Source organism: Ambystoma mexicanum, chromosome 13, assembly GCF_040938575.1.
Source record: "Ambystoma mexicanum isolate Mex_15411 chromosome 13, UKY_AmexF1_1, whole genome shotgun sequence".
NCBI lineage: Eukaryota > Metazoa > Chordata > Amphibia > Caudata > Ambystomatidae > Ambystoma > Ambystoma mexicanum.
Window position 1 is genome coordinate 653,315,250 of NC_090938.1, and position 243,793 is coordinate 653,559,042.

Consider the following 243,793-nt stretch of genomic DNA (forward strand, 5'->3'; position numbering starts at 1 on the left):
TGGGATGCAGAGTGACAGTATAAGGAAAGAGGCCAAATTCATTGTATTCGATAGTTGTTTGATTGATATTATTATTCGGATGAAATGTGGGCATTCGGTTGGTGGGGAAGTATGTGGGGAGCCATTGATTAATGTGACTCGTGCAATTCGAGGGACTAACCTTAAAATACATGCCACCTGTACAAAATATCATCCTTTCTCATGGTCTGCACAACCCATGCTGGGGCAACTGCCAGCAGGCAATCTACTTTGTGCAGCGGCTGCACTTTTTAGTGGTTCAAGTTTTAAAAAGTTAGAGTCTTTCTTTCAGTTTGTGGGAATCCATTTCATTGCGAAAACTCAGTTCTACAAATACCAAATCGATTATCTATTTCCAGCCATTAGCGAAGCTTGGAGAATGGAAAAAATGTCTATTGATAGTACATTCGCGGGCAAATGATTCAGGCTAGCCGGTGATGGACAGTGCGACAGCCCAGGATTTTCAGCCAAGTACTGCACCTACCACTTTCAGGACATGGAAAGTAAGAAAATTGTGAGTTCGGTGATTGTGCAGGTGTCACAAAGTACATCCTCAGTGGCCATGGAGAAAGTTGGCTTTGTAGCATCATTGCAAGAACTACAATCGCGGGGAATGGTGATCGACCTGATAGCCACGGACAGACACGTTTCAATTGCCAAGACAATGAGAGAAGAGTACAAAAATATAAATCACCAATTTGACGTTTTGCATCTTGCAAAAACAATCAATAAAAAAATGTCGGCTGCAGCTAAAAAAAAAGATATGCAAGGTATTTCACAGTGGTCCAAGTCAATCAGCAACCATCTTTGGTGGAGCTCAAAAACATGTGGAGGGTCGTTGGAAATTCTACTGGAAAAATGGCGGTCAGTAATGCTACACTGTAGCAACGTCCACCGCTGGACCACAAACCAACATTTCCACAATTGTGAACATGGCCATTTGTCCACAGAGGAGGCACGGAAGAAGAAGTGGTTGATTCCTTCATCACCCACTCACAAAGCCATTGAAAAGATTGTATTTGATAAAACTATAACAAGAGATTTGAGGGGACTCACGGAATTCTGCCACACAGGAGATTTGGAGGTGTTCCACAATATGTGCCTAAAGTACAGGCCAAAACGATTGCATTTTGGCATGGAGGGCATGATAAATCGGACTCTTCTAGCGGTCTTGGCACATAACCATAATGTTGGCCGTCAACAAAGTAGGACGACCGGAACTTTAGGGACGCTTACAATAAGGCCTTCACTAAAAGAAGTAAACAATGGGTGATCAAACCAGTGTTTGAGGATATGCAATATGAGTTTATTGAGAGACTTATTGTTGATGTCCTAGATAGGCACATACATGGAGTTGTGAACGAACCTGTGCAGGGGACAACTGCATTGCCACCCAACATTGCCTCTGTTCCATGTCCACCTAAAGAAGAGCTCATTGAGAAATACACATCACGGTTTAAATGATTGTAATTTGATTGTCTGTTCTCTCGAGTCTCCTCATGTCGCAGGCCCATTGAATATGTGTAGCTGTGTATTGTGTAAATAAAAGTGATTGCTCAGTGTACATGCAATGTGTCTCTCCACCCTTGCCCCTCCCTTCACCGTGCAGTTGTGCGAACCACCCGGGTGTCACCTGTGACTTTGCTCTGGAGTCTCCTCATGTCGCAGGCCCATTGAATATGTGTAGCTATGTATTGTGTAAATAAAAGTGATTGCTCAGTGTACATGCAATGTGTCTATCCAACCTTGTTCATTTGCGCATTAAATTAAGCCAAACTGTAATATAAATTATTTTTCAAAAAATAAAGAATTTATGGTTCTCTGGGTCTGCAAATGCAAATGCACGCAGACAGAATGCAAAGTTGGAGTGTAAATTTCAAGTCCTGTGAGATGGCCTTACACTGAATGTAGCTAACTAGGAATGTGTGCTCGTTCAAAGTGAAGGTCAGCTGCTTTGATTTTTTGCTCGGGTGCCGGAATGGCCCACGACTCAGTATAAGGTTCTATTGTTATTTGACCTTGACAGGCCGGGACCATCCCAAAAGACTTCTTTTTGGGGGTGTGGTGCAATAACGTAAACGATAATGAATATAAATTCAGAAACGAAAGCCATTTCATGTTCGTTCATTAGAAGAAATAACGTCGGCATAGAAGGAGTGGTATTTCGGGGCTGCCCTACGCACAGACACAATGGAAAATGCAAATGTAATGTAAGTAACTCTTTAGATGAGTTTATACCGCAATTTAATTACTATACAGTAGCTTTAAAGACGGGTTAAGTTGTACTTGTTCGTTATATGTGGCATATTGTTTTGTACCGCGCACTATCTTGAGGAGAACCATCTCCTTTTACGGAAGCACCTCAAAACCTTCCTCTTTGCTTCTGCTTTCTCTCTCCCTCTCCCCTGCTACAACTGGTCCACTGTCTGCTACCTTGGTCCTGGGCCCTTCCACTCTCCACCTGACTGCCTCCCTGTCAACCCCTGCACTGGGGGACTGTCTTAGTATCCTACAGCCCCCCCTTCCCAGCACTTGTTCTGCACTTACCTTGCACTCGCCACCAGCTGGCCCTATGTATTTATTATTTTATGCTACTTACCTTGTACTCCACATCCCCCCTCCCCTTCCCCTTGCACTTTTACCTTCCCCCTACCCCTGCACTTGCGCGATCTGAATGACACCTGGCCTAGTAGGATCGTTGTCTGTCTTCTCCTTGTTCCCCCCCCTCCCTGCCTCGCCACGCCTTGAAACACTTGTGTATAGGCGCGTTGCAAATGCCATATTATATCATATCAGTGACGAAGTGGTCCACTGGCGCTCAGGCGGCTCTGAAAAAGGCGGAGGAGAGGGGGTGGGTTACTGGAAATGACGTATAATACCCAGTTGCACTGTCTTAGCTATGAAAAAATTTCCCGACCTAATATATATATTATATAATTTTAATAAAGATCTGATGGTGAGACTAATTTCATTTTTTATGTTTTTAAAACAGGTACATTGTTCATTATTGTCAGTGTCACGAGTACCAGACACCGCCGGATGGCTTTTTCACCCGCCAGTTACTTCTCCGCGTGAACAACGTTACCACCCTGACCATTTTATGGGACGATCGCCAAGTACAAGTATGCCCTTACGCGGTACTAATGGCTAGATGCAACATACATACCGTTGTGGTGGCCTAGTGCCTCGTTGTTGGAACAGCCATGCGATTATCAGTGCGACCGAAGAGCTTATTTTATCGTAAACCAACACCCTGTGTACTGCACGCCTCAAGACGAACTATTTTGGATCGAGAGCAAAGAAAAATGCAAATCGCTGAATATTCTCTAAACATTTGATGTCAAATAAATGTACTTTACCAAATTTACAATCTTGCGGTTTGATTTAAAAGTACAGTTTCATATTCCGAATTGTGGTGCGCTGTGTTGTGAGCTGACCTGTGTTGGTTTCCGGGTTCTGTGTGGAGTCGCGTAGAAGACGCCTGGGCGCGTTTGCCTACACAGCACAGTCACGTCACGGATAGAGGCGGGGAATATGAGTGTTTTGATAAAGTCTGTTTCAGGGGCGGGGGATTTGATTTAGTGCCGCAAACGCAGGTCCGCCAGGGCGATGGGGGGAAATGATAGGATTATCACAAAATGGCGGCAGATTTCGAGTGCGTTAATGGACGAAAAGTCGGGTATGGTCCATAGGAAAGTTTTCTACGATCTACCGATTTATGCTTAAAAACACATGGCCGAACCGTAGGGACAATAAAAAAAAAAGTCCCGGAACTATCCTTTAACTTTCACACATTGTACTGGACATGTCCCACTAACCTGGTCAGCTAAAGTCAGGTACTTAACTCTAAGTGCATACACCTGATACCAATTAGCTCCCCTCAGACGAATAAAAGGCAGAACCTAGACACGCACTCTGAGCAAGGCGGGAACAGGAGTGCAGACAGAACTTCCAGGATGAAGGCAAACCTAGTGGAGCAGATCGACAGACCAAGGGACGAGAGCAGCGGGTCGAAAATCCCAAGAGTTCCCTACTGGAGGTCGTTGCCTCCGACAGGCCGCGGAAGACAAGTGGAGAAAGCCAGGTACCATATCAGAAGGCTGCATTGTGTTTCAAGGATTCCAGCGATCCTTGCTGGTGAAGGGAAGAGTTGGGGAGGGGAGGCGAGGCCAAGCCTGTGATACTAACCTTGACTTCTGAATTGGAAATCGTAAAACCATGAAAGAAACGCACATAGCCGGTGAGTTGGCAAGCAACCTGAGAGACCGGTGTGTGTTAAAGTTGAAGTAGCAACATTATATCACAAGTGAAGGCTGCACGCGTGTGAATGAGATGCAAAGAAAGGCAGACCTGTGAATGAACTTTCGAGTAAGGAAAACTGTGAGATCAGCAATACTAGGTAACAGAGTGGTCCGGTGAAAGGAAGTAGCCCACTCAAAAGTCTTTGGGAAAGTTACTTTGCTTGAAGCAATAAAGTGAATCAACAGCAAAAGTAAAGTAAGCAAGATTATCTCCTAAAAAAGGGGAGAGTGAAAGTTAAAACGGGAACTTTGAGTCAAAGTGGTCCTGCTGTTGTCTGTAAAGAAAGCCACACACATTCGGAAGTCTTTGACATCCGAAAGTGGTCCGAGCCCGACAGAGGGAGACCCGCAGTATAATAAGCTTGGGGAAGGGAGCTCCCTGGCAAGGTTTGTTGAACTTTTTTCTGAGAGGTCTGAGCCAGACAGAGGGAGACCTGCGTGAACTTTGTTGTGAAGGGTCTGAGCCCAACAGAAGGGGACCTAAGTGAACATTTTGTTGAAACATTATTTGGAAGTCAGGAAAAGAGACTTTAACGTGGAAGGCCAGGCGGGCCGCGATCCATGTTTTGGAACTGCTCATTGTATTGAAAACTGAGCCAGAGTGTGTCATCCTGCCTACAGGGACAGCCTTACTCCGTGAGGTCTAACGTGGGAAAAAGAGCTGGTTCAATCACATTTATTCTTTTGAACACTTTGCATACATTTGCATACATTTCTCCTTTTTACACTTTTTGTACAAGCGATGGAGCAGGCATTAGGGTTTGTCAGCATAGGCCACTTTGATTTGAAGAACTCCACTAGGACTCTTTTGTTTATCGTTTGATCGTCGAGACTACTCCCATCTTAGTTATAGGGCAAAGTAGGAGTTTCTCCAGCCCCAACAACTTCAATAAAGGTTTTACAAATTGTATCCATTGTGTCAGTGTCATACATGTGATACTATGCCTCCCCTACAATTCCCAATGAGATACGTGTTGTGTTGAGGCGGACACCCGTGCCTCCGGTGGCCCACACACACTCCCAGCATGCATGCACACACACACAGGGAAGGAGACATGGGACGCGCTGTTGCTGCTTGCGCGTCCCAGCGGCAACTGCCGTGGTACGCAGTTTATTTCAACCTGCGCATGCGCGGGCCCAAAACGAGGCTCGCGCATGCGCGCACAAACTAACTGGGACGTCACATCCCTTTTTTTCTTTAACGACAAACAGTATAACACTAGGGGTGCACAGGCTCCTATGAACATGTAAACATGAACACGTTGTCTCACCAAACTGGAGCGGCCTCTCTTGCTACGGGCTCAGTCCCCTGAGTCCAGGACATAGTCCTTGAGACGAACCGGTGGCTTGCGATCCCGGCGGACGGGATACCGGGGCGGGGACGTCGGCAGGGGGCGGTCACCTTCTCCAGCGGGAGTGCTCTCGCTCCATGGCACGTCCTCGTGCGCTCGGGGGCTCCTTTCCGGATCTAAAGTCTCACCCGGGGTCTGGGCTTCATCCGGCATGTCCACTTTCTTGAAGAAAGACCGGTTGCGGGTGACGATGCCCCGCTCACACGCTGCCGTCACCATTGTCCCTTTTGCATGCGTTACCTTCCAGGGGCGAGGTTCAAAAAAGGTAGAGACAATTTGCCTTCCGGGTGCCGATTCCGAACCAGCACCGAATCTCCAACTTGCATTTCCGTTTCTCGCAAGCCCCTCCTCTCGCTTTCCTTCTGGTTGAGCAACTCCCGTTCCTTCTGAACTTTCACGTCATCAATGACCCCGGGCCCTCGGCCCTCCACTTCCGGCAACATTCCCCTTGGGCACCGCCCCAAACAGTGCCTCTGCGGGAGCAACCCCTGTGGACTGGTGTGGCGTTGCTCGATATTCTCTCAGAAATTCCACGAGCTTCGTCCGCAGGTTTTCACCCCCACTGGCTGAAATCCTCAGTACCTTGTTGAGCGTCCGCATCATTCTTTCGGCCTCTCCATTAGCTTGTGGCCATAGTGGAGACACCCGGCGGTGATGTATCCCCCTTTCTCGGAGGAATTGGGCAAACTGGCTTCCAGTGAATGGGGGTCCATTGTCAGAACACAGTATGTCCGGGAAGCCATGCGTCGCAAACATTTTGTCCAACGCTCTGGTGGTGAACTCCGTGGCCGTCGACTCCACCACCTCGACCTCAGGGTACCTCGACCACTGGTCGACGGCCACCAGAAAGTACATGCCTCGACCCGTCGAGCCAAAGTCCACGTGCACCGTCCCCCATGGCTTCGTGCTGCGCTCCATGGAGCATATTGGCGGGGCCTTGTCTCCTGGGGTTGCCGCTTGGCAGGACAGGCATCTTCTCACAAAATTTTCAACCTCGCCCTCCAACACTGGAAACCAGACCTTGGGCCTCAACCTCGCCTTGGTTTTGACGACCCCTTGATGACCAATGTGCGCCAGTTCCAACACCCTTTTCCTTAGTGCCTGTGGTATGACAATTTGTTGCCCTCTGAGGAGGAGTCCATCATCAGAGACGGATAGCTCGTCTCTAACTCGCCAGAGCGCTTGCAGGTCCCTCTGTGCCTCCTCGTGGCGCCGTGAGTTATTGCGCAGCACTTCCCTCCAATCTCCGCTCCTCACCGCGGCTTTGATAATGCCGAAGACCTCATCGTTGGAGGATTCGGTCGCTATGGCCAGTCTCGAGAGAGCCATTGGCAGTGCCCCTTCCACCACCTGACAGAGCAAGCCTTGGCAATCCTCTTCACCGCTCTCTGCTTCCGTATTCTCCTTGTTGGGATGGCGCGACAGATAGTCCGCCGGGTTGGTGGTTCCCGGTCTGTATATTAGCCGCACCCCGTATTCCATGAGGGCCAACATCCACCTCTCAATTCTTGGTGGTGGTTTTGACGAAACTCCCGCCAATATGGGCAATAGCGGTTTGTGGTCTGTCACCACCACGACAGGCTTGCCCAAGATGTAGAGGCGGAAGTGGCGACAGCCCCACAGGATGGCTAGGGCCTCCCTCTCAATTTGCGAGTACCTCATCTCGGTACTGGAAAGGGCTTTACTCGCGTATGCAATCGGTCGCATGTCCCCCCTTTCGTCCGGCTGTAGCAACACCGCCCGTACTCCTACAGGGCTGGCATCCACTACAATCTCGGACTCCACCGATGGATTGAAGTACGTCATCGTGTCTTCATCGGACAGGGCATTTTTGAGAGCTTGAAATGCCTCCTGTTCTCGAGCTTCCCACTTCCATGCCGCATCATTTCGCGTCAGTGCCCTGAGCGGTTCCGCTAGCGAGGCCAAACTTTTAATGAAGCGCCCGCAGTACGTCACCATACCCAGGAAACTCCTTACCTCCGTGGGAGACTGTGCTGCGGCGGCTTCTCGAATGTCTCTGATCTTTGCCGGGTCAGGCGACACGCCGGCAGCGTGAAAGATGAATCCGAAAAATCCAATTCGGTCTTTAAAGAATTTGCACTTTTGACGGTGTAGAGTGAGACCCAGATTGTGCAGTCTTTTTAGTGTGTCCTCGAGCCTTTTCATGTGTTCAGCTTCAGAGTTGGCGAACACCAAAATATCGTCACTCATATTCAACACACCTTTTAGGCCTGCTAAAGCTCCCCGGATGGTGTTTTGGAACACCTCGGCGGCCGACGAAATGCCAAAAGTCAGGCGTTTGAACTGGTAGAGACCCTCGTGCGTCGTAAATGTGGTGATGAATCTCGAGTCTGGGTGGAGCTCAAGCTGGTGATAGCCAGCCCGCAGATCCAATTTAGAGAACACTTTCGCCCCCTGTAGCTCCCCTACGATATCATCCAGGGTGGGCGTCAAGTGTCTTTCCCTTTTGATTGCGGCATTAGGGAGGCACATATCTATGCAGATTCTCACCGCGCCAGGCTGTTTCGGCTTGGGCGCAACCACTATTGGTGACACCCAGGGCGTAGGCCCCTCTACCCTCTCAATGATGTCCATGTTGACAAGCGACCGCAGCTCCTCCTCCACCTTCTCCCTTAGATGGAAAGGGATCCGCCTATGCTTCAGGGCTGTTGGCCTAATTGAATCGTCAATGTGCAGGCGCACAGGGGGGCGCCTTCAACTTTCCGACCCCTTCGAAAATGTCCCCAAACTTGACAAGCAGTGATTCAATGTCCATCAAATAAACCTCATATGCGAAATGAACCAGGTTCAGTGCTTCAGATGCTGTACAGCTGAGTAATGAATGGGGACTCACATCCGTGACAAAAAATCTTGCCTTAATCGTTTTTCCTCCCTTGGATACCGGAGTTATGAACACGCCCTTGATTGGCAGCGGAGTTTCCCCGCCGAACGTGAATATTTTCACCGCTGATCTGTCCAGTGCGAGGGCCCGGAATTTTCTGATAGTGCTCCTCCGCCAGTACACTGACCGAGGCTCCGGTGTCAATTAGCACTTGTGTCGGCACTCCTTGTATGTCCACTACACACTTGAGCTGTCTCTTTCTCTTGGTTCCAGAGGCAATGTTTGAAATGAAGAACACTTCGTCCTCCTCTTCCTCTTCCTCCTCGGCCAACTGTAGTCTTTGCATTTCCTGCTCCAGGGCCGCGATGCTCCGTTGTCGTCTTGACCCACTCCCCCGAACTCTAGCCGGGCCTCTCTGCACAGGGACGGGAGCAGGGGCACGACACATTCTCGCATAGTGTCCCGGTCCATTGCACCTGCCACACGATCTTGATTTTGCTGGACACTCCTCCGAATGAGGCAAATCATACCCACAGTCTTGGCAAACCACGTTAGACCCATGTGGTGTTTGAGTCCCTTCCCTTCTCGGACCCCACTTGTCTTTCGATCCAGCCCGCTTGTTGATGGCAAACGCATCCGCAGATGCGCCCGGTCGCACTGCGGCGTCCATCCTAGCACCTCTCGCTTCAGCCAGCTCATACGTTCTGCCACTGTCGAGCATTTGTTGTAGAGTCCACCCTGGCTCTCTCAGTATTTGTCTCTGTAGTTTCCCGGATCGACACCCTTGGATGACCTGATTACGTATCATCAAATCCTCATTGTCCCATCGACACGTGGTGGCCATCAGCCGCAATCTAGCACAAAATCGATCCAGGGATTCCTCTTCCTTCTGTTTTTCCCCGCAGAACAGGAATCTTTCGAAATCAACATTGGAAAGTGGTATGAAGTGATTCTCCAATGCAGCCTTGACGGCATCATATGTGGTTACTTGCAGGTTAAGAGATTCATATATGCGAATTACGTCCAGACCTGCGGAATACAACAGGGTCGCCCTTTTTGCATCATCATCAGTTATCCCCGTTGCCGTGAAGTACATATCAAGTTTCTTAATCCATAGCAACCACTTTGGACCTAATTTTGACGGGGGACCTGATACATCAAATTCTTGCATTGGTAGCAACGACCCTTGTTGTGCTCTCGTCGCTACTGCCGCAGTTCCTCCTTCGTCATCGCTTTCTGCCATGGTCACAGGTCGCACAGGCACCTCTTAATGCCTCAGAGGCCGCAAACCTGACTGGGGTTGATTTCACACGTACCTTCAGATTGCTGCTTGCTAATCCACCACCTTGTCGTGTCTTACAGCACTCCTTAACAGGGTGTCTGTGTTGAGAAAAAAAAGTCGTCCTCAGGGCTCTGGGGCGACCAAAAGTTCAAAAAATTGCTTGGTTGCACTTAAACAGCAGCGCACGAGCACCCTTTCAGGCTGCTACAGCTGTGTGCTTGTCTTTCGACATTGCCGGAATGTTCGCGCCGGGTCTGTGCTTCCATCCGACGTAGCGTCGCCGATTTTTCACTGCTGTGTATATGAGGCAAGCACTACGGCGGTATCCCGCCTCGTCCCCAGTTGTTGTGTTGAGGCGGACACCCGTGCCTCCGGTGGCCCACACACACTCCCAGCATGCATGCACACACACACACAGGGAAGGAGACACGGGACGCGCTGTTGCTGCTTACGCGTTGCCGCGGTACGCAGTTTATTTCAACCTGCGCATGCGCGGGCCCAAAACGAGGCTCGCGCATGCACGCACAAACTAACTGGGACGTCACATCACGCAGCCCTGTTGGGCCCTATCTGCCAGTACAAACAGGTCTATCTCTGTGTTTTTTTCTCCTTGGCCTCTTCTGTCATTTCCATATTTTTTGCCAGTGGACTGATTGCATCTAGATGTTTATCCTGGGCAGGCAGTCCAGATCTGTCAATTCCTTTAAGGATGTCTTTCGAAACGGTTCGGGGTTTGCATGTTAAACAGTAATTATTTTTCACACCACTTTCAGAATGTTGAAGTTGGAGGTTTGGCTCGAACCCCCAACCTCTCAGGTACAAGTTGTGGTGTCACGTGTCCCGGAATAGCAGGGTCACGTGACACTACAGGCGGATGTAGAAATAAAGGCATCACCGGAACTGGCGGGTAAACGATCGACTGTGGTCCTGTTTTTATTGCTGCGCAACTCCCGCTCCCCGCGACAGTTTCACGACCACGGAGCGAGAGCCCCGCTCCGTGTCTGTCACGCCTGCCGAGCCGGCAGGTTCATTATCACACTGGCGACGAGGCGGTAAGTGGGTTGCGAGCCCCGACAACAATGGAGGCCATCGCACCCACGGACCCGCGTTTGTACGATCGCGGAGCCGGCAAGACAACAACGCCGGCCCCGCCCACCATCACAGTCAACTTCCAAGAGCGGCGGAGAGTAGGCCCAGTGTCCCAGGGCCCCAACAAGGAAAAAAAAAAAAAACGAAGGAAAAAAGAAAAATCATCATAGCTGACAACACCCCAGGCAACAGCCCCCAGCCCTGGCAGCTGCATCCAACAGAAATTAATACCCCACGACAAGTGGAAAAGCAATCAACGCAGGAGACCCACGGCCTACCCTGCCAGGACGCCGCACGTGAGACCACGCGCTGCGCGCTCACCAGGCCCAACTGCCATCACACGGTAAGCTGCGACACAGCGCCGTAACACTGCACAACACACCATGTCCGACCCGACGTCCAGCCCATCAGAGACCAGCGCCAGGTCCACGTCGAGAAGGAGCATCACCGAGGAACGCACTGACCCCTCGCTAACCACGTTCATGCCGCCTTTCGACCCGTTTACCAACGGAGCAGCCATCAGATGGGAAATATGGTTACAACAGTTCGAGATGCACCTCGACGCGAGAGATATCACTACGCCCAAAAAGATGCGCACCTTTCTCCTCCTCAACATAGGATCTGCCGCCCTGCGCCTATTCAACGCCACACCAAACAAAGGTACTGATGCCAACTACGCTGCAGCCAAAGCCGCCCTTTCCAACATGTTCAAACCAGACCTCAACCCCGACTACGAGAGGTTTCATTTCTGCATGGCGAGGCAACGGGAAACAGAGACAGTGGACAAGTTTCACGCTCGCCTTCGTGAAATGGCGGTAGGCTGCGAATTTCCAGATGAGGAGTTCGCCATCCGCCTCCAGATTATCAACGGCATCTCATCCGAGAAGCTGAGGAGGGCGATACTATCAGAGAAGAATGTACGGCTATCACGCATCGTCGAGATGGCAAGACTCCGCGAGCAAACAGAGGACCAAGTAGCAGTAATGGAAGCAGCCATTCAGAGGCTACCGCTAGACAACACTGGACCAACAGAAGACGTAGCGGCCATCTCCCGACACCTGGGCACCCGCCCGAAACAAAACACAAGAATGCAACCACCGCAAAGGCGCGATCAATCATGCAAGTGGTGCGGAGGCCCATGGCATAAGGGAGATTCCTGCCCAGCGTGGGGGTCGACATGCAGAAAATGCAACCGCCTGAACCATTACGCCGCAGTCTGCCTAAACCCACCGAACAAGAACGACCGGGACGCAGACTCGCGGCCACCACAAGAACCACGCAGGAGATTCGCGCCCAAAGAGCCCCGCCAACCAACGCGGAGAGGGAAAGCTAGAGCAGTCGACGAATCACACAGATCCCAAACCACGAGCGAAAGCGACGAAAGTAACAGCGACTCATCCCCCGAAAGACAAGACAAAGAAAGGAGAAAGAAAGGGAAGAGGCGAGTACATCGGGTGCACCTAATATCGGCAGTGGACCCACGGAAATCACGACAGAAGAGGAGACCAACATGCACCATCCTCTCCGATGGAGACCCACTGAAAGTTATCATTGACACCGGTGCCACAGTAAATGTCATGCCCGTGACAGCATTCAACAGTCTCAACCCCAGACCAGAGCTCTTGAAGAGGAAAGTCAGGCTATACGCCTATGGATCAAAGAAACCCCTACCCGTGCGAGGATCATTCAAATCCAATTTCGCTCACAGTAATGCCAGCTGCCGAACCCGAATTTACTTGGTGGACGCCGGGTGCGAAACCCTCCTAAGCTGTAAAACAGCCGAGAAGCTGGAGTTGATACATTTCGCCTTCAGTGCTCAACACGATGAACTACACGACCTCCTAGGGCGACACAAAAAGCTGTTCCGAGGCATCGGACGCCTAAAAGGGAGAACGGTCAAGCTGCACATAGACCCCACCATCGAACCCAAAGCTGTACGGCACAGGCGAATCCCATTCCACCTGAGAGAAGCCGTGGAAAAGGAACTACTCAAGCTCGAAAACGCAGGGATCATTGAGAAGACGTCTGGACCAACCCCGTTGGTTTCGCCGATGGTAGTAGCCCAGAAACCAAAACAACCAGGTGCGGTACGGATTTGCATCGACATGCGACTCCCCAACATAGCTATCGGTCGTGAGCGCCATGTCACTCCCACCATCGACGAACTCATTGTAGATCTCACGGGGGCGACGGTCTTCAGCAAGCTCGACCTCCGGTCCGGCTATCATCAGCTAAAACTATCAAAAGAGTCCAGATACATCACAACATTTTCATCCCATCTTGGCCTGATGCGATACAAGAGACTCAACTTTGGGATATCTTCAGCGGCGGAAGTATTCCAGCATGAGATCCGGAAAGTCATCACGGGCCTCGAGGGAGCAACCAACATCAGTGACGACATCCTTGTATATGCGTCAAACAAAGACGACCACCACCAACGTTTAGCAGCAGTCCTAAAGAGACTCGAAGATGCCGGTCTGACCCTCAACGCAGACAAATGTGAATTCAACAAAAAAGAACTCTGTTTCTTTGGGTACATTTTCAGTGCGGCAGGAGTGTCCCCAGACCCAGCAAAGGTACGAGACATAAAAGAATTTGAACCACCACAATCAGCCTCAGAGGTGAGAAGCTTTATGGGAATGGCCACCTACTGTGCCCGATTCATCCCCGATCTTGCAAGCATCGCCAGCCCACTCAGGGAGCTAACCAAGAAAGATCAAAAGTGGGAGTGGACGGAGGTTCACCAACAGGCCTTTCAACAAATAAAAGACTCCCTGTCCGCCACCACCACCATGGCGTTTTTCAACGTAGACCGACAGACCGAACTTCTTGTCGACGCCAGCCCAGTTAGCCTAGGAGCCGTGCTGACCCAAACAGATAAAGATGGCACGATATTTCCAATCGCGTTTGCCAGCAGAGCCCTCACCAAACCTGAACTAAATTATGCTCATATCGAGAAGGAAGCCCTAGCCATTCTGTGGGGATGTCGCCACTTTAAAGTCTACCTGTTAGGAAAACAGGCGAAAGTTTTCACCGACCATAAACCCCTTGTCCCGATATTCCGAGGCTCCGCCCCACATCCGCCCGCCCGCATTGAGAAGTGGATGTTGCAGCTTCAACCCTACAACATTGAAGTAGAATACCGTCAAGGATCGGATAATGCGGCGGACTACCTGTCCCGCCACTCGCGGCCAGCCACTGACGAAGAACAGCGCCACGCAACAGAAACGGACGAACACGTCTGTCACGTGATAGCCTGCGCCCGACCACGAGCTTTGACACTGCAGGAAGTGGTACAAGAAACAGCAGAGGACACCGTCCTAAAACATGCAGCCGCAGCCATACAGTCAGGCAACTTGAAAACGTACCTCATGTCAATGTCTCACCGAACAACCACTGCCCAAGCCAAACTCAGGGCCCTATTCGGTGTCAGACATGAACTGTCTGTAGCCCCTGAAGGAGTAATACTGAAAGGACACAGGATCATATTACCAGAATCCCTTGAGGACAGAGCGCTCAAGCTGGCCCACAGTGGACACCAAGGGATTGTCAAGTCGACCGCCTACCTAAAGTCCCGAATGTGGATGCCAAACATGCACCAGAGAATTACAGAACTCGTAGAATCCTGCACGGCATGCCAAGCCTCACGGAGACCAGCAAGCCCAGAACCACTCAGCTGCGCCCCCCGAAGCCGAAGACGGTGGGAAGCCGTCAGCATGGACCACTGCACCATCGCTGGAGAAGGATACCTGCTAGTGGTGATAGATGAGTATAGCAGATACCCGGAAGTAGAGCATGTCGCCTCGACGAACGCAGAAACCACCATCCTTGCACTGGAAAAGATATTCGCCACTCATGGCATTCCCAAGAAAATGAAAAGTGACAATGGCCCATCGTTTGTCAGTCAAGAACTAAGGGAATTTTTCAAAGAAGTCAACGTCAAACATCAACGCATCACCTCAAGATGGCCCCAGGCAAACGGTGACGCAGAGCGCTTCATGGGATCCCTGAACAAGATCATCAGGATCGCCAAGGAGCAAGGACACCCCTGGTTGAAGGCTGTATATCGGTTTCTGAGGACACACCGACAAACCCCACACACAGCCACAGGGGTCAGCCCGTCGGCCCTCATGTTCGGAGTCCCCATCCAGGCAGAGCTACCGATACACCCAGACTGGACAGCGCCAGACCCAGATATCATCGGGATGGAAACAAGACGGGAAAGACACAATGAGCGAGAAAGCATTGCTCGACGAGCACACCACAGAGACATAAACCCGGGAGACACAGTCCTCGTCAGGAACCGGGCACCACCGAAGAAAATGTCCCTCAACTTCGAAGCGCGCCCGTGGACCGTCACCACCACTAACCACAGCATGATTACGGCAACCCGCGGAAAAGAGACAGTAACCAGGAACGTCTCCCATTTCAGGAAAGTGCCCCCAGAAATGTGGGAAGAACAACGGTCACCCCAGAGGGAGGAAGTAGTACACCCACCGCAAACACCCACGCCACAGCAGACCATAGAAGTGCCGGAAGGAGCAAATGGTGAAGTGGAGGCCGCCACGGAAAACGCGCCACGTGAAAGAAACACACGATACAGTCTGAGAGAAAGGCCCAGACCATCCTCCCGCCTTCAAGGATATGTAGTAGACGAAATATACCAAGGAAGACGACAGCAGAGACAGAGACATTCACTCACCCAGAAGTAAGACTCTATGTAAAATGTAATGTCAACCCATGGGAGTTTTACCTCCAATTTGGGGAGGAATGTGGTGTCACGTGTCCCGGAATAGCAGGGTCACGTGACACTACAGGCGGATGTAGAAATAAAGGCATCACCGGAACTGGCGGGTAAACGCCAGTGTTGCCAGGTCCGCTTATTATAAGCGACTTTGGGCTTGTTTTTGCCCAAAGTCGCTTATAATATTTGGAGGTCGCTTGTCGCGGTTTTCGTCCGCTTGTTGGACCGTCTGTGCGCGTGTAATTGGGCTTGTTTATATTGCTGTTAAGCCCATTACACGTCGCACAGAGCGTCCTGCACTGGGCTGCTGGTAGCATTTGACGGCAATTGCTGCTTTGTCTTGCTCTCGGGTGCGCCCTGTATTTTGAATATGCTTAAGTGTTTGGCACTGATGGGATCGTTACTTGCCCACCAGGTGGCCCATCAATGCCAAATGCCTAAACATATGCAAAAAAAGCACACTTTAAAAGTTTTGTCATGCAGGCAGACACACTGACATGTAAAGATGTAAAGAAGGGGATTGGTTTAGTTTAGCAAGCGTCACTCTATAGCAATATTATCTTGGTGATATCCCCAGTGCTGACGCATTATCCACTAACATCCTTTATTTATTTATTTTTTAAAAACTTTTTTTTGCAAGACTGGGTTAGAGGATTATTGGAATCTATATACAACATTTTCTCAGAAAGATGTATTCACGAAGGCCATGTTTCTTTTCAGCTTCCAATTGGCCATGTTACAATATTATATAGCACCTTGGATTAAGGCACTATATAAAACAATAAATACAAATATTTCAGGGCCGTATTATTTTGCAATCTGGGACTTCTAGTCACCATGCAATAAAATATTGTTCTAACACACTATGTCAGTGTTCTGTCTATGTATGTTTTTCTTGTTGTGTTATGTTTCTTACTTTTGAGACCTTTCCACAACTTTTTAGGTGCACGCTTGTTTTTTCCGCTTATTTGGATGGGAGTCAGCTTGTTTTGGGCTTGTTTTTGAAGGGCATTCAGCTTATTTTTTCCTTCCGACCTGGGCACACTGGTAAACGCCAGTCCGGGTTTAGGCATCGATACCTGTGGTCCTGTTTTTATTGCTGCGCAACTCCCGCTCCCCGCGACAGTTTCACGACCACGGAGCGAGAGCTCCGCTCCGTGTCTGTCACGCCTGCCGAGCCGGCAGGTTCATTATCACACAAGTCAGAACACTTACTGACTGTGGCACAGACTGGCTTGGACATTACTGTACAGCAATCAATTAGAGCTAACGCTCGTTTTGAATTGACATGCCACATTCACAGACAAAACTGCACAAATGAGATTATATACAGTTTATAGAAAGGAGAAGTGCTGGAAATGTGGTTGTGGGGGCGTGTTGGGGGAGGGGCAGTAATTGGTGGGCTGCGATGGAGTAGTCCCTCTTTTATGTTGGTGGCCGTCCCGGTTTTTTGTTTTGAAAATCTGGTCACCCTAACATACGTAGACAATCCTTGTTCGGCAACTAGGCAACGAGCATAATAGGGGCTCCGATATGGCCCTTCCATCCTCGACAAGGTCGTGTTTCACTGTAATTTCTACGGTATATTTCCCAAATCATGAGCGGTGATTTTAAGTGTTTGATAATAAGCGATCATCGCTTGACATTATTAAGTTGATGTGTTGTACTTGAAATATTTGAAAAATGGAAACCAAAATTTCATTTTTCAATAGTTCAATCAATGACATTTTAGAATCGTGACACGCCAGTCCCAACCCGCTACGAACTGCAGAAATAGTCTAATATGGCCGCTCATTTTGCTGAACGTGACGTGCCACATGGCGTGACTCTGTTGGGCTATTCCCTTTACTATGTTTATCTCTCGGGTTATCACCTCCTTTACGCTAAACTTATTCTGGCTTCACCCAGTGAACCAGCTGTTCAGAGAGACAGCATTCTCAGCCAACGAGAGACAGACCAAGAACAGCCTGGGACCAATGAGCAACAAGAGGGCGGAGCAGGAGACAAGGAAACAACGAAGCAGCATGGAGGTGTTATTAAAGGTACAGGACCCCCGAGGGCAGGTCAGCATGGAAGAGGCGGGGTTTACAAAGGAGGCATAACTTCAGGTTCCAGAATGCATTATTCTGGGGCACCCCCCGTTTTTGTCAAGTCACAAACAAGTCGACTAAAAGGTGTGAGGACCCCGGGTGGTCCCCCACAAATGACACATAGGCATTGGGCAAATTTAGGGCAGAACTGGAGGTGGCAGAAGTCACCATGGCATACAATGGTGGTATACAATGATCCGGAGGTTGGATGATACGAACTTTGGGATGCGTTTAGGCGGCCTGGGTTGTGGAGGAGCGCAATGGAGGGTAAGGCCTGGTGTGGATAACGCATTGTATTGGAAGAAAATTACCTTAAGGTAGGAGATGGGCAGGAGTCGAGGACAAGATCGGAGGAGAGGGGAGTGATTGAAAGACAGCAGTGAATACCTCTCACCTTACCCTCAATTGGAGGATGTCATCCGCCCTAGACTCCGTGTTACTTAACTGTAAACCCGATACCCTCCATTGACTTCAATTGGCCCACCTGCGCATAAAAACATCAGCCAAACAAATGGATTAATTCCCATCGACTTCAACGGGACCACCTCTCCAAAAACGTCTGATTTCATAAACTGTATACATACATGCCCCCTTCTATTCGGGAGATGCTAGTCAAGTTTTGGTTTTAACGCTGCATTCTCTGATTTGCAATCCTGGATTTCTCCGTTATAAATCCAGGACTGCAACTCCCAAAATGCAAAGGTAACACCAGACCGTCGGACCTGAACTTCCATCTCTTGAATGTAATAGGGCATGTTGGTATGTATGCTTAGATGCAAGGGTCTGTAACCTTTGGCTCAGCAGATGTTTTGGATACAACCCCATCAGCCTTAGCCAGCATAGTTAATGATGAGGGATCATGGGCGTTGTTGTCCAAAACATACGGAGAGTCAAAGGTTGCAGACCCCCGCAGCCTTAGAAACTCAACAGTTTGAGGTATGGCACTGGGTGTAGCAGAGGGAGGTGGAGGCTGTTAAAAGACTGGGCATTGAATTGAATGAATCCGTTCTAGGGTAAAATGAGACTTTATACAGAAATGGCCATGTATCTAGGCGGACGTGGGCATGAGGGATACGGGATATGCACTGGGGGCCATTTCCTGGAGGCAGAGCTTTTAAGTTTCCCGTGGCCATGCATGAGAAGGCCACCCAGTTCGGATTTACCCTTTGGATTCTGGGGCTTGTTTTATTTCCCTTTCACATTTGAAATTTTGGGGAACTACAAAGCCCAGATTTCCAAGTAAAAACAGGACTGGGTGGCCTTCACAGGTAGGGCATCGGGAAACCTGGAAGCTTTGTAGGGGACAGAAGGATGTTTATTGCCACAAATTCTGTAAAATCCATAGAACAACAATACCAAGATAATAAAGACCTTGAAAAGTCGGAGCATCGGAGAGAACATTTCAGGTTACTGGGTGATATGAAAGAAACTGACCTGCGGTGCAGGAGTAGTTTGGCTTGGGGGAAACGCGTACACCCTGTTGGGGTGCATAATGCCAACATTATCCATTCCAATAGGGAAACATTGGTCCGGTCCTGGTTTTAACTTTGCATTCTGGGACGTGTAGTCCTGCATTTCCCCTTTATAAACACACTACAGCCCCCAGAATGCAAATTTAAAACCGAGACGACTAGTTTCTCCAGAATGGAATGGATAGTGTGGGTATATAACTAAGTGGAGTTTGAACCTGTGGCTTTTGGAGGCAGTTGTTCTGTGGCGGATGGGGGCGAGTCATAGACCCAGGCTAGAGTGGGAGGATAAGAGTATGATATTTTGACTGTAGGAGATAGTATAATTTAGGTGGTACCCTGTCACTGACAAGTTATCCTTTATCAAAGCATGCAGGGACACGCCTTAGTCCATAATATTGGGGCGTGGGGTGTAAAAAGGATAGTGCGGCAAGTTGGTAGCATGCACTTTATTATGTACTTTCAATAGAAACATACGCTATGTATTACTGTCACTGCTGTCTATTCAGATATTTTGCAGTAAAGCCTACAGTTTCAAGACACGTCTCATTCTTAGTCACATTTTATCATGTCTCCTACACAATATTCCCATGTGTGCTCATAAATCACCACCTCAGCCATCCCATGCTTACATTACTATCCTTGTAGCATCATTTATTTCACTTAATCTATGAGGAGAGAACCATGGCTCAAAATATATGTTGGTATGAGTAACACAAGAAACATGTCACTCTGTGGAATCCACCATCTCACTGGTCAATATTATTATATATTTATTGCAACACTACAGACTGCAAAGGGATGCTTGAGTGTGTTACTCCTGGGCATACCTTAAATAATTACTTCAAGGCAATAACTTTTTTTGTCATCAAAGGAAACTAAGACAAATTGGTTTGCCCAGGATCACATACTTCGGCCTAGTGGAGAAGCCAGAATTTTAAGACAGCTTTCCTGGTTCTATAATTTGTAATTAAGACAGGAGCCTATGGTGGTTATTATGATTATGGTGGTGGGTTAAAAAAGTGAAAGTAACAGAATTGCTGCAATTTTTACCACACCACCATACTATGAGTTTGGAGGTTAAGTGGGTGAAATACCTCCAGCGCTTGGCTAGTGGTATTTCCTCCTCTTTCTCGCCAAAAGTGGCATAGTTACTGCTTGTGGAATAACCAATTCTGGTGATTCCGCCATGTTCCCAATGGAATCCTATGGGACTCCATGAATGGGTACTAACACTATGTTAGCAACATCATTTTTTATGTTCTTGTTAAAAGCGCAGACGTAGCTCGAGAACAACAGAGCGCTGTCCAGAGTGTGGCTAACGAGAATTTGGGCTGGTATCTTTTAACAGTAGCGCAGTACTGTGAGTTGAGGTCTGTGTATCGGTATGTGTCCCCACTGGAATTAATCCATGGTCAGGTGTTGTTAAAAAAAGCCATGTTTTGAGAGATTTGCGAAATTGGAGAAGTGTGAGGGCATCCCGAGCCAATACTGGGATTGAGCTCCAGAAGGTGGGTGCACGATAAGAGAAGGATTGTTTGCGGGTCCTCTCTTTGCAGACGAATTGTGTTGCAACCCAGCTGGTCAGTTTGCTACACGAGGAGCATGTGCCACCAGATATGTGGAGCTTAGCCACCAGGTACGCTGGTGTGCTACTTGTGACTGCTTTGTAGATGATACATGCAGTCTTGAACAGTATCCTGGCCTAGAGAAGAAGCCAATGTAATTTGCATATGACGGGGGTGATTTGGTCAAATCTCTGTGCACCTGTAATAAGAAGTGTTGCTGCGTGGTGGACTGCTTTTATGGGAGCCAAGTGAGCAGCTGGGAGCCACGTTAGGAGGTTATTTCCTCCATTGAGGTGCAAGACCACAAGGGCCTGTGGCAGAATGAAGGGTTTGATTTTGCGAAGGGTGGAGATTCAGAGCCAGGCTGTTTGCACCTTCTTGGCTATGTGTTTCTGAAAGGACAGGATGCTGTCAATGGTGCAGCCTAAGGATTTATCTGAGTCAGAGAGTTGTGGATCAAATCCTTCTAGGTGCATATCAATGAGCCATTGTTGGATAAGTTGTTGTTTAGCAGGCAGCCCCATAAGGTTGAATTCAGCTTTGGATGGGTTTAGGTGGTAATCGCAGAGACAAATTATGTCCTGCACGCTATCCCACTTTTAGTCGGGTACATTTACTGCTTGCAGTAACGATAAACAAGTATGGCTGTATTTCTGTGTGAAATAGCGCCAAATGTCGCTCTATATCTCCGTCCATCCAATTGTAGTTTACATCTACGCATACATTTTTTTCTGAATAGTTGACTTAAAAAAAAAATGTTGTAGTTGTAATTACAACTTTTCAAATATAGACATAATTGCCACCAGAACATATATGATTTCATATAATCTTAAAATATACATTATATCCTCTTGATCCCTTCCTCACACTTGGAACTATTCAACCCTCATTTCACCTCATCTCCACTTAACCTAGCCTGCCCAGATGCTGCATGTATTTCACCAGTCCTACTAAAAATCGAATTTAGTGGTGCCATGTGGTGCTTTGTTCCTCCCTAGCTGTCATGCACCACTCTGCCTCCCCCTTCCTCCCTTGTGCCCTCACCTCTCCCTGCCTTCAAGTACACCTGTGCTCTGACTGGTAAGTGTCTCCCCCCTTCACTGCATCCAACCATGGCACTATCTATATCTCTTATCCTCTCCAACTGCTTCTCTATCTCCTATCCGTCTCCTATCACAAAATCTGTCCGGAAGAAACTTAAGAAGGACACTCTTGCCTCCAACCCAGGCCTTCCTATGGCAGACACCTATGTCACGGCTTCAGCCAGAGAGACTATCACTGACATCCTTTTTCTCGTTAACTCACCTGACCTATGGTTTCACTACATAGTCAGCTTCCTCTCTCCTATTGCCTCTTCTCCCATTAATGGTGGTACTCGCTGGGAGGTTCTACATGACCTCTTTGCCATTTCCATTAATGTTTATCTCAATGGAACCATCATGGTTTAGGGTCCTCAACCCAACCTCCTTCTCTTCGACAGGCTCCTCCCTCGCCTCTCTAACCTCACCTCTCCCTCCGTCCAGGCTCCCTTGCCTTCTGTGCCTTCCTCCTCCTCTGTACAGGTGGCCGTGCCTTGCCGTACTGTACCGGCTCCCTTGTCGGCCTTGGTGCCTTTGCCATTCTCAACTATCCCCCTGGCTCTCTTGCCACCTTCTGGCGGACCACCGTTCCCTGTACCCCTCCCCCCCTGAGGAAGACCCTCAAAGATGGCAAGCTGCTCCACATTGCCACTCTCAACACTCGCTCAGCCATCAAACACTCGACTGACACCTGCAATCTCCTCGAACTCATGGATCTTGATGTGCTCGCCATCACTGAGACTTGGTTCAAGGATAGCTCTGTCACAAGCTTTGACACTCTCCTCCCAGAACGCTATAATATCCTCTCTGCACCCAGGCCTAAGAAGACAGGTGGGGGAGTGGCGCTTATCTTCCCAGATTAGATACCTGTGTCCATCATCCATGCTCAGGCCTACTCCTCCTTCCAGTGCCTAACTTGCAGACTCTCACTATCCCCTAAATCTTCTCTCATTATGGCCACTTTCTTTCGGCCACCAGGTCAGTCCACTCTCTTCCTTTCGGAATGGGCGGACGCAGTCTCCTCTCTACTCTCCTCCTCCTCTCAACTCCTCCAGATGGGTGATCTGAACATCCATCTGGACTCGCCAAACTCCTCTGGTCCTTTCCGCAACCTTTGCGACCCTCTCGCCCTTTTTATCCTTCCATCTGGCCCGACGCACACTACAGGCCATACCATGGATGCTGTCATCTCTTCTGACATCCCTCTCACTACCTCCCTTTCTTGGACTGACCACTCTCTTCTGTCTATACACCTTAAGCTCTCCTCTCCACTCCTCTTGCAGCAAAACATCCGGCACAGCCACTGGGCTTCAAAGTTACCAGAATCAGGAAGAAAGTGACAGTGGCTGCTTTTGCCTCCTTCTACTCTCCTCCACCTGACTCCCACCCTGACATAGCCCTCGCTAACCTCAATCACTCTATCTCTAACACCCTTGACACTCTTGCCCCTGTCATGAGGTTCTGACTGAAGCCTTCAAAAAAGTGCAACTCTTGGTACGACTCTGACCTGACTTCCCTTAAACGTAAATGTAGGGCAGCTGAGCAGAAATGGAATGCAACGGGCAAACCATTTGACAAACTGGCGAACCGCCTCCTTAAAAGGCCTTAAAAGGCATGATCGACTCTCCATTCGCACCAAGAAAAGAGTATTTATTCAAGTCTGCGTCTCCGCGGCATCAAACAACACGGCCAAACTCTTCAAAGTCTGAAAGGAGCAAATGCATCTTCGTCTATCACACCCACCAAGGACCTTTGCTCAACCCTGGCTGCACACTTCACTAGAAAAACCCTAGACATCCTTTCCACCATCTCTTTCACACCACAGCATACACCAACAACAGAGCCTCCCTCAGCCCCCCCCTCCACTTACCTTCTCTTCTCTCTCACCTGTCACACCGGATGAGGTTACCAGACATGTCCGCTATATGAAGGCTTCATCCAAACAGGTGGACCCCTGCCCCTCAAAAACCATTAAACACAATATCGACTCCCTCGCCTCAGCCCTGACTGATCTCTGCAACCTCTTGTTCTACACTGGAGTTTTCCCAACTGCACTGAAGCACTCCACTGTGCACCCTCTGCTCAAAAAACACTCTGCAGACCCCTCCATTCTGGCAAACTACCACCCCATCTCCATCACTCCCTCCTGGGCAAACCCCTACTGGCTATCTCTCAGCTGGTACTACACACTGAATCGTATTGGTTGCATCCATGACAACCAATCTTGCTTTAGAGCATCCAGAGGTAGGGAAACTGCTCTTCTGAACACCTGTGAAGACCTACTCTCTAATCTTGACACTAACACCCCATCTATCCTCATTCTCCTTGACCTCTCCTCTGCCTTCAACATGGTTAACCACAATATCCCGATCGCATGTCTCCGTGACACCCTGGGAATCACAGGTCAGGCTCTGGCGTGGTTAACCTTCTTCCTCTCCAGCCGCCCATCCCAGGTGGAACTTGGAGCCTTTCACTCGACTATCACACTCTCAACCTGTGGCGTTCCCCAGGGATCTAACATATCCCCCTGGTTCTTCCACGTCTCTATGGCTGCCCTGGCACGGGTGATTGCCACCTTCACCTCTAACTTCCAGTGCTATGCGGATGACACATAACTATCTTTCAGGCTACCCTCAGCCACCTCCTCCTCCTCGCTCATATCTGACTGTCTGTCCACTATTTAGTCATGGTATGCTGCAAACAACCACTGTCTCAACACCACTAAGACTGAGATTGCGCACATTGGGACCCCTGCTCCCGCCTTCCCACTTTCATTCTGGCCGGCGTCCCTTAGCCCTGCACCTGCACCCACCTGCGAAGTAACAAACCTTGGGGTCATCTTTGATTCCACTCTCTCCTTCTCCTCTCACATTTCAGACATCTCTAAAAAATCTAACTATCAACTACACCTCCTGAGAGGTGCTCTACCCTTTCTCACTTTCCCCCAGAGGCTCACTGTCTGCAGAGCCCTGGTTCTCGCTATTGCACCAAGGATGACTGCACACGTGTACAAAAAGCCTTCTCGGACAAACTCCAGTGCGCTCAAAGCAAGATTAGGGACTAGTTGGCTAGGCAGAAATCACTTTCAACAACTGTTGAATGTGGCGATGGGTGAGAAAGTAAGGAGAAGGATAGTGTGATGACTAACTTGGGAGACCAAGGCCAGGAGGTAACCACCACTGGGTTTGGCTTCTCAACGATGTCTATTGTTGAAATACAAAACATACTTCAAATCATGCACCCTACAAGTTGTCCAGGAGACCTCCTTCCATCAAAGATAATTTTGGAGCACAAAGAAATGTTTGCTCCATTCTTGTGTAGATTTGTCAATGCCTCTTTTAAATCTTGTACCATCCCGCAAGCTATAAAAGATGTGGCGATAAACCCGCTTAAAAAAAGTAGGATTGGATCCTAATGATGCTACGGGTCTACGACCTATTACCAATACCCTGTTTCTTGTGAATTTGGTTGACAAAGTAGCAACTATACAGCTCCAATCCCATTTGGCAGCGACTGGTATCCTGCATAAAAAGCAGTCGGGATTACAATGCTTTCATGGCACTTAAAGCGCCTTAATAGATCTTCAGACCCAGATGCTGTCCATATTGGAGAAGAGCAGATCAGGGCTGCTGGTCTTACTTGATCTATCAGCAGCTTTCGATCTGCTTGATCACAAAATTCTGCTGGATAGACTGGCCTCTGTGGGGGGCCTCTCAGAGGAGGCAGTTAGATGGCTGAAATCATTTTTGGAGGGCCATAGATCCAGGGTCTATTAGGGTAATAATTCATCCGAAGTAGAACTCACCACTTGTGGTGTCCCTCAGGGGGCATTTAAACCCACCCTGATTTTTAATATATAGATTGTCCCCTGTGTATGGAACTGGAAAAACTGGGGCTCTTTTTCACTAATTACACTAACAACTTTCAGTTGTCCTTGGCGATTAGAAGAAATCATACAGTGGACCAGGGAATGTTAAACTATGTCTATCAGATCATAAAAGCTGGATGACGACTAATTGGTTATGTTTAAATGCTACTAAAACAGAGCTAATGATATATGGGTCACAACATGCTAGAGAAAGCTTAGACCAGGCCTTTGATAGCTTCGAGGTTGAGGGTAGCCGGATAACAGTGACCCCCAAAGTGAAGACCTTCAGCACCAACACGGAGGCCAACATGAACGCAGGGGCTCATGTGGAAGCTATTGTAAAGAGCATTAAATATCATCTAAAAGTGCTAACAACAGGTCGCCCCTATGATCACAAAAGACAATGGGCCAAGTTAGCCAGGGCAGTCATACTCCCTCGGTTGGATTACTGTAATGCCCTTTTGAGTGGTGCTAATAAAGAACATATTCAGGCATTACAAAAGGTACAAAATGCTGCAGTACGTATTGTTTACCAGATGGGGCGAAATGAGCCTACATCTACAGCCCAGAGGGAGCTGCACTGGCTGCCGGTTTCTGCGAGGATCTTGTTTATACAGTTGACAGTATGTCACAAATATATCTTTGGATCGGCTCTTCTGTGCCTTAAAGAAAGGGTGACTATCACCCCAAAAGAAACCTCTGATCCGCTAAGGCCTGCTGCCTTAAAGTAGAAAGTATAAAAAGAACTTGGGGAAACGGCCGTGCATTCCCAATCCTGGTGGCACGGGTCTGGAACGAGTTACCGGAGGCACTCTGCAAGGAGGAGAACCATCTAGCCTTTAGGAAATTGCTAAAGACCAGACTGTTTGCTGTGACCCTGGTTGGTCTTTTGCTGAATCCCATTGTTTGTGACAGCACCTGGATGCCCTAGGGCTTTGGCGCTATAGAAATGTAGTAACATAACATAACATAACATTGCAATAGCCTCTTCCTCAACCTCCCTTCTTCTGCCCTGCGCCCTCTGCAACTCAATCAGAACAGAACCGTGAGACTTATTATTGGCCTCAAGCCAGGAACCACGTCTCTCTGGCGCTAAAATCCCTTCACTGGCTCCCTGTGGCTGCAAGGATCAAATTCAAGACCCTTTGCATTGTCCACAAGGCTTTCTGGGGCCTGGGACCTACCTACCTACAACGCTGCCTCCCTAAATACTGTCCCCCATGAGCCCTCCGCTCATCTAACTCCAACCTTCTGCAAGTGAGCCGGTTCTCCAAACAGAGATTTGGTGGGAGATCCTTATCCTCAGCAGGTGCCTCCCTCTGGAATAGCCTCCCTGTAACCCTATGTCTTGAGCCGGATCTCCTGAAATTCCGGAAACTCCTCAAGACCTTCCTCTTCTGCTCTTCCTTCCCGCTCCCTCTACCCTGCTAACCTAGTTCTCTCTTCTTCCCCTCTCTCACTTCTATTCCCTACAACATTGTGACTGGCCGCCTGGTGTACCTCAGAGTCTTACTGGTCCCTGGCAGCCCCGCAAGTCCTCTTGCACTTGCCTAGGGGCCCTACAACCCACCCTCACTCAACTCACCGAGAAATGAACCCAAGAGAGTGGCCCTCTCTGCACTTACCCCAGTCTCAACTGACCAGGTGCACTTGACCCTCCCCTCCCTGTGACCCTGTGTTCACTTCTCAATCTGTATGCACCATGCCTGAAGATCGTCTGGTCTGTTTCTCCCCTGTCTTCACCCCTAATTGTACTGTTAAAATTGCAGAATCACTGTCAGGCCTATTTGCTATATCCCACACTGGTAAATGTATTTTCGCTCCTCAATCACAAATGCCTAATGTAAATGATTTTACGTTTTTTGCTTTTGACACCAATGTAACTAATTACTCTGTACCTGCTTCCAATTAAGTCTTGATATGATTCACTGTAACCACTAACCTTATAAGAACTCGCTGTAACAATTTTCCCTAAGCCTGCTCAAGTATTCTTGTATCCTATGCCTATGTGATACCTCAGGGTCTGGGCGTATAACCAAATGAATAGATAAATAAATACTCTGCCTGTGCAGACTAATATCTTCTCAGAGCTTCAAGGGCACTGAGCGACTGTTGTTTTTTTCCCCTATGTTCCAACCCTCCTTGAGCACTTTGAAACACTTGCCTGTGTATAGGGGCTATATAAATAAACAATACATATAGACATACATTCAGCTGATTTCAATTTCTTCCATAATAAAGAGCGTGATATTGAGTCAAACGTTTGTCTGAAGTCGATGAAAGCGAGATATAGTGGTTGTTTGTTCGCTAATGCTTCCTTTTTCAGTGTTGCTATGATAAGTAGATTGGGTGCCGTACCTATTCCACTAATAAAGCCTGATAGATGGGGATCAAGCATATTCTTTGTCTTTAGCCAGCTGGTTAGGTCTCTTAAGAGCAGTCTAGCATATATTTTCCCAGTCGTGTCTAGTAGCGCTATGGGTCTGTAGTTAGTTGGTTTCGATCAATCTCCCTTTTCATAAATAGGTGTGAGTATGGATTGTTTCCAGGATGTTGATATAATACCTATTCTAGCTATGTTTCAATAGATTGCAAGCAAGATTTCAGACCATAGTTCCGGATTGGGCTTTGATGGTCGCATTGGATATTCCATCGGGACCTGGTGCTTTCGACAAGCTTAATTTTTAAATTTGCAATCAAATGTCTATGATGTCAATAGATAGTTTATCTGCATGATTTTCGTTCTGGGATAAGGTGGAGAGGGGTGCACAATCATCAGCGAAAAGTGCAGTATAATGGGATACCCATTCCGACTCACTTATGGTGTTTAATAAGTGTGATGATGTTCCTGTATTTGGCCCCTTCTTTAAGTAGGCTCCAAATTTGAGCTCTGGATTTCGTTGTTAAGAATCAAAGCATTTCTTCATTTTCTCTTTGAGTTTTTAGATATTTATACTAGGTTATGAAGTTCTTGTATTTTGTGCAGATGTTGATAGCCTTTTTCCGATTACTCATCGACTGTATCAGCTTTTAGGTTTTTTAAATCGTGTCTTTTCTTTGTCTTTCTGTTCTTGATGACCGGATCATATGTATGTGTTGCAGAGAATATCGGTTGCAGTGTAGGGGCGATGTTTTGGGAAAAGAAGGATAAACTGTCCGTATATGCATCTTGCGAACTCTTTGAAGTGTTTGTGGTAGATGTCGCTAGCATCATTCTGCCTAATATATTTTCTAGTTTGGGTACAGTCCATTTAATTCGATTCCTGCATTCAGATAGTTGTTGGCAAATTTCACCTCGGGGAAGCAAAGCTGTTCCTGAGATGTATTGTTTTGTTTTTGCATTTTTTGAATTCACCTCTAGATTTGAATCGGGATTGATAAGTGATAATTAAGGCCAATCAGCTACATAAGGATTGTTTAGCTCAGTGTTTTGTTTACAGTACTTTGTTAGGACGGAATGATTCTGCCCTCATTTATTGTCATGTATTGTTTTTCCATACATTTGCCAATCTCCCTGTTTCCCATCTGTCTGTTCTCCCTTCCTTCCCCCTTTACTCTTCTGTTTTGGGTCAACACTTCATGATTTTTGAACAGATGTGTATAGGTTTGTGTTATGTGTGTTTTTTGATTTGCAAGCAAACTGCTTTTTTTGTACTAGCTTACATTATTTGAATGTTTGTTTTTTATTGTGTGTTTTTGCTTACTGTTATACTGCAACTGTCTAACAGCTATTTTGTTTGTTTAACTAAATACAGAATTAGTTTAGAATTTCTGTCCTCTTGGTGTTTCTTTCTCTTGTCAAAGGGTTAAATGCGATTTGCATCAATTTATTTTGGTTAGATAGAGGGTTGGCACAAAGAGGTTACTAAATCAATTAATCCGTCTGCTCTAAACCCCGGGCACAGCAATACTCCTTTCTTTGGTTCATATTCAGATAGTTGTATGGCATGTTTGTAATACTGTCTCGGGGCATGAGGAATGGACATGCATATTATTTCTAGTATATTGTGGTTACTTTCTTCCGTTTTGATGACTGTAAAGCTTTTAACAAAGTTTATAGTGTTAGTTGATCCATATACATAATCCAATACAGCTTGTGATTTGTTTCTCTTGCATGTCGAGCATAGGGGAATGTCACCCTCTATATTTCCATTAAGTAGAGTCATATTTCTGTCAGCCATGAGGTTCTTCCATCTAGCGGCTTTTAGAGCGATCCATTTGCCAGTTTGGGATAGACATTTTATTTAAATCGCCTGCTATTATTGTCGTTTGGATTTGTGATTCTATTGCAATCATATCAAGACTAGTAGTTATGTGCTTGAAAAAATCATCATCAGTTAAGATGGCAGGATTCCAGTAGATATTGATAATGGCAGTGCATGAGCCAGACGATGTAGATTGTTATTGCATTCTAATTTTAACAGCTGTATGCATGGATGAGGAGGGATCCATGGTGTTAGTTTTCCCAATGCATGTATCTTTAGTGCCACAAGAAGACCTGCCATGGGTCTCCCTTTTGCTTGTTTTTTGCAGGGACTCAGCATATTTTGTAGTTCGGCCACGTTGGTTGCATGGTTATCCAGGTTTCTTGTAGCAATATTAAATCATATGTGCCTAGTAGGTGAGCTCAACTGGATTTCATAAGGTGAGTAAATCCTCTGGTATTCCAAACCGCTATTCGCAATGTTTGAGGGGCAGATGTGGTTAAACATTATTCATTCTGCCGGTGAGTGGTTGCTTTAATTGCTTGTGGTAGCCATGACCATTTGGTTTCTTTGGGTTGTTTCATTTCTTCTTCATAGTAAACTTCCCTTTCTAAACGTTCAATGATTCCTCGGAAATTGACAAGAAGAGCTTTGGGATCTTGAGCAATTAGTGAGTGGGTGTTTTCATATGTTCGTTCTCTCGTGTGGGCTTTGGTCACCTGTTTATTTTGTAACTGAAACAATGAAACCCTGAGTTGATAGCTTTTCCTTTTCTTTCCATATTATTTGCTTCACAATCAGTGACGGAATTGACAGAGTTACTGTATCCATCCTTTTTTTCTTGGTTATGTATACAGCTTCAATATACTGTGTTCGTATTTGTTTGAGGTTAGGGTTGTTTCCAAACAGCACCAGTAGTGTAGTTCGGTTGGGGTAAGGATCTCTTCTTTCTCCGTCACTCATGGTTACGACTAGCGTATCCGGTCTTTTCAGGTTGGTGTCTCCAACATTTTGGGTTTGTTGGTGTACGGGTGTGTCACTGTTTGTGTTGTTACCAACTAGGGGTGTCACGGTATTAGTTTTATGACGGTACGATAACCTTCTTGCCAAATTACGGTATATCATGGTTATCGTGGTATAGCAGGTGGAGTCAACTCCTCTTAACAAATATTTTCTTAAAAGGACATAAATTGTCAGATTTATCTTCACAAACAAAACCAGGCACCCAGGACCAGAAATGGGCTTTTCAACATACTTCCACTGAAATGCCACCCCTTGCTTCCACCAAACAACACAAACACACGTGTGGAGAGGAGGAGGGGGATGGCAAGGATAGCCCTGCTGCGACTGGCAAAGAAAACTTAATAGCTTTTCTTAAGTGGTCATTTAGGCTTTTAGCTCCCCCATTGGCTACTGGTGAAGATGAACATGTTGCCGTCTTGATAATCTGCATGCCACAGTTCAATGAAGGCTGATGTTAGTATGCGCTTGTGCGCATAAACACACACGAACTCTCTATATCTTTACGTTACAGCCTTTAGTTTACTTGCGGGCCAAAAGCTGTTCAGTAATCACGGACATGTTACCATTTGGTATGGCAGCAAGGAATAGCAGCAGAGATGAGTGAATTTCGCATGGTGACTTATATGTAAATTCAATGATAGAACCAGGGAAATCCTCCATTGCCATATGTTTAGAAAACATTATTCATTATAAATATATACACCCCAAAGCCGCCAACGCAAAGTAAATCCTTTTCCTTCTTGGCACTGTATTTATTCTTCCTATTGCTAACATATTGATTTTGTGTCAGGCAAGTGTGGTTTACGGAATGGCATTAAAAACTGCTCTAACTGAAACTACTTGTACCAAAAAAAGAACTTTTTTTTTTACATTGCCTTTTTGCATTTGAAGTTCTTTAACTTACGAATACGCAGGCAGGATTTTCCAGCTGCAGCAAGGTAGAATTTTGAAACTTGTGTCTGCACATATTTAGCTGATCCTCCAGGAATCTAAGGCGGCTGCAGACTTGGGGGGGTAATTCATAGATTTCAGTGCAGAGGCAGCGCACGCGAGCAGCGCAGAGAGGGAGCGTGCGCTAGCGTGCGCCAGCCACGTGCGCTAAACAGCATTCTGGCGCACTGCGTATTCATGGAATTCCCAAGCCATTTTGAGCGCTGGTGCAGAGAACATCCCGCAGCGCCAGTTACGGCCCCAAGAACGCCCCTTGCGCAAGGAAAAGGCATTGAAATCCCCAATGCAGCGCAAAGGCCAGCGCTAACCCTGCACCAGCTTATAGGACCGGTACACTGTAATCGCGTGAAAATACTGCGCGCACCCTGCTCACGGCACCCAAAAGTGTGAAAATGTACTGGCGCACCCCTCGGAATACTCGTACCCCGCTCACCCCAGGTAAATTGCATACAAAAAGCATCCCCATGTGGCGTGGGCTGCCTGCGGGGCATGCCCAGGGTGGATGGGCTGCCTGCGGGGCAAAGTGTATTTTGGGGTTGCGCGGGAAGTTTCACATGCGATAGGCCTTGTGTGAGCGGGGTACGTGTATTTTGGGGGTGTGCGGGAAGTTTCACAAGCGATACTCCAGGCGAGAGTGGGGCACGTGTATTTGGGGGGTACGTGTGGATTTTCACACGTGATAGGCCTTGTGCGAGCGGGGTACGTGTATTTGGGGGTACGCGGGGAGTTTCACATGCGATAGGCCTTGTGCGAGCGGGGTACGTATATTTGGGGGGTATGCGGTGAGCTTCACACGTGATAGGCCCTGTGCGAGCGGGGTACGTGTATTTGGGGGGTGCGTGGGAAGTTTCAGATGCGATTCGGCATCGTGGGCCCTTCCGGGTGTGCGGTTTCCCCCCTCCACATGCCCTGCAGGCAGCCCACACCACAGGGGAATACTATACAACCCTCCCCATGCCCTGCAGGCAGCCCACACCACAGGAGACTACCGTACAACCCTCCCCATGCCCTGCAGGCAGCCCACACCACAGGGGACTACCCTAAAACCCTCCCCATGCCCTGCAGGCAGCCCACATGGCACCATGCACTTGTGAGCACACATGTGAGCCCTGACTCATGTCCCCCTGCACCCCCACCCACCCAGCAGTGACGGACACCTGCCAGCAGGCCCCGACTCATGTCCCCTTGCACCCCCATCCACCCAGCAGTGACGGGCACCTGCTAGCATGCCCCGACTCATGTCCCCCCACTCAGTCACCCACCCCGCAGTGACGGGCACCTGCCAGCAGGCCCCGACCCATGTCCCCACCCCAACAAGTCATCACGATCCACACCCATGGCCCTTATGGCCACCCAAATCCCACCCCAGTCCAAACACCCAAACAAGTATTCCATCCACCCCACATTGAAATCCCCATGTCATGATAGATCCCACATCAATACATGTCCGTCACACACACACAATGGGTGCAAGTGAATGAGAAAACCCACATCGTGACATGCATGAAACCAATGAGAGAATACCACACAAATGAAGTATGAAACCAAAATGTATTAAAAATAAAAGCAAGGTAAGGAAAGAAACTCACACAATAATACAAAAAATAAACAAAAGGCTGCATGTCCAAAATAAATTAAATAAAATACATGAATGCTGCCTCAAAATAAATCCAAATGAAAATGTCTCCAAAGGGTTCGTCCATCAAACAAGATCCAAATGAAAAAATAAATCCATTGCTCCATGGTAAAAAATGAAAAAAAAGAAGTTCAATCCAGTCTTCAACTATATACAATTTCAAAATCAAGGGTCCATTAGCCCAACAACCCAAATGAAACCTAAAAAAACCCTACCTAATAAACAACTATATACAAAAATGTGGGGCATAGTCCATGTGCCACAAATGAAAGAAAAATATAAAGGAAACCTAACACTAATTAACTATATACAATGGCGGCGGGCTAGTCCTACGGCTCACTTGTTGATTTCCCGGGCCAGGGCATCATCGAACTCCCGTTCTACGTCCTGGAGGCGGGCCTGTTCCATAGCCCAGAGGTTTCGCAGGGATAACGCCATATCCACCTCCAACTCCCTGCGAATTGCCTCGAGGCACTCAGCCCGCCTCGGCGCCCTGCGCATGGAGTTTTCCGCCCTGACCATAGTGAGCCGTGCCTCTTCCGCCCGCCGCCGCTGCGCATCTATTTGCTGGCCCAACCGCTGCCACACGGAAGACACTCCCAATCCAGGGTCCTCCTGCCCTCCGGCCGATGCCTACCCCTATTATGTTGATGGCCCCGAGTCATCATCGCTCCCACCATGAGCCTGCTGCTGCCGTGCATGTGCCCTGCCTCTTGATGCCTGCATGTCCTCCTCCTGCTGGGGTCCAGTTGTTGGGGTGGCCACCCCTGCTGGACCTCCGACTCCCGACTGTGGCAAGGATGTGTCCTCCACCAGCCTGGCCGCTGGGTCAGAGGCAGCTCCACAGGGTACCCAGGTGATACTTGGGCCGGAAGATGGCACGGAGGACGACTGGCGCATAGGGGGTTCAGTTGAGGAGGGGGTCGGTACAAGGTCCAGCAGACGGAGGAATCCAGCACTGGTGACCCATCCTAGTAGGTCGACGCGGTCAAAGAGGCATCCCAAACAACGTGCAGAGTCTTCACGAAAACCCTGCAGGTCATCTCGGATGCCCCGTTGACGCAACGCCATCCCAGCCAGGACAGGCTCAACACGGTCCCGGATTGCCACGTCCGCAGTGAGAGGAAGGCCAGTTGTTGTGCGCGCATCCCCTCCCTGAAAACGGGTGTGGACGAAGGCATCCCTGCTGGTGCGGGATGATGCAGTCACAGGATCGGGGACAGGATTACACACAGGCACCTCCGCGGCGGCCTGTGCTGCCTCCGGACTGCACCACTAGCACCAGTGGAATCCCCCCCCTCCAGACCCCATGGAGTCCCTTCCACAGCCTCCTCCTCAACCAAACCCACCACCAACCTGGATGACTCCGTGCCATCTTCCTCCATCAGACCCTGTGGGGTCTCAGCTGCCCCTTCTGCTGCCGAGGAGTCCACCTCCGACCTCCACCTCTTGGGCCTACCCTCGGCAGCTGCGGCCACGGACGCGGCACCAGACTCCTCACTCCCCGATGAGATGACAACCTGGGAGGGGAGCCGGGCCTTGCGTCTCCGGCTGGCGGTGCGATCCCTGCCGCTTTGCTCCACAGCACCGTCTCCACCCTCCTCCATCAGTTGACGCTGCAGACAGGGAGAGATAGAACACAGGCATCAGGGCACTGTACAATGGTCTGATACACACATGACAGTTGCACATGAGTGGCAGTGTCAAACTTCACACATGACATCACACTCCCCAACACACATATCATTTGAACCCACACACATGCGCAAATCAACAGGAATGTTGCAGCAGGCAGCACCATCCATACACATGGAAGGTTAGCCTGACGTCACATGCAACACGGGGAGTGCCAAACACATGCACACACGTCACCAGACATACATGCATCTGTACATCCCCACCACCTGTCGCAGTGAAATCATCGGCATCCATGTCACATCTGCCAATTATGTTAGACGCGAGAGGTAGATAGTAATTATCAACAAATTACAGACATATTTCATTAAATGGCTCTGTAAAACAAGTAGTTCATTCAATTTTTAATATTCAAATCTATTAGAAAAACACGTAATAGCTTAAAAAAGCGGTGGGTACATCCCATTCAATTGACATAAAACAATTGTACTTTTTTAAAAAATACAAACAGTTTTTGTTGTGACACTTAAACTGGGCCATAGGGAAGTGGTGGCTTCCGTCTTGATGGCTAGACTTTGGTTCAGTGATCAGTCCGGGGAGCAGTAGCTGTCTGAAACTGTTCACGGGACCTTGGTTCAGGTTGTTAAATCATGATACTAGTATAAATTCTAGATTGTAAAACTCGACATGTTTCAGTTCTTACAACAATTTTTTAGAACTTTCTTCAGGAGTAGTGTCATATTCTAAAAAACAACAATTCAGACAACAAACTAGGAGCATGCTATAATTGCGCCTCTCTTAGATGATGGAATTCAGTTGCCAGTGTTTAATATTGAGCTTAGATGTTGTTGCTGTAGCTGTTGATTACAAGAAAAAATGAAAAGATATAAGCTTTTACTGCTAATGGTTCTTTTTTGATAAAATCAATTTATATAACAAGGCTAAGTAGAGTAATTACCTAGTCTCGTAGGGGGCAAGTGATTCTGAGTCAGAGGGATTCCTGTTGTATGCAGGTTAGTCCTCTGGGTCCATAGTAAATACTTATGTATGTCTAATTGGACCTGCAAGTTAAATTTTTACGTAGATTAAGGCTGCTGTTTGTATAGACTAGCTTTTGCTCCCACAGTGAGTAAAGTGCAAACAGAAGTTGCTTACCTTCAGTGAAGGGGCAGATCGTCAGGGTGTTAGAGATTTCGAAACCCAGGATCTGGAATTTTGGGTTCTTAAATGTAGCTCTAGTCGTTTAATAAAGACCATATAGTCCCTCAGCCTATAAGAGATATATTTATCATTAGGACCTTGGGGCTATATTTACTAGAGGATGATTATGGTAATGGTGAAACCTAATATAAATAAGCTCACCTTGATGGCATGTATGTATTGGTTTCGCCGACTGCATACTCGTAGTAATGTCATCTGCTGCCCCAAGTAGCCAGGGTGAGGAGGCTGCAGGGGCAGCTGCAGCTCAATCCACCCCAGCTCGGAGTCTCCCAGCCGGGACAGTGTTGGTCCAAGTCCATCACACTACGGTTGGTCCTGCCAACATCACCCAGCAGCCAATGCATGCAGTGAGATCTTTTGGTCATCGTGCCTTTGGCTACTTCCAGTGCCCAGTCCACCTGCGCTTCAGCCCTACCAACCAGAGCGGTGTAAGCCACTCAGGGTCCGCACCACCTTCCAAGAGGAAGAAGGGTGCTCTTGCGCTACAGGCTGGGACCCCAGACACGGCTACCCACTCCGGCATGTCAAGGAAGCGTAGTTTCAATGATGCAGAACTAGACGCACTTGTGGGCTACGTGTCGGCCCATGGCCGCGAAATGCTGGTGACTGCAGGGTGCAAGACTACGACTGCTCAACGTAGGGCCCACTGGCAGTGCATCGCGGACCAGATTAGTTCCCTTGGATTTGTGAGGCGCACAGCTGATGATTGCTCTAAGCGGTGGAATGTCCTCAAACGCAGAGCAAAGAACAAGCTGGCTTCCAATTATGCCTCTACTCTGGTGACTGGCAGTGGGTCTCCACCAGAGGAGGATGAACTAACAGAACATGAGGCAATCGCTGGAGAGTTCATCACAGAGGATCATATCCAAGATGTGGGAGACCTACCAGATCTTGAGGCAATGTCCGGTGAGTGGCCATGCATGTGTGTGCAAACCATGTGTATGTTGCTTGGGTGATGTGTTGTGATTGAGTCCCAGGTGAGGCTGTGTAGTCATGACTGCTATGAGTCACCCATGTGGTGCCTCCAAACCATACCCCAGCCTTGGGTTAGGGTTTTCAAGTATCGCTTCTGACCGCAGTAGACCATTAGCACCACATTACTGCACTTGCCCTTCAACTGTCATCTTGCCACAACATTGTTCATACTGTTTTCCTGTTCATTTTGCCTGACTTATGAAATCTTTAGCATTTTTACCACACTTTTATTGTGCCGTACTGCCCCAAATGTAACATACGTCAGTCATAGATTACACCCCACAATGGCCCACATTTGTTACCTTATTATGGGAATGATTTCACCAATCAGGCTGATTGAGTAATGTGCACCTATTCATGGCCTGCACACAATCATTTCGGGGCCCTGTTTGAATGTTCAACATGACTATTGTCTTCTGTCATGTTGAAGTGACCAACCATTGATGTATCCATGTGCCTGCCATCACTGCATCAGTGAACACTGGCTTTGTTGCAGCGTGTGGCACATGCGTGTTTTGTCACACTATTTTGCATGTTCAATTTCATGATGTCCATCTCACATGGATGGGTGACAGTACTGATTTGCTACCATCTGGGTGTCCTTGTCAAATCTGCCATGGCTATGCTATGTGCCATTTGTGTGCTGGCATGTGTCATGTATGTGGATTGTCCACGCCACTCACAGGCTAATGTGTGATGCCAGTGCTATCAACCATGCAGCACATGTGTTGCTTTTCCGTCTTGGAGTCCTCAGTGTCTGCTTTTTGCCTCCCCTTCCAACTCATTGACAGTGCATGCATACCAGAGCTATTGTCATGTGTGACATGTGTCATTTATGTACTGGATGTCTGCACCGTCATGTCTATGTGTGTGGGCTATGGTGCTCATGCCTGTTTTCATTACTTTTCTTTTATGTTTTTGCAGGTGATGAGGCACTTGATGCTGTTGAGGAGGAGGAGATGGTGCAGAGCAAGGAGTACTCACAGCCACAACCGGGCACCAGTGGAGGACGTGGGGTGGTGGTGGGTGAAAACCCATTACTCCTACAGACCATACTGCGTACGGGTGTCTCTGGGTACACCTCCGGAGACCTCTATGAATCAGGTGCTGAATCGGACATTGAGACATGTGTCTCGTCGCAAGTGAGTGTTTCTGGCAGGGATGCTGTTCTGTCCAACCCACCTGCACTGGGGGTAGACCCCTCTATGGGGCATTCAGTGTTGGAAAGTCCACCTGTGGCGGTTACGGATGCAGGGTCACATGCCACAATATTTGCTCCTGTTCCTGGGCCAGCAGATCAAAGGAGGAATGCAGTCCTGCAGCCTCATGCAGTACCAGCACAGCAAGGTGCACATCGACTTGCCCCAAACAGGTGTGGTGCCTGCCAACGCGGTGGCCGTGCGCCACCAGGCAATAATGTGTGGGAGAACTCCATCTACAATATAGCAGCACAACAGGAGGCATTGTGTGAGATGATGGCTCAGGCCATGGATAGGGTGGCCACTTCCATTCTCCCCCCTGAAAGGCAGGTGGAGCTCCAGCAGCAGGCAACAGAGTCCATTTTCCATTCACACAGGGAGGACATGTTGGCTTCCGACAGGGACCGAAGGGCTGGACTGGAGACTCTGCGCACAGCCATATCTGCAGAGTCAAAGGCCCACAGGGATGCCCTGAGGTTAGAACACAGGTCCCTCAGAGATACTGTGTGAACTTGAGATGTCCCGGAGTACAAGGTCAGAATAGCAGCTGGAGCAGCTGACAGGCACACTCGGCTGAGCTCCAGGCAACCCGTCAGGAGATCCGGGCATCACGCGAGGCCATGCAGGCAGAAATGCGTGCTACCCGTGAGGTGCTGCATGGGGATCTCCGTACCATCATCCTGCAGAACCAAACCTTTCACACCCGCATGCTTGCTGCCATGTAGGAGCATGCCAGGGCTTTCCGTGGTCTACCTCCCATATCACGCCCACCTTCTGATGTAGCACCAGAGGGTGATGACAGCGACGGCAGTTCTCCCACTGTAGCGTAGCAGTGCAGACCATGAGCCCATGGAGGTTTTTTTTTCTTCTCAACATCCACGCATGTGGGTGTTGGGGTGCACCCTGTACCTCGTCCCTCCTGGGTGGCCCCCCCCGGCCCACACATGGCCATTTTTGGGTTTTTTTTTGTAATTTCTTTTCCACATTTCATTCCAATTTGCAAAATGGAAATAGTATTCAATTAATTTGTTATCTTTCTTTTTTCTTCTTGTTTTTTCTATTTTTTATTTTCTTTTTATTTTCAATCTTGATTTCTTATTTTCATTTTCATACATTTGTTTTTTTTTGGTTATGCTTCTGATTTTTACTTTATTATTTTAATTTGTTTGTTTTACTTTACATTTACTCTTGCTTTTTCTACATTTCATTTGCATTTACATTTATTTTCATAACCATTTCCTTTAAGATTGTGAAATAATGTTAGTGTGTTGCTTTGTGTGGCTCCCGTAGGCATCCACTGTGTATTCCAGCTGGACACATGCAGGCTTGTCCTGTGTTTGGGTTAGAAACTTGGGTTCCTGACACACACACCCCTCCTGCTTCCCCTTTCCATGGGCTTGCAAAGGGTGTGACCAAGTGACAGTAACTTACACAGAGACATTGGGCTCCCATAAGTTGTGTGGGCAGTCTGTAGTTCACACTGTGTATACATCCCTAGTGGGGATTGTTGTTCATTTCTCCACTGCATGGTGGATTTATATATAGTTTTACATCCAGGACATTTTCCTTATATGCATGTAGCTTGTTCATGTCTTTACAAGCCCATCTCCTTTGCAGATGCAGTTCATGTTGTATGCAGTACACTGCCACATTTGCCTACCAGCAACACTCTGCACTTAGAAGGGGTCGATGTGCTGCCTTAGTCAGGTTGTGACACTTGCACTACTTTCATTTTTTACAGTCATATGTTGTCACTGTTGGATCCTGTAGTGATGGTATGTCTTGCTGGTAAGTATTTGTTCATGTGTGTTATTTATTATTCATTACTGAGAGGAAATTGCCTCTGGCCTGTTTCCATTTGGGACAGTGCACTTCGTGACACTTGTGTCATGTGTTGTGCATTCATTTGGATGCTTTCACATTGCATGCCATGCCATGGTGTGTTGGGTAGCTGAGATGGGGGGGGGGGTGGGTGACATGCCACTATTTGAAAGTGATATTTTGCAAGGGGGTAGTCCTTTGTGCTGCATGAATGTGTGCCTTTTACTGACACAGCATTGGGCGTCGTTAAGTAGCTAGGGACGCAAACAATGTAGCACTTCCAGGTGAATAATCTCAGGGTGGTATGGTTGTGACAGTTGACTGTCCCTTTTGTCATCATCATTGATTGTCAGTTGGTATGTCTCAGGCCTGTGTGCACTCCGCAGGGGTGGGATTTTAGGTGAAGTAATTTGCCACAAGCTGGGTACGGGCTGCCTTACCACGTGCCCTTTCACCTCCCATGCACAGCAGCCGTGCATGTGGTTGGGGATGTGGGGGCACCACCATGTCCACCGCCACGCCCCGCCGGGTTGGAATGTTGTGCAGGACACATGCTGCCACTATGATCTTGCACACTACTGGGGCGCATATAGCAGCTGCCCACCAGAGCGGTCAAGGGAGCAAAAGCGTGACTTGAGCACTCCGAATGTGCGCTCCACTATGCCCCGGGTTGCAATATGGGCTGTGTTGTATCTTACTATAGACAACAGATAACCACACATTTGTGGATTTCTCCCGTCCCCTGCACACCCAAAAGTATTGTGAACACAACCAATTAGTGAATGATTTCTATATATTCAATTCTGTAATTCAAAAATAACACTTTGCTAATAACTCTTGTCTTATAAAAATTCTTTACTCAAAGAAATGTATATATACGCACTTATTCATTTATGTTAGACCATACATAATACCAAACTGTTGAATTTCAAATTTTACTTTGTTGATCATTTCACAATTCGAAATAGACAATATACAGTATGACGTTTGATTATTCAATAATAACCCCTCTGGGCAATATTTTCTAGAATAACAATCCGTTAACTTGTGTCTCTACGCGTTTCGGGGTTTGATGCTCCCCTTCTTCAGCAGTTGTCTATTTTCTTCAAGGGTCTTGTAGTTCCATCTATAATAAACAATTTAGATTTATAGGTTTTAAATTCCATTATTCTTTTGTTTTTCACTGTCACTGTCACTTTAATTATGATCTCAGAATTAACCAGGTGATTTTAACTAATTCAGTACGGTTTCTCACTCATTATCAGAATTGCCTGTTCAACTTAATGCCAACAATACCAGATAAATAAGAATAGTTCAATCCTTTTACACTAATCCAGTTAAAAATATATACCCAGATGGGGTGTCCAAATTTTAGCATATTAACTTCTTTAGTTAGATCCATTAAAATATTCACCTGTGTGATACTTCCAATGGTGTCTCCCACTTCTGTTTGGAATCTCACCACTGCTTGTGCAGTAAGCTGCCCTTGGTGATGCAATTAGGTCCCTCCTAGTGCCAATGATGTCCTTTTGATTATCTCAATGTGTAGACCGTTCTGTGAATAAAAGTTCACAATTTGTGGTAAACTGTCTCCCCAGTTATTGTATTACAGAAATAGTAGAGACTTTGTTGCTTACGTATCTACTTGGTTGTTGATGAATTAATGTTGGCTGAATATTGCCCTTCGTGATCACTATTCGGAATTTGGTTCATCTGAAAACTCTCCTTTAGTTCTAAGGGAAAAAAATCCTTTATCACTATATTGTCCTCTTAAAAATGGGGGGGGGTTGAACTTAAGGTCAATGTCATCATACATGTAAAACTCTATTTTCTATCTCCAGTATTTACCTTGTCAGACAGAAGTCTTTGTATCTCTAACTCCCAAGCGCCAGATTCTGCAGCCTCGCGTGCGAACGGCCGTAAAATGGCCGCCGTTCTATTTATTTACGTTCTACGTGTGACGTCATCACGTGATAACACGATGATGTCATACGCACCACCTTTCTGTCTTAGTTCGATGTGTTCGTTCGATGTTTTCGTTGTTTATGTTAATATCTCATGGTTTGTCGACCTGCACGGATGATCTCATCACATGCCGCTGTTCTTAGTTGTGGCTTTGTCCTTTAAGGATGGTTTAAAAAAGGCCCTTGTGGTGTCATTAAGCAAATTACTATATGATGGGTAATCCCATATTTTTTCACCAGGGGTGTCTCAAGTTAATTCTGAGATCATAAACGTGCTCACAATTTGTTTTACCATTTCTTGGCAATGAAGATGAAAGTATATCCAACCATTAGACATTAGTCATAATGTATTGTTAGTTCTCTTCTGTACATTCTGAATTGTATATATAATGTATTTCTGTTCATCTCCATGATGTTATCACATTTCAATATGATTTGTGTCCATTTTTTCATTTGAACTATATTTCTTTCATCATAGATATTATATACAGTAAGAATAGATACACATTTTAGTACTTGATACTTTCTTGGACTCACCAGTTACTTTACAGACCATATTTATATCAATTCTTACTGTAATCTGAGTTGTTAATAATGCTTTTTATCTATGGTCCACCCACATTCCAGATCTATTTGGTTTTTATGGTAGTCTATATTACATGTATTCTACATATAGATTCACTTTCCTTTTGTTCACAGAAATACCCCAAGGTTGTATTCTTCATTCATACCCCTAGGTGACATGGAGTCCAGTTTCTCAATCCAATATATCTCTCTCTGATTTAATTTTTTAGTATGATTTCCCCCACGTGGAGATCTTTTTACTACTTCCAAAATGATAACCTTTAGTTGTGAAATGTTGTGTTTTTTCTCATTAAAGTGGCGTGCAACTGGTGATCTTATATTCTTAGTTCTAATGTTGCTCTTATGTTCATGCCAACGTTCCTTGGCTTTTCTGTTCGTTTGACCAATGTAAAATATTCCACATGGACAACTAAGTCCATAGATCACAGATTTCGTGTTGCATGTGGCATAATCCCTAAATTTAATCCTCATACCATTGTATGGATGTCGTACATGGGTGCCTTTGATTATGTTGTTGCAATGTCCACAGTTTAAACACGCGAAGGTTCCTGTTTTTCTTGTTTGTAGAGACATCTGTTTCTCTTTTGGTGGTCTTTCAGCATGTACTAGCTGATCTTTAAAATTCCGGCCTCTTTTGTATGCTATGATTGGTGGTTTAGGGAACAATTTATTCAACTGTTGGTCCATTTCAATAATTCTCCAATTCTTCTTGATTATCCTGGTGACATGATGGCTTTGTCCCGAATATCTTAAGGCATATATGAATGGTGTTTCATTTGATTTCACTCTTGGAGTGAGTAATTCTTCTCTTGTTAATCTCTCTGTTTTCTCTCTGGCTCTCTCTATGATATTGTTTGGGTATCCCCGTTTTCTGTATTTCTCAGCCATGGTGAGATTTGCTTCTTCCAATGTTGTAGATGTCGAGATTATACGCTTCAAGCGTAGAAATTGGCTGTATGGTAGATTGTCTCGTAGGTGTTCTGGGTGGTGACTCAGATAATGTAGTGAATTATTTACATCTGTTTTCTTATGGCATATGTTGGTTGTTATGCCTTGTGGTCCTATTTCCAATTCAACGTCCAAAAAATGTAATTTAGGTGTACCCACTTCCATGGTAAATTTTATTCTATCGTGAATTGAGTTCAGGAAGTCTAAAAATAAGTCGACGTCTGTCCTTGTTCCTCTCCAGACCACAAAGATGTTGTCTATAAATCTCTTCCAAATTACCAGGTTGGACATCCATCTTTGTTCAGTTAATATTCGTGTGCTCTCCAAGAAGTACATGAATAAGTTTGCATATGCGGGCGCCATTGATGACCCCATGGAGGTGCCTGCTGCTTGTATGTAAAATTGATTACCATATCTGAAGTAATTATTGACAAGTATGATCTTACTTAGTTCCAATAGGAAGACTTTATTCGCTGTGCATTGGTTGGTGTTAACTAGCATCCATTCTAGGGCCTCCAGTCAATCTTGGTGGGGAATCGAGGTGTAAAGACTTTGTACATCAAAAGATAATAGTGTATCGTCTTCCCTGATTTCTGGTAAGTTCTTCAGTATGTTTAGGAAATCCGTGATATCTTTCAAATATGTCGTAGTGGTCTGGACTAATGGTTGTAAGGCCTTATCTACATACACTGCCAAGGGGTTAAAAATACTGTCAGTTCCTGCTACTATTGGACGTAGTGGTGGTGTTTGTTGGTTCTTGTGTATTTTAGGCAATCCGTAGAATACCGGTGTTATTGGAAATTCTTTGGTGAGAAATTTCTTGGTCTTCTCAGAGATCCATCCCTCCTCTGTAGCTTTCTCCAATGTTGTTTCGATAATGTCCTTTATTTGTTTAGTGGGGTCTTGTGTAACCTTAATATAGGTTCCTTCGTCATTTAGTAATTCTTTAATTCCATTGTCATAATATGTTGTATCCATAATGACTATTGCCCCTCCCTTATCAGCTGGTTTCAGAGTTAAACTCGCGTCATCTGCTAATTCTTTAATTAGTTGACTTTGGTGTCTTCTGATGTTGTAATTCCTAATTTTATTGAAGCTGACCCTCTTGAGGTCCTTTTGCATTTGTTCCTCGAACATTCTTATTCCAATGCTATTCACCTGTGGGTCGAAGGTACTCTTCGGTTTTATTTCCAGATATTCATGTGGTACAGTTGGTTCCCCAATCGTCGTGTTAGTGTCGAAAAATACTTTCAATCTCTCTGGTTAATCTGTGTAAATTGACCTTCTCTTCTAATAAACTAGAGTTCTGTGTGGGTATAAAGGACAATCCTAGATTGAGAATGTCTAGTTGTTCTTTGGTTAATGGTTTGCTCGAAATATTAATCACTAGTTGTTCGGTTTCTTTTTGGGTCTTAGATTTCTTTTTGCCTCTTCTCGCTGTCTTCCTTCTAAAAAAAGAAGAAGAAGAAGGTTTGGTGTTTGAAGTTGTCGCTTCTTGTGATGTATGTAGATTCGGAGCTTGTCTCGGGATGTTCTCTGCGTTGGTACGATCTTCTCCACTATTGGGTGCTTCACTGCTCAGATCACTAGTGTTGTCTTCAGTATTCCTCGGGTTCGGTGGTCGTCTCTTCTCTGGTATGGGTCTTCTTTGGACTACTTACAGGACATTGTATATACCTGGCAGGAACACTACGCTCAAAGTATCTCTCCTGAATTTACGAACTTTACGTTGTTCTATTTCTTTTTTGTAATTCTCTAGGGATTCATTGACCTCTGTTAGAATTTTATTCAAATCTTCCTTGTTTTTAAACTTGCTTAATTGTTCTGATAGATCTTCAATTTCTTTGTCCAAATTATTGACTGATTTCGATAGTTCTTCAATCGTCAAGAGAATTAGATCCAGTGAACATTTGTTTAAAATTTGTTCCCATTTTTTCACAAACTCGGCATTCTCTCTGCAAAGGGTTGGTTTCAGATATACACGAAGTCCTCTTGGTATGCGTTGGGCTCGGAAGTACTGGGCTAGCGTGGTGGCATGTAGTTTTTGAGATATTTCTCTTCTAATGGTGCGTTCTAACTGATTTATTAGTTTCTCTGGATTGCTTGTTGTTGGTATACTGGTCTCTATGTCCTTCAAAAGGCCTAATATCCGGTTGGCTTCTTCTTCATTGAATGCTAGAGTGGTAGCATGTTTTTCTGTTAATGTGTTGATTTTAGAAAATGACATCTCCCGATGTCTCTGGCTCTGTGGGTGCTACTGAGATTATAGTGTCACACCCTATCAATAGGGGATTTACATGAAATCTCTAGCCAATTTATCACAGTACACTCCTCTTATTCCTTAAAATTTGATAAAGTATACATTTAGTAGTGGGGTGCTGGGGAGAAAACCAACCCTGACACTAGGTTGTATAAACTATACTATAGACAACAGATAACCACACACTTGTGGATTTCTCCCGTCCCCTGCACACCCAAAAGTATTGTGAACACAACCAATTAGTGAATGATTCCTATATATTCAATTCTGTAATTCAAAAATAACACTTTGCTAATAACTCTTGTCTTATAAAAATTCTTTACTCAAAGAAATGTATATATACACACTTATTCATTTATGTTAGACCATACATAATACCAAACTGTTGAATTTCAAATTTTACTTTGTTGATCCATTTCACAATTCGAAATAGACAATATACAGTATGACGTTTGATTATTCAATAATAACCCATCTGGGCAATATTTTCTAGAATAACAATCCGTTAACTTGTGTCTCTATGCGTTTCGGGGTTTGATGCTCCCCTTCTTCAGGAGTTGTCTATTTTCTTCAAAGGTCTTGTAGTTCCATCTATAATAAACAATTTAGATTTATAGGATCTAAATTCCATTATTCTTTTGTTTTTCACTGTCACTGTCACTTTAATTATGATCTCATAATTAACCAGGTGATTTTAACTAATTCAGTACGGTTTCTCACTCATTATCAGAATTGCCTGTTCAACTTAATGCCAACAATACCAGATAAATAAGAATAGTTCAATCCTTTTACACTAATCCAGTTAAAAATATATACCCAGATGGGGTGTCCAAATTTTAGCATATTAACTTCTTTAGTTAGATCCATTAAAATATTCACCTGTGTGATACTTCCAATGGTGTCTCAAACTTCTGTTTGGAATCTCACCACTGCTTGTGCAGTAAGCTGCCCTTGGTGATGCAATTAGGTCCCTCCTAGTGCCAATGATGTCCTTTTGATTATCTCAATGTGTAGACCGTTCTGTGAATAAAAGTTCACAATTTGTGGTAAACTGTCTCCCCAGTTATTGTATTACAGAAATAGTAGAGACTTTGTTGCTTACCTATCTACTTGGTTGTTGATGAATTAATGTTGGCTGAATATTGCCCTTCGTGATCACTATTCGGAATTTGGTTCATCTGAAAACTCTCCTTTAGTTCTAAGGGAAAAAAATCCTTTATCACTATATTGTCCTCTTAAAAATGGGGGGGGGGTTGAACTTAAGGTCAATGTCATCATACATGTAAAACTCTATTTTCTATCTCCAGTATTTACCTTGTCAGACAGAAGTCTTTGTATCTCTAACTCCCAAGCGCCAGATTCTGCAGCCTCGCATGCGAACGGCCGTAAAATGGCCGCCGTTCTATTTATTTACGTTCTATGTGTGACGTCATCACGTGATAACACGATGATGTCATACGCACCACCGTTCTGTCTTAGTTCGATGTGTTCGTTCGATGTTTTCGTTGTTTATGTTAATATCTCATGGTTTGTCGACCTGCATGGATGATCTCATCACATGCCGCTGTTCTTAGTTGTGGCTTTGTCCTTTAAGGATGGTTTAAAAAAGGCCCTTGTGGTGTCATTAGGCAAATTACTATATGATGGGTAATCCCATATTTTTTCACCAGGGGTGTCTCAAGTTAATTCTGAGATCATAAACGTGCTCACAATTTGTTTTACCATTTCTTGGCAATGAAGATGAAAGTATATCCAACCATTAGACATTAGTCATAATGTATTGTTCGTTCTCTTCTGTACATTCTGAATTGTATATATAATGTATTTCTGTTAATCTCCATGATGTTATCACATTTCAATATGATTTGTGTCCATTTTTTCATTTGAACTATATTTTTTTCATCATAGATATTATATACAGTAAGAATAGATACACATTTTAGTACTTGATACTTTCTTGGACTCACCAGTTACTTTACCGACCATATTTATATCAATTCGTACTGTAATCTGAGATGTTAATAATGCTTTTTATCTATGGTCCACCCACATTCCAGATCTATTTGGTTTTTATGGTAGTCTATATTGCATGTATTGTGTTGTATCTTACCTCGGGTGGTGTGGTGGGGTTCCGAATTGGCATCATCATGTATGTGCTCAGAGGGTAGGCACTGTCCCCTGGGGAGATGATAATGGTTGTCATTAGTGGGGTTTTCACATTTCTCAGTGTCTGACATGCATGCATGTGCAGAGGCATTTATACTCACCAATTAGCCATGTGTCACCATGCCGCCCAGCTTCCAGGTCCCGGTTTAGGAGTGACATTCTGAATATGAAACTATCATGGCTGGACCCTGGATACTTGGCATATACTGAGGTGATGATTCCCTTGGCATCACATACAACCTGCACGTTGATGGAATGCCAGTGCTTGCGGTTTCGATAGATGTGCTCAGTGGACCTGGGAGGACGTAGAGCCACATGGGTGCAATCAATGGCACCTAGCACTTTGGGGAAGTTTGCCACCCTGTAAAAGTCCTGGATGACAGCCTGGCTTTCTGCAGGTGTTCTGGGCATGTATATGTGCCTGCGGACTGAGGGGCGTGCAGTCATGATGGCCAACACCTGTTGTAGGCAGCGTGACTGCGTGGCCTGTGAGACACCCCCAACTATGGCACTTGTCTGCTGAAATAACCCAGTAGTGCAGTACATTGAGCACCTTTTCCAAGGGGCTCAGTGCTTGGGAGCACAGGGTGGGTGATGTGAGGTCATCCTCCCAATCCCTGACCAGTTCTAGGATTATTAGTGGTGGAAACCTGTACCTCCCATACACCTGGTCATCGGGTATCCCAAAAAGGCAGGTCCTGGGTAAAAAAATGCGGGGCCTGGCTATCCTCCTCCTCCTGCGGTGTCCCACGACCACTGCTGCGAGGACCGGTATATTCATCGTAGCGTATGAGCTTGTTTGTTGTTTGCGTGCACTTTTATGCTGCGTGGGGCCGCTTACACCTGCTTCCTGCTGGCGTACGTGTTTCCGAATTAGCGCGTCTTTTTTGGCGCACGCCTTTCCCCTGTTCGATTCCATGAATACGTGTTGTTAGAGCGCGTGTGGGCGTTGCGACCATTTACCTCCTGTACTTTCCCCGTAACGCCCACATTTTGACGCGTTGTTCCCCATTCCGCGTGTTACGCCCTGTGTTCCACCCACTTTTCTTGTGTGCACTACACAATGTGCGCTTTCCCTGTGCGCGGCGTGCACGCCGTTTAGTGACGTGGGCGCCCGCCACCCACGGATTTGGCGCACATCCCAGGTTTTACAAGCGCAGCATGAATCGATGAACGGTTGCGTGCGTGGCTTTAGCACGCGTGCGCTGTGGTTTTCACGCTTGCGCTCCCCTTTTCGGCTCACATTTAGTCCATGAATTACCGTGGAGGTCTTTCGTGGCGCTCACTCATTGATCGCCTTGAATGAAAGAGTGACTAGTGGAAGTGTTATAATGCACATTTTGAGCAATGAGCTTGCTGCTCCATCACAGGTCATCGCTTTGAAAATTGGCCTCGACTTGCATTTTTTGGGAACCACATGGCATGAGCATCATGACCCCTCGCTGCGACAAAGTTTTTTTGGACAACTCTTTATCCCATTAAAGGGAGAAAAGTCACTCCCGGGCGTCTGTGTTTCTTTTGTCAAAATGTCATATTCAACACAGACACACCGAAAGGTTGCATAATGATCTTTACCATCTGCCTGGTGTATTATATTATGAAGGTCTGATGTGGGAGTCACCACTGACCATGTAATCCCAAAGGGACAGCGTTCAGTGGACGCTGTTGATTTTTTTCTTGATTCTTGCAATACATGTTCATTTACCTTCTTAACGATAGTGGCAAAAAAAACTTGCAAAATGAAAAAAATTCAAATATATATCGGCACAAATATGGCCTACACCACCACCTCACCACATCCCCATCATTACTGTTTTCCCCAGGTCTGAGTGTATTAGGACCCTTGTGATGCAAGTTCAGTGGGAGGAATGCTTTCATGGGTGGTGTCACAAATTGAGAATAGACTTAAGAAATATTCCCCCCCATTGCTCTGGATACTTCAAATTGAATGTAGAATCTGTCCTGCCTGCTTGAGTCCAGTGCCATATGCAGAAAGCAGGTAGGTGAAGGATCAAGCGAAGCAACAACTCTAGTGCCAATGTGCAAATCTACACAGAGGTCAGTGGGGGTGGCAGTTTATTTACTAGCAGAAAGCACTGATAGGCCCAGTGTTCACACGGTCTACAGCGGAGTCGGACTGGGTCATAAAGTTGTCTTGGGCACCAACATAAAAGTGGCCCACAGTTTGGAACACTGTTTGAATAGTACCCCAGGGGGAGATTTTTGATAAAATGTGATGCAAATTGTACATCTAAAAGAATATTTATTCAGCAACAGTGGTCAAAACTATTAGCCGCATAGTGAATTCACTCATCAAACTGGCCCACTTTGACCAAAAAAAGTCCCCACTTTGACCCAAAACACTGACCCACGCAAGCATTTTGCATTTTTGGTTTGGCCATGGGCCTATTGCCCTAAAGGCCAGTCCATGCCTGGTCTACAGAGCTAAAGTTGTTTGTGGACATGCATCAGAAGGGCATCCAGTTCATTCCCCCCTTTGAATTCTGGGGTGTGTAGTTCCCCATCTTTCAAATTGGTGGGAAAACTACAAATCCGAGAATTCTAAGCTAAAACAGAACTGGATGGCTATCCGATCCATGACTGTGAGAAACTTAAGTTCATTGAATCTAAACCTTGGGGAGAGTAATTCGATATGCATGACTTCACTGGCCGTCCTTTTTTTTTACAATTTGCACAGCCAGAGCAAGAGCTGTTCCAATGTGTGTTTGCTCAGTGCAGTAGGCCCTTAACTTATTGAACTAATGGCACATGATGCCGGGCCAGGCTGAATCGATACATTTCTGCTCCTGCTGGCTGAGTGGTTGCCAAGCAAAGTGCTCCTGGCTCCACTGTTTTGCAAATCCCTGAACATTTTATTACATTTGTTTACATACGAACAAAAGGAAAAATAAAATGCTCACTTTCCGTTCAGGCCCTCAGCTCACCCTCGTGATGTCCCTGTGGTCTTGCTAATTGCACATTGAAAATCGGGACAATCACCATAGAAGATTTGACCTGTAGAGCAGCGCAGCATGACTGTGTGAAAACTTTTAAAATCTGTATGCTGCCTTTCAAATAAATAATGCCTGAAACAAACTAACTTTGTTCTAGTTTACCCATGAAATCCAGGTCTGGCGGAGTCTATGAACTGGAGACTCTGGTATGCTTACAGAGTCAGTCAGTCAGCTCATCATTACGAGCTTTGCATGGAGAACGCAAAGGTTCAGGCACTGGACAGCTTTCAACACAATTTGCGCAAAAAAGCTGATCTTTGACCCGACTCTACTGATCACAGAGAAAGAGCGGTCACAGCAGCAAAGCTGCATTTACTAATGTGGCCTCACTTTCCCTATGCTCTTGTCTGCCAAACAAGGCCATCTTGGCAGACGGCACATCCAAGAGTGCAAGACCAAGACTGTGCAGCACTTGCTTACTGCAGCCTTTCCAAATCAGATTGAAAAGCCCACTTAACGGTATAAACGGTATACCGGTATAAACAACTTGATGGTTATTATTGTTCAATTAAGTTGTTCACGGTATCTTTAACGGTTTACCGTTATATTGTTACATCCCTATTACCAACACCCTTCTTTTGTTCTGTTTGTTTCTAACATTGCAGTTTTTTGTCTGGATCTTCTTCTATCGTGGAATTTTTGTGGAGTAGTGATCGTCTCTGTTCTAGTGTAAGGAAAGAGGTATTTTCTCCCCTATGATCTCTTGATAGGGCTTTCATTATGTCAGTAGATATATCCTGATTGGATGCATCTTTTTCGTTTGTTTCAGGAAGGGAAGGGATGGAGTGTGTCAAGTAATTGAGCAGATCATTTGTCTCATCGTCTTTCGATTGCGAGGTCTCGTTAGTTAGTTGTGCCTCTTTGATCAGAGATGATTTAGTTATTAAGTTAGTTTCTTCCTATATAGTTGTTATTGGCTGTGGAGGTTTATTGCATGTGTTGATGATCTTAGGAGGAGGAGGGGTAGTCAATCGTTTGATGAATCTTTTTGCTCCCTTAACGCGTGATTTTTGCTATTAAGTTTTTAGTTTTCTTTTGGTTTTTAGTTTGATCAATGCTCACTTTGTTTCGTTTGGCTTTTCTTTAACTTTTTTTTTAATGTTTATTTTAAACCAATGCAGGGTGGCAACAACATATCTTACAAAATAACCTAATACTCGTCATTTAGAGATCACCTCCTCTCCCCCCCTTCCCTCTAAGTCTGCCAACAAGGATCAAAGTCTCAACCATTCGTATCCTCCGCCTCTGTCTCGGGCTCCTCACTCCCTTGAGGAGCACTCCAGGTGCCCAGGACCCTCCTGGCCCCTTGAGGTTTATGAGTTAGGGCCGGGAATTTCTGGTTGTAGTCCAGGAATGGAGCCCAGATGTTCTGGAAACGGTGTAGCAGTCCGGCTCTGGCTGCCGTCACTTTCTCTGCGATCAAGATGTCCCACATAAGAGGTCCTTCAGCAGATTTCCAGGAGCGGGCGATCACTATTCTCGCACTGCCAGTAGGCACTGGGTCAGTAGCTTGGGCCTTTTTCCAGATCTCGAGTAGATCCCTGGGACCGGGGACCCCAAGACAACAGGTTCAGGTTCCATTGGGATTACTGCTTAGGGGATGCTTTCAATGGTGGCTAATCATTGCTTCCAGAACTGTTGTACCTTTGGACATGCCCACCACATGTGAAAGAAGGAACCTGGTTGACCGCAGAGTCTCCAGCAGGCGGGGCCTAGCACCCGGTTCATATGATGAAGCCTAAGGGGGTGGGAGGTAATACCAGCGTAGCAGAATTTTGTATGCACACTCCCTGTTGGTGATGCAGGAGGACGATGAAGGTGTCAGTGTCCATATGTCTACCTAAGATTGGTCCTCCATGGGATGTCCCAGATCTTCTTTTTTTTTTTTAAACTTTTTTTTATTAATCAGCTTGGCAGCAAAAACATAGGCGAACACAACTCAGGGCAAGTACAAGGTAATACAGGCATACAGTTACTGCATCAGGAGCAATTAACTTTCATTAATACCAAATACGGAGCAAGCGCAGGGAGAGGGATCCCTTAGCTCAGGGTAAAGAACCTGTGTGAATGGGTGTATTAGTTGGGGACGATGCATCCAGTGTCGCATTTAGTTCTGACATATAGGAGCGGAACTTGAGCCAGACATCCCTGCCTGGGCCTCGAGTGAGTTGGTTGTAGGCAGGACCAGGTCTCCTCAGTGTCTGAGGCCCATGTGAGTGCCCTGAGCCATTGAGCATTCGTGGGTGGTGCGGGGCGTAGCCAACAGAGCAGAATGGCTCGTACCGCTAGTAGCATGCAGAGGCCGGTCAGTTTCTTGGAATCTCGGGGTAGCCCGGGGAAGTCATGGAATAGGCCCTTCGTTGGGGAGGGGTCGATAGGTTGATCAAGTATAGCGGATACGGTTGAGAATACCATACCCCAAAATTGGCAGAGGCGGGGGCAAGCCCATATCATGTGTATATAGTCGCCAACATCGTGACCGCATCTGGGGCAACTTGGGGAGTGATCGATAAGCATACGGTGTAACCTTCTCGGGGTATAATGAAACCTATCAACACCTTTAGTTGAATTAATTTGAAGCGGGAATTGAAGGACACCTGAAGTATACGAGCGCACATGTGAGCCCAGCGCTCGTCTGTCACCTCCACCCCGAGTTCTTCCTCCCACACCCGCCTTAGCCCAGTGAATTTCGGAGTGGATCTGGATTGTACCATAGTATATAGCCTAGATATTTTACCTCTGGTAGGTATGGGGGAGGTTAGTTCTTCAATAGCGGGGTCGTCCGGTGGCACCGCTGGAAACATGGGGTAGTTTTGTTTAAGGGTTTTACGTAGAGATGAATATTGGAGCCATGCGCTCGGACCACCCCTCAAGGGTAGCGGTAGGTCAGGCCACTCAACAAAGTTACCCTGAACAAATACGTCATGGAGCAGCTCGTATCCCGCCTCAGCCCATCTGCGCACGATTGATGGCGGTACACGTGGGACCCCCGGGAGAAAGTTCCATAGAGGGAGATTGCCATGAAATGGACGGGGAGTGTCCAGTAGTTTCCACGTTTTTCGTTAGTGCCAGGGAAGTACATACCACCGAGCTCAGTGTATCCCGTACCGAGGGAACGGGTTGTATCACCAGGAAGCGGATGTCCCGGTCACTAACCGCTAGTTTTTCGAGTCTAACATGTGGAAGAGGGTCTGCCGTGTTAAACCAGTAGGATGTGTATTGGATTTGAGAGACCAGCCAGTATTTAAGAAAATCAGGGGCCCCAAAGCCGCTGTCCGCCATAGGGGTAGATAGTAGAAGGTAACTAGTTTGAGCCTGACCGCCCCCGAGTGCCACAAGAAGGAGTTGATACTGCGTGTCAATACTTGGAAGAAGCTCTCGCCCGGCCATAGGGGGATGTTGGTGAACCTGTAGAGTAATTGGGGCAGGACTATCATTTTCAATATCCCTATTCTACCTGCAAGGGAGTTTGGCAGTTTGCTCCATGCCAGAGTCTTAGCCGCTAGGTGCGTGAGGTATCTTTGATAGTTCTAGTTGAAAGTCGACTCGCACTGACGTGTTATTTCTATCCCCAGATAAGTGAATTTTGATTGCGCCCACGTAAACCCCAGGGTGTACGGAGGGGGGAGGGTACATTCCGTGAGTGGGAAGAGCGTAGATTTTGTGCAGTTCACCTTGAAGCCTGAGATGTGCCCAAAGTGGATAACATCTTTCAGTATCGGAGGTAAATTAGTGGCGGGAGACCGCACGAAAAGAAGTGCATCATCCGCGTACAAAGACACAATGTCGGCTTGACCCGCCGAGCGAAGCCCTCTGTGTGATTGGAGTTGTCGGAGCAAATCGGCAAAAGGCTCCATCGCTATAGCGAAGATCAGAGGAGAGAACGGACAACCCTGTCTCGTCCCCCTTGCTACATTAAAGAACGGGGAGCATCTGTCTTCCATGCGGACACAGGCCACCGGGCCTGCGTAGAGTACCCTGACCCAAGAGCGAAAAGCAGGCCCAAACTTGCATTGCTCGCGCACCCGCCAAAGGTATCTCCAGGAGACCGAATCAAACGCCTTCTGCATGTCGAGGGTTGCAGCCACTGCTTGCACATTGGGGCTAATCCTGCTAATTCTATTGAAAAGCCGTCTCAGGTTCAGAGAAGTGGAACGTCCTGAGATGAATCCCGCCTGGTCCGGATGTATAATAGATGGCATACAGGGGGCAAGTCTGGTCGCTAACATTTTGGCAACATTTTTTTTGTATCACAGTTTATGAGGGAGAGTGGGTGATACGAGCCGCACTGGGTGGGAGGTTTGCCAGGTTTGAGCAAAACTGTGATTGTGGCTTTGCGAAGAGATGGTGGGAGTATGCTCGCCTCCACAGACTCCTCCCAGAGAGCTATTAAGTGAGGTAGTAGGAGAGCTTTATAGCGTTTATAAAATTCAACCGGGATGCCATCGGAACCAGGAGCCTTCCCAGAGGAAAGGGAATCTATGGCCTCCGAGAACTCCTCCAGGGTGAGCGGGGATTCGAGGGAGCCAACGATCTCAGGAGAGAGGCTGATAAGGGGAGAGCGTCGAGATAGGAGTCCACCCCCGCTTCCGTGGCCTCGTCCTTATTGGAGTATAGTGCTTCATAGAAGGCAAAGTACTCCGAGTTGATGGCCTGTGACGTGGTAGCCAAGGAGCCATCATGTCGAACGATCCCGGGGATATGTGGAGCACCCAGCTCATGACGAATGAGTCTACCAAGGAAGCGGCCGGGGCGCTCGCCCTCACCGTATCTCCTCGCCAGGCCAGGTCTATCTAGGAATTTCTGTTCTCATTCTGCCAGAGAACGAAATATGTCCAGCTCCGCTCCTATAGCTGCCAGGGTTGCGGGGGTTGAAGACAGCGAACACAAGGCCTCCAGGGACGATAGCTTGGTTTCGCTAACAGCCATATCCCTTCGAATTGTTCTAAGAATGCCACTCTCCTTGGATAGCGCTATGCCCCTAATATACGCCTTGAAGGCCTCCCATAGGGTGGCCTGCGAAGACACCAAGTCCTTATTTATGTCAAAGAACTCCTCAATAGCCACCTCGAGCTCAGAACTGAACAGGGGATCAAGGAGAGAATGAGGTTTCAACCTCCAGCGTCTGGTACGGTCACCATCAGGGCCCCACCCCATAGTGATGGACACTGGCGAGTGGTCAGATAGGGTTCTAGGGGGGATCGACAATTGTATCACATTCTTAATCAGTACATCTGAGATCACCCATCTATCGATTCGGGAATAGGAATCGTGCACCGAAGAGTAAAAGGAATAGACACGGGAATCAGGGTAGAGCAATCTCCATGCGTCCACCATAGCAAGGCGGGGAAGGGACGACAGTGTAGCATAGGCTGCCCTTGTAAATTGGCGGGGCCTGGACCCGGATCTATCAAGGTCTATATCAAAAATGGTGTTGAAGTCCCCTCCCCAGAGGATGGGAACCATAGGGAAGCCATCTAAAAGGGACGTGAGGTGCGTGAAAAACTCTGGGTCGTCCATGTTGGGGCCATAGATATTCAGTAAAATCACCTCCTTGTTCTGGAGTGAGGCATGGAGCAGAACATATCTACCCTGGGGGTCTATTTGTGAAGAAATAAGTGCAAATTTAAGACTCTTATGAATAATAGTCATGACCCCACGACTTTGAGTAGAGAAGTTGGTAAAGTATCTCTGGGGGCCCCATGTTTTAGCAAATCTCATACATTGTTCCGAACAGGCATGCGTCTCCTGCAAGAAGAGGATCTTGGACCCATGCCATTCGGCTTGCAGCTTTAGCTGTCTCATTTTCTTAAAATTGCCCAGCCCCCGCACATTCCAACTCATGAAAGTTAGTTTATTCTCCGTCAAGGGAGCGGTAGCATTCGTATTGCTGGTATGATGATGTCCAATGAGCCAGTGTGGCAGCTCTGCTGCCCCATTAACTCAGCGTTGCCCTTTGGTCCGCCCTCGCTGCCAGCGCCAAACTTTTTTATAACAGAACCCCCATCACAACCCACCCCAACCCACATCCCTCCCCCAACTAGAGGAATGGAAACCCCAAAACCCCTCACCTAAATCCAAACCAGTGGCATCAACGCCTGGGGGCCTGTGGGCCGGACCGATGTCGCCGCTCCGGGCCTGGGGAAGATCCAGTGAGAACATAGTGCCTACAATGAAGCTTCGAACGTAACTTGACAAAGATTTTTAGCACAGATTAGTTTGGCACAATCATGTGGAGTAATCCAGCTAACGCTATTCAAGGAGAACAGGTGTTGTGTATTCCTGGCGTCTGGGGATAGCCGGCGTCGGTGACTCCCCAACGGGTTCCTCTGAGTAGCTGTAGAGGTATAGCTGGAGAGGAGGATCAACCTGGAAAATGTTTGTCAATGAATCTGGAAGCCTCCTCTTGGATCGTGAAGAAAGACACCTGATTGTTATGCTCGACTCGCAGCTTGGCGGGCTGTAACATGGAGTATTTGACTCTGTGGTCTCTGATCCTTCTCTTTACAGCCAGGAAAGTCTTACGTTCCCTCTGAACAGCCACCGAGAAATCGGGGTACAGATGTATCCTTGCTCCACCCAGCAGAAGTTCACCTTTAAGTCTTGCGGCTCTGAGAAGGGCATCACGGTCTTGAAAGTTGAGGACACAAGCTATATTGGGTCGTGGAGGTGCACCCGGTTTGGGTTTAGGAGTCCGGGCCCGGTGAGCCCGCTCTATAGCAAACTGCGGCGAGGGCTTCGGTGAATCTAGGAGCGACAGTAGTGTATGTTCAATAAAGTCTTCCATCGGCTCACCAATGCCACTCTCGGGTACCCCAATGATACGGAGGTTGTTGCGCCTTGAGCGAGATTCCAGGTCCTCATTTTTCTTCTCTACCTCAAGGACGCGGTTGGACAGGGCTGTGACCTCCGAGCGCAGTGCCCGCAGGCCGCCTTCAGCGGAGCCCAACCTGGTTTCGACTTCCGACACTCGGCCATCAGTCCTCTCGATATGAGCCTTGATGGAGGAGATGGGGCCATTCATGTCGTCTAACTTCGAGTGGAGCATGGTAAAACCCTCCCGGATAAAGTCCATCATATTCTGGGGTTCCGAGGTGGCAAGGGGTGCAGAAGTGGTGGGTGGCTGCTCAGGCACCCCCTCGGCCGATCTGACCGGGGTCTTCGTAAACATGTTCATGGAACTCTGTTTTTTTCCAGCCCCCTTAGTCATTGTGGCGATGAGGCGATGCAAAAGAGGTGAGGGAGAGCTTACGGCACCCTAGGCTGCGTCGGCTAGGACCAGACAAGTATAGCCCCCAGGGAAACCAGGCAAAGGGACCAAGCCAGCGGCCATATGATATAAGATTGTGCAGGCGGGTGCGTAGGTGCGTGACGGCAGGCAGGCCCGTCCGCCCACCGTACCCCTGGGGGGGGAACCTGGGAGATCAGGCTGACAGGCCGGGGCTCCGGAGACCGTGCTCCCGGTCACGTAGTGAATGCTCCCGCTAATACATACTATGGGATTTCAGTCTGTGGTGGGCGCAATGCGGCAAAGGACCCACATCCGTCTGCATGTAGAGGAGGCACCCGTTGGAGGCCTCAGGAGGGGTAGGTACTGAGACGCCTCCCGATTCCGGCGTGAATGCCCAACCACATATGCCAGGGGAACAAGGGTGAATGACTCTCAGCCTTGTAGTGCAGGGCGTGGACGCCGGAACAAACAATGCAGTTCACATAGGGCTCCAATTAAGGTATGCAGCGTGTATACCTGGCAGTGGGAGGCCGCAGTGATGGAGGCAGGGGCTAAGGTCCTTCCAGGTACAATGCAAGGAGCTCATGCGGCCCAGGCCGCACGCAGATGGAGTAGAAGGGTGCAGGTCACATGAGACAGTGGAGTGGGGTCGAAGAAGGGACCAGGCTCCAGAACATCTGCAGGGGCAGACCACCCTGCCTCAGTGCTCTCCGTGTCAAATGTCAACTGGTGGAGCCCATCCAGGTTGGTGCAGGCCGTGTGGGCGTTATGCTTGGAGTACAGGTGCTGCCAACGGGGGTCTGCAGTAAGGGGAAGGTGTCGCGCCTCTTCACAAGGGTGTTATGGGGACCTTCCCCCTCACGTACCTTGTGGCCAATAGGGTGTCGACCGGGGGAGCGCAGCGCCTGAGGTTCGCTGGTGCGCTGCTGCTCCACCCCGATCGATGAGACTGTGCCGCTGGTGAAGGGGGTGCCTCTCCGATGCAGGGCGGCACGGCGAGCAGAAGAGCAGAAGGGAGGGCCGATCAGGTCTGATGAAGGGCGGCCGCCTCCATGCAGCAGCGTTGCACAGCCGCGCCGGCCGCTTCACTCCGCGCCGGTGATGCGCGGGCCCAGGGCACGTACTGGCTGTATCCAATCCCTCCGTCAGGAGTTGCGAGGGTGTACCTTCCCTCCGGTGGGTCCCCGCAAGAGTGGCGAGGTGACGCGGGATCGCCCGGCCAAGCAGTCCGTCTCCCCGCCGGCGCTGAGATTAGGCGCGCAGGAAAGCCGCCGGTGGGGGATGGGCGTAGCGGTGCCCGAGAACCAGGGTCCCCGGCACTGATTTTTGTCGGGATTCGGACTGCGAAGTCCCCAGGCCAGTAGATTCCAAAACGTTGCAGCCTGGGACTAGCCTTCCAGTGCAACGGTGCCAAAACAGGATCGCGTTGTCTGCCAGCCGCGGAGCTCTAACCTCAGGCGGCCATCTTGTTCGGCGCTCAACAGCACCCACCGGGATGTCCCAGATCTGCCTCCCACTGCGCCATACATAGAGTTTCCCAGGAACCGTTTGTATAAGGTAGAGATCCTTCCCTGAGCCGGGAGTTCTTTTAGGGTCATTTCGAGGGATGTGGGGGTTTGGGTTGCTGCTTGAAGGGTTTGAGGATGACCTCACCAGTGGCGGAGCTGGATGTAGGAGAATCTGTCTGTTTCCTGAAGCTGAAAGGTCTCCGTACATTGTTCAAAAGTATGGGGCAGGCCTCCTACAAAAAGCTGGCCCAGCGTTTCAAGACCCCCTGCAATCCAGTTTCTGAAGTTCTGGGGATAGGCCCCGGGTGAGAACGCCGGTTTATGGAAAACCGGGGAGAAAGGATTGAGACCTCTCGGGATCCCTTTGCACCTCAAGGCCCAGTCCCAAATGTGTAGAGTGTGTTTAGTGGATGATAAAAGACTCTCCCAACGCCACCGCAGTGGGGGCGAGCTATGTGGGAGGAAGCACAGGGGGAGGGATAGGCGGGATTGTTCCAACTCCACCCACCCATTGCATCCAGAGGTCATAAGCCAAGCGTGGGTGTGTGCCAGCTGCGCCACCGCCTGATAGCCCCGCAGGTCAGGGACTCCCAGTCCACCTAGCCTTGCATTACCTAACATTGTTTTTTGGGGAATCCTGGCCTTTTTGCCCCTCCAGATGAACTGGATCATTTTCCTCTGTAGACCACGGGGAGCGGGCAGTGGAATTGTGATGGGCAAAGAGGCGCAAGCGTACATAAATCTGGGGAGGAGGTTCATTTTACGGGCTGTAATATGCCCCATTAGTGAGATTTCCTGTGATGGCCATCGCTTCAGGTCTGCATCCAGTTCTTTAAAGAGCGGGGGGAAATGTATGCGATATGTTTCCTTCGGGTTTGCGGGAACCTGAACCCCTAAATAGGGAATTGCCTTCTCTTCCCATTGGATAGGGCATAACAGGACAAGGGTCTCCTGTTCATCTGGGGTCAAGCCTCTTCCTAGGGCTATTTCCGAAAGGGTGTGCTTTAGCGAGGAATTATTAGCTTCCGAGATGGTGAGCAGGGCATCGTCCGCGTATAGGGCTATTTTGTGTTGGGAGGGGCCAATCTGGAGGCCCTTAACGCTATTATTCAGTCTGATTTCTTGGGCGAAAGGTTCCATAATTAGCGCAAATAGCAGTGGAGATGGCGGGTATCACTGCCTAGTCCGGCAGGTCAGAGGGATCGGGCTAGAAACAGAGCCATTAATCCTAAGGAGAGTTTTCAGGGACTTGTAATTGGCCAGGATCATATTTTGGAACGCTGGCCTAAAGCGAAACGCCTCTAGGGTGAGACGCATAAAGGCCCAATCCACTCTATCAAACGCTTTAGTAGCATCCAGGGCCATCAACACCAATTTTCAAGAATCCTGAGAGGTGAGATCCACTAGATACAGAGGTTTGCAAATATTATCCCCTGTGGATCTATTCTTAATAAAACCGGTTTGGTCAGGATGAATTGTAGCGGGCAGTATGTGTGATAGGCGGTTAGCAAGGATTTTGAAATAAATATTGGCGTCTTATTTTAGTAGGGCAAATGGTCTGTAGGAAGCCCGCTCTCCCGGGTCCCTCCCCGGTTTAGGTAGGAGAATAGTGATTGACTCTTGCATGGACGGGGTTACAGAGCCCCATTCCCTAAAGGAGTTGAAAAGGGCAACCAAAGGGGCAGTCATTTGGGGCCGAAAGATTTTATAGAATCTGGTGGAGTATCCATCAGGGCCAGGAGGTCGGGATTTAAGAGATTTTATGGCATCCTCAACCTCCTCACCTGTGATCGGAGCGTCCAGGCTGCCCCGGACCGAGTCCTTCAGCTGGGGGAGCGCTGCCTTCTGGAGGTATTCTTTTTGTTCCTTCTGGTCCTGTGGTGGCGTGGTCATCACTTGAGCCAGGTGGGCTGCCGCTAGCCATTGCTTTCGTTGTTCGGCGTATTGCATCATGCCCTGTTGATCTCGCAGCCCGAGGATTATGTTGCTCCTCTTTGCCTTAGCTAGTTTAGCCACCAGCAATGTATTTGCTTTATTGTTCCTAGCGTAATAGAATTGGCTTTAGCTAAAAGTTGTGCTGTATGTTCGGCATAGTGGGCCAAGCAATGCGGATGGCCCGTTGCGTCTTTGGAGACCAGCCTTTTTGTTTATGAATCTTTTCCGTCTCCTGGAGTTCCTCCCCGAGAGCCAGACGGGCCTGTCGTCTACCTCTGTGGTACGCTACACCCTGCGCAATCAGTTCCCCCCGAATCAAAGCCTTCATTGCGTCCCAGATGTTTGCAGAGTAGGTATCTTTGCTTGGATTTTTCCCTAAAGAAGTTCTTAATTGTTGTAGCAATCGTGTCTCTCAGCTGCATTTTGTTGAGCATTGGGTCATATAGTGTCCATCTGAGCTGCGGGTTAGGAGTTGGCTGACATGCTCGGATCTCCAGAGTTATCGGAGCATGGTCGGATAGGGTCCTCGAACCAATGGTCACGCCGTTGACGTAGGTTAATAATTGTGCGGACGTCAAGAGGAGGTTGATCCTTGAAAAGGTTCTATGTATGTAGGAGTAGAAGGAAATGCCCCTTTCAGTGGGATGGAGCACACGCCACGGGTCCACCACCTCCGGTGTCCTGAATAGCTGTAGAAGACCAAGCATAAGATTGAAGTCTCTGGGGGACATAGGGTGTGATTTGTCCTTTGTGGGGTCCGGAACCCCATTAAAGTCCTCTCCAATTGCAATTTGACCCTCTGCGAAAGGGGGGAGAGTAGTGCCCAGTGATTCATAGAAGGCGGTTTGTCCATCGTTGGGAGCGTACACCGAGATGAATGTGTATAACTGTCCCAGGAGCAGGCATTTGACTGCTATATATCGGCCCTCAGGGCATTGTTTCGTTTCCAGAATCTGAGGGTTCAACCCTTTTACGAAGAGGATTGCCGTTCCCCCTTTCTTGGTGCCGCCAGAGGCTAGGAATTGGAGTGGGAAAAATCTGGATCGTAGATGCCCAAAGTCTGTTGGCAATAAATGATGTCTTGTAGTAAGACAACTGCGGCACCTTCATCCTGCAACCTCTGCACAATGGATGTACGGTTGGTGGGCGAGTTCAGCCCATTAACATTGAGGGTTTGATAATCTGGGGGGAAGTCTGAGGCCGCCACAACATTTGGCTGGGGGGTTGGGATGAGTGCGAGTTAGCCATCATTTTGGGGAGTCCATAGCTGTATGTAACCCTGCCATTGGTTTTTTAACCCAGGCCTCCAACGGGAGGTCGGAACTTTAACCAGTGGGTGGGACGTAGTTTTGGGTTCGGCACTCCCCTTGGCCAACTGGGCCAAAATGGTGCTCTCAGCCAACATGGCCGGGGCAGGAAACAAGAACTGTGTTTCATTCCAAGGACCCATAGATGATCTGTACCTTGGAAATGGGCATAGGCCGTGGGAAGCCCACTGCAAGTATCTGTCGTTTAAGGTTTCGGAGTAGGCAAATTCCCACCAGAGATGCATATCATCACGGAAGAAGGGAGGGTGCTGAGCTCCCCCAGCCAAGGCCAGTACCCACCAGAGGGCGTGTAAACATTTACCAGGTCTTCAGCGACCCAGGGTCCAGCAGCCCCGCTGCGGGTCATCTCCTCTTTCCGTTCCTCGGCGCCCTTGACCACGATGCCTGCCTAGATTTCGGCGGGGAAGCAGGTGCCTCGCCCTTTGTGCTCTCCGAGGCTGAATATGTAGCACCCCCAGGCGAGTCTGGATGCAGGATCTTCTCGGCATCTTCAAGGTGACTGATTCTCCGAAGGGTGCCTTTATCAGAGAATTGTAGCGCTGTTGGAAACAGCCATCTATGTCGGATCTGGTGGTCCTGAAGGAAGAGAGTCAGAGGACGAAGGGACTTTAGTTTTTGTAATGTGAGGAGGGAGAGATCCTGGTAAATCTGGAGGGGAGAACCTTGAAAGGACAGTTCGTCCCAAGATCGGGTTATTGCTGAAATAGCCTCCTTCGTGGTGTAGAAATGTACTCTTGTTATTACATCAGGGGGGGAATCTGATTCTACTCCCTGACGCGGGCGCAACCTATTGGTGCGGTCCTGAAGCAGCTGATGTTTATCCAGCTGTGGAAGCAGGGATTGGAAGAAGTCCCCCACGTATTCTGCCAGATCTTTGTCTGGGACTGAGGATGGAATTCCTCGAATCTGAAGGTTATTGCGCTGGGCCCTGTTTTCAAAATCCTCCTGCTTAAATTCAAGGATCTCACACTTGTCCTGCAAAGTCCGGATCGAGAGTTGGATCTCCCCTAGGGCGGCAGCGTGGTCCTGAGACCGGTCCTCAACCTGCTCAAGTCTCTGTTCTGCTTCCGTGACCCTTTGGTCGGTTTGTTCCAGCTTCGTGGTAATCTCGGTCATGTATGACCTGAATTCCGCTTTGATATCCGCCCTGAAAGCTTGAATGTCTTCTTTGGTGCCCATGGACCCTTTGTCATCTGGGGTAATTTGTGGCGTGAGCTTAGGAGGATCATGTTTCTTTCCCCTATCAGTTGATAGCAACATCGTGGCTATATCCGGATTCTTAGTAGCTTTCGGTTGTTTAGCCATTATAGCCTCAGACTAATGGAGCAGAAAGTTCAGTGGCTTCCGGGGTGAAAAAGGGTAGATGGGGCCGTTGTACTGTTCCCCTTTGCTGTGCTCAACCTTGCAGGGACCAGGAGAAGCCTTAATCTGGCCAATCTGTTGTCATAGAGGCTTCAAGAAGTAGCACCCCAGAGGCTGAAGGGAAAGGGGGGAGAGGAGCCCACTTATTCCTGGTTGAGCTGCTGCGGGCGAGATTGTTGCGTCACCAAGGTCAAGAGAGGGGGGGTTGTTGTGTGGGCTGGGGCGCCCCAGGAGCTAGGAGTGGGTACTGGAGGAGTTTGGCCTCAGGAGAGATGAGGGAAGCATCTCTTTCAAATGGTCCTTCTAGGAGTGGCTTTCATAGCAGCACAGTCTTTTTTTAATGCTGTGCGTACCTGGGGATGTCGAGGGACCCTCTGCTACCTCCCCCCCCCAGCATTGTGGCCAACAGGCCCGTGGTCGAACCACCACCAGGAGTTGGTCCTCCCTCTCCTGTGAGGGGGGACTGAGGGCAATTATGGAGATTGATGGGGTCAGGTAGGAGTTTTATGCCATACGGGGTTGGTGGCGTTATCAGTGTAAAGCTTGGGTGGCCCCAGCTTCATGAGGCCATGGGGTCCGTCTGACGCTCTCCAGGGCGGGGAAGACCGGAGGAGTCCCCCAGTTCTCCGGCAGCTTGATCACCTTGTTCTGCTCCACGGCGCAGGTCACTGTCCCGGAGCACTTAGCCCCAAAGCCGCGGCGCCTCTTTCCAGTGAGCGTGGGCGGGGGGCGAGCCGATTCCGTAGAATGCCACAGTGATCTTGCCTTTCCAGCCGGACAGGTCTTCAGAAGCGGGGCATTTGGGTCACCTGGAGGACACACAGAGGCGGGGGATCGCAGCCAAATCACTCCGAGCCAGGGAGCTTCGCCTCTAAGCCTCTACACGGAGTCTTTGCAGGCATCTGCGGCTCCGCCCACCATTTTGAAGTCATACGGCGGTTGGTCTGCGAGGTTCATCGGGCTCGTTTCAAGCCTTCCCAGGGCATCGGCTTTCCGTTTTTGTTCCGGCAGCAGCCCCAGACCCTCCTACATTACAACAAACATTTGCCTCACGAAAGGAAAGCCGAAACCTAATTAAAGACTGCTATGCAGCGGGCTCTCCATGGAGGCCATTAAGAGAGCAACCGCATCGCTGGCGCTCCAGGCCATGCCCCCTTCTTTTACTTTTTGAATTTAAAAATACTTCAAATATCGATTCTTGAGGCTCAGGATATTCAGTCGCTGACATTGCTATCCCAGAGGTGATTGTTTCCCTATTGCATTCTGTTTCATCTTCAGCATTTTCTTCGCGCGCAGCAGAGATTGCCACGTCTGGGGGGTTAAGAATATTGGCACGAGCGTGATCGATGACGTTAATGTTTGATGGTGTGAATTGTTCTTCGCAGATCGTTATAGGTATTGAAGTTTGGACAATGGTTCTTTCAATTGCTTTTTTCATGGAACATAACTAAAATCTCCGGTAGCCTTCAATTCTGTTGATTCAATTACGCAAAAATGTGGTCAAATTGGGGGATAATTGTGTTTAGCAATTTCGTGTTCTGATTTGTTATAAATTTCGTGTGCTCGTATAATTTGGTGAGAGAGAATATCCCATTGTTCATGGCCGCCAGTGTGATCTCACAAGGCTGGCATAGGTAAATGCTTTAGTCCAAATGATGTCCTTGGGGTTGGTCTTACAAATGATACGGCAGATGATACCGTTGATGTTGGTTGGTGGATGTAGAATGCATTATCAGTGATTGAGATTGAAATCTCGGTTGTTACTTGGCGCAAGTGGTGTTTCGATTACTGTGTTCATTTGATGATGATTTTGCATTTCTTTTTCAGGTAAAACATTGCTGCAATGTCAGATTTAAACATCTTGTTTGGGTTGTCACTATCAGACTCTTCCGACAATATTTAAATTACAGGTACATTGCTGGTATTTTTTTACTGTTTCAGAGTACAGTATTGGTAAGGTTGTGAGATGTTCTGCATGAATCATGGTGTCGATCTTTATCAATGATACAGTGGTCACTTGATCAGTCTGATTAAGCCAAACAGCTTTAAGAGGCTCATTACAAACTGGAGAGTTCTCATCTGATATTTATATTGGCGGCACGTTTTCAGTAATGGTAGTAGGAGGTGTAGAAACTTAAGTCGATGCCAGTTGCAGCTCTCTTTCCTGGGTATTAGTAATGCCATTGTGTGCTACAGATATCGGCTGCCTTGCCGTTTATTGGTGTTGATCTTATTTGAGGTGGGCCAGAAGTTTCTTTATATCAGCACACATTGACTTGGAGCGTGCGATCTTGGAGGTCTTGTTGTCATGTTTATGGCGTGTCTCACCTCCTTCAGCGTGAACACACGCTCCTTCAATGAGTTTGTCCACATTCATGGGCATGGCAGTGTTTAGCATGTAAGTGGACATTGCTTAGGCGGCTAAGGGGAAGTAACACAATGCAGTGAAGCAGGAGATTATTAGGGTTCACCTGATATCGAGTGCTGGCGAAGGCTGTCAGCTGCTCAGCTGAACAGCAGAACAGCACTCGCCAAAGCACTCAGCCAGAAGCACGCGTGCAAAAGTTCACGTGCCTGAAATTTTATCGGGCCGCTGGGAAAGGAGGATGAGCATCTCACTGCAATTGATCAAAACAGCGTTTTAGTGTTTTGTAATTCTTTCAAAGTCACAAGTTTAGTAGTTCTTTAAAGTCACAAGTAGCAATTTGTATTAAATAAATCAGCGTACCGAGTGTGGTAACAGTAGAGTCGCCGGACCGTTGCTTTCCAGCAGAGTGCAAATGCAAATATTGAAGGAGGTGTTGTAGTAGTCCAGCAGAGTAGCAGGGCAGAACAGCACTCGTCAAAGCACTTACCCAGAAGCACCATAGTTGACTTTTCGAAAGTAACACTAATACTAAAATTATTAAAGCAGACTTGGAAAGCTCATACCACATGGTAAATCAACCTGGCAATACAAAAGTATGATTAACTCTGAAAATGGGAAAGGCTATCCAATGCATATATCTCAAAACTGATCTGGAGATATTGTACAATGTCAAGGGGGAGTGCTTCAGTCTACGCTGTGTAAAAATGCATACAGATAGCACTGGCAGTAGCAATGTAGTCTTGACTAGGAATCTTGTGACTATGATGAGCATCCTGTGGCTAAATTAACTACAGTAGAAATTATTTCAAGGCGCACAAGCAGGCAGTTAAATAAGTTCTCAGGAACAAAATGCATCACCTCAGAACTGCTAATGATTTCAACCCTTGCTGACAAAGATAAATGTCATAGTGCCAATGTTCAAGAAAGGAGATAGGTCCAATCCAAATAACCTGTAGGCCTATAGCCCTTCTTGATGTTGCCAGTAAAATCTTTGGAGAAATGGTATTGATAGCGATTGAGAGGTGGGCATCGAATACCAGCACATTAAACATTTACCAACCGGGAGTCTGCAAAAGAATGGGAAATCATCAAAGTGGATTTATATTTCAGACTTCTCCAAAAGCAGGTACACTTCAAACATGGTACACCGATGTATGCTGCACATGTAAATCTAAAGGCAGCATTCAATGGGATAGATAGATCGCTTCTTTGGAATAAACTCCTCAATTGGGGTATGCCTATAGTTATTGCTTTATATAGTGAGACGAATATTTAGGTAAGATTGGATACACAGGCAACTTGTCAGCCGAAATTCCAACTAAATGTGGACTTAAACCGGGCTGCGTATTAGCTCCCTGTCTATTTAATCTGTTCTTGTCAGACGTAGACTCAGAGTTGGAGGTTTGTAGATCATTTCCTCCCCTGATAGGTTCTATGAAAATATCATGGATTGCCTGTGCAAATGATTTAATGATTCTAGACTATACTCCTCTAGGAGTATGTGCGTAGAAATATGCTGAGTATAATACAGACACATCTAGTGTGATCATTTTAAAATAAAAGGGAAAACGGGCACAATGTTCATGGTTATTGGTAACTGCAGACTAAATCAAGTACAGCAAAAAGTATACCTTGACATTACACTCAATAGCCATTTTTCCACCAAGTGCAAACTTGTGAGGTTGAAACACATTTAAAAATGTGCTGCTCAAACAAAAAGAGTTCATGCAAACTTTGGAACGTTTTCATTGCTTCCATTCGTTAGATTTTACAAAAAGAAAGTTACACCTGTTAAGGTTAATGGCCTTGAAATGAGAGAGTCACATTATTTACAAACATTAAGTATACTAGAAGGGCTGCTATGGTGACAAGTTTGATCCCTCCTTAAGTGTGTTCCCATTGGCATAATCCGATATGAGTTGGGTATAATTCCCTGATTGAGAAATATTAAACGCAATAGGCTGCAGATTTTCTCAAAGCTACTACATCTGATTAAAGATTCTCTTTACGAAGCATAGGCAATAGAAGCAGCAAAGAAATCGCCTAGAAACACAATGAGTTCATAAACGATTGTGAAATGTTGATGGAATTTATTGGTTATGAGGCAGATACATTAATTTAGGAGCATAAGAAAGTAAAGGAAAAGGTCTGTGAACTTGAATGGATATAAATGAAAGAATCTTTAAAAAAAATATGCACTATTTAAAGATTTAGTAAGAGGAGGACACATTTTAAATGAACTGCCATTATACTTAATTAATTTTCCTAGCTTTGAAGAGAGAAACCTGTTTTTAAGATTACGATTGAATCTACTTCCCACAAGTTAAATTATAAATATAAGATCTAAAATTAGTCAAATGAACCTTTCATGCCCTTTTATAACTCCAATGAAATTGAGTAATTATTTCATATCTGTGTTGGATGAACCTCACTAGAAAATATGCAAAACCAGCATTTACAAAAATGTGGTTATCACTCGGAAAGAGCCAATAGCATTGTACTTTGGCAGGGATCCAAATAATGTTGATTCTAGCTATAATTACATTTTTTTAAATTAATGTTACCTGATGTAAATAACTACTTGACTATGTGAAATGTCTAATAGGATAACATGTTATTAGTGGACTGTTACATTTTTGATTGTGAAATTCTTTTTTCTTTTATTTGTTAAGTTTTATTTTCTCTGTGTAAATGATTTTGATATTGTCTGAGGTTAACCATTTGTTTAACTTTTGCACGTAAAAAAAGATAAATGTCATTTCATGTGCTTAAGCAAAATGCTGACATGAATACATATGCATAAAGGCATTGCAATTATATTTTGTAGTAATGGTATTCAATGCCGGTTAAAGTTTCATATACTTAGTTGAATCAGAGACTCCCAGGACCCCCCCTTGTTTTTTGCATATTTAAGTAACTTTGGGTCTCACCCTAAGATACTTTAGGAATCCAGACGTGGACCCCTTGCTCACTATTCTTAGAGAGGCACAGCTCCACCCTACTGATGAGGCCCAACCAGACCGAAACACATGTCTGGGTTTGCTGTTGGCACTCTTGTTCAGAGGAGAATTGCCTAGCATTTCGGTGCTGGACTGCCCCTGGGCAGGACAAAGACTGATATGAATGGAATATTTCTCCTCTGTGAAAGATAGTGAGCTAAAGAATCTGGGTAAGGCTTTCACAACCAAGATTAATGTCTGGCAGAGAGACTCCCAGGACCACCCTTGTTTTTTACATTAATACATATGCATAAAGGCATTGCAATTAGATTTTCTAGTAATGGCATTCAATGCCATTTAAAGTTTCATATACTTAGTTGAATCACAGTATGTATGGTACAACCTCAAATGCCCAATGTATATGAATATTTGTCAATTAAATGATGCGTACCATTGATTTGCTTCATATAATGCACTGTATAAATCCCACATAAAATAACTCAGCATCTGTTATCATTCACACACACATATTAGTAAAATGAGAAGTTTTAATAACACAGTATATCTGCACTTTCCTATGATGAATAGGCTCCTCTGTGTCACCTGGATACAACTTTTCAAGTCCTGTGTTTTATTTTTTTTAAACATCATTGGTTTCAGGTGTAAGGAACGCATGGTGGCAATAGTAAGACAGACACAAGTGACCACAGTTCAAGTGTGTTTATTGAACTTTTGCAGGGGTGTGAGAAATGCCTATCTAAAGATGGGAGAAAGCTACGACCACCAAATAATAAAGAAGGCAGTCCTGGTGGAGTCGTGTCAACGTAAAAAGGGCATATACTAAAGAAAAACTATTGCCAATCCTTACTTCTAGTTACAACTAGTGTAGGGTGCAGTTCATGAAAAAGAAAAGTGTTCACAAAATGATAAGTCAGGATACTTTGATCCCCACATTTTCTACACTGGGCAAGGCGGTTCACTCGAGCGAAGCACACACTCTGGCTTCTGCGGCACAAGGATACAGTTCCATTTTCACAGTCCACAAAACTCAAGACCTTCTATGTTCAAGTCTCTTTACGTCCCACCAGTCTCTTGACGCAGAGGGCCTGCCGTAACAGAAACAACACGCAAATGTTCTCTTTAGCGATTACAGTATTAACTTTGGGTATTCCACCTGGATCCCCCTCAGCCGGGCTCAGGTACTTTTCACAAACAAAAAGTTCAACGTTGGTTCACCCGCTTCCTGGCACAGATCCCTTTACCAAAACCAAGTTCAATTAGTTGCCCTCAGCCGGGCTTGGACCAATTGGATTTACTTTATACTGTCAAAGACTTTCGAATGTGCACAGGATTTAGCAAGACCCGTTGCATGACCACTTCGATCTTAATATTTCTTTCACACTCAGCATCAGGTGGATACCTAATAGAGACTTTCAAATGAGCACCTGCGTTGTACTGGACCACTGTGTGTATGGTATCTTTTCTTCATTTCCCCATAGTTCAATTCTGAATTTCAAGTAATTATTTCTGGCTTTCAATTACAGCCACATCACTCATTCCAAAACACTTTATACAATGTTCCCTTCATGCAATGGTGCCGCTTGCAGCCTTGGTTCAAAACACAAGCTGGTTTGGTATCGGTCTCTCCGACACACCGGCTGTGTTGCTTTTTCTGCGCCGCTTTGTTGTAGGAGCCAAGGTCAGTACCACGGCAGCAATCGCTCCTACCCGCATTGGTTATCGACGCGGGAGAGCCCCGGGTACCTCGGACACACTGTGTAGCTTGGATCAGCCTTAGCTCCTGGTCTTCGGTTTCTTACTTTCCAAGGCTCGTAGAAGTAACAGTCTTTATAAGTCAAGGGTGCTTCGGGTCTTGCAACCCTCTCCAGTCTCGCCGTCTTCTTCCTTGTGGTAAGCTGCCATCTTGGAACTGCTGTTTCCTCGTGTGTTTTGCCTCGCTCAGAGTGTACTTTCGTGGTCTGCCTTTTATCTGTGTGGGGAAGTGTGATGGAAGTCAGGTGTGTGTAATGATCCATAATTGCCTGACCGTGGTGTTGGGACATGTCAGGTAAATGGCTCTGGTGTTAGCCAATTGTCGCTCACAGTGAACTGTCCGTGAGAAAGTGTTTGTGTCGGAAAGGGGGCGGGGGCGGAATTCCTAGGTTTCCAACCTGGTAGGATGGGGAAAAGGTGTTACTGGGAAGGGGATACTGCATCTCACCCTCTGGTGTCCCACTCCCGAGGACCCCAAATCCAGGTGATCCTCCCCCTCCCAGGAACTGGATCCAAAATGATGGCTGTGTCCTGGCCACCTGTATGACAGATCCCCGGGCACTAGCCGGTGAGTCACCTTCTGGTTTTTCACACAGGTGCTTGCGTCCAGTTAGCTAAGTCTAAAACTGCCAGAATGTATTTGATTATGAATGAAAGCTCGGGACAGGAAATGTTTTGTTCCAGTCACATGAAGTAATCTGGTCATGCTACATACATTTGTTAAACAGAGTTTCTTACAAGAGCATGATATACCCACAGGGGGTGTTGTTCGACATTTCACTCCCAATTTAACAATTAGCAACAAGATGATTTTCCCACCTGTTCAGGGAGGGTGGCCAACAGACCCAAATTAGCCTAACTCCAAGGGTCTTATGTTGAACGGTGGACATGGTTTACAGTTTTGCTCAGGAGAAGCTAAGGGCATCAATGGAGGGGACAAAGAGTATTGCCAAATCACACAGGTGCGAACTGTGGAAGGAGGAGATAAAGGGACCTGTACCAGAGCCCAATTTATGAGCCTTGAGGAAAAAGGTAACCAATACAGACTTGATCAGGTGACATTAGCCAAGCCTTCTGCACACTCACACTCTCCTTCATGCCTCCTTCCAACCCCTATTTCTTTGAACGGTTGCAGCTGTGAGTGGAGAATGTTTACAGACGTCTTCCGTAATGATGTAAATATATTCTTTTATAAAAGGGTGTGTAGCATCTGCCGAAATGAAGAAGTTCACATCCAATAGAGTTCACGCACATAAATCCACAATAGACCTCAGGCTTCCATCTTCCCTCTTCAGCAACCTGGGATCTTCCCTGTTTCCATTCTTTTGCCAAAATCAGATATGACACAGAAATGCAGATTTTTACAGTTGTGGCAGTTTTGAAAATCCCATAGGCAGATTACATATTTCACACAGAGCATGGCATTCCAACTCCCAAGTTTATACAGTATAATTTAGCCCTTCTAATACTCTTTCGCAATTTTTGGTGGGAAATATTTCACTTAAAATTCTACAATTTTATATATGTGTACCTATTATCACAGAGCATGTTTGCATTAAATTTCAAAGTTATACCATGTACACTTTTAACATGAATTACATTTTTCTGCCGTTTGCTTCCCATACATGCTAGGGAAAGCCACAATGTCTTGTTTTAATGCTACATAAATTACATTTAAACTGTTAAACTTTTGCATTCCTGCGTTTCCCGGTTGCAGAAATAAAAGTCCTAAAGTTTATTAATTCAGAACAGTCTTTTGCCCCAAATGGGCAGCATTGTCTTCCAAATAAGGACATTTCTTTCAACCCACAGCCAACTGTCAGGCACTAGCCCTGTGTGCCATGGATTTGTCTTTGAAGCTCCTCAGTTTAAGTTGAGCGGAGGTGCTGCTTAAAAAGTCACACCTACGTGTCCCAGAAATCCATTGTACCCGGCTGGAGCACTGCCACAGAGTCTGATGAGGGTGTGAGATGCATCACACTTGCCTATTCATATGCCCCCGATGCTGGTACACTTGGGGGGAAGGTAGATCCTGTAGCCAGTCCTTTGAAGCCAGGTTCTAAAAAACGTGTCCTGCTGGTTTCACAGCAACTTTATTAATTTATTTATTTTCTTTCCTGAACCAGAAAGCAAGACTGTTGGGATGAAACATCCTATATATGTTTTAAAACAAACCCCCAACACACATTTCTATGCAAGGGCAGGGCCTTTATTCAACATTTCACTTTTAAACAGATATTTCCTTGTTTGTAAAAAGCACCATTTTACACGTGGTTAGTTTTCCTTTGCTGTCACTTTCAAATGCGTTTTTTCCTGGTATCTTTATTCTGAGCATTTCCATGGCCATAGTCAATTTCTACTACACAGGAATCTGTTCAAAGCAAGGGTCCAATGAAACTGACATGAGCAAAGAGAGAGAAAGCTTCTTATGAAGGGTTTATCTGTGTCATTTTGTTGCAAAAAGGAAAGCGTTTTGCTATGGCTTGAAGTGAAGTTTCTTTGTTATTTCACAGATCTTACCTGACACAGCCTGTCATTCAATGAGAACTGCCCCCTTTTTGCTGGAGCACAACCTGAATATGGAGGGACCTAGCTGGGTTGCACTGGAACAGAACTGTGTACTGTTGAACAGATGAAAAAGAGCATCAGGGTGCAGTCATTTTAAAAGGCAGAATATTTTCATTCTGAGTGAAAAAGATTTGAGCTGGCAGCATAGCAATGCTGCCTTTGAATTATTTTTTTTGGTGCAATTGAAGAAAATACTGGCAGCAATTCTCGGGGTGTTCTGTGTTTCATCTTGCCCCATGTGTGGCTGGTATGATGGCAGAGCCATCATTTTGGAGTCTGCAAAGCGCAGTTTTAATGCAAGGTGATAGTGCTCAACAGAGCCAGCGCAGCCATTCTGCTGGTGACTGCTGAGATGTAGTTTGGTGCGGTAGGGGAGTTCTGCTGGGCTGGTCAATGTAGCCCACAACTTCCTTCCCAGTAGACAACTCCATCTGGGGAGCAGACACACCCTGACTGCCCATCGGGTTTATAATCACAACAGTTCCCCCATGAGCACTCTCAGGATTAGGTTCCACAGAATTAGAATTCATTGAGGGACATTTTGTTTTGCCAACACAACAATGATTACTGCAAGGCAGCGACAAAGTAGGAGACTTTGGCAAGTTGCAAGCACTAATAAACCCTTCATCAAAGTTAAACCTAGAATTCAGAGACTTCATGACTGCTTTTCCATCACAGACATCCTGATTGAGGTTATGATAAGATTTCAGCACAAAATGTAAAATTGAGAAAGTAGAGCTCTCCGCCCTCTACACCCCAATGGAGTTCTTAAAGGAGATGACTGCTGGTTGTCATTAATAGCATCATTCAAAGAAGAATTCATGGGATTTCACCAGATTAGACAGTATGTGCAGGGATTTCCTTTGGCATGGAACACGAAATAGAGTGGCCCTCTGGAAGCTACAGAATTCACATAAGAAAGGGGGTATAAAACTGCCTAACTATAAAGTTTATTATATTGCGAGCCAGCTGCAATATGTAGCTAAATGGCTCTCAAAGGAGATCACCTCGTAGTCCAGGCTGTTTCGACAAGATTGTGCTCCATTCTACTTGAAAGAAATGATGTGGCTGCCCAAGGCAGATATGGAAGGGCGTCCAAAGATGATGATACTTGGGTGGAAGATGTGGCGCAGGGCATTCCAGATGATGGAGAACCCATCTTCATGTTCCCCGCAGGTACCACTAGTGGCGCTGGCGGGCGAAGAGAAGCAACTAAGGATGATGATCTGGAACCACTGGGAATCGTTGGGGATAGCAACAATGGGCGATATATGGCAAGAGGGGACTATAAAAGACTTTGGGCCTCATTACACGGATGGCGGAGAACCATGGCGCTATTAGCGCCATGGTTCATGCCGGTAAAATACCTGCACCGCCTTGGCGGAAAGGGGAATTACTGTCCCATTCCAAGGTTGGCGGGGCGGTAATTCCCCCTTCCACCATTGCCCTTCCCCATTCCCATTTTTGGCCCATAGGGCTCAATGGGAATGGGGAAGGCGCTAATTACGGTACCGTAATTAGCTCCCTGGGTCCCTTTGCGGGTTGATTTTTAACGCCTGCAAAAAGCAGGCGTTAAATCCCCCAACCCGCAAAGGGACCTCGTAGTAAGGCGGTAAGGATTTACCGGTACCGGTATTTTACCGGTACCGGTAAATCCTTACCGCCATCCGTGTAATGAGGCCCTTTGTAGTGCTGGGGAGGAAACCGGGTTACACACAGGCCAGTATATCACGTATCATAGAGTGGTGCGGAGAATTAAAAGGACATGGTCTGAAGTGGTACTAGGAGAGGAACCAGACGCTACCATAGATATAATATATGACATAGCAGAAGGGGGACATGAGATAACTAGAATATACGAGTTGATGATGTCCAAAGTGGGTAAGGAGGTAGTACAACTGAGACGGGACTGGGAGGTGGAAGTGGGAGCCCCGATGGGTGATGAGATGTGGGAACGAGCCCAAGGGTATCACAAAAAGGTGTCAACTATATATTACACATAGGGCGTATATGACACCCCAGACAATAGCTAGATTAAAAAATGTAGGACGACAAGCATGCCCCAAATGTGATGAGGAGAATGCCGGAATGGTGCATATGTTCTGGTCATGCCCAGTTATTGAGCGTTTTTGGGGTGAAGTGGCACACAGACTAGCAGAAAGAGGTATTAAGATTGTGGTGGACACTGTGTGGGCCTGCTTGATAGGAGGGTTTCCTAGACCGCGTAAACTTAAGCATGTGAACAAATTAAAAGACCTTGCGTATGCACTTGCAAAGAGGAGAATTGCAATGGGGTGGAAGGCATGCCATAGACCGCGACTAGAAGTATGGTGGAAAGATTTACAGAAATGGGCTGAGGCAGAAACCATGGTATGGCAAGAAATGAGCAGTGCCGGGGGGGAGGAGGAAACGCAGACCCTGATGGCCTGGAAGTTACTAATAGCAGAGTTATTTGGGCCAATGCGAGACCCAATGGAACCCACGGAAGAAGAATCCCTATCACAAGATGCAGAAACAGAACATGAGAGGAAGTAGGCTCGTAAGAGGGGTGGGATAGGGGAAGCGGTGAACATAATGAAGCGATCCATAATTGAAATGTTACCATATGCACTGCAAGTTTGGTTTGTATTGTTTGTTTGAATAAATTAATAAAAATGTTTTTTAAAAAAATAATTAATGGGATTTTCCAACTCATCAAAACAAGCTCTCCCAATGCTCCCCGATGCACAGGAGACTTCATCAGAAGGAGGGGAGCAGGGCTCGGAACCGGAAGGTGAAAAAGGCTGCCAAAATAATTCCAATAATTTTTCCAAGCCAAAAGACAATTGCTGATGCAGCGAGATGTTATTAAGTTCCCCCAGTTCAATAGAACTAATTGGAGACTGGAGGGTATTTTATGGACTCAATCAAACAATCCCTCTCTTCTAGTAACTTTTAATACTCAAACAGTGTTTGATTGGTCCTCTGTCATTTTAGGTATATTCTTAATAACCAGTAATTCAGAGAGCTTTCTCATCAAGAATCCCAGCTCGCTTGTTTTAAAAAAATGCAATAAATGTGTCTAATCATTCATTAGTTCATTATTTTGATACTGACACTTTTAGTCAATTGAAAAAATATTAAATTTTATCGCAGATATTGTTTTACAAATACAATTCATTTAATTCGCACATAATGGGATTGTATGGATTATACCTTCGTAGTGCATTTTCAATAGTCAACTACAATTTATTGACATTATCTTGCTTAAAACATTAATTATTGTCCAAAGATAGAAAAATATGTTTAATAATTTGCTAACACTATTCTGTTTAATCTTCATTCATACGCGCACTCTATGTCACATTCATATCTATTAGCCCAACGTATTTCATTTCTCCTTTCACTTTTCTAAAACGAGTTTATAGGACATTCATCAGGGATATGCACTACACCACATACTCTCAATCCCACAGATCTATTATTTCTATGATTCAGCATCCTGGAGTTCCAGTTTTGATGATTCTGTGTCCAATGATTTTGGTTAAATTCTTATTTATCCCCCTCTTGTTTATCAGTAGTTCATTCTCTGAATTTGATAATCGTTAAGGCAATTCCCTGCAACAACAGTTTTAACGGTGTTTAATTCAACCGTTCATTTTTGTACATTTTTATTATACTGTTGGTTATTATTACTTAACAAGAATACATCTTTTGTTTTTTTTATCTATTATTTGCTAAATGGTGAAAACAAATGCACCGCAACTTATTTCTACACAGTTATGTTTTGCATCCTTTTTAGCAGGTTACTGCTTTCCTCGCGTAATTTTCCTCTGTTACTGGTATTCACCCTCTCATAGCTCTGATGCTATGTTTAATCAACTTTAGCTATTTGTTGTCTGGTGAAGAAAACATGCAAGCAAAGAAAAGAAAGGGGAGACAACAGGAAAACCGGCGTCTAGTTACACACCTGGTATACTTATGTACGCTGTCTGGCTTTCACAATTTATCACCTTTATTTATACAACAAGCTTACCATTGTTATGGCCGCTCAAATTTTCAAATTTAATCCGTTAATTTCCACTCTGAATCTTTGCTTGGGAACTATTCAGATGTCTGCTGTATCCGATTCATACCGGTGTCTGTAAATAAAAAAACAATTGTGTGAATCGTTTGTTTGAAGCTTATACGGCTCTAATACTGTATTTGTTCGACTCTAATTATTCACTATCTGGCGTTAAACTTGCAGGCAGGCAAGGAATGGCAGGGAATTGCAAGAAACAAAAAACAACAATCAATCAAGGGAACTGTGACCAGCGGCATATTATGCACTTCAAATGTTTACAAGTGTGGTTTTTCTTTTGCTTCACGCTTAAATGCAGTGCCTTCCTGGTAGTTGTTGAAAGTTGCAAGTCCAGCAATAAAATAGACAAGGGACACTCTCTAGTGTTTTTTAGGCCAATCTACTGCACCGCATAAACACCGGCTCGCTGTAACGCTGTAGCACCAGAAAAAAGCATAAAGCAGCAAAGAGCCGCAGCAGCTCTACATCAACCAACCTCCTCAAGAGTAAGCTACAGGAACTGCACATTTTAACAGTAGCTCATGTGAGCCTTCTGAGCCTGGTTACCAGATAGCCACTGTACATTGTACACACTCATCTCCTCTGGCTGGGTACACAGGTGGAAGATACCAGCTTTTCCAGGAATGCAAACGGATTTCAGCACTCTGCTCTCTCAGGGTCAGGGTCGTGACTGAGACCCCAGCTGTAACCATGGCCAAGGCCGCTGATTATCTGCTTCTTCGACCCTCCCCTCTCACTTTCCACTGCTTGCTCATCTGACCCTCGGTACGTCACAAGCGTGTCAAGCCGCACCCCTGACACGAACAACTGAGGCTGTTTCCGACACTGTGATTGTGTACGTGTCATTTTTACAATGTTTTCTAGGCTTACCTATAGGGGTGGCACCCCTCATTACCTTCACCACCTTGCCACCCTCACCATCTACTGTGTACTCCTCATTTGCTACCGCCACTTCTCCTGTTTTAACTTTCTCTCTTGATGTTATCACCTCCTCAACATCTTTCCTAGCACCTCCTGTTGAAATCACCTCCTCCAATTCTTCACAATTTTTTCTTGAAGTTATCGTGCCCCATGCTGTCACCACTTTGTCCTGGACAATCTCACCCCCTCCTAATATACCTAGCTCCTTCACTATCACCATCTCCTCCTGGTTAATCTCCCCTCATGATGTTAGCACTCCCTTTAGCTCTTCCACTGCCTACTGATTAATTACCTCTCCTGATGTTAGCATTTTCTTTAATTCCACCACCTACTCTTGGTTCCTCGCCCCTCCTGATGTTAGCACCTCATTTCACTCCCCCACCTATTGCTGTTTAGTCTCCTGATATTCCCACCTTCTGTCACTTGCCACTGCCATCACTGCTCCAGCCTCATCTGCTCCTGCAGTACCCCTCCTCTTATAGCTCTCTTCTGTATCCATCTTTCTCCGAACATACGCCTTGTGCTCCTTTCACCTATGAGTGAGAGTCTTGTTTTATATAAGGTATTAACATCACTTCTTGTGGTGCTCCTCTCTTTAGTGGCTGCACCTGTTTAGTGAGCTTTAGGCTAAGCAGTGATTGGATCACTGGGCTATGGTCAGGTGGGCTGTGTGGTAAGTCAGATATAGGAGACGGACGAGAAGTCATTTTTCTAACTTGGTATGTTTTATTAAAAGACATAAGGCATCTCTCGTCTTACCCTCTGAGGGGGTGGTTCCCCTATTCTACTACATAATAAAATGGTGCTTTTTAGGATGTCTTACACTACCAAAAACCATTCTCTGTCCAAAACCTAATCTACCCTAGAATCGGTCCCTACCACTAATACAGAACTCTAACATAAAAGTAGTCTGATCAAAGACTTCCCCTTACTTCAGGCGATAGTGGCTGGTTTCTGATCCCCACCCAAAGATATCTTGGTTCCCCATTAGGCCACATGCCTGGTTATTCAGTTCTAAGTCTCTGTGTGTGTTCCTCTTTCCCCGGGTGGTGCTTGCTCGAGGCTTCCACCCAAATGTCCCTATTCCTTTCTCTGGGCAATCCACCCGGCTAGGCGATTCCCATTTCAGAAGAGTCCAAAGTCTGTGCGAGTGTTCTCACAGAGATAACAAGCTCGATCTGATAGGGGTTGCCTGTGTTTTCGTGAAGTAAAATGTCTTTCATCCTTTCTTGGGGTATCTCAAAGTTCATCCAGGCATGGGCTGTTTAATTTCTCAGCACCTTCCCATCCCTTTATGTGGTATCTCCTGGTCTTTCCGCCCTCCTCCCACCTTTCAGTATGTACCACATACTTGTTTTAAGGCTGCAAGGCACTGTGGGGAGGCAGTCTCTTGGGTCAATGCAGAACCACGACTTTGAATTCTTTCTGGTCCGCTCCATTGGGTCTCTGGCATCAGTTCTTCGCATCGGAACTCAACAGGACTTTGCTGTCTGTTATGGAAGACTCTGATAGCCCGTTCCTAGGATAGTCACGTCACATTTCTTCTTGTTGCTTCTGAGCTCTCCGCCTTTCTGGTGGTTGCACCGTTCTGCAGGCTTCTACGTTCTTCCACCCCTACCACACTGTCTGCATGGTGCTGCTTAGAGACTCCTCCTGGAAGGAAAATGCTACCTCCACTACAGAGGTTTTTATAGGTTTGTGTCTCTAGCCCTCTGACTGGTCCCTCCCCTTTGTGTCTGTCTCACAGGACTTTTATGTTCCTTCCTGGAACAAGATGGGCTAGTCCATTGGTTTCATGTTTCATGCCAAGATGGTAACAATGACAGGTCAGAAACCACACCGGCTTTGAAAGGGCCCTGTACAAAATTGCCCAGCTCAATTCCCATATAGCCAACACATGTTTGTGACGTGTTACATGTGGGAGGGTGATTTTTAAAAAAAACCTGCTTGGCATTGCCCTGTCTCACAAGGGTGGGGGGCTCGGGTCACCCCCAGTAGGATCCCGATTGCCCTTGGGGAGAAGGTATGAATTCCCTGGATTCCTCACAGTTGACAGGGGACATGACTAAGGTTATATCATGGTTGATTTCCAAAGCTGGTCTGGGCCCCTGCCACTCCTTGCCTTGTCCCTGTCGTTGTCTCTCCTTTTCAGCATCACCAGGCAATGGAAGACTTCCTTGACTTCCTCGTGGCTTAGACAGAAGTTAGAGAGATACTTGGGGGAATAGTCTGTGGATAAAGACATTCTCTTGGCACAAGGAAAACCTGCCTCTGCAGCATGTCAAGGGGATTCCAGGAGACTGACTTTCTGGTGAGGAACCTTCCCGGTCAACACCGGGGAGTTTACCATTAGGACTTATGTCCTGCAATTGTGACACCATATTCACGGGACTCCTGTGAACCGGTTATGTGCATTTAACTGTTTTTCGGGACACCAGGTGAAAGCAGGAAGAGGTTTTGAAAACCTTTCTGGTGATGTTTTGAGAACGACCCTTAGTTGTCTGACAGGGATATATATCAGTTCTTGTGATGGGGTCAAGTTAGGGGTTTGCAGTGATCCTGCTGGAGAACCAATGCCATAATTCATGTGTTGGGGAGTAGGGGTATTATGACTGAGCTGTTTGGGTGGATCACTATTTTATGTAGGGTTCCCACTACAAGGATTAAACTAGTTTAAGCAGTGTGATAGGCCCCTCAAGCAGTCAAGACTGCTGAAGAGTGACTCCGAGATCCTCCCATTCCTTCAGTGAATCAGGGAGTCACCCCAAAGTCACCCTCTCAGGCAGCAAACCTCATTACAGTGGGTATTATTATTATTATTATTATTATTATTATTATTATGGTATTTATTGAGCGCAGATCTGGCTTCGAGAAGCAACAGCGTGCTTTACAGAGGTATACAACAATAGAGATACATAACGGAGCGCTTTACAGAGGAATACAACAGTACAGATGCAAAATGTACCTCTTTTCAGAGATCACAACAGTACAGCTATACAGCGTGGGTGGGATACATAGGGGCACAGAGGAGGGGTATAGCTGTACCAGCTGGTAGGGAGGAGAGGGGCGGGTGGCATCTAGTGAGTTAGGAGCCGCAAGGGGCGATTTGATGGCCTAGGTGTTGAGGCAGAAAGATTCCTTGAAGAGCTGGTTCTTGAGCTCTTTTCTGAATTGTAGGAGTGTGGGGGGAGTGTCGGATGCTGATGTAGATTTGGTATCACCCATAACCACTAAGGAGCATATTGATCTTCGAGCAGGTCAGCTTCATCTGAAGATTCTTCAGGGTTAGCTACAGTCAACCCCTCCCACAGCAACTTCAGGAGACTTATCAAAAGTGTGACATTGCACTTCGTCGCTGGCACTACCAGGTACTTCTGCCTGCCTTGGAGCCACCATCATGCCACGTAGTGTGTTCCGGCAAGCAACAGTCACCATGATGCGTACCGGTTCAGACGACTCTCACATCTCGTAGCCCATAACCAGTTGCCCTCCGTCCCCATAGAGGCCTTCCCATGTGATACCCGAACTTGTAACTCCTTTTTAAGTCATCACACCTCAGCCTCCTGACCCCCTCAAAGTCCCACATCATCCGGCACCACTCAAACAACCACCTCAAACTCTGTCCCGATCACCTATGGACGGCTATCTACCTCATCATTCTCATGCATCCTGATCAACTCTAGATCAATTGTTGCCGACTGTCATGAATCCTGTGGAATCATCACGGAATCCCAGCCTAAAGTCTCTTCCCATGTGGCATGGGGAAGGCAGCCGCTACCTGATCTTAACCCTGGGGGTTGTATCATGAGGGAGAATCACATGGGAGGAGATGGCTGTCTGGGAGAAGTGTTGACTCCCTTGAGAGGGCCGCGGTATTCGTTCTCTTATCAGGATGAAATCCCTATAATTCCCAAATATTTAATGGAGTGCTGTCATTGTACAAGTCCCGCCCTTAAACTACCCAAAAAACATGCTATGAAAAGTCATCTAATCAGAGTAAAATGTGTACCTTGGGAGTTCAGGAATTACATCTGACATCCCATAATTGTCATGATTCTGCTTTGGGTAGAGTTCCTCACACCAATGTTAAAACACAACCCTTTTATATATCCCCTAACCCTGATAACTCTCAGTTTACAAAGCAACCAAGACTAAACCAATGTCAGAGGACTGAAACCACTATGGACTCCAACATCCATAATACCTCGAGTACTGGGACGAGGAAGAGGGATTCAGAGTCAATGAGGATCACATGCGCCATTGAACATAATGATTGGTCTAGTTGTTGTAGTGTGAGGCACCTGAATGGGAGATTTAAATCCAAGAAGAAGCTACAACTGAGAGGAGACGGTGAAGGAGTAGTAGAGCCAGCTGCAGGTCGGAATGCAGGGATTGCTGTGAAAGCAGAAGGAACATCAGCTGAAGCCAATGCAGGACGAGAAGGTGTGCAGCATTGCAGAGAGAGCGCAGCAGGAAGCTGCGTTGTGGACGGCTACGGGAGTTATGCCCAGCCATATGGGAGACGAGCTCCCGACACGATGTGAGCTGTTGCGGTGAAGAAGTGGAGGCAGAGACCCTACAGAGCTGTCAGCGCTCCAAAGAACAGCTATGCAGACTGCAGAGGTTATGTGGGAGCTGGAAGCAGAGGCAGCGGCACACAGAAGGTCCGCCGCAGAAGACCAGTGAGTTGGCCTGATACTAAAGGTGACCCTGAGGTTCTCCCAGCAGGAGATAGGACCATACCCAATAAATTTGATTACCGAACAAACAAAGGTGCAGAGGCAGCAAGGGCACATCTACCCTCTTATGGGACACCAATTGGGGGAGACCTGTAACCTGCATTGCCAACAGCCAAGAGGCTGCAAAGCCGCACTAAAGAGGCAACTGAGGTACAACTTCCCTACTATGAGTCCAACCTGGAGTAACCTGTCACCCACATTGCCAATAGCCAAGGTGCTATCAAAAAACAGCAAGGAGGCAACTTGGGTGGAATCCTCCTTCTTTGGCACACCAAATTGGCGTAACCTGTAATCAACATTGCCACCAACCAGGACACTACAAAACGAGGCAGCCATTGTTTAGTCTTCCTCACAAGGGATACTGGTGGAGAGAATCACTTAGTTTTAGGGTCAGAGACTTTTTGGGCCTCATTATGACCCTGCCGGTTCGGAAACAACGGTGGAGGTAAACCCGCCGCCATCGTTGCCTCCGGACCGGCAGATTAAGAGTTCTGCAGGCGGGTGGTGTCACCCGCCTGCAGACGGAAATGGAAACACCAGCACTGTTATTTACTATGGGACTCCATGGGAATGGGGACTAACGGAATTCCGCCTCCGGAATTACCGGGTCACTGGGGTTGTAATGCCCCGGTAAATCCAGCAAGTCCAGAGTCGGTAATTCATTCTGGGTCTGGCAGCAGCCTGCCAGTTTTTCCGGCACGGCCACCGCCGGACTCGTAATGACTGTCTGGTAGTATGAGGCCTGTCGTTATGGGCATTTTTTGTTGTTGAAAGTTGGCAATCTCTCTGCTTCTTGGATTGTTGTAGTAGATTCCTCTCCCGTGGAAGGGATATTGCCTGAAGGTTGTGTCCCGTTATGGATAAGTTAATTTGAGAGCATTCACATGTTGAGTGCCCACCTTATGATTTTGATTGTTGGGGTGTTGAGTCGTACATTTGTTATGTGTGACCTAGATGGATCCTGGAGTATGAGGCCTGTAGTTTGGGATGGGATTGTGAAGCTGGTTTTCCCGGGTGATTCCTTGGTGGAGAGTGACATCATGTTTAGGACTGAGTTTTATTCAGTGCTTCTCCTCTCTTTCATTTCTTGCAATGGGGGAGATGTCTGAGTGTATATGTTTGTGATGTGCTTGCAGGTGGATGGTCCCTCTCTGGGCTTCTGTGTAACTTGAAGGATATTAGCTCATTGGTGGTTTCCATCTTTAGCAGTTTCCATTTTGGATTTTTGTCCAGTGTTGCCATAACAGCAGGGCTTGTTGTCGAGGTATTCTTGCCTCGATTTTCGGGCCAGTTGGGGTATTTGTGCCCTGATTCCAAGTTATGTTCTCGCGGGTGGCAGACCCAAGACCTGGGGTGGCGGATCATGTAGAAGGAGTTATGTTTTTCTTGGGAGAGTTGAGATTGTCAGATTAGCAGCCCAATTTGTAGGTGAGTTGTGTAGCACAAGATTGCGTTGGTTAACTCTTGGGCTTGGCAGGCCCAAGGTCTGATTGTGACAGGATCAGACGGATGGTGATGCATTGTCCAGTTGTTGCGTAAATTTGGTATGTATTGCAGGCATGCTGGCGTGGTTTTCTATGGTCAGGTCCTCAGCAGGGTTCTTGCTTCTAATTGTTTTGTGTTTGAAAAAGAGGGAGATGTGTTCCATCCTCTTTCCGTGTGTGCCTTAGAGCGCGAGGTCCTTGAGAGAATGTTGAGTGAGTGCTTAGAATATGTATGTGTGAAAGGTGTTCTGCTGGTTCCACCACTGGCAGTTTTTTTTTTTACATTTGTTACACGCCCAAACCATTGGGTATCACGGCGAGGTTACAGACAGCTTGTTAAAATATTATTCAGTACAGAGCGCTTACAGTCAGACTATCGTAAAACATATTTACATATTCCAGATAATAAAAGAATGTAAGCCTGGGTGGCGGGTGTCAGTGGGTCCCTCACCTCCCTTCCTCCTGTGGTCTAGACCCTTAAACTAAGATCCTATAATTGTACCATCTCAATAAAAGAAACTTACAACAATGTACCTGCTGTCGGGACAATCCTCCCATTTAACAGATACCTTTCCATTATTAAAAAAGTATTTAATAACCATGCATAATTCATGTGCTGACAGTACATTTGCACACACAACATCCCTTGTAAAGTACATAGTCGGTCCAAACCCTCATAAACCTTGTAACACAACACAAAGCATCCCAAACTCAAGAATCTGTTGTGACAAGGTCATGGGTATGACCTGTCGGAGCTGCACAGGCACCCCTCTCAACCTGGGGTAGGCATCCTATCGGGGCACAGTCTGAGCCAGACCTACCCTAGTGGTACTGAGGGGTTAATATTTTTCCGTATCCAGGTCAGGCGATTCTTTGATGGTAACTTCAGATAAAGCCAACTCTTTTGAGCCCAACTTAAACTGTAGATTTATTGTACAAGACAAAATATTGTGATCGCTATTAGGAGCGTCTATTACCTCAAAACGCATAGTATTCTGAAAGATTGGGTTGAAAACACAAGCATAATCTATTATGGAACATTACAAACCTCTTTTCCAGGTGGTTTCAGTCATGTCACCCAGAACATTTCCATTCAGAATATGGGTGTTTAACTTCCAATTCAGAATATGGAACACCCTCTCAGAAGCAAGAGTATGGGATCCATGTAAAACATTTAGGAATTTATCAGAAAAATCTGGCCCTTTTTCAGACAATGAATTAAAATCGCCTGCAACAATTATATTTCCATTTTCGTTGTTTCCGCACCACCTCCAAGTACTTCTGTGCAAAATGGTCAACTTCAAAGATTTTAACAATGTTGTCTGCTTCACAATTTTAAGTTTAGAATTCTCTTCAAGGGATACAAGAATCACACTGGTGCTATCTGTTACACCTAAGTGTTTGCCTCTCGTAAGACAGGCTATGCTTCCTTCCTCCTGAACCTCATTTACCAGAAGGGAAGCCTTTCTGCCAATCTTGTTCCACTTTTGTATGATTAACCAAATGCTGATGCTTCCTCTTCTTCACATTTCTTTGGCTTTGGCAATGTGGGTTTAAGATATTCTCTATATCTGGGAACTCTGCCTCCTACACTTAGTTACGTTCATATATCTTCCCTTGACTTAGGCAGCCCAGGGTGTTTGTCAAGTGCTTTAGTGTATGCCCCTTTTGGCTTTGGCAATGATGGTTTGGTTCCCTTCTTTATATACTGCCCCTTTCGATGGTTGGTTGTTCTCATCGCCCACTATATAGTAATCACTTCCTTCAGATGGAGTCTTTGGGGTTTCTATCTACCAACTGCGTTTGTTTATATCAGCTTGGTATTTGTTAAAGTGAATAATCGGTGTCACGTGAGGTTGGTATTCAATATTAGCTTGATATTTAATTATGAGTCAGGGTTCATGCAATGAGTAACCAAGGAGCGCTCCGGCGTCATAGCTAGACAGTGAACTCACTGGTGGTGTGGGCCTCTATGTACGCCGCTGCTCCCAGCCCATCTCGATCTTTTCTCTGATGCGCTCAGCAACTTCTCCGGCCCGCTTCCACGTCTCAGAGTCCTCGCAGCTTCCCCAGCATTCGGGTGCTCGCCTGCCACCACTGAACGCTGTACGTTAGGGAAAGTCACAAGCGGGGGCACCTTCCGCTATGCAGCCTCTGCAGCTTAATTCTCCCCAACATTTCGGTGCTCGTCTGCCACCCCTAAACGCTGTTAGTTGGGGAGGATTAGAAACAGGTGTGCTTTCTGCTGCACGACTGCTGCAACTGAAATCTTCAAACCACACACCTCGGTCAGGACGGGCATCAGCTTCCCTCACCACTTTGGTCCCGGCGTCCTAGTTCTTCCACGATTGCCTTCTGCTGCTTTGTGGCAAGTGTAAAACTCCTCCACCCACTACTGCTACTACTGCTCTCTCCTGCTGCTGCTGCTGCTTTGGCCCCCTCACCTTCTTCCTGGATCTCATTCTCAATCTAATGGCCTGCACCTGAAGGAGCCTTTTATGCCTCTCAGCCACCCTCAGATGTGGGTCATTAATCCCAGTGGGCTGTGCCTCGGCAGACCTCTTCTTCGTCTCAGTACACTGGGAATTATGGGACTTGAAGTCCTTATTACAAATGTTAGTTCGTTTGAGAAGATTTTCTCCACCAAGTTCCTTTTTCTACTCAAACATATTGATAAAAGAAGTATCACCAGGATAAAATGGTATATTTGGTTTCACAGAAAACTGAGCTTGTTCCAGTTTCGAATTTGTATTTTTAAAAGACTTCTCTGCAAACTTTTTCTTAGACTCATAGGATTTCCTATTTCTGTGGTTGTTCCAATTTTCCTACCCTTAGTACATGAGCGGCCACAACGGTCTTCAATCCCATTGTTATGATTTACTTTAGGGAACAACTGGTCTGTTTGGCAACATGCCATTAAATATACTGGCATTAAAGATATCCCTTTTCTGGAGGTAGACAAATTCTGTGTCTCATCCCATGAAGTCCTCTTGTTTCCCTGGGACCCTTCTTCTCCTATGTGATCCTCCCGGCTAACACTGCCGCCCAGGGTCAGGATTAGGAAGTGTCTGCCTTTTCCTTGCCACCTGAGAGGAAACTTTAGGTAGGGCTTTCGGGAGGACTCCATAGGATTCATCACATCACGTAGGAGGCTGGCCACATGGCAGGCAGATTGGCGTTGGACCAACAAGATGGAATCTCTTGCCCTCTGTCCTTTCCTGGATAAAGACAGAGCACTGCTGTAAGCTTTCAGATCCACAAACAGGCCATCAGTCTAGTATAGCAGAGCTGAATCAAAGGAAGAGACAACAGATTCCACATTTGATACTTCAAGACATTTGTTATACATATTTTCCTCAAAGTATTATTTTGTTATTTCTGGATATGTGGCAATGCAGTGCAGATGCTTCAAGTTAACAAAAAACACTTTAGTAGCACGTATTCAGACATTAAACCCTACATGCATATGTAAGCAAGATGTTATCCCCTTGCTTCTATATTTCAGGAAAGAGTTTAAGACCATCCTCTTCAAAGAATGGCTTCCCCCTGACACCTAGGTCCACCCACGCTCCATTCTTCCACTAACCTGGCAGTGGACGAGCTGGTCCCCCCAGGTTTCCTCCTATCCCTCCTCCTCCTCCCCTCCCTCATTGTTAGCTCACCACTCCCTTATATTGATCCCTTGCAATATGCTTCCCTCACCATGTACTTATCCCTGTGACTTCTACAGCATTCCCAAAGCTAGGTCAGCGCTTAATAAATACCCTTATCTTAATAATGTTCACGTTTTACAGGAAAATCATTTTCCCTGAAGGTTTTTTTAAAATCTTTTTTCAATTTGTTGTAATACAATACGCATTCTTAAGTATAAACTAATAATTGCTATTGTGTAAATTGGTTTGGGGACAAGCCACATGTCTACTGTATTAGTAAGTGACATTTCTTGGGTGTTTCCATTGAGCAGTTGTATTTCCTAATTATGCTAATGCAGTTGACCTTGAAGTTAAAGTAGACCCCCGGTTGCAGTGTTTTGCTATGCTCTTCTCTTTGAACATTTCGATTTCCTGGCTCCTTCTGTCCCCTGCAGGGAGGCTGAACCTGTGGCCGCCATGGCACTGGAAGTCTGATGCCACCTCGGGTCCCTGTCAAGCACTTTCCCTGCAATGGAAGGAGGGATGTGCGAAGGTGAGCACCTTGACCCTCGCCAGCCTCACCAACGTGCCGAAACTAATTTGGAAGCATCAGTTCAATGCAACTCTAGCTTTCAGGTGCACCATGATCCTGAGCGGGCCGAGCTTCAAAGATGTGGTGCCAGTATGGAATGTGGCAGGTGAGTCAACGACTGCATGTTATTAGTACACCTCTGGGTCCAACTCTTTGCATAATCCAGATGCAGGAGGAAAGGGCCTCAGGTTTGGGCAGCGTGTTATCAGAAATACGTTACAAGAGGAAGGGAGTTTACCCACATGCCTTAATTTTTTATTTTTTATTTATTTAAGGCATATAGTTTAGAAAATCAAACCTTTGCCAATTGCATAACCAGCCATATATTTACTGTTTACAAAGTTAAAGGAATGGTTCGCCCAAAAATTTTTATTTCAAAAATAGGCAATATTAAAAAAAAAAAACAATTGGCATTTTTTTTTCTTCGAAGTCCCTATGTAAAATTTTGAGCAATTCAAGCTAAAAATTTGCAAAAGCAAGCACATGGGCGCATCCATTTTGTGAAATGGATGCCCGCCTGTGCTGGCTTTTGCTTTTGCGGCACTAATGAAGGAAAAGCCAGCCAGCTGTAGTAAACAAAAGCTACCACTCGGTGGCTTTTCCTTCATTGGTGCCGGGACTCGGAGGACGCGGACCGGAGACTACAGGCAGAAAAGCTGCAGCTGCATCTCGGTAAGTGCTATTTATTTATTTTTTTTAAATAAGCACTAGCTGCGTTTTTTTTTCTAAGTTTTCCGGGCTGGAGGAGCCCGGAAAACTTAGAAATAAAACCGCAGCTTTAAAAACGCTTTTGAAGCGACCGCAAACATAAATACAACGTTATTGTGTTTGAAAACGCTGCGGTTTTTCTTTATAAGTTTCTCAGGCTCCTCCGAGCCTGAGCAACTTAGAAAGAAAAACCGCAGCGTTTTGAAACACAACCGCATTGTGTTTCTGCCTAAATCTGCTTTCCCATTTAGGGCTTTAGGGCTCCCCACGGGGAGCCCTAGAGCCCCAAATGGGAAAGCAGATTTAGGCAGAAAAACTGCAGCATTTAGCATTGGGAAAAAAAACGCGTAGTGTTTCTGCCTAAATCTGCTTTCCCATTTGGGGCTCTAAACACTGCGGCATGTAAACACAACCGTGTTGTGTTTCTGTCTGCCTTTGCTTTCCCCCAAGAGAGCACCGGAGACCCAAAGTGATAGCCACGGCAGGCAGAAACACAATGCGGTTGTGTTTGAAAACGCTGCGGTTTTTCTTTCTGAGTTTCTCAGGCTCCTCTGAGCCTGAGAAACATAGAAAGAAAAACCGCAGCATTTTCAAATACAACCGCATTGTGTTTCTGCCTAAATCTGCTTTCCCATTTGGGGCTTTAGGGCTCCCCTAAAGCCCCAAATGGGAAAGCAGATTTAGGCAAAAACACTGCAGCATTTAGCATTTCCCATTTGGGGCTCTCGGGCCTCCCGTGGGGAGCCCGAGAGCCCCAAATGGGAAATAAGCTGTAGGCAGAAACACTGCGGCATGTAAACACAACCGTGTTGTGTTTCTGCCTGCCTTGGCTTTCACTTTTGGTCTCCGGTGCTCTCCTGGGGGAGCACCGGAGACCCAAAGTGATAGCCACGGCAGGCAGAAACACAACGCGGTTGTGTTTGAAAACGCTGCAGTTTTTCTTTCTGAGTTTCTGAGCCTGAGAAACCTAGAAAGAAAAACCGCAGCGTTTTCAGACACAATAACGTTGTATTTATGTTTGCGGTCGCTTCAAAAGCTACCGCAAACATAAATACAACGTTTTTAAAACTGCGGTTTTATTTCTAAGTTTTCCAGGCTCCTCCAGCCCGGAAAACCTAGAAAAAAAAATGCAGCTAGTGTTTATTTTTATTAAAAAAAAATAGCACCGAGATGCAGCTGCAGCTTTTCTGCCTGTAGTCTCCGGTCCCAGTCCTCCGCATACAGCACCAATGAAGGAAAAGCCACCCAGTGGTAGCTTTTGTTTACTACAGCTGGCTGGCTTCTCCTTCATTAGTGGCGCAAAAGCCAAAGCGAGCACAGCGGCGGGCATCCATTTCACAAAATGGATGCCCCCATGTGCTATCTTTGAGCTTGAATTGCTCCAAATTTTACATAGGGACTTTGAAAAAAAGAATGCCAATCGTTTTTTTTTAATATTGCCTATCTATTTTTGAAATAAAAAATTTAGGGCGAACAATTCGTTTAACTATGAACAACACAACCAAAACACATTTACAACACAGTTATTCGTACCTCAGAAAAAGGAGGAAAAGAAAAAAGAAAGAAAAATATCCTTCTCACCTGGCGGGGTCAGGTTAGTTTATATCTAGTAATCCTCATAAAACCGCCCCATTACGGCAGTTTTTAGAAAAGCAAGTAAAGCCAATGTCAGTGATAACCTCACCCCTGTATTTAACATTCTCCACCATTCATCGGCATCCATTGTTGTAGTTTCCAAGACATTTTTTCCCAGTAGGGGGGTACGATGGTCTTTCAAGGTGTGACAAAATAAAGTAAGACGGTACAGTGTTTCATTCTCTCCTCCACACAATCTACACTTGAAGGTCCTCTCCTGCTGGGGCTTCCTGAGCTCTGTAACTGCCCTAAGGGGGAGTGAATTCAACCAGAAGCACATTAACTGTTGTCGAAGGTAGGAGCAAGGGAATTTAATCAAATAAGTTGGTAGAGTTCCCCTTGCCCTTGTTTCCAGAAAGGGCCTTCCATACACTTTGCAATTCTCCGTCGCTTCAAGTGACGTGATCCAGTCTAGATCCATCCTTTTTTTTAACCAGGGTGGTATTATTCAACAAATCATCAACAGTGGCGTTAATGCTCTCCAAATGGGCGATACAGACCCCAGACCATTGTTTTAGTAGAGGCTCACCCAGTTCTTCAAAGGCCTTTTTAGGACTGTGAGCCCCACTTTACCTTCTGGACTTAGACACTTTCCAAAGAAGGTTAAGGACTTCAACACCACGACCACCTTTAATGAGTTCAAACCAAGCTCTACTCTTATTGCTTGAACTGGCATTGCGTTAAGCAGGCTAAGTACTTGCCTCCAAAAAAGCCCTTCAAGCATATACCAAAGAGTGGGTGGTAGAACCAACATCGCTTTCCGAGCCATACGTCAAAACTGGCGTTACTTTTTTCTGATAGAAATCAATTACTGGCAATAGTGCAAACTTGCAGTACCTCCTCATGATAATTTTTGCCTGCATTGCCAGAGTCTTCACCTTACCACGCAATGTTTTCTCGTGGAACACATCCACCTCACTATTACTTAGGTCTACTCTTAAGTATTTCAAAGATACAACCTCCAAGAATGTTTGGTTTATCAGGATCCAGATATGGTGTTTAGATTTCCTACCCGATCTTCCATCCAGAGTCAGGATCCTAGACTTGTTCATGTAAATTTTTAATGCATTAGCTTCAATGTAAAGGTCCAGGTTGTTAATTTGACGTTGTAAACTTATCTTGGTCTGATCCATCAGGATAAGATCATCTGCATAGAGTAGTCGATTCAGAAAGGCTTCTGCCAAGGTTGGCGGGAAACATCTTGTCTTTTTGAAGGCTGATTCGATATCGGATATGAACAAATTGAAGATTGCGGGGGCCAATCTACAACCCTGCTTAAGGCCATTCTCTGTTTCAATTGGCATTGATAGATTACCCCCTGCATTCAATCTAACTGCAATAGTTGATTTCGAGTGCAGTGCCTGTATTGGGTCTAAGATCTTCCTTGGTCATTCCCAGAGAGTCATCGTTGACCATAGAATACATCTATCCGCTAGGTAGAAAGCTTGTGCAAGGTCAATCGAAGCCATGTATATCTGGTTTCCCGGCCCGCCGCTTCGCCCTCATTTATAACAAGCTAATCAAAAACAAATGAAGGGAAGTGCCTGTACCTTTTACAAACCTTGCTTGCCAGATATCACAGTGATTTATAGAGCTGCTCCAATGTGTCCGTTCTTTTAGAATTACTGCTGCAAATTATTTTCCAATTACATCTAATAAGGTGATAGGCGTGTAATTCCCAGGGTTAGACCTTTCGCCCTTTTTAAAAATTGGAACAATTATTGAATGAGTCCACGAGTTGGATATCTTCTTGTTGTTGTTCTGATGTGATGAAAAAGTTCCTCTATAAAGGAAGCCCACTCCTCAGGATCATCCTTTAACATTTTATTAGTAATTATCACGACCCTCGCCCAAAACCCCCTCTGGCAAACCCATTGGCCAGGTGGAGTCAGGACTCGGGCCTCTAGAGCCTGGCATTCTCTTCAAAAGCCCTCATGGCGCCAGGCTCATACACCATGAAAAACAATGTGCTTGGGAACTACTTTATTGTATTGTCAGCCAACATGGAGGCATCCACATAGCTTGGTTCCTAAGAACCAAGCTATGCGGTCTAGTGTTTTGGGTGTGGTAGCCTAGGGACTACTTTACCTGGACTATTTTGTTGGGGCTATTTAAACCACACCCGAGCAAGACAACAGGCTTCGCGTTACTTTGCAGCTTGCAACGTGACGCTCACCGTGCCCAGCTATTCCCTCGAATCTCGGAGAAACAGAACCTGCAAGGAGACAAAAGGAACATCATTAGCAGCAGCATCTTACCTGCAGTCTTCATCTTTAAACACTTGCAGCTACTGAGAACAGCTTCCTCGAATCTGCACGCCTCCCGGACAGACCGACCTAAAAGAGGAAGATAGAGACAACATTAAAGAAAGCAGCAGAGACATTTACAAATTACGAACTGCTCAAAAGGCTTACCTGGCTGGTCGCCTCTCGGCTGGCACCACTTCGGACATTCCACTCGCACTGAAGAGCACTGCGACCTACAAGGAAGGAAAACACAGGTTAGCAAAGGCAAGACTTTGCAGCGTTGCGCATATCGCTTACTTATCGCATCATAGCGCTCTTAATGCGCCATCATTTACCAGCGGGGCTCAACCAAGCCAGTTCGCCGCGCTGAAGCTCTGCATACCTAAGGGAGAAAAAAAGAGACATTTTAAACAAAGAAAGGCATGCAGGATAGCAACACAACTAAAGAACAGCAATAAGACCTACCTGAACAATATCAAACGGGCCGGCGTCAGTGAAGTAACTGGACCACACGTGCCCATGAAAGACAACGCGCCCCTGCAAAGAAGGCAGGACGGAGAGCACGCCTAATTCTACCACAAGGCAGAACCTTCCCCGCAGACCACATCAGGGTAAAGCTGAGAAGCAGACCAGCGAGTAAGCCGGGTGGGTGGCATCTCTGTGGATACCAGCTGAGCGTAACAGAACGCAAAGCCTACCATAACCAATCCACCTGGGCGCCATGGAGACATCGGAAATGGACCAATTGGCCCAATTACTAGGAGAGCTTCGTGCTGAGGTTCATTCTGCCCGACAAGAGACTAATGCCCTCCGGAGAGACCTAATAGTGACCGAAGAACACACTGAAGAGATTAGCAGGCAATACTTGCAATCACAGGCAGGACAGACGCCTCTACCTGGAAGCAATCCAACGATGCAAAACCCCGCCATGCCACCCACTCCGGTACAGATCACGTTAGCTGGAACAGTGCCCCTGGCACCACCAGAAAGGTTCTCAGGCGACCCACGGAAGTATGCGACATTCATCAATCAGTGCCGCCTTCATTTTCTTTGTAGGCCTGGAGCATTTCCAAACGACCAAGCTCGGGTAGCTTTTGTCTTATCATACCTGAGTGGTAGTGCAGCAGATTGGTCGGTACCGTTGGTAACCCAGGACGATCCTCTATTACATGACTTTGGGGGGTTCCAGAGAGAAATGGAAAAACATTTTGCTCGCCATACCCAGGAACAAGCAGTAGACAATGAACTCTTGTTCCTCAGACAGGGGAATCAAGACTTGTTAACGTACATTGCTACCTTCAACAGACTGGTAGCCGAAGCTAAGTGGCTAGAAAACAAAAGAACCACGTTATTCCATCGAGGCTTATGAGGCGAATTAAAGGACGTCTTAGCCCAGGTGGTTGATCCACCCAGAGACTGGGCAGAATTCATAAATCTGGTCGTGCAGCTAGACCACCGGTTGCAGGACCGAAAGTCAGACCGGTCTAAGACGGACCCTCGGACCGTGTATGTTCGACCAAGGGAAAACACACCCTGTGTACCTGAAAATGCTGTAGAACCCATGCAGATTGGAGGGATACGGCCTCCATTAACAAAACATGAGCGGGACAAAAGAAGACAACAACAGCTCTGTTTGTATTGTGGGAAACCAGGACATTTCCTGAAGGACTGTCCAGTAAAACCCCCAAGAAGAACAGTCGGGGCCACAGAGAAGGATGAAGCTAAGGAATCGGAAAACTACCAAGCTCGACAAACGTAGAGGTCAGTTTGTCAAGTGAGAATAAAGAGTTGCTGACCTCGCACTTTGCAATACCAATGATCTTAATTAACCACCAACAGTCATCAAGAATGCATGCCGTTGAAGCATACATCGATAGCGGAGCAGTTGGAAATTATATTGATCAAGAACTGGCAGCAGAGGTGGGGCTTCCTTTGTGTTCTAAGCCAACTATGGACAAGATAACCACCGTGGATTGGACAGAAATCGCTTCCGGACCAGTAACCCAGTGCACAGCCAGGGTAACCTTACTGTGCCAGGACGGACATCGGGAGCCTATCTCATTCGATCTTATCAAGGCACCTCAGATCAGGCTAATACTAGGGATGCCATGGTTGGTTGCTCACAACCCTTTGATAGACTGGCGGGCACGAAAATGAACCTTCCCCGGTGACTGCTCCCCTGCCTGCTATTACCAAGAGGAAAAACCCGACGTCTGTATCCCCATGACTCCCGGAGCGACAATATCAACCCTGGGAGCAACTAATACCTTGCCAAGTGAATACCATGATTTCCAGGATGTTTTCCGAAAGGACCAAGCCAATACATTGCCGCCGCACAGGCCCTATGACTGTCAGATCGACCTTGTTCCTGGTGCACAAATCCCTTGCGGCAGGTTCTACGCTCTCACAGAACCAGAAAACCTTCATTTGAAATCCTATTTAGACCAGTACCTTGCAAACAGATTTATCCGTCCTTCGAAGTCCCCCGCAACCAGTCCTTTATTCTTCGTACCGAAAAAGGAAGGAGACTTGAGAACCTGTATTGACTATCGCGCATTGAACCAGATCACCGTGAAGAACCGCTACCCCTTGCCTCTTATCCCTGAGATGCTAGACCAAGTTAAAGATGCCCAGATTTATACCAAATTGGACCTTCAAGGAGCATACCACCTGGTCCGAGTCAGAAAAGGAGATGAATGGAAAACCGCCTTCCGTACTAAGTACGGCTTGTTTGAATATCAAGTCATGCCCTTCGGGTTATGCAACGCTCCTGCGGAATTCCAGTATTTCATGAATGACGTCTTAAGGGAGTTTATTGATGTGTGCGCCTTAGTGTACATAGACAACATCTTAGTATACTCAGCCTCGGAACAAGATCATGTCAGGCACGTTCGTTCATTTCTCACCAAGCTCTGTCAACATCACCTGTTTGCACAGCTTGAAAAATGCTTTTTTCACGTCACCGAAGTAGAATTTCTTGGTTTTATCCTTACTCCAGGAGGCATCAGAATGGACGTGCACAAGGTAGATGCCATTCTGAAATGGCCATCACAGACATCTCTGAAAGGGGTACAAAGTATGCTGAGCTTTGCGAACTTCTACCGCCGGTTCATCCCAGACTTCTCTCAGGTTGTGCACCCAATCACAGTACTATTACGAAAAAACAATAAAAAGTTTGCTTGGATCGAAGAAGCAGAAGAAGCCTTTCAGGAACATAAACAAATGTTTACCTCCGCTCCAATCCTGCAACATCCTCGTCCAGACCTCCCTTATGTCGTTCAAACTTATGCGTCCAGTCTCGCAATGGGGGCTGTCCTTTCACAGAGAGACCCAGAAACCGGCCAGCTACATCCTGTGGCCTTCTGGTTGAAAAAGTTCTCAACTCCAGAGATTAATTATGCCATCACGGACAATGAACTCCTGGCTAGCTATCAAATCTGCCTTTAAAGCCTGGAGGCACTACCTTGTGGGGGCCAGACACACCATTACAGTCATCACAGACCACCGAAACCTGCAATATCTGAAAACAGCCAAGGCCCAGTCCTCGCGCCAATAATGGTGGGCCCTTTTCTTCACCGAATATGATTATGTAATCACATTTCGACCAGGAGTCAGAAACGGAAACGCGGATGCCTTATCTCGCACGGGCATAGATGAAATAGTATATACAACTCCGGACCCAGTACCTATTATACCTGAAGACAAACTCTTGGGTATCACGACAGCCTTAACAGAAGCAGAACTACGAAAAGAAATCCAACGGACAATGAATCCTGATGCCTATCTCGCATGGCAAACTCAAGGAGAACAATATACCATCAAGGACCATCTACCCTTTTATAGGGATCGCCTATATGTACCCAAGAAGGAATTACAACAGCATATTATTTCAAACTATCACGATTCACTGATCGAAGGGCATCCTGGGATTGCCAAAACCCTAGCTAAGGTGAAAGAGAACTTTTGGTGGCCTACCTGGCGTAAGGACATCATTCAGTATATTCAGTCCTGCAGTGTCTGCGCACAAAATAAATCACAGAATCAAAAACCATCTAGTCTCCTACAACCATTGGACATTCCTCCAGTTCCATGGCACACTCTTTCCCTTGACTTCATCACTGATCTACCTCCAATCCAAGGGTTCAACACCATCCTTGTAGTTGTGGACTTATTCTCGAAGATGGCCCATTTTATTCCTCTCAAAGGCCTCCCAGATGGAGCCACTTTAGCAAAAGTGTTCCTGGAGGGCGTGGTTAAGCTACATGGCTTCCCTTCGGTTCTAGTCTCTGATCGAGGCAGCCAGTTTGTTTCAAACTTCTGGAAAAAATGTTGTGCAATGGCGCAGATCGACGTTCGGCTATCTACCAGTCACCATCCCCAAACGGACGGCCAAACTGAGAGAACCAATCAGACACTCGAGCAATATTTACGGTGCATGCTGCACCACCAACAAAGGAATTGGAAAGACCTACTATGGATAGCCGAATATGCATATAACAATTATTTGCATTCAAGCACGGGACAAACGTCCTTCTATACCATTTATGGCAGACATCCACGTACCACTGAACTAGCAAGCTTGGAAATGCAAGCGGTAAAGACTCTACACACAACCATTACTCAGGCTTTCAAAAGAGCAAAGGAACACCTTATTCATGCCAAAGAAAAACAAAAGAGATTCGCTGACCAACACCGGAAAAAGGCCCCTGATTATCAAGTAGGAGACAAAGTTTGGTTAGCCGCTAAATTCGTACTCATCAAGGGAACCCAGACCTTTCATCCCAGATTCTTAGGACCCTATACCATTAAGGCAATTATCAACCCAGCAGCCGTGAAACTGGATTTACCACCTAATCTACACATCCACCCGGTATTCCATGTGTCCCTCCTGAAACCAATGCAACTCGGCACACGGATTGGGACACCACCTAAGCCCATACTTGTTGACGGAGAACCAGAATTCGAAGTCAAAGATATCTTGGACTCTAAATACTCTAGGACCAAGCTATACTATCTCGTCGATTGGAAAGGATTTGGACCACAAGATAGATCCTGGGAGCCCAGTGAGAATATCCACGCACCACGTCTAATCAGGAAATTCCATCGGAACCTCCCAACCAAACCTGTGCTAGACAGAAGGAACACCATGGGAGGGGCCTTAGGTGCTGTCACGACCCTCGCCCAAAACCCCCTCTGGCAAACCCATTGGCCAGGTGGAGTCAGGACTCGGGCCGCTAGAGCCTGGCATTCTCTTCAAAAGCCAGTCCTGGCACCTATGGCGCCAGGCTCATACACCATGAAAAACAATGTGCTTGGGAACTACTTTATTGTATTGTCAGCCAACATGGAGGCATCCACATAGCTTGGTTCCTAAGAACCAAGCTATGCGGTCTAGTGTTTTGGGTGTGGTAGCCTAGGGACTACTTTACCTGGACTATTTTGTTGGGGCTATTTAAACCACATCCGAGCAAGACAACACGCTTCGCGTTACTTTGCAGCTTGCAACGTGATGCTCACCGTGTCCAGCTATTCCCTCGAATCTCGGAGAAGCAGAACCTGCAAGGAGACAAAAGGAGCATCATTAGCAGCAGCATCTTACCTGCAGTCTTCATCTTTAAACACTTGCAGCTACCGAGAACAGCTTCCTCGAATCTGCACGGCCTCCCGGACAGACCGACCTAAAAGAGGAAGATAGAGGCAACATTAAAGAAAGCAGCAGAGACATTTACAAATTACGAACTGCTCAAAAGGCTTACCTGGCTGGTCACCTCTCGGCTGGCACCACTCCGGACATTCCACTCGCACTGAAGAACACAGCGACCTACAAGGAAGGAAAACACAGGTTAGCAAAGGCAAGACTTTGCAGCGCTGCGCATATCGCTTACTTACCGCATCATAGCGCTCTTAATGCGTCATCATTTACCAGCGGGGCTCAACTAAGCCAGTTTGCCGCGCTGAAGCTCTGCATACCTAAGGGAGAAAAAAGAGCCATTTTAAACAAAGAAAGGCATGCAGGAGAGCAACAAAACTAAAGAACAGCAATAAGACCTACCTGAACAATATCAAACGGGCCGGCGTCAGTGAAGTAACTGGACCGCACTCGCCCATGAAAGATAACGCGCCCCTGCAAAGAAGGCAGGACGGAGAGCACGCCTAATTCTACCACAAGGCAGAACCTTCCCCGCAGACCACATCAGGGCAAAGCTGAGACGCATACCAGCGAGTAATCGGCTGGGTCGCATCACTGTGGATACCAGGTGAGCGTAACAGTAATACCATCTGGTCCGACCGCTCTTGAAGTACTGACCATGCTTATCAATTTCCGGATCTCATCTCTGTGAATATCAAAGCACCACCCGTCAACGGGATTTGGAGTATATTGCTGAACCACTTTTCCGGGTTTTGCATATAGCTCCTTAAAGTGATTAACCCAGACTTCTGCTGATACCCCATTGCACGGTGCTGATGATTGCAAGTTGTTAAGGTTATTAAAAACGTTCCATATATCGCTGGTGTTTTTAGAGACAATCAATTTCAGCATTTTCTCTGAGTCGCTTTGAATCATGAGATGTTGATGAGCTTTTAACCCGTTTTTATAGGACTGTTTTCGTTTTTTGACCATTTCTGAGGATTCGGGCGTTCCTGTTTTCACCAACGGCTTCACTTATCTTCGGAGGTCTAGTTTCCACTTCTTGGTCGCAACAGTGGCGTCTAATGAATGAAGGCTTCATGCCACAAGTTATTTTCTCTGTAAACCTAGTAAGGACTACAGTGCAATCTTTTAAATTGCTTGCATCTGTCTGCACACTAGCTCGGTTGTCGACTCATTTTAGTTAACTTTGTATGTAGGCCAATGGTCTGATGTAACCCTTATAATGTTGTGGTCACTGTTGTTACTTCTCAAGACTTTCATAGACTATCATAAACCAACTCCAAGGCAAAGAAGTAATCCAAGATCTTTGCTTCTTCACCCCTCTTCCAGGTAAATTGTTGGGGGAATGTCCCATTGTAGGTGCCCGTTCACTATACTTATGTTGTGATCTGCTCATTCTTCTCTCCATCTCAAGCCTCTTACTACAGCCGGGGAGGCATTCAATGGGAGGTCAGTCACGAGCTCTCCTGATGCATGAAAGCATTGTATATTTAAGTCACCACAAACAATAAAGGCCAAATTAGGCCGTTTACCCAAGGAGTCATCAATAAATTGCAGAACTTGGCTTTCAAATGCTATCGCCAGAATTGAACCAAAGTTCCAGTAAAGATTCAAAACCATAACAGTGCCACAGATCTTTCCATTTGGGTCGGTCACCTGCAGTAACAAAGCCTGTATTAGTGGCGTTGGATGCAAAACCTCCAGGACATTCAAGCCTCCCATGTGTTTTATTACTGTTAAGAGACCGGCCATAGGCCTACCTTTAGGGCCCTTCATTGCAGGGTTCGATTATGACGTAAAGCCTTCCAAAACAGGCAGATCTCGCAGCCAGGTCTCCTGCAGGAAAACCATCCATGTCACCCGGACCAAATAGGTGCCAGAAACCCCTAGCGTTCCAGCATCATAAAGTCAGTGCCGATTGTTTTCTGGGCAAAGAGTTCTTTCGGCGTTATGATCTCAATGGCTTTGGAGCCAAGGCCCCTGCCAGCCAGCTCTAATCGTCTCCTTGCACACCTCTTGTTTTTGGCTCTGGTTTATTCCATTTGTTTCTAACAGAGTTGTATCCGGCCACTGTAATATTCAACTCAGGTTGCCTTCTTTCCGATTGCTTGTTGTCTTTTCTCTTTGCTAATACAATTGTTCTGGCAGATGATTCTGAGAAGTACTTCTTTGTTATAGGGGTCACATCCTTCCTTGGAAACTTACTCTTCAGTCTCATAGGGGAGCCCTGCTCCCAAGTAATTACATTGGACTTGACGAGCGAGAATCCCATTGACAGCATCCTAGGTGCTTCCTGCAGGAGGAGGTTTTTAACTTTAACTGATGATAGGTAGAGAATCACCTTGTCCAAACAATCCTCTTCTGGAAACTCAATCAAGTGTAGCTCGCCAGTGTCAATTCCTTTTAAAGTTGGAATAGAGTGAAAAAGTCTCGGAACATTGGCCCTGTTCAAGGTGAGGTTGTCATTAATTCTTAACACTCCGTTTAAGAGGAGCCTACAAATATCACTTCTATCCCCCATTTCCTTATGCATTGAATTAAAGCTCCGTTTTCTTTTTTCCAAGGGTCTGTTTTCAAAGCTAGATCTCTTGGCAGTCTTATTGGGTAATTGTTTATGCACCAAGGCCTTCATCCTCTCCTTCAAAGTAGTGAAATGACTATCGGAGTCATAAGAATTTAGTGTATTTTTTCTCCCCAAAGAGGCAACGGTCGCTGACTTTTTTTGTTATGGGTTTAGGACCTTGCACAGATCTCTTTTGCAAAGAAGTATGTCTTGTGACCTTTGTTTTAGACCTTTCGTCTATCTTTGGTTGATATTCCACTTGCTCTTCGCTGCTCGATGTGTCACCCTTGTAGTAACCCTCTGACTCAGCGCCATCCCCGATGTTACGAGTTTCCCGTTGAGGTCGAGCTATCAACTTCCCGCCCCTCATCTTCTTCCTGGTACTCTACTTCTGAATATGAGTATATAGATACATTCATTAGCTCTTTGTAGTCAGAGTCTTCTATGTGGGTGATCACTGGCTCTCGTTCCTTAGATGCCAATTGCGAAGATAGAGTTGGCAGCAGAGTTGGCAGCAGTGTATTCACCTCGGGCTGATGATCCTTTAGATTGAAGACTCCTTGTGTGCCGTCAATGTTATGAATCGAAGTATCCAGGTTTTTACAAGAGCTTTTCTTCAAGAAATTCGATGGGATCTTGGGTGTAGGTGTCTTTTGCTTCAAACATTTCGACTCCTGCTTTTTCTTGATGTCCAATTTTAATTTTAATTTCTTCCTTTTTGTATGTGGCGACAGACCCTTCTTCCCTGTCAGTTTTTAAAATATGTTGTACTGTTTTCTGACAGAGTTTTTAGTAGTTAGTAGCTCCTTTTAGGGGCAGCATATTAAAGCCCTCCCTACTCCTTCCATCAGGTCTATTGGCTTTTCACCAGGTGGCTCAGAGACCCCGCTCTTCTCCTCTATTTGTGCGGTCAGATTGTTGGTTTCTGTAGGCGTCGTCTGGACAGATTTAGATGATTTTCCTTGAGTCACCCCCGTCGACTTTTGGACCAGAGCGTCTTTTGTCAGATTTTCATGGTTATCCAAACTAATGGTCGAAGGGGATTCCTCTCTGATAGTAATCATCTCCATAGTACGCCGAGTACGTCCTTTTCTACGTTTTATTCTGTCCTCCATGATGGGTTCTATTATTGAATGTAGAATCTGAGTGATTTTGGCAGTGTTATTATCCAAATTGGATTGCAGGGCCGTTACAAAGCCCTCCAAAAATATTAGCTTCGAATGAAGCATTACTATCACTGTTGTCTGATCCTTTAATGAATCATTGAGGGATTCATAAAGCTTAGTAAACAGAGTCATAGAAAGAGTGATCGCTACACTGTTGTTAGCATTCATTCCAGTGTTAGTGGGCAGTCCGCATCCTGGTTCTGCCTCCATCTGTGCAGCAGCCAAATCCAACAGTAAATCCTCCTCTGTTAAAGTAGAGGCGATTACAGGCTGCTGTTTCTCTGAGCGTAGGTTTTGCCCTCTATCCCTCAGAGCCGTTGGATTTGCCGTTGAGATGTTACTCTTGGGGTGTTAGAGGTGATTTTTGCCTTCTTATCCAGCCCAATTTGAGTTGTCTCAGAATTCATTGGGCGGGGTCTCTTCTTAGAGTGATCCAAGTCCTTTTGCCAAGTCGTCGGGTCCTGTAGTGGGCATGTTTGTTGCCAATGCCAATCACCATGGTCACTCACCCCACTCTGGGAGTGGTCAGCTCCTAAAATGATACTCCTTTCTGCAGTGCGTTCTTCCTGGCCAGACTCTTTCAAGTGTTGGTTATTAAGGGAGGAAGAGTCCCCTTCTGGGTTCACGGGTCTCTGGGCAGGATCCAGAGTAGTCAGCCGATTATCCAAAGACCAGTTGGCCAAGGATAACCTTCGTACGGTATTATGGTTTTGACTTCTTTTGCCTTCCAGTAGCCCCAGCTTTGATGGTTTCTTATTAAAAAATCTCTGCTTTAATAGGGTGCAGGTCGTCAGGCCATTCGGGTGCCACACCGTTTTTAGGGATGCTTGGCGATATTGTCTTGTTTGAGGGGCTTTGGTGTTATGAGAGACACCAAACGTAAACACTGTTGAATTTGGTACCCTATTCTCACACAGGGCCTCTCCATTCCCACTCGTCGCATCAAGTTCCGATTGTAATAGTTCACAGTCGGAAACCAGCAGCGGATTAGTGGGGTTTAGTTCAGCAGGCTGCAGCCCTTTCTCACTGCAGGTAGACTTACATGGACCAGACTCACTAGTGGCGCTCACAGGGTCAGCGGCACTGTGGCCAACGTGTTCTTGGCAATGCCCCCACTTTCACTTGCACCTCCAAGGGGCACCCAACCCTTTCACACATTATCCTGTTACCTAATCCCCTTGTTCCACATCTTCAAGCGAAAAAGAACATTCTTCATGAGCTGATTTGCCACCCATATCGCCCTTACTGGCTGGGTGGCAATGCAGCAGTGTGCGGCGATACAGCAGCGAGGCAATGTGACAGTGCCTCCTTGGCTCCTGGGCCAACTCAGGGCTGCCCCCGATCCTCACTCCATTGAACTCCGCTCTGCTCGAGTTAGAGGAATGAACCTCTCAGCGTCTCAATACGTCCGATCGTCAAACCGTACCGTTCGAACTCAAAATCTCAGTCACAGCCGCTTCCGACAATCTCACATGTTTTGGTCCACAATAATGACACCTCACCTGTGGGAAGAGGGAGGAGTATTCAGGAAGGACTTAATTGGAAAGGCAGCCACCAAAGGTGGGATGAAAATCGAAACACAAGAAGAGGACAGGGGTGGCTGCAAACTTAGGGGGAGATAATCACTTGATCGAGTTTGTTCTGAAAAGATAAATAAACAGATTGCACACAATTCAATAAGAAACACATTCTTCTACTGAAAGCAATTTGTTCAGCAGAACAGACAAACATGCATACTTGTGGTTGTCAAAAAGTTGAGACAAATTTTGAGACTTGAAAAAGATCTTGGGGTTAAAACCTAGCATGATACAGCTGACAGAAAAGTTAAACATGTATAGCTGCCATGGGCAGCATCAATAAAATCCTTCCCTCTGCATACTTGACACCAGTGAACCTTCACCATGCAAACAAACCATAAGACAATTTGAGAAGAAGAAACCAGTCGAGGGAGGATTTATAAAGAGACAAGAACACTGCATAAACTTGATTGCCGGGGGTATCAACAATATCCCCCTATCGCCGTGTTGTGACATGGGCTATTGCATCCAGATAGCAATATGCAGAATTGATACATAAGCAACGAATCCTTATAAAAAATGACCCTGTGTGTTGGTTCAGCTGGGCTAGTGCCCTTATCACAGGAACGTTTAGCACATGTTCTCTGTCTTCTAATCGTGATATGCAGGCGCCCTGTGTAGGGAGATATTCAGGAGCGTATTCTCCATCTTATGTCTCACTCAAAAGAATGATTGGGCCTCCTTGAATGACATGGGTCAGGGAGGGAGATGGCTAAGCAGACCGCTCTAAATATGGCTTTTATAATGTTAGAGCCCAGAGCTCTTTCTGACTGTTACCTCATACCTTTCCATGCCTATAGCTTCCCCGCTTCTCTCCTCTTCTCCCGTGTGTGATTCAAACACATGGCTGCTTTATTTTACTCTTTTTGTTTCTTTAATAGTTTCAACTTGATTTTGTAATTAAAGTTTTATAATCTGTGTTTTGTAATCATTTTAAAATGTATTTGTCTTTGCAAAATGTCACTTTGTTTTCCCCTTTTCATGCGTTTTTGTCATGGAGAGAGGACCCTCCCACGTTATCCTGATTGCATGACCTCTGCCATTTTCTCTTGCCTTCTCCGCACTCCTTTACCTCCCCTTTCCTGGGCCTGGTTTCACCTTATTTGCGCACTTAACCTGCCCATGCAACCTCTTCCTTTTACCGGTGCGTTGCATTCTGCACCTCCGTTAGCAGCCTCTTCTCTATCAATCACGCATAGGTGACCGCCCCCCCCCCCCCCCCCCGGGCTGCAAGGTGTTTGCAATTCAATGGCAAGAATCGCAGGTGACAATTATGCGTCACTTTCTTTACTTAAAAACGTTTAGCAGCAAAGCAGAATTCAAACAAATAAACTACATTACCCAGCAACAGGTTCGGACTGGACTTTAGGGCAATAGGGCTGTGCCCGAACCAAAAACACAAAATGCTAGTGTGGACCAGTTTTTTTGGTCAAAGTTGGCCACTTTGATAAGTTGCTTCACCACGCGGCTAGTATTTTTGACCAATGTTACTGAATAAATATTCTTTAAAATGCACAATTTGCATCACATTTCTATCAAAAACCTACTCAAACAGTCTGTCACAAAAAGAAATCAATTGCCATTTGCAGCAGTGGACCACTTTTTCATTGGCGCTGAGCCAATTTTATGCCCCAGTCCAACCCTGCCCGGCAACATCTGGTCTGATCAGTTGTTTGTCTTGAATTGGAAACATTGTAACTTGCAAACTGGCACTGGCTTTCTATGACCTCACTCCCTGTCTTCAAAGCTTCCTCTTTCTTTGCTGCTATTTCTGCCGATAATTACTCAATTGTGCCACTGTTTGTTCATTAATAATTCGATATTTATCGTTGTTATTTCTGTGGTTCTTATTATTTTCCTGCATGCCGAATTTGGCTAAGTACACAATGAGCCTAAACCTGGTTCATATATTGTTTAGGCTCCCTCGCAGAGAATATCCCTTGGCAAGGCTTAATGAGTGCACAGTAAGGGAAGCGCGCAGTCCCAGCCAGACAGTTTGTTTTAACAAGCAGAAGACCCGGCGCGGTACAAGCACCAATCCGCTCATGTGCCCCGCTGCATTAGGTTCTCTCCCTTCTAGACTGCAGCGCACGCGTGGCCCCCGAGAAGCTCAGGTGCAGAAAAAAGTACACGCTAACTGCGCAGGGCCGGATGTGCTGCCGGAGCATGGAGGGCCATCACCTGCTCCTGACTAAGAACCTTCTGGGGCGCAAACGGGCACGCCTGGGCATCACAGTAATGCCAACCATGTGTCCCTCCCACCCTCATCATTATTTATTTCAGTCTGCTCATGCCCTTGCAGCTGTAATTTCTCTGTATTGTACCAACTTTGATACACTTTTGAATTGGGGGAAAAAAAAGAACAAGAACATATTTAAAAAATAAAGGGGACCCTCCTTCCAGCCCCAGAAGCTTTCTGCATTCAGACGGCCTCAGACCACTAACCTGCTAGTCTCAGTGACAGCATGGTATTTAGAAGATGAAGGTGACATTTATGAAGATGAATGTTAGAAGATTCTGAAACCACAAGAGCTGCCCACCACTTTGGGGACCATGACTATGTTCAAGCTCATGAGCCTGACCCAGATTTTGCAATGGCCCTCAGTTTTAAAAGTTTCTAGTCAATTCAGTAGCTAAGAAAGTGGGTTGTGGCAAATGGAAGCCCATTCAGCCTGTCCAGCGATGCCTGGATTTTATTGAGGCGTGCTTCCAATCTCATATTGCTCCCCAGCATCTCCATAAGCAAGTGCGTTAGGAGCACCAGGGACCATGGGTTGCCGTGCCCTCCATCTCTGTTATCGGTGCACTAGCAGCCAGTTGGTGGAAACTTGTAAGAAGGCCCGTGCTCGTGGTGCCTATTGTGTGTATTCAGCGAGAATTGTTATAGTTTCCACTCATTCGGCGCGTGTGCTGTTTGTTATGTTGGGTTTTACCCCATTGTTTTTTCGGCACCCAAATTGCTGGATCTCTCAGGTCCATTGGACAAAATAATGTATCAGTCAGAGCGGGCCATGGACAGTGACGTGCCCATCGACCTAGTGATACTGGGTAGTTAGGCCCAGAACTCAGTCTTCCTCAAAGGTGCACATTGGAGCGTTGGCATCCTCCAAGGCAGGACACTGGGCCAATGGGATGCTGTTTGGAGATCCTTTCATGAAGGTGCTCCTTACATTTGTGGGCATCTACACAGCACTTGACAGGGTGCAGGTCTATATCTGTAGAGTCTCTCCTTGTCATGATTTTGGAATAGCCATTGGAGCGGCCCTTGGCCCCAAGGAGGTTGTGGATCGTCGTCCTACTGAGATTCCTGCCAGCAATGCACATTCTTCATGTACGGAGGACGAAGCAGCCAAAGTCGTCATTAGAGGAATACCAGGTAGCCAACCATTACTGCAGGTCGAGACTTCTCGTCAAACCAGATACCCCAGTAGGGGGCAGATAGCTCAGTTTAATCACAATTGAGTGCTGATATCAGACCATGCCTGGGTATTACAGACTGTGTCAGAGTTTTTCCTAGCTCTAATAGGATTCCTGACCCATGCGGCTTCCCCAAGCCAACATTATTTTTTCTGTGGAGGAACAGCCCTCGACGGACAGAGAAGTGTGGGCTCTGTCCGTGAAGGTCGCTATAGTGCAGACGCTTCGGTTTGTAAGCAATCTGTTCCTAGTTCACAGGAAGGATGAGATTAATTGAGTGATCAACTTAACGGAATTCAGAAACTGGGTGGCCTACCGTCATTTCAAGATGGACAGCATACACATGCTTAGGGATATCCTTTAGAGGGACAACTGGATGATCCATATTGATCTCAAGGATGCATATGTGACATTCATGAGCTGGCAGGCTCATAGGAAGTTCCTGCAGTTTTTGCAGGTAGACAAGATTCGGGAAATACTTTTCCCCTGTTCGGAGTATGCTCCACCCCATTATGTGTCACGTAGCTTATGAAACCAGTAGTCACAGCTCTGAAGGCATAGGGTATTTGGTTTATTATATCAAGACGACATGAGACTAATGTCGCAAGAAGCAGCTCTGATAATCAAGAAATTACAATCTCCTTCTTGCAGAACCTGGGGTTTGTTATAAACCGGGAAAAATTGAGTCTCTTTGTCTCACGACCTAGAACTTCTTGGTGTCCATCTCAACATTCTGTCTGCAAGGGGAGGGCTCTTGCTTGCCTGCAAGGTTCAAGACAATCGAGAAGGAGATCTGCTCTGTGATGAAGCAGGCTTGTTGCCCATCAGTTGCCAGATTAGTGGGCCTTCTGGCTTTCTCCATCAAAGCCATAATAATCTTTGTGCTGATCTATCCTATTCACAAATAGTTCCCCTGGACTTGGAAGCCAGGACAGAGCTCCATTGGTGGCTGGAACATATGGATGCCTGGAACGGCCACACAGTATTCAAAGGGGTCCCCTGGAAGAATTGAGGTTGCATATCAACTGCCTGGAAATGCTAACTGGCATCTTCACAATAAGAGTACGAACTGAGTGGAAGCCTGCATCTTTCTGAAGATGGTGGCAAGTCCTCTGCGGTTAAGTATATCAACCACCTAGGAGCCACGAGGTCCATGCTTCTCACAGAGCTAGCAAAAGACATGTTTGCATTATTGCCTACAGGGAAGCTGTCAGCGGTGGTAGACATATTTGCTAGGCCAATACAACTTAGTGGCAGACTGGAACTCTAGAGCTCTCGGAAACCTGAGTGGTCAGAGGTTGAATGCACAACTGTTTGATAAATTAGTGCACAGACGGGCCCCTTTCCACACCGACCTTTTCACATCCATCCTCAACACCCAGCTTCTGCACTTCTTCATCTGGAGGATGGACCTGTATGTTACAGATGCTATTCTCCAACCTTGGGGTCCTCGGAAGGAGTACGTATTTCCTTCCTGTGATAATAGCGAGAGTTATAGGAAATGGCGAGGAGGCATGATGAGTCCATGGTGCTAATTACACCATGGTAGACAGCCCAGGCTTGGTTTCTGATTTTTCTGGAACTTTGCTCGCATTTTCCAATCCTACTTTCCTAGATTTCAGACATTCTAATTCAAAAGGCGAAGTGGTTTCACCCACTGCTTCATGAAGCGTCCTTGTGCCTCATGGCTCGGATGGCTTTGGGGGTCACTGGAATGTCCAAAGTTTTCAGCTACAGCTGCTAGCTTCATCGAAGAATCCTAGGCCCGATCCACAATGAGAAGTTAAAAGATGGATTGAATCAGCTGGGATTGCTGGTATTTGGAAAGGGATAGAGATCCCATTTCAGATCTTGTAGTTGAAGTGTTGAATTTCTTAGCATCTCTGGCCGATGCTGGCAAAGCATTTCGCATGTTAGATGTTTACAGATCAGCTATTTCGGCGGGTCACTACTATGTGCACAGTAAGCCAGCTGGTGTGTTTCCCCCACTTCCGGTGAGTCCAGCAGCACACATCATGAAATACTATTTTGGGAACGGCAGTCAAGAATGGGTTAAATTCTTCATACCTCCTGAGCCATGTTACTCTTCCCCTTGAGACATGGACAGGGTTTCATGGCTTCTTGAAAATTGGGTGGACAATGCGCTCCTGGGCCTTAAAGAGCTGTCTGGTTAGCTCCCCATTCTCCTATGCCTGATAATTTGCAAGCGCATCTTGGATGTACGCGCTCTGGGTTTTCCGCAGCAAAGCTTCTCTCTTGGAGGCCGGTGCTTTTCCGTCTTCCCGCGCACGAAGACAAGGATTCGGTCAGTTTCTTATTTGTTGCTCATGGGCATCAGGCGCACTCATAGACTAGTTTTTTGCACCACCATAGCGAGATGGGTCTGATGGATGAGCAGCGATCCAGGTGCGGTTTTGGAATACTTTGGAGGAGCCTGCACTTTAATTCTAATATATAGGGTCCCCTTCTACCTCCAGATTGAGCAGGTCTGGGAGCCAGAGTGAGACAAAAGCTATTTGGCCATGCCCCTCCACACCAGGTGGGAGTCTGAGGACCCAATCAGTTTGGTATCACATTTTACAGTTATTCGAGTCTTGGTTGCACTATTTTGTTGCCCTTTATATCAGTTTCCATCTGTTTTCCCATTTGTTGCACAACCAGGGCCATTTGAGAACATTGCTGATCTAGTTGGGAAGTTCTCTGTTCAACTGTGGAGGTTCTTGTTTCCAGCTGTGCCACCTTTTCGCTCATTTTATCGAATTTATTCTCCAGCTGTGACATTGATTTCTCAATGTGCCCTAGTGCTGCCAAAACTGGGTTTCGAGAAGGAGAAGCTGGTCGTGACTCCTCGTGGGTGGACTGCCTGTTTGGTGGTGTAAGAAATCAGAATCTGCACCGTATTCTTTTTTTTTTTGTTGGTCCTTGCAGTTGCCATTTGCCCTTTTGTTCGCCTCCGTTGTATAACTCCTGTGGCCGAATATAAGGGTAAGGGGCCCACCTCTGACCTCTCACAAAGAGTCTCGCAGCCATTTCTGATTCGTAGAGCTGGGCTTCGTTCCACTTACAAGTAGATTTACACAGTGCTTATAGAAGGTTTAATATAGAAACCGTGCTGTACCACAAAGCTATTCAAGTATGCTGATCCATGGGCATAATTGTAGGGGGGACAAGGGTGTTTGCCCCCCCCCCCAACGTCGTGGCACACAATTTTGTCCCCCTCATTTGGCAGGGGCTCCTTTCCTTTACATGTCATGTCCCACACCAACATTTTCAGCAAAGTTACTCCACTGTGCTGATCTGTGAAGGTTTAAAACGTGATTGCCCTGATAAAAGATGGTTGCTCCTGTACCAGCATCACTGTGTGGGCTTGAGTCATTACCGATCACCCTGAATCCAAGATGGACTCCTTTGTTTCAATTCAGGATGGGTACTGGCCTTGCTGTGTTTTCAGGGCCACCTCGGCCTCCCGGGACTCCAGCCACCATCAGGGCTAGTCAGTGAGGAAGGGTGCCCTATGCCATAAGGCCCGCAGACCTTTCCAGTCGACTCCTCTCGTCGACTTCCAGCTTGTCGCTTCACCTCTCTGTGAAGCGCAGCAGAGCGTCGCTCTCACACAGGACTCCTGCCACCCAACATCTAAGGGCCCGTGGCCACCTGCTGTGGTACTCACTGGGCCCATCATCACAATGCCGCCGACGCCAGCTGGGTACCAAAAGCCAGAGGTCTCAAGTAAGAGTTTAAGGAGCTCGGAACGATCACTCCCTCGCCCTACCATTTTGGCCACGCCCCTAGTTTTATTTATCTTAATTGTGCTTTTCTGCGGAAAGTTTAATTAAAGAAAGTCAAGCATAATACTCACCTCTGTGTCTTTAATGGAATTAGAACTACCTTTATACAAGTCAGTATGGGCAATGCATATCCTAAGTGGAATAGAGACGAGGATTCCATGACCCTCTGATTTACTTTTTTAGGCAAAACTTCTTTAAACCAAATGCTGTCTTCAGAGGTTAGTGGAAAGTAGTAAAAATGCATGCAGACATTTTACCACACTTCTGCTATTCTGATTTAAAAGGGAAAATGCGTGTTAATTTTGTTTCTGCATGTTGACCTCATTCTATTGAACCCTAAATGAGTCCCTAATTATTTATTTAATGTGGGAGACATTCTTTGGAAAGTCATTCTTTATAAATTGAATATACAGAATAAAATATGCCTTCATGTTGCTCCCAATAATAATGTTCAGCTGAAGGCAAGGGGATAGGAAATGGCTGTGCATCAACCATACCTGCTTTCAGAAACGTGTGCCCATTCACAGAGGTGGTGCTCATATCCTTGTGTTCCAAAGTTACAGATCAGGCCTATGGGGATCAAAGTTACGCAGGGCGTAGGCAAAGGAAACTGGGGTTGGAAGCGGTATCCTGCATATCAGATGCTTTCCAAATTGCAGCTGGACCCACTTTTTAAAAGGTGCCCAAATTCCTGCTTTCCTTTAAGGCAGGTTGGAGATATTGGAAATGGGCTAAAAAAGGAAGTTCATTCAGGGAGGTTTAAAAAACGGATATGTGATGCAAGGCACATCATGAAAGAAGAGAACCCCATAGTACCCATAGTAACACCCTCTGATGGACAACTTTCATGCAGTTCCATGTCACATTTTCTCACAGCTAAATAAAAAGTACCTCAACCCTTTGGCTGCTGACTCTCCCTAACTCCTTAGGAAAAACATAACAAGTCAAGTCAGCCTGTGTATGTTTGTGAAATATTTGCATTCTAAATATATCAATGTGTCGAAATATGTTTCGCACACCATGCTACTTCAGGCTAGAGTGTGTGTGTTTCTAGGTTGCTTACTAACAAACTCCCATGGAATAATAGCACGTTTCCGTTGTATCCGAGTAATGATGCATTGCTGTGTCACTGTGTCTGCAGTCTGTGCAGTAACTGAGCCACAGCAACTAAACAATTTCACAAAAATATGAACTGATTGACTTGACGTCCCATGTTAATCCTACTTGAGGAGATTTGAGTATTTTATTATTTGTGGCTAATAATTAATTACAGGTTTGGTGGTGTTCTGCCAGTAAATACACGGGGATACCAACAAACTGTGCCAGTGTTAGTCCCCATTAATTTTGAGTCCATAGGACTCTATGTAGCATTTTGCTGGAATTACCACGCAGGTAATTCCGGTACCGGTAATTCTGGCAAAATCGCCTGGAAAGTTGGCGGATTTACCTCCAGCTCATAGCTGGAGGTGAATCCTCCAATTTACCAGCAAAGACGTTGTTGGCCGTTGAGATAATGTGCCGGTATACGTTAATACTGATACGTTATTACTACACCGGCCAACTTATAATGAACCAGTATATCTCTACCATTATCCATTCACAAGGCTGTTTTTTTATTATTTGACTCTTAGCAAACATGTGAAGCAAAGCATAACACAATGTGCACCCCCTTTAGGGAGGTAAAACCAGCTCGGAGTGACATTCTCCAGCTTGGCCTGGCAAAGTAATGTGCGCTTTGGGGGTAAAACTGGACTCTGCTAAACCTCCAAAAGTTATAGTGAAGGGAAATAATAGGTAAAAGGGAGAGGACAGCTGAAAAGGGATGCATGAATACGGCCATTGTGCTTAGCCAGGCCTTTCAACTCCCTACCTCCACAAGGGTGAAGAGTGAGGTAACTCTTCCCGTGGGTTGCAACCCCACGCAGGGCTCCCTCTCTCTTTTCCAAGGTTATCTCTCCTGTGATCGTTACTGCATGAAATAACTGTTGTCTATTTTGGTTCCAGCGGACAGGGGCAGGCCATCCTGGAGAGGAGCAGCCACCACATGCCGAATAAGGAGGACGACACAAAGGTCAGGAAACGACAGAAAACCTTCAGTGCACCTCAGACCCAAACTATTCCAAACACGTCTTTTCTCCGGCGGCCCAGTGTTCAGGAGTTGCCAAGCTCAGTCTTTGGACATAATTTCCAGGGCAGCACACTAGATCCCAGAACGGCAAACCATCACGACATGGTGCGGCTACCTAGAAACATGGACTACGGCAGCATCCACCCCGGGGCTTTAACTTTACACAGCAGCCCTCCCCTCCCAGCGCAGCAAGAGTTTTCACTGGATTGCAGCTCCCAGGATGGGCCTAAAAGCACTCTCTGCAACAATGCGAGCTCCCAAGGGAGCAGGGCTACCAGGGTGCAAGTTGACCAAAACGGTAGTGCCCAGGGGTACCGATCTATCGGACTGCACACTGACCACAGCAACAGCATCCAGGGGAGCAGAACCAGCGGGGTGCAGGCTGAGCACAGCAGTGTTCAGGAGAGCAGGTCATCGGGGCTGCAGGCAACACACAGCAACATCCAAGGGATGAGGAAGTACGGGCTACAGGCTGACCACAGCAGCACCGCCCATGCAAGTAGACTGACTGGGCCACAGGCAAACCACAGCAGCTGCAGCAGTAGTGCCCAGGGTTGCAGAGCAACAGGTATTCAAGCTGACCGCTGCTGCCTCTTACCAGGCAGCAGGGTGACTGGACTCTATGCTGAGCTGGTCAAAGAGTTGGAATCCCAGGTGTCCGAGCTGCGGAAAGTGTTATCTTCCCGGGATGAGGTGTTCACACAGCAGGAACAGAGAATAAAGCACCTGGAACAGGAGAACCAGCAGCTGAAGTGCCAAATGCGTACTCTAGAGGAGCAGAATGACCTCCTGTCCAGCCGGAACGAGGAAGCGGCCAGAGCAGACCAAGCCAGGATGCTGCTGGGCCCTGGAAACGGCTGCGTCGGTAACTACACATTCATCCCCTTAAATACTAGAACGTTCATGAACTGTATGGGCATAGATACAAAAGCTTATGGTGTCGCCAGGGTTGAAAAGTATGCTTGTAAAATCTACATGAAATAAGTAAGGGATAGGTCAGCATGTGGAACAGTGGAGACTTGGGCTGGAGACATACTCCTGCCAGGAGCTGCAAGGCTGGGAGGCGCCTAGTACATTTACCCTTCGGGCACCGCTAGGGTGGCACATTCCCATGAAAGGGCAGCACCTGAGCTGTACCATGGGCAATGCGGGAATCTGTTCTGGCGCTTGAGCCTTTTTATGTTTTAATTGTGTATAACACATGATTGCAGCTGGGTGCTAACACATCTGCAGAGCATCTGATTCTTGGTTAGAAGTGGTGATGTGAACCTCGCAGGAGGAGAACAAACGGATCATCAGTTTTCAGTGAAGCCATGTAGCGCATCATTGTGGGAATGTTTTGGACATGTACTGGGTGGCTGTTCCATGGATGAGGGCCAATGATTGATACACGTTTGACATCTCTCGTCCTCGGTGGGTAGGGGGTTGGAGTGTGTAAAGACTAGGCATAGTGTTTTATTCTCTCGAGTAGATCTAGAGGGGCCGAACCATCTAAGAGTCTGTAGGTGTGGCCCGGCTTGTAACCGTTTATTTTGGACAGGGAGCCAGAATATGTTTCTCTAAGTGGTTTCAGGCATTTGTCCTTGAAGGTCATTTTCTTTAAGTGCCAGGCTATTATGCAAGTCTATGCAAAAAGGACGAGCATACTAAGGGGTTAAATGTAAATTGCACGAAACTGACCACGTCCACTTGCACTGCATTTTTTTATTTTTCCAGATCATAGTGGAAAACGAAAGAGTAAAACACAGCGAAATCATCTTTGCACTTTTCTACTGTTTGTGGAAAAGTATAAAGGCATCCCTCAATTAACAATTGCGTGAGTCATTTACAATGGATTCCTATGGCGTCTGCCTGCTTTATCGGACTGTAAATCAAGGAGGATTGCATAGGAATCCATTGCATTACCAATTGCATGAAAATACATGCTGCCAGTAATCCCGCCGCATTTGTTAGGTGGTGCAGAAAAAGCAGTCTGTCCTGCTCCCCAACTCCACCTGACAAATTGGGGAAAATCCTTCTGCAATTTTTACGATCTGCACGACCGTGAAAATGAACCCTCTGTATTTTAGATTAAATGAAGATTCTCTACTGGCATTATAAGCCTTTTGCAATCTGAGGATGTCGAATTTGTGTATGCCTGAATAGAACATGTTTGCTTAGTATAAGCCAAAGTGTAAGCTCTGAAGATCTTGAGGTCGTTTTCTGGACCGAAGAATGGAAGAACACTTCCCAGGAGCTTGAAGAGTGGGAAGATGAGTTGACCATAGCAGCTCCGCAAGGTCGTGTAAACATCAGACGTGTGATTCATGAATTCCATGCAACATAACTTAAACAAGTACATCCAGATCCTTAGCTGTTTGCCTGATGGCACTTGCTCGCACAAAGAAAGTGGGAGCCTGGCTACGCTGTTTATTTGGTACTAAAGGCCTCATTACGAGTATGGTGGTAAGTGGTCAAATTGGCCACTCAATGCCACAAAAAGTCGGCAGAATTAGTGGAATTACTGCGGCGGTAATTCTGCCGCAGTAATTCTGCAAAAAATGTACACTGCTACCACCACTTGTAATCAGGCAGAAATTCCACCTGACCAAGTGGTGGTAACTGTAAATCCGTTTGGTGGTATTTCAGATGATTTACCTCTGAAATACCTCCAAACTTGTAAAAATGGCCTTTTTTGTCCAAGACCAGGATTGCAGTTCGAATAAGCACAAGGCTGTTCTCGACTATCCATTATTCAGTGCCTTTCAGACCTCCAGAAACAGTCTAGAAAGATTTGTTTTTGCTGGTGATATTCAGGTAGATTTCAGTGTTGTCTGAGTGGGAATGAAAGAAATAAAAGCCAAGGTGGGTGCGACTCAGAAGGTGTTGAGTAACATTTTCAGAGCAGTGGGGATCCCAGGGGAACTGCACGTGTCACTGCTCTGTGTTGATACGCAAGATAACCCAGTTTACAGGTGTTTCCCTGTCTGAGAGGGAGGAGAGGAACCAGCAGAGCAAGGGCTCTGCTTCTCTGACCACAGAATGCATACCATGTTTTAGTATGCTGTGGTCTATGGTGCCAAATACGGCTTGGAGGTCAGGTAGTATTAGCACAGAGAGAGAGCAATTGCCAACAATAGTGAGCATGTCACCCAAACTGAGACGAGTACTGATTCTGTACCAGGGCAAGGGAATAATATATATTGGCACTTGGCTAGAAACGAAATAATCTTGATAAGGGCAGACTAGGGTAGAACACGGATGGTTGTGTGGTTTTGTTGCACTTTGTGAAGGGAGCTTTCTTGAGAAATGGTGTGATAAACACGTATTTCAAGGCTTTGGGTACTGTAGCTCCCTGGAGGGAGTAGTTGGTGTGTGGTGTGGTCATCATGACCGGCGATATGACTGCTAGGCAGTAGTCCCTGACTCTTATTTCTATTGTCTGAGACTATTCACCAGAGACAAGACAGTGCTCTCACCGACCATAGCGGAGTCCTGACACTGGGCTGTGTTGGGAGTTGGGGGTTGTCTTCAAAGTGTTGAGGTACGTGGTGAATTGCAAGGAGGCTGGTGCGATTTCTTTCACTGTGTCTGAGAAGAATGCAGTCTGGTTTTCTTAAAGCTCCAGAGTTTCGGGGTGGTAATGGCAGTGCATTCAGGGGTGGCTACATGTTGCACTACTTAGAACAACTCTGCGCGGCTGTTTATAGTGTCTAGAATTTGACCTCAGTAGTAGTTCGACAGAGAAGCTGGCTTTCTGGCAGGTGATGCACGCAGCCTTGGGCAAATGTTTGAGCATAGGGCCCTGAGATGTGTGCCCAAAGTTATGAATTTCTTCTATTTTGGTTATAGCTGGGTAAGTTACTGTGAACTGGTTCTTCTTATAGTGTGTTACTGGTGTCAACATTTTATGAGATGATTTTCACTGAGTGCTCTTTTCATGGGTTTGGGTGTTACATTTAGAGGTAGGTGGGGGAAGCCCCTACCTTTGTGTTTTTGACTGATCAGCTTTTTATTACAGTGGAGAGAGGGGAGTGGTGACTGTGGTCATGTTGCGTTTTGCAAGAGGGTAACCTGTCAGTGGAAAGCAAGATCATGAGATGGTCCGATCAAGTGACACAGCTGGGGGACATGGAGTGGGGGGCTTACCCTGCATTGCAGGATGGTAATGAGGCTGATTCATGTAGTGTGAAAGGGGGTTCTGGCTAGGACTTGTAGACTTGCACCATTACAGGGGGCCAAGGAACTGTTTAGAGGAGCTGATGGGGCATTTCCAAGCCCCAGCTGCTAGTAAGTGATTGTATGTTTGGAAGAGTTGTAGAGATATCCTACACAAAGTTATTTCTTGGGGGGATAGCAGATGATTAACGTGTGTTCTTTGTGTACGTTTGCAAAGCCAGTCGGTTTAAAAATGTAAATACAAATCAAGGGTATGATTTAGGCACAGGATTCCTGACAACAGGATGGCAACGTCTGAATATTATTGCCTTTAATAATTGCATTTTCAGGTTCTTTTACCTTTTTAAAAAATCATTATTTTTATCGTGCAATACCAAATTCGCGAAGGACTCGCGTACGCCTGACCCATATCCAAACCTCAGTCCTTTTCAAATTCAATTTGTGTCCTTCATGTTGTACCACTCGGTATTGATGGTTTCATTTCATATTATGTTCCACCAAAGGCACCTTCCCCTTAACAGTACACATATCTAAATGCGACGAGGGGGGAAAACATCAGTACATTGTAATTAGAGGCAGGGCAAATGGTGTAAGTTAAATAACCAAATGATTCAAGTCCCAAACATGGAACCTTAAAAAAAAGCCCTTGGAGCTTCACTCTGCTAAAATTGCAAATGGTCAGTCATTTAAGCTGAGGGCATCCGGTTGCCCCCAAACGTAGTCACACAGCCACATCCTCCTGGTGCTTATGTGTGCTATCCAGGAAACCCTTGGCCACACGTCTAAAAAGGGGAATGCCGCACCTCTGTGTGCAGTTTGTCTGGATGCCAAACCGAAGCATCAGCTCCCAGGGACAGCAAAGCCTCTCCTATTTTCAGCCTTCCCTTTCCCCTCATTCCATTACAAACTCTAGAAGCCCCAAAATAGGAATTCTGTCTTAACAGTAACCTAAAGACCCTTCACTCTAGAAGTGTTCTGGTACTCGTGTCAGACATCTTGTGCTGCCTAAAGCAGCTGCAGTTTCCCACTGAGCGGCCCATCATTTAGGGAGGTGGGAACCCTCAAACTCTAATGTTGACTGCCCCCCTTGTATGTTTCCATCGCTCCAGCTTTCAGTCTAGGACGACTATGGTACCAACTACATTAGTACAAATTCCCGCCATGTCAGGTTTGTCAACCTCCCGCTTCACAATCTTCACTTCCAACATGATTTGCTTTCCTGCTTTTTGCAGCCCCTTCTGGTTACTCTTAACACAAACTTTCCTAGATTTGAGTTTAGACTCCATGTAGGTCGCTGCATTTGACCCACGCTGTTTAATATCTAAATGGAGCAGTTCTGAGAATCTGGTTGGAAATTGGGCACCTCATTCCAGCAGAATGCCAATGACACTAAGTTGCCTAAGGGTCAGTGATGACTGTCTGTAGTGTCCTGTTTTACAAAGGTTGATGTCAGACTCCGATATAGAAAAGCATAAAAAATGTATTTTTGTAGACGTGACAGAGATACTCATATGTTGTTGTTAGTCTAGAGGTTAACACAATGATGTAATAAGCCCCTGCTTGGCTTCTGGTTCATGCGACTGGGTCAGCATCTCTATGCTATGTCTTCGGAAGAGATGAACCACACCTCCTAACAGGCATTGGGCCTCATTCCAGGTTTGGAGCTAACCATGGAGTAATTAGCTCCATGGTTGCCTCCGAAACTGTCCCAAATCCGGCATGGTGAATGGAGTAATTACCGGTCCATTCCAGGGTTGGAGGGACCGGTAATTCCCCATTCACCTTTTGCCCTTCCCCATTCCCATTTCTGCCCCATAGGGCTCAATGGGAATGGGGAAGGAGGTTATTACGGCACCGTAAATTACGGTACCGTAATTACCTCCGAAGTACCTTTGCGGGTCCCCTACTTTACTCCTGCTAAAAGCAGGAGGTAAGGAAGGACCCGCAAAGGGACCTCGGAATACGGAGGTAAGGGATTACCGGCATCGGCACCCTTACCGGTAATTCCTTACCTCCAACCTCGGAATGACCCCCATTGTTCCTCTGGTTCACTTGACTTGGTCAGCGCTGTGCTATGTCTATGGAGTGATTGAGCACATCTCCAACTGGGCAATGTTCCTCTGGTTACCTTGATTCTTATTAACATCACTGTGATATATCTATGAAATGTTGGAATCACACCTCCCATAATGCAATTCTCTGGGTTCCCTTGACTTTGTCAGGTCCTCTATGTTATATTTCTGGAGTTCGTTCTGTGGCCACAACTCCCAATACAGTTGTCTTAAAGTTCTCCTGGCTTGATCAACGTAACTGTACTATGTATGTGGAGAGTTACAACTACATCTCCCACACTGCATTCCTTTTCCTAAGGGACTAGGTTCATGTGCGTTCCCTGTTTTCACTTCCTGTTCAGCTTCTCTCAGGTTCCTGTCCCAGACGGCATCAAGAACACACCAACATTTAACGGCAGTTAAACATTTTTTATTGTTTTTGTAGTCATAGGGCTCTCTAAGGGTCATTCCTCTCTATCTTGTCTAGAGACAAGTATTCCCTCCTTAACCCAGGTGCCCATCAAACTTGGAATGGCCGCTAGAGATTGGTAACCCATACTGTCTAAAAACCTGGATAGAGAAGTGTGATGGCCTAAATGCAAAATACCTTATCTACCTAAGACTCCCTCAGGAAAACAATCTAGGTGGTCTCTGCTCTAAATTCCCCAAGGTGATGTAGGTTATGGGTTTGTGCCTCCCACTCGACTATTCCACTCCCTATATTTTTCTGTCACCCTCCCTTACTGTTTCTCCTATCTCTCCCTGACAATCCCTCCTCTGTCCTTCCGATGTTCCCCTCTCTGTTATCTACCTCCACCCTCCGATATTACTCCCTGCTGCTCTCCCTCTATCCTCCACACTGTCTCTACCCTTCGTTCCCCTTATTTTCCCCTCTCCACACCACTATTACTCTCTTCACACCACTACTACTCTGCTCCCCACACTACTACTCTCAATCTACCAACACCTTCTTCCTCATTCACCCTCCTTTCACTTCCCCAATCACCTTTCCTGTCACTCCCTACTCTCCCTCTATCATTCTCACCCAAGTACCATTCTCTCCCACCAACAATACCTCACCTTGCACACTCCTTCAACAATTCCTCCCACACTCCTCTGCTCTGTTTATCCTCCACCTGATCTCTTGGTCCTCCTACTCCTACCTTGACTTCACCCGCATAACCGACACCTTCCTGCTTCCTGTGCCCCTGTTTATCCACCCCCTTCCCTCTCCATTTTCTCTCTCCCTCACCTGGTCACACGGTCAACCCCTGTCTGTCCTTTGCCCACGGGAGGTGCTACAATCACAAAAGCATTCAAAATGGCTCTTAAACCCCGCCCTTTTGTGTATGCGGGACAGACAGTCTCCAGCAATGGCAGCCTGCAACAGTGAATATTCCAGTTTGTGTGTGTACCTCCAGGCCGGTAAAGGATGTGGTTTGGTGAGGGAGCATGTCTGCTGCCTCATGCATGTGAGCATAATGTCCTTTATTGTGTGAGTGTCGCTGGGCAATCGACTCCCTGACTCACTCGGGCATATTACTGGTACAGTCACCATCTCAGAACAGGTGGATCCAGTTGGAGAGAACCACTCTGTGACTCACTCTTATCTTCCAGCTGAGGCATGCCACATAGCGGCTTGCTTCGTCCCAGCTGCTGAGCGGGTCGCTCTACCTCTTGCTCGCTCAGCCTTGTCTCGCTCTGGTGGCTCGCTGGCTTTCCCATTTAGGCTGCTGATATTGTAAATTGTGAGATTAGAGACAAAAATCCACTTACCGTCTGTGTTCTTCTGGAAAGAGACAGTTTGCAGTATATGACACTGGGTGATCTGCTCCTCTCTCCTGTACCCAAGTAGAAAAACACAGTGGGAAGAAACAGGAGAGAGTCAGACGTAAAGCCCAACGATAGAAAAAGCCAAAGCCAGAAAAACCCTTGGCCAGTTGATGAAAGGCCAATAGAACTTCCAGTCCAGAGAAGTAATATACAAATGAGAAGCTTCAATAGCGCATTTCAGGTGAAATAAACAATGCAAGATAAAGTCCAAGATTGGAAGGCTCTGCAGAAGGCAGGCGAAGTCTGAGGCTGGAAGGGCTTGGCAATAGGCAGGTAAAGTTCGAGGCTGGAAGGGCTCTGTGAGAGGCAGGCACAGTAAGCACTTATCAAGAAAGGAGGAATATTAGCAGTGAGGTACAATTGGGGGAACTCGAAGAAACAAAAGGTGGAGGATTGGAGCAGAGAGGATTCAGAACACTAGTTATGAAAAAGAGAATGGAATAACAGACAAACCTCGGGACACAGAAGAATATCTGTTTGAGACACAGTGCCCGATCAGTGTGAATCGCATATCAAGGCCGATTATGCAAGACATCTGCGCCATGTCGGAAAAACACTAGACCGATAAAAATAGAATTGGCCTTTGGCTTAATGGAGCAATACTGTTGGAAAGATGCCAATGATTCCAGAGGGACCACAGAGTGGTTCTGATAGAAATCAAAAGAGAAAGGCACTGGCCAGAAGGGTGCTATGCTTGCATTCAGAGATAGATAGTGGTACTTCTATCAAGCAAACGGCAAGAAGGGACTGGGGCTCTACCAACTTCTGCACACTGCCTCTGTAGTAGGACTCACTCTGGTATAAACCTTGGTAGGCCTCCCACTCCAGGATAAGGGGGGGTCCCTATCCTCTGGCATGTATAGATCTTTGGCCCTTGCACAACCCCTACGCTTAGCATTAGTTCTGCCTGGCAATACATTCAGGATCACTTCTCTTCAGCTGCGTCCTTGAGTTCAGCGGCGTATGATGAGCATCTCATATTTTCTCTGCTGCGCTTAGTTGTTGATAGCAGTTTTCCTCATGAATGTGTGCTTTAATGTCCACATCTTTTGGTACCCACGGCTCTTTAGGCAATCTTCAGGGACTCTGAATATCTGCTTCAACCACTTCCATCTTAGGCACCATAGTGGTATTTGTTCACCAAATAGATTGGGAAAAGCTCAGAGTCTGTCTGTCCACTACCACCCAGCAGGAATTTTCGACATGATCTGGCAAGTCTCTCCACTCATCACAAAGTACCATACAGAGCTGACCTCTTCTGTGCGCCATCATCTATTTTGATGCGCAGGGGCTCCTCTTGCAGTGCCACATGATGATTGTTGCTGGAAACAGACACTCTCTCTCTCTTTGGATTGTGAATCTTTACTCCTTTCCTGCAGCAAAGGGAGCACTTTATCAAAGCATATTTTCTCAAACTCACCATGAGTTTCTTCAGGTCCACCACTTGTACTTCCTTCCCTGTGTGGTTGTGGCTTTCTTCCCTTTGCCCTTTCCCAAAGGCTCATATGTCAGTACTGTCTGAGAAGTTTCTGGATTTTTCCATTGACCCCTCCCAACATTTTCAGACACGCATATTTTGCAAAATGTTGCTATTGAAAGTTGACTCTCAAATTTGCAGACAATTGTTAAGCCTTGGTTTTCCTTCAGACTTGACATGGGCATTGCTCTTTGGTCTGATCTTTCTGCTATGCCCTCTCTTCCTTTAAAGGGTGTACTTCATTCTGTAATCCGTCTGATTGAGCGCTGTAATTAAGTGATGAGGGGTCAGGGGATAAACATGTCTGCCAGACATCTCAGACCCACACTGAGGTACATAGCAGGTATGCATGCATAAATCAAAGAGTTCTCATACATTCTGACAAATGAATCCAGGCAATTGAAACCCATGAACCATTGGAGTTTGCAATCCCCCCTCTAGCCCCCAATTAAATGAGCCCTCTTAATCAGACATCAATGGATAGAGTCTGTTGTGAAGGACGAAACCGTTGTGGACCTTGAAACGCTACTCAGAGGAAGAAAATAGAATGGCAAGTATGTATGGATTACTTTCTAGAAAGTCTTTATTTTCAGAGAAAGGAAGGGGGTTGGATTACGCTGGGCCCAGCCAATCCCTTTGAAAGTTGGTGGCAGATAGCCGATTATGGGTATGGGTCAGGGAATGAAGGAAGAGACAGACTGCTGGAATATAAAAAGAAAAGCCCATAGAGACACAGTGTAGTTTGTTATAGACTGTGAGGTAGGAGGACACTGAGAGGCGGGTTGGTGACCGGAGGAGCACTGAAACCAGTGAAGAGCTCCTTGGACATGATGTGCTCAGAAACAGAAATGAGCATTTGGACCCTGAGTTGCAGACACCGAGTTACAGAGAAGTCTTAAATAGCACTTAACTTGTGAGGTCTTGAGGAGCAAAGAGGAGCTGAAAGATCTGTGTCCTTTAGAAAGGATCTTAAGACACACCTATTAAATGTGCTTTCAAAGGTCTTACCTAATAAGATATGTTGGGCTTCATTCCTAGGATGACGGTAACCGCCACCGTAAAACACAATGGGACTGTTCAGGGCTTGAGACCTGTGGATTACCCTATCACGTTTTCAAACATATAGAATCACAGGTCGCTTGTTTTATCTGATTCACATAAATCAATAAATGTTGCCCTAGTCTCTCTTGCCCTTCAACCAAACTCAACTAAGCCCTTGTGTCTTTCTATCCCTAGAGAGCGTTGTCTACCGAATCTGCCGCTTGACAGTAACTTCTCTCTAGGAGCGTGCTAGGAGCAAATACCAGGCACGCACTGAGACTACTTTGTCCTAAGAAAATCCTAATTTTGTATGAATTCTTTTTTTTTGCAAGACAAAGAATTTGAATAAAATATTAAATATATTCATTTGAAAGGCAAACGACACATGCCCGAGAGTACCATGGCATGTGCCTTTTAACAAAACCTCAATAATCACTGTTTATTGTGTATAGATTCTCTTCTACAAAAAGTCTCTTGCCTCCGAGGACCTGATGTGTTCCAAAAATAATAAACAAAAGTTCCTTGCTGCTTGCATGTTGGGTGATGCCTTTTCACCCTTGGATCCCCCTCTTCCGGGCTCAAACCCTTCTCGAATGTTAGCCTCCCTAAATCGGGTTCACTATGGCTTTCAACACAATCTCACATGTGACATTCACAAATCTTAATTTCTTTTCAAACAGTTCACTGTGGGCATCGCTCTGTCGGGTTCACTCTTGCCAACTTTGCCAATCACACAATTTCTTGAACAGTTCTTTCAATGCAGGATTCACTTCCCTTAGCATCACAATCATCTGTCGGTCAAAGACTTTCGACTGTACAGAGGATTTTACTAGACACCTGTATGACCATTTTGACCCCTTTTCTCGCTTTTCCCGAGGCCTTCTGGTAACGGTAGTGTCATCAATAGGGTAATCGCCCAGAGTTTTCCGAGTGAGCACCCACGTGTTGCCTTACTTCTATATAGCTGGTTTTCCCCTTTCATATCAACAGTTCTTTGTACTTTCTTCAATTAGCCGCTTGCTACATTTGTTGAACCCAGTTTGGTTTTTTATCGGCTCTCCCCTCGACTCACTGGCTGTGATGAACCATTTGGCTTTGCTTGTCTCTGGCGTCAAGGCCTGTACCACAGTGTTAAGCGCCTCTCCCCGGCTTGGTTATCCCTGGAGAAGGGCCCCGTGTACCATTGACATCTGCTGCAACACATGCTGGCTATTGTTCGCGCCGTCTATCTCCTCCTCTTTAACTGCCGTGGTGAGTTAGCTCTCTTGTCGCGCTGTCTGCCTTGCTCGTATTGTGCTCTCGTGCTCAACCTTTTATCCCTGTGGGGAAGGTAAAGGGCCATCAGGTGTGTGTGATTCTGGTCAATTGCCTGACTTTGCCTGACACCTGTGTTGGGTCATGTCCAGTAAAAGGCTCTGGTGTTTATCCGTCGTCTTTCGTGGTGTGCGAAGTGTTTGTGTCAGACGGTGGGGGGAGGGGTGTAGTGTTTGAGTATCTTACATGGTAGGCTGGGTAAAATGTGTTATAAGAAGGCAGATACTGCTTCTCACCCGTCGGTGTCCCACTTACACTCCCCAAGGACCCCCCCATCCAGGTGATCCTCCCTCACTGGTCCACTCCCAGGAACTGGATCCAATAACGATGTCCGTGTCCTGGCCACCTGGATGACAGATCCCCGGCGACTAGTCAGGGAGACACCTTCAGGTTTCTCACAGAAGGCAGAATATTAAATTGCGATCCATACCCTCTCTCTGCTATACCAATGCATTAAAATGAGGACCACCGTAACAGTTGTGCATAAAATGTGTATGCATTGATTTTAAGCATGAATTTTAAGTTACTAAATTATATATTCAGTTCTCTAGGCTAACTTTTAACCTTGAGAATTCTTGGCTACCATCCCAAATATTTTAGGAGTCGGAAAGCAAACATTGGTGGTGAGACAAAGGCATACACAGTGCAACTGTCAGTGTTCCCTGGCTTGAAAACTGCTATTACTATACTCAATGGTATTCACTTTATCCACCTCGGAAAGATGAAATGCTGAGTCAGTCATGTCTTGATTGAAGCATCTCTGCAGTCAGGGCATTAAGCCACTGAAGTATACTGTCAAGAACTGGACATGTTGCATGTAGGTTATTCTATCTTTTGTGCCATGCTAGAGTAAGGAGTCAGAGAAAGGGATGGCATTTCCACTGTGATCTTTATTTCAATAATAATACAAAACTCCTATCTTTCCCTTTCCCTAAGGGTTTTCCCTACCCACCTAAAGAATAACTGGGGTGCTCATTGTCAGGGTGGTTGTCCAACTCAGTGTCTGGCCTCTGTCCAAACAAGTCTACTCTAGAGCTACAACTTACAAAAGACATTAACATAAATAGTTCAGGAGAATGACTCCCTTCTCCTGGTAGTCTTTGGCCACTGTACAGCTTCTGTACTTGTAGAAACTACCAGAAGAATGACTCCCTTCTCCTGGTATAACAATTCAGCAACGGTAAACTCCTGGTTAACTTCTTGGCTGCTGTTTTGATATCCCTTTGCCTTGGTTTGTGATTCAGCAATTATGTCGAAAAACAGGAGAATGAGCCCCTTCTCCTGGTTCAGTTGCTTCAGCCACTGGCTATCTTCGGATAATTTATTGCAACAGTTTTGATCAACCTTTGCAATCCTTCCCAGGCTTTTTTAGGGCTTGCTTAGACGTCATACACTCCTTTTGGTTTCTAATATATAGTTATTCCATATCTTTCTTTACCTTCTTCTTGTTAGTACAAATAAGGGGAGCTGTTCCCATAGTTTCCTTGGTTCCTTTTGACACTCTGACAAAGGAGACTTTTGTTGTGGTACTCTCTGGCCTTAGTGTCCCTCTTGAGGCTATAGTGTTGACGGAGACTATTCGCGATACGTTCTTCTCTTTTACTCTCTTTGACACAACAACTAAGACGAGGAGGATTACTTATGATGCAATCTCCACACTTGGTACTTCTATCACAACTCTAGAGACGAGGGAGATCACTCCTGATGCTTTCTTTCCATTAAATATTGTTGACCCCGCTATTTCCTTCTTTATGTTCAGTACTTCTTGCACAAAGACTGAGACGAGGGAGATCATCCCAATGCATTCAGTACTTCTGGGACAAAGACTGAGATGAGGGACATTACTCCGGATCTATGTGATCACTGCACCGCCTGCAACTGCGATGCCGAAAAGGCTGACGGTAGTTACGGCACGGCGCAGTGATCATATGAATCACTATGCCCGCTTCCCCTGGCCTGCATTACCCCTCCCAATCCCCCCAACCCACTTAGCTTTAGGGCGGCACACTTCTGCGTGTGCCGCCCGCACTCTGCGATCCCTGCGGTGTCAGCTCCTCCCACTAACGTGGGTTGGAGCTGATGCCGCAGGGTGCCTTTTTTTTTTTTCTTTCGACTTACTTGTCCCCCGCTTTCCGAAATGGTAAGCGTGGGATATTCCCGCAACTCCCGACCCCCATTACTGTGCCCAGGAAGAGTACTGATGCCTTCCTTGCATTCAGTACTCCTGACACAATTACTGAGACGAGGGAGATTGTTCCCAATGCCTTCTTTATTATTTATTTATTTATTTTATTTGTTTATTTGTAGAGCGCCGAACTGCTCGCAAGCATCGAGGCGCTTACATGGAGACGTAGACAAATAGTGGGGACAAACAGTATACAGGACGATTCATTACATATAAGGGTTGTCCATCAGAGGTCGTAAAGTTATCTCTCGAATTACTTAAAAAGCAAGGTTTTAAGTTTTTTACGGAAGGAGAATAGATTTGATTCCAGTCTAAGGCTAGTAGGAAGTTTGTTCCAGAATGCTGCCGCACGAGTAGAGAAAGCTCTTCCTAGACCTAGTTCTTTTTTGAATTTAGGAGTTGTTATCAATCCCTTGGCTTCAGATCTTAATGTTCTGGTAGGGTTGTAGGGTGTAAGTTTGGTCTTAAGGTAGGCAGGTGCTTTTCCATAGAGGCATTTATGGGTTAGGCACAAGGACTTGAATTGTACACGGTCTTCCATTTTTAACCAATGTAGGTCGCGTCTGGCTACGCTGATGTGATCTCTCTTTGATTTTAGTTTGATCACTCTTATCGCCTGATTTTGAATCAGTTCGTACTTATGTAAGCTTTGCTTGCTGGCACCAGCAAGGAGAGCATTGCCATAGTCCAATCGTGAAAGAATGGTAGCTCTAGCAATGGTGGCGCAATTTTTTTCATTGAGAAGGGGTCTCATTGTTTTGAGAAGACGAATGTAGTAATTACAGTTTTTGCTGACATACATGGCTTGAGCATCTGCATTGAGATTGGCTTCCAGCGTCATGCCAAGTGTTTTCACTTTGCTGACTACTTCAATGCAAGATTCCTTGATTTGAAATGCCTTGTAGTCAGAAGTCAGTTTAGTGCAAGCCTGGGTAGATCCAAAGACCATTAACTCGGTCTTGTTGCCATTAAGGCACATCCAGTTATTATTCATCCACTCTTCAATATTCTTGTAGAGGGTGTTCAATTTAATACTGTCTTTAACATAGTCACCGCTCAATTCCATGACTAGCTGAGTATCGTCAGCATAGTTAGTGAAAAATACTTGAAGTTGTTCTAGTAATTCACACAGGAGGCGTATGTATATATTAAAGAGTAAAGGGGACAAGCTGGCTCCCTGAGGAACTCCGCACGAGATGTTATGTTCAATTGAGAATTTATCTCCCCAATGAACTTGTGAAATTCTATTCTCCAGGAAGGAGGTGAGCCAGCTTATTGCTTCTTTAGAACATTTTGCAGTTTTGGCTCGTGCTCTTTGTAAGAGCTGGTGGTCTAACAGATCAAATGCCGCACTAAGGTCTAAGAGTACTAGTAGTCCTGTTTTGCCCTTATCCATAATTTCCAGCATTTTTGTTTTAATCTTTACATTAATTATTTCTAGCACAATGACTGAGACAAGGATTATCACTTTCTTTGCTTTGGATACTTCTGGGACAAAGACTGAGAAGAGTGAGATCACGCCCAAGGCCTTATATTTTGTACCCTTCCCCAATATCCTACTGGGTCTCCCATAACTCCCATTACCTCTGCTGTGGTGGGGACACATCAGTGGTTCTTCCTGGGCTGTTGAGTCACTGCGTTCCCGCTGCACACTCTTCTTGCTTTTCGTTTCGCTCCCCGCTGCCGTGCTTTGGCTCGGCGGGGACTCCGGCCGGTTTCGGCGCAGTTAATTGACTGCTCAGTCCACCTCCCCAAGGTCATGCCACCGTTGGTCAGTTCACAGCTTCCACTCAGGCCTGCTCTGCGACGGCCTGCAAACAACTGCTGCAACCTGCTGTCGGCGTCCTCTCGACTGGAAGTTTGCTTCCCAGGCGTGGTACTTGCTTCCAGGTTCAAACTTCCCAGGTCTGCCAAGCTGTATCCCTACTTCCTTCTTCATTGAGTCCTTTCTCCATTTGTATGTCAGACGGTTGGGTTCTTCCTAGCAGATTGTCATAGCCCTTCATTTGTGTCCATTGTGTATTCTTCACGGCTCCTCTGGGCCACCTCTTCCCAGTACCTTTTGTACTTGTCAAAGGAGTAGTTTGTATAACTCCACTAATCTGCTTCTTCACAGTATTCTCTGACGATGACCTGAGATCAGACTGTGTGTTTGTTTTAGACTTCCCTATCATGGTGGTTTTAATTCTTACAGGAAGAAAGGAAAGAGTATTGCAATAAGATACAGTAATGTTTTCAGATAGTTTCTCAGCAGACTATGGATTTCATGGTTTCAAAGGTAAGAGGGTTAGGGAGTTCCATCATGGAATGGAAGATCTTAACCCCATGAGGGGAGCCTCTCCCTGTGAGGTCCCACTTTCCACCACAAATGTTGCATAGCGGGCTCTTGTGGGCAGTGCCTGGTGTGCTGCTGAGGCTACGTGTGCAGTGACTAGCTTTTCTGCTTCATTGCGGTCACTTTTTGGATATTCCTGAAACTTTGATTCTGCAGTGGACCTTGCAGTGGGGGAAACAGAATCTAGTCCACTGTTACTTTACACCACCTAAGCACCAGTGCCCTGCCTCCAGCTACGCTCGCTTGGCTACAAGAACTGCCCCCGTAGCAAAGCATAGCGGAGTGTGGGCAGAGTGTCTGGTGTGCTGCCGAAGCTACGCGTGCAGTGACTTGCTTTTCTGCTTCATTGCGGTCACTTTTTGGATATTTCTGGAACTTTGATTTTGCAGCGGACCTTGCCGTGGGAAAAACGGAATCTAGTCCACTGTTGCTTTCCACCACCTAAGCACCGGTGCCCCGCTTCCAGCTACGCTCGCTTGGCTAGAACTGCCCCCCTAGCGAAGCCTAGCAGAGTGTGGGCAGAGTGTCTGTTGTCTGGTGGAAGGTGGTTGGCGGACAGCAAAACGGTGAAAGGCCTCATGACCGGCAGAACAGGTAAGTGAGAGACCAGAGACACCAATAACATTGTGAAACATTGTATTAGAGGGGTTATAGCAGGCCCAACAAGCCCAACAAGTCCTACGGGCCAGACGGAGGAACTTTTGCCACTTGAGCTACAATCCCTAACGGGTGAGCTGATTGAGGGGTGCTCAACTCCACTGGGGCCCCAGTTAGACGCCAACATGCAGGTAATGAAGAGGGCGAACGCCTCCAAAATAGAGCTGAAAACGAACAACATTGCTTGCCCTTTTAACGTGAAGGGAAAAAGTGGCATGAGCACTGCCTTGTACAACAACAGTTTACCCGCCGATAAACATTTGGAGTGGAACGAGGGGAATGATTGTATGACCAACCTGGAGGGGATCGAGGCCACCTATAACAAAAGTAACAGGTTACTGCAGAACCCACACCATCACATGACAAAAAAGAACGACAGACTGCCGCCAGGTGGGAATTCAAATAACAATGCTTCAAAAATGAGGGACAAGGAGGAGAGAATATAGAGTCTCAGGGTGACGCTGAACAACATGTGAGTAACCCCAAAGATCAAGTTGGTGAGAACGTGACGGATAACCAAAGGTTTTCACCATATGGAAAATTGTCAATAGAGGATAAGAACAGGGCGGCAAAACTTAATAAAAGAAAGAAATCCATCGAAGACGTGGAAGACGCTGAAGAAGAAGTGGTAGAAGAAGGTGATAAAAACAGGGGGGTGACTCCATTGGAAGGCACGGGAGAACTCAAAATGAACGAACTAACAAACTCACAGAAGGGCCACAGAGAAAAAAGACTACAGCTGAGGGCTGAAACAGAGACAGTAGTAAGACAGAGAGAAAAGACCAGTAGCGCCTGGGACTTCCAGATTCAAGCCGCTGTAAACATAAATAAAAGAAGAGTAGGGGGAGGCCGAACAAAACTGAATACGAACATAAAAAGCTGAGCAACTCGTGATAAAAACATCTGGAAGCCTCCAAGATTAACCCTGGGGGCAGATATGAAGGGGCAAAGATTCTTCTGCAATGAAACCCACCCGGAGGGCGAGAAATTTCTAACCAAGACCTAGTAAATCAGACAAAGGAAATAAGGAACAACAAGGTGGAATTGGAAATACCGGATCAAATTCTACTGGAGAGTTCATTATGCATAGAAAAGAAAGACCAAGAACTATACACAGTGAAAGTGGATAAACAAGGAAACCTCAATTACCCAAGAAAAGATACTTTTGACAAAATTAAAAGATCACAAGCCACTCGAACTACGCAAGAACAACAGAGAAGGGACTCCAAAAGAGGAGCTCCTCTGGAAATGAAAGACGGCTCAACAATGACTGAGGCACCCAAATATGGGGATAATGGAGCCCCTGCACGAGCAGCAGCAAACTAACGAAAATGACTTTCTACTGGTATCAACAGTGGCAGCGACACTAGCACCCTTTCATGAAGCTGTATGTGGCCATGGGTGAAACATTACGAGATCATACTACTATGTTAGCAATGGTCCACACAAAAGTGGTATTTGTAGAAGCCTTTATCACCGCCATTCAGGATAACATTGAAAATAGTTCTGCAAGAGTCACCCAACCTTTGCATAACATACTGGATTCCATCATCCAAGAGAAAAATGACAGGAGAGTGGCGAGAAGGTTTGAAGGGACGGCTTTGCCGCCCCAGCAACCGGCATGGTACATGAAACAGTCTCAAACAACTACATCGCTGAACGACAGCAGCGAGACGAGGGGCAGAACAGACATACCTCCTAATACGATGGTAAAAGCAAATAACCAAGTGAAGTAGGATGCATTAGCAGTAACGGCAGTGACAACAGGAAAACCTGCACCGAAATTGAGAAAGGAAGGGGAACAAAGGCCTCCCTCAACACCCTACATCAACTGACAACAGAAGACGCACAGTGGGAGCAAGAGTCAATAAAGGACGACGACTTAAAAAAAAAATACTACAGAGGGGGCATACAAACTGGAATTAGCCCCAGAAGTCGAAGGGGTAGACCTGATCCATAATGAAGAATCTGAACCCGATACCAGCTGTAAACTGGTCTAATCGCCACGTCAAATTCCAGGACAAAGCATTTATAAGTGTCCAGAGAGAGGACACTACAATTAAGAGAGATGATCATTTGGATATGAATATACCAACCATCAAAGAAATCCTCATTAAAGCAAACAATTCGAGAGCTCTCGGCCCTGACGGGCTGACCAACGAAATGATGAAACGCAACCCGGAGGCATGGGCAACTTTCCGCTGCCATCTGTTTAAATACGTTATTGAGTCGCAAAAAGTGCCGAAGATATGGAAATCGATGGTAGTTGTCCCAATATTCAAAAAAGGATCAAGAACGGACCCGGACAACTACCGTCCGATAGCACTGCTGGATGTGGCGGGCAAGTTGTTCGCCGTGACACTATTGAACGGTCTAGCACAATGGAGTAGAAACACTGGTCGCAGACATGTGGCAAGCCAGCTTTGTTAAGGGGATTGGGACACCCTTAAACATTTTCCTAATTAACTTACTGAAAGTAAAGGTTGAAAGAGAGAAGGGACAAAAGATATTTGTAGCTTTCATCGATCCATCTAAAGCCTTCAATACCATCAGAAGACAAAGGCTGTGGGGGAAACTGCAGCCTGGAAATGCCTGAGCACGATATTAGATAACATCATAGACCTCTACTCCGAAATATCAGTACGAATTTGGTTAGCCAAATCAGGCCTTTTGATAGATCCCATACCAACAAACATAGGCCTAAAACAATTGTTTATACATTTGCAGTCTCAAATACAATTGATAGCGAATTGGTCTTCGGTTGACAGTGTTTTTATTTTTGTAAAGGTAATTTGGGTGCTGCTTGGTGGTGACTAGTAACACTCAGACTGCCAAGTGTGTCACAATTTATGAAGAACAGAATTTTCAAGTCACCTTCTAGCGCACCTGCAGTTAACGCTAACTATAGGTTAAATGATGTTCCAAAAATCATGTTTGTTGTATCATGAGGCTTTTTTATTCCAAAAGTGATCCTCCAAAAATTGTTCTTAAATAGTAGTGCCCTCTACAAGTGTCTCACCAAATCTATTGGCTCATCAGGAGGGATTTATAACAGAAAATTCAATTCAAATTCATTGATTAGGTATAAACATGCCTTTAAAGTCTTTCGATTGAGACTTGAGAGCTTCTGAAAATTGTCCTCTTTCCTTGTTTCGGCCTAAAGCAAGGCTGTCCGCTAGCCCCAGAGCTTTTCAACCTCTTTGTGTCAGACGTGGAAGAGGCATTCTTGCAAATAAGGACATTCCCGCCCAAGATCGCGTGTATTTCAATCAACAGATTATTATATGCGGATGGTATTGCGCTGGTAGACCAGACCCCGATAGGTCTCCAGCGCCAGTTGGACACGCTGGAAGCCTATGTTACGACCAACGACCTAAGTATAAATCCAGCTAAATTGTGCATTTTGTCATTCGGAGCAGGGCACGAGAGAAATGTAAAGAAAAAACCCTTGTGGTGGCCGGACGGTGAGAACATTCTGGAAGTCAGTTTGTTTTGTTACCTAGGGGTGTGCATCAACAGTAAGATCAATACACCAAGAGTCTACTTACTGAGAAGGAAAGCTAAGAACTTAGCCGCTCAAGGGTCTATTCTGATGAAGAGATACTGCCGTTTCACTTTGACGCCACTGATTACATTCTACAGGTCAAAGGTGGTGCCTATTTTATTGTATGGCGCAGAGACATCATTCTCGCTACCAGAAGACACTTGGTCCATAATAGAAGGCATTTTTTGGAAAACAGTTCTTCACTTACCTAAATGCCTTCCGATCCAGATCATCAGAAGAGAACTAGCCTTGACGTCTCTCAAGGCGATAGTGAGGTGGAAATCGCTATCGTCGTATCATAAATTCATTTAAGATAATCTGAGAGGAGGTTTCCATGTCCTGAATATGGCAGCAGAAGATGAAAAAGAAACTATTATGAGAAAATGGAGAATGATCTGCCAGGCAATCGTTTATGATTTGAATGAATCGGACGATGAACTGATGAGAGATCGAAGCAAAATCAAACAGAAATTATATACGAAAGACTGGACCGAGACCCAGGAGGCCATCACAGGATACAAACAATATGAAGATTACTGGTCTGGAGCTAGGAGACTGATTGTGAAGCCCAGTTACCTTAGAATCTTCCCGAATTGCTTTTACAGAACACAGTACATGCGTTTTAGATTAAACATATGGCCTACGAGGGAAGTGCTACATAAAAGGAACAAGAAGTTCCTGGCCTCCCCATACAGATTATGTCGGAACTCTAATGTAATTGAATCATTAAAACATCTGACTCTCACCTGCCCAGCATTGACAGTGAGAGAACCTCTTTCTTTGGAGAGATGATGAACAAACATTTGACAAGATCAGCAGAAGACTGGTGGCACACATTGGTGGAAGGAGAAAAACCCACATCATTTTAGCATTGGTTAAATTTGTGTTGGTTACATTAAAAAAAATGGAAGACGTTGCGAAGGCAGAAGAAAGAGAAAGATGAAGTATAGGACAACGAGTGACTGTTTAAAGATATAGGACTAAAGAATAGACTTTTGTACTTGAGTGTTTTTTCTTTTATCTTTCTATGTTTAGCAAGAGGAAATGTATGGCTAAAGGTTTCCTATGTTGTAAATCAGTATGAGCCAAATTTAAAAAAAAGATAGCAGGCTCACCTCCCTAGCCTCAGAGGGAAAGACTCCCCCTGGGGAGAAGTGACGTGTTCCCATGAATCATCACACTTGGGTGCTCAGCTCATTGAGCAATTTCCGGAGAATTACCAGATTTCATACCTGTGACCAGCATGTTTCTGTGATGAATCCAATGGAGTCATCACGGATTCCCCAACAGTGACCTTCCATGTGGCCAGGGGACGGCAGTCACTACCTGATCCTGACACTGGGAGCGCCTTTATGGGAAGGATCACATGGGAGGAGACAAACGTCATCGGCTGCCTCCAGGCAATATTCTTTTGGACCCAGCTGCAACCTAACGAGGGAATGGAACAAGAGTGAACATCGGACATATTGAACTCTTTGAACTTTATAGACACTGGAGTCAATATTCCTCTGGAACTCCTCCAGTACCTTCAAACCAGTGAAGTAACTGGTATCTACGCGCCCCTGCATGCCATGCAGGATGGAGAGCTCATCATTTAAAAACATAAGGTGAGGTTACCAAGAGGGGATATCGGAGGTGATTAGTGGGGAGAATGAGAAAAGTTGGGGGGGGTGGGGGGCATCACTAAAGTCCACGAGTGGCTAAATCCCTTTCTCCACTTGCAGGAGAATACTTCTACGAGTCCAGCAGACAAGATTAGGTGGGCCAGTCCAGACTGTCATCTCTTCACTACGCATCACGTTGGTGGAGACCGCAGCTGTCCAGATCCGATCGACGCCCCTGTGGGAACCAGGTGATCGTAACAGAAACCTCTTCCTTATATATTTCTGGTTAGACACCCACCTATGACACAAACACACAAAGCTCCAACACAACACCTTTTCTTTCTGAAATACCTCCATGTAAAATCACTGTTCAAATAACATGTGTTCAATGACACATATGAACTTCAACTCCCAGAATTCCCCAAGTACTGAGATGAGGAGGATGCAGGAGTTTGAACAAGGTACCAAGCACTTGTGCACTGGACATTTAAACTCGCGAGCGCGCTATTCAGCGAGGCAGTGCAGGAGAAGATATTTGCTCCTGTTGCCAGGCTCACGAATGCGGAGATCACGTACCAGTGTGGCAGAGCAAAGAAGGCCACCACGCCAAAGGGGGAGACGCTGTGCTGGAGACCGAAGTGCTGAAAGGTCCTGAGCGCTCGGCAGGTCAAGAAGGCAGCGGTCTCCATTCCGGGACCTGAAGAGAAGCAGGCATGTGACCACTGAGCCGCAAAGGAAGCCAGAAGAATGTCTACACACTGCAGTGTGGAAAGCGGATGAAAGCCACACGCTGCAGAAGCACGGACCAGACCGGAGACACTGGACAAGACCGGAATGTAATACCATTATTAATGCTATGAGAAGACTGACTATAGAAAATGCAAAGTACAATCCCCAATGAGCTATGAATGCATGAAGTGCAAGTGTATAGCAAATCTTGAACAAATCTTACTGTAAACTTATCTACCAAGCCAAGAGCAATACATACCGTATTGGTGACACAGAGAAACTGTGAAGCACATGACAAGCCCTGGCAAAGATAAATACCAGACAACTGAAGCACATGAAAAACTCTGGCAAAGCAAGATCCCAGGCAATTGAAAGACATGAGAAGCTCTGGCAAAGCAAGACACCAGACAATTGAAACACACAAGAAGTCCTGGTAGAAGCGTATACCAGGCAAGTGAGAACCACAAGTAAAAACCTGGCAGGTGAGTACACCAGACAGTCGGCATTGCATAAAGAATCCTGGCAGGGGAGTATACCAGACAATTTGCAAAGCTTTCAGGAAAGTTAAAGAAAGACAGTTTTCTGAACCAAGGCGTAATTGATGATAAAGAAAGACAGTGGGCCTCATTCCAAGTTTGCAGGTAAAGTAACAATGGTACTGGTAAGCTTTCCGGTACCGTTGTTACCATACCGGCAAACTACAAGTTCTGCTCATGGGTGCCTTTTTGCCCGCCAGGTCTGACCTTCTGAATGGTGCCGGTGCATCTGGCCTCCCCATTCCCATTGAGCCCTCTGGGACTCAATGGGAATGGGGAGCATTTTTTACCGCCAAGGGAATGGCCAATTACCAGGTCCGGCAGGGTCGAAATGACCCGGTAATTGCCCATTCCCGGGCGCCGCAAAAATTCACAGGTTCAGCGCCAGCCAACCGGTTTTACCAGCAAGGCTACCAACAAACTTGTAATGAGGCCCAGTGTTTTCTGAACCAAGGAGAGATTGGTGATATAGAAAGTGTTTCTAAAATCAAGGAGAAAGTGGTGTTAAAGACTGTTACAGAATGTGTTGCCTAAAAAGGAACTTTTGTGAATCAAGGCAAGATACAAAGGAACTTTTAGTAAAAGAGATTGTGGTCATCCTACTTAAGAATCTAGGGGGAAGGGTCCACCTTCTGGATCCAAGGGCTTCTATCTTGGAGAACATTTTTGTTCGAACTATTCATTCTTAATTTGTGAACACCTTAGGTCAGTATCAATTTGAAGATATTTCCTTACACATTTCTATTTGTTTTTAGTGTGAGGTCAGGATAGGATGTTTTGGACACAAGGACGGCTTTTCAGTTATTGACATCCTGACACAGACAGACTCCTTAGTTTTGGTTTTTAGGTAGGGAAACTCCTCTTTAGCATACGGCCCGAGAGGCATTTTACCAACCCATTTTCATTTAATAAATATCTTTGACAAAAACATGACAGCCTTGTGTCCAGCTCACATTTCTGACTCTTCACATTATGCACACCCCAGTAGTTGTGTCCACTGCAGTGATCTATATGAAACCTGCAGTAAAATGTTGAAATGCTAGGAAGATAGCCCCGTTTTCTGCCCACCAACTCTAAAGATCTATGTGTATCATGCAGGTTACTGGTTTCAATTCTAGTTATATAGGTCAGTAGGTTGAGCACAAGCTACAAAAATCTACGTATATCCTGCAAGGGACTGGTTATCTCTTCTTTTCCTCTGGCTCCTGTTGTCTTCATCTATTAACCACGGGGTCTGAAATTCAGATTTAATGAATAGGAGCTAAAACTAGCTCCTGGGTGTCAGCCATCAACCAGTAGACAGGAACTACCGCTGGGGAGCCAGGAGCGTGCACACATTGCACTGCAAATCTACCTGCTGCATGAGATACACACTTTAACTTTTTGCTGATTTTGTATGAACCATTATATTTAAATGTGTTTAAATGTGTCCTAATTATTTACATTCTCAAACACTCAAGAGTTACTGCTGCATATTTAAGTTTATAAAGCACCAGGTAGCTTGGGGATCCAAAAGTAGCTCCTGGCAACTGTTGGTTTTAAACTAACCAAGCTCCCCTAGGGTAGAAGCAGGGGCTAAATAGCTGCCAGCAATTTCAAACTCTTCACTATACCTCTCTCTCACTATATTTGTCTGTCTTTGTGGTCCCTTTCCAATCCATGTACTTGCCTGTATCTCTTTTGCCCTTTCCACTCTGCTTTTTCGAGCTTCCAGACCTATTTTTCTATTGTTAGTGTGCTGTGACACCACAATTGGTTTCCAGATGTTAATCAGGGGGTGCTAGTGGCAATAGCGATTGCACAGGGAAGGCAGATGAAAGGAGTCAAGCATCCAATTTCAAATGAAAACATTCAGCAAAGAGGTAGTCATGAGGGAAAGAGGTAGAGGGAGGACTACAATGGGAAGTCAAGGACAAGGGCCAGGGATGAAGGCAACAGGCCTTCCACTTCCAAAGGGCCAGACAAGCCATGACAGGCAATGAAGACCAATACTGCCCAGGATGCCACAGCACTGGTGCCGGTGAGGACCATCACCACAGTCCCCACAACACCTGTGACAGCTGCACAGGAGACAGTCGATGGGGCACAATCAGCAGAAAACAGATCTGTTGGGGAGGCGGCAGCTATGGCACCCCTGGCAGATGATGACGTGCTGGGCCCGGTGTGTGTACCTATCAAGGACGACTCCTCGGACCTACCTGCTACACCAAGTCCCGCCCCATCCCCCCAGTTCACACCTGTCGACTCCGACCACAACAGCACCCTGGAGCAGTCTGGGTGGGAGTCCGTACAATGGAGCATGAGTCCCACGGAGGACCCAACTGGATGTGCCATATGTCACACATGCACCGTCCACCTCCACTGGTGTACAGGCGAGGGTGCAGCAGGCAGAACATGCAGCACAGCGCCAGGAGGAACTCACTGCACTAGTGAGACAGTTTGTGGCAGACAGTGCCCAAGCAAGGCAGGAGGGATGCGAAAACACTGCATCCCGGAGGCAGGTCATTGTGAAAAGCACCCACAGGTTATGCAAGGAGGTGTCTGCCCTGAGGCAGGTGTTCACCCGCATTGCAGATTCCATGGAGGCTGAGCGTCCAGCCCCCAGAATGGAGCAAGCTGCCACCCCTTCTTCGTCAAGCTCCACCCAAACCAGCCCCCTACGTCGGTCAGCGCGCACCCTGCGCCGCTTGGACATGCCACCACCAAGTGGAAGGATGTAGACAGGGCAGCCTGATGAAGGCAACTGACACATGAAGCATTTGCTTGGACACCATGTGTGGGGGAGTTGTGGGGGGAGGGGAGTGAGGGTGTGTGGGGGAGTTGTGGCGGCAGGGGGGTGAGGGTGTGTGGGGGAGTCGTGGAGGGAGGGAGAGGGGGTGAGGGTGTGTGGGGGAGATGTGGGGGGAGGGGGGACAGTGTGTGGGGTGGAGGGTTTCAGCACTTTATTTTTCAGACAATTAAATACACCCGTTGTGTGAAAAAAAAATCTTAAGTGGGCATTCCTTATTGCATATGTGTCATTTATTGATATACAGTGCATATTGTACATGCACTCCCACACCCAGTGCCCTTTGTCCGACTTTCATGTCAGCCTCTGCACCCATGTGTGTCAGAAATATTGTACAATCACTGACTGACGCACAGCAAGTCCCTCCTGTGCATCGGCACCGCGATGATGTGCACCCACATCTTCTTCATCCCCTTCATCATCACCAGGTGGTTGCAGTTCAATGTCAGGAGGCAGGGGCACGTTCCGCCGGATACACATGTTGTGCAGCATGACACATGCCATGATGATCTTGGCCACCTTCTCATGCCTGTAATGGAGTGCCCCACCTGACCGGCTAAGGCAGCGAAACCGTGCCTTCAACAGGCCAAAGGTCTGCTCGATGACCACACGGGTACGGGTATGGTAATGATTGCAGTCCTCCTTGTGCCTGTTCTGTCGGTTTCGGACAGGGGTAAGGAGCCACGGCTTCAAGGGATAGCCACTATCACCTGCATGAGAGGCAATAAAAGGTATGTGTCAGTTGAATCATGATGGACAGCTGCACTAGTCACACATGCCTGCAGATTATCGTTGGTCACATGCACATGTCCCTGGTTGTATGCACACAATTGTAATGTCCTCAATGTGTTCTATGCCATGGATTTATGGTGTGGGTTGCATCTCCAAGATGATACAGGGTGTACACTGCCTTGATGTTGCTCATGCATTGTGGATGCATACCGCTGTGTTTGTGTGAAATTAGTGATGTGTTGTGTTCTGTATGATTTTCTAACTGGCAGCGTTGGCAGTAGGCTCTGCAATATTAGGCATTCAGCACAGATTATTACGATGGTGACATGCTGCACTTCTGTGGTGGTGGTGGTGGCCCTGTGACAAGCTGTGGATTCCCTTGGTGATTTTGTTCAGTGCACTCCCATGGATGCATGTCCTGTGTAGTGATTTGCTGAAGACAGTTACATAGTGATTATTCGCAGCATGTTGCTGGATTGTGTTACGGAGGGTGAGGTACGATGATGGGTGGTGGACGTGTTGTGGGATGTGGGGTGTTTTTAAGTTTGCCATGTCATGATAGGTGTCCAGCTAACTTCATTGCTATGGGATTTGGTTGTCATGTTCAGTTAGGGATGCTTTGGGGCACAGTGTTTTGTGATGTGCACATCGTGTTGTCACATCAACAATGACACCATGGTGGTGTGTGCATCTATCCCCCCATTTCACTGCCATGTGCCAGTCATTCAACTTACCAAGCAGCCAGGCACGTCGTCCTGCATGTCGCTCCATGTACCGTGGAGTTCCGTAGGACCATTGAGTCATGAGTTGATCCGGGATATCGGGCACAACAATGTGTGATGATCTTGCTGGCGTCACATACCATCTGCACATTGATGGAGTGATTGCTTGCGGTTGCGGTACACCGCCTCCATGGAATGCAGGACCACCAACTCCACGTGGGTGCAGTCGAGGGCACCTATACAATTCGGCATGCCTGCCAGTGCATGGAAGCCAACTTTTGTATCAAAAATCTCCTGGGGAGTGCGTGGTAGGGATATATAGTCCCTTGTGTGCTTCAGGAGGGCATCCAGTACTTGGTTCAGCATGCAAGAAAATAAGGGTTGTGATATGCCATGCATGTGCCCCACTGTGTGCTCGTAGGTGCCTGTGGCAAGGAAGTGGAGCACCGACACTACCTTTAGTAGAGGGGGGATGGCGGTGCATATTTCGATGAGGCTGACAATGTCGTCGTGTATCATGTCCACAATAGTGGTGTTAGTGTCCCAGTCCAGACGGTACAGGGTGTGGATCTGCTCAGGGGTTAGGTTGAATGGACTGGCTGTGATGCGAGGGATTGGGGGCTGCCTGCGTGGTACCACTGGCTGCACCGCTGGGGCATGCTGGGCCTGTCTCACCCTCCTTCTCCTCCTGCGTCTCCTCTGTGGTGCCTGCTGTTGTTGTTGTTGTTGCTGGTGTAGCAATGCAAGCATGTCCTCCAGCCCCAGTATTGCTACTACTAGTGGAATCATTTTGGTGTGGGAAGGGGTGTGGTGTGTGGGTGTGCTCCTTTTGTGCTGGCCCACACTCCATTGCTTCCACCTGTGCTGCTTGTGTGCACCTGTGGAAGTTGGGAACACTGCACATAGCATTTTACGGGTGGTTCGCAATGCTGGTATTACCGGCATGCCGTTATCCCCTATTAGCGCCTTCATGATACCGGTATTTGCATGTCCGCCTGACTTGTGATGTCCTGCCATTAGCGGCATCCCGGTATTTCTGCGCCCTTGCCGCTATTAGAGGCACCGTTATTAGCGGTGCCTCTAATACCGGGGTCTTAGGTCGGAATAGCCCGGAGCGGTATGCGATGCCGGTAATCCTTTACCGGCATCGTTTTTCCATGACCTCCAACCTCGTAATGACCCCCAGTGAGTTGATGCTAATGCACTACAATATGGCATACATGCATGGAATCCTGGAGCTCTGGGGCCCACTCCGCATCCAACAGAATGAGGAGCTATGTGTTATCCACGTAAATTTAAAAGGAAACTCCAAAGGAGGAGACAAGATTAGCCAGAGGTGAAGCATGAGGATTGAAGATAATATATGACAGCTTTAACCCTTGGGCAACATCACATAAGAGGCAACGATGTACAGAAGAGAATGGAAACATAATGTGACTGGTTTGCTGGGGAAGAAGACCAAAACAAGGCTTCACCCGTGGTGCTACATCCAAGAGGGTGGGAAAGAAGAATGTCATGGTTTGTGGTCTTGAAGGCCTCAGAGATGTTAAGCATAACCAGGCCCCAGCCCCCCAACATCAGTTGCCATGTAGCTGTCATCCAAGGTAGCTGGAAGAACAGATTTGTTCCTGCATTCAGCACAGAAAACGGCTTGAAAAGGGTAATGGGCTTCAGATTGTTCAACAAAGTTCTGAAGTTGGGAGGGAACAGAGGATTCAGTGATTTTAGCAGGGGAAGGAAGAAGAGGAATTGGGTGATAAAAGATTAAGAAGGTCAAGAGAAGGCTGCTTCAACAAAGATGTAAGCATTGCAGATTGAATGGATGTACGAACAATGCCCGAAGCCAGAACTACAATAAATAAAATAAGCAGTGTCACACACATGAGAAGAGGGCTGAGTTTCATAATAGGGCAGGGATCCAGGAGAGAGCCTGATTTAGGTTTGAAAAGATGATCAAGAAGGCCACCAGATGACAGTGGAGTAAAAGTTTGCAAAGAGGGGGAAGTACCGGTGCAGACTCAGGGGTGTGTGGTAGATCATAATCAGGAGACAGACAATGTGGCATTGTGACTGGCTTTCTTTTATTACCAGCTGTAAACCTATTCTGTCCCTAGCTCTGGAATCCTGGCACTATTCTACAAAAGAACTGTCAATGGGCACTTGTCAGCAAGTTTGATACTAAAACAAGAAAGTCCTCTGTCTGAAAGCCTATGTTACCCTAGATTCTGTCCCTACCACTTACAACAAAAGAAATGAATCAAATAAAGATACAAGGAGCCCTCGGCCCTTGCACGTGAATGGTGGCAGGTTTCTGACCCCCACTCAGCTATGTTTTCCTTCCTAGGTCTCCCTTATGTGACAAATCTGAGGATGCCGTCCCTTCTTCCATAGGGGGAGACCTTTCCCATGGGGCCAGGGTGGTGTGTCCTCAGTACAATAGTCCCCTTGGGGGTTGTGCGCCGAGGGAGGATCACATGGGGAAGGAAACCCTGTATGGGATTGGGGACGATTATTCTCAGGGAACGCAGTATATTCCCCCTTTCATACATCTAAACCATTCTCAAATACCAAATCCTCCTCCCCCTTCTAGGTAGAGCAAATGTACTCTGTTGCCAGGTTAGTCACTTTAAAATGCTTGCCAAACCTAAAATACAAGAGAATACTAAGTATCTTGTATCTGAGTTGAAAGCTAGTACTGTGAAGAAGATGATCATTGAGAGTCCGAGGATCACGCAGGAGAAGCAAAGCTTCTCACAAGATGTAATTTACGCAAACGAATGTAGCAAGCCAGTGCGGAAGTTCAAAAGGAACTCAGCTGGGAGAATGATCCTCCTCTGAGGAACTGCGGGAGCCATGCACCAGGCTGGCAGAGAAAAGCCATATGATTGAAGGGGACGAAGCAGCGAAGCTAGAAGAAGGAGAACCCGAATGTGGTACAAATGGGAAGGATCGTTCGGGCTGCTGCCGATACGTACCTCAGGGCACTCCAGGCTCCGGTGAACCGCCTGCAAGTCATGACGTGCAGCCGAGCACAGCGAGACCTGCAGATCTGCTGCAGACCCAGCCATTCACCCGAAAGCTGCCAGAGTCTTGATGAACATTGCAGTGCCTGCAGAAATGCTGGTACCTACCGAGAAGCAAGAAACGGGTACGTGGGTTTTCCAGGAGGTGTTGGAGGTCCGGGGAAGCAAGTGGGTGAATGCAAACATTGGAGAAGGAGGTTCTGGGACCTGAAGCGACATTGCTAGTCTGGGCTCTGCACCCACATAGAAATTAAAGTATAAGAGTGTCGGGACCCTGAGAAACCCCAGGAGAAGAGAAGCATATGTTTGGCAGGAGAGTGAACCAAACACATACAATACCACAAGAACAAGTAAGACAGCGGAGTCATATATTTGGCAGGTGAGTGAACCAAATGTATATGATAACGAACTGCAAGTCTGGGACCTGCACCCATGTGAAAGGCAAGTGCCTAATATAAGGAAGAATAAGAGGATCTGGGACCCACATGAAAGAGAGACAGTCCACGAGAGGACACTTGCTTGGTAGGAGAGTGAACCAAGCTATATTGCGAGTCTGGGATCCGCACTGATATGGAAACGAAAGTATAAGTGGGTCAGGGGCCCTGAGAAACCACAAGAGAAGAGAATCATGTTTGGCAGGAGAGTGAACCAAACACATACGATACCGCAAGAACAAGTCAGACAGAGGAGTCATATGTTTGTCAAGTGTGAGAAACCCAAAGGTGTCTCGCCCACTGGTCCCCGGAGATCTGTCGTCCAGGTGGCCAAGACACAGCCATTGCTATTAGATCCAGTTCCTGAGGGTGGACCAGTGGGGGAGGATCACCTGGGCGAGGGGTCTTCGGGGAGTGGAAGTGGGGCACCGAGGGTTGAGACATGGTATCCCCTTCCCTGTAGCACCTTTTCCCCATCCTACCCTGTAAGATATTTAGAAGCTCTGCAGCCCCCCAACCCCTTTCCCACACAAACACTTTCTTACACAGTAACATACAAGGGACTCACAACAGAGCCATTTACCTGAAATGTCCCAAAACTCGGGTCAGGCAGACTCAGGCAATTAACAATAATCACACACACCTGACACCCCTTTACCGTCCCCACAGGGATAAAAGGCAGAACACGAAAGCACACTTCGAGCAAGGCCGGACGCACGGGGAGACAGCTACACCAAATCGGCAGTACAAAGGGAAGAGAAAAGCGGTGAAAACTGGAAGGACGGCGAAGGGGGAATCGCCCTTGCGCTTTTCAACTCAGACCTGCAAAGCCTATGAGAGGAAAATCATAAGATCGGGAATTGCAGCTGGCATGCCTAGCAGCAGATGTCAATGGTGCACAGGAGCCTATCCTTCACTCCAGAGAACAAAGAAGCCAACGGGTTCAGCACAGCCGGTGAGTCGGAGGAAACTGATAGAAAACTGAACTGTGTTGAGCCTAAGATTCCAAGTAGCAACATTTTTGAATGCAAGGAATTTACAAGAAGAACTTGTGTGTATGTTTGAACTTTAAAGAAATCCCAGTTGAGGTCCAGGTGCAGAGGGGTCCGGCGGCACGTGGGCACTCATTCGAAAGACGGGACCTGTTTTGAAACCAGAAAGAAAGGGTGGCGTGAGGGTTAGAGTGGTCCTAGAAGGGTTACGTCAAATCCATTGTACAATCGAAAGTCTCTGACCCGTTGCAAGAGGAAAGCTAGAGGAAGGGAATCCCGTTTTCCACTACGATTGTGAACTGTGATAATTAGCAGATGTGAATCTGACAGAGGGATGCCGAAAGAAAGCTAGAAGAAAAGAAACCCCGCTTTCTGATGAAACTAAGCCATACATGAACTGTAATACGATACATGAACTGTGGTGAAGATAAACCCTGCTTTTTGATGAAACTGAGCAATACATAAATTGTATTAGGAATACATGAACTATGTTATGTTAGAGAGAGGCCGTAGTGAACCCGATGGAGGGAGGCCCATCTTTACAATAAGGATCCGAGCCCGGCAGAGGGAGATCCCAGGGGCGAAGAGCAATCGCCCAAAGAACTTTTTGTTTGTTTACTTGTTCTGTGTTTTACGAAAAGGGGTGAAGAATAATACACCCGAGAACAGTGTGCCAATGCAAGTGAACCCTCTAGAGGGTTGTACACCTGGTTGTTTTGTCTAAACGGACATTAAAGCTCCTAAAGACTATGGGCCTCATTACATGGACGGCAGTAAGGGTTTACCGGTATTTTACCGGTACCAGTAAACCCTTACCGCCTTACTACGAGGTCCCTTTGCGGGTTGGAGAATTTAACACCTGCTTTTTGCAGGCATTAAAAACCAACCTGCAAAGGGACCAGGGAGCTAATTACGTGCCGTAATTAGCAGCTTCCCCATTCCCATTATGCCCTATGGGGCAAAAATGGGAATGGGGAAGGGCAATGGGGGAAGGGGGAATTACCGCCCCACCAACCTTGGAATAGGCCGATAATTCCCCTTTCCACCAAGGCGGTGCCGGTATTTTACCGGCATGGACCAAGGTGCTAATAGCACCTTGGTCCACTGCCGTCCGTGTAATGAGGCCCTATGAGTGATATCTGAGAGGCCATAGTGACCCGACGGAGGGAGGCCCGGTTTTTACAAGGAGGATCCGAGCCCGGCTGAGGGAGATTCTAGGGGCAGAGAGCAATCACCCAAGGTGCAAGATCACTGAGAGAACTTTTGTTTGTTTTGTTACTTTAAATCAGCAGACCTTCTAAGGCAAGAGACTTTAGCAAGAAAGAGACTTGGCCTCTGAAAGGGTTCTGGTATTGTTGAACTGAATTGTGAACCTTGTGCTGTCGAGGCCCAGGAATGCGCTGTGCTCGAGAGTCCCGCCTTGTCCCGTGCTTCAAACGTGGGGAAGGGAGACCCAGCCATACGATCCTGACTTATCATTTTGTGAACACTTCTTTCTTTTCTGGTGAACATTATCTCACACTCTTTTTGTAATTTAGTAGTAAGGATTGGCAATAGGTTTCCTTTAGTATAGGCCCTTTTTATTTGACAAGACACCACTGGGGCTGCCTTATTATTTGATGGTTGTAGCTTGCTCCCATCTTAGATTTAGGTTTAGATTAGGTGTTTATCTCACCCATTATAAAGCTCATTAAACACCCTTGAACTGTGATCACGTTTGTCTGTCTTTACTGTTGCCACCATGAGTTCCTTACACAGGAGAGTGAACAAAATGTATATGATAACGAACTGCGAGTCTAGTACCAGCACCCATGTGAAAGGCAAGCGCCTAATATAAGGAAGAATAAGAGGATCTGGGACCGACATGAAAGAGAGAAAGTCCAGGAGAGGACACTAGCTTGGCAGGAGAGTGAACCAAGCTCTATTGCGAGTCTGGGACCCGCACCCGCAGGAGCCATGAGAGTATATTAGCTTGGCAGGAGAGTGGACCGAGCTAAATTGCGAGTAATTGGTAAAAAGGAATCCTACATTTTATAACAAACTGTATCAAGTTGAATAATTGTGAAGCTAAGCAACATATCCCTGTGAATTGTCCTGTGACACTTGCCTAAGAGGATAAAGGGGCTCAAAAGCCCAAAAGGAAGAAAACTGAGAAGCACAACCCTAGCATGGGAATCTTGCATTTATGAACCTTGTTTATTTCATCACTTTTTATCACCAGTGTGACTGGGAACTTTTCTGTTGATTGAAAACACAAAGAACACTTGTTACTTTAAAAAGAGATCATGCTGGCACAGTTGCTGTAGACTATTAGTCTTTGGGACAGAAGCAGGTTTTTGGATACAACCGTGATAGACTTTTTAGTTTGAGGTAGGGAACCCCCTCTTAGCTTTAGGGACAGAGATGCATTTTTCCAACCTTTTCTTATTTAAAGGGATGGTCTAGTAAAAAATTTTGTTAAAAAAATAGATAGGCCACATAAAAAAAAAATACTAGCATCCTCCGTTTTAAAACCTCCTATGTAAAATTTTGAGCTATTCAAGCTCAAAATTCGAAAAAGCAAGCACAGGGGCGCAACCATTTTGTGAAATGGAGGCCCTCCTGTGCTGGCTTTTGCTTTTGCGGCACTAACGTTTTTAAAGCTCCAGCCCGGAAAACTTAGAAAAAAAAACGCAGCTAGTGCTTATTTTTTGTAAAAAAAATAAATAGCACTTACCGAGATTCAGCTGCAGCTTTCCTGCTCTGGTCTCCGGTCCGCGTCCTCCGAGTCCCAGCACTAATGAAGGGAAAGCCACCCAGCGGTAGACTTTGTTTACTACAGCTGGCTGGCTTTTCCTTCATTAGTGCCGCAAAAGCAAAAGCCAGCACAGGAGGGCCTCCATTTCACAAAATGGCTGCGCCCCTGTGCTTGCTTTTTCGAATTTTGAGCTTGAATAGCTCAAAATTTTACATAGGAAGTTTTAAAACGGAGGATGCTAGTATTTTTTTTAATGTGGCCTATCTATTTTTTAAATAAAAATGTTTACTAGACCATCCCTTTAATGAAAGTTTATACCCAAAGACCTGCCACCATTGTGCCCGAGCCTTACTTCTACACCCTTACACCGCCTTTGATGCACAGTTAATCCAGTGGTCTGAATGTCTTTTCCAATGCTCTCTTATGTCGATTCCCATGGTTGTCTTTTATCAGGTTCTAGTTCTCCCCCTGTTTTGATTCTGGGCGTTTTTCACGCTCGGGGCAGTTCTTGGTTAGTACCGTGTCTTGGGCTTCTGTCGCTCTCACCCTAGCTGGAGCCTTTACCTCTCTCAGCCTGTCTTGGGGTCCTACCTCTCTCACCTCGCCTTAGGAGTATGGGCTCTGTCACCCCACCTTTGGGTCTTATCCCACTAATCCCCCATTGGGGTTGTCCTCCTCTCACCCCGCTTTGGGGTCTGGATTCTCACACCACCTTGGGGTTATGTCTGGCTCATCCTGCCTCGGGGTTGTTCTTCTCTCACCACGCTTTGGGGTCTGAAGTCTCTCACCCCACCTTGGGCTCTTATCTTGCCCAACCCGCCTTGCATTGTTCTTCTCTTAACCCATCTCACTCTACCCCTGGTGTCTTGTTAGGTCTTCCCTCCCCTCACCCTGTTCCCCAGAGCCGTTTACCTTTGCTTTCTTGGCAGTGCTCCTCAGGAGAATCAGAGAGTTTGGCATCTGTGTTTCTGATTCTTCAACGTGTTCTTGTTGCTCTGTGTCAGACAGGTCTGGCCGGCGGGCTGTCTGCGTGACTCCAGTGCCGGCCTCTTGGCATGCCGGTTGTTTGGCGGTTTCGATTTTGTGTAGTTTCTATCAGCTAGGTCTTCCCAGCTCTTAGTTCAGTAGAGCCATCAGCGTTCTGCGGACTTGGCTGCAGTTGGGCTCGCCATGCCTGCCTCACGGTCTGAGTCTCAGGCCACACTTCCCAGGAGGAGGATTACATGTCTTTGCCGCCCTTGGCTCACTCTTTTCAATCCTGATTGTCTCTTTAAACTTCACTCTACAAGGGGGTGGAACTTCCCACTGCTCTTTCATTTCCAATGACTACTGTGCATATGGACAGTCAGAAACCATGCCAGTCATTCCTACAGGTAGTTTGACATCAACACACATTTTAACCGTCATGTGGCCAACAAAGACATTAGACGTTTGGGAACAGGGAGAACCATGTATATACCTTTCTAGGGATTGATTCCCTGCCCCCAAATGGGGTCATCCCCAGTTGGATCCCTCTTGCCCCGACCCCTAAGGGGTATTAAGATTAGCTGGCTCACTTCCCTAGTCCCAAAGTGGTTAGCTCCCCCTTGGGGGGAAGGGACACATTTCCTGGATTCATCACAGGGGGTAATGGAGGCTGATACTGGCAGACATTGATTTGGTTCTTGAAGAAGATGGATGGCTATTTACAAAGCTCTAACAACGCATTCACAGATGAAGCAGAGGAAGCTGGATGGGAGAGTTCATGGAGAACAGAGAAAAGCTCTTTCTACGATGTAGGGGAAGATTCAATATGTGTTGAATATAAGCATGGATATGCGGGGGAGGATCACCTGGGTGGAGGGTCCTTGAGGAGTGGGATGACCTTAGGCGAGACATGGTGTCCACCTTTCCCTTGTGGCAGTCAACCTAAGCCTCCCGCGACTTTTATGGGTTATTGTAGACCAGTTTTCCCCATTTTCCCACATACAACATCTGACAGTACTGACACGAAGAAGAGGCAACTGGGAGCCATGAAGATTACCTCTTTTCACCACTTTGCTACTCGGACAATGCCTGTAAGGAACTGTAAGGGCTAGGCATGTCTCTCTAATCATGGTCAGGCAGGGCCAATTAGGTGTTCACACCTGCAGCTAGTCAAGGTGCTGCAGGTGTATAAAGAAAGTTAAAGAGCAACAAAACAAGCGGCAGGGAGACCTGAGAGGCGAGGGGGAGACCGAGAGTCGAGAGGCGAGAGAGAGACTGGAGAGTCGAGAAGCGAGAGGGAGACCTGAGAGCAGAGAAGCAGCAGGAGACCCATGTGGAGGGGCAGCCGTGTTGGTCTAGGAGGAAGAACCAAGATGCCGGCAGGAGACCCAGAGAACTCTCGGGACCCAAAGTGGATGGGACCTGTCATTTCCCCGAGCCTAGGAGCCTCCAAAGCTCTGCACAAGCAGCAGGAGCTGCTGGAGAATGCAGAACCCAGAGGACGCGATCTGCGTGTGAAAACAAGCATCAGAGGTGCAAGCGCAAAGGAGAAGCTGTGGGGCAAGCAAGAGAAGCTTGCACCGGTGGGTTTCCTTCCTTCTGGAGCAGAAGGGAAGATACAGGAGCCATCGGAAAACTTAAAGAAGGCTGGTGAGTGTCAGAGGGACGCTCCAGCATCGGGAAGCTTCTAACGGACCTCCTGTGAGTAACAGTCCTTGAAATCTAACAATTGAATACATATTGAATACCAAACTATACAAAACTTTACCTTTGAAGGAGACACAATATGTTTTGAATGCCGATATGAAAACGTAACGTTTAGTCAAGAGAACTATTGAATATCAAACTGACTCATAGTTTGGCTTTGAAGCAAACAAGTTTACGATTCAAAATGAATATCATTAAGCAATATAAAATCACTTGGAACTCTGAGATGAAATTCAGCCATAATGAATCTAGGTTGCACAACGAGTTGCAATTAACATACAAGTTGAATATATTTAAGGCTGAAGGAAGCTGAAACAAGGAATGATCAGAACTGAATGCAGTGTGGCAAATCTACAACTTGACAAGGGCTGTGTGATACATGGTAGCAGAGCCACAGGCAAACAAGGAACAGCCCGGGGAATAAAAGAGTGCCCCTAAAGCCAAGAGGTCAATATAAGGAGTCAACTGAAAGTGACTTGGTGCACAGGAGCCAGCTACAAGAAACCTGCATATGGGCTAAGGAATCTAGGGATCCTGGTTGCGTGACCTGTGAATGGTGGACCGTGCGATCTGATAACTGCGCCTAGACCAGATAACCCTGGATGGTGAAAAGTAAAGGACACAACGAAGTAAGCCCAACAAAATCACTGCAACACTTTAAAAAGACTGAAGCAAGTGAAATCTTGGGGAAGGGAATGCTGAGACTTCTTGAGGTAATACACTTGTTTTCTTGGGAATGAAGTCCCGAGATCCTTTTTGTTTGAATTGTGCAACTTAAAGCTTGGGGAAGGGAACCCTAAGGATTGATTTGGAACCATATCACCTTAAACTGGAGAAGGTAAACATTTTGAGACATTTTGTTGAAGGAATTGTCATATGCCTGTGGAGAACTTTTATATAGTTGGGGAAGGGGAGCTGAAAGAAAGCTGTGTGCTGGAAGAAGCTCTGAATGTTTTGTTGAACACTCTTTCTTTTGACTTTGATATTCCTACATATTTAGTGGTTTATAGTTGTGAGGGCAAGGATAGGTTTTGGACACCAACGGCCTATTAAGTTGGACTCTTTGACACAGACTTTCCTTAGTTTTATTCAGGTAGGGAAATCCCACCATAGCATAGGGCAAGTTAGGCTTTCAACCATCCTGACATTTGAGTTAATAAACATCTTTTGTGTGAATTTTAAGTCAGTTTTCTGTGACCTTCTTCATGATGCCTTCACAGAGGACACATCCTCATTTGGGTGAGATAAACATATATCCACCTCATATTCTTAATGCATAAACGTATCATCCTCATCTTGTTAATGGAGACAATTATCAGCCAAACACTAAAGTGAGGAGGAGACAACACAGAGTTATGAACACTTTGTTTAATGTAAACATCCCCAAACACCACTTTGGTACTGAGACAAAGAAGAGGTCTATGTGGGAGTTCAGCTGGAACAGCCAGGCATGCCCCGTTAACTACGGTCAGGAAATTGGACTAAATGAACTCCACCTGTGGTCACTTAGCAAGCCTAACAAATATAAAAATGCAGGCCGTCCACGCGAGAAGGAGAGTAACAGCAGGCTGGAGTGTGGAGCTGGCTGGAGAGAGGTGGGCCAGAGAGACAGGAGTGAAAGACATGAGTGCTGGAAGCCGTGTCAAACAAGGACAAGAGACACCGGGCCGAGGGAGGTCCAGAGAAGTTCTGGAAGGCCTGCACATCAGCTGTGTTGGCCGCAAGCATAAGGAGCTGTGGGGCGCTGAAGGACTCCGGTCGGTTTGGACTCCGAAGCCAGCATTTCTTGAATATTGAACGAACTGGAAATTGCTTTAAGCACTTTTCAATGCTGAAACAAGTGCCTTTAAATCTCAAATGAACTGAAAATATTTTCAAGGCTGAAACAGATGATTTTTGAATAACGAACGAACTGAAAGACATTATAAGCATTTCTGAATGCTATACTGAACCAAAGTTATGAATCTTTCTGAATGTAATGAAGTATTTCTGAATACCTCACAGAGCTAAAGCAAGTAATGAGCATGATTGAATGAAATGAAAGCAAAGTGATGCAAGGGGCAAATACAACTGAGTGAACTGGTTGAAATGCAAGTGTTGGCAAAGCAAACAGAATTCCAAGAAGGGAACGAGAAGAGAAACAGGTATTGACACAAGCAAAGTGTTAAAGCAACTTAGCTTAAGAGAAAACCTGTATGGGCAAGAGCCAAAAGAGTACAGAAAGTGTAATCAAGTTAATGATGGGGCAAACTAGCCACTGCAAAGTTTTGGAAGAGTATATCTGGACAATTGTTCACGAAAAGCATATGAGCAAGGGTATCTACCGGTTGCGTGACCTGAAATGGATGGACCGTGTGGTCCGTCAACTGCGCCTAGACCGAGTGGCCCTTTTGGAAAAAGCCAATGAAAGTAACTATAAGGCAGCTGTGTTTTGCTACAGTTGCTTAAGTGATTTTGAAATCAAGAGACAGAACTATTTTGGTGAACCAGTAAAGAGTACTGATGACAAGAGTTGGGAAGTGTCCCAAGGAATTGTGTTATTTTTGAAAAGATGGAAGATTTGAACTCTTTAGTTTGAAAGATTTGAACTCTTGGGGGAAGGGAACCCTGATACTTTGTGAACCGTGTTGTACTTGGGGGAAGGGACGCTGATTACAAGCAAAGAGCTGGAAGAAGCTCAGAACTTTGTTTTGAACACTGTTCATTTTGAGGCTGACATCCTTACACATTGTATTAATTTGTGAGGGCAGGTTTGGGTTTTGGACACAAACTGACTTATGATTGGAACTTCCTGACACAGACTATCCTTAGTTTTCTTGAGGTAGGGAATTCCCACCTCAGCATAGGGCAAGTTAGGCCTAAGTTTGTTAAGAAACCTTGAACCTGTTCTCTGTGTCTGACTCATGATGCCTTCGCAGAACCGTGAAGCCAAGAGACATCAGGAGAAGGAAGCAATACCTCCTGGTGTTTTACGTCATGAAGCCAAACAGAAGAAGGCCCAGGGAATGGGGGTCATTGCCCTGGCATTGTGAGAGCATTGAGAATAAAATACCTGGAGAAGGGAGGCATTTTCCAGGACCCCGAATAGTGAAGATTGTGTCTTGTGACGCCAAACAGAAGAAGACTCAGGGAAGGGAGTAATTCCCCTGGCACTTTGGAGACATTCAGAACCAAATACCTGTAGAAGGGAGGCATGCTCCAGGAACCCAATAGTGAAGCAAAACCATGGTCAATAAGGAATGATGTTTGAGTTGGAACTTTTCATTTTGAATTGTAACTGCAACCTTATAGCACCACAAACTGGCTCTTTGTTTATTTCCATGGAAATGAACTGAGAGCTGGTGAAGCTAGTAATTCTCTCAGGCGAAGTTCCCCCTATGATTGGAACTCTGGCTCATTATTCAGCAGAAGGGAGTCATTCTTCTGGACCAGGAAGATCCACTACCTTTTTTTTATTAATTACAAGTGTGAGGGATAGAAGTAGGCATTTTGACACGACAGTGGACGCTTTTTGTTTACTTGGACATTCTAACCGTTTCCTTAGTAGAGGCAGGGAAACCCCTTTTAGAGTTAGGGAGGGAAAGGTTTCCTCTTTATTTTTGGCTGAATACAAGTCTTTGCCAATCACCATGCCACCATTGTGTCAGACTCATACTTCTGCACCCTTACATTACACTCAAGATTATAGTGCAGTCTACGTCTAGTCACCACGCAAGCCCCCTCCCCACCCAGCCCAAGCCCTAGTCTGTTAGTTCTTTACTACCAAACCCCCACTTATAATTCAGGCTCTGAGTTATATGAATAGTTGCAGTTGTGTTAAGCTACACTAAATACACTAATTATGGCAAGTAGATAAGGCAAAAGGGAGGAAAGGAAGAGAAAGGCGCTGATGGTTAGCTGAACAAGAATGATCTTTGGCCATCTTTGAAGAGCAAGACGTTCTGACCTGGCACCTGGACTCCATGTTATTTTTACTTTTAACACAGTGTCACTTTTTTAGATACACAGACTTTTAAGTTGAACTTTCTGATTCACACTTTCCTTAGTTTCGTTCAGGTAGGGAAATCCCACCTTAGCATAGGGCAAGTTAGGCCTTCAACCATCCTGACATTTGAGTTAATAAACCATTTTGTTTTTAACTTTGAATCTGTTGTCTGTGTCTTGCTTCATGATGCCTTCACAAATGGTGTCAGGTGTGGGATGCGGCTCAACCTATACTAGTTGCGGCACCCTAACATTTGAAAAGTTTAACTGCCAGAGCATCAGACCCCTCCGTAGCTACAAAGGGCTTTTTTGGGTCTGATATCTAGAGTAGTAGGGATGAGACTGTTCCTCCAGGCGAAAGAAAACAGATACCCACTGATTTGATACTAATTCCACCCCGATACATTCATCAGACTAGCTGGCATGGAGGTTTGGAGTTGATGTGTTAGTGGGAGTGATAGATCCAGACTTTAGCAGTGATGTTAAGGTGTCTTTACACAATCATGGGAAGGATCCATTCCAAATTCATCAAGGGGATAAGATTGCTCAAGGGGTGCTTGAGAAAGCAGTGTTGCCTAGGCTTAAGGAAGAATCTGGGAAAGAGAGAACAGATAGAGGAACTCGAGGCTTTGGAGAGACCGATGAAACATCTGATGGCCCTCCCAACCCTGAAACCAGAAAAGCTAAATAGGAAGAGCCAAGACACTAACAGACTTAGCCTTTGCCCAAAGAAACGATCCCTTGTTAGCTGAAATGTTTGTATAAGTCCTATTGGAACCAGATGGCCATGAGAAAGGGGGATCTTTTTTCTTCTTGAAACATGGACTTCTTTATAGAGGAGAAAATACTTCAGAGGGCTTGGTAAAACACAGTTGGTGGTCCCTAAAAGTCATAAGGGTGTGTTCCTAGGCATATCCCATTCACATCTGATGCGAGGCCATCTGGGACAGTCCAAAACTCAGACCCATATAACAAACAAATTTCACTGGCACAGGATCCATGCTGACATAAAAATGTCATTCAGGCTTGTGAAATCTGCCAGAAAACCATGTGAAGAAGGCATGGTATCAAGCAGTAGAAGCAAACACAATGGATACACGTTTTGAAAACCTTTATGTAAAGTTTAGTTGGGTTGGTAGAATTAACTGGCCCCAACTCTAAAATGGGAGTAATCTCGACCATTCAACAAATAACAAATACTTCCACGCCAGTCTGGTTACAATAAAAAGGCCTATACTAAGAAAACCTAACCTTGCCCTCCTTTTCAAAATGACAAATGTGTTAAGGGAATACAAAAAATGACAAATGTGTTAAGGGAATACAAAAGAAAAATAGTGTCTCAAAAAGAAAAGTCAAAATGGCTTCAGCATTAACTCCCTTCCCCAGGTTCAATCCCACAGGGCTTTTAGAGTCTCTTAAAAAAACAAAGGATAGGTGGATGGCACAATTCTATCAGTTTTGCACACTTTGGCTTACGGGTACAATTCAATAGTTCCATTTTAGGCTTCCATGTTCTGGTAATTCAATCACTTTCTTTAGGCTTCGCCCGCCTTGCCATCAACATTCAGTACACATTTACTTTTCTTAATTTCTCACAGTTCTGCACAGGCTTCCCGTTGGGGGGCTCGAGCCGCTCTCATTCTCGCTTTATTACAAGTTCTGCACAGGTTTCTGTGAGAAACCAAAGTGTGTCTAACTTGCTGGTTCCCTGGATCTCTCTCTTTGGTGGCCAGGTCATGGCCATCACCTTTGGATACATCCCCTGGGGGTGGACCAGTGCAGTAGGATCACCTGGGTGAGGGATCCTCTGGGAATGGGGGGTGAGACAACTGATGGTGAGATGCTATATACCCCCCCCTTTCCTATGCCCATACCCCATCCTATTTTTTTAAGAATCGCCAATGTCCCAACCCCCCCATTTCTACACAAACACTGGGCAGAAGACGACTGAGGGTAAAGAGACTAACCCTTACATAGCTCATTGCACATATCCCGTTAATCAGGTCAGGCAAAGTCAGGGCACTTGACCATAATCACATACATCTGATACCCATTAGCTCCCCCCACACAGATAAAAAGCGGAACGTAGAGACACACTCTGGGCAAGGTTAGAGAAGAGAAGGAGCAGATCTTCCAGGGCATAGGCAAACCCACTGGATCAGAACGACCGATCGAGGGACTAGAGGGAGGGATAGAGAGAACCTGAAGATCCCTGCAGGAGATCAGTGCATCCAGGAAACTGTGAAGGATATGTGGAGAAAGCCAAATCCCAGACAAGAAGAAGCCTGCGTTGTGTTTCAAGGATGCCAGCAACCCTCCCGGGTGAACGGCAGAATTGGGGAGGCGAGACCAAGCCTGTGGTATCAACCTTGACTCGTGAATCAAAGCTGAAGAGAAAAGCAGGGAATGCATACAACCGGTGAGTTTGCATACAAACGGTGAGTTGGTGAAAGACATGAAAGGCCGGTTTGTGCCAAGGAAATATTGAAGCCGCAACAGTGTATCTTGCAATTGAAGGCTGTGCACGTGTTGATGAGACGCGAAAGAAAGCAAACCAGTAATGAACTCTAAAGATTCTGCTAACTTCGAAGCCATTGATACAGAATAGCAGAATGCTCCAGCGAAAGGAAGTAGCCCACTCCAAAGTCTCCGGAAATGTTTTGATGTCTTGTTAAAAATGAATTCTAAAATGCGCAGTGGTCAAGATTAACTCCGTTGAGAGGGGAGGTTAAAAGGTGAATGCTTTGAGAGAAAGATTTCTTTGAACTTTTCTGATTGTGTTATGGAACTACCGAAACCAGGTAACACTCGGGAAATACCATAAGGAAGAGATAAAGTGAAAGTCGAAGTGGTCCTGCGGAGGTCTAAGGAAAAAGCCTGGCACATTCAAAAGTCTTCAACATTAGTGACAATGTCCGAGCTGGACCGATGGAGACATGGAATACAGAATACGTTTGGGGAAGAGAAACCCTAACGAATGTGAATAAAGCTTGAGGAATGGAACCCCTGCAAGTGCTGTGATTGCGAGGTCCGAGCCTGACCGAGGGAGACCTATGTGAACTTTTGGTGAAATGTGAAAGAACATTTGGAAAACTGGAAAAAGTTACTTTAATGTGGACGGCCAAGCAGGACTCGACCCACATTTTTTGTGAACCTGAGCCAGAGTGTGTCATCCTGTCTACGGGGGCCACCTTACTCCATGCTGTCCAACGTGGGGAGGAGAGCTGACTCAGCCACTTTTATCCTTTATGTTCTAACACTGACTTTCCTTTATATACACATTCCCCTTTACACACCTTTTGTATAAACGATGGAGCACACATTAGGTTTTGTTAGTATAGGCTATTTTGATTTGACTGACTAGGACTGTGTTTTCTTTATTATTTTGATGGTAGAGACTATTCCCATCATAGCTATCAGGCAAAGTATGAGTTTTTTGAAACCCTGAGAATTGAATAAAGGTCGTAACTCTTGTGTCAGTGTCATACTTGTGATACCATGCCTCCCTTACACTGCCCTCTGCCGGGCTCGAGCCTGTCTCTCCTTCGTGAGGGTTCCCTTCCCCATGTTTTATCTAAAGTATCTTTTCCACTGTTGAAGACTTTCGAAACTGCAAAGAATTTACATAGACCTCTACATGACCCCTTTGACCTCTCTTTCATCAATTCTTCAATTCACAATCAATACTCATCTTAATGCACCAATACTTCTTGGTACTTGTGGTTCTCACTATTTTTGGACTGCCCTCTTGGCCTTTTCAAAAGTTCATGTATAACACCAATACCTATTGGTATTTATTTCCCCCCCCAATGCCTTTTGGTACAGATAGTTCTTATTCTCTTTAGTCTGCCTTCTTGGCTTTTTCAAAGTTCATATACAACACCAATACTTCTTGATATTTCTTATTCACCAATGCCTCTTGCTACTTTTAGTTTTATTCTCTTTAATTTGCCCTCTTAGCGTACTCACAGTTCATATGTTCCACTTTCCTCTTATTCAGCTTTCTTTCTTTATTGCGGTTACTTTCTTTCCTTTGATCTCAGCTGTAATATCTTTCAAAACTCATAACATTTCACAGAGCCTTTCGAATGTGAGACTTCACCTCGAAGGACTACTCTATCACACACAACCTTCATCCTTCAAATTACAATCACTTTCCCTTTAACATCAACCAGACTTTTTTTCCCTTAGATAACTCACTGTTGTGTTAATGTGATTTCTTTCATCTTTTTCCTGCAGCTCAAGGCCATTATCAATGCCTCCTTCCCAACTCTACCGTTCACCCGGGAGGGTCACGGGCCGCTTTTTGGCAACTTGAAGCTTTCTTTCCGCCGCTCACTCGGCTTTGCTCTTCGAACGCTCACGGCTTCCCAAAAGCATGGAAATCTTGCCTGGCTTTCTCCTGATCCTCTCAGCTGCTGATCAGCCCGTTAGCCTTCCAACTTCCGCATCAGCCTAGGAAGAGCTGTTACTTCTCATACCCAGACTCGCTCAAAGGTTGCTTGTGTGCGCCACCTTTTATTTTCAGAGGGAGTGTTAATAAGTGTCAGGTGTACATTATTAGAGTTGCGTGCCTGACTCTGCCTGACCTCCTTACAGGGACATGGCCCATCAAGTCAGGGGAGGTACTCTTTTTGACCCCCTTCCTCATCTTCCTCGACTCAGTACTGTTAAGATAAAGTGCAGAAGAATTATGTGAGTTGTAGTTTCCCATAAAATCAGCAGGGATAGGATTTAGATTGGGTGTGGGAAAAGAGGGATACCATGTTTCACAATTGGGTCCTCTCTCCCACTCCCTGAGGACCCCCCACCCAGGTGATCCCCCCTCCCTTGTCCACCCCCAGGGTCTGAATCCAAAATCAATGGCCTTTTACTGGCCACCTGGGTATGGGATCCCGGGGACTAGGTTGTGAAACACCCTCTGGTTTTTCACAACTAGCACTCACATACCCCCACCAGTTCCATTAAATCCACCACCAATAATTGAGGTCCCATTTTCCCAGGTTGGTATGGACATTGTAAGACCCCTGGAAGCCTTCAAATTGGGAAATGAATACATTCTGGTCATTGTTGACTATGCTACAAGATATCCCATGGCCTTCCCCCTGAGAGCCAACACAACACATCCTAAAACACCTGCTCCCTTTCTTTTCCAAGGCAGGATTTCCAAAGGAAATAAAAAGTGACATGGGCTCTACTTTCATGAGATGCTTATGGGGGAAGTTAAACAACTGTTGCATACCACGACACTACGAACATCAGTGTATCATCCCCAGGCAGATGGTCTTGTGGAAAGATTTTTTTTTAAAACTCAAAAACATACTCCGAAGGGTAGTTGACCAGGATGGTAGGAACTGGGATCAAATGATACCATGGACTTTGTTCGCAGTCAGGAAAATCCCTCAGGCCTCAACAGGATTTTCCCTTTTTAAGCTCCTTTATGGACGAGAACTCTGGGATGTCCTGGATATGTTGAGAGAAATGTGGGAAGAGGGAGAGGAAGCCCAAATTCAACTCTCCCAAACTGTGAATAGGCTTAAAGAACATATGATGGCTGTTAGATCTTGAGTACAGACTCACGTGGTTAAAGCACAGGAACAACAAAAGACCTCCTTTTATAAAAAAGGGTTCTTTAATATCCTTGTCTATAGGTCAAAGGGTGTTGGTACTATTCCTTAGTCTGGAAAATAAACTTGTATCCAAGTGGCATGGGCCATAGGCCGTACTGGAACAAATGGATCCGTGTAATGATAAGATCTCACAACCAGACCAGCGTTTTAAAACACAAGTCTATCATGTGAACCTATTAAAAGAGTGGCGAGAAAATCCTTCGGAATCCCCGGCTATAATATTGTGCTGTCTTTTACCAGAAGACGCAGATAACAAAGCATTAATTTCTGACCTCAATAACAATCAAAAGCCAGACCTGTATGACCTTTTAAGACAGTTTACTGATGTGTTTCGAGAGGATTTAACCTGAAAGTGGGCGGGCCAGAGCACAAATTACCAGGGTAATGCCCTAACTCTGTATACTTTTTTAACACAATCAATCGGGCAAAACACGTCTGTCTCACGATTTGTTACAGCCAGTTTGAATCCAGTTTACAAGAGGAACCTGGAAGAGTGAAGGATATTTATGATCACATCCGCACTCCCGTAGCCAATATGTTACACTTGTAACCTTATCGGTTAGCCGAGGCTAGAAAATGTATCATCAATGCTAGAGGCTAACATGATCAAATCTTCTTATAGTCCTTGGTCCTTCCCTATCGTGTTGGTGGCAAATCCCAATGGAAGTTGGAGGTTTTGTATAGACTTTAGAAAAGGGAAGGCCATCTCTGCCTTTGACGCTGTATCAATGCCCTGTATCGACTATCTGATCGACCCAAGTGGTAATGCGGTCTACCTTTCAACAATAGATCTAACGAAATGGTATTGGCAAGTTCCTTTACATGGACCTGATAAAGAGAAAACTGCATTTTTTTCCCTCCCATTGGGTTGTTTCATTTTAAAGTCCTGCATGGTGCTCCCGCAGCATTTCAGAGATTAATGGATAACATCTTACAACTATACTCAGAATTTTGCAGAGCCTATATAGATGACATTGCGATACATAGAAAGACATGGGAAGACCATTTGTACTACATTTACACAGTCATGAGAGTGTTAACTGGACCAATCTGCAGTTAATTATTTGGGTTTCTTTGTGGGTAATGGCACTGTCCAACCACAGCAAGAGAAGGTGAGGGTGAGAGCTGTTCTCAATAACCCCATTCCAAAAAAAAAAAGATTTAAGGGCCTTTTAGAGATTAATCACTTACTACCGCAGGTGTATTCCAGATTTCTCCAGCAAAACATCCAGATTGAAAGACAAATTGAAAAATTGCGAGCCCCAAAAGATCAGATGAAACAAGCCGTATGCCGGAGCCTCATTTTGAAAGTCAGTCTTTTATAAAGAATTCATCCTCCAGACTGATGCTTCCTTAATGGGGTTAGGAGCTGTCCTGTCGCAAAACCATGATGGTTTTGAACATCCAATTCTGTACATCAGCAGAAAGCTATTCCCCAGGCAGAAGAACTATTCCGTTATCGAGTTGGGGGCACTGGCAATCAAATGCGCAGTGATTCACCTAAAGTATTACCTCTTGGGTCGTAGGTTTTGCCTAATAACAGACCACTCTCCTCTAGTGTGGATCAGTCAGAGGAAAGAGTCCAACCCTCTGGTAATGCGGTGGTTTCTAGACCTTCAACTTTACTGCTTCACAGTAGAACACTGGAAGGGCAGAGAGCAAGGTAACGTAGACTTCCTCTCCCGGTTTCACTCTGAAGCACCTCTGTCCAGCCCGCATTGGGGAAGGGTATGTGAGAAACCTGAGGTTATCCTCACTCCTACTCCCCCTGGATCCTCTGCTCAGGTGGGTAGAGAAAGGCCATTGCTTTTGGATCTTGAACCTGGGGGTGGAGAAGCGAGGGAGGATCACCTGGGTGGAGGGTCCTTGGGGATTGGGAAGAGGGTAACCACAGGTGGGACATGGTATCCCCTTTCCCTTATGACAACCAACCTATCCCTCTCCCAGTCTTTATGGGTTACTATAAAACAGCTCCCCTCAATTTTCCTCATTCAACCGATTACAGTACTGGGACGAGGAAGAGGTGACTAGGAGTAGTGAACACCAGTAGGTCATTTCACCAATCTACTACTGAGACAAGGAAGATGCCTGCAAGTACTGAAAAGGTCAGGCATGTCCTTTTAATTGCAGTCAAGCAATGCCAATTGGGAACTCACACCTGCAACCTGCCAAGTGGTTGCAGGTGTACAAGAAGGGAAGAAACCAGCAACAAGCAGACCGACATGGAGACCTGTTTGCAAGGAGGCAGCCATGGTGGGTCCTACAGGGAAGCCAGGATGCCGGCTGATGATCCCTTGGAACTGTGAACCCCAGGAGCAACCGGGCCTCCGATGTTGGAGATTTGCAGCCAGAGCTGTGGACACAGAGAGGAAAGCAAAATAGCGCCAGTGTCTGCGGAAGAGAAGCTGAGCTGCCGGTGGGAGCAGAGAAGCTACAGAAGTGCGAGCGGGGCTTGCGGTTGAAGGCAAGCCAGCAGGCGGAGCAGAAGGGCAACAACACGGCTGCCCGAAAGGAAAGCCAAGGACTGATGTGTGAAGGGGCACGTCACTCGAAGCCGCGGCGCTCCTAGGATCTGGGTGAGAGCGAGATGAATGACCAATGACCAGAATAATGTGTGCAGATTGAAACAAACCCGAAGTCACTGATATTGAATACCGAACTGATGAAAACTTTATATATTGAATACCGTACTGTATAAAAATGTTATGGGATAAGCTACGATCCGATGAGAGATAAATGTGAAACTGCCCATTGGAAAGAAAAGCACGAAATAAGAGCAAGTGTGGAAGTTTGTGAAAGAGCATGACAGAAATGTGGGAAGAAATAAAACCACCTTGAATTGAACTTTATGCATGAATACAATGCAGCAAGGCCAATGACTGGCAAAAAGATATGTGACACATTGTGGCAAAACCAAGAGGCCAATCAGGAGAGGCCAGGTGGGTGTGAATCTTCACATAAAGCCAAGAGGCCGACAAGGAGAAGTTAAGTGAGTGTGAACCTTGGCACAGGGACAGATACAGAACAACCTTTTTGGGCTCAAGAGCCTAGGGTTCCTGGTTGCGTGACTTGTGATGGGTGGACCGTGTGGTCTGACAACTGCGCCTAGAACAGGGAACCCTCATTTATGAAAGCCAAAGACATTGGGGGTCATTCCGAGGTTCATGCTAAGGGAAAAAGGATGCCGGTAAAGGAATACCGGCATCGATTACCGCTACGGGATATTCAGACTAACCACACCACTATTAACGGCATTGTAAAGTACGATGCCGTTAATAGCGATCTGGGCGCACGTACGCAACCCACCATGCCGGCATTAGCAGCATGCCATAAACCGGAGTAGATCACAAGTGAAGCGGACATGCAAATTAATGGCCTCATGAAGGCGGAAAAAGTGCTTACCGGCATGCCGTAAATACCGGCATCGCCGACCTGCCGTAAAAAGCCCTGAGCACTGTTCCCAACTGCCACAGTGCACACAATCAGCACAGGTGGAGGCAATGGAGTCAGGCCCAGTACAAAAGGAGCACACCCACACACCACACCCCTCCCACACCAAGATGATTCCAATAGTAGTAGCATTACTGGAGCTGGAGGACTTGCTTGCATTGCCACAACATCAACAACAACAGCCACCACCACAGAGGAGACGTAGGATGAGAAGGAGGGGGAGACAGACCCAGCATGCCCCACCAGTGCAGCCACCGTTACCACGCCGGCAGCCCTCAATCCCTCGCATCAGAGCCAGTCCTTTCAACCTAAGCCCTGAGCAGATCCACACCCTGTACCGTCTGGACCGGGACACCATCACCACCATAGTGGACCTGATACACAATGACATAGTGAGCCTCATTGAAATACGCACCGCCATCCCCCCTCTACTGAAGGTAGTGTCTGTGCTCCACTTCCTTGCCACAGGCACCTACCAGCACACAGTGGGGCACATGCATGGCATATCACAACCCTTATGTTCTCACATTCTGACCAAAGTGCTGGATGCCCTCCTCAAGCACACAAGGGACTACATATCCCTCCCACGGACTCCCCAGGAGATATTCGATACAAAAGTCGCCTTCCATGCACTGGCAGGCATGCCAAATTGTGTAGGTGCCCTCGACTGCACCCACGTGGAGTTGGTGGTCCCGCATGCCATGGAGGTGGTGTACCGCAACCGCAAGCAATACCACTCCATCAATGTGCAGACGGTATGCAACACCAGCAAGATAATCACACATTATTGTGCCAGATATCCTTGATGAACTCATGACTCTTTGGTCCTGCAGAACTCGACGCTACCACGCTTCATGGAGCGACATGCTGGATCACGTGGCTGGCTGCTTGGTAGGTAATAGGACTGGCACATGGCATTGAAATGGGGGGAGAGGTGCATGCAACACCATGCTGCAAATGTTGATGTGACTGCACAATGTTCACATCACCGAACACTGTGTCCCAAACCATCACAAACCGTACATGACACCCAAATGCCATATGAATGAAGTAAGGTTGACACCCAACACTACATGACTAACAGGAAACCACTCCACATCCCACAACACATGCACCACTCATCAGCGACCCTCAACCTCTGTAACGCCATCCTGCTCCATGAAGTGCATATGCACCATGTTGCTGTCTACAGCATATCACCACACAGGACAAGCATCCCTGGGAGTGCATCAAACTGAACCTACTAGGGAATCCACTGTCTGGCACAGGGCCTGCACACTCACAGGAGTGCTGCATGTCAACATGGGAATGATCGATGCTGATTGCCCAATATTGCAAAGACTACTGCCAACGCTCCCTCTAAGTAAATCTCACAGGACACCTCACTAATTTGACACCAACACTGCTGTATGCATACACGATGCATGTGCAACAATATGTCAGTGCACACCATGCATCCTCTTGAAGATGCAACCCACGCCATTAGTCCATGGCACAGGACACATTGAGGGACTTAAAATGGCGTCAATGCATCCAGGGACATGTGCATGTGGGCAACGATAACCTGCAGGCATGTGTGACTAGTACAGCTGTCCATCATGATTCGCCTAACATTTACCTTAATTTCCTTCTCATGCACGTGATAGTGGCTATCCCTTGAAGCCGTGGCTCCTCACCCCTGTCCGAAACCCACAGAACAGGCATGAGGAGGACTACAATTGTTCCCATACCCGTACTTGTGTGGTCATCGAGCAGACCTTTGGCCTGTTGAAGGCACGATTTCGCTGCCTCAGCCGGTCGGGTGGGGCACTCCTCTACAGGCATGAGAAGGTGGCCAAGATCATCATGGCATGTGTAATGCTGCACAATATGTGCATCCGCTGGAACGTGCCCCTGCCCCCTGACATGGAACTGCTACCACCTGATGATGATGAAGGGGATGGAGGAAGATGTGGCAGGACATCACCACGGTGCCGATGCACAGGAGGGACGTGCTGTGTGCCAGTCAGTGATCGCACAATATTTCTGACACACATGTCAGCAGAGGGTGACATAATGGTTGTACATAGGGCACTGGGTGTGGGGGTACATGTACACTATGCACTGTAAATGATTAAATGACACATGCGCAATGATGAATGTCCACTCAGGTCTTCTTTTTCACACAACTGGTGTATTGAATGTAACAATATTAACGTAAGTGACAAAATCTTCCACCACCCTCACCCCCTCCCCCCACAACTCCCCCACACAAGTCCCATTGAGTCCACGAAGTCTACATGAGGCTGCCAAAACTGTCACTCAGCACTCCCTGACCCAGGGGGCGGCATGTCCTGTCGGCGCCAGGCTTGTTTGTGTGGAGCTGCAGGACGATGGTGTGGCTGCCCGCTGAGGTTGTGTGGTGAGATGCCCTACCTCCATGGCATCCGCAATGCACCCTAGCACCTGCCGGAGGGCCGAGACCTCCTCACAGAGGCGGCTGGTGTTGTCTGAGAAGGAACTCACCAGGGAGGCAGTGCTGTCCGTAATGGACCGGCCTAGTGCAGCTAACTCTGTACGCCACTCCTCTCTGGCCTGACGGTTGTCCTGTACAAACTCACAAATGAGTGCTGTGAGCAGGTCAGTTCGCTGTGGCACCTGTGGATGTGCTGGGAACCTTGCTGTCATTCCCAGCCCCAGATGTCCTCCTGGCTGTCATCCACTGTCAGGGGTGCCGTGGCTGCCACCTCCCAAGCCACACTAGACTCCTCCGAATGGGGTGTCTCACAGGTGTCTCCAGGCAGACCAGTGGGTGGAGGTGGTGGTGCTGCTCTGCCCTCCCCGGGCCTTGGTGGCACAGGTACAATGTGTACCTGCGGTGGCTTTGATGCTGGGAAACGGCGCCCGCTGGCTTGTTCCCTGGAGGTTGACGGCCGGTTGCTATCCTCCTGCGACCTCTTCCGGGGTGTGGCCTGTGCAGGGGTAGCATCCTGCCCATCGCTGTCATGGTCACTGCCTGTGGGGGTGGAGGAGAGGGACGGCATGAGTGATGTTTTCATAGGCATTATACATACTTCGGGACAATTGCTCATCCACACAATTGGGGGTAATAGGCATTTGTGTTTGGAAGGGCACGTAATTTGATACATAGGTGCTAAATGCAGGCATATGTCACCTTCACTCATGTCGGCCAGGAACAGTGCTGTCTGACATGCATACTATTTTGGTCATGCACGCTGTGTGGCTCGTGGAATTTCCTAATTTGTGTGCTATGTGTCATGTACGATATTGCCTGGCACCAGGCATCAGCATGTGTCTTTGATGCTTCGGCCTACTTTCCAGGGAGTGTGTGTGTGGGCGACCATGGCGTGACTCTTTGGACTGACATTGGGGTTGACTTTCATCAGATTTGGCATAGCAGTGTTTACTTTGGACACTCACCTCCATCGCACAATGTTGTTGTGCCACACTCCATCTCGCCTACACCTTCGATGGATTCTGTCCCAATAATGCCTGCGCATATGTCCTCCCACGGGGTGAGCTTTATGGGGGAACTAGGACCTCGTCCTTTTCCCATGGCCTGGCTGCGATTGACGGATATTATGTTGCGCACCATTAGGCGCAGGTCGTCCCATCGCTTACAGCAGTCTCTTTTTTGCGTAGCACTGCCTCTCTCCTCATGTTGCTGGAGAAGACTGTGCCTGCATGCTTGTGCAATGTGTCCACGAGCATCTGGAGATCGTCCTCATTAAAACGTTCCTTTCTCAGGCGGGCAGCTCCCTTCTTCAGGGCATTAGGCATTCTGGTCCTGTAGGAGTACGTTTTCTGATGATCAGCAGTGTCCGAGGGGTCCTATGTGCTGAGGATGGCAATGGATTGTGTTTTTAAAGCTGGCCGCCGTGCTCCTTCCCGTTCCTGTGCGATGATGCTATTTCCGGTTCTGATTTTTAGCGGTGACCGTAAATAGCAGTCACCGCTATTTACAGACACCGCTAATGCCGCATTGGACTATGTTGGTAGTATTATCTGCGCAACGATTGATGCCAGTAAGGGCTTTTTGGGAGACTTTTGCGCCATGGCGTAAGATACCTTACCGGCATGGCGTAAAGCTCATGCTCGCAAAGTCGTAATAGTCCTCTATTAGCGGACATGTGCCAGCACGGACACGCGATTTACGCCATGCCGGTAAGGGACGTTACTTACCTCCAAACTCGGAATGACCCCCATTGTTTAAGTAAATCAAGAATAAGCAATTTAAAGTGAACTGTTAATCCAATCCAGAAGGAGTGTCAAATTGATCTGGAGTTGTGTTGAACATTGAAAGACTGAAATCAAGTATAATTTGGCAAGTTGAAGTCTTGGGGAAGGGAACCCTGAGACTTGATGAACTTTAATACTATTTTGAGGAAGGAGCCCTCAAGACCCTTTTTTTTGGATCTGTGTTGCATTGAACTTGGGAAAGGGAACCGCAAAGATTTGTGGAACTGTGTTGCCATGAACTTGGGGAAGGGAACCCCAAGGATTGGTGGAACTATTGTGAACATGCGAAAGGTCATCCCGAGACTCTTGTAGAACTTTCTTAAGCTTGGGTAAGGGAAGCTGAAAAGGAAGCTAGGAGCTGGAAAAAGCTCCGAACTTTGTTTTGATCACCATTTTGTTTATTGTTCCTACACATTGTGTATCTTTAGTTGTTAGGGTAAGGATAAGTTTTGGACACAGACATACATTTAAGTTGAACTTTCTGACTCAAACTTTCCTTAGTTTCGTTCAGGTTGGGAAACATTAGCATAGGGCAAGTTAGGCCATCAACCATCCTGACATTTGAGGTAATAACCCATTTTGTTTTGCACTTTGAATCTGTATTCTGTGTCATGCTTCATGATGCCTTCACAGTAAACAAACAGTACTGGCCTTCAGTGTGTGCAAAACTAACAGATCAGCCCTAAATAACCCAGCCATCCAAGGCCATATAGATAGAGTTGAACAAGATTGCCTAGAAGGCTGTAGAAAACTAAATGTAATATGCACATTTGAGGAATATTTCCACTGAAACAAGAATGTATACAGGAGTATATCAATGAAGGTCTTAGCAGATAACATGGGAATTGTGGGAATACCTAACAAAGCACTGCCTACTTTAAGGATACTATCGGACTACATGAATTGTGGTGGTGGCAATGTAAGAGTATCATTTGCAAATTGTCATATCCGTGATTTAATTTGGGATAAAAGAAATATTACGACGGAAGCAGGAGTGGAAATGTACTTAGATAAGTTAGACACATTTTGCCACTTACAAGATGACTGGTACACACCAGAAAAATCCTGTTTATTGAAATATGACATTAGGCCATGTGGACTAGCATTCATATAAAATAATCTTATTGAAGGACCAAAACCTAGATATGTCACTTATTGATCAAAATCAAGCCGCTTTTAAGAAGGTTCCGAGTTTCCCTCTACCACCAGAGCAACAGAGAGGAGAGCGTATGGTTGCTTAGAGTGTGCTCCCCAGCTATTGGTTTAGCGAGGGAAATTATTTGCAAGAACTACTTAGAAATTGTTTCCTGGAACATTGCTGGTTTGGAAAAGCACTGGGTGAACCAAACCTTCTAAACCAATCTGAAGTGATAATGTTCCAGGAAACATAGGCCACTGTACTATTGTCACTGGATAACTTATAGGTCTTGTGCAAAAGCAGCTGTTAGTAAAGGAAGGTATGGTGGAGGTCTTGCAACTTATATGTCACGGGAAAAAAAGTGTTTAGGAATTTCAGTTAATTTGCTCTAACTGACTCTTTTGGTAATAGATATTGATCTGGCAAAGGGGCTCCTCTGACGCGTAATTAATTGTTATAATAATCATGAGTCCGGCACAAGAACTCAGTGTTAGGAAAGATTTCATAATTGTAGGTAATTTTCCTTCCATGTGGCAACCCCTAAACTTTTTGCTGTTGTTTTTCACCTTGTTCTTGACTTTGCCAGAGAAGTGCAGCCTTCTGCCGCACTCCTCTAGGCTTTCGCTCCTTTTCTTATGGGGAAACTGACATGCCCTTAAGACAGTCAGTACCGGGGAACGCTGTTTCCCGTAGTTTCTTTTATCGTGTTGCGGCTTTAGTGCAACATGACACAAGAGGGCACTGTAAGCTAAGTTACAGCTCTCTTGGGTCTCTAGCCTTCTACAGGCCCTAGATACTCTTTTAGGATGTATTTGATCGGTGCAAGTCATTCAGGGACTCGAATGGTGGCAGCGATCGTTTTGTTTATTTTGAGCTCCTTTTGGCGTTCTGAGCACGTTTTTCGCACTGAACCCAAAATGGTGGCCTGGCTCCCAAAATGGCCAGACCACGAGGCTCCTTTGTCTTGTCCACTGACCGTCTTGCTCCCTTCACCTTCCCCAGGTCGAGAGACCCGGGGCCTTCCTTATTTGGGCATGTACTTTCCCGCGAAACGTGGTTGCTTTCGCGGGCTTCTACATGTCGTTTGTGTGCCTCCAGGGTGTGGGCTGGGATGTCTGGTCCCAATACACATCCTGGGTGCCAGAGAGTCTAGGGTAGTGTGAATGCCTGGGACCACCGTGGTCCGTGATTGGTCCACCTATGGTATGTGTGTTGATGAGCGGATCTCCCATTGGCTCCCCTCCGTTTTGGCGCGAAGGGAACCGTGGATAAGAGGGGGCTGGAAACACATCTACCATGTCGATCTCCTGAGTTCTCACGAACGAAGGAATACAGGAGCCAAGTATCCTGCAACCAAGAGGCTGGACCGAGGAATCGCTGGTGACCTGCTGAAGGAATCCTCCTTTGCACTGCTGTCGTCCTGTGAAACCCTTTCCTCCTTGGATCGAACCAGAAGGCCTGTACTGGTGCTTCGACCTTTGGAATAGCAGGAACAGCTATTCCCGGCGACTTCATCAACTCCTGCCAAGTAAGCCTTCGGAAGTGTCTCTGGGGCATCCAGTTGACTGACCAGCTTACAAGGGAGTCCTGCTCTGTAACTGCCGCCAGGTTGTGTTGTATTCCGAGTCCTGGTCACTCTCCCACGCTTCGTACACTTGGCGTTCCCAAGTCTGAAGGGAGGAGTGTACATTTGGCTCGAATACACACGGCCGCTCCGTTGTCCTGCTGCGGCAACAAACTGTGCTGGTTTCGTCGATTGGGACGTCTTTTTGCTCTACACGACTACGAGGCGTTCCCTGCTCTTCTGAACCTGCCAGCTGCTGAAACTAACGTGGAGAATCCTGGGTCTGCTTGCTTCGGGGACCGGTGAGTAGTTTAGCTAGGATCTGGTCGCCCTCCTGCAGTAGCCCATTGCTTTTCCCCGCTGTGTAAAAACAGCACCCTTTTGTCCGTACTCGCGCTCTGCTTCTGCTCGTTGTGGAGGCTGCGCTTGAGTTGCGGAACCTGTTCTCCTTCTGCTGGGCACTAACCCGAACTGCCTGACTTCCTCCGAAGAGCTTCCCCTTTTGCCCGTTGGCACCGGCGTGGCAGGTACTTTGAGCACAAGGCTCCACTCTTCGCAGGGCTCGGACTTCCATCTAGTTAGGTGCCTCTGAAGGCGAACTGAGTCTAAAGCGTTATCGCACTGCCTGTTTTCCTTCCCTTTCAGGTGGACTACACATTTCGTGCTTATAACGCTAGCGACTGTTGTATTTGTATATATATTGTGTTGATATGGTATGTGTTGGTTTAGTATTGTGATATTGTGATTTTCTCGCTACGGTCATTGTTTTAAAGGCCTTAAAATAAATGTGTATCTATTTTTGATATAACAACTGTTTGAAGTAGTTTGTAAGCGCTCTTGCTTTGTGTGCTCATTGCGGGCTTTCAGTCACCCTCACCCCTCTTGAGACCTAGTCTTGACCGCCGCGATCGCTACCTTGATTGGTCTGGCTCGTCCAGAGGTTACCCTGTTCCAAGTAATTAGGTTGGCCTTCTGAACTTCTGCGCCACCAGGACAGAGTTCGGAAATCCGTCTTAACAAATTGGTGTACAGCGGTGGGATACGACTGAAGGTATCCAGTGTTGCGCACAAACTAAGGCATTTCAGGTTATTCCAACCAGTACACGTAGTGAATTGTTATAGTATAACTTTAAAAAGGCCATAGTCCTATCAAACAGTATGGAAACAAATACCTTGTTAACTTTAAATGCTTCCAAATCAGAAACATTGAAGAAGATGTGTGCGGAGAGAGGTGTTTCCTCTCAAGGCACTAAATTGGAAATGATCCAAAGAATCGTGGCGTGGCAAGAAGCGCAGCTTGACGCTATAACTTCTGAGGACAGTGCGGAAGGTGGTGGGGCTGCTCTCACTGGTAGAACCGACGGTTCTGCCGCCGCACTGATCCATCGCGACCACGAGGACAGGGAGGACGAGATGTCTAATGTTTCCTCTGCCAGTGCTGATGGGGAGGCTATGCTTGAATTCAAGAAGCAAGAGCTGCGGTTTAGGCAGCAGGAGCTTGAATTCAGCATAGCCAAACTAAAAATCGAACAGGCAGAAAAACAGAAAGACAGGGATCACCAGTTGGAACTGGCCAAGCTTCAGGTTGCAAATGGGTCCAAGGGTCCTGGACATGGGTCTGGGGCTTCCTCTCATCCACGGTTTCCGAAAGACCTGCTCAGTGTGTATGAAGAAAGGAATGACATTATGGACTGGCTGAATGCGTTTGAGTATGCATGCGAGGTTCAAGAAGTTGACAATGCTGATAAGATTGCGTGGTTGCTCAGTAGACTGCCCCATTCTGGCTGTAGTGCCATTATGGAAATGTCAAAGGCTGAGCGAGCTGATTTCGCAATGTTAAAGCAAACTCTCATTTTAAAGTTTGGGAAGACTCCGGCCCAATATTTAAAGCGTTTTCGAGAGTATAAAAAAAAGGAAGGTGGTACTTGGGTATCTTATGTCGCTGAATCTTTGAAAAACTTAACTGGCTGGGTCGAAGGTTATAAGGTTTCTACCTTCGAAGGCATGATAAATCTGGTCATGCTGGAACACATTTTTGCTTCTTCTTCCCCGGAGCTTAAGCAGCATTTGGCCGATTCGAAGGAGATAGATCCTAAGAAGCTGGCCATTGCAGCAGACTTATGGGTGTCACATCGAGTGTCCCATAAGGACAAAACTCATCCTGGTAAGCAGGAGGAAGGGAAAAAGTCCAAAGATATGGAGGGTGGGGAATCTGCTAAATCTTCTTCCCATAAGGGCCACAAAAAGAAAAACAAGGGTAAGACACAAGAGAACTCACAGGGTAGTGGAGGTCAGCCTCCGAAACAGAACTCTGGTTACAATAAGCCTCCCTACGTAAACAGACCCACTGGGGCTTGTTTTTCTTGTGGAGCAACTGACCACGTGAAGGGGGATCCCCGTTGTAAGGTTAGACCTTTGGGGGTCCACTCCGCTAATCTGGCCTTCTCCTCCTACGAGGAAGAAGAGATTACAGGAGCATCCTTCTCCTCAGACTCATTTCCCAGCGGAATAGAGGCTGAGGTAGTTTTAGTGTCCCTGGGTTCCTGGGAGCCTAAAGTCGCAGAGGCTTATGCTAGGATTCCGGATAATACCAAGCACTACTTTAAAGACAGTGTGCTGATCAATGGAGTGGATACTCCAGCTCTTAGGGATAGTGGGTGCAGTCGCACTGTAGTGGATTCTACCTTGGTAGACTCAGAGGAAGTTGCCAGAGCTACTCTGATGCCCACTAAGTTGGCTGACGGCCCCCTCCGTATGTTTCCCGTAATACCTGTAAATCTTACTTTAAATGGTACAGCAGTCAGGATTCCAGTGAGCATTCAGAGAAACGTCCCGGGAAAGGTCTTGTTGGGTAATGATCTCAGAGCTTTAGGGCTCGTAGGAGACACTGCCGAAAGACCCTACACACGGTCTCAAGCACGGGCAGCATTGGCCAAGTCCAATACGCCGCCCCAGCTAAAGGGGAAACCCAAGGCGAAAGGAGTCTACAAGTCAAAACGAGGGAAAGAGAATATTCCCCCGAGCTCGCCTACCACTGCGGTGGAGGAAGTTGGTCAATCGCCCGGGCCTGACGAGGAGGTGGCGATGCCTGAAGTATTCGACCCCAACGATCATCCTGAACTAAAAGACTTGTTAGTTGAAGGAGGTCCTGATAGGGACGAATTCAGTAAAGGCCAACGTGAGTGCCCATCTCTGGAAGGCCTAAGGAGACAGGCCTGCTCCCAGCTTGAGGGTGAACCTCCTGGGAAGCATAGGATTTATTGGGAAGGTGGACTCCTGTATAGTGAGCCCACAGAGTCTACAGAAGGAGACCATAGGAGGTTGGTGGTTCCCCTTGCTGTTAGGCCCTTCCTCCTGCAGTTGGCGCATGAAGTTCCCCTTGCTGGTCACCTTGGTATGAAGAGGACCAAGCAAAGGTTATCCATGCACTTCTACTGGCCCAAGATGGGGGTGCAAGTAGAAAGTCACTGCAGGAGTTGTGCCTCCTGCCAGTTGTCTGGTAAGGTGGGCGCGACAATCCAAGCTCCGTTGGTACCGCTCCCAGTTGTGGGGGTACCATTTGAAAGGGTAGGGATCGACATCGTTGGTCCCCTTGACCCGCAAACATCCTCGGGCAATAGGTTTATCCTGGTGCTGGTCGACCATGCAACCAGGTATCCTGAGGCCATCCCATTGAAAACTGTAACTGCCAAGTCAGTTGCAAAAGCTTTACTCGGCATATTTACTAGGGTTGGCTTCCCTAAAGAAGTTGTGTCAGATCATGGCAGCAACTTTATGTCGAAGTATATGCAGGCTATGTGGAAAGAATGTGGGGTCACCTACAAGTTCTCTTCTGCATACCACCCCCAGACCAATGGTCTGGTGGAACGTTTCAACAGAACGTTAAAGAGCATGATTGGGGCTCTGGAGGAGCCTCAGAGAAGAAAATGGGATCTTCTTTTACCATGCTTACTGTTTGCCTACCGAGAGGTACCACAGGAGGGTGTTGGCTTCAGCCCCTTCGAACTTCTGTTCGGTCATCCCGTACGGGGACCCTTAGCCATCGTCAAAGAGGGATGGGAGATGCCCACTCTCCCTGTTACTACCAATGTAGTTGATTATGTGCTAGGGCTCAGAAAACGGATGGTACTTCTGATGGGCTTGGCTAGTGATAAATTGAAGGCAGGGCAAGCGCTGGTGAAACATTGGTACGACCAGAAAGCTTCCCTCATCAACTTTACACCTGGTCAGCAAGTCCTGATCATGAATCCCATAAGGCCTCGAGCTTTACAGGACAAATGGTCAGGCCCTTACACAGTGGTGGAGCCCCTGGGTGAGGTCAACTATTTAGTGGACCTTGGAAGGCCTGGACATGCTCCAAAAGTGTTTCACGTGAATAGGCTGAAGGCTTTCGTCCCAAGAGTCGAAATCGCAGCACTGCTACTGGCTTCAGACGTTGAGGAAGAGGAGTCTGAACCTCTTCCCGACCTGTTCCAAAGCGGTCCTTCAGATAGCTCCTTTGAGGGTGTCTGAGTGGCCCCTCACCTGACTTCTGATCAGCAGGCTGAGGTGAAAAGTTTGCTTAGGCAGTTTTCCCCCCTGTTTTCACAGTCGCCTGGTTTGACACCTTGGTGCAAACATCACATTGACACAGGAGACAGTGTACCTACCAAAAGTAGGGGATACAGGATGTCAGACAAAGTACGGTCTTATATTAAGACCGAGGTCAACAAGATGTTAGATCTTGGGGTGATTGAACCCTCTAGTAGTCCTTGGTCCAGCCCTGTGGTGTTGGTTCCAAAAGCAGGCACTTCTGAATTGAGGTTCTGCGTGGATTACAGGGCTCTGAATGCTGTCACCAAGACAGATGCCCACCCCTTGCCTCGAACAGATGAGCTGCTGGATACTTTGGGTGCCTCCAAGTACCTCAGCACGTTTGACCTCACTGCTGGCTATTGGCAAATAGCTTTAGCAGAACATGCCAAGGAGAAGACAGCATTTTCTACTCCAGACGGCCTTTACCAATTCCGGGTAATGCCGTTCGGGTTGAAGAATGCACCTGCCACTTTCCAGAGGCTTGTGAATCATGTGTTGAATGGGTTGGACGAATTCTGTCTTGCATATCTGGACGATATAGCAGTTTTCAGTGCCACATGGGAAGACCATGTGAAACACCTCGGGATTGTGCTCCAGGCTCTTCAGAAAGCCCACTTGACCACAAAGGCTAGTAAATGCCAGATTGGACAAGGCTCAGTGGTTTACCTTGGACATGAAGTAGGTGGAGGGAGGATACAGCCTCTACCCAGTAAAGTACAAGCAGTACAAGACTGGCCTACCCCCACTACGCAAACCCAAGTGAGAGCCTTCTTAGGACTCACGGGGTATTATCGCAATTTTATGGCAGACTATGGCACCATAGCTGCTCCTCTGACTGCCCTCACTACTCCGAAGAAACCCAAGAAGGTAACTTGGACCGACGAGTGTGAGAAGGCCTTCAATGGCTTAAAAGACTCCTTGTGCCAGGCCCCTGTCCTTAGGGCCCCTGATTATCAAAGACATTTTATCGTGCAGACGGATGCCTCTGACACTGGGATAGGAGCTGTACTATCACAAGTAGATGAGAAGGGTAAGGAACACCCTATCGGTTTTATTAGTCGCCAGCTTAAGGACAGAGAGCTCAGATGGTCCACGGTAGAGAAAGAATGTTTCTCTGTTGTGTGGGCCCTAAGGAAGCTGAGGCCCTACCTCTATGGGACCCACTTCACTGTGCAGGCTGACCATAAGCGGTTAAAGTGGCTAATGAACATGAAGGGGGAGAATCCAAAGTTGCTTAGGTGGTCCATAAGTCTACAAGGCTTCGACTTCACTATTGAGCATAGGCCAGGTGTCCAACATAGCAATGCTGATGGGTTGTCCAGAATGTTTAACCGACCTGAACAAGAGACTCATCCAGGGGTGGATTAGTTCCCCCTGTCCATAGTCTGGGAGGGGCGAGTGTTAGGAAAGATTTCATAATTGTAGGTAATTTTCCTTCCATGTGGCAACCCCTAAACTTTTTGCTGTTGTTTTTCACCTTGTTCTTGACTTTGCCAGAGAAGTGCAGCCTTCTGCCACACTCCTCTGGGCTTTCGCTCCTTTTCTTATGGGGAAACTGACATGCCCTTAAGACAGTCAGTACCGGGGAACGCTGTTTCCCGTAGTTTCTTTTATCGTGTTGTGGCTTTAGTGCAACATGACACAAGAGGGCACTGTAAGCTAAGTTACAGCTCTCTTGGGTCTCTAGCCTTCTACAGGCCCTAGATACTCTTTTAGGATGGTATTTGATCGGTGCAAGTCATTCAGGGACTCGAATGGTGGCAGCGATCGTTTTGTTTATTTTGAGCTCCTTTTGGCGTTCTGAGCACGTTTTTCGCACTGAACCCAAAATGGTGGCCTGGCTCCCAAAATGGCCAGACCACGAGGCTCCTTTGTCTTGTCCACTGACCGTCTTGCTCCCTTCACCTTCCCCAGGTCGAGAGACCCGGGGCCTTCCTTATTTGGGCATGTACTTTCCCGCGAAACGTGGTTGCTTTCGCGGGCTTCTACATGTCGTTTGTGTGCCTCCAGGGTGTGGGCTGGGATGTCTGGTCCCAATACACATCCTGGGTGCCAGAGAGTCTAGGGTAGTGTGAATGCCTGGGACCACCGTGGTCCGTGATTGGTCCACGTATGGTATGTGTGTTGATGAGCGGATCTCCCATTGGCTCCCCTCCGTTTTGGCGCGAAGGGAACCGTGGATAAGAGGGGGCTGGAAACACCACTACCATGTCGATCTCCTGAGTTCTCACGAACGAAGGAATACAGGAGCCAAGTATCCTGCAACCAAGAGGCTGGACCGAGGAATCGCTGGTGACCCGCTGAAGGAATCCTCCTTTGCACTGCTGTCGTCCTGTGAAACCCTTTCCTCCTTGGATCGAACCAGAAGGCCTGTACTGGTGCTTCGACCTTTGGAATAGCAGGAACAGCTATTCCCGGCGACTTCATCAACTCCTGCCAAGTAAGCCTTCGGAAGTGTCTCTGGGCCATCCAGTTGACTGACCAGCTTACAAGGGAGTCCTGCTCTGTAACTGCCGCCAGGTTGTGTTGTATTCCGAGTCCTGGTCACTCTCCCACGCTTCGTACACTTGGCGTTCCCAAGTCTGAAGGGAGGAGTGTACATTTGGCTCGAATACACACGGCCGCTCCGTTGTCCTGCTGCGGCAACAAACTGTGCTGGTTTCGTCGATTGGGACGTCTTTTTGCTCTACACGACTACGAGGCGTTCCCTGCTCTTCTGAACCTGCCAGCTGCTGAAACTAACGTGGAGAAGCCTGGGTCTGCTTGCTTCGGGGACCGGTGAGTAGTTTAGCTAGGATCTGGTCGCCCTCCTGCAGTAGCCCATTGCTTTTCCCCGCTGTGTAAAAACAGCACCCTTTTGTCCGTACTCGCGCTCTGCTTCTGCTCGCTGTGGAGGCTGCGCTTGAGTTGCGGAACCTGTTCTCCTTCTGCTGGGCACTAACCCGAACTGCCTGACTTCCTCCGAAGAGCTTCCCCTTTTGCCCGTTGGCACCGGCGTGGCAGGTACTTTGAGCACAAGGCTCCACTCTTCGCAGGGCTCGGACTTCCATCTAGTTAGGTGCCTCTGAAGGCGAACTGAGTCTAAAGCGTTATCGCACTGCCTGTTTTCCTTCCCTTTCAGGTGGACTACACATTTCGTGCTTATAACGCTAGCGACTGTTGTATTTGTATATATATTGTGTTGATATGGTATGTGTTGGTTTAGTATTGTGATATTGTGATTTTCTCGCTACGGTCATTGTTTTAAAGGCCTTAAAATAAATGTGTATCTATTTTTGATATAACAACTGTTTGGAGTAGTTTGTAAGCGCTCTTGCTTTGTGTGCTCATTGCGGGCTTTCAGTCACCCTCACCCCTCTTGAGACCTAGTCTTGACCGCCGCGATCGCTACCTTGATTGGTCTGGCTCGTCCAGAGGTTACCCTGTTCCAAGTAATTAGGTTGGCCTTCTGAACTTCTGCGCCACCAGGACAGAGTTCAGAAATCCGTCTTAACACTCAGCTAATAATGTTCTTGGATAATCTGCGATTGACCAAAAACTCTCTCGATACCTAATGCGTATTATTGGGGGAGACTTTAATTTGATATTGGATAACTGTGAAAAATGAAGATCATGGAATAAGGGTTGAAAACATAGTTTTAATGTCCATACCTTAGTATTTATGGACATGCAGTCAAGTGCAGCGTGGAGAGTGTTTTTTGAGCATTTAGTGGAGCAAGGTCACCATTCTATAAACAGTCGATTTTTGTCAGAAATGCCAGGGAAATTCATTTTCACTAATGTTAGGTACCGCTCAATGATTATTTTCTAATTGATTTGGATGATCGGAATTGTATTGTTGATTTTGAGGTATTACCCAGGATGGAGAGTAATCATGATCCCTTCATTTTAACAGTTCATGGGATTAGGGAAGTATTACACACTTATTATTATTATTATTATTACCTAGAGTGGGAAAAAGCAGAGACTCCTGTTTATAAGTCACAACATGGGAGTTTGTGAACCAAGAACTAAAATCCTCAGAGATTATAAATCATCCCTTTCCAGATATTGACATTTGGTTGAGTCCTGGTAGCTCTCACGAGCTGAGGCTGTTCGCATTTGAAACTATGATGAGTGGAGCTAGCCAGGCATTTACAATTCAACATAGGATGGCAGGGAATAGCCCTAATAAGAAGTATTGGTTTGACAGGAATTGTAGGGAAGCAAAACAGTTACTTTGGAAAGCCCTTAAATGGCAGATGCGTAATTAAATAAAGATAGCTCAGGCCTGATATAATGATGAGAAGGGAATTAGGGATAGGAAGTAAAAACTAGTGGATGAAGCATGGGCTACAATGGTGCAGGCAGCCATGTTGGGTAATCCTAAAGCTTTCTGGCATGTAGTGGTTGATGGTCTGAGGCAGAATTTAAACCCTCAGTCCTAGTGGACAATATTGATCCAAAAGGTTGGGTGGAACACTTTGACTCACTGTATAATACGAAGGATAACTCAAACAGAATTGCTGGCATTAACCATAGTCAGTTGCAAATGAGGATGATCAATGAAGAACTTCACGTGTTCACTGTAAATGAGGTGGAAGGCGCCCTTTCAGTCGTCTACTCACAGAGTAAAGCAGGGATGTGTCTTAGGCCTTTTACTCTTTCATTTATATGTCAACTCTCTCTCCTCAGAACTACGCAAGTTGACAGATGACATCCCCAAGATGGGAGGGAAAAATATCTATATCCTGGCATACGCCGAAAGGGAGTGTTGATTTCAAGAACTTAAATGGCCCTTCCATTTTTGGTTAAGGGGTTTGTAGATTGTATGAATGCAAGAGACCTAAGAGTGAACAATAAAAAGAAACAGAGGTTATGTGTGTTAGTAGATCAAAAATATATGTGGGTGTTATAATGACTATGGGAGAAAAAATGCAATGGGTGCCTCTTTCTGTTATCTAGGCGTTACCCTGTCTCGGGGTTTTAGCTGGCTCCAACAGAGTAAAAAACCAAGCCTCTAAAGTAGCACAGGTTAATGGAGCAATGCTGAGTTATGGGGAAAAAACTTAGAGTTCTGCCATTAGAGCATGCTTTTCACATTTATAAAGCCAAATCTCTCTCAATGGTAACACATGGCTCAGGTGCCTGGAGATAGTATTTATTTATTTATTTATTTATTTAACATTTGTATTGCGTGCCAAATCCTGAGGCATTAGGGCGATGGTTACATGAATAGTACGTAGAGGACTACAGAGATATATAGTTGCAGGGATACATGTACAGAGATACAGGAGTGTAGAGAGAGACCAATACAGAGATATAGGTGCTGAGAGAGAGACAGATAAATAGATGTAGGTGCGTGGCGCAGAGAATGGGAGGAGAGCGCGCAAGCTAGTGTCTGGGTTTCACTCGGCTATGGTGTCCTGAGAGAACATGAAGGTTTTGAGCTGCTTGCAGAAGACCCCAAGTAAGGGTTCTGTTCTAAGTTTATGTGGGACATTGTTCCACTGTCCTGCTGTGGGGGCAGGGAAGCTAGCACCCCCAGCTCTTTTCAGTCTGTTGGGTAGGATGGTTAGGCAGTTGGAGTGGATCGATCTGGTGATTCTGGAAGGTTGCTTTTTTAGTATGTTTTGTGAGAGATATCTAGGTTCTTTGTTGGTTATGCATTTATGTGTGATGGCTAGTGTTTTGAAGAGGATGCGCTGCCTAATGGGTAGCCAGTGGCCCTTTTTCCTAGCCGCCGAGATGCGTTCACATTTTGGAATGTTAAGTGCCGCTCTGAGGGAGTTGTTTTGAATTACCTGGAGTTTGTTCAGGTTTCGTGTGGAGGTGCCTGCAAAGAATACATTGCAGTAGTCCAGCCTGGACTCTACGAGGGTTCTCGCAATTGTGAGGCAGCTGTCTAGGGACAGGAACTGGTATGGTAATACTGTAAATGGAGAAGGCTTTGTAATTGTCGTCAAGTTTGTTGAGGGAGGTCTGTGAGCCTGTCAGGAGGATCTCGGGTTTCTCTTTCTTTAGGCAAAGCATGTTGGCAGCCATCCATGCTTGGATTGTGTGATAGATGGAATTTAGGGCAGTTGAGTCCGTGGTATTGTTGCCAGAGATGGGTATAAGTATTTGCATGTCATCTGCATAGTTTGTTTAAGATATTCCGAGACTGTCGAGGATGTCAAATAGTGGTTTCATGAAAATATTATACAATGTAGGGGAGACGCAGGAGCCTTGGGGAACTCCGCAGGAGATCAGGTGGGTGGGGCTTAGGCTATGTCAGAGAACACTCTGAAGGATATGTTGGACAGGAAGGATGCAATCCAGGTAGGGGCTTGTTCTGAGAAATGTGCAGCTGAGGCGAAGTGCTGGCAGAGGATGCCATGGTCAACTAGGTCGAAGGCAGTTGACAGGTCTAGAAGGAGTCAGAGGGAGACCCTGCCAGTGTGTTTGGCTTCATCCATCTGGTTTTTTAGATCCAGGAGAGCTGATTATGTGCCGTGTCCTGGTCTGAATCACGATTGTCGCAGGCCCAAGAGGTTGTTGGCTTCCAGGAAGGATTGGATTTGCAGATATGCTACTCTATCCAGTATTTTGAGTAGGAAGGGGACCGTGGTGATGGGGCGGTAGTTAGTAGAGATGTCAGGATCTAGAGTTTTTTTTTTTTAGAAGGGGAAGGACCTATGCGTCCTGAGGTTGGTGGGTACTTCGTAGGTGGCGAAGGAGGCATTGATCAGGGTACTGATAAAGGGTGCCAGTTCTATGGCACAGTCCTTGATTACGGTAGCTGGACAAGTATTGCCTTGGCATCTTGTGGGTTTCAAGCTTTGGATGATGCTTAAGGTTTCTTGTGGCGAGACTGGCTTGAAGTGGAATCCCAGGGGTGCAGATGGAGATGGTGTTGTCTTGGTGCGGGTGGTTGGGGTAAGGGAGTTCTGTTTTTATCAAATCTTTTTTTAAGGGAGTCCAATTTGCCAACCAATGCGTTTTGAATGCTAACGCACCATGCTTCGTCTTTGTTGCAGCTGTCTTTTGGGATGGATGGTGTTTCTAGCTCGCATAAGATAGCAAACGGTTAATACGAGCTAGAACTGGAGTTGCAGATTCTTTCATTCCATGTGAATTATTAGGCCAGGAGGAGGGAGTTTGTGTAGGTTTTGGCTATTCAGAGGAAGTTGCTTTTGCTTGTGACAAATGGTGATTTTTACCAGGTGGTTTCGGCTTCTTGTTTTTTTTGTCACAGGGTTTTTAGGTCTGGAGTGAACCAGGAGTTGCAGTGCAAGAGGGGCCTGGCTTTCCGTTGAATGAGCAGCGCCACAGTGTTGATGGCTTTTGCTATGGTTGAGTTATAAATGTTAGCCAGAGCTGTCGGGTTGTCTGTCATGGTTGCTGAGTAGGTGGTGATTTCAGCTAGTAAAGGAAGGACATTTGTTGCTGTGATTGTTTTTTGAATTGCGTGAGATGTTGGGGAGCTTACAGTGGCTGGTGTTGGGGGGGGTCCTTGTGTGAGGGGAGGGTGAATGATATCACGTAGTCTGACCATGTGTGATGTTCGTTAGAGGTGATGTTGATGGGGCAATTAATTTGGACAATCCAGTCGAGTAGCTGACCCTTGGCGTGGAAGGGGCTGTGGATGCATTGGGAGAGTTCAATTGCAGTTAGAGCATTAGTCAGGGAAAGGGTGCTGCAGTCATTGGTGTCGTTGAATCCCAGATTTAAGTCGCCTACGAGCAGAATTTGTGAGGAGGGCTTGGTGTTTAAGGCTAGGACTTGTAAAATGTTTTCTTAAAAGGTGCATATTGGGCTGGGCGCTCTGTATATTATGTGGGTAGTTAGTGTTGAGGTGTGAGAGAGGGTAATTTTAAGGGACAGTACTTCACTGGAGGTGGGCGTGTCACTGTTCTCTCTGATGACTAGTGAGTCTTTGGCGATCAGGGCTAACCCTACCCCTTTGGAGTGTGATCTGTCTTATCAGAAAATAGTGTCGTTGGTGGATGTCTACAGTTAAGGCGGGGCCTGCGACTGGGTGTAGCCAGGTTTTTGATATCACGAGTAAGTAAAGATCTTGTGTGGCGATGAAGTCTGCGATATCCAGTGCATGTGCAGTCAGGAATCTGGCACTGACCAGTGCTCTGTTTAAAGGGCAGGGGGGTATTTTGTTTGGTTTTGTGTTTGGTTGTTGGTCTTTGTGTGTGGGTGCTGTGTGTTGCTGTGGGGACATCACATAGTCTATCAGGCAGTATTGAGGCAGCACATGGGGTTTCAGGCATCATTGCAAGAAGGGCATCGCTCCGGATTTCAGGCATCAATGAGTGGCATCACAGACCGAAAAAAATACAGATCAATTAAATCAATGTTCGCATGGTTAATGGGCCTACCTCAGGGTTTTCACGTTGAATGTGGCCTGAAGTACATTGTGGATCCAGTGGTCGAAGTGTACGAAAAGAAGTAGTGGAACTATGTTCGCTGCTGGCCTGTTCCAGCTCCTCGCAAACCACATCGCCACACCCCTCCCACACGCAATCCATACCCCCAAACAAGCACGCCTGCTGTTTAAGGGAACGTTCAGTGCAGTGCAAGTTTCAACTTCTTCCTACACTCTTATTTTGAAACAAAGCCATTGCGTAATGGTTTCTTTTTCAAATAAAATTATAGGAACAGTAAAACTTAATTTAAAAAAAGACGAGGAGCACCGCTACCGCCCACTTAGACCAATGTGTGGATCACATAGGAGTCCAGCTTCTAATATACTGGGTTTGATCGATTATGGAAGAATAGACATCTTACTCTGAACCAACCTGTTGTATAATAAAGGGCCAGACCTTCAGTAAGGTTGTAACTTCAGATTTATTGATAGGCACCAGTGGCAGCATAAATAAAGGTGGTAGCTAAGCACAGTTGTATTCACTGCAATATAGTGTCCAAGTCTCTGGTCTTCATCATAGTCTTCATGGTGAGTCTCTGACTCCCCATGTAGGAAGAGTGCCAGGATCTGCTGCTGCTCCGTGGCTCTCTGGTCTCATAAATGCAGATGCTGCTTCCTCCAGCGTTTCGTGCCTCTCGCATGCAGCTCTCGGTGTTGCCGGGTCTCGCGAGTAGTTCAACACAACTGTTACAAGAAGACGTCATAAATTCTAGATTCCATGAGATAATCTCAAATGTTAAAGGCTGCAGAAACAAAAGACCGATTTTGTTTTGGCGGATTTTGTGCAGCTTTTAATATTTGAAATACATGTACCCAGGGCCGGTCTTTGTGTCAGGCAGCTCAGGTGGCTGCCTGACGTCATTCAGCCTCTAGGGGCGCCGCACCAGCAGCCTGCAACATTCATTTTAATAATGTTATGATACGAATTGCGAAACAAAACAAACGTGTATTCTAGCAGTGCTACAATACACGTTAGCACACTGCTGAAGGCTGCAGACTCGGCCCTCAGGCAGGACAGGGCAATGGCAATTAGCAACATTTGTTGCTACTTTCCCCTCTGACCCCGGGCCCCGGTTGGCACTTGCGCACTGAGTAGGATTGATTGGGGGCTGGCGTTGTCGTGTCGGACATTACGGAAAGCTAGTGGGTGTGCAGCAGCAGGAAAGTGTGTCGCCTCCTGTCCTGGGTGCATGGTGCTCCCTCACGTCTCCTGCCCTCGGTGCAGGGTGCTGTTCCCTCATGTCTCCTGCCCCCTGTGCCCTGATCTGCCCCTTCCCAGTCTCAGCAGGGCGCCCGTGCACTTATATTTGAGAGACCGAGTACATCATTACGTTAAAATCGTAGGCTGAAACAACGCAGTATTGCACATGCTTTTCTGCTACAGCCAACGAAAAAGCCTCCCTTTATTTGGTTGTGACAGCCAGGCCTGGAATCAGATCTCGCCAAGCTCGCTTGGGTGGTGCAGGGCAGCCCATCAGCATTGGCATAATGGGGGGCCCTGCAGCCCCCACAGGCACTGCTAGGGGCCCCCAAGTTATGTGTGCTCTCAGAGGGGAGCACGCCTTTAGCTGCAGCAGGGGGCACTCCACTGTGCTGGACTTTGACGGCTCCATGCTACCCTTGGTTGGCAGCCTGGGGCTCATTTGTTATATCCCCGACAACACCTCTGACATACCTCCGACAGCCTCTGCGTCCCTTGCACAATATTCAAACCCCTTCCACAACACACACGCCCCATGCATAACAACTGAATTACTTCCAAATGTCCTGCACTTCTTGTTCTTTCCCTGAAAACCTGTGCAGCACCCACACAACCCCTCCCCCTCAGCCGTACCCTCAGCAACCACTGAAATTAGCTAATTGTAATGCCAAAATGCCCATTGGGTTACAGTCCACTCTATTCCCCCTCCCTCATCTTTGCCAAGACACTGCCTCTCCCACACTGTCCAGGCAGGGAGTGCTGTAGAGGAGTGGGCGCATGAGCCCACCAAGTTTGCTTTCACCACACTCTGTGCATCTGCCTTATGGAGCGGTTTACTCATAGAACTCCCACTGACAGAAAACCCCAGAGCTAAGACCTAATGAGACGGTCAACTGTCAGTCATAGATAACAAGCCTGATTTATGCCACCAGCTCAACGTTTCCAGATATTGCTTAAGTGCAGGCCGTTGATTGCAAGCGGTGCTCACTCGGGCTTTGATCCTGGCCTTCAGGGAAGACCTTCACCCAGAAAATACAGGGGATCGGGCTGGTTCTGTAGCCATGTGGAAATGTCTAGTCTGGGAATCCAGTGCGGTGTACTAAAAATTAACAAATCGCAGATTCAGTTTCAGAACCAATAGCATATGTATTATAAACAATATCTGAGTTTATTATACAAGTTCTTTTATTACAGGTCTTAAATCACTGGAAGTACAGTGGGCTAACTAGATTTTTCAGGTTGGCATTAACTTGCATTCTGGGACTTATAGTTTACCATTTAGGAAGTGAAAATGAAAGCCACAATCTTCCCAGGTATGCAACTTTATATCAGTATTTTAAAGGTTTGGCAATTGAAAGGGTATATTATTATTTGTCTAGCAATGCCTTGACAAGTACAAAAATCACATGATAAATGAACCTGACAATATATACACATTATAGAAACGGGTCAAGCAAAAGAATGTGAGTAAACATTTATTTTCCCCATCCTGGACGCCAGATTTTTCTGTGCAAACCAAGATAATTTTGTGGTGTGCACTATATGAATGGACACTATTATTAATATCTAATAATTGTAGTCTCAGGAGGAGAGCTAAGGGGCAATGTGCTCTGCTTGGAAGCAAGACGACGCGGAGCAACACAGGTTCGATCCCGGGTCTGCGCTTAGAAACCTCTCGGTATTAAGCGCATTATAAATAACCCATTATAACACCTCGATAGTTTCGGCATACTCCTTTAATTGCATCTGTGATGTTTAATGATATTGCAAGTGTGTGGGTTAGGTACACCGGCGACATGCACAAAATGGATCTGCATGCTATAGGAATTATCCCATGATATCACCTCCTGTAATGTCCTCTCCCATTGCCCATTGCCTTGAACGCTATCATTTCCAAATTTAGCTTCAGGCTTAATCATTCAATATTACTACCATTGAGAGCAAAACCTGGCGAGGATGCCCAGCTGTCTCTAGCTAGATTCAGACCCCGAACACAGAAAACTGTAAAAAAACAACTTAAAAAAAATGAATCAATCATCTATCCCAAAGTTAAACATTGTGCAACTCTGCCTACTAGGCTCTGCCTCCATGCCCTGCCCACTTGGGGCCCTCTGTCATTTTGGCCCATAGGACCCTTTGCCTTAAATCTGCCACTGGTGCAGGGTGCTGTTCCCTCACGTATCAGTCTGCCCCAGCCCTGTCGAATTTGCAGATGCACTGAATGACACCTGACCAGATGAGTCATGGCCTATGTGGAAGGATCGATAGCTCAGCTCAGTAAATCGCTTGCAACCTGCAGTCACAGGCACCCGCCTGACGTGCACCTGGCTTCACACAAGCATTTCAGGTTCCAAAGGTGTGACTGACTCTGCACCAGCTCAGCGGGTCTTTGAGGTCCCAGCCTGATTCCTGTCTTGGGTGCAGGGTCCTCCCTCTCATCGCCTATCTTGGGTGCAGGGTGCCCCCTCGTGTCTCCTTTCTTGGGTGCAGGGTGTTCTGTGACTCCTATCTTGGGTACGGGGTGCTCTCTCACTCGTCTTGTCCCCAAGGGCAGGGTTCTAGCACACTGTACCCTAAGAGTGGCAAACTGGCCTAAAGGTAAGTCTGGCGATTTCCCACGGGCAGTTGGTGGGGGAGTCTGTGAACCATGGGCCGTTTTTCTGAGGGCATGCAGAATGTGCTGCATTGCTGTGTGCAGCACAATCGAGATGCAATTTTGCTTTAAAAGAAAGGAATCCAGGGCCTCTTTTGGTTCTTAGTCCACTCCTGTGTACCCAGCACAGAGGGGGGTGCATGATTCCAGCCCTGCCTCCATACCGAGTTTTCCCTCAATTCCTGGAGGAAATCTCTGCCTATCAGTCTCACTTTAGCAGAAGGGAGGGGGCGATCGTGGGCTGTAACCATGGAAAGGTGGTGCGGGGTGAAAGCTGAAATAGGCAAAAGATGAGGGCAGTCAGGGAGGTTGGGGGGCCAGCATGTATTGGATCAAGGGGGCTTTCTCAAACACATTGAGAAAGGTAAGTCTACCTAAAGAAATATTCAATGAGCAGCTGCACCCCTTGAAGGGAGTAAAAGGGAAAAGCCCAAATTGTTTATAAAATAAAGGAGATTGGGTGTGAGGATTGGTTGGCATGTGGCAGGTGTGCGAGTGCTGGCCATGCCTCGAGCCCCAGCGTTTTGATAAGGAATCAGTGGCCCGGTGTGAGGACATCACTGCCATGAGCTCCCATCGGAGTCAATGGTGACGCTATTGGGTGACACAGAAGCCAAAGATGTTTAAAGCTCAAGTGGTGCAAATTCTAGGCGTGTAAACTGGACGCCATCTTTTAAGTCTTTGCCGGACTTACCATGGCCCAAAATTAGAAATCGAAAAATGGTCCACTAATGCCCACCTGGTGAGGGAAATGATGGGGTACTAGCCAGTCCATTTACTAAGCGGTGTGGGGGGGGGGGCGCCAACGATGCTTCCTGCCTGGGGTGCAGTCTGGTGTAAGACCGGCCCTGCATGTGCCCCCCCCCCTTTGAAATCAGGGTTTTTCACAACCACCCACACTACTCACATGCGGACACGTAGAGACACTCCTTCTCCCAGCCCTTCCCCACTTACCTTAAACCTGTCTACGCCTGCCCCTCTCGATCAGCCTGTCAGCTCCTGCGCACACTCGTGTGCGGCAGGGGCATGACAGTTACTATTTAGAAAGACCGCTGAGCATTCTCAGAACGGTCTTTCTAAATCGGTCTTTCTCATTTTCGTGAAAATGAAAAAGACATTTTCACTCAATACCGAATTCCAACGACCATTTTAGTTGTAACTGTCTCCATGGTATTAAAAGTGAATTAAGAAATCTGGGCCTGGCGAAGTTATGTTGTAAATCAGTAGGGATCAATAGCGATAACCATAGAACGATTGAGCAAGAGTTCCTATTTAGGATGCGAGTCTGATGAAGGAAGGAACCATTGTAAATGCTTTCTGCAACCATAGATTGTGGGGGGCATACACACTTTTTGCAATATGATGTGCAAACAATGTGTGTACAGCTTTTCTTTGCGAGAGTTTGCATGCATATTTTTTACTTTGTGGTGCGACTGATGAAAATCACACAGGTGGAGGATCAAGGTACACGGAAGTGCATGCTGATGCGGTCCTCTCAGTGCAATTAACACGTTTTCTAAAATTAGTCCCTTAGGGCCTTCTCATGCTCATATGTCTTATTACATTATGGCTTCAATGGGGAAAACTGTTTTCTTCTAATTTTCTACAGAATTATTCCTTTTTTTTTTTTAAAACAATGTCTAAGATAAAAATATCAGCGATAACAGTACAATACTGATCAGGTGGCAACCCTACAGTGTTGCTATGTGTCGCCCCCTTTCAGCAGGGAATACTGAATTAAATCTCCCTTCTCACTGTATTGTGCCACATACTAGAGGGCTACACCACACTTCTAAGGTTTTGTCATGGTTGTCCTGGGAATGGTTGCATAGTGGTTATAAGAAGCGGTACCGGCCTCCCAATGTTCAAGCAATCATTTCTTTTTTGTCTCCACAGATGTGACTGAAAGCAACATCCAGTTTCTGAAGGGCCTCGTTGGATTCCTGGAGTCAAATGCAGGATCGCAGGTAAAGCGCTGACTAGCAGAGGTAATCCCTCAGCTCACTGGCATCTGCTAGTTGCGTCCCGATTCACCCAATCATAAGAGCTGCTAAACCCTTTAGGCAAACAGAAAGTAGGGGTTCACAGGTAAGTGTGCACAGGAAGCAAGGCCAATGGGTTAGTGTGGCTAAGGAGTAAGGAGCCCTATAGTTGGTCGCAGAAAGTGACAATCTATTTGGAAATCTATACATGGAGCAGGTATCCATGATAGAGTGTGGACAGGGATAGCACATGATTCGAAAATGTGAACAGAAACATGCTTCTCTATAGATGTGTGTACAGGAATCTGGGCTGGACTCTTTGTGAAAGTATGTGGACGATTTCTGGGTAAGTAGGGCTTGCCCTCCATGTGGAGGTGTATGCTTCATTTCAAAGGTGCACAAAAAGGAAGGCAATTGAAAAGGTGTATTAATTGAAAAGGTGTATTAATTGAAAAAGTAACGTAACCTTGGATGGTCGTACAGGAAGGCATGTAGTTTGTGTGTGGGTGAAGGAGGCAACCTCTGTTTACACTGAGTCCCACAAACCTGTGTGCATAAGAGTACTCCCATTCAAGGCTTTCAATAACTTCCTCTTGTTTCTCTAGGTCAATATCCGGGTTCCATTACCACCTCGAGTTCCTGCCGCTGAGCCAAAGATGCCACCAGCAGAAGTCAGAGTCCCCCCGTTTATGCAGCAGGCTCCCAGAGTAGAGCCGAAGACCCCCCCTGTGGAGGTGCGAGAACCCTCACCGGTGGGCATGCTGAGGGTGAGCGGCGTGACAGGAGGTTTCCAGTACTGGATGAATGCAGAAGAGAGCTCTGACAGTCCTGCGGCTCTCAACGATTCATGCGCCATATGGGAAGAGACGATCCAGGAAACTCTACCAGATGGCACCCCTGTCTGGGCCTCGCCCGTCGAGGTGTGAAGCAGATCAGCTTTCCCTGGGAGCTTAGTGGGTTAGATGTATCCTAACTTGCCATGAGGGGATCTGGCATGGCTAGGGTCGTCTGGTAAAGCTTGGTGGGGGCATGTAGTGATGTGTCAGTGCTTCGACATATGGTAGGGCTTGGGGATGTGGCTTTTGTGTAAGTGCTCTGGTTGCAGTTATCAGGATACCTTTGGGGCTGGAGGATAACTGGCTAGTCTTGAAGCACTCTGGTGCTTGATGAGGGGATCTGTCTGGGATCAAGACAATATGAGTAGCTCTAGCAGAGATTGAGGCTTTTTGGTCGGAGTTGAAAGAATCTGGTAGGGCTTTTAGGGATCTGACTGAGAATGTGGGGTTCTTGAAAGCCTTGAAGGGATCTAACTGTGGAATAGTTATTTTATAGGGCTTGAAAAAAGTATTTTGAGACTCAAAGGCATCTGCTAGATGATGAGATCATCAGATTAAGGCTGGGGATTTCTCACGGGTGGTTAAAGGAATCTAGCAAGGGTAGAAATAATGATAAAGGCTGAGGAGATCTGGAAAGGGGTTGAGGGAATTGGCATGGGGTTGAAGTAATCTACCTGGGCTAGGAGAAATCTGGCTGGAGATAATGTAATCTGACAGTAGGTATGGAGGTCTGGTGATCTGGCAGGACTTCATTTGATCTAGCAGAGGTTGAGAGGGCTTGAGGGAATTTGGTGTGGGCTGAGAAGAGTTGTTGAAGGCTGATGAAACCTTTCAGGAGTGGAGGCAATTTCTAATGGCTTGAAGGAACCTGGCAATGGTAAAGGGATTTTTGAAAATGTTTAGGGTGTTCAGAGGATCTGGTGATGGGTCTATCAACGATTTAGGGTGTTTGGTTTCATTGATGGAATCTAGTAAGGTTTGAGGGGATTTGGTTTTTGTTAATACACAATGTGTTATGGCAGAGGAGAACCTAATATGATTTTAGGAAACCTGTCAGAATGAAGGGAACTGGCAGCGCAGAATTGAACAAAGGTTTGAATACACGACTGGCTTGGTTTGATGTGATGTGTGTGGGTTGAGGTGATTTATGGACCTTGCAGGATTAAAGGGTTTTTGTGTGTTTCACGTAATCTTGCTGGTTTTGTGTTGGGGCAGTTTGTCTGAGATCGACCATGTTTGACCACGTACACCATATCTGGGGCTGAAGGGACCTTGGGCGGATAATGTAATCTGGTGTATGTTTAACTGATCTGTTAGGGTGGGGAAGATGGGCATCCAATGCCATTGTTGAATTGGGAATTTGGTTGGGCTTGGGGGCGGGGCTCAATGCCTGGACAGACAGTTGCTATTATCGCTAGAGTGGCACATTATAGTGAGTTTGCTGAATAATTTGTTCACTTTCACAACATTTAACTGACAGGCACCCCAGCTTAAGATTTTCAGCATAGGAACCCGATGGTTTGCATACTTCAAATCTATTCTATATTAGTCACATTCTTAGGTCAGACTAGCTTTATTTGTCTTCCAGTGTTTTCATCCACTGCTGGAAACAGCTAAGCTGATGTGAACAGAGTGAGATGCTTTAAGAATGTAGGACCTCACACTGGCATCATCACACACTTCTTGGCATTCATTAGTTGCTGCCTTGTTTCTAATGATCTCACTTCCTGTCATCCACTCTAACTGGTTTCTTTGTATTAATACACTTTTTATGGTGGTTACTTGTCTAGTGCAACATCAATACCCCAGCAAACCCTTTGTTTTATATTGTGTGTCTCTTCCCGCATTTTATCTCACAGAGGACCCTGGATACTGTGAAAGGAACATAGCTGGTTTCTAGGATATTTTATTAGCTTTTATCAGACAATTTTATATTGAGGATTGACCTCTTCTTCCTCTATGTTCTTCACATGCTGATTTAACACCAGTTAGAGGAGGCTTCAAATTAATTAATGATTAAATTGTTCTTACATATATGGGGGAAAAAATGAACTGTAATACATATGAAAAATAGTAATGTTCCATCCATTATTATTGAAGAAGTAGCTAATCTCAAGTACGTATTTCCCTCTTAAAATCTGGATAAACAAAGTGAGATGATATGAAGAGTATCTAGTGTCTGCACTGTGTTGTAGTTAATACATCTATAAAACAATTTCGAATGGCTTGTGTCCTCCCACGTATTCCTCATCTCTGATATTCGTATTTCGCCAGCTTCGGTGCTTTGTAAAACTTTTTCTCGGCACAGGGCGCTGTGCATGAGGTTGTGGCGTCGATGTCCCTCAAGGCCCGCCATGGCGTATCGACGTCACCAGTAGTAACAAATAGCTTGTGCTGCGCCCGTTGGCTTCAGTTCCGTTTTTCCGATAGCTTCGCTTCGAGATAACAGCGTGCTTAGTTTTTTCCCTCAAGAAAACATTTCTATCTTCAACCTATTCTACCCCTAAGTCAGGGTTTAAGAAATGTCACAACTGTGGGGCAAAAATGTCCATCACAGACCCTGACCGCGACTGCCTTTGGTGTTTTGGCCCCAACCATCGGACCGATGACTGTGGCTCCTGTCAGTCTATGCCTGAAAAAGCTCTTCACGAACGCAATGTTAAATTGGCGGTGGGGCGGGAAGCTTCGAAGGGCTCTTCGAAGAAATATAAAAAATCTGGTGAGTCCAAAGATTTTACTCACCATAAACACTCGAAGAGGTCTCGATCGAGGAGCCGATCGAGATATTCTTCGGCTTCTTCTAATAAAGAAGGCGAAGAAGAAACGCCACAGGTCTCCCTCTTCTTCTTCAGACACCTCCACAGAGGTTATACGATGCCCGATTAGGTCGGATTCCCCCAGAAGTGGAATGCTTTTAGGGTGGAAATGATGTGAATCTTTGAGAATGAGGCCTCGGCCACCCCTCAAAAGAGCCTTGCAAGAGTCAGACCCCGGTCGCTCCCCTGGACGACGCAGGAAGGTCAAAAACTACTTCGGCAAGAAGTAAATCGGAGACCAGTCATTCTCAACCAGACTCTAAGGCGTCAAAGGTTTCGACCCGAGAGTCGAGTCGGTCCCCGATTCCAGCAAAAAAACATAAGCCGTCGAAACACTCAACGATTCCAACAATGCCAACCGCTTTGACGCCGAAGTGAAATGGGACAGTTACTCTTGTATCAAAGAAATCGTTGACCTCCTCGACGGTACCTTCGATTCCCTCAAGGCAAATTCCGGTGCAGGAAAAAATGTATAAACCAGTACCGAAGTCTGACTTTTTTAGGTCAATGTCCTCTATCTTTGAAGAGGAAAGTGCCTCAGAGGAAGATATTTCTCCTTTGGGAGTCGGATATGGCTCTAGAGAAGTACCTGGAGAATTAATTGAAACAGTCAAAAATGAAAGATCTTTGCGACTCCCTCCAATCTGCCAGTGGTATTGATACTTCACCAGAGTTGGAGTTTGCCAAACCTGACCCTTCAGAACATGCAGATTCAGGTTACAGGAACCTCATAAACAGGGTCACTGATTACATGGGTTGGAGTAGGGCCTCACCAACCTTTGAGCAGGATGACATGACGGACATCCTGGATCGGAATCCCCAAAAATACAGTTCTACCTTTCCATAGGGCTCTCCAAAGGAAAGTAGAAGCTAACTGTGAGACTCCAGAATCTGGGTCACCTGTCAATAGGAATTTTACCAGAAAGTATAGGCCATCAACCAGTGACCCTAATTATCTCAGGAAACACCCTAGGCCTGAGAGTTTGGTGGTCCAGGCGGCAACTGCCAACAGACAGTCTGCATATCCCTCTATTCCCCCAGATAGAGAGGATAAAAAAGTGGACGCTTGTGCTTGCAAGGTCTTTACCTCAGGCATTATGGTCCTAAAGTCCACTAATGTCACCTGTACCCTAGCCAGGTTTACTTATACCCTGTGGGACTGTGTCAAGAAGGCAGCTAAACATATTCCAGAAGGCGAAGAAAGGGAAGGCTTTCTGAATATAGTCAAGGATGGCAAGGAGGCGATGGGAGAGTGTCTCCAGGCAGAGCTAGATGCTGCTGACAGCATCAGCAGATGTATGGCTGCAAGCACGGTACTGCGCAGATTTGCGTGGTTGAGAAAGTCGGGGTTTGCACCGGACATACAGGCCATGCTTCTCAACATACCTTTAGGCGACTCGACGTTGCTCGGCAGCAAGGCGGATGAAAGTTTGGAGAAGCTGCAGACCTCCAAGGCGGCGGCTAAGTCCCTTAGCACCTTCATTCGGCATCCTCAGCAACCTTATTCAGGCTCATTGTCTTGGAGAGGTCGTCCTTTTTGTTACTATTCCTCATTTGGTAGAGGAAGAGGACAGGCCACACAGAAAAGACAAAGAAAATTCCCTCGTGGTGGACAAGGAAAGGGTGCTAGATCAGCCCCAGCAACAGCAACTGTCCCCTCAGCCGCTGCTGCAGCTGCCTCTAAGCCACTCTGAGGCCTTGACCCACAAGACCCTGGTGGGAGGCAGAATCTCTCAGCATCTGAACGAATGGCGGGGCATTACTTCAGATGCTTGGGCACTGGAAACAGTAGCTCAAGGTTACTGCCTTCCTTTTCTAAAAATGCCTCAGGATCATTGACCGGGAACCAACTCTGTCAAAATTCCTTGTGCAGGAAATTTTAACCCTGCTAGAGAAAGGTGCAATAGAACATGTACCTGTAGCTGAGAGGAACAAGGGCTGGTATTCCCCCTACATTCTCATTCCCAAGGAGGACAGAGGGTTGAGACCCATCTTGGACTTGAGAAATCTGAACAAATTCCCCAGGAAGGACAAGGTCAAGATGGTTACCCTTTCTCAGATCCTTCAGGTTATCCAGCTCAAAGACTGGTTGGTATCATTGGACCTTCAGGATGCTTACTTTCATGTGCCAATCCATCTCAAGCACAGAAAGTACCTGAGGTTCACAGTTGGCGGTTCCATTATCAATTTTGGGTTCTGCCATTCGGGCCTACCTTCGCCCCAAGGGTTTTCACCAAACTGATGGCAATAGTGGCAGCGAGTCTCAGGAGAGGGGGGAATCACATCTACCCCTACTTAGACGATTGGCTGATCAGGGCATGCTGTCTTAAACAGGCCCTGGAACATCTCAGCATCGCCTGCCACTTCCTACATGGACTGGGCTTCTCCCTCAATTCCAAGAAGTCCCATATAATACCATTCCAAAGACTCCAGTTTATCGGCGCAATCTTGGACACTTCCTCAAGGAAAGCCTCGCCTGCCTTGGTGAGAGCTCAACACATTCTGCAGATGGTGACAAAATTCCAAAATGACCAGCATCTGCCGGCCTACGATTTTCTGAGGTTGCTCGGCCTCATGGCATCCTGCATTTTTCTGGTGCCAGTGGCCCGATTGAGAGGATGCGGTCCATTCAATGGGCCCTCAGAACTCAGTGGTCCCAGTTTTCGGGGAATATGTCCGATCTTGAGCAAGTTCCGAGCAGAGTTACTCAAGACCTTCTATGATGGGCCTGCAAGGACAATATTCTCAAGGGAGAATCTTTTTGGCAGCCATGGACGGAGATAACAGTAGTGACGGATGCCTCACTCACAGGGTGGGAGCCCACACCAACAATCTGACAATCAGCGGTCGTTGGTCTCCATCGGAGTCCAAACTACACATCAACCTTTTGGAGCGGAGTGCAATCAGACTAGCGCTGAAGGCCTTTCTACCCTATGTACAGGGAAAGAATATCCTGATAATGACAGAAAACACAGTGGCCATGTACTACTGCAACAAAAGAGGAGGTGTAGGGTCTCTGTGCAGAGAGGCAATGCAGCTCTGTTTCTGGGCAATACAAGAAGGAATCTCTCTGTCGGCAGTTCACCTAGCCGGAGAAAAGAACACAGCGGCGGACGCACTGAGCAGGCAGAGCACAGTCTCCCACGAGTGGGAACTAGCTCAGGAGGTCCTTCAAGAGATCTTCACCCTTTGGGCAAACCCTCAAGTGTATCTGTTCGCGACTGAGGTGAATCGGAAGTGCGAACAGTACTGCTCAAGGGAATTTCCTCTGAGAGGAGCTCTAGGGGACGCGTTCGTAGTGGACTGGAATTTCCACTCCTGTACGCGTTTCCTCCAGTCCCCATCATTCCTCATGTAATCATGAGGTTGAGGAAGTTTGGGAAAACCATGATCCTAATTTTTCCGGATTGGGCCATGAGGACATGGTACCCGGACCTTCTGGACATGTCCATCTGCCCTCCAATACTTCTTTCACAAAGAGAGGATCTTTTGTCGCAAGAGGAAGGTCGGGTTCTCCATCCAGAGGTCAAGACGCTAAGCCTTCACGCATGGTTTTTGAGAGGCTGGGATATAAGGATTGGGACCTCCCGGGCGACGTAATGGAGATCTTGCTTTCGGCCAGATACCAAATCTTTGTCCTGGTGTTGTTAGAATACATTCAGTAACTGGTGCAATGTGGCACTCCTATTGTGCTGTCCTTCCTATTGCATCTGGCCAATCTGGGGCTCCAGATTGGAACAATAAAAGGATATTTGACCGCACTTTCCATTTTTTAAGCTCTCCTCTGAGGAGGTTTCATATTTCAAGATTCCATTAATTGTCCAACTTCTGAAGGGACTCACAAACGTGTACCATTTCAGGTCCCAGCCTGGGATTTAAATCTTGTGTAAGAGTATCTAACAGGTATACCCTTTGGGCTTTTACATTCTTGCCCTTTAAGGCTCTTAACACTGAAAACTGCCCTTCTTGTGGTGCTAGCATCAGCCCGTAGGGTAAGTGAGTTGCAAGCTCTTTCATGCAAACCTCCTTATACCATTTTTCATAAGATTAGAGTTAAACCATCTTTCTTGCTGAAAGTAGTTTCTGACTTTCACTTGTCACAAAAAATAACACTCCGAACTTTCTACCCTCCGCCTCATTTGGGTAAAGAGTAGGAGAGGTTACATAGACTAGACCCTAAAAGGGATCTGAGTTTTTATATATCGAGAATGGCGAAATTACGCCAAGATGACCAACTTTTCGTGGGATATACTGGCCCTAAATTGGGTTTGGTGGTGACGAAACAGACTATATCCCGCTGGATTACTCTAGCTATTGGGGAGTGTTACAGGCTAGCGGGAAAGGAACCGCCGGAAGGGCTTCGGGCTCATTCTACAAGGGGCATGGCAACTTCTGCGGCTCTTCAGTGGGGAGTCCCTGTGATTGACATCTGCTCAGCTGCAACTTTGGAGTCAATTCATACCTTTTTTAAGCATTACTGCTTAGACTCTTTTTCTTCCCAGGAAGGCCTTTTCGCTAAGGCAGTACTTCATTCCATTCATGATAAGACTAAATAGTACTTCCGCCTCCTAAATTCTCAATGCTTTGGGAGTTTATCATAGATGAGGTATACACGGGAGGACACAATCCATTCGAAGAACAAGTTCCTTACCAAATGTAACGTTCTTTCGACTGGATGTTCCTCCCACGTATTCCTCATCGCCCCTCCCAGCCTACCCGCCGTACGATTTACGTGATTTACACTTTGTGTTTCCAAAGAGTTTACCGTCTGGGGTACGCCTGCATGGTTCCTCGAATTATTCAACGAAAAACAGAACTGTAGCCACAGCAGCCCTCGAGGGACATCAACGCCATGACCCTGTGCACAGCGCCCTCTGCCGAGAAAATATTTTCCGAAGCAGCAAAGCTGGAGAGATACGAATATCATAGATGAGGAATACGTGGGAGGAACATCCAGTCGAAAAGAACATTACAGTTGGTAAGTAACTTTTTCTTCTGAGCTGTGATTTGCATTAATAGAAAAACAGAAAATTGACCCTACATTTCCCAATAAGAGGCCCTGGAAGGGCTTGTGTAGATATTAAAGGCAATCTGTCAAAATGAATTATTTGGTGTCAAAAATTGGAACATGACATTGTAAATCATGCTTATGGTGTATGTGAAGGGACACAGAATACTGCTGCTGTAGGCTTTCCACTAACATATATGGGGAGCAGGTGCAAGTGGATCTAGGTCACCTGGCCTAAGTCCCTGCGCACCTGGTGCCTTCCTGCCTGCCGCTCTTTTTCACCACTTAGCAAGCCCCGCCCAAATAGTGCCTCCCTGCCGCTCTTTTTCACCACTTAGCAAGCCCTGCCCACCTGGTGCCTTCCTGCTTCCCGCTCTTTTTCACCACTTAGCCAAGCCACGCCCACCTGGTGCCTTCCTGCTTGCCACTCTGTTTCCCTACTTAAGGAGCCCTCCAGCTTCTTTTCCTTTGCCGATGGGGAGCAGGTGCAAGTGGATCTAGGTCACCTGGCCTAAGCCCCGCCCACCTGGTACCTTCCTGCCTGCTGCTCTTTTTCACCACTTAGCAAGCCCCGCCCACCTGGTGCCTTCCTTCACCATCACTGTCTTGTGGCCAATGCTGGATTTGACTTTTATGGACTTCATTCATTCACAGTGCGTCACTAATTTCTCAACTCTCATGCTGGACTTCCTTCGCATCTTGTACTCATGGTGGCCCTGAATCATGCTGTTCCCATCTTCATCTTGTATCCTGGCTTGCAACATTATGGGCCTCATTACATGGATGGCGGTAAGGGTTTACCGGTACCGGTATTTTACCGGTACCGGTAAATCCTTACCACCTTACTACGAGGTCCCTTTGCGGGTTGGGGAATTTAACGCCTGCTTTTTGCAGGCGTTAAAAACCAACCCGCAAAGGGACCCTGGGAGCTAATTACGGTACCGCAATTTGCGGTACCGTAATTAGCGCCTTCCCCATTCCCATAGAGCCCTATGGGGCAAAAATGGGAATGGGGAAGGGCAATGGTGGAAGGGGGAATTACCACCCCGCCAACCTTGGAATGGGGCGGTAATTCCCCTTTCCGCCAAGGCGGTGCCGGTATTTTACCCGCATGAACCATGGCGCTAATAGCGCCATGGTTCACCGCCATCCGTGTAATGAGGCCCTATGTGTTACTACTGACTTCTGCAATTGTATTCACTCTCCACTCTTGCTTCTCCACACTTTTTGACTGCTTACTCTCTTTTCTCTCCTCCTTTCCCTTCTCCCTTTTCCTATCTCCTCCCCTTACTTTCTTCTATGCACTTACTCTATCAGAATTGTCCCTGGACCTAATATGATAGCAACCTCGTCTGTTTCCTCCACCCTCCCATTACTGTTTTTTTCCTCCCCACCACCCTTCCAGCACTATCTGAAATGTCGTCAGGCCTAGTATGATAGTCACTTGTTTTGTTCCCCTCCTCCCTTTCTGCACCCCTCTCCCTCACTTTTTGTTTTTCTCCGGCTCTACCAGAAATGTCGTCAGGCCTAGTACGATAGTCGCACGTCTGTTTCCATTTCCTTCCCACTCTCCCCCCTCCCTTCCTTATCTATGTCTTAGCTCTTGCAGTATCTGAAATGTCGTCAGGCCGTGTACGATAGTTAATTTCACATCCTTACTGTTCATGGCCTGTAAGAATGTGGTTGTATTTTCCCTTGTTCCCTCCCTTGCCTTGAAGCGCTTTGAAACACATTGGGCCTCATTACACGGACGGCGGTAAGGGTTAACGGTCACCGTTAATGGCAACGGTGACCGTTAACCCTTACCGCCGTACTACGAGGTCCCTTTGCGGGTTGGAGGATTTAACGCCTGCTTCTTGCAGGCGTTAAAATCCAACCCGCTAAGGGACCTCGGAGCTAATTACGGCACCGCAAAATTGCGGTGCCGTAATTAGCGCCTTCCCCATTTCCATCGAGCCCTATGGGGCAGAAATGGGAATGGGGAAGGGCAATGGCGGAAAGGGGATTTACCACCCCTCCAACCTTGGAATGGGGCGGTAAATCCCCTTTCCGCCAAGGCGGTGCCTGTATTTTACCGGCATGAGCCATGGCGCTAATAGCGCCATGGCTCACCGCCTACCGTGTAATGAGGCCCATTGTGTATAGGCGCTATATAAATAAACGATCATATCATATCATATGCAGGAGGATTTGCCTACTCTTGGGAGTTAGTTTTGATGCAGGGCAAGGGAGCTGCACCTAATGTTTAAATGTGAATGCCTTTGTGGACATTTAAAGGTAATCCTAGACAATTAGGCTGTTTTCAGGCATGTAATAGCAATCCTTGGCTATGAGGTAAGTTATTCGGCAGATGTTACCAATAGAGCACGTTTGTGGATATTTAAAGGTAATCCTTTGCCATGGGGTAAGCACTTATTTATTTATTTATATCATTTGTTATACGCCCAAACCAAAGAGGTATCACGGCATAGGTTACAGAGTACATACTTGTCTGGTTAAATGGTTGAAACAGTACATTTTAAGCATTTATATTTAAAGCATAATGGTAATGGTGTGGAGTACATAATTACATTTGGGTTACAGATGGATTATGCAGGTAAGTGAGGAAAGCAAATCAAAGTTACTATGTGTGTGGTGCTGAGTTAACATAAAAGGCAGGTGAAGCGTTAAAATTTGTTAAAGAGCCACGTTTTAATGAGATTCTTGAAATGCTGGTGTGACGGCTAATTTCTAATGTGGTGAGGGACAGAGTTCGACATCTTGGGTGCTGCTACTGGGAAGCTGATCGCCCCCTGCCCTTGACGTCTTAAACCTTGGGGTGACTGAGTGTTGGCATCCGATCTAAGGGTTCTCGTGGAACTAATTTGCGAGATGGCATTGTTGAGGTAAGGTGGGGCTACTTTAGTCACGCAGTTATGGGTGACACAGAGCGTTTTGAAAAGGATTCTGGCTTGTATGGGTAACCAGTGAGCTTCTCTCCGGATATGGGAAATATGTTTGTTTCTTTTTAATCCGAAGGCTGCTCGTAGGGCTTTGTATTGCAACAGTTGGAGTTTTGAAACATTAGCTTTTGTGGTTCTTAAGAGGAGAATGTTGCAGTAATCTAATTTGGATAGGATTAAGGCTCTGGCTGGAGTGAGGCAGTTTTGTGGGGTCAGGAATTGGCGACTTAGTGCAATCAGTTTAGCCGTGTAGGCTGTAGAGGAGGTGAGGGCATGGATATGTTTGGTCGGTGTAAGGTTGGAATCTAGGTGGACACCCAGTTTTTTGACTTGGGTGAGAACTGGAATGGGTGTTCCATCAATGGTGATGGTGCGTAGTTGGTATGTAGAGATTTTATTCTAGCAGGAGAGCCTACGATTATGATCTCTGTTTTTTCATCGTTGAGGCATAAACTATTGGTGGCCATCCAGTTTTGGATAATAGAGTACACATTATTGATGGCAGTAGAGTCATGCTCATAGTTTCCTGTAATGGGTATGAGGATCTGGGTGTCATCGGCAAAGTTAGTGTAAATGACACCCATGGCGTCCAGGGCTACAAAATTGAGTTTTGTATATGCATTATACAAGGTAGGTGACAGGCAAGATCCTTGGGAAACCCCTATGGGTAAAGGAATTGGGTCAGCGGCCTCGCTAGAAAAGATTTCACCCAGAGGGTGGCTTCGGGGGAGAAGTTGAAGTTAGCTGCTAGAGCTTTACATAGTTTGTCGTGGTCCACCAAATCGAAAGCCGCCGAGAGGTTGAGTAGGAGGAGGATACACAAGTTGCCTGAATCTCTTATGGCATCCATCTGAATTTTCAGGTCTAATATAGCTGCCTCTGTACTGTGGTTAGGCCTGAAACGAGATTCTCAAGCTCCTAACAATTTGTTCGTTTCAAGGTAGTTTTGTACTTGTGAGTATGCTATTTTATCAACTATGTTTAGCAGAAAGGGTACAGTGGTTATGGAGCGGTAGTTGGTCGGTATGGTGGGGTCCAGAGATGGTTTTTTGATGAGTGGGGTGACCAATGCTTCTTTGATGCTGGCGGGGACAGAGTTGGTGTTGAAGGAGGCATTAACAAAATCAGTAATAATGGGTGTTAATGTGGGCGCAAACAGTTTGACTAAGTGTGCAAGGAAGCTATTGCCTTTGCAGTTGGATGGTTTTAATGATAAGATGATGTTCATGACCTGCTCTTGGGAGACAGTGGAGAATTTGAACAGTGTATCTGTTTTATTTGAGTCAGCGTCTGCTGCTAAAGGTGGTGAAATTTTGCTACCCAGGAGATTCCTTTTGACGAGTATTTTGTTTTGGAGTGTAAGAATTTTGGAAGCTAGTGCGTTCTGGATGGTAGTGCACCATGTTTTGCTAGAGTTGATGGGAGAGGTGGAAGGGATGGGGAATTCCAATTCCCTGAGAAAGGAGAAACATTATTTGGAATTTGAGGAGGTGTTGTTGTGCAGGTATTAAGTAAGTTGGCTTTGTGGGTTATGACTGCAGTTTTGTAGGTTTTGTTAGCTGTTAGGAATGCATTAATCGTGGAGGTGGATGGGGCCTTTTTTTGTAGGTGTTCCAGAGCTCTTTCAATGCGCCGGAGTACCGTGAGTTCTTTGTTGAACCAAAAGTTGGTTCGCTTGGTATGGCGTTTGGGATTTGAGTGGGGCTACTGCCTCAGTGGTGGATTTAAGGCAGTTATGGTACATGGAGGCAATGAGATCGGGGTTGATGCCTGATATGGGATAGGTCTTTAGGGATTCCATTAGGATGGGGATGAGGCAGTCGGCATAGGATGAAGCTTATTAAGTAGTGGTCCGACCAGTTGACTTTTCAAATGGACTTGATGGTTAGTATGGTATTTAATGTCAGAATCCAGCCCAGTATTCTTCCCTTGGCGTGAGTGGGTGTATTGACATATTGGGTGAAGTGCATTTCTTGGAGGAATTAATAGAGTGCACTGGCTTTGTGATCAAGTTTGTCATTGAAACCTAGGTTAATGTCCCCTAGTATGATGAATTTAGTGTTGGGCTTTAAGTAGGGAGTGATGAGTAGCGGAATATCAGATTTTGGATGATCAGCGCTACTGGGAGCTCTATAAATGATAAGGAAGTTAGTGGTAGATTTGGGGTCGGTGGAGAGTTTGAGTTTGAAAAGGAGAAGGTTGAAACCATCTGCTGGGTCTAGTGGGCAAGCTCTGAATTGTAAGGAGAATTTTGCTATAATAGCACCTCCACCACCTATTTTGTCTTGGTGGTCTGCCCTGAGTATGGTGTAGTCAGGGGGGATGGCCAGAGATAATAGGGGGCCTGAAGCTTGGTGAAGCCAGGTTTCTGTGATCACTAGGAAGTCTAGTTTCTGTTCAAGGATAAGGTTGTGTGTGTCAATGGTGTGGCCTCCTAGGGATCTTACGTTGAGTAGGGCACCTTTGAGGCTAGGACTGGGTTCTGGCCGGGGAGTAGAGAGAGCAGTGTCAAAGGTGGTGTGTAGGGTGAGCAACTTGGGTTGCGCGATGCCGCTGTCCTGTGTTGTGGCGGTAATAGCTATGGTTAGTTTGGTGCTTTTGACCATCTGTTCTAGTGTGCGGTGGGGTGTCCCATGAGTGTGCCCAGATGGGAGCCAAGGACTGGTACGCGTAGAAAGTCTCACTAGTCTTGTGTTTCCTAAGATGGGGTGAGATGTGATCAATGGGGTTTTAGGTAGTCTATACTTGAGACGTTTGAGGCGCGGGGCTCGAGTACATGGAATGGTGAGCTTAGGTAATTTTGACGTACAGGAGGCCATGGAACTCCTACAAGATGAGGTAGTAGGTTTGGTAATGAGTTTGGGTCTGTGTGGGCTTGTTACTGTGGGGGATTTATGCGTTGTAGGGGGTGGGAAGGGGTGGGCCTTGGGTAGGAATGGTGTAGGCCAGGGGTGTGGGGAGTGAGTTTAGCAAGGTCATTCTTGGAATGGACGTAGGCACCTGCTGTGCATAGCGGGTGGTCGTATGTGTTGAGGTTGGTGGTCATTATAGTTTTGGATGATTGCTAGATAGTTTAGCTACCGGGTGGTGGTGGGGGATAGGCTGTTGTAGGGGGGAGCTTAGTGCTTGCGCATGGTACCAGTGTCCCTCAATGACTAACGAGCAGTATGTAGATTGTTTCCAATCATCTAGCAGTAACCTGGTATGGTTTGACTCATATGCGAAGGGGTTGAGTGCTATATAGGGCTAAGTGGGTCTGTGTGGCTGAGGCTATGGTAGCGCTAATTAAGTAGAGCAGGGTCCATTATGCGGAGGGCCTGCCATAAACTGGGAGCACTGGGTAAGGTTTGTGCTCTGCGAGATGGGGGGGGGGGTAATATGCTGTCAGCATGGGCTGGGGGATGCTGATCGGGAGTTGCTCGAGTCGTGAGCAAGGAAGGTCCTAAGGTAGGGGCGCAATGTTATTAGGGCACAGGGTGGGCAGTGGTAGTTGGCGTTCATACACTGTGGCTTCATAGTATTATGGAGTAACGTGAGATCGCTGCAAGTCGCCAACGAAGCCTCGCAAATGAAAATCAAGTGCCTGGTGCGTTGTGCGGTCGGGGAACAGTTGCCTTACAAACGGTTACATTGCACCAATTTAAAATGTAAGTATCAGGCAAACGGCAAATAATTTAAAGGCGTCAGATGAGTGTTAAGTAGAACTTGGATATTAGACTAAAAGCAAGTACAAATTAGGTATCAAACATACAGCAATTAGGAATTCAGCATCGGACAGGGGACATGTATATTTTTTTATCTTCAAGCAGTTGTAAAATACGTATGGTGGAGTGCATTCTATCAGTGATCCTGCACAACGCGGATCTAGGGATATAGCAGGTATGTTGTTAGTAGCATCATTGTTCTGCAGGTATCAAGGAAAGTATAGGGGCTTGGTCATAAAACACCTGGGCTACAGCAAGGTTGTAGATGTTAAAGCGAAAGTGTCCAGAGTTCCTGCGACTCGTAGTGGGTTGCCGCGGTAAGACACCAGTTGGCTGGGCGGAGAGTGAAACCGCTTATCGCGGAATAAGCTATGAAGATGATCGGTCGGTGGTGATCAATAGGAGGGGGGATTATAAGCCCAGAGTCTGACTGTGTCATTAACGCCGGTATATGGAAGTTTTACTGGGGGCTGGAACAAGGTGAAGACAACATCCGCCGCTACTCCGGGCTGCTCCCGGCTACGACAGGCTCGGCCTTGCCATAGGACTCCATTGGGGATTTTTGGCGGCATTACCACCGATGGAATTACAAGTGGTAATTCCAATGATTTTTGGGCGTTTGGGAAGATTTACCTCCAGGGTTTTGCTGGAGTTAAATCCTCCACTCAACACCAAAACTCATAATTTTGCATAGTGGTAAAATTGGAGCTAACTCAGTTACCTCCAACTTTACCACTTACTGCCATACTCGTAATGAGGCCCTAGGTGCCCATTCTCGATCATCTACTTTGGCAGCTTTTCTTGTCCCACTAACAGAGGCGCTAGAGGCAGTCTTTGTGGTCAAGCTACTGCTAGCTAGTGCTAATTTGTTTTTGGTTCCAGAAAATAAACCTGGGCAAAACAGTGCTACCGTGTTCTTTGTCCTATGTTTATGGAGAAAGAAGAAATTAATGGAGAAAGAAAAAATCATCAATCAATATAAGTATTTAGGAGTGAAATAGGCTTTATTTCATACAAATATTTCTAGTATTCCAATTATGTGTGGAAATAGTCACATGTTTATGAATATAATGAAGATACCTGTGGTGGAGGACCAGGTTTGCAAGCAAGTTAACTTTCCTTTTGTAGACAGTAAAATACCCTCCAAAAGGGATCAGAAGTGAGAGCTTAAAGTTATGTTACTCAATACTAAATCACTAGTAAGACATGCCACTGATATGGCTTCACTTATAGAAGATCTGAATCTTGACATATGTGCACTCACCGAAATATGGCTCTACAAAGCTGCAGGGCCCTCACTAGCACTGGCAGTCCCAACAGGATATTGGGCCTCTATCACGAGCTGGGCGGTAGCCCTTAAATGCAGCGGTTAAGCTATTACCGCCACATTTAACGCTCTGTCTAATCTCGAGTTGGGCAGAAAGTTGGAGTTTTACATCCAGCTTTTTGCTGGAGGTAAATCTACAGCTTTCTGCCTGTTTTCGGTGCTATTACCACTGTTGGTAATAGCACTGAAAATCCCCGTAGAGTCCTATGGACTCTTAATAAAATGGGCATTGACAGCCTTACCACTACTCATAATCCGGCGCAAATTGTGCCAGACTGAGTAGCGGTAACGCTGTATGCGTTGGCAGTATCCCGGCACAATTACCGCTGAGATACCACAAACCTCGTGATGAGGTCAATAGTATGTTACACAGGGACTGACGAGAGGGGGTGGAGTTGCCATAATTTATAAAGACCATCTAGAGGTATGGGAAATAGACTTGGTGGAGCCAGAAGACTTTGAAATACTCATGGCCAAAGTTAGGATTGACACAGAGACCACTGTTAATTTGGTGCTTCTTTATCAACCTCCTTCAGTCATGCTGGATTTCACATTATAATTATGTAATCTGTTACTACCATTACTTAAACCCATAATCAAGTTAAAGTTATTGGGTGACTTTAACCTTTGGTTGGTAAATCGAACCGATCGTGCAGCAAGGGGCCTAGAAATTGCATTGAATAACCTTGTTTTTTTCACATAAGATCAAAGTTACGACCCACATTGGAGGGTATATCTTGGATTGGCTCGCCACACATAACATGTTGACAACTGATCTTTCCATTTATCTGTGCCCTTGGTCTGCACATTTTTTTATTCAGTTTGTGTTGGTCATGTATTAAAGAATAAGGACCAACATATTCACAAAAACGGCCAATAACCTCTAGAAATACAAAAAAAGTTATCTTTAATAGCCCTACAACCTTGGATTATTTCCCTGGCAGACAATTAGTCAGCTTGGAATCCAATGATGAGATGCCATAGCACCCCTGAAAACCAGACTAGTTTTAGAAAAAAATAACTAATACGTGGTTTTCACCACATCGTCAGATATTGAAGGCCAAAAAGAACAATGCATGGAAAGCCTCTAAAGACGTCCCCCGAGGGATGCGTATAACCTAGCCCCCAAAGCATATAAATTGGCACTCATTGCTCCAAAAAAAGACAATGGGCCTCATTACAAGTCTGGCAGTAACCGTGCCGGTAAAACTGGCAGGTTGCCGCCAGACTTGTAAACAGTTACTGGCACCTAGCTTCCCGGTAACACCGGGACATTACAAGTCCCGGTGGACCGGGAGCTAGGTGCCGGTAATATGTTCTTCCCCATTGCTATATGATTGGGGACCACGGAAACACTGGCACCGGTAATAACGGTGTCGGTGCTTCCGTGAAAGTCTGTGGGCAGGTGCCGGTCCGCCCGGCAAGTCAGACCTGCCGGGCCGGAGGGCACCCGCCCACCAGACTTGGACTTTGCCGGTCCAGAAAAAATGGTGCCGATAAGATTATCTGCAGTGCTGTTTCCGGACTGGCAAAGTTATAATGAGGGCCAATGTTTGATAATAAGATTTCAGAGGCACAATGTGAATACCAAGAGTTATTTAAGATCCTAAAAGAGCTAGAAAATCCCTGTCCAAGAATTAAGCGGTCCTAAAAAAGACTGCACATGGTGCACGGAGATGCAAGCAGCTACGCTGAAGAAACTCGAGTTAATGCAACTAAATATCGAGATCAGAACAAAGCAGGCAGACCAAGTGGATGCCCCTTGCACTGTTAATATGCAGAAAACTACAGAATACCAATTTAATTTTAGACCAGTATCTGAAACTGAGTTGGCAGCTATTATAAACCAGCTTAAAACCACTAAGTGCAAGGGGGATGTTTGCCCAGCCATTACCATCAAAGCATGCACCCCAGCATTGATCGGAACCTGTCTAGATTTGTTTATTTATCTTTTAAGGTCAGCCATGTTCCACATAAGCTCAAGAATGCCTGGATCACCACTCTGTTGAAAACAACTGAACTGGACCCATTGGTGCCAACTAACTACAGGCCTGTAAGCAACACATCATTTTTATTAAAAGTTTTAGATCGCGTTGCGTATTCCAAAATTATAGAATATCTGAACACACATGATATTTTAAATAAATGGCAGTCTGGCTTCAGGCAAGGTCATAGCACTGAAACAACCTTATTAGATATAACTTCAGGTTGTTGCAGGTGACGGATGAAGGGCAGGCTGCACTGCTCATGCTGCTTGACTTGTCGGCAGCTTTCGACCTGGTAGACTATTCCCTACTGGTCACCAGGTTGATGGAAGCAAGTGACTTCTCAGATAAGGCTGCTTTGTGGATTCCATTTTTTTTTAATAACAGAACAACAGGCAGATTAGGGTTTGTAGTGAGGACACAGAGGGTTTGCCGGTACCATAGTTGTTTGGGGTGCAACAGGAGGCGTGCATCTTCCCCTCATTATACAATATTTTCACGGTTCCACCTTTTTGACATGTTGGAGGAGAGGGATGTCTGGTTTACAAATTATGCAGACGATACACAATGTGTTATCCCTCTCTCTGGTAGGCATGAGCAGGACACAGAAAAAGTGAATGAAATATACAAATGAATACAGGCTTGGATGGTGGAAAGTGGCCTGGTTCTTAATAATGAGAAAACTGAGCTGATAATTGTAGGAACAGAATAGAAAATCATCAAGCTCAGAGAAGAATACTTGCATTTTAAGGTAGCAGAATGCATGATTCCCACACCAAAAAAGTCAAAACACTGGGAATATTGTTAGACCAGAACCTCAACATGCAGGCCCAAATAAATAACTTAGCATCATCAGCATACTATGTAAAATTGTTGGCCCAGCTACGACCGTACATTTCTACAGCAAACTACCAGATTGTCGCTAGAGCCATTCTTGGCACTAAAATGAACGACTGTAGCAGTTTGCTGGTAGGGATTTTTAAGAAAGATTATGCCAGGCTTCCACTCATACAAAACAGCGTTGTTAGGATTACTCTTGGTCTCAAGAAGAGAGACCATATGTCTGAGGCTAGAAGAGGCCTACACTGGCTCCCCATTGAGGCAAGAATTGAATATTGGCTGATCACCTATAATAATAATAATAATGTATTTCTTATATAGCGCTACACACCCATAGGTCTCAGAGCGTTGAAATAACAGAAGACATTATTATCCCACAGAGTGGTACTCAATTTCTTACCCTCAGAAGGATGAAAGGCTGAGTTGGCCTAGCCGGGATTCGAACCTGCCACAGCAGGCTGCACAGAGATATCAGGGGTGAGTGCTTAGTTCACTGTGCTATCTGACCAGTTGTGTGTGACATTGAACACACCGTTATATCTATCTGAAGTATTAAAGGGCAATGTACCCAGTCGAGATCTTTGATCAAATAGCCTGAACCTACTGAAAGTGCCCAAATGTAAAATAACACTGGTGGAAAAGGGGGCTTTTTTGCAGCAGCCCTGAGAGCATGGAACGGGCTACCTCTAAATCTTAGGGAAATAAAATCTATTGAAATCTTCAAAAACAAGTTAAAAAAGGTATTATTCAGATAGTGCCATTCCTAACCAGTTTAAACTGCTTGCCTGATCTGTTATGCTTATATGCCCTCTTGTACTTTTTGTTTATGGCATCCGTGTTTTGTCTGTCTGTTATGTGACCGTATGCCTCTGGGCCAATTGGTGCGCTATACAAATATATTCGAATGAAAAGGATGATCTCTTATTTTAAAAGCTGGCAAGATAGCTCAACATGTTAAGTGCTTGCCTCAGATATCTGTGTGATAAATTAACTTGCATCATATTGGGTAATAACTGCAATTATTACAGCGCTTATATGCAAGAGGAATCCAGCAGGAAATGTTATATAAATACCTGATATTATTCTTATTATAAATCAGTAGGAAAACGTTATTTGCCCTCTTTCTGCTGCAAAGTTAAATGTTAGTATTTTGTACACTTGCTTGGTGTGCAGTATTATACTGGCAAGTCGGCTTTACAGCAACTTGTCAGAGAAAAACCGCTATGGAAAAATTGGCATTTTGGTTGGCGTTTTACCCCACTGATTCCGGTCTTCTGCAGAGGAGGTATTGAGGAAGTTGCTCAGTGATGGAGAGAGGTAAAGCCCTCACCGGGGGCTCCAACAGAGCAGTGAAATGATTTTAACGTATAGCTTTAGTAGGGCTGCATTCTCAGCCTCAGCCAGTGAGCTTCTGAAATGCTCGGCACTGCCTTGCTTCTCTCAGGGTCTGGATCGTTCTGCATTCTTGGACATACTCATATGGATCTACACAAATGGGATGGTAAAGTGTGGTTGACCTGCCACTTTCCACTTGCTAGTACTGATTCAAAAGAAAAATGAAATATAAATGTATTTATTAGCCCCTCCCGAAAAGTGTTGTAATGGCCTTTTAAATATGCAGCAGACCTGATGAGAAGTACTCATCTGTTTAGGGTTTAAGACGTAACAAAGAGCTCGGGATTCCATGATTTCAATGAAATGAAAGTTGCAAAATGAAAAATCTTAATACAAATTTTATGTGACAAATACAATGCTACAGTATAATTAAAATGTTGCTGGTGGGGGCTTGACCTAAATCCAAACTCGAATTAAGTTAGGTAGTGTTATTCAACAATGAGTCATTAGGCAATATAACAATACATAAATGATCAATAAATAAGACAGTATAAGAACTAAGGCAATATATACATAATAACTTAATTATGTACATGATCAATTTGACTACCTACAGGGTACGTAAGCACACCCACAAGAGTATACAATATAAAGAGAATACAATCAAAACAAATAACAATTAGGTTCATACCAGATGTCTGAGAGCCACTGAAAATATTTCATTAAAAAGTGTACCAAAACCATAATGATAGACTCATTCAAGTGTTAACTCTTAGCAATGCTTTCTTTCTCAGCCATGCCCTGTGAAAACATTTGGACACATCTAGCGCTGAACTATCAACACATTTCCCTTTACACAATTCCATGACTGTATGGATATCAGAGATTTCATTGCTGTTACAAAGAGGCTTCAAGAAGTATATTGACCTTTATTGTTTATATAAAGGGCCAAGAAGAACAGAATGTACTTCTGTTTCACGTTCAGATGCACAATAAGGGAAGGCATCGGGTTTTGTGGATTCCCATAAGTTGATACAATAAACCAACAGAAAAATTCCAAGCCTGAATTTGAGCAAAAGAGATCAAGCAAAATGGGGCCTTATGATATCGAGATGCGGTTCATAGCCAAAAGCAAGTTTACAATCCCACTACCTTAGGCCTGCAGTTGTATTACTAAGTTGGTCAACTATGGTGTCCCCCTCTTTAGCATGAAATGCATTTTTAACCTTCTGCTTCCAAGGCATTTCGATGACAGTGGGATCATTCCACAATTCAGGGTTGCCTATGTAGTTTGCTGCATACTGGACCTGCCTACACCATGGGAGTTAACAGCCACTAACCTTGGTAAGAAGATCCTACACTACATATCTATATTTTGATAAGTGAGATGATGACCAAATCCATATCCAACATACAAGTGGTTTCACAAAAATGAAGTGCTTAATATGTCTCAAATTGACTTCGACTTGTAGAGGAAGACTTAGTGTGGTCTTTGAAAGGAGGAGGATTAGTTTTACAAAAGAGTTCTCTGTTACAAGCAGGTTTGGACAGGGGCAATAACCCCATATGCCTAGCCTGTGTCTTGTAAATTCTTAATGTTGGCTTAACTGTGCCAGTCCCATGCTCCTTCGGGAATCTTGCAATTGTCGAACTATATTTACCTATCTGCAAATTCCCACTACCTGAGTCCATGACCCTAATGCCTAAGTAATCATAAAACTTGACCTGCGCAATAACGTCTCCACCATTCACTAGTGACAATTTAGTTTTTTTCCTCAAAGACGTTGGTGGGAGTACCATTGATTTTGTTTTAGCACAATTAACCACTAACCCATTAGCATTGGAAAAGTCCAGTAATCGTCAGGCACATAGGGGAAAGAGAAATCAAAACTGCACCGTCAGTTGTGAAATGATTTTCGTTAGTCTTTTCCAGGGCTGGTCAACCCATGGAACATTTTCGATTGGAATCTTGCACTGGAATAGAAAAAGTAAAAATTCATGTGCAAGATTTATGGAAGGGAAAACAATCATAAATAGCTACACACAAAGAGGTAGAAAGTAAAAAATTATTACAATATTTTGGTGGCTTTGAAACAGATCTTTCATTGAAAGCCAAAGTAGAGATGTTTTGCAATTTAAGCATCTTTTATTCTTAAAGATGTATATGAATGGGAGTCTTATTCAAGGAGAAAACTGTATGTTCAATTACTGAACCAAGAACTGTTTGGCCTCTGATTTAAATCAACTTTCTCCATTATGAAAATTGAAAGGGCTGTAACTTGAATTGTAATGAATGACAAATGTAAGTTTGCATAACCCATAATGGCTATATTTTAATTCTCTTTATTATTTTCGACATCACATACATTGCAATAATCAACGCATATCCATCAAAATAATTACATCAACATACCCAACAGGCCCTAATGTGCAATAGTTAAGAAGTACAATTATTGGTTTTACAAAATAGTCCCTATTTAGTACAGCCCCTCGAGCTAGTTATGTGAAATACCAGCCATCTTATTAACACAATTGCTTTCTCTTCCCACCTTTTTGCCTCCTTTCCACCTAGGAAAATGGGCGCCCCAAATTGGAACTAATCCCCAACTCTGGAGTGTACATCACCCATCATCAGCTGGACGACCTGTCGCAGATCTCAAACGAGAAGCCCAAGCTGATGACACGGCGCCTACTGGACTACTTTTTCTCACGGGAGACATTAGCCAGATCCTCCGCAACTGGGCAGCGCATCGCCCACAATAATACCACTATGGAGAAACCAATCCGCCTCCCAGTAGCTGTGGTGAGCGCCATTAAAGGTAAGGAAGATTTCAGAGGCTAGCACATGGTGAGGGTCAGCTTCTTGATAAAAACCCACAAACCTCCAATAGCAGTAAGAAGTACTTAACTCGGCCGTCACTACACTGCAGACAAAACAGAGCTTCTCTTTTTTCTGAGTAGTTGAATTGAACTTACAAGCGCCCTGAGGCCTACAGGTTAGTGGCGCTATAGAAGAATGCAGATGGGTAGCTACCCAACCACCAGCACCTACCTCCCAAAGCTTTAATATAGTTGAGCGGAACTTGCAAACACATCCCTCCACATGCCCCTAGCTTCTTCCGAAGCTCTAATATTGCAGCTCAACCTGCCAACTCTGCTAGCATCCTCAATTTTACACAGCTTACCTACCTAGAGAGCTAAGGTATTTCAGGGTATTCTGGGATTTATGGGCTTTGGGAAAAGGGAGAGATCTCAGCAAATGTCTCAATCTGCTCAATGTGCCTGCCTAAATCCTGCTTAATTCTTATTTTGCTGTGCTCCAGAGCACTCTAAATCCTTCATTAACTGGCATGCCGGCACCATTTCAAATTCTTAAGGAAAAACCAATAATGAGTGTGTGGTGTTTGAAATTAGGCTCACCGTAGATTTCATCTCAGTCTTTTTTAGCCACTCCCATCTAACAGAGCAGTTATATTAAAAAAGAAAAGTGAACATTTTTGTAATATGCATTGTTTTATAAAACTTTGTTTGACAACAGCATAAGGATGAAGAGAATAACCCATGAGTCTAGTAAAGATCCTTTAATGGCTGAAAATAATTTTTTGAACTAAGACAGGTGTGGAGAAGAGGGGCGGTGGAGGGGAGAAACCATAAGATACCCCACAGCTTCATACCCATAGGGTATGTGTGCCTGCTCAGCATCAACTATATTTTTACCTCCAAACAAATTGGTATGTTCACATGAAACATATATGTCTGGCTATGTGAAGTATTTGGGGAAAATGGAATACATTGGGCACAATTCAATTTGTCACTATTTCATACCCATGTTATTGGACATATTGTTAATAAACTAATAAGCAATTTCCTTTAAAATGCTAAACCCACTACATTACTCTAACTATGGTGGCCATTGTTACGAGGCTTTGCAGAACCACTATTGGGGCAGTATTCTGAAAAGCCACCCTTAGTGGACTTAGAAAGGTTTCAGATTAAAGTCTGAACCAAACTCTCTCTTGGTTCCGAGGACGAGCAGCTCGGTTTAGCCTGAGGAGATCAGGGGTTTTGTGTAAAGTACAATTACCAAATTCAAGCACTCATTAAGCAGTAAATTGACCACACTGCCCTGGTAAGTGCACAAATACTCTATTTAGCAAAACATATGCATTAAGTCAAAGCTACTAACAGGGAAATAAAAGCAATAAATGTGCATGTACACACACAGTTTGGTGTCGAATTTGGGAGCATACCACAATTTATTATTCACAGACCTTCAGTAGCAACAGCGTAACGTTAGTCTAAAGAGGGGGTGAAAGATGTTAAACAGTGAAATTGATGTCTTATTAGGTTGAAAGGCAACACCAACATTCAGTATTAAGCTTAATGAATCCAATTCATTTCCTAAGAACATTGTTCACCGGTATTTAATTTTTTTCCCATAGGAAGGATTGTGGCTCAAAGTTGTGGTAGTGGTATAGCCAGTACAATAAATATATATGATTTGTACGCCTGATTCCTTCTGCAGGGAAGACATATGCTTAGGATCAGCCAGGTTCCACATCCAAAAGCCAGGCCCAGGTAGCAGCAAGCAAATACTTTAGCCCTTTTGGAATTGGGTTAAAGAAGTACCCGAGTAAGCAACTCAGCACCGTGAACCCTGACTGATTAAGCCAATGACCTTACTTAAGTTACGGCTGTTGGGGACAACCCCTCTCATCAATGGTTCTGGTGTTGGAGATCCAGATGTGGCAGAAGCAAAGTGGACTAAGTATGACAAATAAGATCAGGGTCTGGCAATTTGGCAGTCACATTCCCCATCAGAGCCTTTCAGAAATGGGTCACGAGCTGGCTGGGCTTGGCTGAAGCTGCAGGAAAGACTCTGTGATCATTTCTATGACTTGAAGGACCCCCTCCTCCCCCAGGACACCCTGCGCAGAAGTAATTGAGGTGATACTGCACAGGGTCTGGAAGCAAATGGATTAACAAATATGGGACCCAGACTCCACCAGCGCCCCACCTCCTCTTTATTATAGAGCAGCAGAGCAGTGAGGCCCCAAGCGCACAATGGGGATGCGCTGCACGATTTACAGCACCAGGCTGTACAAGACCCCAGCAATAGGAGAGGTCCCCACCCCCAATGCTCTGCTCCAGATACAGGATCACAACTCCCCAGAGCTCCAGTAGGGCGACCTCACTTGGAACTGGTTATGCCTATCAGTTCAAGGAAGGGTGACACCACAGAAGTTCTCCCCTGTTGAGTAAAGAACACATCTTTTCCTTGCGGTGGATGGCATGGCCAAAGATATTCCCATCAACTGTCTTCTAGCGTCACTCTGTGGCCTGTTTGTCTGTGGATTTCTGGCTCTATTGTCGACTGAAGAATGGCTCCATATCCTATTCTCTTATGTGGCATCCCATGGTGACTCCAGCTCAAATATCAGGAGCTCTGCAACATTCAAATGTCTGGGTGTCAGTACAATAATGGACAGCCCGCCCAGGTGCAGCCATGGCTCACTCAAGGTTAGGATGTTAATTGGGAGTGTCTGCAGTCCCTGATCAAGCCTCAGCCAGTTCCTTTCATAAAAAGGACTAACAAGCATGCTCTGGTCAGAGCCTGAGAAGAGGATGCCCATATATGGCTACATAATGCCCATGCTGGGAGGAAGATGGCCAAAGGACAGCGAAGCACAATGGCAGGGCTTTAAACAACATGACCATGCATTCTGAGCACTGTAGTACCCAATATGCTGCCCTGTGGTTAAAAAAAAGAAAAGTCCAAAATTAAGGTACTACCTTCCACAAGTCTGTCTGGTTTACACTATATGTAGTGTAAGGAAGGCATGGTATCAACAGTAAGAGACACAAGTGACCACAGTTCAAGGGTGTTTACTGAACCTTTAATGGGTTCGGAAAACGCCTATCTAATCCTAAATCTAAAGATGGGAGCAAGCTACGACCATCAAATAATAATAACCCAGTCCTAGTGGTGTCTTGTCAAAATAAAAGGGCCTATACTAATAAACCAATTGCCAATCCTTACCTTTAAATACAAATAGTGTGGGAAACAATTTATGCAAAAGAAGTGTTCATGAAATGATATGCCAGGATATTCAAGCCATTGGTTTCCATCCCCCACGTTTTCAGCACGGGATAAGGTGCCACACTCGAGCTTAGCACAGTTTCTGGCTTCTCTACACAAGGGTGCAGTTCAAAACTCCAACATCACGGCCTTCAGTACCAAAGTCTATTTGCCGTTCAAAAGTCTCTTCTTTGAGAGGGCCTGATGAAACAAACAAATAACAGTTCCTTTACTTTCAGGATAGTCCTATGCACATTTTTCTCAGGTGATTTACTGTTCACCTTGGAACCCCCTCCGCCAGGTTCAGATCTATATTAACACAAAGTTCGTTTTTCACATGTACACAATTTTCTTAGGATTTCCTACTTTGCCATCAACTTTCTTTACTGTATCAATATCGAAGACTTTCGATTGTGCACAAGATTTTGTTTTACCGGTTGCAGCACCACTTTGATTCCCAATCCTTTCCCACTCTTTCACTCAACTCTCAGCTGGACACCTTACAGAGACCTTCGATTGGGCATGCACGCGGTGCTGGACCACTCTGTCAAAGGTATCATATATTTTGGCTTCAAAGTTCAATCACTCATCTGCATTTCAACTTTACTCACGTTGGTTATCACACGCGTTTCACTCTGTTCTCGGATCCAGCGCTCGCCATACAATGTTGCCGCTTGCAACCTTGGCTTCAACACAGACTGGTGTTTTATCGGTCTCCCCAACTCACCGGCTGTGTTGATTTCATTGACGCTGCTTTCTTGTTGGAGCCAAGAACAGTACCACAGCAGCTGGTGATTCTCCCCGCCTTGATTATCGACGCGGGGTACCTCTGACCCACAATGCAGGATTCCTCAGCCTGGATGCCTGGTCTTACGCTTTCTATTCTATAGGTTTCGTGAAAGTAACGGTTCCTTGTCAAAAAGGTCAAGGAAACTTCCCTTTTTGTGGTCCCCTTCAGTTTCGCTGTCTTCCTCCTCGTGTTAAACTGCCACATTGGAACCGCTGTTTCCTCATGTGCTTTGTCTCGCTCAGAGTGTGCTCTCGTGCTCCGCCTTTTATCCACGTGAGAAAGTGTAATGGTAGTCAGGTGTGCATGATGGTCAGTAATTGCCTGACCCTGCCTGACCATTGTATTGGGACACGTCAGGTATACAGCTCAGGTGTTAGTCCATTTTCTCTCATAGTGGGCTGTCTGTGAGAAAGTGTTCGTGTCGTAAAGAGGGAGGGGGTAGAGTTCCTAAATATCCTACCGGGTAGGATGGGGTAAAGGTGTTATAAGGAGGGGATACCGCGTCTCACAATCAGGTGTCCCACTCCCGAAGACCCCTCACCCAGGTGATCCTTCCGCACTGATCTACCCTCAGGAACTGGATCCAAAAGCGATGGCCATGTCCTGGCCACCTGGATGACAGATCTCTGGGGACTAGTGGGTGAGACACCTTCTGGCTTCTCACAGTAGAAAAGGTAAGCATAATGGGGTGAAAAGGTTCCTCTGCACCACGTGTAGAATATTTTATGCTTTTGGCTAGTGATCCACTCAGAAGTGACTCACCTATCTAACGCCCCCTATTTATATAATCCCACCCCACAATTCAGGACAAACAGACAGTAAGGTATTCATAAATCTATTTTTTTTTTTTTTTTAAATGGAAGCAACTTAAACCAAGTCAGTCTCCAGCTTTACCCTGGAGCCCACTAGTATTTTAAGGGGGTGGAAGGAGGAGACCGACATAAAGGTGGCATGCTTTTGGGCAATTACTTTTGTTTCTACCAAAAGAAAGAAGGAAACCTAGCTTTCCCTAAATCGAAGAGGGGTTTCCCTCAGCAAAAACGAAGGTATTGGCAGAATGTCTAACTAAAATGTCCACCGACCTGTGTCCAAATCCTACTTCTATCCCTTAGATTTATAAATGAACTAAACTGGATCAGTCTCTTCTGAGTCCACAAGAATGACTCTCTTCTTCTGGATGAACACAGTTCACAAGTAGGGGGAATGTCTCCCTTCCCCTGGCCTGTCTCAGGCATATATTTACAGTTCCACAAAGTAGGGTGAATTACTTCCGTCCTCTGGCCTTTCTCAGGATATTGTTTACACAGTGCCACAAAGTAGGGGGAATGTCTCCATTCCTCTGGCCTTTCTCAGGGTTGTATTTACAGTTCCACAAAATAGGGGGAATGTCTCCCTTCCCCTGGACTTTCTCGGCCTTGTAGTTACAGTTCCACAAAGCAGGGGGAATGTCTTCCTTCCCCTTCCCCTGGCGTTTGTCAGGTTTGTATTTACAGTTCCACAAAGTAGGGGTATGGCTCCCTTCCCCTCGTCTTTCTCAGGCTTCTGATGCACCCCGCCAGTGACTCACTTGGACAGACCTGGTATTCTACCTTTCCAGGTACTGTGACGAAGAAGAGGTCTTGTTGGATGACTTTGTCCTCATCCCTGATTGGGTCCTTGACCTCTGGATAGGCTTGACTTATTCTTCGCAGCATCCCTGGTACACTCCCCTGCCAGGAATACTATCTCTCTGTGTGTACTTGTCTGGTTCTTCACAGTATCCCTGGTACACTCCCCTATCAGGAATACAGTCTCTCCTCCAGAGAATCCCTGACCCTGATGTTGCACTTTTTTATCCTTGTGTCCCAGACCCCTTCACATTGGTTTCTTTTCTCGGGTCCTCCACCCCTTCACAATGGCTTCTCGGGTCCCAGACCCCCGTTTCTGTATTTCTCTTTCTCGGGTCTGTGAAGAATCCTATGGATCCCTCACTGAAACCCTGCCTAAAGTCTCCTCCCAGGTGGTCAGGGAATGGGAGATGCTTCCTGATCCTGACCTTGGGAGGTTGTGTACTGCGGGAGGATCACCTGGGAGGAGACAAGGCCCAGTGTGCTGAGAAGATCCTGTGGGATGAGACACAGTATGTGTCCTTTCAAAGGGGATAGCTTTCCAAATTGCATAAAACAGGTAATGGCTTAGTGTCATTTTAATGTCCCGGAATCACACATGAAATCCGTGGCTCTGGACACAAGTACTATAAAACCTGAACAAACCTTACCCACAGAAAGACCCTCCAAAGTATTACAGGATAAACACCCTCCCAAAGGTATAATGTAAAGGAATCTAGAAGTATTGCTCTAAATAGACTTTCTTCTGTGATTAAACATTCTAATGATGTATCCTTAAATAACGTTAAGGGGACTAAATCTACTCTTTAAAAATTAGAAGTTAAGAGAACTAACTTTGCTGTTGCGAACTACGAGCCCCATAATCCCACAAATACTGGGATGGGGAAGAGGGCTAAAGAGGCAGGCGCAGTAGTCGGGCAAATAGGCCTAACAGCCCGCACCTGAAGGAACTTGGGAGGCATAAGGAGCTGAAACTGTGACTGGAGAGTGTGCTGCAGCAGTAGAAGCAGAAAGAAGAAGGCACAGAGCTGGCAAATCAAGCAGAAGTGAGAGAGCAGAGCGATGCCGGAACGTGGATACAGCAGATTTCACCTGCTTGTTCTGAGAGGGTCCTGTTCCCTGCGAGACATGCATGGTATCAAGAGAGACACAGACTCAAAGATGTTAGTTTAAAAACCTTTATTTACCAAGGTTCCTGGTTTAATGCCTAACTGGCCCTAATTCTAACAGGATGTTTCCCTTAAATCACGGGTCCCCAACCTTTTGTTAGCAATGTGCAACATTTGAGTGTCAGGTGAAATGGTGAGCAACTTCAGTACTTTTATGTAATTTATCGGCATTCAGTCGGTGGTCAAATGATTGGAACAACTCATAACTGTACTAAGCTCAATAATGCTAATAGCACTGTTGGTTATCAGTAATAAACAGTAATCTCATCCAGGTGTAAGCCTAGTCCAGGCAATTCATAATGGCCTTAAACATCATTTGACATTAAATTGGTATAGAAATACAATCTTTAGTAAATTAAGTGGCAGACAGTGCATTTCTAGGCACTAGGCAAGCAGAATTATTCAAAAACATTGTAGGATGTAACAGAATATTTGAGTGCTTGGAGTTCTCTCCCAGGAAATGTTCAAGCGATTTAATGGAAAATATTTCAGCACGTTTCAACAGTAGAATTTGCTCCATAATATAAAGGCTTATTTTGGTGCTGCCCCGCCCCTCCCTCCAAAGGTATTGTGTGGATTTTAGGCACAAATTGTGCATTTCTAGGAGAACAGGATGATTAACACTGGACAGAATATGGTAAAATTTAAAGATCATTTCAACCAGGTTTTGTGTGAAGGGAGGGTTATCCACTGAAGAAATCTACATGGAAAATAGTGCTTTTTAAAGCACTCAAGGTATGTTACATTGAAGACAAGTGATTAGGAATAAAAAAAAAACATTTTTCTGATGGATTCGGCTACTCTTTCCCCTGGGAAATTGTAAGTGGTGCATTTATAAGCATGCTAGTGGGCCAGTAACATTGTTCACAAATTGGAACCTTTGAAGACCACTTTACAGAAGGGGTGGTTTTTTTCCTTCTTATTGTACACATATGTTTATGGTTGTATACCTCACTTGTTAAGTGCACTCCCTTGACATGGGGTCAGCCTGCACTTCGCTAGTTCAAACCTGTGGCAGGGTCGATTTAGCCATTCATTGCTCGAGGTTGATGAATTCAGTACGTTACATTGGATATATCCGTTCTTAAAGATTTTAGAAGCAGGAAGAATCTAGCAAGAAACACTATACGAATGCAAAAATAATTAGTATGTCACTAAGAAATTATTTTCAGTAACTTACGTGAATTGCAATTGGTAGCTACACTAATTGTGCACAATTTGGAACTCATTCCCCTAAGCAACCCATTAGTCACATGCCAGATAAGCAAAGCATCATACAATGAGAATTTTCCCACCAGGCACTGCAATACAAGTAGTATGTAACATTTGTGCAAAAGATGACACATGGGGCCCGCAAACACAAACTTCATATGTAAAGAAATTGACATAAGAAAATTGTTTAAGAAGGAAAGTTTGAGCATTCATGCCACTTATATGTCCAATATGCAGGTAACAGCTGTATAAAGGCACAGCAGTTGGCAATTGTCACCAGAACACAAACATGGGCATTTGGTTTGATTATTTTTCCCATTAATGCACATCCGTACTGGAAAGAAGAATCAGAAGATGAAAATGCCTTCACAATGATTATGCAATTAGTGTGGAACATTTTGGTCCAATAAATTGCATTTTGGCAACAAACGCAAATGATACATGTACAAAAGAAGCTTATTGGAACTTCCTTGACAGTTGGGCATTCAAGTCAATTATTTTCATACTTATTTTTCTACTATTCGGCAAGAAACCCCTTTACTCTCTACCTGAGTGCAGCAGGGAGAGGCTGAGTTGGCGGCAACATTATCTTCCTAGATTGTGTACTTGATCTACCCACCGATGCACCTCATAGTGTACCAGAGCTCCAAGTGGTATCGAAAGTTTAGAGTGCTAAAACAGGGATTGTCTCAATAAGGGTGGGTTCAGTGGGGAGTCATTTTTACTCCTGATTACAGAGCAGTATAATAGGTATTCACGGACTGATTGGCTAGCCTTCCTGCTCAGTTCTGGCTTAGAGTACACTGCCATTGATGTCCCATCCTTGAATGTCATCCTTAGTCACAATGGCCCAGAGCAACTGGTGAGCAACATTTTAGGGTCAGGAGAGCAACATGCTGCTCACAAGCTACACTTTGGGGATCACTGCCTTAACTGATATTTCTAAAGGCAGTCGATGTCCAATAGTCCACAATAAAAGTCTGTCTGTGTCTAAAGCTATGCCTTCTCTCACTCTTTACAAAAATATGATAGGAAGTCTTTAAAAAGGAAAAAACTGTGGTTCAACAAAAATAGGAAACCAAGTTTCGTTTTGGGTGGTCTTCTCGCCAGGTGTAGTTTGGTCAATGTCACAAAAATTAGCTCAATCAAAAAGGGCTGTTCGTAAAACCTTCTCCACAGAGCCCTTGCAATATTCTCAAATACTTTCAGTGTCTTTGGTTCCTTGGGGTTCCCTTCCCCAAGCTTTAACCTGTCCAAATTCCAAACACCACAAAATAACTATAACAGTTCCTTTTGAAAATTCTCAGGGTTCCCTTCCCCAAGCTCAGGCCTCTTTCTGTCTCCAACACAAATTCAGTTTTGTCAAGATGTACTTTGCTTTTCCTTCAATATCATGAAATCATAGGCATTCCACTTTGTTAGGTCTCACAGGGTTCCCTTCTCCAAGCTTAGGCCCCTTTTGGTTTCCAACACAAATTTAGCTTGTCAGGATGTACCTTTCTTTTTATATACAGTTCTTTCACACACACACACTTCACTTGTGGGGTACAATCAGAGACTTTTCAAAACCACCTGGTTCTTTGCTCCTCCTAGGCGTGACCACTCTGATCTGTAACCCCTCTCTTTATTCCTTGTTCTTCTTTAAATCTTTCAACTTTGGGGGCTCCCTGCACCCCTTCTTATTCTCCTTGTTTCATCCTCGTGCACACTTGCACCTTCTCTTGCTACTGTCCTCTCTTCACCGTACACACTTTGCACTCTTTACGAAAAAGTCTGTGTTCCACCTTTTACACCTTTCAATTTACTTTTCTTCTGTTCGCTAGCGCAACTTCTGAATGCTTTCTTTCAATTTTACTTTTCTTCTGCGCTGCTATCGCAACTTCCAAATGTCTTTCTTTCACTTTCTGTACTTCGCACACGTTATCTCACTTTCTGCTCCATGCCGCTTCAAACTGTGTCTTTCACCCGATCCGCTTCAGCCAAACACACGCTCGCGGGTTTTCTCTCTTTCACTCACTGGGCAGCATCACGTTGACAAGCGGTCACTCTGGATACACGGGGTTGAGGTCAGGATCTCACCACCTGCCCCTAAGACACCCTTGGGACCGTCACATGTCCCAAGGCAACAAGCAGTTTGCCGAATGCCACCAGCTGGATACAGGTTGCCTTAATCCGGCGACTTGGAGGCACGGCTCCCTAGCCATTCTGCATCCCCTCGCAAATGCTGGGCCAGCGTCTTGGCACGCCATTCTCCTAACTACTACTGCTTTCTGCTCTTTGGCTTTTCCAGTTTGGACAGCATCCCCAGCTCGCTCAACTCCTTGTAAAAAACCACACCTTTTATAGTTGAAAAAACAGTCAAGTGGAGTCGGGTGTGAATGGCCATTATTAAATGCCTGACTCCATTAGTGGGACAACTTGAGTTCTTTGTATAGTAGGTGTCTCTTTCTTTCTCCATGTTGTTCCTATGGGTAGTCTTTACTGATCTTGGTGGCCTCTTCCTCGTCCCAGTATTTGTTGCAAATGGGGGGATGGAGTAGGATTGACCATGAAGGCTTAGGGAAAGTGGGTTGGGGTATTGTTGTGAATGGGGGAATACCATGTCTCGCCCTTGGGTATCCTCCTCCCAATCTCTCATGACCCTCCACTCAGGTGATCCTCCCTCGCTTGTCTACCCACAGGGACAGGGAGGATCCAAAAGTGATGGCCCTTCCCTGGTCACCTGAATGGAAAATCCTGAGGGAGTAGGTGGGAGAATGCCACCAGGTTTCTCACGCCCCCCAAACTCTGAAGTGCAGAGGCTGCATAGCGGAAGGAATGCAGAAAGGCCGTCTTTCCCTATGTGAGCCTGATTGCTGTGGTTGCTGTGCAGGGAACGTATCAGAGACCGAGACGAAGAGCTGTTGTCAAGCTTTGGGTCACAGGAGTGAGAGGGGCTCCTTAAACAAGTGGCCTGACCGGAGACACCTTCAGCGAGGAAAGGTGTAGGTCCCTGTGAAGCCAGAAGCAGTAGACGTTGTGCGACCCGCCGAACATGGATTACAGAAGCCGGTGAGTGAAACCTGGCGCTCTGGTTCCTTGCGTGAGCACTGGCGCCAACTGTATCCAGTGCCCTATTCACTCGTGTATAGTCAGAAGTGAGCTGAAGTTGTTTGTTGAAGCTTTATTAAGGAAACAATGGAAAAGTAGCACTCGCTTGTATTGGGTAATTCCTTTTTACTCACATGAAGAGCAAACAGTGCTAAAGACCATTGTTAAACCCTTAGTCCCTTAAATGTTGAGCTATATGCAAGTGTATGCAAATAGGATGAGAATACTTGTCCTCAGCACTTAAGGGGTTAAAGACTGTAAACTAATAAAGAAGTGTTTGTGTGTCTCTCATTAAGAAGAGTGAACGTTGTGAAGGCTATTACTGAATATCTAATGTTGGTAAGTCCATTGTTAAAACGTTTAACCTTTGAAAACTACATAAAGAAGTGGTCACGTGTGCCTAATTGCGATTTCCAAAGGAAGACTGAACTCTATCCTTTACTTTCACATGGGTATAGAGTCTCCCATACTAAGAGTGGAAACCAACCTTTCAAATGGATTGTGTCCTCCTACGTATTCCTCATCTATGATATCTTAATTTCCAGGTTTAGCTGCTTCGGAAACATTTTTCTCTCATTTTCCTCTCAGCAGAGGGTGCTGTGGGTCGAATGGTCGACTCGATGTCCCTCAAGGGATTCCATCTCTGCTGACCTCATTGTCGAGTACATATACCACGCGCAGCGCTCATTGGCTTCAGTTCCGTTTTTACGCGAATGCGATTGAAGTGCGCCATTAATCTCAAAGCAGTTTTCTTCGAGAACTTATCGAAAATATCCTTGTCTTTTGCTCCGAATACGGGCTTCGAAAAGTGTACAAAATGTGGCGCTAAGATGTCGATCACGGACCAGCATAATATATGCCTCTGGTGCCTGGCCATCGTGCATGTAACAGACTGTTGATCCTGTCAGTTGATGACAAGTAAGGACTTAAAAAAGCACAAATCTAAACTTGTAGTGCGCAAATCCCCATCCCCTCCGTCTAAATTTGGATTGTCCCATGAGTCGAAAGATTCCTCTCCTCACAAACAAAGATCGAAGAAACGATCACACTCAAGGAGCAGACACTCCTCGTTGTCTTCGAAAAAATCAAACAGAAGGCACAGATCACCTTTTTCCTCGTCTTCTTCCCCAGAAAGGAGCGTAGTCTGCCCAACTAAATCTTCCTCTAAAGAGGAGTGCAAAATCGAGTTTCAGGCCCAACCTTGTTGGAGCACAACAAAAGTGGCCGTGCTACAGTCGAAGATGACCATGACGCCAAAGCGAAAACCTGCGCACCCTCAAGCCCGGATCATAAGCCTAAGATTACTCAAGAGTCTTTGAGTACTTGAGTACTTGAGCACAATTCAAAAGTCAAGCCGTCAACACCATTGACGCCACTGACGTAAAAAAAAATTGATGCCGATTGTACATTCTTTGACGCATTTACATCAAAAATGCCAGGAAAAGGTTTTTGAATCTTTACCTAAAAAGGATTTCTTCAGATCCTAGACTTCAATATATGAGGGCTTTGAAACCTCTGATAATACCCCTCCATGTGGTCTCCAATTTGATACTCCTACTATTCAGAAGAATACAAATATACCTGAATGCTTTATTTTAGAAGAGAACAGGGTTAGGGAACTACAGGACACCCTACAGACAGCCAGTGGGGTAGACACCTCCCCAGAACTAGATTTTGGGAAACCAGACCCGGCTGATCATGCAGATGCGTCCTACAGGACCCTAATGATCAGAGTGGTGGAATTCCTGGGATGGAGTAGACCAGCTCCTGCATTTGAAGAGGACGACCTCACTGATATATTGGAGAAGGGTCCTCAAAATGACCATATTTAACATTCCATGTGGTACTGCAAAAAAGAGCTGCGGCATACTGAGCGGCTCCAAGATCCAGCCCGGTAGTAAACAAAAATGTGACCAAAAAATACAGGCCATCTAGTAACGATACTGGCTAACTGTCAATTCATCCTCCTACGGAAAGCCTAGCAGTACAGGTAGCTACATCTGCCTCCAAGCAAGCGGCGTACCCAACCATACCCCCCTGATAGGGATGACAAACGCTTTGACTCTGGGCTAAGAAAGTCTTTTCTGCTAGCAGCATGGCTTTAAAGTCTGCTAATTCCACATGTGCCCGTGCAAAATTTACATTCACCCTGTGGGACTACATAGCGATGGCAGCTGATCACATCCCTGAGGGTGAAGAAAGAGACGGCTTTATGAATGCCATGGGTGGCAAAGAGGCCATGTGTGAGTTCCTGCAATCAGGTCTGGACACTGCTGACAGCGTCAGCAGGGACATGGTGGCAAGCACTGTCATACGCATATTTGCGTGATTGAGGAAGTTCGGTTTTGCACCTGATGTACAGTACAGATCTCTTAACATGCCCTTTGACGGCTCCCATTTATTTGGAAAAAGCTGCAGACCTCAAAAGCAGCAGCCAAGTTCTTAAGTGCTGCAGTCAGGCAGCCACTGCCTTTTCAAACCAGCGGATCATCTTGGAGGAGTAGGTCTTTTCGTTACTACTCCTCAGTTGGAAGAGTGAGAGGACAGGTTGGTCAAAGAGGACAGAGAAGATTCCCCCGTGGTGGACGAGGGAGAGATGTTAAGCCCGCCCAAGCAGCGGCGTCTTTACCATCAGCCGCTGCTTCAGCCACCTCAAAAGCACTCTGAGGGCTTGACTCATGACACCCCGTTGGGAGGCAGACTGTCACAGCATCTGAAAGAATGGTGAGGTATTATTCGGATGCATGGGCACTGGAAACAGTAGACCAGGGTTACTGTCTCCCCTTTATACAGAGACCTCAGGATCATCCACCGGGAAACCATTCGCTAAATGTTCCAAATCCATTCCTTTTGCAGGAAATGTTGACCCTGCTAGAGAAAGGTGCTATAGAACCAGTACCTGTGATGGAGAGGAATAGAGGATGGTATTCTCCCTATTTCCTAATCCCCAAGAAGGACAGATGACTGAGACCTATTTTGGACTTGAGATACTTGAACAAGTTCCTCAGGAAGGACAAGTTCAAGATTGTCACACTTTCTCAGATCCTTCAGGCCCTCCAGCTCCAGGATTGGATGGTATCGTTGGACCTTCAGGATGCTTACTTTTATGTGCCAATCCATCACAAGCACAGGAAGTACCTGAGGTTTGCCATTGGCGGTTCTCATCATAAATTTCAAGTTCTGCCATTCGGGCTGACCTCCGCCGCAAGGGCCTGTGTTGCAAGTTAATGGCAGTGGAGGCAGCAAGTCTCAGGAGAGGGGGCTTCACGTCCACCCCTCCAAGAACATCTCAGTATCACCTGCCACTCCCTCCACAAACTGGGCTTCTCCCTCAATTACAAGAAGTCTCACATGATACCATCTCAGAGACTCCAGTTTATTGGAGCAGTCCTGGATGCATCCTTGGGAAGAGCCTCGCCACCCGAGGGGAGGTCTCAAGACATTTTGCAGATGGTTCACCAAGTTTCAGAGTGCCCAGCGTTTTCCCGGCTTTTGACTTTTTGAGGTTGCTCCGCCTCATGGCATCCTGCATTTTTCTGGTGCCAGAGGGTTGCCTGAGAATGAGATCCCTTCAATGGGATCTTAGAACACAGTGGTCCCAATTCTTAGGAAGGATGTCAGACCTCCTTCAAATTCCGAGCAGAGCCTCACAGGATCTTCTGTGGTGGGCCTGTGAGGACAAAATTCTGAAAAGGAAAACCTTTTTGGCAACCTTGGCCGGAGATAACAGTAGTGACTGAAGCCCCACTCACAGCGTGAGGAGCCCACGCCAACGATCTGACAATCAGCGGTCATTAGTCTTCATCAGAGTCCAAACTACACATCAACCTTTTGGAGCTGAGGGCAATCAGATTAGCGCTAAAGGCCTTTCTGCCCTCTGTATGGGGAAGGAATGTCCTGATAATGATGGACAACACAGTAGCCATGTACTACCTCAACAAGAGTGGAAGCGTAGGATCACTACCACTGTGCAGAGAAGCAATGCAGCTCTGGTTCTGGGCATTCAGGAAGGAGTCTCTCTAACAGCAGTTCACCTAGTTACAGAGGCGAACACGGCGGCAAATGCTCTGAGCAGGCAGAGCACAGTGTCTCACGAGTGGGAACTAGCTCAGGAAGTCCTTCAAGAGATCTTCATCCTTTGGGGAACACCTCAAGTGGTTCCGTTCGTGACCAGTATCAAACAGAAGTGCAAGCTGTTTTGTTCCAGGGAATTTCTTCCAAGAGGAACTCTAGGGGACATGTTCGTAGAGGACTGGGAATTTCCACTCGTGTTTCCGTTTCCTCCAGTCTCCGTCATTCCTCACGCCATCAGGAGGTTGAGAAAGTTTGGGAAATCCATTATCCTAATTGGCCCAGATTGGGCCAGGAAGATTTGGTACCCAACCTTCTGGACATGTCCATCTGCCCTCCAATACGTCTTCCACAAAGAGAGGACCTTCTCTCATGAGAGGAGGGTCGGGTTCTCCATACAGAGGTCAAGACACTCAGCCTTCAAGCATGGTTTCTGAGAGGCTGAGGTGCAAGCATTGGGACCTCCGAGATGACGTAATGGATATTTTGCTTTCAGCCAGAAGGCCAGCAACAAAATCCCTATACCGCTGCCATTGGAACAAGTTCTGCAGCTGGTGTAAGGAAAAGGATGTGGGCCCTTTTCAATGTGATACACCTATGGTGTTATCTTTTCTACTACATTTGGCAAATCTGGGCCTCTAGATTGGAACAATCAAGGGTTATCTAGCAGTTCTTTCCATATTCAAGCGCACCTCGGAAGAGGCATCTTATTTAAAACTACCCTTAATAATCAATTTCTTAAAGGACTCACAAATGTGTTTCCTCCTACACCATTCCAGGTACCAACTTGGGACCTCACCTTAGTTTTAAAGCTTTTGACGTGTGCTCCTTTCAAGCCACTCCATTCCTCCCCTTTAAGGCTGCTAAGTTACAAAACCATTTTGTTAGTAGCGATAACATCAGCCTGCAGAGTGAGTGAGTTGCAGGCATTATCCTGTAAACCTCCATTTACCACTTTTTACAAGAATAAGGTTGTCCTTAAGGTCAAACCCTCTTTTCTACTGAAGATTGTGTCAAATTAGCATTTGTAACAGAAAAATGTGCTTCTGGCTTTCTATCCTCCACCTCATCCTGGAAAGGAAGTGGCATGATTCCATATATTTGATCTGAGGAGAGCTCTAAGCTTTTATAGTTCGAGGATGGCAAAGTTGCCACAGCACAACCAACTTTTTATTGTATATACAGGACACAAACTAGGTCTGTCAGTCACCAAACAGACCCTATCCAGATGGATCATTCTGGATATTTTGGAGTGCTACAGGCTAGCCAGGCAAGATCCCCCAGAAGGTTTAAGTGCTCATTCCACTAGGGGCATGGCACCTTCCTCTACCCAAATTAACAAGGGGGGTCCTGGGAGTCCATCTGCCAGACATTAGTACTGGTTACGAGAGCCTTACCCAGATTCTTTAGCTCACTATCTTTCACAGAGGAGAAATATCCAAAACATATCAGTCTTTTTCCTGACCTGGGGCAGTCCAGCACCGAAATGCTAGGCAATTCTACTCTGAACAAGAGTACTAGGGAATCCAGACGTGGATCCCTTGCTCACTATTCTTAGAGAGGCACAGAGGGGAGTTCCGATAAAGGACAACTGCGAGGCAGCTACCTGGCCCATCTTCTACAAGTTCACAAAACATTATTGTTTGTACCCTTCTAACAATGAAGGAAGATTTGGGAAGGCAGTACTATGCTCCATTCTGGACAAACAATAACTCTCCCTCTTCCAAAAGAATCTAATAATACTATCATAGGGAGTCTATCATAGATGAGGAATACGTGGGAGGACACAATCCATTCGAAGAACAAGTCACTTACCCCATGTAATGTTCTTTTGACAGGATGTTCCTCCCACGTATTCCTCATCACCCTCCCAACCTACCCCACTGTAGAATTTCTGAGCTTTGGACCTTGCGCTCCTTTAAGGTCTGATCATTTAAAGGCACTTACCAAGGCTGTTAATTCTCTATATGGTGGCAAAAAACCAGAACTGAAGCCAACGGGTGCTGCGCGTGGTATATGTACTCGACAATGACATCAGCCGAGATGGAAGCCCTCGAGGGACATCGAGTTGACCGTCTCGATGCACAGCGCCCTCTAACGAGAGAACATTTTTTCCGAAGCAGCCAAAGCTGGAAATTAAGATATCATAGATGAGGAATACGTGGTGGGAACATCCAGTCGAAAGAACGTCACCAGGGGGTAAGTAACTCGTTCTTCTCAGAGCCAAAAAGCAATCTAGCTATTACTGTGATCCCAATAACAGTTCAACCTGGCCTAAGATACAAGTGTGCAAGTATTACTTGAAGCCAACATAGTGGCACCAAGGCTTCTGGGTAATTACTTGGGCTAACAGTTGGCAGAGGTGAAGGTAAAATTGGGGAAGGGAAACTGGTTGCTTGTAAAGACTATATTGAAGTTGATAGAACCTATATTGCCAAAAACAGTGAAAGAAGGAGAGAAGTGGGTTCTAAAGGCAAACCTAGTTTATGTATTGTGGTAGATAGACAAGAAAGGCAAACAGGCTGCCCCTTTTGAAGAGAGATATTCAGAGGAAGAGTGTCTTGCCTACTTGAAGGTGTTGAAGTACAGGTTTTGACAAGTGAATCTTGTCAAAACCTGTCTTAAGTCACAAATCACTGAAGCTGTGGTCTTATATCTGGATGTCAGTAGATGCAACATTTCAGTAGCCTAAACAACGTGGAGTACTAGGAGGCAAATTAGACTGTTCTCATGGTAAACTTGCGTAGAAGTGGAGTTGTAGAGCAGAGGCACTGTGAAGTCATCCTGACAAATCTACTCATTTTGAATCCTAATCACATAACTAATGGCATACGAACTGTTAACCAAGAACATGTGTAATTAACAGTTGTAGAAATTGCATTTCTTGGGGCAAGTCTTCTTGGATTACTGGAAGTGATGACAAAGCGTTGTGGCTGGGATTACCATTGGTGCTGTTTTGAGGAAGTGGAAAGTCCATATCTCACCAAGGAGAAAATATCTGCAATTATTGGAACTTTGGTTAACAAAACTTTACTTAGACATTGAAACATCAAGAACTGATTTGAGACTGTCTTACCTACAAGGATTTCCTTATTTCTTCCTTTGGTTGCACAGTCGCAGAATTCACTTTGAATCCTGGGGAAGGGAATCCACCCAGGCTATTGGAAGGTTATTAAGAACTTGTGAATGTTGTTTGTTATTTGAATTGCCATAGATTTTCTTTGTGTATTTGTTGTTTAGTGTGAGGGCCCGACATCCTGTATTAGTGTTTCCCCGTAGCTTTGGTTAGGCAGAGAAATCCTCTGGAGAGTAGGGATAGTGAGGCAATCATTTTTCATTTATTCTTTAATAAAATGGCATGTTTTGATTGATCGTCAAACAGTTGTCCTCCTTGCATTACGGACCCCTCACAGGTACCAGACCCCTTTACATTGGCTCCTCGAGTGCTCTTGAAGTCTCCGGCCCACCCCATGTGCCTTCTGTATGGGCTCTCGGTCTCGGGACTCCTTGCATCTTCCGACGGCTCTTCAGCACCTCCTGGGAGCTTGGCTGCACGTACCTAGTGGACCGTTTTCCTCTGCGCTCTTCTGCGTCGGGAAACTCAGCCTCTTCCGGTCTCCTTCCAAGAAGGTAGGGACACCGTCTCTCCTTCCGTCACGTTCCGGTCAGTAGCTGCAGGTTTAGCTCTTCCATCAGCACGGTACTTGCCTTGCGCGCGGTGCCTCCGCAGAGGGGTTGACTGCCTCTGAGGAGGAACTGACACTGTTGTTGGTCCTTCTTCCCTTTTTAAGTTCCAAGGAACACAAGAGCTAGACTGCTCAATCCAATGATCTTGTGAGTTCTTTCTGGTGCAGACCTTCTTCCGCATCTCAGTATATTCAGGTTACAGTTCAGTGGAGTCAGTTCTGATCTTCCTCGTCCCATTACTAGCGGTACTATTGCTATAGCACAAATATATGGGGGAACGTGTATGACCATAGGAAGGAAAAGAAGGTGGGTGAGGGTGTATTATACCACATTATCCCATGATGTCCACCCTGTATCCCAGAGGGGGAATCCCTCCTCATGAGATCCACCCACTGAGTGCCACCCCACGGGGACTATCGGGTAGCAGCCTTCCCTTCCTGGCCTCATGGAAAGTGTCTCCCCCTTGGGGAGAAGGAACGACATCATAGGATTTGTCACAGTATACAAAACAAAATGTTACCTAACTACATAAATCTCACTATTATAAATCCACAAAGGAAACCACTTTCAATCACAACAATCTCCATATAAATATGCTGTATTATAATAAACACTAGACATGCTGACAATTCTGCCTTGCATGTATAACCATCACTAATCGTTCTCACTAGAACCTTGTACCAAATGCAAGCATGGTTAAACGCTTGATTTTCTCCCACATCAAGACAGGTATGCTACCGGAGAAAGTTATATCAATCAACAAAGTACATATGTCATACACCAACACCCCAGTTCCGGTGGAAGGTAGTGAACATTTTAGCTATGTAGAGGCTACTTGGCATTTTGGCAATGACCGGCCAACATAACTGTGTTAAGCCATGTATATGCAAAAGGTGACTTGTTCGCATTGGCTCCTGTAAGTTTCAATTCACAGGTAATGTTTTTCATGAATCTATGTATTCTATTCTGAACTCACATGTATCTCACTTTTCTTAATGTCTGGGCGCAGTTCTCTATAGCCATGTGTATGTGACTTTCATTAAGCATGGATTTGTTCTTTCATTTATCAGTGTGTGTGTGTGTCTGTGTATGGCTTTCCTTGCACATTAATGCATTCCTTTCTATTCAGATACATGCATAGTTTTAAAAAGGCATACATGAAATGCTTTAAGTCACTTTATATTTGGAGGCTGGAGATGTACTATTCTCCAGTAACAGATATTTAGTTAAAAACTCTGTTCCCTCCCATACTACACCAGACTCTACCTAGGCATTGAAAGACAGGAGAATGCAAAGGATTTGCACTTAAAAGTTCTTAGTGAATAGAGTTAATTCTTTCAATATGCATTTCATCGCACACATATCCAAACTATTCTATGGCTCTCCTCTGTGGCATTAACTGTGTGATGTCACTCCAGGCAATAGTACTATGCATTTATACTATGGCTCAACGTGACTCTGCTCCAATTCAAACCACTACTTAATTTTGCAAATACTTAACTTTACAAAGGCAGTCTCACTTTAAAATGGCAGCCAAAATGCTTTCAGATTTGAATTTTGGTTTCCTCTATATAATGGGTTCATAGTGATAGTACCGAAAAAAAAGTGCAGACAAACAAAAGTTTCGAATCAAAAGTATTGAAAGTAAATGTTTCGACATCAAATAGAAATCATGTAAACAGTAATTCTGTCGAAACAAAATCTTCACACGTCAAAACCAGATAGTAGAAGAAAATCCGATCAATTAAGGGTTAAAACACTAGAAACGAACGAGTAAAGAACCTTATGTAGACACTGACACACAGCTGACAGTTGGAAACAAACAGAACCGGGGAAAAGAAACACCTGCCAACACGAAAATCGTATTGCGTGACAGAAAACATCATGTAAACAAAATGAATAATGATAATGAAATGAGAAAATGAGAAAATATGACCCATATTAAAGTCACGAATACAAAATTAACCCGTACTTTCGATATTTCAGATACATGAGGAGTGCCACAATTGATTATGTAAAATCACAAATGGGAGGAAACCAGTTGGTATATGGAGATTACAAGTACAATCGTGAAATGAAACGTAAAGAAACAATATATTGGAAGTGTATAGAGTACCACAAATCAAAATGTACGGGAAGAGCCATTACAGAAGGGAAAAAGATATGAAGCACCGAAGAGCACAATCATATGCCAGATAATACTGCTATATTGATCAAAAAGACTATAAATGAAATTAAGAAAAATGTGGAAACACATCAAAATGAGGCGAGTGGCTCAATAGTAAGCAGAACATGTGAAAAAATACTGCTGGATGTAGCGGCTCAAATGCCAAATAAAAAACTGCTGCAACGTAGCATTAATAGAAAAAAACAACAAAAAGAAAACCTACCAATGGCACCGCATACATATGCTGAAATAGATATACCAGAAATATTGCAAAAAACTGAAAAGGGGGAGCAGTTTCTCTTTGCCACATTAGAAATGAAACAAGAAAAAATATGAATTTTTACAACTAATGGCAATTTACTACATCTTGGAAATTCAACAGTATGGCATGGCGATGCAACCTTTAAATCATGTCCTGAACCATTTGTACAGTTTTATAGTATACACGGCACCATAAACGAGACAATAATATTGTTGGTATATGCATTAATGCCAAGTAAAACAAAGGAATTGTACAGATGTCTATTTGGAAAAATAAAGGAAGCTATTCCAGAAAAAAGCCAAATACAGTAGTAATGGACTTCGAGCAAGGACAAATGAAAGCATTTAAAACAATATACCCAGAGACAAATATCCAAGGATGTTTTTTTCATTTTGGCCAAGCCATTTGAAGAAAAATACAAAAACTGGGACTGCAATCAAAATACCTAGAAAACAGTGATTTTCAGCACAACATAAAGCAAATATTTTCATTAGCATTTGTTAAAGAAGACCAAGTAATTGCATGTTACGAAACAATAATTGACACAGAATACTTTAAGATAAATGAGGAACAATTTGCGGATTTACTAGACTACGTGGAAAGCACATGGATAGGGCAACTAACACGGAATCGTACAAGGAGAAAAGCAAAATATGCACTTTCGGTATGGAACTGTTACCAACCAGTAAAGGAAAACAGAGCAAGAACCAACAACATTCAAGAAGGATGGCACAGTAGAATAAATAAACAATTTAACATAAATAACCCAAATCTGTGGCATTTTATAAAGCAACTTAAAATGGAACTATCAGCACAAGAAATTAAAATTGCTCAGAAAATTTCAATGGAAAATGCACAAAACAATACAGGGATAATGAAGAACGTATAGTGAGTATCGAGAACAAGTTCAAAACAATGGATGCTATGAACTATTTTCAAGCACTATCATATAGCTTAAAATGTTGAAAAAATAAATAAAAACCAAAAACAGAGTTTCAGTGTAATCAAAAATCCACAGCTAGAAATAACCATAAAACTCCGATTTCACCATAATTCCGCAATCCAAACAAGATTCCACATGAAAAATTCGCCAAAAAAATCCAAGTTGTCCATGATGATCCAATACAAGTAATTGGGAATCCGAAATCCGTGCCAAAAATCCATCCAGAAAAAACTGCATTTCACGATACAAAACCATCCAAAAAAATGAAATCCATCCAGTAGTACCAACAAAAAATCCATTCCACGATACAAAATGCCACATCCTAAGAAAAAAAACACTCCATGTTGAAAAAACAAAAAGGATCCAAAAAAACAAAAAAATCGAGAGAGCAGCAGCAGAAGCACCCGACGCAAAGAAAGGAACTCGCAAAATGGCGTCAACGCATGAATGCGTAAATGTCATACCTTGCACATTGGACTACAAAAATATACAAAAACAAAACTTCCTCAACATGATAAATGATCCAATGCTGCCATCTACTGTTCAAAATATATTACAGTTTTAAGTGAATAAAAGTTGAATCATAGAGTTTATATATTAAAAAAAGTTATTTAATACAGTATATATTAAAAAATATTATTTAATACAGTATATAAATTATTATGAAATAATGTAATATTAGAAATAAAAAAGTTAAATTCAACCAATAAGTATCCATGTAATTATTTTAGATTTAACAGTTGAACATGAGTCTCAAAAATTCGAAAAAGACTATTAGGAAGAATGTATACTGAAATATTGTATTTGAAACTTTTGTATTCAAAAAAATGACTGGACACTTTTTGGAATCAATCCCCCAGCGCACACTGGCCATTCTTCTATGGGCTGATCTGGGCTTCTTCTCTTAATGGACAGGTCTCATTGACTGATCTGCCATCTACCAAGAGTCAGTTCTATTTCTCTGCATTCTCCAGTTTGTTCCCCTTCTGTCCCTTCCTCGCACCATATTCCATAATCCAGTATTCTTTCTCTAATGCCTATGGGTATCCCACTATATTTCCCTCTAACTCCACCTCTGGCTGGTCAGAGCTGTTGTGGCTTTTCAGTCCCAACGGTGGGAGGAAAGCCCTCCTTATTGAGAAAAGCCTATTTCATTTATTTACTCTAACTTCTGACTCATCTGTGCTACCTTGATAAAATTTATATTTTTAGGTTTTAGGAGTCGAGGTAAATACTGATGTAATTCCGATAATTCTTGGTGATTTTACACATTTTTAGCAACTTTGAGTGATTCTTAATATGGTGGCATATAATTCAGTTTCAAGATCCTGATAGAGCTTACTTTTATCTATAAACTGTCTGAAGCTCAAATCAATCAGAGCTTGCATGGTGACGCACTGCCTAATTTCGTTTTTACACATTTTAAGTTATTCTTTATATTCATGTAAATGCATTTGGATTTCTTTGGTGTGCTATTAAAGCAGTTCCCCACAAGAGCGCACAGACAACACATGGCCTAAATATTCCCTTGCTATGTCACCACTATTCAAAAGTAAAATATCTTGGAGGGCATATTCTAAATGACCTTTAACCTTGGCTAATCCAAGACAGATGGCTGGTGCTGTGCCCCTAAATGTCAGTGACCTCTTCTGTTTACCTTCTATTGCTAATCGGTTCGGTTTATGAGTTTATGTGAAATAAATCTTGTGATAGATCCTTTGTACGCAAAGCCTGGTGTCATGAGTGAATGCCTGAAGAAAATGTATAGTGTTTATCTTCTTTGAAAGCCTGTGTTGAATACAATAAAGGAGCATCTCGGGGTGATCTTAAAAACCCTCTGGCCTGAGTATTAAATGTAAATATTTTCTATCCAGTTCCCACTAGACTGGAGAACTTTGTTTTTTTCAGTATACCTACAAGTGGGGACAGAAACTTAAAATGCAATTCAATTCTGTTCTTTCATTCCAACTCCTTTAAGTTTCACCTCTTAATTTATCAAGGTAGACCTGTCTTTTCAATGTACATGACACAGCAAAAGGACATTTTATAGCATTTCCATTCCTCTTAAGATGCAAACAATTTAGTTTGACATGTATTACTAACCTGGCAGAATAAAGGAACACATTGTATATTCATTCTTACATTGACTGGAACACAACTTTTGCTGTAATTATATCATCTTTACATGTACTATTCACATTGGACGGATATATGAAGAAATCCAAAAGATATTAATTAAATGGCTTTCAGTGTTCCCTGCTAAATAATGACTTTAATTCTGGGCCCGCTCTTCACATGTATCAGGATTCATTCATGGACATAAAGGCAGTTCACTTTAAATATTACAAATTATGTTTTACTCTGCTTAAAGGTGCATTCTAAATTTATAGTAACCTGTACTTGATGTTTTGGGCTCAGAATTTGACACGTGGCAGGGATGTGCTTTGCCAAGAAGGCCTGTGTATTTCACAGCACATATTCAAGATGGGAATTAATGGAACTACACTTTCTTATACACTTTCTGTGGCTTACACAATGACTGAAAGAAAGTATGTCTCTGTACATTGGTATTATGAAGTCCGGGTTTGTAAATAAATTAGTTCAACACCAGTTATTTTGCAACATTTGGACGCACTCCGCTATTTGACAGGTGTCCCTTTTTAATGGTATAGCAAGCAAGAGCAGGAAATCCCAAATAAGCGCTGTAAGGGTGTTGAAGAAGGAAGCTGACAAAACGCTGGCATGGTGGTAGTTATGAACCTTTATGTGTGCAGAAAAAAAGGTCCTCATATCCCTATCTTCCAAGACGGGTTTCCCTGTCACAAAACGAATACTAATGATCTGTCAGAATGTCTGTTAAAATCAAACTCTGTCTTGTGTCAGAACCTACTTCTATTCCTTATACGACTACTAAAGAATAATCCAACAGAACACCGTTCCTTCTCCAGGAGAATGTCTCCCTTCTCCAGATACTCAGAGTTTAAAAGAATGTGCTCTTGCAACAAGAATGCCAGGGGAAAGGACTCCCTTCACCTGGCTTGTGGGTCCTTGTTCTAGACCAGGAGAATGACTCCCTTCTCCTGGTATTGGTCTGTACAGTTCACAGTAAAGCCAGGGGAAATTACTCCCTTCTGCCAGTGTCTCTAGAGTATGTTACAATGGTTTTAGCCTGCTCTCCAGGAGAATGGCTCCCTTCCATTGGTGTCTAAAAAGCTTTTTCTCACGACCTTCAGCTTGATGTACACTTTGCCACCCTGTCTTATTGTTAGCAAAGTCCCAGATCCTTTGTAGGTGTTCAGTGGGTTTATCTTGGTCACTCCGACGAGGAAGTTGTCCTCAGATGCCCAGTTCACTTATGTTGGGTTTGCAAACCCTTCTCTGGTGGTCAGTGGGCTTACTGCTGCCACTGCACCAAGGAAGTTCTCCTTGGATGCTTAGATCTCACTTGTTAGGGTGTCCAACCCTTCTCTGGTGGCCAGTGGGTTTGCTGTTGCTATTGCAATGAGGAAGCTCTTCTCGGATGTCTGGTTTGCAATGGTTAGGGTCTCGACTCGTCTCTTGTGGTCAGTGGGCTTATTGTTGCCGCTGCAACAAGGAAGCTCTCCCTCGGATGCTTGGTTTGCAATGGTTATGGTCCCTGACCAGTCTCTGGTGGACAGCTGAGCCATTTTACCATTCGGAGAGACAGAATAACTCTTGAGACAAACACCCTTTAAGCCAAATAAGTTGGTATATCTGGGTCCTATTACTGGGATATAACAAATTATCCCCACCACTAGGACGCAAGGCAAGGTGCCGCATCACAACCAAAGCAGCGCTCAGTCTGGCAACGTGGCTTATGAGGTCCTAGAGTTGGGACACTCAAATCAAGATTGCAAGGGCATCATAGTGGAGGTAAGATCAGTGTCTAAGAGGACCACTCATGCCAAGAAGTGAAAAGGGTTCGACAGCATGTGTGCTACTGTCTATCTGCAGCCAATTGATTGCCCACCATATGAATACTGCCATATCTGTTAGGCCGGCATGGTCTGCTTTGCATCATTTGTCCTTTAGGTGGCATCTGACTGCAATAACAATTTTAAAAAAGACCTGGTCACAAATTATTGTACACATCTGTTGTTATGGAATTTTTAAAGGGGGCATCATATTTGGACAAGATTCTAGGACATCGTCATCATTGGAGCTCAAGGTGATGTGAGTCGATGGGTTCTCCATTCGAACCAATGCACTTTTATGAAATGGAGTGCCTTTCCTGGACCTTTTCTTTTATTCTTGCTCTAACATTGGCAAAGACAATGTTAGAGATGCAAGCTCAGAAGTACAATTTTTCAAGTTCTGCAGAGACTAGATATTGCTGAGGACTAACCCTTGTTTTGTGGAAAAGGTGGTGTCAAACTTCAATTTTACTCAGATCATCTCTTTACCACTATTCTTTCAAAATACTGATAGTCCGGTTATTAGGACTCTGCACACAATGTATGCGAAACCACTTTAAAATTCAACATCAAAAGGACTTTCAGCCAGACTGATCTACTGTTCATGGCTTATTCAAATGAGAATAAGGAACAGACCTTCTCAAAGCAAGCCATAGCAAGATGGATTGTAAACTGTATAAAGTAATTATACAAAGGCAAGCAGACCATTCCAGGACATGCAACAGCGTACTCAACAACAGGCAAGGCTGCGACTCGCGTCTTGTTTGTGAACACTCTCCTCCCAAAAATCTGCACAGCAGTTATGCGTAAGAATGTACAGTCTTGCCCCAACAGCATGAAAGGGTGTATTGGTCGTTAAAGGAAGAGCCGAGGAATTTATTTCAATTAAGGGCCTCCTACGCCCCATCCCAAATATGGAAGCAATAATGTGTTGCAGATGTTAATAGAATGTATTGATGTGTTAGTGTATGTTTGTATTTCTTCCAGTACTGCTTACTAATTTATTTTCAAAAGTATGTGCATCTAAAAAAGGTCAAATACCGGAGATGGATAATTGACTTCCCTATAAGTGCAGAACACCAGTATTGATGTCTTCCATAGTTTCACATACATGCCCCCACCATCCCAAGGAGTCTAAGGTTGGAGGCATGATGTGGTATTAATGTGAATTTTGAATCCAAACATCAAACTGTGGATTTGGAATTCAGATCTTCGTAACTAATTGGATAATAGTGGGGTTGCTGTGCATGGGCCCGTAAAAGGACAGATGCCTTTTAAAGTAGGCTATGGTGAAACATTAGGAAACAGTTACGTGTCTCTGTTAAGTTATCATTTAAAAATGATGGAGGATCCCAGCCTGAGAAGTGGGACAATTCAACAGTATATGAACATAAATCTCCACGACTAGATATATGCACTTAAAGGTAAGTAACTGTTTCTTCTTTCTAAGATTGTCTGTGGCATTGACTAGGCCATCTACTTCATATTCGAATAATACCACTGATAGCAGGGAATGTGCACAAGTGTCAGTTCTAAGCATGGATGACTTTTTCAACCTTCTCTTGTTCTTTCATCCACTCCTTACAGAATATGTTACGAACGTGTGTGGCCGAGGTTGCAACTTCAATGCAGTGATCAACAGCAAATGTGGCACGTCCCGTCGGGCAGTCAAGAAGATGTCCATCCGCATTGACTGGATGGAAGGAGGAGGCCAGCACTGTCCGAGAACTGAGGTCATTGCTGAGGGATCGCTGTCACCTTGTGGGAGTGGCACAGCAACCCTTCAGAACTCTGGATCTTACCAGCGATCCGCCATGTCAATGGATGACCCAGCTTACAGTTGATGACCATCCTGCTTTGCTAAATTATTTCCTCTGAGGATAACTCTGATGCTTCCTTCCTTTGAACCAGTCTTGTCCTTGGGTCTGCTTAACCCAACATCCAGCCATTGGTTGGTCATGTCAATACAATAAGGCTTGATATTTTAAATGATCTGCAGGATGAAAATGACTCAGCATGTGATGCTTTCCATAGGGGGGTAGAGGATGGTTGTGATGCAGCAAGAAGACAAAGCTATTGGCTACATAAGAATTGTGGCATGGCAAGGAATTGGTTAACAGTATGAAGGCTATAATTATGAGCGTGGAATCTTGCAGTGTGTTGACAGGTCCCTAATGCTGTGAAAAGAAAATGTGAAACTTTTGCTCTTAATAAGGACCTCTTGTGGCCGCAGACCGGGATCTGCTATGTATACTAATTTGCAAACGGTTCTTCTCGGAGAGGAAAGTTGTAGAACAATGCTTCCCTTGGACCCTTATTTATAAACAAGTGTGAATCTGTAAATAAAAAAAAAACAAGACAACGGGAGTAGCACTAAAAAAAAGTTATTGCTGTGGCATGTCTAGCCATACAGATCTGAGGCAATCACATTTCTCTTACAACAATAGCAAGGCCATCTTGAGGACTCCACTATCTGCTTACTGGAGATTAGCTCTTCAAGTTTCATCAACAGGAAGGACAGGGACATTGGGTCCTGCCCTATTCACATTTTATGTTGCTCTATGCTTTGTACAGTGTCAATAAATTGGCTTTTGCCCACTACAGAGTGTTGGTGACCACAGTGGGAGAGGGAGCAGAGGAAGCAGGGAGTAAAAAGTTGTTAATGTAAAATTGTGGAGAGGTAAAAAAGATGGGATGTGTTCAAAGCCCAGATGGTGATAATGGGAGCAGGGGAAACGGGGCTAAGTGAAATAAAGATCTGCTGAACGAGCTACAGATGTTATGTTACAGTGGCAGCTTCCAATACATTTACAACAAACAGAACTGTCACTAGGTGCAGCCTCGCAGTGGAGACCCTGAGAATAATGTTGGAATAAGTAACGGATTCCGAGCCAGACAGACAGCTGGCAGTCAGGCAGGAAATTATAAGGAGCCAGGCTTCAGATGCAATCTAGGGAAGATTGCCACAGTGCCATTTCTG

The 243,793-nt window shown here is 46.0% G+C and overlaps 1 protein-coding gene across 3 annotated transcripts; it reads left to right on the forward strand.

Annotated features, from left to right (window-relative positions):
• Positions 1-17,557: 17,557 nt before the first annotated feature.
• Positions 17,558-243,414, forward strand: LOC138521652 (uncharacterized). Of its 3 annotated transcripts, none has more exons than XM_069634639.1 (7): positions 17,558-17,670; positions 89,612-89,854; positions 114,506-115,494; positions 190,923-190,993; positions 191,614-191,928; positions 214,374-214,620; positions 242,401-243,414. In XM_069634639.1, exons 2-7 carry the CDS (start codon positions 89,688-89,690, stop codon positions 242,655-242,657), a joined length of 2,046 nt encoding a protein of 681 aa, XP_069490740.1. In that variant the 5' UTR covers positions 17,558-17,670; positions 89,612-89,687; the 3' UTR covers positions 242,658-243,414. The 3 variants fall into 3 exon arrangements, with proteins under 3 accessions (XP_069490740.1, XP_069490742.1, XP_069490741.1); XM_069634641.1 differs by having other exon boundaries at positions 191,614-191,775; positions 242,401-242,798; XM_069634640.1 differs by lacking the exon at positions 17,558-17,670 and adding an exon at positions 17,850-17,985 and having other exon boundaries at positions 242,401-242,798.
• Positions 243,415-243,793: the final 379 nt, after the last annotated feature.

Excerpts from the sequence above, each read along its gene's own strand:
- LOC138521652 (XM_069634639.1), top strand. The coding sequence starts at position 89,688 with ATGGAAGGAGGGATGTGCGAAGGTGAGCACCTTGACCCTCGCCAGCCT. Across the intron at positions 89,855-114,505 it reads GCCAGTATGGAATGTGGCAG|CGGACAGGGGCAGGCCATCC; the intron begins GTGAGTCAACGA and ends TTTTGGTTCCAG. Across the intron at positions 115,495-190,922 it reads CCCTGGAAACGGCTGCGTCG|ATGTGACTGAAAGCAACATC; the intron begins GTAACTACACAT and ends TTGTCTCCACAG.